Source organism: Bufo gargarizans, chromosome 2 (genome assembly GCF_014858855.1).
Source record: "Bufo gargarizans isolate SCDJY-AF-19 chromosome 2, ASM1485885v1, whole genome shotgun sequence".
NCBI lineage: Eukaryota > Metazoa > Chordata > Amphibia > Anura > Bufonidae > Bufo > Bufo gargarizans.
Window position 1 is genome coordinate 244,211,363 of NC_058081.1, and position 224,176 is coordinate 244,435,538.

Sequence of the window (224,176 nt, forward strand, 5' to 3'; positions counted from 1 at the left end):
GAAACAGCTTAACGGCAGGACTTGGACCCCCGCTGAGGATAAGTCATCATTATTTTTTCCAGGATAACCCCTTTAACTCTTGTGGTTGACTAGAAACAAATCCCATAAAGAGTCTTCTTGAAAGCTCTTGTCTCAGGCAATGCACCGCTGGCCGTGTTATACTAAGACTCCCTGCCACAGCTTCCCAGTCAGTATACTAGAAGTATTATTATGGAGGCCCTTACTTTTGGGGAATGGTATGTGTGGGTGTCAGATCCCCACTGATGAATTATCCTAAGGACCTATCAATGTTTAGTTCTTCTTAAATATGTTTTTCAAGATGTCTCTAGCCGCTACTTATGGCCATAGTACAAAAAGGGAAATAAAACTTTCAAAATATACTTTACTACCCTTAGTTCTAGCTCCACCACTGAAGTCTGCCTGTCTCCCATCCATGGTTCTGGTGCAGCAATACCTTGACTGGCGTGACGTCACATCATAGGATTGTATGGGCAAATAATGACATGGTGGTTGCAACATTACTGCTGTGTGCAAAGACTGACTGCCGAAGACATGGCATGACGTCATATGGACGCTGCCCTAATAGTTTAGGACAACTCCCTGGGATGTCATCACACACTGTGGATTGTGGGGCAGAATTTTCCACGAATGGGGCAGCAAGCATATGGATTTCTGTAGTCCCTATTCAGGTGAATGGAACTGATTCTCTGTTGCGGAAAATTCTGCAACAAGATCGGCAGCGTGTGAAGGTTCCCTTATGGCAGCAGTTCTCAACCTGGGGGTCGATCGGCCATTTCCGGGGGGGTCGCTGAGGCTTCCTATTGTGGGTCGCCCGCACAATGGCAGCGGCCCCTTATCCTCGCGCACAGGAAGTGATGTCCTATCACTGCCTGTGCTTGAAGGAGCCTGACGTCTGGACGGGTAAGTCCGCCTGTCTGCTGAGGTCCGAGTTTTTTCGTTAATGACACCGCCGCTGAGCACCACTGCCACCAATGATTTAATTGAGCCTGGCTGAGCAAGGCTTAATTTATTTGGGGGACCCTGAGCACCACTGATTTATTTATTTGGGGGAGACCTGAAGCCCCGCTGATTTATTTATTTGGGGGACCCTGAGCACTTCTGATTTATTTATTTGGGGAGTACCCAACATTTTGTCTTTGTGATTAATTACTCTGCTTTAATTATGTTCAATTTGTAGCAATAAAAATACATCCTGCATATCAGATATTTACATTACAATTCATAACAGTAGCAAAATTAGTTATGACATAGCAAGGAAAAAAATGTAATGGTTGGGGGTCACCACAACATGAGGAACTGTATCAAGGGGTCACGGCTTTAGAAAGGTTGAGAACCACTGCCTTAGGCTGAGTTCACACGGGCGAGATTTCCGCGCGGGTGCAATGCAGTAGGTGAACGCATTGCACCTGCACTGAATCCTGACCCATTCATTTCAATGGGGCTGTGCACATGAGCATTTTTTTTCATGCATCACTTCTGCAATGCTTTAAAATCGCAGCATGTTCTATATTCTGCGTTTTTCACGCAGCCCTGGCTCCATAGAAGTGAATGGGGCTGCGTTAATAACGCATTGCATCCGCAAGCAAGTGCGGATGCAATGCGTTTTTCACTGATGGTTGCTAGGAGATGTTGTTTGTAAACCTTCAGTTTTTTATCACGCGCGTGAAAAAAGCGTCAAAACGCATTGCACCTGCGCGGAAAAAACTGAACAACTAAACGCAATTGCAGCCAAAACTGACTGAACTTGCTTGCAAAATGGTGCGAGTTTAACTGAACGCACCCTGAACGCATCCGGACCAAATCTGTCACGCTCGTGTGAACTCAGCCTTATGGTGTCCCTTAGCTACCCTGCTGATGAGCCATTACTGTAGCCTACAGATGGAAGTGTGACAGGCAGGTGATTTATTGAGGAACGCCCTGTATGTTCTGATTCATGTACTAATGAATGCAACGTCCCACAATGCCACACGCTATAAGAGCTAGTTCAGATGGCGGCTTTTGTCCATGCAATTTGGCACGGACTCGGTATGCTAACGGCTTCCTATTGTTCTCAATGGAAGCTTGCACTTCTGTTCAAGAAACCGCGGTTTATCTTCAAAGACTGCGGCAAGTAAGAACATGTGCACCCATCTCTGCATAGACGATGCTGAAAACCAAATGGGTGTCCGCTCACAATCTAGCTCCACTCAACTGGGCTAAACTACAAGCGGGTCTGCGGCATTCAACTTGAAAAACTGTGGCAGAAACAAATTTTGCAGTGTGAACTAGCTCTTAATGTACACAGGAATGCCTTACCCTCAATGTACTGAGTCCCTGTGATATAGCCTTGGCCTGAAGGGTCCAGAATCCCAAAGACAGCATCCACATTAGACTCATCAAAAAGGCAGGGGTATTCCGCATCTGCCAGCCGGGCAAGCTTCAGTTTTTCAAGCTGCGTTATAAGGAATTCCCTGGGTCTGTCTGCAAAATGAAAGTCCTGAAATGAAACACTGGAGATTTTACATTTTACGTATGGGATACCTTTCGTTTACAGTAAATCCCTGAGATCGGTTTGACATTGGGGTATTGACAGTTCTCTTCTGCTTTGTTGTTTGTACTGCTGAGCGAACTTCTGTTTTCCAGTTCGGCATACAAGGTTCGGGTTATTTAAAGGGAACCTGTCACCAAGATTTTGGGTACAGAGCTGGGGACATGGGCTGCTAGATGGCCGCTAGCACATCCGCAATACCCAGTCCCCATAGCTCTGTGTGCTTTTCCCTGAGGAACACTACGCCAACACTGCGCATGCGCTAGCTCGCACATCGCGAGATTACGTCACTCTAGCTTTGTGATGTCGGTGAGCAAGGAGGAGATTCGGAGGATGCGGGACAGTGCTGGGCTCCTTCACGCTGGACTCATCTCAGGGACAGGACACATCTCAGGTTAATTTGCATATGTATCAAATCGTTTTTTTTTTTACACAATAAAAGCACACAGAGCTATGGGGACTGGGTATTGCGGATGTGCTAGCAGTAATCTAGCAACCCATGTCCTCAGCTCTATACACAAAATCCCGGTGACAGGTTCCCTTTAAGAATTCTGTTACGGATTCCGCAACTGCAGACCATGGATTATAGTCCATGATAGCGGAATCCATAACAGAATTAGATAACCCGAACTAGAAAACAAAAGTTGGCTCAACACTAGTCGTATGCATTAAATATTTCTACAAGAATCTGAAGCTTCGCCACCTACTGGCCTTGTGCGGCATTGCGCTCTCTAGTCTTGTACATGACCTGGATATATAGAGTGACATTACCAGGCCGGTGATACAGGAGGAGACTCGTTAAGTTGTTCACCAGCTCCATTATCTTGTTTTCCTGGAGGTAATCCTCCGCTTCTACCGCTCGACCCGCTGCCATACTCTTTGCGTGGCGTCCTCCGTTGCTAAGCGACCAACGACATAAGACGCACGACTCCGTAAACAGACGTTCCCCACTGACGTATATCCGTATCCTGGGTGAGGCGAGCCCTGTGCGACCATTTCCTGTGAGATCAGTGGGCGGCTTCCTGCCCATTTGTTTCGGACGTGTCTAAACTCCGTGCGCCGCAAGGACCTTGTGTTGTCACGTGACACGCTAAAGTCACGTGGGTTAGAAGCAGCGGCAGGCAGGGTTTTTCGTTTCCGAGTGTATAGAGAAGGCGACATTTCCTTCTACTCATTACATGAGGGAAGCAGAAACACCTGAGCTCTGCTGTGTCCTCCTACCTGTGTAAACGATCTGTGGTGGGGCCAGACTCACCTTAAAGTCCATACGTTCTGGGCACTAGCAATAGCATATATACATTTTCTATTGAGGCATCCATTTTAACCCTTAATAACCAAGCCAATTTTCAGTCGTCTTGCAAAAGCCAGCATTTTCCATTTGAATAGCCATAGGAGTCTTATTCGTTGCAGGATAAGTTACATTTACGTGCTATAACTTATTATTTTTTGGAGTTTTTAGGCTGATATGCCTTTTTACAAGAGTCACTAATGAGCTGCTAACATGCCTTTTTATGACGCTCTAGAGTTAGGGTACTTTCACACTAGCGTTATTCTTTTCCGGTATTGAGTTCCGTCCTAGGGGCTCAATACCCGAAAAGAACTGATCAGTTTTATGCCCATGCATTCTGAATGGAGAGCGATCCGTTCAGGATGGCTTCAGTTCAGTCTTTTTGCCTTTTCAGGACAGAGATAATACCGCAGCATGCTGGGTTTTTATCTCAGTCCAAAATTCCGGAACACATGCCGGTTCCGGCATTTTTCCCATTGACATGCATTAATGCCGGATCCGTTTTGCCGTAACACTCTGGGCCGGATCCGGCATTAATGCATGTCAATGCAATGTGTTCCGGAATTTTGGACTGAGATAAAACCGCAGCATGCTGCGGTATTATCTCCATCCTGAAAAGGCAAAAAGACTGAACTGAAGACATCCTGAACAGATCGCTCTTTATCCAGAATGCACATGCTCAGACCGCAAAAAATGTAAAAATAAATAAATGCCGGATCTGTTTTTTCAGATGACACTGGAAAGACAGGTCCGGTATTTCAATGAATTTGTTATACAGATCAGGATCCTGATCCATCTGACAAATGCCATTAGTTTGCATGCGTTTTGATAGATCCGGCAGGCAGTTCCGGCGACGGAACTACCTGCCGGAATCCTCTGCCGCAAGTGTTAAAGTACCCTTAGCCTGGCACTAGTGTCCTGTGCCGGGTAGAGTGGGCGTCACTCCTACAATGGCTTAGCTACTGTAGCATCTAAGTGGTTTTAGAGGGACAGCCTTCCTCTCAATAATTGGCAGGCCTGTGAATGTGATCGCAGGCTGCCAATATTCCAATGGAGGGGTCTGCCCGGGTCTCCTGTTAGACAGCATGATACACCGCACTGCATAAGAGCTATAGTATATTATTTTAGCAATCAAATGTCAATGTTCCTTTGTGGGACTAATAAATAGTATACGTAAGAATAAAAAAAAAAAAAAAATACCCTTTTTCTATGAATTTATATGGAAAAGCAGCTAAAACTGCAAACATAATTGATTTGTAAATCCACAATGAAGGTCAACTTCTGCATGAAATAATTCTGCAGTGTACATGAGATTTGTGTTATCTCATACACTTTGCTGGTACTGTAATATGCATCGTTTTTTCTGCACTGGAATCTGTGTGGAAAAACCACACGTATTCTGCAACTTGTGCAGGTGGCCTTAAGGAGTCAGACTCCCGGAACCCCTGCTGATCAGACGTATAAGGAGACCTTGTCGGTCTGTGAATGCTTAGGCCTCTTCCTAGGCCACGTGATGTCACCGAGATAAATAGGGGCCTCCCTTGTAGTCTCTAATATCTGTTGTATGATTTTATACAAATGTGTTTTGTACACCTCATGATATCGTCCTCAGCAAAATTAGGGATATGGTCATGTCCTAGAAACCCTCTGCTATCTAGTAACACACAGGTGAAACTCAAAAAATTAGAATATCGTGCAAAAGTTCATTTATTTCCGTAATGCAACTTCAAATTAGAATTTTGTGAAAAGGTTCACTATTCTAGGCTGAAAGTGTCACACTCTAGTCAGCTAATTAATCCATACCCCCTGAGCAAAGGGCACCTGAGATTGTGACTTTGGGGTTTCATAAGCTGTAAGCCATAATCCTCCATATTCTAACAAATAAAGGCTTGAAATATCTCGCTTTGCCTGTAACGAGTCTATCTCATATGTTAGTTTCACCTTTTAAGTTGCATTACTGAAATAAATGAACTTTGCACGATATTCTAATTTTTTGAGTTTCACCTGTATATCTGTCATGTGACGTTATGAATATGTTGTGCAATTCTGTATACTGTGATACCACCATTGTGTAATATTGACTGAAACAAGAAAGATCCGTCAGAAGAACAGAAAAATAAAGAAAACAATACTGTGGATAAAGGAATGCAAATGAGCTCCTAAAGGGGTTATCCAAGATCTATAATGCCCCCCCCCCCCCCATATGCCCAGGCCACTCCCTGTAGCGCGGATGAATACATCCGTCGTCAGGGGGCGGCCAATAGCGGCCTGTGACAGGGACGAGCCTCCCTAGCATCGCTAATTATAAGGTTGGTATAGTTGCATTGCACCACCGCACCGTATGTGTCGGGTTTCACCCTATGTTTTGCGCCCTGTTTGATTTTACCTCTAGTTTCAAGTGTAGCCATTCAAATGGGAACACAGACCCCCATTGTAGAGTTCACTTGAGTCCCCAACAGTCAGACCGCCACCAATCAGACACTTTTCCCCTATTCTATAGAAAGTCTTGGGACAACTCCTTTAAAAAACATACATTTTTTTTTAGCAGACATTGGATATTTAATGTCTCTAAATCTTTCTACTTTAAAACCCAGTAATTTGGAAATCCTGATGGTTTGTTGCAATGGCAGATTGTGCCAATGCCTGTTTTCGTAAGTAGGTTCCAGGCAGTCTGACATTTGATGGGACCCAGCAGAAACGGTTCAAGCTTCAGAAACAATTAATACAATCATTTGTTAATCTGGTAGATCCTGGACCTGTGAAATGGCCACATGGATTCACAAAAAAGGACGTGTGCATGGCCCTGTGGAAGTTAATGGTTAAGTGTGCTAGTCACAAAAAATGCTGATAGCACATGGATATTCTACCATTCCACAATCAACTGTGAGTGGTATTATTGCAAAATGAAAGTGTTTAGGAACCACATCAACTGTGGGCTCCCTGGAAAAAATCCAGAGAGAAACAACCGATCCTTGGTTAGAAATTGGCACTTCAGGGTTATCTACACTGAGTTACATAGCTCGGGTGCGTGGAAGGAGTGGGCATCTGTGGCTGGGCATTCAAGGCAGGGTAAACACACATACCCAGCATCCATATGGCTGACTATATTGTGATGTTAAGAAAAATAAAGAAATAAATAAAACAACCGAGAACCTTTTTATCCCCTTACATCTTTCATGATCCTCTTCATATTCCCCCTTTCCCCTGTATTTGATGGTGGATATGCTTTGCCTCTCAATCAGAGCTAGAAGTTTACCATTTGCAACCTTTGTTATAATGCTATGTGGTTATCATCATTGTGTGTAATACCAACATTGCTGACTCGCGACGCAATGTCATCAGTATCATACCCACTATGATTTTTGACGTTACAATGTAAAAACCAAAAATTGTCTGATTTAACAGTGATTGTCAAACACTTTGCTTTTTCAATAAAAAGAGATTTGTTAAAAAAATGTTTTTTTTCCACTTTTTAGCTTTTTCCAACACCCTCACCACTATAAAAAAAAAGGGGGTGGCGTGTGGGCAGAAGCCTGACTCATTGAACATGTGCGCATGTGGCGCACATTACACCAGAAATCTACTCCAGCTCCTGGCTGGAGTAAATTTCAGTTCAGGCGTATGGACAGTGAAAGATGTGACAAATTTATTAAGAGGTGTCTTCCATAACGTGTAATTTTTTTTACGCTACAGTAGTACCGTAAATAAAGGAATATATTTTATTATCGCGTTCCTACGCTGTATAAAGGATGTTAAATTGATTCTGAGGGTCAGTACAAACAATTTTTAAATTTTGGTTAAATGTTCCATACTTTTGCACAATAAAAACTAAATGTTAATAATTGTGTGACTGCATTCAAAGACCCATAACATTTTTATTTTTCAATTCAAAAAGCAGTGTGATGGGATGAGCTGTGCTTTTGGGTTGACATACAGCTTTTTTTTCTCTTTTTAATCATATTTTTGGGAGGCAGGATGAACAAAAAGAACATTTTTTGTTTTGCATGAGGTTTACCATTAGGGTTAAATAACTTTATAGTTTGGATTGTTATGGACTCTGTATAGAGTTTTTTCTGTATTTTATTTTTATAATAATAATATCTATTGTTTTTTAAAAAAAAGTGATTTTTAAATTTACTTAAATTTTTTTTAAATTGTTAACCGGTTCCAATGTCTTCGATACTTGACAGACCCAGTGGCCACCATTAGGCCTTTAGCTGACATAGCAGCGTTTGAGCATCATTCGTGATAGGGAGGATGACAGAGAGAGCTCCCTCTATCTAATCTAGATGCAGTGGCCTTGAATGGCTGCAGTATCTAAAGGGTTAAACAGCCAGCATTATAAGTAACTTTAATCTTGGCCATTGAAGCCAGCAACCAGCTGTGAGGAGAGTACTGGGCACAGCTCCTGTGCCCATGCCATCCAGGGGATGTAACTGCAAGTCCACTCATGGTCTTTAAATTAAATTTACATTCCCAATGATAATGAAATATCTGGTGATATTTGAATGAATAATATCTGGTGATGAAAAATGAATTACAGAGTCAAAATTGCAACAAACCCACTCAGACATGTAAACTCAAATTCAATCTACTAACACAACATAGTATAAATTATCATAGCCAAAAAAACATCAATTTATTAAAACAAAAATTACAAAACAAATCTTTTTCTTTCTTACAAACATATAAATTATTTTATTTACAAAGCCATGTTACAAAAAATAAAGAAAAAAAACAAACAAATAAAAATAAATGTAAGACAATAACAATACATCCCTCACTGGAAAATATCTCCAGGCCAGGCACATCACCATGGCAGTATCAATCAGATACATTTGTTCAAAAGTTTTTAAACTATTTTTTTCACTTTTCAAACTTTATTTCATAGAATTTACTATTTACAACTACTTGAAACATATTGAGAAGGGGTTTATTTTACAGTTTGCTCCACTGAAAAAAAAATACCCCAGCGTTTCTAATTTTAGTTTTTTTAATTACAGCTCCAGTCCAGCTTAACAGTCCATAAAAAAGTATTTTTTTCTTCCATTATTTTTTTATACAAACATCAGTGTGAAATCCTCTACATAATTACCCATTATCGAGGAAACTTCAAGTACATTGAAATCAAAATATCTAAATCAAAATAGATTTGCTCAGCAATATTCCTTACTTTGCTTGCTTGCCCTGATGTCTCAACTATCAGAATGAATGTCGTTTTTTCAGTCATACCAACTAACCAGCACATATTTTCACTGTTTTAGTACTGCATGACCAATAAATCAAGACTTTTTTTCATAAAAAAAAAATTCCTTAAATATTAGAAGAGATTATTATTTTTCTCAACTATATCTTTGCTAAGTGGGACTGGTGGAAAAAAAAAAAAAAAGAAGCTTATAAGGCCTTTGGGAAACAGACCATCTAACATCTATTACTATCCATCCCTCCTTAATGGAAATTAACCCTGTCAGTACTGGAGAGAATATTAAAGGGGGTATCCAGGGTTAGAAAAACATGGCTACTTTCTTCCAAAAACAAGACCACTGCTCTCCATGGGTTGTGTCTGGTACTGAAGCTCTGCTCAATGGGGCAGAGCTGGAATACCAAACATATCCTGTGGAATTGGTGCTGTTTTTGAATGAAAGTAGTTGGACAACCCCTTTAAAATGTCCCCACCAATGAGAAGGTTAAGGCATTTGTGTTTCTGGTGTTCTATATATGTAAATGCTAAACTGAGGCTCCCATTGTATTCATGGGACCCTGAGAAACTGCCAACCTCCCCTTAAAGCAAGAGTGAGATAAGTGATGATTTGATCTAATTCCTGTCACCTATTCACTCCACTCAAGTATTTTATGCATGGAATGAGTTACATCAAATACTACGTAAAAAGTGCAAAACATAGAAAGGAAATAGTGTTACAAAGTATGTCTATAAAAGCCACTAAACAGAATGGTTTGGGCATGCTTTCTTTAAATGTATTCTGGAAAAGCTTTGTAGTTTGCTATAGCAGGAAACACATGATATTTCTTACAAATTTTTTATTTATTTTTTGTATTCTGTGCAACAACAGATCCAAAAACCCAGGGCACAACAGCTCTTCAAGACCCACAGTAATGTGAGTTTGGTTAAAGTGTCATGGCTGAGACAGCACACCAAAATAGGTGTATAATAATTAAAAAAAAAAAAGTTTCCTCAGATTTTTAAAGAGCCAGCTATAATAGAATCCGCTGTATAAACTATTTCTACAAAGGTTGATCAGTACTATGTACATGTTATAGTAATAAAAAAAAAAAGAAGGCAAACAAGTTGTCACGCTTTATGGCTAAAAGGCCTATGCACGGCAGATGTGTGGCAGACTCTGAGCTCCTATTGCTGGGAATGGATTTCCAATTTTATTATAAACACATTCACCATCAGAGCAAATTTTGCTCTTCCAACAGAAGGGATAATGGTCAGGAAATTAAAATGACGTCAATAATACTTACTGTAACTTCCTTTTCTGCTAATATGAGTGATAAAATAATCAATGCCAGATATACATACATTTATTGTGATGATATACAGAGCTGTCAGCATGATCACCATATTACAAATAACACCCTGCCACAATTTACTGACAAAATGGCCTGCAACCTCCAGAATCCTATTTCTACAGGAATATTATGTATTGTAAATTTTTATACCACATTTCATCATCCTGGTTAAATCTCATTAAGGCTACATGCACACAACCGTTTTAGTCCGCTTTTTTGCGGCTCGGATGCCGCAATGGGGCCACATCCGTTGCTCCTTTCCGTGGTCTGCAAAAAAAATAATAATAACCTGTCCTATTCTTGTCCGTTTTGCGGACAAGAATAGGCAGTTATATTAATGGCTGTCCGTGCCGTTCAACACGGACGCTATACGTGTTTTGCGGATCACAAAACACACAACGCTCGTGTGCATGTAGCTTAACTAGAATAAAGTGCTGTATAAGATTTCATCACTTAACACTATAGCAGAAGCCTTTTTGGAGTGTTGCAATGAAGAGGTCAGCAGAAGTGGCTTGTGGCCTTGTAACCACACAGAGATCAGGTACTAAAAGAACCACACTGTATGACCTACATCAGGCATCCTCAAACTGCGGCCCTCCAGCTGTTGTAAAACTCCAACTCCCACAATGCCCTGCTGTAGGCTGATACCTGTAGGCTGTTCGGGCATGCTGGGAGTTGTAGTTTTGCAACTGCTGGACGGCCGCAGTTTGAGGATGCCTGGTCTACATGACTGAAGAGAACAGTGCACTTCTGCAGATTTAGATATACTTTTCTACTCCTAGGAAATAATCATTGCCTATATCCCTGTGCACAAAGAACTGTGAATGTAAGATGCATTTTGACCAACAATATGGCTTGTTATGGTGGTCACTAATCGGTTAAACAAGAGCATCTATATATATTTTAAAAAATGACATTCCACAGGAGCTTTGTAAGCTATAGTCAGCTGCTTTGAGCCAATCTGCATTGGACGGAGTGTTTTCAGGAATGGGGATTGTTTGATTTTTTTTTCAATTAAATGACAGGTTACAGCCCCCCATTTTTTGGAATGTTTTTACACCCTCGTGTTATAATTACTATGTAAGAGGTGTATCTATTATGTAAATGTTTGTCACATTGCTAATGGATCTAGTGAAAGGCCCTCCTGTGTTTGCTTGATATCAGGTAAGGCCAAGTTCACATCACTATTTAGCTTTCCGTTTTTCTTTTTTTAAGATCCGTCGGAAGCACAGAAAAGCAAAAAAAAAAAAAAATGCAACAAAAAAAAAAAACAGATCCCTTATGGTAAGGGTAATATCACACTAGCGTTTTTCTTTTCCGGCATTGAGTTCCGTCCTAGGGACAGGACTCAATACCGGAAAAGAACTGATCAGTTTTCTCCTAATGCATTCTGAATGGAGAGTAATCCGTTCAGGATGCATCAGGATGTCTTCAGTTCAGTCTTTTTTACTTTTCAGGACGGAGATAATACCGCAGCATGCTGCGGTTTTATCTCCGGCCAAAAAAACTGAACACTTGCCTGAATTACATTTTTTTATTAGTGCCAGATCCGACATTCAAATTGCCACATTGACGGATCCAGTCCAGGCAACAGAACTGCCTGCCGGAATCAAACAACGCAAGTGTGAAAGTACCCTAAGCATTAGTTCTGATCAGTTTGCATCAGTCTGTGTCACTTCCATCAGAGATCCATTATTTTTGATGGGGAAAAAAAAAAAAGTACATCTTGCAGGACCTTTTCTCCCTTAAAAAAAACAAAAAACGAATCTTCGAAGGATGGTTACACAAATGGATGCAAATTGATCTTTAAAATAGCGGATCCTTTAAAAAAAAATAAAAAAAATCAGAACAGAAAGCTAAACAGTGATGTGAACCCAGCGTGACTTACCGTATTTTTGTTTCACCCTCCTTGTGCAAATTTACTTGCAGAAAGTGCGTCAATTTCTTAAACTCTTGAGAAATATTGTAAAATAGCACAACAATCCTCAATACCAGGAACTGAAACACTCTTCACATTTCGATATTCACAGTGACTATTACATATGTATGGTGGAACAGTGACATCTCAGTGCATAGTTGCCTCTTCCATATGATATTAATGGATATTGTATTATTTAAGGAGTTGCAGACCACTATGACAGTAAAACGTTAAAGTGGACTTAACATTGTTTAAAGTGTTTTATTAAAAAAAGAAAGGACAGATTACATCTGTAAGAACATTCTTATTAATGTCCCCAAAGCAGGGTATGTCCTTTTAACCTCTACCACCCCATGGATGGGCTACCAGCTGAGGGGCAGTAAAGTGAGCAAACACTTAGCTGTTGTGCATAGGAAATGTCTCAGTTACAGGCTATTCTTTATCATCAAGAGCTCGCCTAGCGATTCATCCAGTCCTCACTTGCAGTATTTAATTTGCTTGTAAACAGTATGTCTATCACTAACCTCTTGGTTTATTGTGCCCATAAGTGCACCAACCCTGTAACAGCGCTCACCTTGTAATCTGCTGACTGCAATACAGAATAATAGGAAGTATGGCTGCGTACTTGCCGCATGATGGTATATGGATAGTAAATTTGCCTAATATCAATGGTATATAGGTTGTTTTATAAGACAACAAGATGGTCCGTAAACAATCCCACAGAGTCTAGTTTCTGGAAGCTGAAACCAACATTTTACAGAAAGATATGTTGGCTTGTGCAAGCGTGCAGCCATATCCACCATCATTCCACAAGGCACAGTGTTCTATTTTAGTAATAATATCAAGCTAAAGACATTCTGTAAATGGCCGGCTTATTCGCCTATGATTTTATGGTAGAAAAGAAATGAAATAAGGGTACAAAGATGGCACAATACCTTCCCAGGTCATATATGCCATTGGAAGGCATATAAAGCAAGGTTACATGTATTGCTTCAACATCTGCAGTACGTGAATTTTGGCCAGTCTTATTTTGAGGCATAGGTGCTATACGGAGATGTCTAGTAATATGTACTGTTCTTCTGCTTGACCCTTCTAGAATGGCAGAGATTAGCCATCTGCTCTGAGACACTAACCCCCAGTTCCGATATCACTACGTTTAAATAAATTCCGTGTTTTAGGAAGAAGTAGGCTTTTGAAAGGAGGAATGTAAAGCAGCAAAGGAAGAGGCAAGATTTTCAATTCAAATCCTCAGTTTCTGAACACAAGAAAGGGAAAAATAAATAAATACGTAAATGACCATTTGCAGGATCATTACAATCTTAAACAAAAACTGTGCAAAAATAACAAAGATATGTACACATTATTTTCATCCTTAGAAATATACAACATAATTCATATAAAAAAAATATAAACATTGCTTTGACGTTCCTAATTTTCATTATGTAATCTCAGTCAATTATCTCAGCAAAACATAAATTATTATAAAATTAACACTAAATAACAAAACGTCCTTAGCATCCCTAATGTTTTTCCCCTGAACAATCTTCGCACTGGTTCATAATTGCTTTTACACATTACAGGTTCGGTATGAAGCAGTATGGGGAAAACAAGCAAACCTCATTTTCTGTAGTTTGATGTAAAATAAGCCAAAGTATTAAGTGCACTTTTAACACTGTAGAGACAGAAGAGTTTGGTATGACTGTACCCTTTAGACACAGGGATAATACGTTTTTGGGGTAAACAGGACAATGCATATGATAAAACAGATGACAGTCCACAGTTAATTTCATAGTTAGTTTGACACAATATTAATTACGTGAATATTTAGTCCAACCCTTGATGTGAATCTGAATTGTACATTGAAACAAGTATGTATGGGCCTTGGCCCACCAGGAAAGGACATATCAACTCACAGCACTTCAGAAGACAGTTGGGGTTGTGCAGCGATTTATATTGATGACCTACCCTCAGGATAGGTCATCGATATCTGATCAGCGGGGGTCCGACACCTGTCACTGCCGCCAATCAGCTGTTTGAAGAGGAGGCGGCGCTTCCTGTTCATTACACTGCACTTCATCCTGGAAGTACTTGCTCCATTCATTGAGCGCCACCTCCTCGTCAAACAGCTGATCGGCGGGGGTGCCGTGTATCAATATAAATCACTGCACAACCCCTTTAAAAGCTGTCTAGGCACGAGCTCATAGCCAAATACCCTAGGTCAGGGATGGCCAACCTGATGCTCTCCAGCTGTTGCAAAACTACAACTCCCAGCATGCCTAAACTGCCTACAGCTATCAGCCTACAGAAGGGCATGGTGGGAGTTGTAGTTTTACAACAGCTGTAGAGCCACAGGTTGGCCATCCCGCCCTAGGTTAAGCAGTACAAAACATGATATGGAAGCTCCTTCTATTAATACAGACAATTCAATTGCTTTATTTTACCAAGTATTTAATATTCATACCTGCTAGATTTACTATTCCTAGCATATTTCATGTGGCCACTGCATGATCAATGAAAACGTTAGGTTAGGTATAGAGTGCACAGCTTACTATAGCAAGGTATATTATTGGCTTCATAGATCCTTTTACACATACTGATGATCTGACAGAGTATTGGAATTGAAGCAGACGTTCCCGATCAGATCATCGGCAGAGATGAGGGCTGTATTTACATGCAGCAATCACCTCAGTGATCGATAAAGCGAACGTTTGTCCCAGAAAATAGTTGTTCCTGCGTAGCGGATCGTCGTTTAGACAATTTGATGCAGAGGGACAATGATTTTTGGTGCTGCCTGAATGGCAGGATCACCTGATGAACAAGCGTTTGCTCATTCATTAGGCGATTGCTGCACCTTTTACACTGGCAGATTATTGGGAACAAGCGTTTATACAAACGCTCTTCCCGTTATATTCTAACAGATCATTGGTCTGTGTAAAAGGACCCTTAGTGTGGGACGCATGTCAAACGTCAGAATCATAAAATAGATGGTGTCCACTAGGATTGCTGTGACCCAAAGCATGATTTCTGTTGTACTGTTCTGAATTAAGTTGTCCTACAACTGACATTTATCCCCTATCCACAGGATCGCTGATGGCCCCAACCATCACTAGAATTAGAGTCCTGTACCCGTTCCTTCTCCCTGCAGTCGTTTGAATGGAGAAGTGGTCGAAAATGAGCCCTGCTGCTCCATTCAATATATGTGGGCTGACAGAGACAGTAAAGCACTGTACTTGACTGTTTTCATCAATCACAAGCATACTCTGTTCCTTTCAAATACCTCCTGACTTCTGTCACCTAGTGAGGAGGAACAGGGTCTTAGGACTCCAGTAGATATGTGATAAATGTCCTTGAAAGGGGTTTTCTGGCTATTGTAGACCTAGCTTCCGGATAGCTCTTCAATATCTGATCAGTGTGGACCAAACTCCTGACACCCCCACTGATCAGCTGTTTGAAGAGGTTGCAGCTCTCTAATGAGCGCTGCAGCCTCATCACAGTCAACCAAACAAAGCGCTGTACATTGTATAGCTGCTATGCTTGGTACTGAAGCCCAGACCCATTCACATTCAAGTAGGCTATGTGACCTATGAACAGTATGTCACTGGCCTAGAAAGAGGCTGCGGCGCTCAAACCTCTTCAAACAGCTGATTAGCGGGGTTTCCGGGATTTGGACCCCCAATCAATCAGATATTGATGACGTATCCTGAGCATAGCTCATCAATATAGGAGTCCCAGAAACCACTTTAATCCACAAACATAAATTTAATCCGATACATAAAGTGATGATTGGAGCCACTGTTTACTATCCAACTGCTGATTAGGTTTCTTGAGGTGCTATATTTCTATTTAGTATATTCAGCATATTATTATTAAACTACAGGATGGGGAACGTAGAACCATTCCCTTCCTTACTACGGGCTGGAGGACCAGGGCCTACATTTGAAGATTCACTAGAACGATTGTTTTGGTATTGCCACCAGATCACTGTCCGCTCACTTTTCTTTCACACCTGTATAACCATTGTAGCATGATAACAGAGTTTGTGTTACAAACGTGGTCAGTTTCCATCATTAAAGTTGCTGTTTCTCTGGAAATGACCATCGATATGGAAGATGTTCTGCAAGTGAATGTTCCACAAGTTTACTGTTTTGTTGCTATTGATATTATAGCTCAGGCCACCATTTAGTAATACCCTTAAAAACTAAACTGATGCATACATTTGTAATTTTTTTATTTTTCTTGCTTTTTGCAAAGTTTGCTTTATCCAAGGAACTGGTAACCAGAAACTGAGGAAGACTTCATCAAATGAAGAAGGCTGGCTCACAATTGTCTCTTGGATCCCAGAACACACTATAATGTGAATAACATTGTGTAACAGAACATCTCCCATTACAAATTAAGCTGCTACACATTACACCGCTGTGTATTCTGGTAATACATGTACAACCTTTCCAAACAAATGGACCTCACGCATCAGATATCAGTGACAATCCACATGGCTTTTCTTCAACGTATTAGTTTGGATTCATTTATGATTATATCATCAAGTGCCATATTTTCTCAGCTGCGGTAACTTTTTTAAATGGAATTGAAAGAAATGACTTGTATTGGGAAAGAAAAGAGGAAACATAAATACGTACAGACATTGCTGATGTGACCTTTTTACTGTCAGAAGTTGGGGAAGAGGAAGAAAGGGTTTCAAGGCAGATTTTGCTTTTCTCCTAAAATACCTTTGAGATCGAGAAGGATTTCTACAGGAAAAGTAATACACAAACTAAGTGACAAAGCAAAAACACCCAGTTTGGTTCTGTAAACTTTAGACTAACACATCTCCGTCATGTAGTTATGAAAGGCGACATTGTCCCTGCCCACTGCAAGTGAAAAGCTTAATGGGCGGCTGCTGAGATCTCAGAGTAATCGTCCAATTATCTCCCAGTGTCATGGAAGTGTTCTTATTCTGCCGGCACGATTCGAAGTCTTCTTAAAAACAAAGAGATGCACATTGTTACAAGCATGCTGCACCACAATCATGAATTTCTCCATCAAGATTAAAATGGTTGTCACATTCAGGTTCATGAAGAATATAAGGACATGCTTTGGTCCTCTCTCCCTGTCCATTGATGTGAGCCCACTGTGTCACTCTACAACTTGAGGTTACTGACAATCTATCTCCCTCTGAGTGGTACGAGATCATTGCACTTATCAAAACCTTGCACTGAACGATTCATATTCATGAACTCCTACGACTTTATTAAAGGGGTTTTCCAGGATATCTAATGGGTGGAGGTCCAACACCTGGGACCCTCACCATCAGTTGTTTGAGAAGGCCTTCTCTCAGCTCACCAAGCACAGCATCGTCCATTGTATAGTGGCTGTGCTTGGTATTGCAGCTCAGGTCCATTCACTTCAATGGGGGTGAGCTGCGCCTAGGCCAGTGATAGGCAAACTGCGGCTCTCCAGCTGTTGCCAAACTACAACTCCCACCATGCCCTGCTGTAGGCTGAAAGCTGTAGGCAGTCTTTGCATGCTGGGAGTTGTAGTTATGCAACAGCTGGAGAGCCGCAGTTTCCTATCACTGGCCTAGGCCATGTGACGTCACATGGCCTAGACCAGGCATCCTCAAACTGCGGCCCTCCAGCTGTTGCAAAACTACAACTCCCAGCATGCCCGAACAGCCTACAGGTATCAGCCTACAGCAGGGCATTGTGGGAGTTGTAGTTTTACAACAGCTGGAGGGCCGCAGTTTGAGGATGCCTGGCCTAGACAAAGCTGCGAGATGGTCATGGTGCTACTGTGAGCGCTGGGGCCTTCTCAAACAGCTGATCGGTGGGGGTCTTGGGTCCAGAGGAAAACCCTTTTAATATAAACTTAATTGCCTCACAATTTGAGAAGTCCTGCTCTAAAGACTCCCAGGCTCACACATGCACAATGATTAGACATCATCACCTATATACAGCAACGTAGGCTGCATGCTTTATCTGGGAGTTTGTACTTCGGTTTTTATATCTGTAATCTGAATATCATTGTTAAACCTGAATTATGTATTATATATAAACTGAGAAATCCGAAGTCAACCTATTTACTTACTTGCTTGTTGTGTACAGGATTTGATGTACTTGAAGGAGTAGATTGTGACAAAGCTACACTGCTACTTTTCCCCATCTGGTAAAATATGTAATATAAAGTAGAAAATATATTAGTGATAGAAATATGTTATTTGGCAGTATGCTGAATCAGTATTTGTAAGCCAGAACCAGGAGTATAATGGAATGATTTGTACATTTTCTTATGTTCTGGACCCATTCCTATGGCTTACAAATACTGCCAAAAATGCTGACCAAAAAAGTGCCTTGTGAAAGTGACCTAATACATGATTCAACTGTGTCAATATGCTTCATGGGACCCCGTTCACACATTGCATTTACAGTGTGACCAAAAGTTTTGAGACGGAGGCAAATTTTGGTTTTCACAATGCTTGTTGTTAGATCTTTTTGTCAGATTATTTTTATGGTATACTGAAGTACAGATAAGCATTTCATATACCGTAAGTTTTTTTTTTTTTAACTTTTATTGCCAAATACATCAACTTTATACAAAATAAATCAATATGTACAGTGCTAATCCTTCATTTTCAAGACTTCTGCAATTAGCCCTGGCATGCTGGATATCCGCTTCAGGGCCAAATCCTGACTGATGACAGCCCATTCTTGTGTTTTTGTTTGTCCGTCTGCTTTTTGAGGATTGACCATAGGTTCTCAATGGGATTAAGATCTGGGAAGTTTCCTGGCCATGGACCCAAAATGTCAATGTTTTATTCACCGAGCCACTTCGTTACCACTTTTACCTTGTGACATGGTGCTTTATCAAGCTGGAAATACATTGTTCATCATCAAATTGTTCCTGGACTGTTGGGAGAAGTTTGAGGATGTTCTGATACCATTCTTTATTCATGCCAGTGTTCTCAGGTAAAATTGGGAGTGATCCCACTCTGCCGGATGAGAAGCAACCCCACAAATTAAAGGTCTCAGGATGCTTTACTGTTGTCATGGCACAGGGTTAATTGTAGCACTCGCTTTTTCTTCTCCAGTTAAAGGGGAGCTGAACCCAGACATAACCCGTTCTTCACCCCTCAAGCTCCTCTGAGTGGAGCATCAGAGCACTTCATGCGATGCAGAGCAAGGGCTGTTTGTTCTTTACACTGCTGGGTGGAGGCTTCCACCTAGCAGTGTTCCTGGTGACGTCACTGGCACTAATAGGCAGACTTTAGTGCTGCCCTAAGGCTGTTTGGCAGACCGCACATTAGTGCCGGTGACATCAGCTCTTTGACGAGACCTTGTATGAGCGCTGCCTTCTCTCTTCACTGTTTACCTGCTCCCCGTCACCCCTGCAGCAGTGAGTAGGTCTAATTACAACTCCGCCATCCCCACTAACTTCAATGGAGTCAGCCCTCGCTGATCTGATATTAATAAAAAAAAACACCCCTTTAATTTTCATGGCGAGGAAGGACTATGCAATTAATTGCAATTCATCTGATCACTCTTCATAACAATCTAGAGTTAATGCAAATTGTCACCATATAAAAACTGAAGCAGCAAACATTGTGAAAACCAAAATTTGTGTCAGCCTCAAAACACTTAGCCATGACTGTACAAGCAGTTTTGTTGGTGTTATTTTATATTTCTTACATTTAAGAAAACACACAAAAAACATCACAAAAAGCCAGAAAGTAAAATGCATTGTAATGTAATGGTTGCACAGGAAAAATTTTTTATATCAAAATGCCTTGTGAACCAGGTTAAAGAAACTTTTTTGTGGCTAATCAGAGACAAAAAAAAAAACTTAAGGGCTTTTCCCACAATACAAACCTATGGCTACAGAATATTTCTGTTAGTCCCATAAAGAATGAATGCAGCAACAGTACCCATGTTCAATTCAGCACTTCTTCACACTAGGAAGTGGACCCCATGATTAGTGGGGGGTCCAAGCAGTCGGACCCTCACCAATCAGATACTTATCTCCTATCCCTGGGAAACCTCTTTAAAGGGATTGTCCCATTACAACTTATCCCGTATTCATATAGGGGATAAACGTGTGATGGGGGCGGGGGTAGGAAGTTGACCACTGGGGCCCCTGCCAGCCATCAGAATGGGGGCCATGTTCCCCTGTTTCAATGGAGTGGCTGACACACATTTGAATCCGCAGCTCTATTCAGCTCTATGTGACTGCCCACGATCGACGAGCACAAGCAATCAGCTGTCTCTAGCGGCCCCATAGAGTTGAATAGAGCAGCAGTTGTCCATTCAAATGAGGAAATATGTGTTCCTGTTCTTGTGATCAGTAGGGACCCAGCGGTCAGACCCCCACTGATCAGACACGTATTCCCTATCCTGTGGAAAGGAGATGTTATTGCAATGGGACAACCCCTTTAATAAGATCTACCGTGAGTTACACGGTAATAACCTGGGCCAAGGGGAGGTCTCACTTTCACAGATACTGCAGGTTCTTCCAGATGCACGATAGAATGCTTTTAGCCTTTTTAAATAGACAGAAGGGTCTTTTACACAGGGCTATTATCACTCGAATGATCGTTTGTGCCAACATTCGATAATTTATTTGTTTGCCATTTATCGCCACTTCTGTGAAGACATAAGAATTATTGTTTGTCGGCAGCACAGCCCCTCGTGACCAGTGGACAGCTGCTTGTAACAGAAATGAACAGTCGTATGAAGATCGCAGGTTGTGAATAGTTATTCATACAGGAACATTCATTCTTGATCATCTCCATGTGTAAAAGAACCTTAAACAAGTGGCGATCAACATGTAATTGGCACTCTTTTCAGGCAATTTATCTGCCCATGTAAAAGATCAGCAAACAATTTCATATCATCCGCCTGCTACAGAAACATAACTATTATTTACAGTAATAGAAATTAACTTGTACAAGTTTCCTCCTGTATCCTACATGACTCAAAATAACCAGATCATTAAAAAAAAATTATAATAAATGTTCTTCTTGTAACTGGTTCTGTAGATGTAATGACTAATGTCAGAGCAGCTTATAACTGGATGATGCATCAGATGAACACAATGTAGATATGGAACCAGGTTTAGCTTTACAGAAAGAAGCCATGCCCAACCCCTAATAACTGTTCCATCAACTTACCTGTCGAGACATAGAGCTATTTGGGGGATCTGGCACAGAAGAGATAAGGTTGGTGGTGCTCTTTTTGTGAACACTGTTCATACCAGGCATTTTAGTGATTTTACAGGCCTTACTGCTTGCACTAGAGTTTTTACGCTTTTTCCCCTCAGATTTGTCAAAGGGAAGAGGCAGCGAGGACACTGCATTGTGCACTGCCAATGTGTGCTCCCCAGGATGGTGCACCAGAGAAGACACTGACAGGCTAGAGTCAATACTGCTAACAACCATGCTCATGTGTTTTATGGAGTCCGTTGAGCTACCAGACAAAGAAGTCCTTACTGGGGATTCCAGTTTGGCACTAATTGGGCTTGTTCCATTGTTTGCATTGTGCACAGACACATTATTATAGGAAGAAGTTGCCTGATAAGAGTTTATTGTAGCACTAGAGTTCAAAACGCAGTTTTTCTTGTGGGACCCTGAAAACGTAGACGAGGAGGACGTCTGTAAAGGTAAAGAGGAGGAAGAGGTGGAAGAAGGCGTCTGAGGCTTTTTCTTTTTGTTACTTGAAGGCTCGTCGCTCCGTGAAGACAGGTCTTTTGCTTTTGAAGATTTCCCAGGTTTGGATTTTGGTGGCTTGTGTGATGGTGAGGGACTGGTGGTCAGTACAGAGGAAACAGCAGAAGGGGCTTTAAAAGTAGAGTCCATAATATTCAAAGATGGTGCAACATGGGGGAACACAGTGGTGTGTGATGTAACAGAGTTTGTGTCCGATGTTGAGACAAAGGACGCATTCGATAATATAATCGAGGATGTGGTTCTGGAGTTGGTGGGAGGGGAGGGTAGGTATACAGAACTTGGACTGCTGAATGGCTGCAGAACTGATGCAGGAAATGAGCTGCTGATATGTGGTGCTGGAGGAGGCATAGGACTATCTGCGGCTGGAGGAATTTTTCTTGAGTGATTAAAGAAAAAAAAAAATCAATAAACAGTTATACTATTGCTACAAAGTCTTCTATATGGACAATACAGTGTCAATGATCATACTTATAAACAAGGTATTTCTGCATGCGCTAGCATAAATGAAACTTATATGCAACTAAGCGCATACTGTTTTCTCATCTTTCCCTACAATTAAATTCAGTATTTACATTTGTTTTCAATTGTGTCACAATTAAAGCATACCTAGCACTAAAAAAATCCCCCAAAATTCCAGGCAGCTGGCTCTTTTTCCTTCCCTCTGCTGAATGGGCAAGCTTTTATGGCGGTATGTCAAAGCAATGCCATGGGGTCTTAGCCAATAAAATATATTCCCCCTCTGCTTTCTCCCTCACAATATGCAGGTCTTCTATTTATTCCATTACACTAGTCATAGTTTTAAGGGCATGCTTATAGAATGCCTGCAGGGATGAAAAAAGGAACTCCAGGATGTTGACAGGTCATGAAGATGCCATTACCCCATATAAGATATACTGCAAAGTTTCATATACTGCCATGTGCTACCAATTTATAAACAAAAAAATAGTAAAAATTGTTATGCTAAACCAATTGAAATTGGTAAAAGTCTCCAAAGCTGATGAGCTACTCCTTTAAAAGCATAAACATAATAATTACAGTATCTTTCGCCCTATAAAGGCGTACTCCCCCCCCCCCCCGTCCCCAGGGGGGAAAACGCCCATTATGGAAACGCTCACTAGTACAGTAGGACCAGGGAGCGGTGAATACAGTGCTCCCTGTGCTGGCTCTGTACTCACCATTCCCTGGTCTTGACCTGCACACAGCGCAAGGACATAGACATGCTTTGGGACCTCATGCTGTGCGACATCAGGTCACAGCACAGCGTGGCAGGAAGAGTGCTCTGATCTGAAGTCTGATTGGGGGTTTGAGCTGTGATCTAATTAGCATTGGGAGTCTGGTCTCAGTTCTGTTGGAGGGGTTTAATTAACATTGGGGGGGTCTGATGTGAGGTAAGATTAACATTAAGGTTCTGAGTAGAGGTCTTATTAACATTGGGAGTCTGATCTGAGGTCTGATGAAAAATGTTTATTTTTTTCTTATTTTCCTGCTCTAAAACCTAGGTGCGTCTTATGGGCAGATGCATCTTATAGAGCGAAAAATACAGTATATGGAATGCAAATGGACCGCTACTCAGCAACTGCAACAGTGTGCATCAGCATTTGCCAAAATGTAGCACGCAAAATGATAGACACAGCAGATTCTTATACATGTGGGACTATTTCTGTAATGTATTTTTACGTTACAATGTTAATCACATTTGCATTAAATATTTCCCTTTATAATTTCATTCGAAATTTCTCAAAAAAAGACAAGACCTAAAACTTACTTCCACATTTGTGAATTCAAGTGTTTCTCCACCATGGAATTTAATGCAAACCGAAAGCGATCCCACCGTCTATCAAACACATAGTACCCTCTTCCCATCAAACGGCTTCCAAATGAGCAAAACTGAAATCCAAGCGCAATAAACAAATTATGTTACTGAATAGTTCGAACATGCAGCGTGCAAAGCTCCATGGAGAATACATGTGTACCCGAGTGATTTTCAGGGTGACTTTGTGGTGATTTGGTGTTGCTTTCTGCCAGGTTCTTACTAAACGCATGCATGCTTTTCTATTTCCAATGTGAAATGTATAGATTGCAAATTTGTGTATTATCAAATAATCAGGGACAAAAACATTTAAGTCCCTAAACCAAATAACTGTTGGTGACAGTGACCAGATGCAGCAATGGGACTGGGTTATTACATCCCTATGCACCACAAAGTGGTATAGCGATTAGTAGGGCCAGGCCTGATGAATTAGACAATGGATATGCAAATGACTGCATCATTCTGTTCCCACATTTTGTCCCACATCAGGATGCAAAGGATGAAAAAAAGTCTCATGTTACCTTGGGAAGATTCTTTTAACCTGATCTCCCCCTTGAGTGCTTATTGCATATAAACCTTGGAAAAGGTAGTTTGATCTACACTGGAAAACCAGACATACCAAGCCTCATATATTATGTTAGGTTTGATATTCTGGGGTTGGTCTGAATATAAGGAATGCTATGAGATTTGTGAAAATTAAAAGGTGGTAAACTATCTCTAGTCCTAAGGCTAGTTGCACACTGTTGGAGGTTCATTGTATCCGGCACAGCTGGAAAGGGCCTGAACACCTCCAGTCCCCTATGACTACAATGGGACACGGTGGGGATCCGGTATTAGAGCAGGGATTCAGCCAGACAAAATTGCAGTAGTTTTTGTCCAGACAAATCCTTGCACTAATGCTGGAAACAGGCCATATCCCATTAAAGTCAATGGGCTCAAGCCATACTGTAGGCTGTTCCAGAACATTCACCGCTAGCATGAAACTAGTGTAAAACAAGACTTCTTATACTGTATGTATAAGAATAGACTACATACCGCAAGAGGTTTAGGGTGATGTCCAGAGTAGTAACAGTCTAATTTTTCTGTCTCTTCAACACCTTCAATTTCCCCTTCATCGCTTGAAAGCCGACTGGCCAGATCCCCCGATGCAAGATTTACAGTGGGCTCTGGCACAAAAGCACTGTGGTTTGATGAACTTGAGCTATTTACGCTGTTTGCAGAAGATGGTCTGGAGGAATGGAAATTGTATAAAATATTAGCTGCGGTGTGCCAGAACATACTGTATTATGACGCTAGGTTTCAGGTTATTTCAATAAACACAGTGACGTGATAATTGATTTTACTTGAATTTACTTCAATCAATGAAATACAAAACAAACATAATGGGGGAGATACATCAACACTGGCATTCTCATACGCCAGTCTTGATACCCTGTGCACCGGAGTAAGACACACCTAATTTATCAAGAGGCAGTTCCCCTTAATAAAGTGTACGCCAGTTCCTGGCATCAGTTATAGTAAATCCGGCAGGCCCCGATAGGCATCGGCACAAATCCGGATGTCCCTCAATATTCCTTTTTCATTTTTTTACTAACTGCATTTCCAGAGACTTGACCGTTTTTTTTTTTGTGTGAAACAGGTGGTACTTTCTAAAGGCAGCCTTTTATTATTGCATACAATTTAGTGGGAAGTTGGGAAAGAATCCCACAATTCTGCCATAGTTTTATGGGTTTCATTTTTACGGCATTCCATATACAGTAAAACTGGGCTGTTAGCTCAAGTCGGTGAGTCAGTATGATTACAGCGATACCAAATTTATATAGTTTTTCTTGTGTTTTAATACAAAAAAAGAATAATTTTTTGGTCTTTGAACTGCCATATTTTGACCCGCATAACATTTTTATATTTACATCTATGGATCTGTGTGGGGGCTCATATTGTGCACAACAATCTGGAAGCAGCGATACTAGTGATTCTTATTTTTATTTTTAATAGGGATAAAGGGGAGTGATTATATATATTTTTTAAATCACTTTTTTTACACTTATTTTAAGTCCCCCGCTGGACTTGAACATGCAACTGTCTGATCGCTTCTCCCATAGACTGCAATGATTCATCATTGCAGCCTATGGGAGATTAACTATGTTCCATAGCAACCGAATGGTTCCCTCGAAACAGGTAAGCAGTTTGGTTCTTGGAAGCATAGCGCTGCCGAGAAAAGACCGCTCAGATGCCATTTTTGCAGATCACAGACAATATGTCTGGGTGCCTGCTGTGTAAAACAGCAGGCACCCAAAGGCTATTGGACCCACTAAGCATCTGAACAGGCGCCATCTTTGAAGTCCCGGAATAATAAGCAGACATTCACTGTCGAGAGTGGAATTAAATCACACAATGTCAGTAAGGTTTTAAAGGCAATCCCTCTAGCTCACCTAGGTAGGAGAGAATTAGGAGGTCGGGCTTTTGCAGGTGATGTCACTTTTGGTTCCAAAGCAGAGCTAGCAGACAACCCCGATGACTGTTCTTGCGTTGGTGCAGGCTGGTTTTGATGCGTTTCTCGTACAGTCTGTGGATGATCTTTGTCTTTTAATACCTCTTTATCCCTTGATCGAGCCTTGTGTTCAGCTAACAGAATGTCAAATGGTTTCTTACGACCTGGAACTGCTCGTCTGTGGTTAAGTGTGTGTGTCTAATAATCAACGAGAAATGCAGATAGATAGTGTGCCAGTTACATTACTACTACTCACTACTGAAGAGCGGCAATCTGTTTTAAGGTTAAAATCATCTATTAGCTAGCCTCTTAACATCAGCATATCATAATAACAGTTGTCAAACCAATCAAGTCACAAAAAGGGTAAAAGACTCTTAAAAAGTACAAGTTGTGTGAGAACATTTAGGAACAGAAAACAGTTCTGAAAACATTTATGCATTTTTTTTGTTGTAAATAACTTAAAATGATACTGCTTAAAGAGGTTATCCAATACTATTAACTGCCCCCCATATGCCGGGGCCCCTCACAGGGAATATACTAATCCCGCTCCGCTCCTGGTCCCCACACCGCCGCTGCTGCTGCTTCTCCTCCCTGTGTGCGGATTAAATCACCCGATGTCGGGGGGAGCAGCCAATGGCAGGCGGGGACGGTGTATGCTGTGCAGTAGATAGCGTCACCTGTTATGCTAGGGAGCCTTGTCCCCCCCCCCCACACACACACATCACTGGATGTTTTCATCGGCGCACGGGGAGAAGCGGCAGCGGCGGTGCAGGGACCAGGAACAGGGTAAGTATATTCCCTGTGAGGGGCCTGGCAGTTTATAGTATTGGATAACCCCTTTAATATAGTTCACGAACATACATTTGCACAAAGTATGCTTTTTGTGTATTAGGTGCCACAATTATCTACTGCACTGCATACACCACAATACTTCTTGACCCCACTGGTCATCAAAATCTGATTTCCAAATAAACCTTTCAATACATCTTGAGCGTTAGAGGAAATCCATGCAAACAATTAAAGATCATACAACCACCATGCAGATGTTGCTCTTGGTTGGATTCAAACCCAGAATTTCAGAAGCTGCTGTGCACCACAACGTCCAGCTCCACACCCTGCATATCTGCTTGTGCTTGGGTACTGCGGCTCTGCTCCCATTCAGAAATGCAGTCAGCAATCAATATGTGAACATGCTCTGAAATGTGATCTGTGCACAAATGGTTTATGTAGACGGTTATAAAAACTACCTTGCATGTGAGAGATCTTGTACACGGCTTCTTTGTCTCAGGATCCTGTACTCCACAGTGCTTATTTGGATCAAATTCTCTCTCTGACAAAAGACAAATTCAGCGCTTACACTGCTGATCCAAACCAGATGAAAAAAGGGTTATGCAGCTGTACTACATCTGTATTGCATTTTGTATTGTAATGATTGGATGTAATGGGTGTCTTAAAGGATGTGTCCCAAAACTCAATATGCCATTTGTAACATTGTCCAGTGTCTAAACATTGCCATTGCAAACATGTTATGGAGCCTCCGAGAGTCCTCTTAACTGCCCCTCAGACTGTCCACTTTTTGTGTCCAGTACAGGTGGTCAAACATGCTCGGTCCCACCACACAGATCCTTTGTATTCGTGTGACAAATGAATTTCTACTATTGTACAGGCAGTCAATAAAAATCAGTACACTAGAAGCAGCTTCTTCTTTTCAGCACTGGATACATTAGGTGGACGTTTGGACAGGGAGTCAGAAGAACACCAGAGGGCACCATAACAAGTATTTATCAGTGATAGCTAGGCACAGGAAAATAGATCTTTTAAATAGTTCCATTTTAATCATAGGATACCCCTTTAACACAGGAATGATAGTAACATTGTAAAAATAAAGCTATAGGGTTTGTCAAATTGAAATAGTTGTCCCTCAACCTTCCAATGTATTCCCTATGCCCATACCCTTCATTTGAACATGACACTAATAACTATTCTCTATAAGCATTCATTGAGGAATGCTTTTGAATAAATATACTAAAACATATGGTATTCAATATTACCGAGTGTGAAGTATGCCCTATAAATATTTCTACAGAGATAACTTGCTTTTGTGAATATTTTTACAGTCTTCAACTGGAATAGTAAAGTGTAATAATGACCACACTGTAGAATTTGAAACTGAAAAGACATCTTGGGAAATGTAGGCTTATTTTGGTCTATCTACCAGAATGTATCAGGCAACGTTTTAATGAACCACTGTCTTCTCCCTTGACTTACTAACCGGATATGATTGCTGAACTCACCACAGATTCTTTTGTAAGGCTTGTTGCTGCTTTTGGTACCATTTTGATGCTTTTTGTCTAAAGATGATATTCCTTTCCCATTGAGGATCTTTTCTGGTGAAGGGGGTACAGGCTTCGTTACCACAGACTGTTTTGCTAGGGAGGTTGCCGAAGATGCCGCTGAAGAGGAGTTAGTGGCTGAATTCATTTTAACATTGGCACCATCTGCTTTCACAAGATTTGGGATTTTCTCGAGGCTCACTACAGGAACAGGACCGCTGGAAAACAAAATCTCTCATAGGTCAGGATCTAATATTTCACATCTACAAACCTAAATACCTGTTTCATTGGGAAACTATTTACCTTCACTCCAGAATTCTGGCTTAAAAAAGTTACAAAATTACTTGCATAAACATTTTGCGACTTTTTACACCACTCACTCCAGTTTTGAAACATGGGTGGGAAAGTGGGCCTGGTTAGCTATGTTAATGAGTTCCCCTCCAGATTTATCACAAATACTCTGAAATGGCACAAAAAAAGTCAATCTCACTCCAGGAGGAGGATGCAGTAGGACAACTGGAAGATGTTTTCTAGACAAAAGTGTTAGGTTTAAAAGGGTTATCCGGGTTCAGAGCCGGTGACGTCACTGAACACACTGCCGGGCGGAAGCTTCCGCCCGGCAGTGTGTTATTGTAAACAAAAGAGCCCTTGCCCTGCGCGATCTAGAGATGCTCCGATTGCTAACATCAGGGGTGCTGCCTGGGTGAAATCACGGGTATGTCCGTGTTCAGCTCTGAACCCGGACAACCCCTTTAAGGATAAGACAAATTTATCAAACAACATTTGACATTAGATAAATGTGGCATAAAGTACGCCAACACAGACTCAAGCAAAACGGACTTCAAATATTCCCTTCATGATCAAATCCCCCCAATATGTCAGTATACATGTTTCCATGTAGAGGTAACTGGGTAATACACTTGTGGTGTAGTAGGAAGTATAGAAATGAAAAGACAGTTGAAGCCAATAACAGCTAACAGCATATCCACCAAAGGCAGGTGCTTCTGCAACCTCAAGATGCAAACCACAGAGTGAACTGGCAAATTCAATAAAGAAACACTGGCGAGTGACAAGAAATTCCCACTAAAGAAATATGCAGAATATGCTCAGACACAGATTTCATAATATTTCACTACACACATATAACACGGCATATAAATGTTATAGAAACTGAAAAATATTGACAAAATGCACCAAATTAAAACATGCCTCAGTATACCTTCATATTTTATATGACAACCCATTGAGTGCATTTATTAAGCTACTTACGCAGCTATTATGCTGTAAAAAAAGTCGCAAATTATGTTGCACACCACATTTGCCCCATAATTTGTGACTTGAGCTTTTTCGAAGTGTTGCGAACAGGTGGTGGGCTTGGCACGTCCTGCTGGATTTACTACAACTTACAACAGAAACTTACGGTAGATTATAGCTCAAGTCTATGCCAGCCTCTGGCTGGCATAGACTTGAGTCTCTGGCGCACAGACGGCCATTTGCACAAGAGGCATTTGCATTTATTACAGTGCAGGGGGATCGAGACTGATATAAGGGAACGCCAGTCTTGATAAATTTCCTCCACTGTGCTCTTAAAGGGAACCTGTCATTTTGGACATTCAGGAGTCGAATAAAATGGATATATAGTTTTATGGGAAAGGATTCATTTAAATATCTGCTCTTTCCAGGCTTAGGAGTCCAGTGGGAGGTCCTACTAAGTATGCACAGTGCATAACTGCTCTATAACATGATGTCTGCAGATCTGACGCCATGTTCAATGAGACACGTTATCTTTAACCCTTTCTCTGCCAAGGACATATAAGTCCTCGCTGAGTGGCAATTTAGTAGTCGACGTATCTCATATGACCTCGCTGCTGATGGCTAAATCTGAGGCTGTGTAGCAGCTAGAGATGTGAGCCTGGTATTCTTGTAAAAGGTAGCCACCATACATCCTGAGACACGCATTAGAAATTGGTCTCAGTGAGAGCTGCATACACCTGGCCATATCTCTGGTGGTAAGGTAATTGGTCTTGCATTAAAGAAGAAGAAGAAGAAGAGAGAAATAGATCCTCCTCTATCCATGTAAAAAAATGTATGACCCTGGGGAGGGGGGCATGTAAAATAGACCTCTATGCATGTTATCAATTAAATACTTGATTTCTGATTGTTACATATGTTTACCAAAAAGGAGTAGGATGTTGAGTGCTTGCTCCTCTAATCACCCGTGTGCCTCATTAAGCCATTTATAGACTCCATGACCCAGACACTTAACTGCATCCAGGGAGGAGAGCTTACCTTTCCATCCTGCCAGCAGCTGCGTTCCTTTGCCGTGTCTGATCCCACCAGTGGCTTCAGTCCGCTGGCGGGTTCAGACATAGCAGAGGAGCGCAGCTGCTGGCAGGATGGAAATGTAAGTATTCCCTCCTACCTGTACAGTGCTCTCTCCCTTATGCAGAAGTTCCACTGTCACCAATAATGAGAAAAACATGAGTCAAAGAGACCTCAGTGTCATACACCAACTTTCAGGGCAACTGGAAAACTTGGGATTTGGGCTGAATCAATTTGGACACGAAACAAACCTTTTGACCGATTTGTTCAAAGTTTGCCAATTCCATAGTCCCCAGTTTAAAATGGGGTACCCTAGGGTTCAGTACTGGTTCCCCTATTATTTAAATTATTAATCCCTTCCTGATGCAGCGACTTTCCATTTTTGCGTTTTCCGCTCCCTGTCTTCCCAGAGCCATAACTTTTTTACTTTTCCATTCACATAGCCGTATGAGGACTTGTTTTTTGTGGAACAAACTGCATCTTCTAATGTCACCGTTTAATATTGCATGGAATGTAGTGGAAAGCTAGAAAAAAAAATCTAAATGGGGTGGAATTGGAACACAATTCCGCCACAGTTTTATGGGTTTTGTTTTTACGGCGTTCACTATGCGGTAAACTGACTTGTGGTCTTCATTCTCTAGGTCAGTACAATTACGGCAATACCGCGTATGTATAGTTTTTCTTGTATTTTAATGTTATGTCTACAGAGATGTGTGGGGGCTAATTTTTTACAGGGCGATTTGTAGTTTTTGGTAATACCATTATTGATCACTTTCTATTAGATTTTTTTGGAAGATAAAGTGATGAAAAAAAATGGCAGATCGCCCATTTATATTTTATTTTCAGTTATGCCATTCATCATACGGGATAATATTTTTTTAATATTTTAATAGTATGGGGTTTTTCACACATGGCGATGTCCATTCTGATTTTTTTAATGAAGTATTTTTATTTTGGGGAAGGGGGGTGATTTTAAGTTTTTTATTTTTAGGTCCTGAAGTGGACCACTACATGCAATCAACAGAAATAATGAGCCTGGAAGCCTACTACAGGCTGAGGCTCATTACTTCCACCCGGGGGGAGGAGTTCCTGCCAGCGAGGTGTGCGCTTTTGGGTTTTCGGCCTCTCAGATACCGTGGTCCCATTTGACCACGGCATCTAGGGGTTAAATGTCCACAGGTGTCTACTGTATGAAACAGCAGGCACCCGGTAGCTATGGCGATGGCTCCGCTCCAGAGCAGGAGCCATCTTTAAAGACCCGACATACATGTACGGCAGATGTCGGGAAGGGGTTACTGATATAGAGGATGGCATTAATAGTACTATTTCTATTTTTGCAAATGACACCAAGCCTCGTGCTCTACGTCCTACGCAGTCAGGACACAGTGCAAAGTGGGGCCTGGAAGAAGACATGGGGTTGATGAGTACAGCCAGCGCTAGTGGTGCTACAGTCACTGCTCCCTGTGCTTCCTGCCTACTAATGAACACTTCTGTAATGGAAGCATTAATTTTATAAGACATGCTGCCATTTTTCCCCCATTTTTGGGCGGAAAAAGTGCATCTTATATAACTAAAAATACAGTAAATTAAGAAAAACTCAAAGCTACAAATATCCCCTTTTTTTTCCCCCCATTGAAAATAAAATCCCTTAGACATTGTCACATTCGTAACAACCTGCTCTAACCAATTATCATGTAATTTATCCCATGTGGTGAATGCTCGGAAGAAGGCCAGGGAGAGGCGAGTACAGCCGGCTCTACCAACGCTATAGTCACTGCTCCCCACACCTCCTGCATACTAATGAACATTAGTCTATGCCAGTGGTGCCCAACCATTTTTTGTCTGAGGGCCGCACTAGACATGGTATAAATTTTGCGGGCCAGAACCAGGTAGCTTTGCCAGAAAGAAATGCAAACACTGTGAGAGGGCACGTCTGAGCATTACTACTGTGAAGGGGTAAGTATCTGGGCATTTTTTCTGTGAAGGGGCACATCTGTGCATTTTTACCATGAAGGGGGCACGTGTGAGCATTACTGCTGTGAAGAGGACACATATCTGGCCATTATTAATGTGAGGGGGCACATGTGAGCATTACTACTCTGAAGAAGACACATATCTGGGCTTTACGACAGTGAAGGGGTCACAAGTGAGCATTATTACTGTGAAGGGGGCACATGTGAGAATTACTACCGTGAAGGGGGCACATAGCTGCACATAGCAAGACTAAGGAGTGGAATGCAGGAACCTCTCTCCACAAATGCCTTTGGGTGCAGCATTATGGGTTCTCTCTCCCTCATTAATATTGCTAAGTTGGTGAGGAGCGCTTCCTGAGGAGCAATCCAGACGGCCCACACGGGCACCAGACTTAGTAAAAGAAAAAGGCTTAGGTCCAATCACTTCCCACATATCTGAGCATTACGACTGAAGGACGCACAATTCTGGGGGCACATGTGAGCATGAAAAAGTGGGTCTTATAAAGTGAAAAATATGTTAAGTTAAAAACATACACCTTTTTTATTTTTAGTGGAAAAAATAGCAAAAATAAAATACCCTCCGCATATCTGGTATTGCTGCATTTGTAAAAACCTGCTCTACATAATTATTATGTAAATCATCTCATGCTGTAAACACACAAAACATTTTTTTTGCCAAAGTTGCCGTTTTTTGCTTGTTTGCCACCAAAAAAACAGAATAAAAAGCTATTAAAAGTGTTCTGTACCCCAAATTGATATCAGTTAAAACTACAAGTTGTAATCGTACTGACCCAGAAGTTATAATGATAATCATACATAAAAATGAATGTTGCAAAACTGAATAGTCAGGTTAAGAATACAATATTAATCATCAAAACAAGCCATGGTTTACATACGAGCCATTTTAGGCTTTTCTGTTACTTATGTGAAAAAAATTGCTTGATTCAGCTTTCCCCAAATTGAAAGGAATGGGGACGTATAATCTACCTTGCCGCTTGGCAGTTCCAATGTATACTGTAAAGAGAGATCTGAGCAGCCACCTAGCGGCTTATTCTCTGTTGCCTGTAATGTGATCAGGTACAGTAGGAAGTGCCAAACCCCTTCATCATAAATTAGGCTTACATGTTACCAGGCAATTCCACAACAAATACACAGCACAGATCAGAAGGCAGGCCACCGAAAGGAAGAGACAAGACTCCACTGGGAACTGTACCCTAGTACAATATGTTAACGGCAATTTAGTATGTTTGTTTTTTATAGAAAGTCAGATATACTAATCTCAAAACAAGCCCCAAAACTCTGAACTAAAACACTTATATTTCCTCTTATTTGTACATATGGATACATTTCTTAGATACTTATCTTAATAAATAATATAATCTGTACAAACCAAGTGCTGATGAAGTTTATTGCCGGAAACCTCAAGGCTGGGTTGACATTTAGGCTACATTCACACAAAAGTATCCATTTGCAGCCCACAAATCGCCGATCCGCAAAATACAGATGTGGTCCACGAGCATCCTGCACTTTTCACGAGCCCCATTGTAAAAATGCCTTTTCATGTCCGCAAAGTGGAGAAGAATAGGGCTTACTCTATTTTTTGCGACACAGCCGCATGGATGTGCACAGTATATAGATGACATCTGTGTGCTGGCCGCATTTTTGGTAGCCCCATAGGAATTAATGGCTCCACGTGCGATCCGCAAAAAATGTGGATCAGATGGAAATTGCATTCGTGTGAATTTAGCCTTAAGTTGAGCCGCAAGTCACTGGGCTATGTACCGTTTTGCAGTCACCACTGTGGCTAGTCATTGGCTGAAGCAGCAGCACACTATCTATTCCAGAGGATGACAACTGGTGAGTGGAGTGCAGAGATTTCAGAGGTGGACCAATGGAGGCGGAACTGAGAGGCTGGTAAGTTTGCTTCCTTCCACAGAGCCTGTGCTGTGACGGTGACCAACAAATAGTTAAAAAGTTGGCCAACCCCTTTAAGGTAATCTTTGGGAAGGGGGGAACAAATAAAAACTATTTAAAACTAATATGGCAGTTGCAATTTTGACAAAACATGCTGGCTTCAAAATTATCTCTATGCCATGTGGACATGGGAAGTAACCAAAAAACTAGGGGTGCAGCTATTAGGGGTTCCACATAGAAAGGCACCAGAATTATCGATGACACATGGTAGGTGGGGCCGTATTACTGAATTTGCATTATTGAATTGCATGATTCAAAATATGCCTCTGCAACAAACCCTAGAAAACTCAGAAGGTGTTGCAAACTGTTATGGATAAGGTCTTGTTCACAGGAAAGTTGTGTTTTCCATATTTTTTTTCTGCCACAGCTGCCACAGGAAAATAAAATGAAAAATAAAAATCGGCTCCATTAAATGGTTGGAATGAATGACCGATCAGACAAACGGAACATATTCCATTGCTATCATTAATTGATTTCAATGTTAAAGGGAACCTGTCACCAGTTTTATGGTGTCCTAACTAGGGGCAACATAAATAAGTGACTGGTTCTCTTAGCAAAATGCTGGTTCACTTCCTTTAATTGACCCAGTCAATCTGCCAACATCTTGTATTGAAAAGCTCCAGCTGAAAATGATGAGTCCTGAATATTCATGAGCTCCTGACTCTCCCCGCCCCCCTGCTGCTGATTGACAGTTATTTTCCATATGAATCAGCAGCAGGTGGGCAGGGGAGTGGCTATAGCTCCGAATTAAATAAACGCTGGACTCAAATCAGCTCATTAGATGCGGCATCTTTGTGTGTATATTATGAGGTAGCCATCTGTCACAGCAGTAAGTGAATACATCTAAGACACTTTTAGTAGTTAATGATTGTATATAATTAGATTATAATCAAATATCCACATGACAGGTTCCCTTTAAAAAAAAAAAAAAAAAAATGATACTTAAAATAACCAGTTGAAGCAAATAAGGATAAAAAAAAAAATCAGGTTTGTTTTAAAGTTTATCTGCCCATCTGATGGAAAACACAATGCTGTTATGAACAAGTCCTAAGCTGGTAAAGACAGACTGCTGCTTAAAGGGGTTATCCGGTAAAATATATTGATGTATCCTCAGGCGAGGTCATCGGTATCTGATCAGTGGTCTTTCTCAAGCATATATACGGATGATATGTCATCATTACATTTACACTGTGTGCTGTCCACATCCATGTGTCCATTGCAGAAATGAGATAGAACATGTCCTATTCTTGTCCATTATGTGGACAAGAATTGGCATTTTTAATATAGGGTGAGACATGTGAATGACAAAATGCAGAACGCACAAGGGTGGTATCCATGATTTGCGGACTGCAAAATAGAACATAAAAAAACACTGATTAATAAGAAAAAAAAGATAAAAAACTCATAACTACAAAGTCCAAAATGCAAGTGCAAAACTCTGGAATGAAATAGAAAAAAAAAAAAATAGAATGCTTTCCAACAAAATCCCATGCTACATTTGGTGCAAACCCAGCACTGCACACCACACTATACCCACCATAAAACATGGCGGTGAACAGTATCATGCTTTGGGGATGCTTTTCTACCGCTGGCCCTGTAAGGTAAAATAAATAAATAAATGCTACAAAATAAAAGCAAATCCTGGAAGAAAACCTGCCGCAGTCTTAGGGTACTTTCACACTAGCGTTTTTGTTTTCCGGTATAGAGTTCCGTCACAGGGGTTCTATACCGGAAAAAAACTGATCAGTTTTATCCTAATGCATTTTACGTTCAGTCCCTTTTATGTTTTTTGGACGGAGAAAATACCGGAACATGCTGCAGTTTTATCTCCGGACAAAAATACTGAACACTTGCCGGAATGCCGGATCTGGCATTAATTTACATTAATGTGCAGACCTTTAAAAATGTAAAAAAATAAAATAAATTAATACTGGATCAGTTTTTCCGAATGACACCGGAGAGACGGATCCGGTATTGCAATACATTTGTCACACAAATCCGCATCCGGATCCGTCTGACAAATGCCATCAGTTTGCGTCCGGCGACAGAAATGCCTGCCGGAATCCTCTGCCACAAGTGTGAAAGGAAAGCAAAATTGATATTTCATCAAAGTGATGACCCCTATCAGGGCTGGCCTTAGGGGTGTAAGACCTGTGTGGCCGGACAGGGCGCATCACCCTTTACTCCTGAAGGAGGCACCAGACAGTCTCCTCTCTTGGACACCTAGTCACCAGGTCAATTCACCTGGTTTTCAGGCACGCCTACACTGGTTTCTGCGTCCACAGGAAGCAGATATAATTGGCCATCCACCTCAGCGCTGACAGAACAAGGGGACCATTGGTTCCCTGCCCTGCCATTCGGAGCTTTGTTTTGATGCGGTGGGAGCGATGGGTTCATCATGCCACCTGCAACATTCCGTAGATGCCAGGCTGGTCTGAAGAGGCCATAACTGCATTGCTGGATAACTGAGTTCACTGTATACTGGAGCATAGAGCAGGGGGGCACAGAGCATGTAACATTATACATGGGGTCATAAGACATGCCCATCTCTCCAGTGCCATACATGTATGGTGCTGGTAGTGAAAGGGTTAAATTAATACATTACAAGTTTTACTGAATCTTTTCCCATAAACTGTGTAGATCAATCTTCTCAGCTCTTCCTGGTCTATATAACATGCTGCCTGCAGATTACACTGCATTTCGTGGTGACAGGTTCCCTTTAATTAATGTCAAAACGGCAAAAATTGTCTTGGCTACCAGAGATGCAAAATCTCCAAACACCCCTGTCAACAAAGGCTATAGACACCTTTGGAGGAATTTTTTTTATTTTTTATTACTGGATTCTACTCATTCTGCGCTAAAAATCCCTTTTTCACTAGGTCTTTATTAAAGATTTTCAACAGTTTTGCATGTACAGCTTTCACTTTCCATGAATTTGCAGACAAGTAGGCTCTCTGTCAGAGAACTGCTCTGAAGGCTCAGATCTTTTCAGTTTGATAACAAATTACCGCAAATGAATGTTTATGAGCTGTCAGGAGGTCAGAGACTATAGAGCAAGCAAGCAGAACAGTTCGACGACAGAGTCGCTGTGAATCAGAGAACCTGCTAGTCTTCAAATACGCAGAAAGTGAAAGCTGTACAAGGAAAACTGTTTCAATAAAGAACAACTGAAGACATGCAATAATAATCATAAAAAAATTGGTCCCAAAGGTGTTCATTATATTTAAAGCGTTATTCCCATCTGTCATAACCACATGAGAACAGAGCTCTGTCTTGCTGCCTCTGAGAAAGGAGAGGTGGCTGCTCATGCGCAGCTTCATCCCTTCCCTTATTTGGGAGTTCCAAAACCAGCTTAAGCATGCTTTCTCAGCTATTTTTCGGAACTCCCAGAGAAGTGAATGGAGAATCACCCGTGTGTGCCCATTTCTCCATTTAGAGTACCCAAAAGATGGGGCCCATTCTCAAGATAGATGCGGGTCTCAAAGGTGGTATGCACACCTACTGGATATGTATGGCATATCCTGGAGATATGCCTAAATGCCCATAAGGGAATACCCCTTTAAAGTCTTTTCTATGTTGATCAGTATAAGATTCAATGAAAAAGTCTAAGGAAGTGAAGACTTTTTATATGCGTTGTATAAGGGTACTTTCACACTAGCGTTATTCTTTTCTGCCATAAAGTTCCGTCCTAGGGGCTCGATACCGGAAAAGAACTGATCAGTTTTATCCTAATGCATTCTGAATGGAGAGCAATCTGTTCAGTATGCATCAGGATGCATCAGTTCAGTCTTTTTACCTTTCAGGACGGAGATAATACCGCAGCATGCTGCGGTTTTATCTCCGTCCAAAATTGCAGAACACTTGCTGGAATCCTGATCCGTCTGACAAATGCCATCAGTTTGCATACGTTTTGACACATCCGGCGATGGAACTGCCTGCCGGAATCCTCTGCCGCAAGTGTGAAAGTAAGAGACTACAGCTCATCTCGTAGGTTAGCGGCTGTGTTGTATGGGTCTAAATCTTGCAATACAACAAAACTGTTCTAAATGGTTGACCTTTTTCAGACTACCCTCCTGAAACGTGTTTTATGCTATGTTTAATTTGGAATTAACAGCCTTGCCAAAAGCTCTAGAGGACAATGCCTGTCCAAGATAAATAAATTGGACTTCATCGAGCTCCTGCTTTCTGCAGAATTACAGAAATGTTTAGTCTAGACAGACTTCTTCTCAAGACACAAAGGAACCAATATTTTGGAGAATCTGTGTATTCGATGCATATACTGAAAAGTTCACTCGAATTGCATTTTATTAAAGGGAATCTGTCACCAGCTACCCATAGCTGTGGTTCACCTGACTAAAAAGCTGTTTTACTCTTGTTGATCTCCGCTTCAGAGTTAAGACGCTTTTTGCAATATGCAATTTGTGGCAACAAGGGCATCACCATTGCTCTTTTTACATCCAATCTCCTTTGTTTGGTCGGCCTCTCCCTCAGGGCCAGGCAGGGGCAAAGCAGCGAGAGCGTGGTTGGACACAGAAAGGACCAGAGCTTGGGTGCACAGTGGTCTGATGTACACCATGCAATCTCATAATCACCATGATAAATCATGAACTATAGAACTTTTGTTGTAAAGCTTTCCATATGGCATCCATTAACCTTTGAATCCTTATCATCCAAATCCTGGCAAGACCTTCACTCCAACTCAGCCAGCAAAGCTTTCTTCTTCTAATTTTGCCATAATAAAGGCAGCATTTATTGTACTCTGATCATTTTATGGATAAAGCTGAATTTAGATAGCGAGTAATTATTCATCAAGCAAGTTCCCTTTCTCACACTGAAAGGACGATAAGAAGTCAACTGCAAATAATTTATTGTGCTCTATTCACATGCAGTAGAAAAAGCTGACCACTATTTCTTCTGCCACAAAAAAAAAAAAAAGATCCATGAGAAGGAGCATGTTCTTGAGGATTCTGTATGGAAAAGCTCTATCGAACGGGGCTCGTTTCTCATGCTAATCCGTCAAAACAACTGCTGTACCTTCGTGACAGAAATGCAAGTGTCTGCGTCAGATTTCTCCCACAGATTCTCATTTAAGTACTGTCACGGACGGTGTACAGGAAACAAGACAATGCAACATGCATATATGACTCACTGGATCCAAAGCTAAGGAACCAAGAGGGAGACCCCTGCACAAAACCTGGCACTTTCCCTGGCTGCTCAGCCTATGCAAAAATCCCAGAGGTGGATGGTTGCATATCCACGTACCTCGACTATATAACACCTGAACACCCTACAATAGTGAGGGGACACGACCACCGGCTCCCTACACCAGACACGGAGGGAGTCAGGGTCACCTGGGATCCAGCAAACAGAAAATAACAGATAAATGTACAGCACTTAACTTAGTAGCAGACTGGGAAATAGGATCAGCATGCACACACACTCCAGGAAGAAGTATAAGCCGCCCAGTAATGCATTATGGGGAGGAATTTAAAGGGAAGCAATCAGTCGAACTACATGACAGCTGAGAGAGGCTAACGAGATGAGGAACTGAACAGCACAACAAAGAAAACTCAAGGAGGAGGTTCTGAAAGGCCTCCGTCAGAGCTTCTCAGCTGTCTGGTTGTGACAAGTACATGTCTAGCAAAACTAACACATGTAAACATACAGTGCGGAAAATATGTATTTGATATACTGGTGATTTTGCAAGTTTTCCCACCTACAAAAAATAGAGAGGTCTGTAATTTTTATAGTGGGTACACTTCAACAGTGAGAGACAGAATCGGAAAGGGGGGGGGGGGGATCCAGAAAATCACATTGTATGAATTTTAAATAATTAATTAGCATTTTATGAACTGCCCGCTGGATCCGGCAATATGGACGCAAACTGATGGCATTTGTCAGATGGATCAGGATCCTGAAATGCATTGAAATGCCGGATCCGTCTCCGGAAAAAATGCGGCAATCCAGCAAGTGAATTTTGGACAGAGATAAAACCGCAGCATGCTGCAGTATTATCTCCGTCCTGAAAAGTCAAAAAGACTGAACTGAAGACATCCTGATGCATCCTGAACTGATTGCTCTCCATTCAGAATGCAATAGGGTAAAACTGATCAGTTCTTTTCCGGTATTGAGCCCCTAGGACGGAACTCAATACCAGAAAACAAAAAAGCTAGTGTGAAATTACCATAAGTTTTTCTTTAAGAAGCCCTTCTACTCTGCACTCATTACCTGTATTAATTTCACATGTTTGAACTCGTTACCTGTATAAAAGACACCTGTCCACTCACTCAATCAATAACACTCCAACCTCTCCACCATGGTCAAGACCAAAGAGTTGTCTAAGGACATCAGGGACAAAGTTGTAGATCTGCACAAGGCTGGGATTGGCTACAAGACAATAGGCAAGCAGCTTGGTGAGAAGGCATCGACTGTTGGTGTAATTATTAGAAAATGGAAGAAACACAAGATGACTGTCAATCTTCCTCGGTCTGGGGCTCCACGGAAGATCTCGCCTCGTGCGGTAAGGATGATTCTGAGAAAGATCAGGAATCAGCCCAGAACTACACCGGAGGAACTAATCAATGACCTGAAGAGAGCTGGGACCACAGTCTCAAAGATTACCATTAGTAACACACTACGCCACCATGGATTAAAATACTGCAGGGCACGCAACGTCCACCTGCTCCCGCCAGCACATGTCTAGGCCCGTTTGAAGTTCACCAATGACCATCTGGATGATCCAGAGGAGGCATGGGAGAATGTCATGTGGTGAGATGAGACCAAAATAGAACTTTTTAATATCAACTCCACTCGCTGTGATTGGAGGAAAAAGAAGAATGGGTACAACCCCAAGAACACCATCCCAAACGTGAAACATCATACTTTGAGGGTGCTTTTCTGCAAAGGGGACAGGGCGACTGCACCATATTGGAGAGGATGAATCGTGAGATTTTGGCCAACAACCTCCTTCCCTCAGTAAGAGCATTGACGATGGGTTGTGGCTGGGTCTTCCTGCATGACAATGACCCGAAACATACAACCAAGGCAACAAAGAGTGGCTCCGTAAGAAGCATTTCAAGGTCCTGGAGTGACCTAGCCAGTCTCCAGACCTAAACCTCATCAAAAATCTTTGGAGGGAGCTGGAACTCAATGTAGCCCAGCGACAGCCCCGAAACCTGAAAGATCTGGAGAAGATCTTGATGGAGGAGTGGGCCAAAATAGCTGCTGCAGTGTGTGCAAACTTGGTCAAGAACTACAGGAAACGTCTGAGCTCTGCAATTGCAAACAAAGGTTTCTGTACCAAATATTAAGTTCTGTTTTTCTATTGTATTATCTACTTATTTCGTGCAATAAAATGCTAATTAATTATTTAAAAATCATACCATGTGATTTTCTGGATTTCTTTTTAGATTCTGTCTCTCACAGTTGAAGTGTACCTACAGTACAAATTACACACCTCTCCATTCTTTGTAGGTGGGAAAACTTGCTAAATCGCCAGTGTATCAAATACTTAAGTAAAAGAATTATTAATAAACATTGGCATCATCTTTTGAGAGACAAAACCATTGGATCCGTTTTGACAATTAACCCTCAAATCACTTACACGAAGGCGCCAAATTTAGGCATAAAAGTCGCACCTACTATAAAGAATAAACATATTGGCGCGAAATCCAACTGGTTATCTTTAAGTTGTTTTTAAAAATGTAACAAATGTAAAATTCTGAATTTCCCTAAGAAAACTACAGTAATCCAGTCCACACAAAATACTCACCAACTACAGATTAAAGATCATCTTACATGTGATTCGACAGATGTCATTTATATGTTGCAATGTTCTTGTCGTAAACAATACATAGGCAGAACTAAACGAGTATTTAAGAAAAGGATAGGTGAACACATCGCGAATATAAAAAAAGGATTTGAACAACATCCATTGTCAAAACATTTCAAAGATTATGACAATAAAGATCCTTCCCATTTCTCCTTTGTTGCTTTTTAACGAGTCAGAAAACAATGGAGAGGTGGTAACCATATAGTAAACATGTCCAGAGTAGAATCGAGAAGAATATTTGAATTTGATACCATAATCCCAGCTGGCCTAAATACTTAAATGGAACTAATTAGCTTCCTATGATTTTGGGACGGGTGCCGATCTGGGACAAAACATCGAGGTCCGGCTGTCTACCAGCACCTCGATCTTCCCTCCTAGGTAGGCCCCCGCCCCCTTCATTTCTTCATCTAACTTGTGGTCTCCAAGTTCCATTTCTGGAAAAGGAAAAGAACAAAAAGAGAAAGAAAAAAGTAGAAAATAATAATAATAATAATAAAAATAAAATAAAAGACACTATATATAATAATTAGTCTTGAGAGAACTTGTGTCAAGTTCAGCGTCTAAAGTTCGGGTTCAGGTTATCGAAGTATCCCGTTATGGATTCTAAATTCCGTTATGGTCCGTGGTAGCGGAATCCATAATGGGATACTTCGATAACCCGACGCCGAACTTAAAACACAAGTTTGCTCAACACTAATAATAATAAAAAAGACACTATATATAACATAGCAGTATACAGAAATGAATTTTAGAAGTTAAGACAGGAAGATTTATTAAAAACGCATCAAAATTGCATCAAAACCGCAGGTGCGGTTTTTTCTGCCTTCTGATTTTTTCAGACTTTATTTTACTTTTGGAATAATTTTGATGCATACGTATAAATATATTGACGCCTATAGAAAGATATCATATGATATGTGTTCGAAGTTTTTTAGGATTGTTTATGGTTTATTAATAATCCAGTTTGGGTTTTCCATATGTGACCACCTTCTTCGCATTTCCACCCCCAATTAACCCATTTTCCTTCAAAAAGGACTAAGAAAAAGCAAGCTGCCAACCACTGAGGAAGGAGCCAGAAGCTCCGAAACGTGTTTTGTTTTATAAATGGCAGCACAAGATTCGGAGGATCCAAAGATCAAAGTACAGATCGCTATCCCTTTTATTGGATGATGACCTATCTGAACCTCGCATAACAAACTACAGATCCGCTCCTATTCAAGCTGTACACTCCGTACCCCCACGACCAGTCAAGAATCAGCACCCGATCACGTGGGACGCAGTATTGGCGAACGGACTGTGCCCAGCCGCCGCAAAGCAGAGACTCCTGTAACATAGCGGGCTTCCAAGGAGTGGTAACGTACATACCATTATATTCAAGCGCTCCTATATTTGTTCTGAACTGTCACAATTGCAAATCCTATTTTGTACTCAGCTATACTGAGTCCACTGTAGTAACTTTATACTCAGCTGTATTAAAGCTTGCCACATTAACTTTGTACTGAGTATATTATACCAACTTTGTGCTCAGCTATACGGAATCTGCCACATCAATCTTATATTCAGCTATACTGATCTGCTACATCTTGTATTCAGCTACACCCTGCCCATCATATTCATTTTGTATTCCGCTATACTGGGCCTGGTGGATGAAAAAAGTATTAATCTATTATAGCTCTGTTGTTGAATTATATAATTAACCATCCGCAAAAAAGGACTGCAACGTTGCTGCCGATAAGTTCAAAGTGCTTAAGTGAACTATAGCATCAGTCTGCAACAAATACATCAGTAATTGATGACATATCTCAATTGATTAAACAGCGGAACATTCTTAAACTATTATTATCCGAACTGCTTTTTGTTTGCCTTTTGAAGGTGGAATTTATATTCAATTTTAATACCCTATATTTAATCGAAACTAAATAGGAAATCGTTCTGCTTGATCTTATGATCATAAACGTATGTGTTTTTATTTTATTGCTTTTTATTAATTTTATTGTTATTTTTATGAATCTGCTATATTGATGTGGGTTGTGGTGGTGAACTTGTGAGCCAACATTCAGACACTTTTTTTTGGCTCATTCAGCCAACAATAGCGGACCATCATTACCATAGAGAGCTGGGTGTTCGCTCTTGAATTCAGGATACTACAATGACCCAATGTGTATATATTAGGTAGGATATCCGGACTGACGCTAGTGAGGAATTTGTAACTGTATATTGTGTGTTTTTAGTTTAATAAATGCTGCTCTATTGATATAATTTGGAGGGTTCTGTATGCCTTCAGATAGTGGAGTGCCTACAATCTACATTATGTATCAAATACTTATTTTCCCCACTGTACCCTTGGGCCCCTTGCAGACAAGCGTTCCTCCCGCAGGGAGTCCGCATCACAGCACCCGTCCTGACCTCCCAGCACTGACGGGATTCACATAGCATTATATTGATTTATGATGATATGTAACCCTTACAGTTCTGGAACGTATTGGGTAACACTGGCAGCATTATGCCAGTGTTATCCAATACATCTCAGAACTGTAAGGGTTACATAGCATCATAAATCAATATAATGCTATGTGACCCCCGGCAGTGCAGGAAGGTCAGGCCAGGAGCTGCGGGAGGAACGCTCGTCTGCATGGGGCCTTGCTAGTATCATCATAAAAGGCCACCACAATGAGCATGTCACATCTACCCACATTTGCAACATGGTTTGAGTAAAAGCATGAACTAATTCCTGATAATCGAGATAGGAAAAATGTTTGCCTCCCTCTATAGACAACAATATTGGGGGTCATTTTTTGCACCTGTTTTAGTCTAATAATTAATATATTAGACATTTGCTAATGAAAGTGCGCCTGTTTTGAAAGCATTTGCACCTCGTTTGCCAATTTTCAGTTTTAAACTAATTCAGTTTTTTTTCCCCTCATATTTTTCGGTCAAATTATGTAGGTGCTCTTTTTTATGCATGAATCAGGCACAAAAACATTCTAATTTTTACTCTACTCCAGGGGCGGCTTAGTTCTTTTGTCAGCTTTGTGTGGGGCAGTGCGACAATTTTATTTAAAAAGTCGCACCTTCTGGTAGACGTGCTCCTTTCACAAACATACGCATATGGCTGGGATTTTTACATCTAATATTTGACTTTTTTCACTGCACTTTTGCACCTAATTTGTGAGTTGACCAACGAGTAGTCTAATTGCACATGATCCACCTGCGCCCTGACGAATACAAAGATGTGTCGTCTAATTCACTACCTGCTGTGAAGCTCTTTATAAATACTATGCAAAACAATGACCCGGCTAATCCACTACACCGGTCTAATCGCACTCTAAAAAACAGACTGATAAATGACCCCCAGTGTGGGAATCTGGCTGCCCCAACAACACTGTCTGCAAAGCAGTGCAGTCTGAAGCCACACTGTTAACCACATGTTTATGGCGGGTATAACTTGTGAAACAGCCATTTAATGTTTTAGTAGATACAACATGAAATTTAATAACACGTTGAATTATAGTAGAAACATCTACAAACTTATCAGGCATACACGGTACTAGGAAATGCCGCATAGACTTATTATTATAGTGTTATCTTCAACAATAACCAGTGTTATTGCAATCTACGCATACAGTTTTTTTACGCAAGGTCATCAAAGAGGCCAATGTCAATCCAGTCATGTTCTGCTATACACAAACACTTTATAAGGAATCAACATTGTGATCAGACCTCCTTTCACTGCTTTGGTCACAAAACGGTGACTCTTATATAAGAAGGCTACAAACCAGTGGAATACTGGGATTTATATGTGGTATTTAAAGTGATCCTCCGGCTCAGGAAAAAAGAGAACACTTACCTGGTGACATCCTTTTCCTCTTTTTAGCTGCAGATCTGCCAATTCTCAGGCTCCTTTTAGAAGGCCACACCGCATCTCAGGCTACATGACCCATACTGTGCATTTGGTAGCCCAAGACACTTCCTGCTATCCTTGGATTAGCCAGCACTGCTAATGTGAACAGTGCTAGCCAATCCAACAGCATGGCTGGACAAGTAGAAAGCACCTTGGACCATCAATGTACAGGGAGTATAAAAGGCTGTGTGGCCATCGTGGATGGCAGAAAAGGAACCCAAGAATTGGCATATCTGCAAAAAAAAAAAAAAAAAAGATGGAGGGCACCAGTTAAAAAGTTTGATCCTCAGTAAGATGTGTTTTGTTTTTTTGCTTGAATTGGATAGTCACTTTAAATATACAAAAAATATCTTATAACAGCAACATCTCTCATCTGCATTTCCGTTACATACCATGGTTTGTCTCTTGATACTTTTGAAGAGAACACCGCGTGTTGCTTGTTGTTGGAGGTAAGTAGATTGTCTTTGGGCGCTCTGAATGGCTTTGAGTTACTGTTGACAGGGTTATGGCTGCTGATACAGGTTTTTGCTTTCATTTGTACGAGTGATGCTCTGGTGTTGGAGGGAGAAGCTGGGGATGGGGAAGGTTTGCACATTGAACCGTGTCTTCTTTCTGAAACAGACCAAAACGATGATCAATTAATAAATGACAACACACACTCTGGAGCATTACAGACTCTGCACTATTCACTCTACATGATATTCCACAAGAAGCCAGCCGTTATTCAAATGTGTGTAGGACAATAAAAAGAAAGAAGTTCCAGCACTATAACATAAGTTTGTTGTAATTGCCTTTATTTCCAGTTGTACATTGACACATCCTTTCACTCATGCACCGTTGATGAGTTTCAATCTCGTTCTTAATCGTAACGATTAAGAACGAGATTGTTCTATCGCGTATAGACCTGGCATTTGCTAAATCAGGCGGGACTTGCGTGGGTAAAGGCAGCTAAGTATCTACCTCAGGGTATTTCTAACCATGCCCCACTTCAGATGATCCTTAACCAGCCATTACGCCGTCCACTCACTTGCTGGCGCCCAAATCCTGCTTGGTTGATGGTGCTTCCAGCGAAAAAGAAATGCAGGGAGGAAATAGCGGAGTTTTGGGAAATCAACACAGGCTCCTCCAATCCGTTGACAGAATGGGATACGTGTAAGGCAGTTATGAGGGGATTCCTGCTTGTAGCAATAGCAACACATAGAGCTAAACTAATCTCCACACGTAAAAAGCTTAAGGAGAAATTGGTAATTCTGGAAGAGGCCTACACTACCAACGCCACAGAAGAACATGAGGCAGTATGGCTCTCAGCTTCAGAGGGTGTACACCTTGCATTTGACGGAATACAGGCAAAAACATGTGTTAGCACAAAAACAGTCCAGGGTTACAGGAGAGGCAGAGCCTTGGCATATTTGGCGAAGACAGAGACCCCACAGACAGTGGTAGCAGTGGTCAGGAATGAGATAGGCGAGATGGTTACTACTCCAGAGGCTATATGTGAACAATTTTTTAAATACTATTTACTCCTCTAGAATGTTGAGACCATCGGAGGAATTGGGGGGGGGGGGGTTCCTTGAGGATGCTCCTCTCCCCTCCTTAACTCAGTCAGAGAAACAGGTACTGGATGCCCTCATTACTTCAACGGATATCCAAACAGCCATCCTTTCTATGGCAATGGGGAAGACCCCTGGTCCAGATGGCTTTCCGTTTAAGTGGTATAAATTTCAGTTTGAGGAGGTTAGCTAAAGGCTGAGTAAACTATTTACATATGCATTGGAGCATAGGTCTTTGCCCGTGTCTTTCCACAAAGTTACAATAGTAGTGATTCACAAAGCTGGGAAGCCCCCAGACCAGTGGAGTTCTTATCGACCCATTTCACTGATAAACATGGATGCTAAGATCCTGGCTAAGGTTTTGGCAATCCGGCTATCATCGGTCATGCTATCTATAGTTGGTACTGACCAGTCAGGTTTCATGCCAGGTAAAACCACCAATATAAACTTGAGGCGCCTGTTCACTAACCTCCAGGTTACCCATGACAATGCAGGCAGCAAAGAAATCGCCTCACTAGATAATGAGAAGGTATTCGATTCTGTCGAATGGAGCTTCATGTGGGTAGTGTTAAAGAAAGTGGGGATCCCCCAGAATTTTCTTAAGTGGCTACACTTGCTTTATCTACAGACGAGAGCCCGGGTAAGAGATAATGGGTATTTGTCCAAACCATTCTCACTGGGAAGGGGCACTAGACAGGTGTGTCCACTGTCCCCCCTCTTGTTTGCTTGGGTAATGGAGCCATTATCTGTGCGTATAGCGGGTAGTGCGAGGATACAGGGTTGGGATATTGATGGCCTTTCTGAAAAAAATATCACTATATGCAGGACGACATGTTAATATACTTGGGAGTTGTGGACAAGGCTCTGCTGGAGGTGGTCAACGAGTATGGTTCATACTCAGGGCTAAGGGTTAATTGGGGCAAATCAGTATTATACCTGGTAGATCAGGTTAATGAACAATCTGTGTCCTCCCTCTCGTTACTAAAGATAGCAGATAAATTTACATACCTGGGGGTAGTTTTTATAGGGATGCCTCCCAATTCTTCTCACTTAATGTGACTCCAGTGATGAACAATGTCTCACAAAAGCTTGGGGAAAATCTACCTTTGTCCCTTATAGGAAGAATCAACATTTTCAAAATAAAATGGTTATCCTCCCTAAGCTCCTTTATCTCTATAGGGCAACCCCTGTGGTACTGTCAAAATTCCACTCACTCTTGACCGTCTGCTGACCCCCTTCCTGTGGAATCGGTCGCTACCCTGCATTGCCAGGGAGACTCTTCGGGCCCCCTAGGGGAGGGGTGGTCTGGCTCTCCCAGATATGGATTTATACTACATAGCCACACAATTGAATTATGAGTCCTGGTGGATTAAGGCAGATTCAACCAACCCTGTGGTGGTACTGGAGGCGGTTTTGATAGGGTCTTTCGAGGCAGTGACGAATTTGGTGTATAGGGTGGGCAAATAACCGGTGAAGCACTTTACCTCTCTGATGATGGGAGTGATTAGGGCATGCAATGCATTTGTGGTGGTGACAGGGGATGAGAGACAGAGGGCGATATGGTCGCCTGTTTTACAGTTATGGAGAAACCCTAAACTTCCAGAACTCTCTTCTTTGCCGGACTTTGAATTTTGGCTGCAGAGAAGCATTAAATACCCTCACCCAATTGTACGAAGAGGGAAGTTTTAAGACCTTCTATGCCCTGCAGGCTGAATACAACTTACCACGTACATCCCTCTTTAAGTTCTTCCAATAGAGGCATGCATGCGCATCACAATTCGGAGCAGAGGCCCTCTGCAGCTACAATATGGAGAGGTAGAGAAAATTGGCAGATGCGTAGATCAGAGTAAAATGGTTTCTTCCTTTTACGGGGCACTAATATCCTATCAACCTTCGCTTATATCTAAAGCCTTTGCCAAATGGAAGGGTGATATCACAACCCTATAATTTGCAGCACAAGAGAGAACTGGTTTCTTCATGGAGATCAACAGTGATTTGTGCACGGTATCAGTTGATTCAGGCTAAGTGGATACACAGGGTATATTTGACTCCTGTGCGTCTGGCACGTATGCATAAACTCTAATCAGAAAACTGCACCAGATGTGGTAGTGGCAGAGGGACCCTGATGCACATGATCTGGGAATATCCAGTTATCGCAGATTTCTGGAAAGAAGTGCATGAATATCTTGATTCTAGACTGGGTCTTCCATCAGTTATATCCCCAGAGTTAAGTCTGTTGGGACTTGTTAATGACATCATTCCTACCAAATATACTAAAATACTGTATAGGCTATTAATATTTTACGCTAGGAAGTCCATTCTGCTAAATTGGAAGCCTCCAAAGAGTCCTTCCTTACCTCACTGGATTCAACATATTAATGCAACACTAACTATGTATAAACTGACCTTTGAAGCCAGGTGTATACCGGATAGGTTTGAAAAGATTTGGGGTCTCTGGTTGAGTGCCAGTTCAGTGTCAGAATAGTTCATAGAGATGACTCAGGTGTCTGCAGGTCGCTGCCCGGATGAATGTGTGTGTGAATGCTGGTCAGTCACTGATAAAGATTGTTTTCTACATTTTAGGGATACAGGGTGAAAGTGGAATATACAGATTTAGGCCAAATGCACACGGCCGTGAGCGGTCCGTGGTATCCCGGCCTGGCATCCTGCTGAGAGCAGGAGCGCATGGCGTCATTGGTTGCTATAACGCCGTGCGCTTCATGCCACCGCTGCACTAACAGTAATACACTGGTATGATCTATACGAGTGTATTACTGTACAGCAGCGACATGAAGCGCATGGCGTCATAGCAACCAATGACGCCGTGCGCTCCTGCTCTCAGCAGGATGCCAGGGCCGGGATACCACGGACCGCTCACGTCAGTGTGCATTCGGCCTTACAATAATATAATGCTAAGTAGCTCCCTTCTTTGACTGTCAGTTAATGCTAACTGAATGTAATTGTGTCCCGTGTTGGGAATTTAATTGTTTCTTTTTCTGTAACCTAAGGAAAAAAAAAGAACAAGATTGTTCGAAAGGCATCAACAGTGCAGGAGTGAAAGGATGTGTCCCTACGTGTGTCAATGTACAACTGGAAATAAAGGCAATTACAACGAACTTATGTTATAGTGCTGGAACTTCTTTCTTATTGTTGACGTCTGGTTTGTTCTGTGGATGAGGGGTTATCAAGATACGGTGAGCTGGATTTTGTTTATCTGGACGTGTAGGACAATAATCCGCTCTCTAATACTTGACCGGCAAAAGACTGACAAGTGCCAAGAAGAATAAATAAAAGATGCGCTCTTAGCCAGGACTTCGAGAGACTGGGCACGAAGTTTATAAAAATGCGGTCTTGGGAAATAAGTCAAATTTGTGTGGAATGGCTTTATTAATGCATACAAATGAACCATTCAAAAGGTCCCTCCTGTCACTCTTGTCTACTCTAAGAAGCCATGGATATGTTCTGTTAGAATAGAAGATAAAGTCCACTAAGCTGCTGGGAGATTGGAACTAAGGCTACATTCACAAGGCCGTATGAATGAGTCCGCATCCGTTCCACAATTTTGCAGAACGGGTGCGGACCCATTCATTTCTATGGGGCCGCAGCCCCACAAAAAAATAAAAATAAATAGAACATGTCCTATTCTTGTCTGTAACTGCGGACAAAAATAGGCATTTTCTATGATAGCCGAGGCATGTGCGGTCCTGCAAATTGCAGAACCTGGGCCAGTGTCCGGATCTGCAAAACACCACGTTTGTGTGAATGTAGCCTGAGGCTGAGTTCACATCAGCATTTAGCCTTTACATTCTCCTGCTCCGTTATAGATTTGGCACATAAAGGAGCCAAACGGAGCCTACGGACCACATAGACTATAATAGGATCGATTACCGTAGGTTTCCGATCAGAGGAACATTTTCGAAGCAGAGACAAAAGCTGTGCATGCAGGAAACCTAGGAAGGGCTGAACTCTGATGTGAACATCTGGTAAGAAACCCGAAAATTCAACAGACACTGTGCCCTATTTCAACCCACATTTTTCATAGATGTCTTTCTGATCATAATTCAATGACCATGCACATCTGATGGACTCTTGTGGTCACTTGTTAGGTTATGTCACAGTACACAACAGTAGAAGAACACACAATAACAGAAAATACACACAGACCTTTAGACGTGCTGCATCTATCCCTCCAGTTCAGACTGTGCATTATTTCCCTTATTGCTTAGGACCTTTAAAATCTACATGGAAAAACTGGCAGCGAGTGCTGGCAGACAACAGCATACATTCTAGCTACAGCGTTATTTTAACACTTGGAGCAAAGGAAAATCCCTTTAGAACTGGAGATCACAAATGTTTGTCACGTTCTCTGTGAAGGTGCAGTCCCAGCACTTCGAAAGCCGTGCCAGGGATAGAGCTGGAAAGTTAAGAGGTCTGCTAAGAACCGGCATCAAACCTCTGTAGGAAAACTGGAAAAAATTATTTACTGAAATGGAGCAATTTCCAACACAAATAATAAAGAAACAAAAAATGTCTAACCCTTTAATCACCAGGCCCAGAAAGGCCTTTATTTTTTTGTGATTTCGCACATGTGGTGGTTTAAAGGTTGTACTTTCTTTTATTTGTTGGACTACCAGAATAATTTTTGAGATGTTCTTTTACATGACACCTAGGACTTTTTATTAATATGTTTTTTTTTGCAATTTGTATTTCTTTTTTAGTTTTATTTGGGGAAAACAGCAAAAAAGTTAAAAAAAAAGTTGAACTTCACTACAACTGCTTATTTTTTTTAAATATGCAAACTGACACAAAAATAAATTATTAAAATGAGATCCCTATTTTATATCAATAGTTTTAATATATATAATCTTATGTGAACAGGCGTGGCTCTAAACACAGAACAGGTGCAGATATTTCCCTTAGGCTTCTTGCCCACAACCGTATGCCCTCCGAGATATACATTCCGTGAGCAGGCCATATAGTGGAGCGGTATTGATCATGCCCACGGGAGTCAGTTCACTTCTATGGCTGAGTGAAAAACGCTGAATATAGAACATGCTGCGTTTTTCAAGCAACACAGAACGGATGCGTGAAATTGAATGGGTCAGGAATCAGTGCGGGTGCTATGCGTCCACGTCACGCATTGCAACGGCGCGGAAAACTCGCTCATGTCAAAGTGGCCTTAGGGTGCCTTCACACGTGGCAGATCTTGTGGCAGAAAATTCCTCAACTGAAAATCACTTGAATGGGGCGGCAAGCACATGATTTCTGCAAACCCCATTAAGGTGAATGGAACAGATTTTCAGTTGCAGAATTTTCTGCTACAAAATTTGCCGCATGTGAAGGCTCCTTACAGGGGAAAACAATCCCATTGTATAAGGCTCAGCTGATAATCGTCTGCCAAGACCCTGACGCTCTTCTCTGCCCAAGACAACCTCCAATCACACGGCACAGCCGCTTGTGCTATGCGCCAAGCAAAGGGGAAGGCAGAATTGGTAATAAATCGCTTCTGTCTTCTCGGGGTTCCAACCTGCTCCTGCTAAATTGTAGGAGCTTTAATTCTGAACTGAACATGTCCGCCAGAGAACATATTATTTAAAGTGCTTGTCTCACTTCAGCAATTAGCATTTATCATGTAGAGGAAGGTAATACAAGCTACTTACTAATGTATTGTGATTGTCCATATTGCTTCCTTTGCTGTCTGAAATCATTTTTCCATCAAATTACACACTATTTGTTACCATGGTTACGACCACCCTGCAATCCATTAGTGGTGGTCGTTCTTGTACACTATAGGAAAAAGTGCTGGCTTCTCTGGTGGCCGGGACCATGGCACTGCATACAGACTATTGCTTTTTCAGATATAGTGTGCAAGCATGACTACCACTGCTGGATTGCAGAATGGTCGTAACTATGGAAACGAACAGTGTATAATGTGATGGAAATATGAATCCAGCCAGCAATATGGTAATAACAATACATTAGTAAGTGCCTTGTAATAACTTCCCCTACATAATAAATGCCATTTGCCAAAGTGAGACAACCCAGTTAACCACTTAAGGACCACAGGTTTATACCCCCCTAGTGACCAGGCCCTTTTTTACAAATCGGCACTCCACAACTTTAGTGGTTTATTGCTCGGTCATGCAACTTACCACCCAAATTAATTTTACCTCCTTTTCTTCTCACTAATAGAGCTTTCATTTGGTGGTATTTCATTGCTGCTGACATTTTCACTTTTTTTGTTATTAATCGAAATTTAACGATTTTTTTGAAAAAAAATGACATTTTTTACTTTCAGTTGTAAAATTTTGCAAAAAAAACGACATCCATGTATACATTTTTAGCTAAATTTATTGTTCTACATGTCTTTGATTAAAAAAAAATGTTTGGGTAAAAAACTTTAGCTTTTTGAAGCAGCTCTGACTTTCTGAGCACCTGTCATGTTTTCTGAGGTTCTACAATGCCCAAACAGTAGAAACCCCCCACAAATGACCCCATTTCGGAAAGTAGACACCCTAAGGTATTCGCTGATGGGCATAGTGAGTTCATAGAACTTTTTATTTTTTGTCACAAGTTAGCGGAAAATGATGATTTATTTTTTTTAATTTTTTTTTCTTACAAAGTCTCATATTCCACTAACTTGTGACAAAAAATAAAAACTTCCATGAACTCACTATGCCCATCACGAAATACCTTGGGGTGTCTTCTTTCCAAAATGGGGTCACTTGTGGGGAAGTTATACTGCCCTGGCAATTTAGGGGCCCAAATGTGTGAGAAGTACTTTGCAATCAAAATGTGTAAAAAATGGCCTGTGAAATCCGAAAGGTGCTCTTTGGAATATGTGCCCCTTTGCCCACCTAGGCGGCAAAAAAGTGACACACATCTGGTATCGCCGTACTCAGGAGAAGTTGGGGAATGTGTTTTGGGGTGTCATTTTACATATACCCATGCTGGGTGAGAGAAATATCTTGGCAAAAGACAACTTTTCCCATTTTTTTATACAAAGTTGGCATTTGACCAAGATATTTATCTCACCCAGCATGGGTATATGTAAAATGACACCCCAAAACACATTGCCCAACTTCTCCTGAGTACGGCGATACCAGATGTGTCACACTTTTTTGCAGCCTAGGTGGGCAAAGGGGCACATATTCCAAAATGCACCTTTAGGATTTCACCGGCCATTTTTTTTACAGATTTTGATTGCAAAGTACTTCTCACACATTTGGGCCCCTAAATTGCCAGGGCAGTATAACTACCCCACAAGTGACCCCATTTTTGAAAGAAGACACCCCAAGGTATTCCGTGAGGGGCATGGCGAGTTCCTGGAATTTTAAATTTTTTGTCACAAGTTAGTGGAATATGAGACTTTGCAAGAAAAAAAAATAAAAAAATAAAAATCATCATTTTCCGCTAACTTGTGACAAAAAATAAAAAATTATAGGAACTCGCCATGCCCCTCACGGAATACCTTGGGGTGTCTTCTTTCCAAAATGGGGTCACTTGTGGGGTAGTTATACTGCCCTGGCATTCTAGGGGCCCTAATGTGTGGTAAGTAGTTTGAAATCAAAATGTGTAAAAAATGACCTGTGAAATCCGAAAGGTGCTCTTTGGAATGTGTGCCCCTTTGCCCACCTAGGCGGCAAAAAAGTGTCACACATCTGGTATCGCCGTACTCAGGAGAAGTTGGGGAATGTGTTTTGGGGTGTCATTTTACATATAACCATGCTGGGTGAGAGAAATATCTCTGCAAAAGACAACTTTTCCCATTTTTTTATACAAAGTTGGCATTTGACCAAGATATTTCTCTCACCCAGCATGGGTATATGTAAAATGACACCCCAAAACACATTCCCCAACTTCTCCTGAGTACGGCGATACCAGATGTGTGACACTTTTTTGCCGCCTAGGTGGACAAAGGGGCACACATTCCTTTTAGGGGGGCATTTTTAGACATTTGGATCCCAGACTTCTTCTCACGGTTTCAGGCCCCTAAAATGCCAGGGCAGTATAAATACCCCACATGTGACCCCATTTTAGAAAGAAGACACCCCAAGGTATTCAATGAGGGGCATGGCGAGTTCATAGAAAAAAAAAATTTGGGCACAAGTTAGCGGAAATTATTATTATTTTTTTTTTTCTCACAAAGTCTCCCTTTCCGCTAACTTGGGACAAAAATGTCAATCTTTCATGGACTCAATATGCCCCTCACGGAATACCTTGGGGTGTCTTCTTTCCGAAATGGGGTCACATGTGGGGTATTTATACTGCCCTGGCTTTTTAGGGGCCCTAAAGAGTGAGAAGAAGTCTGGAATATAAAGGTCTAAAAAATGTTACGCATTTGGATTCCGTGATTCCGTGAGTTCATGTGAGATTTTATTTTTTGACACAAGTTAGTGGAATAGGAGACTTTGTTTTTTCTTACAAACAAAAAAAAATATATATTTCCGCTAACTTGGGCCAAAAAAATGTCTGAATGGAGCCTTACAGGGGGGCGATCAATGACAGGGGGGTGATCAGGGAGTGTATATGGGGTGATCACCCCCCTGTCACTGATCACCCCCCTGTAAGGCTCCATCCTGACGTCCATATGTTTTTTACGGATCCACGGATACATAGATCGGAACCGCAAAACACATACGGACGTCTGAATGGAGCCTTACATGGGGGTGATCAATGACAGGGGGGTGATCAGGGAGTGTATATCGGGTGATCACCCCCCTGTCATTGATCACCCCCCTGTAAGGCTCCATTCAGACGTCCGTATGCGTTTTGCGGATCCGATCCATGGATGCGTGGATCCGTAAAACACATGCAGACGTCTGAATGGAGCCTTACAGGGGGGTGATCAATGACAGGGGGGTGATCAATGACAGGGGGTGATCAGGGAGTGTATATGAGGTGATCACCCCCCTGTCACTGATCACCCCCCTGTAAGGCTCCATTCAGACGTCCGTATGCGTTTTGCGGATCCGATCCATGGATGCGTGAATCCGTAAAACACATGCAGACGTCTGAATGGAGCCTTACACGGGGGTGATCATCCCATATAGACTCCCTGATCACCCCCCTGTAAGGCTCCATTCAGACGTCCGTATGCGTTTTACAGATCCGATCCATAGATGCGTGGATCCGTAAAACACATACGGACATCTGAATGGAGCCTTACAGTGGGGTGATCAATGACAGGGGGTGATCAGGGAGTGTATATGGGTGATCACCCGCCTGTAATTGATTCCCCCCTGTAAGGCTCCATTCAGACGTCCGTATGTGTTTTGCGGATCCGATCCATGTATCCGTGGATCCGTAAAAATCATACGGACGTCTGAATGGAGCCTTACAGGGGGGTGATCAATGACGGAGGTGATCAGGGAGTCTATATTGGTGATCACTCCTCTGTCATTGATCACCCCCCTGTAAGGCTCCATTCAGACGTCCGCATGTGTTTTGCGGATCCGATCCATGTATCAGTGGATCCGTAAAAATCATACGGACGTCTGAATGGAGCCTTACAGGGGGGTGATAAATGACAGGGGGGTGATCAATGACAGGGAAGTGATCAGGAAGTCTATATGCGTGATCACCCCCTTGTCATTGATCACCCCCCTGTAAGGCTCCATTCAGACGTCCGTATGCGTTTTGCGGATCCGATCCATGTATCCGTGGATCCGTAAAAATCATACGGACCTCTGAATGGAGCCTTACAGGGGGGTGATCAATGACAGGGGGGTGATCAATGACAGGGGGGTGATCAGGGAGTCTATATGGGCTGATCAGTGGTTTATAAAGGGTTAATAAGTGACAGGGGGGGGGGGTGTAGTGTAGTGTAGTGGTGTTTGGTGCTACTTTAGTGAGCTGCCTGAGTCCTCTGGTGGTCGATCCTAACAAAAGGGACCACCAGAGGACCAGGTAGCAGGTATATTAGACGCTGTTATCAAAACAGCGTCTAATATACCTGTTAGGGGTTAAAAAAATCACATCTCCAGCCTGCCAGCGAGCGATCGCCGCTGGCAGGCTGGAGTTCCACTCGCTTACCTTCCGTTCCTGTGAGCGCGCGCGCCTGCGTGCGTTCACAGGAAATCTCGGCTCACGCGAGATGACGCCTATTGGCGTTAGCGTAGCCTGGGAGAGCCACCGCAATGACGCCTTTCGGCGTTAGCGCGGCGGCAAATATTATTCAGCAAAAGTATAAAAAAAAAAACTAAAAACATACTATACATATTTGGTATCATCACAAATCGTACTGACCCATAGAATAAAAGTAGTATCATAGTTAGGCCCCATGCACACGGCCGTTGTTCACAGCCGTGTGCGGGCCGTGGAACCGCGGCCTGCATCCCTCCTGAGAGCAGGAGCGCACGGCGTCACTGGTTGCTATGACGCCGTGCGCTCCCTGCTGCCGGCACAGTACAGTAATACACTGGTACGATCTATACCAGTGTATTACTGTACTGTGCCGGCAGCAGGGGGCGCACGGCGTCATAACAACCAGTGACGCCGCGCGCTCCTGCTCTCAGCAGGAATCCAGGCCGCGGTTCCACGGCCCGCACACGGCTGTGAACAACGGCCGTGTGCATGGGGCCTTACGCCGCATGGTGAACATTGTTAATCTAAAGTGCAAACACAATGGCAGAATTGCTTTATTTTCATTATAACCCCAAAAAGTCAATAAAAGATAATCAATAAGTTATATGTATGTCAAAACGGCGTCACCGAAAAATATAATTCACTGTGCAAAAAAGCACACGTACAGCTATATTGACACAAAAATAAAAGTTAGGTTCAGTTTGCACCATTTAGCTTCCGTTTTTCTGATCTGTCATAAGAACAGAAAAATAAAAATGGATCTCTTATTTTGAGCATCAGCTATGATCAGGTTGTATTAAGTTTGTGTTACTCACATCTGTCAGAGATTTTCTTTTCCCCTTCAAAAATAACTAATCTCTGACAGAATTGACGCAAACTGATGCTAACAGAGTATCACAGATGCTCCTAATGTTCTGTTCTTCTGACTGTTCTGACGGAGCCTTATGGACATTATTGGTCTCTCAAGACTTATTTATCACAGAATTCAGAGACAACGTTAATTCTGGAAAGAAGGGTGGGGGGGGACTGATAACTAGAGAGTAAGGCACTCTTCCAGGTTCTTGGCACGCTCTTGAAAAGACCCTTGGCAGGTGTCAACATGTCGTTTAGCTCTACTGAATGGGGCAAAAGCCATGGTGCAAAATGCAAAACTGTGGAAGAAACCCAAGGATCCGACTAAGATTTCTGCTGCAGATATTTTCCTGTGGAAACATTTGCCATACGCTAAGGTTGACTTGTCTACTACAGTCCACTTTAAAGGAGATGAAGATGTCTTCTTCTGTCACCGGAGCTACTGCTGAACAGCTGATCAAAATGGGTTTGGGGTTTCGGACCCCCGGATCATCTAGTAATGGACTATCCTGAGGACAGGCCGTCACCTAAATAAAAGGTGGACAACCCCTTTAAGGCTGAGTTCAGACAACCACTGCTAGATATTATATGCACATGAATATAAAATGATTACATATTTCCAGTTCACAAACATATGAAGCAACTAATACTCCACTCATAGCTTTGGTACCAGGACTAATAGGCTAAATGGCTCAATCTCATGACCTATAGAGAGCCTTTCTTGATGCCCATGAATTGGATGTGATCGCAGTCAGCTGTATAATGGCTCCATGCATGGGCAGTAAATTTAGCGCCACACACACGAGCAGGGATTCTCCATTTAGACAAAAATGAGGGCCCTAATGACCAAATTATTTACAAAGCCATGGGCGGCCATTCTGATCACTCAGGACCTGACAGCACAAACAAACCAAAAGGTGAGCGTTTAGGGTGACCACAACATCCACACAGTATTACTGATGGTGCCAGAGAACTATAATTATTGAACTATGGAGTGATTCCATATAACTGCAGAAATGAGACAAAATCTAAAAACCAGAGAAAGTTACACGGGCAAGATCAGAATATCACTTATTGCAAAGGAAAAATCAACCAATCAATAACGCTTGTACACTAATTCTATTCTTAACCCATGGATATATAAAAAATAAATCACAATTTAGGCATAATCCAGAACATATTATATAGGTTGAAAATATACATCATGCACAAGCAAATGATTCCAGAAACAAACCAATACACAGTAAAATATAACGCCATAGTGAGTGATGAAGACATTTCTGACAGTCAGACACGCACATACATAAATATTTCAAAAAGGAAATGTACCGACATATATTTGTAGGTAATAAAACAAGCATTACAGCTCTAGAGGATTTCAGTGGGAACAGTGCCAGTCATGAAGCAGTTAACAGCAGCTACAGACTACTATGCCAGTGTATGAGCCATGGCCTACTAAATTTGGCACAGGTGAAGGCACCAGCGCATAGACGAAGCAGCTCTCCAGCAAACACCAGGCTCTCTGGCACGGCTGGCGTCAGTTAATTCAGCCTGCACGCGGCTCCGTTCCGGCAGGCAGCGTACAAAGCAGTGCCCCTCAATAGTTAAGTGCGCGAGGCGCACGTCAGTGCATCGCCACCAACAATGCTGTGTATGCAGGCCGGTTCGGAGCCCGTTATTGTGTGCAGCATTCAGGGAAGGAAATTCACAAATGACAAAAAGCCACTTCCCCCTCTTCTTCAACCATTACGTCGCTCGCTCGCACTCCTGCATTAGCAACTAACAATAAAAATAAAGGCCACATGGAAGCAGTCCATAGGGGGAGATCACGAAAAGGAAAGGAGCGAGGAGATCAACACACACAAATGAAAGCCACTTACAGAGAGAGGAAGGAAGAGGCTGCCAACTTAATCTGATTGTACAACGCCTGTAAACATGTTGTACTTTTGGAAGCCAGAGTGTCGAGCACTGACACAGCTGCCGTCAAACAAGCTCAGCGTGCACGATTGCTTTGCAGCACAGCCGACACTGACCTGCTCCTGGGGGAAGACGTAGCAGTGCTGATCGCGTGCACCAACTGTCTTGGCGACGGGCACTTGTTAAACAGCAAGTTTCAGGTCTTACCAGTCGGGTACCAGAAGTTCAGAAAAATGGAAGGATGCCAAGAACAAAACGAGCAGGGCGAAAAAAAAAAAAAAAAAAACCTGCAGCTTTCTCCACCCACAAGGCTGCTTTTAATGCTGCTAGATAGGGGCATCTTTATGTTATCTACGGATTACTGCTAATGCTGCAACAAAGAAAGTGAACCCAGGCAGCATCGACAAACTCCAGTCTTTAAATTATTTCCCTATTTTATAGCAATTAACTCCAAAATAACAGTCTACAGCTCTGCTCCTGAGCTGAAGGTGCCATCTCTTCTCCATTCCTAAAGCAGGGACAGAAGAGGTTAAAAACCGGTTTCATGAAACATCTCGCCTCAAGCTACGAATCTGTAAAATGCATCTTTGGACAACATAAACTCAGATGACATAGCTGATCTATTGATTACAGGAATTGACACCCAACCTAAAAAAATGAAGGCACATGGTTGTGAAAAATGTAGATTCCCCCCCCCCCAACCATTTTTGGGACTTTTCAGCTACAGTTATTCCCTTTTAGATTTACTCCATGGTTAACAATGTGTATTTATTTTATGGGCCTAAAAGACCAAGGATTATTATTTCCCAGCCACCTCAAATGTTTTTGAAAAAAATTATCAGAATATGGTAAAAAAAATGAAGGAAGTCCTAAGCAGTACAGACACCAGGAGGGAAGCATCGGAACAGGAATCACAGGGGATTAGTAAGGTATTGATTGTTTTTACATCATCCCGAATGTTTAAAAAAAAATATATATATAAAGATTTGGCTTAAAAGAGATTTCCAACTTTACCTTACTTTTTAATTATGCCCTGGAGTGTGCTCTAACTAAAATAAAAAAATCCCTCATCTGTAGGCTTCCAGACAGTGTCATGTGTACCACTGCAACCAGGGCTGTGGAGTCGGTAAGCCAAAGTTCGGAACCCAATTCCTACATTTTATCACTCTCCAACTCCTTCATAAGTGACCAATAACTTAGCAATAACAAACAATGTAGTAAAATGGTAACATGGGATGTTTTCTTACTAGCATTTAAGCAATCAGGCTACTTAGATAGACGTTAAACCATATTTATTGGAATACAAATTATGAAATTCCAGAAATTTTCTAAATTTATTGGAATCCAATTTCTAAAATTCCTGTCATTTTCTAAATTCCTGTAAGTGGATATGCAATGCACTATGCATTTAATAACTGGAAAACACATATACTTAAAGGGGTTGTCTGACTTCAGCAAATGGCATTTATCATGTAGAGACAGTTAATACAAGGCACTTACTAATGTACTGTTATTGTCCATATTGCCTCCTTTGCTGGCTTGATTTATTTTTCCATCACATTATACACTGCTCGATTCCATGGTTACCACCACCCTGCAATCCAGCAGCAGTGGTCGTGCCTGCATGCTACAGCTTTTTCCAGGAGCAGGTACATTTCTACAGAGTCTACCCAAAACTAGCTTTGACTCTGATTCTTTAGACCTGACTGCAACCATTCGCTGTCTTCAGTGGTGAAGTGTCTCCAAGTGGCACATGTGCACCACTGAGACCAGTGATTGGCTGTAACAGTGCATGTGAGCAGTCTGGAAGTGAACAGCCCAGGGACTGGAAGTAATGCTGAACGGAGCCTCAGCACTAGAACCAAGCAGCAGGGTGGATTTCTAACTCAAGTTGGAGCACATTCCGGTACCTAATTAAAAGTTTAGGTAAGGCTGGAAAAGCCCATTAATGTGCTCTTATACATCATATATCATTTCCTACACAACGACTGACGCACAACGTCACAACACATGTTTACATATACGTACACCATGTATATGCAACACACATACACATAAATACACCATATACATGGTACACCTACATAAATACACCATATATACACTACACATACCACCCAACTAAGAAGCGAAACTATCAGCACCGCGCAAAGCAATGGAAGCGAACATCTCCAGCTGCCCTGCCACCGCCAGAGCACCGGATCGGGAATCGCAGGTGACACTGGTTCTCCGATTCAGTTGTAATTTTAACAACCGGATCTAGAGAACTGGAAGGAACTGGCTGAATCCCATGCCTAAATAGTATTTGCCCTCTTCCCAATTTCTTTTATTTTCAGGTTATCAAACTACGTTTAATATTAGACAAAGATGACACAAGTAAAAGAAAATGCTGTTAATAAATTATTTTATTTAGTGAAGGAAAAATACTGTCCAGCCGTACCTGGCTCTACATGAAAAAGTACTGGTAATTTTCTCCCAGAAGGTTGTTTTGCACGCACCAATAATCAGGTCAATTATTTAGGATGAGCGTTTGTAGAAATGCTCGTTCCCGATAATTGGCCTGTGTAAAAGGTGAGAGTCGTTCATTGTTTCTGTGCAGTAGAACGTGATGTGTAAACAAGTATCTGCTGCCCAGGAACAATGATTTTCTATAGGGACAAGTGATTGCTGTAGCTATCCCTTGTCTCCATACAGTATAAGCGATTGCTGCATGTAAATATAGCATTCATTTGGGCTCACAATCAAGTAATTATTTGGAATGTTTGGGTTGTTCCTGATAATTGACTGAAAAGTCTGTGTAAAAGGACCTTGAGCTACCAAATTCAGTTCAATCTCACCAGTCATGCCCAGGCCTGATTATTGCCAGACCTACTGAATCGAAACATCACTGATGTGGAGAAGGACAGAAGGTCCCAAAAACACAATATGTTCTAAAGAGATTCAAATACAGGTGCAGAACAAAATCATTGAAATCTACCAGTCTGGAAATGGTTACAAAACCATTGCTAAGGCTCTGGGACTCCAGCGAACCACAGTGAGAGCTATTATCTACAAATAAAGGAATCCTGGAACAGTGGTGAACCTTCCAAGAGTGGATGGCCTACAAAAATGTCACCAAGGAGCACATCAACTCATCAAGGAGGTCACAAAAGAACCCAAATGAACATCTAATGAACATCTAAAGAACTTTAGACCTAACTTGCCTCAATTAAGTTCAAAGTACAAAAGTCAACAATAAGAAAGACACTGGGCCTAGTTAGCATCCATGGAAGAGCTGCAAGTTGAAAACCACTTCTGACCAAAAAGAACATATAGGCTTGTCACAAATTTGCTAAAAAAAAAACATTTTTACACATTAAAAAATTATCAACAGCTTTAGTTTCAATGCATTTGCCAGCTTGTAGGCTCTCTGCTTCACAGTGAATAAGTCAGAAAACTGCTTTGTCAGCTGGATCTGTAGCCGTTATCTGTACTTTCCAACCAACTCATAAACAATCATTATACTTGAATTCTTATTAGTTTGAATGATAAGTTTAAGGGTAAATGCACATGTTCAGGATCTATGTGCGGACAATCCACACTGAAATCCATAGGTGTTTGCAGGGAAATACGTGTGGTCAATCGGCATCAATTGGCGCAGATTTATGTTTGAATTTGCATGCGGATTTGATGACCGGAGAAAATCCGGTCAGGAAAGAAAAAAAAATAATTAACATGCTGCGGATTTTAAAATCCGCACCATAGGTCAAAATCCGTGCGGAAAAAATCTGCATCATGTGCATGAGCATTTCAAATTCTCATAGAATACAATGTGCATGACCTATGGTGCGGATTTTCCGCACGCAAATCCACGCTGAAAATCCGCACCCGATCCCGATTGTGTGCATTTACCCTAAATGAGTGTTTACGACCTGTCAGGAGTTCAGAGAAAAGGGCTACAGATCCAGACGTCAGAGCATCTCACTGATGGAATTAGTATAAAGCAGACAGCCTGCTATTTATGTAAATGCACTGAAACCGAAAGCTGAGAAATAAAATTTTTAGCAGACCAATTGAAGAAATTATTTTAGGCCCAAAACGTGTAGCGTGCAATAATAAAAACTGCCCCCAAAAGTGCCCATAGACTTAAGTTTTGGAGTCAAACTCCTGATTTTAATCCCATTGAGATGCTCTGGCAAGACTGCAAACAAGCAGTTTATGCTCAAACCATTTGCAGGTCACGGAACATCTTTTTTATTAGCTATAATACTCCTTTCACTCTCCTGACAACAAACCCTAACCTTAAAGGGGATGTCTCACTTCAGCAAGTGGCATTTATCATGTAGGGAAAATGAATACAAGACACTTACTAATTGGGTATTGGGATTGTCCATATTGCTTCCTTTGCTGGCTGGATTCATTTTTCCATCACATTATACACTGCTTGTTTCCATGGTTATGACCACCCTGAAATCCAGCAGCAGTGGTGGCCGTGCTTGTACACTATAGGAAAAAGTGCCAGCCTATGTGCGCTCCCACAGTGCCGGCCACTGGAGAGCCCAGCACTTTTTCCTACAGTGTGCAAGTGTGGCCACCGCTAATGGATTACAGGGTGGTCATAACCATGGGAACAAGCAGTGCATAATGTGATGGACAAACAAATCAAGCCAGCAAAGAAGACAATATGAACAATCACAAGACATTAGTAAGAGCCTTGTATTAACTTTCTCTACATGATAAATGCCACTTGTTGAAGTGACACAACCCTTTAAGGCCCCTTTACATGGGTCAATTGTCAGGGCAATACTAACGAATGTTAGTATTAACGCTCGTTCCCGATTATTGGCCCATGTAAAGGTGTTGGCGATGACTCAATGTATAAGCAAACATTCGTTCATCGGGTAAGTAATCACTGATGCGGGCAGCAAAAACAGTGAATCTGTTCACGCTAATTAAGGTGCTCTTACACAGGAGCGACCACTGTTTGCAAATCACTGGAGGCACCTGGACTTGCCAATCTGTCAGGCTGCAAGACCAAGTGTGGCCCGCTAATTAACAGAAAATCCCGAGCGGTACTCACGACTGCTAACAGCTGCGTAAATAGCACCCTTAGGGACGATATCCAAGACAATCAAGGACAGCATCCATGGCTACCTTAGGGTCTATTATGTGGAGAGTCTAAGTTTATTATGTACAGGTAATGTACACTGAGCCACTAGAAAACACCCTAAAGAAGCCCCCATCTAGCCATACATCCGGAGGGAGAGAACATGAAAGACAGACAGACACATTGATGACAGATCTATAACTTATGGAGATTTTTTCTAATCAACACTGCTCTGAATCTTTACATCAATAGAATAAGCCCCAAGTATTGGCCAAAGCTGGTTTTTCAGTCTTCCCTGAAGTTCTTGCTGAGGCATGACATGATCTGAAGGCTGGCATACAGCTTAACGGCCTGTGTAGTCTTGAAGAATAAGGAAGAGAACTAGGCATTAAACAAGTCCACAAACAATCCTACGTCAGGTTTGCGAAGATTCCATAATCCAGCATAAGCCCTTTCCCTCCATCCAGCAAAAAAAAATAATAATAAAAAAATACATTAACACAAAAGCATGAGCCGACTGTCTGTTAAAGGGAACCTGTCACCGGGATTTTGTGTTTAGAGCTGAGGACATGGGTTGCTAGATGGCATCTAGCACATCCGCAATACCCAGCCCCCATAGCTCTGTGTGCTTTTATTGTGTAAACAAACCGATTTGATACATATGCAAATTAACCTGAGATGAGTCCTGTACATGAGATGAGTCAGGGACAGGACTCATCTCAGGTTAATTTGCATATGTATCAAATCGTTTTTTTTACACAATAAAAGCACACCGAGCTATGGGGACTGGGTATTCCAGATGTGCTAGGGGCGATCTAGCAGCCCATGTCCTCAGCTCTATACCCCAAATCCAGGTGACAGGTTCCCTTTAAACCATTTCAAGGTTTCTATAACGAGCTGGTCCTGTCCCCTTGTCTTGTCACTTGGAACTACCGCTAAGGTGTTCCTCTTGTAAAAGATAGAGTCATATATAGAAGCAGCATTCTGCTAAACCTATGGCAAAAGTACAGATAAGAAACAGAGCTGAAAACTCATTCACAAGTGGAAGTTCTCAGACCAGGAGATAAGCAAGATATAACGGTGGCCGCTGTCTTGTCAGTAATCCTACTGAAAGCACTACAGCAAGCCTATCCGCAGCCTGAAGTGGCTGATAACAGCAAACAGTGGACTGAACTTCACTAGACAAACAAAGCAGAAGACATTAGATTTATCACTCCATTATATACTCTCTTTTTTATTTACATTTAAGGTTATTATTTAAAGGCTATGTACACCTTCGGGTTAATTTTTTTTTTCATGATTGCACTTTACTCATTTTGGGATAAAAATCTTTTTTTCAATTGGTCTTTATTACAAATATTGAGCAGTTGTGTCACAAAGGGTTAACTGTTTTTCTAGCTGTGGGAATGGTACTTCCACTTCATGTCGGTTATCTAATAACCCTGATCTGTAAATTACAAAAAAAATAAAAAATCATAAATACTTATCTAAGCCACATTCTTATCAGTAAGACAAGAATTGAGTTATAATGAGTGTCTATAAGGTCAGAGATAAGGAACCCATCAGCTCCCTGCCTGACGGCGCAGAGAGAAATCAGAACCAGCTACTAGAGAAATTCAAAGCTGTGCAGGGAAAACAGCTCAATGCTACCAGGAATTATTCTGCGCCAAATTCACATGAAAACCACAGCAATTCTGCGACTTCTAATTTAAATGGGAATCCATGTTGGCATTTATACAATTGTTGGTTTTCTCCATAAGGATTTGAGATCCCTTCTTGTCACACAATCCCATAATCTGTCCTCAGGCTAGGTTCCTGCTGCTACCAAAGACATAATCTGATGCCTTCAAACATTTTAATCAATGAGATGGATGACTGAATATTCCTCAGTTCCCTCCTCTATAAATTTACATCCAGGCACATAGATGATAAAATGTTGAATAAAACAACAATTTGCCATCTCTCCCTTCTTGCCTTTCTGAAGCTGTGAGAAAGCTCCTTGCTGCTATTGTACTCTGGTTCACTGAAAGTCGGTTAAAGATTAAAATAAGTTTAAAGAATATGTATGATGTGACTACATGATCTACGTGATCTTCAAATATTTTCATCAATGAGATGGATGACTGAAGCATTCCCCAGTTGCCTCCTTACAACATACAGTTTATTTGTTGACAATGGCAGTATTTGTTCAGACGTCTTACCTTAGGCTACTTTCACACTTGTGTTGTTAATTCCGGTATTGAGATCCTAATTAAATAAATAAAATTGATTTTGCACATCAGGATGCATACGTTCCGTTAGGATACGTTCCTTTAGGATGCGGTTGTGTGAAATCAAACCGCAAAAAAAATGGATCCGTCACTAAATAGATTGAGTCAATGGGTGAAGCCTCCGTTATAGGAGCAGGAGAATGGAAAGGACGGATTGGGCACATAAGGGAGCCGAGCGGAGCCTACGGACCCCATAGACTATAATGGGGTCCGTTAGGTTTACGCTCAGAAGATGATTTTGGAGCGGAGATGAAAGTAGTACATGCAGGACTTTTGTCTCCGCTCCAAAATCATCTTCTGAGCGTAAACCTAACGGACCCCATTATAGTCTAGGGGGTCCGTAGGCTCCGCTCGGCTCAGTTATGTTCCCAATCCGTCCTTTCCGTTCTCCTGCTCCTATAACGGAGCAGGAGAACGGAAAGGCTGAACACTGGTGTGAACGAAGCCTAAGGGTACGGCCACAGGGGCAGGTTTCTGCATGGACTTTTGGAAGCCCAAAACCAGGAGTGAAATAAAAAATAGCCGTTCAGCATTCGCCGCAGGTGCGGTGAGGAAGCTGGCAGCCTGCGAGCGTCTTTCCCTCACCACGCCTGCGCCGAATGCTGAACGGCGCGAGATTTAACCAGAGCACAGGGCTGGTAGAAAGATGCAAGCGCTGCCTGACCCTGTCAATCAGGGAGGCTACAAAGGTGGGAGAACGGAGCCTCGGGGGAGCAGGAACAACCCCCCCCCCCCCCCGCTCCCCCGCTCCTAGAGGCTAATTAGCATATTATAAAAGTTTGATTTCTGCCGTAACGGGGGCATGGATAAAAGTAGGAATAGGCTAGTTAGGTTTAGCTGACAATTAGCACATCGCTAATGTCAGCTAGCTTAATAGGGTTAAATCTGGTGACAGAAACCCTTTAAAGAGGTTGTCCAGTTTCAGGAGGAAACCGAACAAATGTGATCCCACTGCCATAAAGAATAGATTGTTACCTGTCCGACCCAGGGTGAAGGTGATGCTCAGCGGATCTCTACCGCTGCATCCGGTCTTTGTCGGAAGCAAGTGCTACTTCCCATTGAAATGAATAGGAGGCTGTTTTGAGGCATTTTCTGGAGCAGATTTTGAGGCAGAAATGCTCCAAAATCAGCGCCAAAAAAACCCTCAAAAAACACTTATTTTGAGTACACTTCCATGCTTGCTATGTGAAACAAAAATGTCATCTTTCACTATTAAGCTGGCCAGAAAATATACAGAATATACGATTTGGCGAAGCAATGGAATAGAATGGGAAAGATCAATGGTTTAAAAAATAAATAAAGCAGCTTATAGCCACCTTGCTGATCCTACCTCCTGGAATACCCCTTGCATCTGCCCCACACCAGATCTGCAAGATGCCAGTCACCCCTGCTCTACACAATGTTAGTTTGAAAAAGTGCTATAATTAACGAGAGCTGAAATGAATACATGAGTGTGCGGGACGCACGCAGGGGCAGAGGAGGCGGCCCAGGGACACACAGAAGCTCCCACATCATTCTTGGCTGACTGATCAGACAGATCATATCCCGCTGCAGAACAGGGAGGGGGATTATTTTTGTGGTTAAATCAACAGCACCACTTATCAACCGGCTGAATCCTAGCAGCTTACATGCAGGCCGGGCCAATCTTTGTTTAGTGCAAACAATAAAACTAGAACACGTGACACCACATGGTACCCAACAGTCTCCGGCACATGTGGAAAGATACACTCCACATACCTAGTGTTTCAGCCGTGTATCAGCCAATTACCTTGTAATGTCTTACGTTTTGTACGTAAACCCTCGGAATTTGTAAACCACTGAGGAATATGTTGCCGCTATATAAAGATTATTATTATATACGCATAACAGGGACAGTAACCCATTAGAGACCAAGCCTGTTTGGGCCTTAATGGCCAAGCCAGATTTTGGAAATCTGACCTGTGTCACTTTAGCATAGAATAACTTCGTAAAGGTTTTGCACATCAAAGTATCAGTAATTCTGACACGGTTTTCTCGCCACATATTGTACTTTACTTAGATGGTATAATTCTACCGATAAAATATGCGTATCTAAAATTTTTTTTTTTATGTAAAAATCTATGAACATTTGTAAAAATTTTCCTATTTTCATCTGCAATATTTCACATACCGTACATACATAAATACTATTCAATATTTTTATCAGAAATATATTTACACATCTTTACTTTATTTTGGCTGCACTTGCAAAAAACTAACTTTTTTTATTTTTACTTAGGAGACTTACCATTTTAACATTCATTTTAGCATTTTTTAAGTACATATTTTTTTCCTGCAACAAACCAAGTTTGCAGAGGCTTATACGTGTAAGAATAATAGAACCCCCCAAAAGTGACCCCATTTTGAAAACTAGACGCCTTCACGTATTCATCTATGGGTGTGATGAGTTTTTTGACCCCTTGTTTTTTTTTAAAGAAGTTAATGCTAAGATGGTGAAAAAAAACAAATTTCATTTTTTTTACACAAAAGTTTCAATTTAAAAACAGTTTTTTTTTTTTTTTTTTCTACAAAGCACATGAAGTACCCAGTGGCTTTCAGAACACAAAATTTCTTGAAAATGGTTCAGTCCCCATTGCACACTTGTAATGGCATTGAGCTGCCAGAACAATAGAAAACCCCCATAAATGACCCCATTTTGAAAACTAGACCCCCTAAGGTATTCATCTAGGGTGTAGTGAGTTTTTAGACCCCCTAGTTTTCTACATAAATAATCCTAAACAGGCGGAGAAAAATATATATTTTTAATTTTTTTACACAAAAGTGTCAATTTAAAGACAGATCTCTTTCTACAAAGCACATGAAAATGAAGAAATGCACCCCAGAAATGTATCACCCCATTTCTCCTGTCTTCAGAAATATCTCCATTTTGGCCCTAATCTTATGCCTTGACACACTCCAGGGCCCAAACATAAAAGGAGCACCTGGGACCTTTCAGATAATAAACAGAAAATGGTTCAGGCCCCATTGCACACATGTAATGGCGTTGAGCTCCAAAATGATAGAAAACCCTTATAAATGACCCCATTTTAAAAACTAGATCCCTTAAAGCATGTATCTAGTGGTGTAGTAAGCATGCTGAGTGCAAAATTATTATAGGATAAAATAATGAGTATATATGGTTTTATTCAAATTGTTAATAGAATTTTCATAGGAAATTGGAGAAAAAATATATTTAGATGGGTAACCATGTTACGGTCTTAGAAATCCGCCACATTCTTATCTTTGTGGCACATACAGATGAAAAGTGAAGCTGTGCTCTTATAAGGGAGGCAGATTTCTAAAAAGGCATTGCATGTACATATGACTGACTATGTCTCGCCAAACTGAAAAAAAAAACGAAAACAAAAAAACAAAAACTGAACTGTAGTGAAAGGCAACAAGTCCAAGAAAAAATGTCTCCAACCATGTTGCAAATTCCAGTTTGTTTACAACATACAAGAACACTGATAGGGCTCTAATGACAAGCTGGCATTCAAGGACAGCGACTGGTCGTACAACGTCTCTTTAGTCCCATCAATCCCTAGATGAGAGACGAACGTACTAAGTGACGCGGTGCACCATAAAAGGCCCCTGCATGGCAAGGTAGAAACTGTTATGCACATATTCAACCAGTCACCTACACAATACATAAAAGTACAGTGTCCAGAACCTTCTGTCAGAACAGTAATGGATCACTAATTCTCAAAATGATGTCAGGATTTCTAGACGTGTTGTGGGGTGTCCACAAAAAAAATGTTTTTTTTTGTTTTTTTTTTAAAATAAAGCCCTTAGTGTACTGGTGAGAAACAACTTAATCAGAGATCCTCTAATTAAAAAAATATATCTTTCCAATTATCATGATACGATAATGTGAAAGAAATTCACAGCTTTGTGTGGCAGGACAGTCATAAAAAATGAAATTAGGAAAATTAAGAAAACAAAATCAGAAAAAGGTAAAATTTGTTCCAATGTCTGGAAAAATAAATTAGCTCCACAACCTATGCTAAAAGGATCCCTCTCTCCCTGGAAAGCCCACAAACTAAAGAGAAAATGAGAATAAATTGACTTCCTGAAAAGACCCCCCCAACCACCCTTTTTGGTAATAAATAAAATGAATAATTAGCCACCGTGTCTCAAAACAGGGGTAATTGTTTTTTCGCTTCACCAGGTAGGATTGAAGTGCCTGGTCCGAGAGGTCTACACCTCCCATAAATGTATTATAATCTGTCACACAGACCGGTTTATGTTTGTCAGCAGTAGCCCCCCTCTCCCTAACTGTCACTGTGTTGTGGTGAGCATGTAGTCATCCTTCCTGTCCTTCCACTTCACTGCAAGCATCTGGTCACTTGCAAGGGCGAAGGATGTACCTCTCTCCAAACGCTTGGACACCAGCAGTTGTGGGTATACCACTCTATTTTTGCGGACTGTCTCACAAGCCCCTGTGTTTGCAGCATGGAGGGATTTACAAAGCGGTATGCTGGTATAAAAATGATCAGTGTACATGTGGTACCCTTTGTGTAGGAATGGCGCCAATAGAACCCACACAATTTTTCGCAATATCCCAATAATTTCGGGGCAACCTGGGGGGTTAAGTTGGGAGTCTTTGCCCTCAAATACAGACAGACCGCAGGTAGCCGGCTGTGCTCTCGCACACCTTATATAATTTTACCCCATATCTGGCATGCTTAGAGGGAATAAACTGACGGAAGGAAAGGCAGCCTTTGAAACTAAAAGGATTCATTGACGGATAGATTTTTATCAGGGTTATATAATTTAAAGAATAAATTCCTAAGGAGGGAAATAAGGGGTCTCAATTTATTTAGGCAGGTTTTAGGCTGGGTCAGTTCTGGGGGGGGACTTGGGAATTGACAGAAAAATGCATAAGCCGCATTTGGGCTTTATAGCGGTTTCAGGACATAACTGCTGCAAAAACACAGGGGTTGAGTGGACAGTACTTGCAGCCCAAAAGGATCGGACAGATGGCTTTTTTTTTTTTTACAATGCCCATGTCCAGGGTAAGCCCCCAAATTTTTTTCATTTCAGGGACACTTGTGGGGTTCCACAGTCTTAGGCCTCATGCACACGACCGTTGTGTGCATCCGTGGCCGTTTTCCGTTTTTTTTCGCGGACCCATTGACTTTCAATTAGAGATGAGCGAACTTCTGTTTTAAGTTCGGCGTCTAAAGTTCGGGGGCGGGTTAGCGGAGAATCCCGATCTGGAACCGGATATGGATTCCGACTTCCGTTGTGGTCCGTGGTAGCGGAATCAATAATGGCCGATTATTGATTCCGCTACCACGGACCACAACGGAAGTCGGAATCCATATCCGGTTCCAGATCGGGATTCTCCGCTAACCCGCCCCCGAACTTTAGACGCCGAACTTAAAACAGAAGTTTGCTCATCTCTACTTTCAATGGGTCCGTGGAAAAATCGGAAAATGCACCGTTTTGCAGCCGAGGCCGTGATCCGTGTATCCTGTCCGTCAAAAAAATATGACCTGTCCTATTTTTTTGACGGACAACGGTTCACGGACCCATTCAAGTCAATGGGTCCATGAAAGAACACGGATGCACACAAGATTGGCATCCGTGTCCGTGATCCGTGGCCGTAGGTTGCTTTCATACAGACGGATCCGAAGATCCGTCTGCATAAAAGCTTTTTCTGATCTAAGTTTTCACTTCGTGAAAACTCATTTCCGACAGTATATTCTAACACAGAAGCGTTCCCATGGTGATGGGGACGCTTCTAGTTAGAATACACTGCAAACTTTGTACAAGACTGCCCCCTGCTGCCTGGCAGCACCCGATCTCTTACAGGGGGATATGATAGCACAATTAACCCCTTCAGGTGCGGCACCTAAAGGGGTTAATTGTACTATCATATTCCCCTGTAAGAGATCAGGGCTGCCCGGCAGCAGGGGGCAGACCCCCCCCCCCCCCCTCCCCAGTTTGAATATCGCTGGTGGCACAGTGTGCGCCCACCATCCCCCCCCCCCTTCCTCCCTCTATAGTTAAAAATCGTTGGTGGCACAGTGTGGGCCCACCATCGCCCCCCCCCTTCCTCCCTCTATAGTTAAAAATCGTTGGTGGCACAGTGTGCACCCACCATCGCCCCCCCCCCTTCCTCCCTCTATAGTTAAAAATCGTTGGTGGCACAGTGTGCGCCCACCATCGGCCCCCCCTCTCTCTATAGTAGTAACAACCATTGGTGGCAGTGTGCGGCCTCCCATTCCCCCCCCCCCACCACAGTAGAAGATTCATACTTACCTGCTTGCTGCTGCGATGTCTGTAACCGGCCGGGAGCTCCTCCTACTGGTAAGTGACAGTTCTTTAGCAATGCGCCGCACAGACCTTTCACTTACCAGTAGGTGGAGCTCCCGGCCGGTCACAGACATCGCAGCAGCAAGCAGGTAAGTATGAATCTTCTACAATTGTACTATTGCTAAGTAACCATGGCAACCAGGGATGCAGTAGCTTCCTGGTTGCCATGGTTACCGATCGGAGCCCCAGCGATTAAACTGGGACTCCGATCGGAACTCCGCTGCCACCAATGATGGGGGGGGGGGGATGGGAGGCCGCACACTGCCACCAATGGTTGTTACTACTATAGGGAGAGGGGGGGCCGATTGTGGGCGCACACTGTGCCACCTACGATTTTTAACTATAGAGGGAGGAAGGGGGGGGGCGATGGTGGGCGCACACTGTGCCACCAACGATATTCAAACTGGGGAGGGGGGGGGGCTGCCCCCTGCTGCCTGGCAGCCCTGATCTCTTACAGTGCGGCACCTGAGGAGTTAATTGTGCTGATCATGGCCCCCTGTAAGAGATCGGGTGCTGCCAGGCAGCAGGGGGCAGTCATGTACACAGTTTTTCAGTGTATTCTAACCTGAAGCGTCCCCATCACCATGGGAACGCCTCTGTGTTAGAATATACTGTCGGAAATGAGTTTCACGATGTAGCTCATATCCGACAGTATATTCTAACATAGAGGAGTTCCCATGGTGATGGGGACGCTTCAAGTTATGTTCGGGTGTCCGCCTGGCCGTGCGGAGGCAAGCGGATCCGTCCAGACTTATAATGTAAGTCAATGGGGACGGATCCGTTTGAAGATGACACACTGTGGCTCAATTTTCAAACGGATCCGTCCCCCATTGACTTTCAATGTAAAGTCTGGACGGATCCGTCTGAGGCTATTTTCACACTTTAGAAATGTTTTAACAATATAATGCAGACGGATCCGCTCTGAACGGAGCCACCGTCTGCATTATGAACACAAGTGTGAAAGTAAAGGGACTCCTGACTTTACATTGAAAGTCAATGAGGACGGATCCGTTTGCAATTGCACCATATTGTGTCAACGTCAAACGGATCCGTCCCCATTGACTTGCATTGTAATTCAGGACGGATCCGTTTGGCTCCGCACGGCCAGGCGGACGCCAAAACGACTTTTTTTCATGTCCGTGGATCCTCCAAAAATCAAGGAAGACCCACGGACGAAAAAACGGTCACGGATCACGGACCCACGGACCCCGTTTTTGCGGGCCGTGAAAAAAAACTGTCGTGTGCATGAGGCCTTAGATAAATAGATGTGGGCTTTTGTACAGCAAATTGTGTGGCGCACAGATTAGTTTGCTGCACAATTAATTCCAGGACTTCATCGTCCACAAAAAAATAAAAATAAATCATAAGGGGTAAAATTGGTGACGTCCACATTAATTTGAAGAGTAGATAAAAATTGGGGTTGATGAAGGGAGGTTGCTTATTGGAAATTGGAGATTTATGTCTATCTCCATATTCCATCCCTTCTGTTCTCTTCCTAGACTGTTGTCTTTGTTTCTTATACAGGGAGTGCAGAATTATTAGGCAAATGAGTATTTTGACCACATCATCCTCTTTATGCATGTTGTCTTACTCCAAGCTGTATAGGCTCGAAAGCCTACTACCAATTAAGCATATTAGGTGATGTGCATCTCTGTAATGAGAAGGGGTGTGGTCTAATGACATCAACACCCTATATCAGGTGTGCATAATTATTAGGCAACTTCCTTTCCTTTGGCAAAATGGGTCAAAAGAAGGACTTGACAGGCTCAGAAAAGTCAAAAATAGTGAGATATCTTGCAGAGGGATGCAGCACTCTTCAAATTGCAAAGCTTCTGAAGCGTGATCATTGAACAATCAAGCGTTTCATTCAAAAAAGTCAACAGGGTCGCAAGAAGCGTGTGGAAAAGCCAAGGCGCAAAATAACTGCCCATGAAATGAGAAAAGTCAAGCGTGCAGCTGCCAAGATGCCACTTGCCACCAGTTTGGCCATATTTCAGAGCTGCAACATCACTGGAGTTCCCAAAAGCACAAGGTGTGCAATACTCAGAGACATGGCCAACGTAAGAAAGGCTGAAAGACGACCACCACTGAACGAGACACACAAGCTGAAACGTCAAGACTGGGCCAAGAAATATCTCAAGACTGATTTTTCTAAGGTTTTATGGACTGATGAAATGAGAGTGAGTCTTGATGGGCCAGATGGATGGGCCCGTGGCTGGATTGGTAAAGGGCAGAGAGCTCCAGTCCGACTCAGACACCAGCAAGGTGGAGGTGTAGTACTGGTTTGGGCTGGTATCATCAAAGATGAGCTTGTGGGGCCTTTTCGGGTTGAGGATGGAGTCAAGCTCAACTCCCAGTCCTACTGCCAGTTTCTGGAAGACACCTTCTTCAAGCAGTGGTACAGGAAGAAGTCTGCATCCTTCAAGAAAAACATGATTTTCATGCAGGACAATGCTCCATCACACGCGTCCAAGTACTCCACAGCGTGGCTGGCAAGAAAGGGTATACAAGAAGAAAATCTAATGACATGGCCTCCTTGTTCACCTGATCTGAACCCCATTGAGAACCTGTGGTCCATCATCAAATGTGAGATTTACAAGGAGGGAAAACAGTAGACCTCTCTGAACAGTGTCTGGGAGGCTGTGGTTGCTGCTGCACGCAATGTTGATGGTGAACAGATCAAAACACTGACAGAATCCATGGATGGCAGGCTTTTGAGTGTCCTTGCAAAGAAAGGTGGCTATATTGGTCACTGATTTGTTTTTGTTTTGTTTTTGAATGTCAGAAATGTATATTTGTGAATGTTGAGATGTTATATTGGTTTCACTGGTAAAAATAAATAATTGAAATGGGTATATATTTGTTTTTTGTTAAGTTGCTTAATAATTATGCACAGTAATAGTCACCTGCACACACAGATATCCCCCTAGAATAGCTAAAATTAAAAACAAACTAAAAACTACTTCCAAAAATATTCAGCTTTGATATTAATGAGTTTTTTGGGTTCATTGAGAACATGGTTGTTGTTCAATAATAAAATTAATCCTCAAAAATACAACTTGCCTAATAATTCTGCACTCCCTGTATAACCCACTTGTTCTGTGTATTATTACACACCCGTCACCACCCCAAGAATAACATGCAACCCTCGCAGATACTTATATATAAAAATAGTTTACTGATAACATAGAGATAACAAAGCAATGGACATTATACATAAAGACACTACAAATAATAGTGAATAGAATAGAGGACACCACCACACACACACCTCCGTTCCTGCGGTCCCTGGATGCTAAGCAACGTGGCTTATAATGTGTATGTATATAAAGTATACCCAGAGTCCACTAATATACAGTCTACTGAATCTACTCTTTTAACCAACTCACATCCAGTACCTGACCATTAGTACATGTACATATAGAGACTCATGCATAAATAGCACAATATATATATATATATATATATATATATATATAATCTACACATCTATAAACAGGTATAATGGAATACAATCGCAGACTACAAATTTCCATATGTACACATATAAAGTCTACTGGGATATTATACTTATATACATACCTACATAAGCGCAAATATAACTTAGCTTGCAACTGAAGTGCTGTTGGTCCAAGGGTGTCACGGATGTAGTAGGGGAGACAACAAAAAGGAAGAGGAAAGACACTAGGCCTCACCACTAGGGAAGGAAAAGGGTCACAACCTATAAAACCCTGCTCCTTGCCCTAACTCCTATCCGTATGGGCACCTCTCGATGGTAGAGATGCCCATATACAGGAACCTAGAAAACCCTGGTAACCCTCGGATGCCCTAAAGGTAATGACAGGGCAGAGACAACCCGTTCCTTCCCTGGTGAAGGAACCAGTGTCTCACTGAGGCCTAGTAAACAACCAGGGGGAAAAGGGGGGGGGGGGAATACAAAAACACAACAAGCGGAACATTTAACTTCTGAGGATGATGGATGAACAGGAATTCAAAAAGAACCACACTCCAGCTCTTCCAAAACCAAATGAAGCTATCCAGAGCAAGGCGTGATGGGTAAAGTCTGACTAAAAAGGGATAGGTAAAGGTCACATGATCCACACCTGAACAGGAGGTGTGGACATACCAGCAACACAAAAAGTGAAACTAAAAGTGGCTGTCAGGTCACTCATGTGCAGTCAGTCTTTCAGACCTTCTAACACCTGTCACAGGTGTGACAATACTCCTCCTTCTATGGGTGACATCCGGGAACCCAGGACCGACCTTATCAGGATGAGCTCTGTGGAATGCTCTCACCAGACGACTAGCATTAACATCAGTCGCTTGAACCCACATCCTCTCCTCTGGTCTGTGCCCTCTCCAATGAACGAGATACTAGAGGGATCTCCAGAGAACTTGGGAGTCCACAATCCTGCTTATCTGAAATTCAAAATTGCCATCCACCAGGACAGGAGCGGGAGAAAAGGAGGACGGCTCAACAGGTTCAACACATTTCTTTCACAATGATTTATGAAATATGTTATGGATTTTCAAAGCCTAAGGAAGTTCAAGATGGAAGGCTACAGGGTTACCAATGGAAGTGATCTTATATGGACCAATAAATCTTGGGCCCAACTTCCAAGAAGGTACCTTAAGTTTAATGTTTCTTGTAGACAACCACACAGAATCACCCACTCTCAGGTCTGGGCCACTCATATGTCTCCCGTCAGCCGCACGCTTATACCTGTTGCCCATCTTTTTCAGGTTATTTTGGATTTTCCGCCAAATAGAAGACAAAGAAGAGGAAAATCCTTCCTCCTCAGGAATGCCGGAATTTTGAGCACCAGAAAATTTACCAAACTGTGGATGGAACCCATATGCCCCCAAAAATGGCGACTTATCAATGGATTCCTGTCTACAGTTATTTATAGCAAACTCTGCTAACGATAAAAATGAAGAACACTCTTGTCCTGATTGTCTGAAACAAAACATCTCAAGTAAGTCTCCAGATTCTGATTAGTGCATTCCATCTGTCCGTTCGACTGAGGATGAAAAGCCGAAGAGAAGGACAATTGTACACCCAGACGTCCAACAGAATGCTTTCCAGAATCTGGAGATGTTGTCGACAAACACCTGTGCAAGAGTTTTAGCATTGGGTAGACTAGGTAATGCAATAAAGTGTGCCATTTTACTAAAACAATCCACAATCACCACAATTATGTTTTTCTCCGAAGAATTCGGTAAAACAATGATAAAATCCATGGACAAATGGTGGGTCCGCATAGGCAATGGAAGCAGAGATCCGAAAGGCTGAGTATGTGTTACCTTAGCACGTGCATAGGTACCACAGGCTGACACATAGTCCTCAACACACTTACGCAACCTCGGCCACCAGAATCTGCGAGAGATTAGATCGACAGTCGATCTACTGCCAGGGTGCCCAGCAAGCACCGTACAGTGATGTTCCTTGAACACATTGTGATGTAATTCGGAGGGCACAAACAATTTCCCCAGAGGACAAGAGTCCGGAGCATCCTCCTGTGCCTCCAACACGTTGGCCTCGAGATCAGGATAAAGAGCTGATATGACTACCCCTTCAGATAAAATGGGACTAGGGTCATTAAAATCCTCCCTCCCCCCAGGAAGGCTATGCGACAAAGCATCCGCCTTGACGTTCTTAACCCCGGGGCGGCAAGTGATGAAGTCAAATCTGGTGAAAAACAATGACCATCTGGCCTGTCTTGGGTTCAGTCGCTTAGCCGACTGCAGGAAGGCCAGATTCTTGTGATCCGTAATGACGGTAATAGGATGAATTGCTCCTTCCAACCAATGCCGCCATTCCTCGAATGTCAACTTAATGGCCAGCAATTCCCTATTCCCCACATCATAATTCCTTTCAGCAGTCGAGAGTTTTTTTTTTTTTTTTGAGAAAAATGCACATGGGCGCCATTTACTGGGTGAAGGACCCTGCGACAAGATTGCTCCTACCCCTACTTTGGACACGTCAACCTCAACAATAAATGAATGAGACACGTTCGGTTGCACCAGAATAGGGACTGAAGCGAAACATTATTTCACAGCAGAATGTAATGTCGCATCAGACCAGATAGAAATATCAGCACCCTTCCTAGTCATGTCTGTTAAAGGTTTAACCACCGTTGAATAGTTCAAGATAAATTTACGGTAGTAGTTGGTAAACCACAAAAACCGCATAAGCGCCTTCAGATTTTGGGTCAATCCCAGTCCAACCCGGCACGGAGCTTCTCGGGATCCATACGAAAACCTGAGGATGAGAGCAGGTAACCCAGAAATTGCTTATTCTGTCTTAGGATCTGTAACACCTGTCTCACATGATCCCGATGAGTCTCCATATTAGGCAAATAAATTAGTATGTCATCAATGTATACAACTACAAACCTCTCCACCAGATGATAAAAGATGTCATTGACAAAGTGTTGAAAAACCGCAGGAGCATTGGTTAACCCAAAGGGCATGACCCTTAGGGGTATTAAATGGAGTCTTACAGTCATCCCCCTATTTCATCCTTACCAAATGATATGCCCCCTCAGATCCAATTTAGAGAACACCTTGGCACCGACAATCTGACGAAACAAATCCGGAATCAAAGGAAGGGGGTAAGGATCACGGACGGTAATACAATTAAGCTCACAGAAGTACAGACATGGCCTCGGGGTACCAATCCAGCAGCCGCTGGGGACCTGGATGGTCTAATATGTCCCTTTGTCAAACTCATGGTGATATACTCTCGCATGGCCTTTCTTTCGGGTTCCGAAAGACTATACAACCGAGATTTGGGCAATTTAGCTCTGGGAATAAGATTGACGGGACAGTCATATTCCAGATGCGTAGGCAACTCCTGGTTACCACTCTCAAAGAACACATCAGAAAATTCAGAAATGAATGAGGGAACAGCTTTAGTGGTAACCATAGAGAACGATGCATTAAGACTAGGCCTCACCGCTAGGGAAGGAAAAGGGTCACCACTAGTGATGAGCGAACTTCTGTTTTAAGTTCGGCGTCTAAAGTTCGGCTTCCGGTTAGCGGAGAATCCCGATATGGTTCCCGATATGGATTCCGACTTCCGTTGTGGTCCGTGGTAGCGGAATCAATAATCGGCCATTATTGATTCCGCTACCACGGACCACAACGGAAGTCGGAATCCATATCGGGATTCTCCGCTAACCGGAAGCCGAACTTTAGACGCCGAACTTAAAACAGAAGTTCGCTCATCACTAGTCACCACCTATAAAACCCTGCTACTGGCCCTAACCCCTATCCGAAAAAGGGGCTGGCAGGAAGAGAGAGAGAGAGACTCCCAAGCTTCATGTCACTTATATGTTCCTGTGCCCCAGCCCCCACCATGGACTCCACCCTGTGACCACCCAAATATCTTCCCAATCTGTTGGCCAGGATATGCCTTTGATATGCTAACAAGGGACACAATGACCAAATGGCTACTGGCCATACTGATATCAAATCAATGAATGGGTGAATACCACTGGATATCAATATACACTATATCCAATTAGGCACATTTGTGTGGTCATCAGGCTGAGGTTCTGGCTAATTTTACTGTAACATATCTGCCTGTTGTCGGTATAACGACACACTATGTTGGAAGCCTGGTCTATGTGTGGATGTGTTTACAATGAGAAAAAAAAAACATGAGAAAAAATAACAAACAATACATTATAAACTCATTTATGTTGCATTTTTGGCCAATCTGTTGATTCATCTTCTTGTGCATGGATGGTTTTGATGTTCATCTGGGATTTCATAAGGAGGGGACCACCTGGTGCCTTCATGATGGGTCTTGACAGATGTCTGGTCACCTTCTTAGATCAAGGGCATTCATTGTGTCTCTGGGCATTTCTCCACCTAAAATCATATTAAAACACAACAGTCTGCTCCTCGGGGGAGCACACCTCAACAGCTGCAGTTCTGAAAATCCATCAGGAAATATCATGGCCTCCCCGTTGACAGTATCTGTAGATAACACTTGGCACTCTTAGTAGGTACATTACAAACTGAGGCTATACATCACAACCCAGTGGGAGTTTCCACTTGCAACGGCTGCGCCCAAGTTCCGCGTCCGACTGGACAGTTGCAATTCCTGCAAAGCGCCTTTGCAGATCACTGTCGGGTCAACCCACTCCCTTGCAGAATCCCCAATAGGGAGAGTTATGCCCCACAACCTAGTCAGTTTTGGCCTGACTAAACACCTTCTTATAAGTGCCAGTGACAGACAGGGAGATAGACTGCCATTTCTCCATACTACTTAGGAAGCCAATTCAGAAGCTGACAGCACAGGGTTTACCTGAGTAAGATACACTGGAGAGATGCAATGACATGCCCTTATGATGACACTCTGAGCCTAGTTTAAGGAGCAACAGACCTTGGCACCGAAAAATTAGAACCATATATTATATGCCGTCCTACTGATATAGGCGAGGGCCGCCTCACACAACAAACAGTTTTATTAAGGTACCTGTCCAACATGAAAAGAGCACTCCCAGACTGAACTGTCCTATTGGACAAGAAGTTATAACAGGTTTCATGCACAACAATCCCTTGTGAACCAACTGTGAGGAATATGGATTAAAATTTACTGTCAGCCATGTCCTCACACCCCCCATTTGCTGACAGACAGCAGAGGTAGGGATTTCCCTGCTTCAAAGCCCCCCAGCCCTGATTGTAATTTTATGCATCTCTTGGCATGACTCAGGGTACATGCAAAATAAGTTTACACCCCCCATGTGCTGACAGATTGCAGAGGTAAGGAACTCCACAGGAGGGCCCTGCTTCAAGGAAAAGTTCACACCTCCATGCACCAGTTTGGAGCCAGCTGAATCTTGCAGGAAACTCCCCCCAGCAGGGGGTATCTGCTTTTGCCTGGTTCAATGAGATTTCCTAGACATATTGGCACCTACCTCTCATGAGGAATTATGAATCACCTGGCCACCGCAGACGCAAACCGGATACATATTTGTGTCCCGGTGGCCACGAGGTACGGTCCCATGGTCTTTGTTTACTCGTACCCAGTCGGGGTAGGGAGATACCCATATCTCCCCATAGAAGCCACCTACCGGTACCAGGTTTGGGCTCTAATTGTAGCCTGAACCCAGGCAGGTCCATTAGTCCCAGAACCATCTCCCTGTGACCCTCTGGTCTGGAGCTATGACCCCTAAAGTGTTTTGTGGGTCATTCACCGTCAGCCCAGAAGAGGGGGAGTTGACCCCTCCCTGAGGCAGGGAGGGGATGGACCAGCTACAGGTTAAAAGCCTGGTGCCAGCAAGTAGGGGGCGTCTTTTTCTGAAGAGGGGTCACATGCTACACATGTGTTTAGAGGGACCCAGGAAATAGCAGGAGAACACAGCCCCTCGGGTGGCCTCCGGCTCAGGACATCGCCAAGGAACTCTCATCATACTTGGTAACTTACTTTCACACTGCTTAATCCTATTGTAACCATATACCCTGTAATCTGTAACCTCAGACCACTGTATATATATTGTCTGTGTATAGTGTGTTATATCTAGTGTGCTCTTATAGCGATTAAATCTATAATTTAATCTTGTGCTATCTTGTATCTCGATCACGAATCCCCACGTCCGTGTTTTGGCCTAGTTATAAGCTACCGCGGGTTGGTTTCTGACCCTATATAATCCCGTTAGCGGACCGGGCTTATATCAAACGAGAAACTGGTGGCAGTTACCCGGGCTGAGTGTGGGCTGTTTTCACTGCGGCAGTGAAAAGGCCCTTCCAGCTTGTTGCCTCTCTGTGCCCGCGTGGACAGGAGGTGTGTGTGTAAACTATACCAGCCTGACCTTACGTGCTCCTCTGGAGGGCGTAGCTTCACGTTTTTGGTAAACCCCGTGATCATACCAGGTCTCGTGAGCTCGACGTGGTTGACGTCAGCGGACACGAGGGGTGGTATTCATCACACCAACCAATTGATGCAAGCAAAAGAGCTTATCCAAAATCCATTGGCTACTCATGCTGGAGGGACAATGTCACCTCTTGTGAGCTGTATGGCCCCCCTGAGGCTCACACCTCTGAATACTGTGGTGACCTCAGGCAATGGTCTCTACAGTAAAGAGGGTCATACATGTCTAACAGCTCCCCGAACAGACACCTGTGTGTAGAGTATGATGACAAGATCACAATTTGCATTACATTAAACAAAAGGTTCTGCAACAGTAAACCTAATCCCTCCCTCGGTGTTGGTGACCATGTCACCATATACTGGGGGCTTGTATGGGTTTACATTGATTGCAGGCTCTGCCCAGTATATGGGGTATCCCATAGTTACATATTATGGGCAGATATTTAGGGATCCCCACCACAAATCTACTATAACAGATTCCCAGTAGGCTCACAAATGAAACAGGGTCCCTATCCTTGCAATTTTATGTGTGGTTGAAAGCCACCCCGCCTTCCATCTCTGTGCGGGCAGAGTCGTTTATGTGTCTATATTGCAGACAATGAAAACACCTGTATATTCTCCCACTTTCTTTGTTGAAGAGCACTAGAATACACATGCAGGAGTCTATGAGTTGTAATCTTTGGTAAATGGATATCTTGCAGATTGTGAGTAACTGCTACCTGCTTCCTTTTTTTATGGACTTGTGACCCTTTAGTAAATCCTACCTGACCTGCTCTATTACCATTGCTGCCTCCATCAGAGCTGTCTCCTTAGCTGCAATCAAACAAATTGTGGTATCAAGATATGGAAACTTCTCCACAAACATGCGTATCATGCCTTGTGGGGCTCCTACACCATGATCCTTTGTCACCTTCCTATACATAGCTTTAAACCTTCCACAAAGTGACAAGGGCTCATCATGGATAGTAGGCCTGAAGCTACTTAGGACCTCTGGGGAGATGTCCGTATGCCCTGTTACCAATTTCATGAGGATGGAAAGTCTGTCTTCCTCATCATGAAATAGGCCATTCCTGGGGGCAATTTTATCTATGACCTCAAATCTTTGAAAAAGATGTGTAGGCAACCATAGCTTGAACAGTTCCATGCAATATTCTGGAGGGACAGAAAGTTTATTGCAATGTCCCTCAGAAATATCACAGGAAGTGAACGGTTCTGAGTCTGAATCATATGTAGGAATCAGTTTACATATCTTTAGCAGAAATTGCATCCTCTCCATGTTATGGGAAGAGTGCAATTCTGCCGTATTGCTGTGACACGTCTGCGAGTTGGAAGTGGTCCGTACATTTCCCATGCCACCTCCTAATCCACGAACTGTGTCACCAGCAGCACTTTGTACAGCTATTGGAGTGGTATCAGTCAGATCGGAGGCAGCCATAGGAGCGCTCTCACTCCTCTGTCCCCCTGTTTGCACTCAAAACACAAATTTGCTTTGAGTGCAAATCTTTGGGATGTGAGAGCTCAGTTATGGTCTTCTGCATATTACTAATGGTCTCATCCCTCTGCTAACTCGGTCCTCAGGTCAGCCGTTATCACCTCTGTAGAGGCTGCTTTTTCCTTATAGCCCGTTATCTCCATATACAGCTGTATAAAAACTTTATCAACATCTGCATAATATTTTCCTTCTCAACTAACAGACTGCAGCATGCTGAGCCGACTGTCTTTTTCTACAAGTATCTCTTCTTTTTCTTTGTGTTGTGTTTCTAGATAGAAACCCGTTTTACCGTTTCTGTACAACAACAATGCAAATTAGCGGGGGCCTTTGTCTCTTCAAATGATTCCACCTTCTCCAGCTTGCTAATGGCATCATCGAATATGCACATCAGCTTAGCAAGCATGTGAAGCCGATTGGACGTTTGTTTGAACACGCCACGCTTAGCAATGTGCAACAGATTGATCTAAACAGATTCTGCACAGATTCATTTGATCTAGGCAATACAGGGTTAAATGTACTGTATCTACTTAAATTTTAATACTTATTTGTGCTGTCCCTCGCCGAAATCATCCAAAAAATACTTTTAAAACGTATGCTAATTAGGTTTGGCAAGTGCCCAGGGACGTCGTTACTACAGCACGTGCCCAGGCCCCTCGGCGATGTGCCCAAATTAAAATGTTTTAAATGTCTTTATTTGGAAGATCTTGGCGAGGGACAGCACAAATAAAGGTACCATTGTAATGAGGGCACAGGAGTCTATAACCTGATCTGGGCGGTCTAAAAGGCTCAGATTAGGTGACAGACTCCCTTTAACTTTTGAAAAGTCCCATGACCTGCTTTGTCACTCGCGGTTATCCCTGCAATCTGTGGTACTCCTGTATTCTGCTGCTTGGGTCCAAGAAAGCCTATTTTACCAACCAGCAGGATTCTTCTAAAGGACTGGAATAAATGAAAGAAAAAACTAAAAATACAAAACAAAAACAAACACCTCACAGGTTATATAATGGGAAACAAAGGAAACAGTCAGTATCCTAGGAACGTCACTTAAATAGGTTCTCTGTAATTAATCGCTCTCACACTAGGACTCGGTGAAACCGTCCTACATGTCCGAATCTCCCAGGTCTAAAAATCTAAATTCACAGTATAACAGCAATTTCATCAGTATATCCTAATACAGATTAATTAAAAACAGTTGGACCTGGCTCACCATTGCTGAAGGGAGGTTTGCTTATCGGAAATTGGAGATTTGTGTCTATCTCCGTATTCCGTCCCTTCTATTCTATTCCTAGACTGTTGTCTTGGTTTCCTATATAACCGGCTTGTTCTGTGTCCCTCCAGTCCTTCAAATACCCCAGGAGTAACATACAACCCTCGCACTGATAACATAGAGATGACAAAGCAATGGACATTATACATAAAGATACAGACACTACAAATAACATAGAGGACACCCCACACACACCTCAGGGCTCCAGGTGTTGACCAAAATGGTCGTAAATGCGACTTAGAATTGCTAAATGACGACAAGACTTTGTAGTCTTGTTGTCATTTGCGCCTAGACCCGCCGCTGCTCTGCCGCTTTCACAAGCTGACATGACACGCACCGTCAGCGCGTGCCATGTTCTCCTCAGCAGCACAGAAGAGAAGGAGGCAGTCCCTCCCCCCTGTACCGCTGCAACCAATGGGCTGATAGCAGGGAGGAGGAGGGGCTGTGGCCACAGCAGCACCAATGATTCTACTTTACAATACTGGGGTTGGGGGGGGGGGGGGGTGCGGTGCACTGCGCCACCAATGAATATCGGTTATGCTTAATACAAACACAGGCTGCGCTGTGGGTGCCGGACATATCCCATACCCGGCACCCAGCCTCTATGACTGCGCTATGACCCGCCGCTATTAACCCGTCAGGTGCCACACCACTCCCCCCCCCCCCCCCCCAAGTATTATAATCATTGGTGGCAGTTCCGATCGGAGCCCCAGCAGTGTAATCCTGGGGCTCCGATCGGTTACCATGGCAGCCAGGAAGCTACTGAAGCTGCCATAGTCGGCTCCATGTTGCTGTGTGCACAAAGCACAGAGCAGCAGGCAGAGTATAAGATCCTATTCACCCTGATAGAGATCTATCAGGGTGAATAGGACAAGGGATGAAAGATCCCAGGTTCTAGCCCCTAAGAAGGGAAATAGTTGTGAATAAAAAGTATTTAAAAAAAAAACACACAAAAAAACCCACTAAAATATTAAGTTTAAATCACCCCCTTGCCCAATTTTACATATAAAATATATAAACAATAAAAAAATTACATATTGCCACGCACGAAAAAGTGCAAACTATTAAAATATTAAAAAAATATCTCCTATGCGAATGCCGTAACAGGAAAAAAAAAACTAAAGAAAACTTGCAATTTGCCATTTTTTTGTCACCTTGTCCCGACAAAAATTAGGTTAGGACTGTTCTATTATGGTCCAGACGATCCATAAAATGTGGAATGCACGCAGCTTTTTTTTTTTTTTTTTTTTTCACGTGGTATCGAGTATCGCAATACTTTTTTATGGTATCGAAATAGAGTCAAAATGTTGGTATCATGACAGCCCTAGGTAAGACATGTGTGTTTTTTTTTTATTATACTGTAATTATATGCATTTTAAATTTGGCGACTACATTTTTCAGGTTAGGAGCCTATGGCTCCTTGATATTTTTTTTAGTCTGGAGCCCTGCACCTGCCTCCGTTCCTGCCGTCCCTGGATGCTAAGCAATATGGCTAATAATGTGTATGTATATAAAGTATATCCAGAGTCCACCAATATACAGTCTACTGGATCTACGGCTACTTTCACACTCGCGTTTGGTGCGGATCTGTCATGGATCTGCGCAGACGGATGCATTCAGATAATACAACTGTCTGCATCCGTTCAGAACGGATCCGTTCGTATTATCTTTAACATAGCCAAGACTTGAACACCAATGAAAGTCAATCCCATTGACTTTTTTTTAAAATAATCTTTATTAATTATAATAAATACAAATATATCAAAAAAGCAATCTTTTTCCCATTTTCTAATTCTTACAGTATAAATAATAAACGTCAATATACAATTACATACCCCGTTATGCCTTCCCTGTTGCTTGGTCTTCTCCTGGAGGAGGATCCCCCCTAAGGCTACTTTCACTCGCTTTTGGTGCGGATCCGTCATGGATCTGCACAGATGGATGCATTCAGATAATACAAACGTCTGCATCCGTTCAGAACAGATCCTTTTGTATTATCTTTAACATAGTCAAGACGGATCAGTCTTGAACACCATTGAAAGTCAATCCCATTGACTTACATTGTGTGTTAGGACAGATCCGTTTGGCTCAGTTTCGTCAGACAGACACCAAAACGCTGCAAGCAGCACTTTGGTGTCTGCCTCCAAAGCAGAATGGAGACGGAACGGAGGCAAACTGATAAATTCTGACCGGATCCTTATCAAATCAGAATGCATTAGGGCAAAACTGATCCGTTTTGGACCGCTTGTGAGAGCCCTGAACGGATATCACAATCTCACAAACAGAAAGCCAAAACGCCAGTGTGAAAGTAGCCTAAGTATGCTTCCCTTTGCAAGCCTAACCACATTGGGGGGGGATAGGGGGGTTTGCCCAAAAGGCCACAGAAAATGGAAAACCGCTTTAAGGCCCTGAATTGAAAGCATAGAATGGAAAGGGTTATTCCCAACTAGACATTTATGGCATATCGACAGTATGTATGTTCCATAGAAGTCAATGTTCTTAATTTACGGTGCAAGACAGGGCCCCGTTCTTGAGATCATGCAACTTGCATTACATGCTTAAGAATAGTCCAAGACAGGCTCTCTTATGGCTTCTCCAGTATTTGCTGTGCAGCCCGGATGAAGTCATTACATAATAAACGGTTAAAAAATGATGTTTCTAAGGATTTCAACGAAGGCTAACGATATAAGGAAATGCTACAATTCTGCTGAGTTCTGAGCATGCACTGACTAACAGGAGACCCCTACTGGGCAAGGCCAGAAATACAACCGTAAAGAAATGCACGTGGTGAACAAAAACAACTATAGAGGCTATATGCAGAAAATCACCCAAGCTTATCACATTACAATGACCAATGGTTTCCCGTGCTATAATAATCTTATTCCCCTACATGCCTTCACTGAAATGTATTTTTTTAATGTTTTACAACTCTGGCCACATGTTATAGTGAACAGAACTTTAACAGTATAAAGTATGAATTGGGGCAGTGACCTCACTAGAGCTCATCGGTGGGTGTGCCAGGAGTTGGACTACCACCCATCAGATGACCTGTCCTGAGGATAGGTCATCAGTTTTAAACACTCGGGCAACCCCTTTGAACAACCAGCATGGTGTTATAGTTATAGCACATACGAATAATATTCTAACCATTCCCCTCTTTAAAGCGGTTCTCCAAGATTTTTTGAAATTTTGCAGTGAGCAAGGGCAGTGTAAAGTTTAAAAATAAAAAACAACGAAAAGAAAAGAACAACTTATGTTTAAAAATATCCTGAGCCACTGCGCCAATCCCCACTGGGTCTGCAACGTTCATGTACTGTACCGTGACAGCTGCAGCCAGTCGCTGGCCTCAGTGGAGACATGCTATTCATGCACATGTGACCTCTGAGGCCAGTGATTACCTTTGGCAATTAAGGGAACCACAGATGTGATGTCTTCAATACAGGCCCAGCGGAGACTAGAGTGGCAGTACAGGACTGGCGGAGGATTTTACAGGCGAGTAAGTTTTTTTTTTTTTCTTTCTAATTTTACACTGCTCCCTGTTTTACAAAACATTGAAGAACCCCTTTAAGGGTACCTGCACACAAGTACAAAGTTCAAAACAGAAAAATGCGGATTTCTGTAGCAAAAACTGCATGTGCTACTTGCAATTTTTGGTGCAGATTTGATGCAGATTTTCCACAGATCTCACCCTTGTATTGAAAAGGGTAAAAATCCAACCTAAATGGGCAGTTTTTAGTATTATATAGAAAACAAAGTTATAAAACCGCTATGCGCCTCTCATCAGCATTCATATGGGCAGCGCTGCATGGTGACTATTCCCAGTGCCCTCTCTGTTAGTACGCCCAATCTGCCTTGATTGACGTCCAGTAAGGCAGAGCTAGCGCTGACTTTACACACCAAATAGGACACCACTCAAGGAAGAATGGGCATGATATTGGCAGTAGGGGTGGGCGATATAGACGATATGCAATATAAACAATATATATTTGGCCAACGATAGAGATTTAGTTTATATCGCGGTAGAACATGGCATGCGCCGCTCTCGGCACGCACCATGTTCTCCTGAGCTGGCACAGTGGAGAAGGATGAGTCCCTCCCTCCCCACTGTGTGCGGCTGCCACTGACCACCAATGAGAACAGAGTAGGAGAAGGAGGGGAGGGACTGTGGCCACTCCGCCACCAATGAGAACAGAGAGATGGAGGAGGAGGGAATGAGGCCACTGTGCCACCAATGAATATAGTTAGTATGCCTGAATACAAACATAGCCTGCATGTGCCGGCCATATCCCATACCCGGCCTCTACGACTGCACGCTGTGATCCACCGCTAATAACCCCTCTGGTCCTGAGGGGTTAATTGCGGCGGATCACGGCGCAAAGTAATACAGGCCAGGTATGAGATGTGGCCGGCACATGCAGACTACGTTTGTATTCAGGCATATTAACTATATTCATTGGTCGCGCAGTGGCCACAGCCCCTCCCTTCTACTTACCCTCTTCTAAGTATTATAATAATTGCGCCCCTCCACACGATTAAACCATTGATGGCAGTGGCCCCAGGGTGGTAGCTTCTGATCGGAGCCCCAGCAGTGTAATCGCGGGGCTCCAATCGGTTACCATGGCAGCCCGGATGCTACTCAAGCCCTGGCTGCCATAGTCAGCTCCCTACTGCTGTGTGCACTATGCACAGGGCAGCAGGGAGAGTATAAAGTCCTATTCACCCTAATAGAGATCTATCAGGGTGAATAGGAAAAGGGTTCCAGCCCCTAAGGAGGCTAATCGTTATTAAATAAAAAGTTTAACCCTCCCCCCCCGAAATATAGACTATATTGTGATATATATCGCAATATAGATTTTAGGCCATATCGCCTACCCCTAATTTGCAGCTTCAGATATTATTTTGCACTGGTTGCATCACAGCATAAGTAGAACTTAGTACTAAAATCAACAAAATATAATTAACATTTTACACTGGGGTAAGAACTAATGTATATTAGTAAATCGTATCTTCAATAGACTCTGGTACTTATAGGGGTTGTCCAGTCATATATATTGATTACCTATTCTTAGGATAAGGCTACTTTCACACTTGCGTTTGGGGTTCCGCTTGTGAGATCTGTTTGAAGGCTCTCACAAGCGGCCCCGAACTGATCCGTTCATCCCCAATGCATTCTGAATGGATGCGGATCCATTCAGAATGCATCAGTTTGGCTCCGTTCCGCCTCAATTACGCTCAGGAGACGGACACCCAAACGCTGCTTGCAGCGGTGCTCCTCCTACTAGTAAGTGACAGGTCTGTGCGATGCGCCACACAGACCTGTCACTTACCAGTAGGAGAAGCGCCGGCCACAGACAGTGCAGGTAAGACTGCAGTAGTGTCCTGGCTGCCATGGTAACCGATCAGAGCCCCAGAGATTAAACTGGGACTCCGATCGGCAATGCCGCTCCGCTGCCAACAATGATGGGGGGAGGGGGGTTGTTAGCCTGTGGCCACTGCCACCAATGCTTTTAATGCTGGGGAGGTGTGTGGGGGGGGGGGGGGGCGCACTGGCCACCAATGCTTTTAATACTGGGGAGGGAGGGGGGTCTGGTCTGGTGCAAATTGTGCGGATCACAGTCCCCTGTAAGGGATCGGGTGCTGCCAGGCAGCAGGGGGCAGTTATGTACACAGTTCTTAGTATATTCTAACTTGAAGCGTCCCCATCACCATGGGAACACCTCTGTGTTAGAATATACTGTCAGATCTGAAAACTCAGATCTGAAAAAGCTGTTATGCAGACGGATCCGCACTGAACTGATACCATCGTTTGCATTTATAGGTGCGGATCCGTCTGTGCAGAGTGTGAAAGTATCCTAAGTCATCAATATATCTGACCAAACAACCCCTTTATAGATTAAAGCCAAGTTTTAATATTAAAGTATCAGCTAAAGTAGATAAAACAGTACACAAAACCTCAGTTCACCCCTCGGCCCACCTGGTATATCCAATACTCCTGTACACAGCTCTGCGTATCGCAGAATAGTAACTATGTAAGAGAGATTTTATTTATGCTTATCTCCAGGTAAAAATAGGCCACAGCAAAAATCCTACTTTAACCCTTTCTACCTCGGGCCAGTTTTCACCTTCCTGCCCAGGCCATTTTTTTTCAAATCTGACATGCGTCACTTTATGTGGTAATAACTTTGGAACACTTTTACTTATCCAAGCCATTCTGAGATTGTTTTCTCGTGACACATTGTACTTCACGATAGTGCTAAATTTGAGTCAATATATTTTTTCTTTATTTTTTTAAGGACGTTAGAAGGCTTAGAAGCCATTTTTTTTTTTATTCTAAGCACCAAATCAGTAATAAAGTGATTTTGAGGGGCTTACATAATGGAAACCACCCATAAATGACCCCATTTTAGAAACTACACCCCATAATTATTAAAAACAGGATGTTACAAACCTTGTTAACCCTTTAGGTGTGCCAAAAGAGTTAAAGGAAAATGGAGGCCAAATTTAAACATTTCATTTTTTTTAGGCAGATTTTTCATGTTAATCAATTTTTTTATTGCAACACAGCAAGAGTCGACAGCAAACTAAACCTCAATATGCATTACTCTGATTCTGCAGTTTACAGAAATACCCCATATGTGGTGGTTAACTGTTCTATAGGCATGTGGCACAGGTCAGAAGGAAAGGAGCGCCATATGGATTTTGGAGGCTGATTTTGCTAGAATGGTTTTTGGGCACCATTTTGCATTTGAAGAGACCCTAACGTACCCCTACAGTGGAAGCCCTCAAAAAGTGACCCTATTTTGGAAACTACACCCTTCAAAGAATATATTGAGGTGGGTACTGAGCACTTTGACACCCTAAGCGTTTTACGAAATTTGAAAACACTTAGCTGCGAGTTTCATTTCTTCCAATAAAATGTTGTTTTAGCCCCAATTTTTTCATTTTCACAAGGGGTAACAGGAGACAAGGCACCCAAAATGTGTTACCCCATATGTGGTGGTAAACTGCAGTGGGAGTACATGGCAGGACTCAGAATGGAAGGAGCACCATATGGCTTTTGCAGCGCAGATTTTGATGGATTGGTTTATGGGCGCAATTGGGCTTGTCTTACGTGGGGGCTCATTTTTTTAGGTATAATGTGACCTTTTCATTGGTACCATTTTAGGGTACATAAGACTTTTTGATCGCTTGGTATTACACTTTTTGTGAGGCATGGTGAAAAAAATGCTGATTTAGGTAGTTTTTAAAAATAATTTTTGACAGTATTCACCTGAGGGGGCATATAATGTGATATTTTTATGGAGCAGATTGTTACGGACAAGGCGATACCCAATAGGTCTATTTTTATTTCTGTTAAGTTTTACACAGTAAATGCATTTTTGAACAGAATTAAATCTTGTGGCTGTTTTGGCACAGTTTTTTTTTTTTACTGCATTCACCTGACAGGGTGGATCATATGATATTGTGATTATGATTTTTCTCTCAATTTTTTTATTACTTAATTATGGGAAAAGAACGCCTTTTTTTTTTTTTTTTTTTTTAACTTGAATTAGTTTTTTTATTATGCAAAACTTTATTTTAAACTTTTATTTTTAAAAATTTGGGGGTCTGATTTCCTGTACAATACATTACAATACTTCTGTATTGTAATACATTGGCTGCAAGTGTATTACCAGTGTAATACACTTAGTCTTCCTGCCTGTGAGGTCCAGGGGGCGGGATCTCACAGGCTTAAATGTAAGGCAGCCCCGATGCCTGTGGAAGGCATTGGGCTGCCTTCCCGGCCATCGGGTCCCCTTCACAGCAGCGCGGGGACCCGATGGGGAAGACGAGCTCCCTCCCTCCACACACCCCGCACATACAGCAGGGGTCCGGCTAACGGGAACTGCTGGTCCCCTGCAGCTGATCGGGCGGGCGTAGCTCCTGCATCCGCCCAATCAGCCAGCGTGCCATAGTACTACGGCGTTGGTCGGGAAGTCACTTCCCTCAGCGCCGTACTATTATGGCTCTGGTCAGGAAGGGGTTAGAGGGCTGTCTCAATTCAACAAATGTAATTTATCATGTAGAGGAAGTTAATACAAGGCACTTACTAACGTATTGCGATTGTCCATATTGTCTCCTTTGCTGGCATGATTCATTTTTCCATCACATTTTACACTGTAATGGGGTTACAACCACCCTAAAATCCAGCAGCAGTGGTCGTGCCTGCACACTATAGGAAAAAGTGTCGGCTTCTCTGGTGGCCAGGAGAGTGGGAGCGTACATGGGCATGCATGCACAGCACCTTGTATCTGCGCTGCAGAGGTGGCTGTAACCACTAGAAATGACCAGTGCATAGCGTGATGGAAAAATGAATGAAGACAGCAAAGGAAGCAATATGGACAATCACAGTACATTAGTAAGCGCCTTGTAGTAACTTTCTCTACATGTGACATCAAGGATTACAATTCTGTGTTCAATTAAAAAAAAAAATTCTTACATATATAAAGGAAAGAGAATGAATTAACGAAGTATGTGAAGATTGACCATATTGCTCCTGTCGGCTTCTCAGTTGGCAGGCCTCTGCTGCACTAAACCATCAGACTAGAGGTGCCACCTTTTTCAGCAAAAAATACTGCCCAGGTTGACATTTCCATTTTCCAGAGAAATCCAGAGAATTGAACGGGAGCTAAGCTGCAGTCCGTCAGCTAGGCCACTACACAGCCTTCTGCTTCCAGCTCAAACCACTGTTTAGTTTCTGGTGCCAGCCCCAAACAACGGATTGGTGGGGGTGCCGTTTATTGAAACCCAACCAATCTGATATTGATAACCAATATGCAGGTCATTAAAGGGGCTTTGCCGGCACCTCCACCAAACAGCTATTTGAAGAGACCATGGGGACCGTTGAGCACTACAGCCTCCTCCCAGCTTACCAAACAGAGCACAGTCCATTGGATGGTGGCTGGGCTTGGTATTGCAGCTTAGCCCCCTTCAGCAAGCCACGCTGATATAATATTAACAGCAAAACCTAAGGATAGGTCAATATTCAATCAATCTTAAAATCCCAGAAAACCCCTATAAACAGGGAATATTTTCTAGGAGGACGTGTCTCTGTATATTTTACTTCTCTCAGAGACATTCTTAGCTCAGCCTTCAGGTTCCAGACTACCAGAAATAAGGGGCTCAATCTAGAAAGCATGTTTCAGTAATGATTTGCTTACCGCAATGTGACTGGAATACTTGTGGCTTCACTACTTGATTGCAGACATTACAGACCACTAGATAGAAGTCGTCATGAGCAGGATAGTGCCCGAATAAGTGCATGTCTGTATAAAAAAATAAATAACAATAATTAGTACAGTGGCCCATGCCATGACATCAGAACTACTATCCCTATCATTGTACACATTATACTTTTATACCACAGGGCATATTAGAACTATAACTCCATTTTGAACATAACTTTTTTTAGAGGTACAAAATTCTCTGCAGATTATGTAATACATTCCTATAGATGTTGGAGCTCTATTTTCTTTTAAGAAAGCTGCTACACAGCCATAGACTTAAACAATAACATTCTGCCTGCCTGCAGCCACCACTAGGGGGAGCCTACTGAATACAGATCTAATTATTTCCTATTTATTATCATCATCTTTGGTAAGTGATTACGCATAGAGCATTGCCACATGCACAATCCCTGTAGGGTGACGCATGGTGTCCCTATGGAGTCATGTTACAGAGCTGTTAGCATTACATGTCACCACTCCACCTGCCACCGCTCAGTGTGCTTTGCTGACTACTTGTATTCCCGATGCAATAACAATTCTGGAGCATCTTTTTATATAACTTGTTGTGCCATTCCGCTGTTATTCCTACTATAAGTGCATGAGTGAATTGCCAACAGTGTGCAGTGTGCGGAATTAAAATGGATTTTAATATACATTTCATGTAACAGATGTGATAACAGTCCAAATTGTTACAGAAGAAGGAAAAAAATACAATTTCTATGAAGGGGACGAGCAGTTGTAATTACACTGCAAAGGGGGATGGTGAGCAGAAAATTTTTGAAGAGGATGCAAAGCTCACAACAGCGCCACGACTCCTTCAAACAGCTGAATGGCGGACCCCCATTGATCTCATACGGATGGCCTACCCTAAAGATAGCCACTGCACTATATCTTCACAGAAAAAAATAAACACATTTGGAGTTCTCCAAACAGTATCTGCAGATTCCTCAAACACATGGAGAAAGGTTCTCTGGTCAGATGAGACTAAAATTAAACTTTTTGGCTATCATGGTAAATACTGTGTGGTGCAAACCCAACACTTCCCATCATCCCCAGAACATTACTCCAAAAGTGAAGTATGGCGAAGGCAGCATTATGCTGTGAGGATGCTTTTCACTGGCAGAGACTGGAGAATTGTCCAGGATAAGGCCTCATGCACACGACTGTTGTTTTGATCTGCATCCGAGCCGCAGTTTTTGCGGCTCGGATGCGGACCCATTCACTTCAATAGGGCCGCAAAAGATGCGGACAGCACTCCAGGTGCTGTCTGCATCCGTTGCTCCGTTCCGTGGCCCTGCAAAAAAAATATAGCATGTCCTATTCTTGTCCGTTTTGCGGACAAGAATAGGCATTTCTACAATGGGCCACCCGTTTCGTTGCGCAAATTGCGGAAGGCACACGGGGGGCTTTTGTTTTTTGCGGATCCGCGGTTTGCGTACCGCAAAAAACTGAATGGTCGTGTGCATGAGGCCTTAAATGAAGGAAAGATAGATGGTGAGTACATTTATGAAGAAAACCTGTTTCCGTCTGCCACGGATTTGAGACTGGGATGGGGGTTCACTTCAACCAGAATAAAGACCCTAAACATACTGCTAAGGCTAATTTCACATCAATGGCAGAAAGTCTGCCGGAATTCTCTGGATCCGGCACTGCCGGATGCAACTGGAATGCCCGTGGTCCCCCTTTAGGCCTGAAACGATTACTCAAATTAATCGAGTAACTCTACACAAAAAAATTGGTTTGTGCCATGTGACCACAGAGCGCGAGTGAAGCGTTTGCTATTACTCACGCTCCATGGTCTCCTGCCAGCCCGCACCGCGCTGCACTGTATCCTGAGGTACACACATCGTTAGGACATAGTGCACCTAAGCGCGCACTATGACCTGAAGAGGATGGAGAATCTCTGGAGTGTCGGCAGCGCCCCAACAGGAAAGGTAAGTATTTTAGTTCACTGGTGCTGCGGCTGGGCACTGAAGGCTAGGAGAGGGAGTGGAGGAACTGATGGCATCGGGGAGTTCATAGCAGTGGGGCAGCTGATGGCACTGGGTGCAAGTTGATGGCACTTGGGGGGCGGAGCAACATATGGCATGAGGGGAGCTGGTGGCATTGGAGAGGGAACTGATGGCACTGGGGTGGAGCAACTGACAGCATGTGGGAGCTGATGGCACTGGAGGAGGAACTAATGGCACTGGGGGGCAGCTGATGTCACATGGGGGAGGCTGATGAGTTTTTATAGAAAACGTTCTTTTATCTAGTTTTTTCTTATTAGCGTACTCAATCGTTGGATGAATCGATAGAATACTTGATTACTATAATAATTGACAACTGCAGCCCTAGCCCCATTAACTATAATGGGGTCCGGTGAAGATCCAGCAAAAATACCAACAATTGGCTGGACAGAAACCACTAAACGCTGCGGTTTGTGTCTGTCTGGCCGATTCCCGTCATTCTCTGCTGGATTTGGCGGCTGGATCACAAGGCCGCAGATGTGAAAGTAGCCTAAAGCTACATTGGATCACTTTAAAAGGGGAAACATAAATGTATTGGAATCGCCTAGTCAAAGTCCAGACCTCAATCCAATGGAGAATCTGTGGCATGGCCTGAAGACTACTGTACAAGAATACAAACCACCTGACCTGAAAGAGTTGGAGCAGTTTTGCCTTGAACAATGGACAAAAATCCCAGTATCTAGACGAGCTAGGCTAATAGAGACATACCCTAAGAGAACTGCAGCATAAGGTGGCTCCACAATGTATTGACTTTCAGGGGCTGACTACTTATGAACATTTTTGTCTTAATTATTGTTTGCGCCACAGTAAGGACCCATTTACACGACCGTATATTTGAGTCCGCATCCGTTCCAAAATTTTGCAGAGCGAATGCGGACCCATTCATTTCAATGGGGCCACAAAAGATGCGGACAGCATGCAGTGTGCTGTCCTCATCCGTACTGCCGTTCCATGGCCCCGCAAAAAACAAACAAAAAAAAAAAAAAACTGAATATGTCCTATTCTTGTCCGCAATTGGAATTTCTATCATAGGGCTTGCCGTTTCATTCTGCAAAATGTGGAAAGCACACAGCCGGTATACGTGTTATGCGGACCTGCAAAAAGGGATGTGGTTGTCTGAATGAGCCCTAGTAAATATTTTGCACCTTCAAAATGGTAGACATATGGTGTAAATCAAATGGTACAAACCCCTGAAAATTTTTAATTCCGGGTTGTAATGCAACACAACCAGAAAAACATCAGGGAGACTTGATCAGCCAGCTGAATATAGTTTCGGAGCTCGCTGTACAATAGGAGACATGTTCTGGGACCACTAGTCACAACGGCATTAACTCTAGTACTCTAAGGGCTCTAGGAGCAGTCACAAGGCACTGCAGCCATGCTTTCTTAATCTACATGATTCTTCTTTTGTACAAAATTGCTGGAGAAAACCTTCATCTGTAACCACCCAACATGTTTCACAGTTTAATATGGCGTCATCAGAGGCATTGCAAGTTAGAGTCTCTACGGCCAGTATTCACACATTGTAGTCAAAATGGGTTTTCCGCCACGACATACACAAAACTGTGCTGCTGTAGCACAAAATACCTAAACTCAACAAAACACATACTTCTGATGTACAATGTCACCAGCATCCATCTGCCATTTGGTGGACCAGCCCTGGTCAATCAAGTAAATGGGGATACAATAGAGTGGGCAAGACCACCATGGTTTTTAGGAGGACAGCAGACATTTGTTTAACTGTTTAAACCTTTTAACAGGAAAATCTTTCGATGACATGAAGAATATTTAGGACATCAGAAGGAGGCAGGGTGGATAAAAATCAATGATTTAAAATAAAAAAATAAAAAAAATCTGATTTTTTTTTTAATCTGATTTTTTTTTATATAAAATGCTTTGAGGAAAATATATTACCATCCAAAGGTTATTTCATTATGAAATAAAGATTACTTTTTTAGTTATGTAGAATAAGGCTGTATATGTTTAGTTTTTTGTTAAATTCCATTAATCCGTTCACAATGTCATGCTCTTCCAGAGGTTTTTGTAAGATTACTGGGTAGTTTCTCTGCCTATAAGATATTATCACAGATGCTTGGTTTAATTTTGGAGTTCTCAAAACTGAATTTATAACATGAAAAGAGTTGAGAAAAAGATCTTAATCCTAACTTCTACAAACCTATAAATACAGAATCAACCCCTTCAGTGCTAAGTTTAAAGTTCAGTGGATAGAATATAAACAATATTTTTCTGATTGTTTGGAGTAGAATAGATCTGCACAAGAAGAAAGTGAAACTAAGTGTAAGGGGGAAAAGGCAAGCAGACAAGGAGTACTACAAAATGAAAGTGAAACTTTCTGAGCACAGTACTGCACAGCCACAGACAGACAAGTCTTTGGATCTTTTTGTGTGTATGACCTGAGGTTTATCACATTCTTTCCTTGGAGTTTGGCAATATTTTAATGAAGTTCCTTTACCTATCGGTAAGGCAGGCATGCGTGCAAAATGCAAACACTGCAACAAACATGGATGTTTAAGCAAATAACATGCTGTAATGTTATTGTTTCAGTTGAATAAATCCTATTTAAATTGTTATTATTAAGGTAATGATTATTTTTCTCCTTCCTAAGTACAACAGAAAATATGTCCAAATATGAATCTTTATGTAAAAAACTATGATTTAAATCAAGCCTTACTGACTAGTGATTTAAATCGTGATTTAAATCGTGATTTAAATCAAATCCACCCTGGAAGGAGGTAATGCACAAAAAGAGACATGGTTAAAAAGTGGCAAAGAAAATATAGACAGTTGCCACACAATTTATCCACAATTCCTTACAAGTGAAATTTAGAAATTGTTTCATCACGGATCAGAAGATGTTATTAAGCACAAAGCACATCCACGCTCACAGCGCAATGTTCCTCAGTGTATGGATGGGAACTCCAGCAATAATGGCTTCCATGGAAAGCACACACCGCCGCCTTCAAATTATGTTGAACACAGCCATACAAATGTAGATATCAATAAAAGCAGAGATTTCACCACAACATACCGAGTATTCACCTCAGATGTCAATTTCTATTATATTTAAATACAGGCCCGTGGAAAAGCCGAACATCTAAAGATTTCTTAACCACCAGAAAAGCTGCTCCTCTGCCAACTACCATCTAGCAGGTGTTGCTCCATAGGCTCATAGTTAAAGGCTGAAGACAACTTACATTTTTTGCAGCATAACATTGAGTAAGCCATGTAAGATGTAAGTTATGGAGCCAACCATAAGCAGGAGTGATGTGAATTTACTTGAGGGACACCTCAGAGCATTCCACTTTCCCGCAGTTGTCCTGATCTGTTTGCTGGAAAATTCTGGCCCAACACTTAAAGAGGACCTTAACCCTTGCTTTGTTACAGGGAAAAATGGATTCAAATGGAAGATTTGTAAAAAAAAAAAATGCTGTTTTGGCACCGTTTTTATTTTTTATTTACAACGTTCATCTGACAGGTTAGATCATGTGCTATTTTTATAGAGCAGGTTCTTACGGACACGGCGATAGTGTTTCCATAGTCTGAGGGCCATATTTTTTTCAGTTTTTAGGCGATTGTCTCAGGTTGGGTATCATTTTTGTGGGAAGAGATGACTGTTAGACTGGCACCATTTGTAGGTGGGCAGACACCTTTTGATCGCTTGGTTTTGCACTTTTAGTGACGTAAGGTGACAAAACAAATTTTTTTAATCACACAGTTTTTATTTTTATTACAGTGTTCACCTAAGAGGTTATGTCATATGATATTTTTTATAGAGCCGGTCGTTACGGAGGTGGCGATACCTAATATGCATACTTTCTTTAATTTTTTTTGTTTTACACAATATCATCATTTTTTAAACAAAAAAAAAAAAATTCATGTTTTATTGTCTCCATAGTCTGAGAGTCATATTTTTTTCAGTTTTTGGGTGATTGTCTTAGGTAGGGTATCATTTTTGTGGGATGAGATGATTGTTAGATTGGCACTATTTTGGGGGGGCATACAACTTTTTGATCGCTTGCTATTACACTTTTTGTGATCTAAGGTGACAAAAAATGGCTTTTTTTACACCCTTTTTTTTGCGGGGTTCATCTCAGGGTTTAGGTCATGTGGTATTTTTATAGAGCAGGTTCCTACGGATGCGGCGATACCTAATAGGTCTACTTTTTATTTATTTTTTACGTTTAACATAAAAAAGCATTTTTGAAACATAAAATCATGTTTTACCCTGAGAGCCATAGATTTTATTTTTATTTTTTGGGCCATTGTCTCATGTAGGGGCTCATTTTTTGCAGGATGAGGTGTCGGTTTGATCGTTACTATTTTGGCATACATATGACTTTTTTGATCACTTTTATTAGCTTTTTGGGGAAGTAAGGTGGGCAAAATTTACTTGGATTTAGTGACCTGTAGGTTGCTGGGATGGTCTCTCTCTGTAACCTACCCTCCTTTTTAATGGTATCATATACATTAATTATTATGTAACAAAGTACTTTTTTCATAATTGGATGTTTATGAGCTTTAGTTTTTCTATTTTTTTGCCTCATTTAGTGAGCTCTTCCTGGTTACATGTATGCTGGGGAGTCCCTATGTATAGCTATAATATTTCAGTGGTTACTTTTTTGGTAGGGACACCCATGGATGAATTAATTCGTTTTTTAATTACCCAAAGTAGTAAACTGGGAAACTGAAACCTGTACATCTCATAAAGGAAACTGGTTCTTGGCAATAACCAAAGACAATTACCTTTCCCAACTGGTTCAGGACCCAACTAAAGGGACAGCCATACTGGACTCAGCATTAAACAATAGACCTGACAGAACAACAGATGTGCAGGTTGGGGGACACCTGGGAAATAAGGACCATAAAGTAGTAACCTTCCAATTGTCATTCAAAAGAGTTTCTTCAGGGAGGAACAAAAATACCAAATAAAAAAAAAAACTAAATTTAGCCAACTAAGAGAGGCCATATGCCTAACTAACTGGGACAAAGTCCTCAAAAATAAAAAAAAACAGTCACAAAATGGGATATTTTTAAAAGCATCCTAAAATCTAATTGTGAGAGGTACATATCTTATGGGAATAAAAGGTTAAGGAACAAGAAAAACACCTATGTGGATAAATAGAACTGTAAAGAAAGCAATAAATGACAAAAATAAAACTTTGAAATGACTAAAACAGGACAGTAGCAAGGAAGCACTGAAAAACTATAAGGAAAAAAATAGAATATGTAAAAAACAAGCAGCCAAACTGAAGACCGAGAGATTAATTACCAGAGAGCAAAAAAAAAATAACCCTAAAATGTTATTCAATTATATAAATGGTAAAAAAAAGTATAAATATGAAAGTATCGGCCCTTTACAGAGTAATGGGGGGGGGGGGGGTGTTGCAGAAAGCGATGAGGAGAAAGCAAAGCTATTAAAAAATTGAATTGAAATGCAGAATGTAAAAGTAAAATCCCTATTAAAAGTGCCCTGTTTGACTCAGGAAGAAGTACAGCGGCATCTTAAAAAGATTAAAATAAACAAAATCGCCAGGACCAGATGGCATACACCCCCATATCCTAAGAGAATTAAGTAATGTCATAGCCAGACTTATTTCTGATATTTAAGAACTCTATGCGGACAGGGAGTGTTCCATAGGATTGGCACATAACATATGTGGTGCCAATATTCAAAAAGGGTCCAAAAACAGAGCCTGGAAACTATAGGCCAAACTGTTTACCCACGACAGATGTTAAACTTATCGAATGTTTTTTGCCATCTTGGAGTACCTCAATGAAAATAAGCAAAATAACGCCATATCAGCATTGCTTCATGAGGGATCGGTCATGTCAAACTAATTTAAATCAGTTTCTATGAGGAGGTAAGTTCTAGACTTGACAGTGGCGAATCAACGGATGTCGTATATCTGGACTTCTCGAAAGCATTTGACACTGCAATGCACCGCATGAAAAGTTAGTACATAAAATGAGAATGCTTGGACTGGGAGAAAATGTCTGTATGTGGGTAAGTAACTGGCTCAGTAATAGAAAACAGAGGGTGGTTATTAATGGTACACAGTCAGATTAAGTCACTGTCACTATTGGAGTACCTCAGGGGTCAGTATTGGGCTCTATCCTCTTCATTATATTTATTAATGATCCTGTAGAAGGCTTGCATAGTAAAGTATCAATTTTTGCAGATGACACTAAACTGTGTAAAGTAATTAACATGGAAGAGGACAGTATACTGCTACAGAGGGATCTGGATAGATTGGAGGCATGGGCAGATAAGGTGTAACACTGACAAATGTAAAGTTATGCACATGGGAAGGAATAATGCAAGTCACCCGTACATACTAAATGGTAAAACATTGGAAAACACTGACATGGAAAGAGACCTAGGAATTTTAGTGAACAGCAAACTAAGCTGTAGAAAACAGTGTCAGGCAGCTGCTGCCAAGGCCAATAAAATAATGGGTTGCATCAAATGGGGCATAGATCCCTGTGATGAGAACATAGTCCTACCACTTTACAAATCACTAGTCAGACCACACATGGAGTACAGTTCTGGGCTCCTGTGAACAATGCAGACATAGCAGAGCTGGAGAGGGTTCAGAGGAGGGCAACTAAAGTAATAACTGGAATGGGGGGACTACAGTACAGTAATTTAGCCAAAGATGACTGAGGGGAGATCTAATAACTACCGTATTTTTCGCCTCCTGGATAACCCCTTTGAGGATTATCTCTACTGTTTACATGGTCTGATTTAGTCTTTTGCATTTTGTTAATCCCTTCAGAACCAGGCGATTTTCATTTGTTCATTTTCAGCTTTTGTTTTCTGCCTTCCAAAAGCCATAACTTTTTTTATTTTTCTATTCACGCACCACTATATTCTGACACCCATAACACACTCGGTGTACAGAGCTGTATGAGGACTTAGATTTTTTTTGTCTGCTACAGTGTTTACTGTGCAGGAACTTTCTTGTACTTGCTGGTATTTTCATATTTTAATAGTGCAGACATTTTTGGACACACAATACAAATTGCTTATTTTTATAAGTAATATTGAGAATAGGGAATTAAATTTTTAATGCTTTTTTTTTTTTTATATTTAAGGGAATTAAACATCCAATTGTTTATATCATAGACTGCAATAGTTTACTAGTGAAATCTATGGGGATTCTCCATACTTCCTAGTAAGATCTTAAAGGGTTTGTCAGCAGGAAAATGGTTATTAACCTGGCTGACATTAGTGATGTACTAATGTCAGCTGAACATAACTATATTAGTGCCATCTTACTGCGTGCAGCTGTTGACGGCAAGCGTCCTTTACTCACTGTGCCAGCGCCGAATACTGAACGGGATGGTGCAGACGCGAGATTTCCACGGCAGACAGGGCCGGCAAGAGGAGACCAGGCCCTGTCAATCAAGTGTAGCAGGGCGTGGCCAGGTGGGAGAACGAAGCCTCTAGGAGCAGGAGCAACTCCCCCCCCCCCCGGCTCCTAGAGGCTCATTTGCATATTATACACGTTTTTTTTTCTCAATAACGGCAGCAAGTAGTGAGATGGCACTAATATAGTTATGTTCAGCTGACATTAGTACATCACTAATGTCAGCCAGGTTAACAACCATTTTCCTGCTGACAGAAACCCTTTAACAGGAACTTTAGAATGACAGGCCTTTACAAAAGATGAGGCTGCCATAGCAACCAGTCAACACCTCATGATTTTTCACTATTGAAAGGGTCCGGAGGTCAGGGGGAGTCCCCTCCCTCTGACTAATTTTTTAGATGTCATAGTTGTTATTGACTGTGGTGTCTAAGGGAGTATCGAGCCTGTTCTTTGGTATGTACCTGCACCGTATGGAGCGGGCTCAACAACTGAGCCCCCTCCATACACTCTTTGCGCATCTCGGACATAAAGGTGTACAGGGGGTTAAAGAAGTTGTCCTAGCAATACAATATAATGAGAAAATATTCAGAATTGCATAACAAAATATCTTACTGCTACATATTTTACTGCTCCAGAGTCTAGTGGAGGCATGGTGATGTAAGTCACTGGTGATGTAAGTCTTGCATGCAGCTGATGGAAAGACATGCTATGAAGCTCCCAGCCCAGGTTTTTTTGCTGATGTTAATGTCTGAAGAGGTCTGGAACAGTTACTGAGTCAGCAGAGCGTTGGTGACTTATGTACTATACACCTCAGCAATCCCTCTCTGTAACTTTACATGGTCTGCCACTTTGTGGCTGAGTTTCTGTGGTCCCTAAACACTTCCACTTGCAGTATTACAACTCATAGTTGATAGTGGAATATCTAGGAAGACATTTCACAAAGTTACTTGTTACAATGGTGGCATCCTATTACAGTACCACACTGGAATTTAATGAGCTCTTTAGAATGACCCATTCTTTCACAAATGTTTTGGAAAGCAGACTAGGGGCTGGATTTTATACACCTGTGGTAATGGGGCTGAAAGAAACAACTTAATTCAATGACTAAGAGGTGTGTCCCTATACTTTTGTCCGTTTAGTGTATTTTCTGGCCTTGAAGAATATTTTTTTTTATAGTATGCTTGATGCTAGCACATAGAAACTTTGATGTGATAACAAGATGAGCAAATAACGAGAAGAAAAGAAACAATTTTTTCATTTATGACTGAAATTATCCTTCAAGCTTTATCACATAACACTGGGCATCCCCTTTGAACTGGAATGTGAACACATGAACATATTTTAGAAGAGAACATTCAATGGGGGCACATGGGAAAGCTGCCAATTATGGCCATCTACAAGCTGTTGTCTCCTACCTACTGGTCCCACTGTTCTAGAACTGGTGAGACTCCAAAATGTATCACACGCGGTAGTGTGCTGCAGGCAACGTTGCAAATACGTGCAACAAATGTATGAACAGTTGCATGATGTTTACCAATGTGTTGCATCTTTAAAGGAAACCTGTCATCAACTTTAAGCTGCCCTCACTTGGCATAAAGTATTGACAGATGAGCTGATTTCAGCGGTGTTTCATTTATGAGCTAAAAGTCAGTGGTTGCCGAGAACCAGCATCATAAATCATTGCAGCCCAGGCCTTGAGAAGAGTCAAATCTACCTGAGAAGATTTAGAGTTATTCATAATCTCCTGCTCTCCCCACCCATCTGCTGATTGACAGTCTCCTACCTAGTTGTCCCCCTTTCTCTCTAGGAGAGAACTGCCAACCATCAGCAGATGGGTGGAGAGCAGGAGAATATGAATAACCAGGACTCTTCTCAGGTAGATTTGACTCTTTTCAAGGCCTGGGCTGCAATAATTATGATGCTGGTACTCAGCAACCACTTACTTTTAGCTCATGAGTGACACACCGCTGACATCAGCATTTCTGTCACTAATTTATGCTGTCCTCGTTGAGATCAGCATAAAATTGATGACAGGTTCCCTTTAAATATGTCTATGACGTTTGAGATCTTTCTTCAAATTTCTACACCACCCGCCAACTGGAGCGAGATTGCACAAACAGTTTGTGACGTCCTAAAAAGTCACAATTGATAAACGTGTCTAAATCCTGGCCAAGTCATGCCCACTTTTCAAAATGTACAAACTGACTTGCATGGCGCAAATGGTTAATAAATGTGTCCCACAGCAGATAAGACAATTTTAGAGGAAAATGCTCCAGAAAAAGGCACATATACAGTGATAAATATGGGCCTATGTAACCTAAACTATAGTTCGCAGAATAGTCCACAAATACTACTGGTAAAAATCACCACAGAGCTAAATTATTAACACTCGACTCCTAGCCTAGCCTTCTGAGTATCATCCAAGTGAGGGCATTCTGCCTGGACAGAGTAAGCACAAGGATCTCATTCTTGGCCACGCTGTCCTAGCCAATTGTGCAGGTGTTCTTCATACTGTAGGCAAGGGATGAGCACTTCAGCCCTGGAGAGTCACAAGCAGGCCAGGGCTCCGACTGCAGATGTATGCATTTCATTTACATGTACTTAGCCTACTTATCATTCAAATGAAGAAAATTTGCATAGGTATGCGTTATTCCGGGGACCGATGGATGGAAATACAGATAGAACAGTCTGATAAGTCAAACTGAATAGAGGAAAGACATAAGGAGAGGATGAGTAGGGTTGTTTTGAGAATTAGCCCTTTACTATCTTGTCTCACGACTATCAATCTATCTCAACAGGTCAGCAAAGGCTTCATGGCAAATAAAGATCCTGTACTCCAAGCCTAAGAGGTCAGACAACTAAACCCACCCTTGTCGGAACACTACAGCCTTGTACTGGACATAGCAATCCAAGCATCTGTAAAACCACAGCCTGTGCGGAGGCAGCACAAATATTAGGGTGACCCACACTGGCAGCTAGATGCCACTGCAAGCTTTCAAATTTCAAGATGACAAAAACCACTAGGAAATAATTACAATTTTGGCGTGAGACATTAAAAAAAGTCCAAAAAAGACATTTACTGACTAGATCGACCATTAGTAAGATGACTTACACCACACCAATGGTCCAGGAGGACCAAAGGAATTGGCATGTATATTTTTAAAGATCACTTTAAAAAGTGCATTAAAGAAAAGTCCTTCAGTTTTACTTATACGAGTACCCCCACAGAAGACGTGATTTGAAAGGCCAGCTTATTCACGGATTTTCTCCACGTATACGACAATCAGCCACATTGCACTCACATTCAGACAAGTCTATAAACCAGGTTCGGCTATATTCACATCTGCATTAGAATTCAGTTTCCTGTTCCGTCAAAGGAGCAGACAGGTCGAATTTCCGCTGTGATGGATCTGTCACATGACGCACATCAACAGACGCCACTGACTTATGCAAATATGGCTGAACCCATCGGATCCCATTATATCAGAGCAAAAAGCCAAGCCATGAGGAGGAAAGAACTGCCTGTACAGCTCAAAGACTGGACTGAGTAGGGGAACAGATCTGGAGAAGGGCACTGAAAGTTCCCAAGAGCACAGTGGTGTCCATAATTCTTAAATGGAAGAGGTTTGGAACAACCAGGACTCTTCCTAGATCTGGCCACCCCACCAAAGTAATCAGAGGAGAAGTGCCTTGGTAAGAGATGCAAACAATGGTTATTCTGACTGAGCTCCAAATATTGTGTGTGCAGATGGGAGAAACTTCCAGTAGGTCAAACATAAATCCGGGCTTTATGGCAGAATGGCCAGACAGAAGCCTCTCCTCAGAAAAAGACATATGAAAGCCCATATGTAGTTTACAAAAAAGCATCTAAAGGACTCAGACTTTAAAGGGGTTTTCCCAGCTCAGAAAATGGGGGCATATCGCTAGGATATGCCCCCATTGTCTGATAGGTGCAGGTCTCACCGCTGGGACCTGCACCTACAATTAATTTCCATGGGGCTGCCGAAAATAGCTGAGCGCTGGCTCGACTATTGCCGTCTGCCCCATAGAAATGAATGGGAGCATGGGCCGGGCATGTAGGTGCGGGTCCCAGCGGTGGGACCCGCACCTATCAGACAATGGGGTCATATCCTAGTGCCCCCATTGTCTGGGATGGGAATACCCCTTTAAGAAAAAAGATTCTCTGGTCTGATGGAACCAACTGTGCCTCGATTTCAAGCATCATGTCTGGAGGAAGCCAGGCACTGCTCATCACCTTCCCAATACCATCCCTACAGTGAAGCATGGTGGTGGCAGCATCATGCTGTGGAGGGGGTTTTCAGCAGCTGGGAAAGGGAGGCTGGTCAGAGTGGAGGGAACGCTGAATAGAGCAAAGTACTGAGATATTCTTAAAGTGTACCTAAACATTTAAGTATTAAAAGTTATAAGAAATGGTCTAAAAATATTTGTAATGCATTTTTATTCCTTTTTTCCTTTTTCACGTGAAATAGGCACCTGAAGTTCAGGTGCCTATTCGCGGTTGCGTTGTGTATAGGGGTACAGACTCTCCCCCCTCGGCCGTACTGTAAGAGCTGTACAGACAGGATCTCCATAGCACAGCGCTGCACCGCTCAAGCCTGGCATACAAGTGCTATTTCACAGGCGGAAGAGCAATGTCTTATGTCAGCTCCTGTCTTGCGCCCACTTCAGGTGCCTATTCAGCATGAAAAAGTAAAACTACATTACAAATATTATTTTTAGACAATTTCCTTTAAGTTTTAATAAAGTGTACTCAAAGCAAAAGTGTCACCGAAAATGTTATCTGCCAGTTAAAACTAGATATTAACACATTTCATTTTTTTCTAATCTGATTTTATTTTCTGATTGCAGATTTATTTTTTATTTCTGAGCATGATTATGGGGGCTGCCATCTTGTCGGAGCTGTTCTTAACAGCATTTAGAAAGCATTAAGAAAATTGCTTTATGGTAGTCACATGGGCCATAGACAGAATGATCAGGAGGGGACCTCATTGACTTCTATGGGAGAGTTTCCTAGGCATGTTCTGTGACCTGTGTAGAGGCCATTGTACAAGAAAAGAATAGATAAAGTTTGACAATCACCTATTGTGAATGGTGGATCTTGCCTTATCTATACACAGCGATAATATCATTACAGGGAGGATTAGAATGACAGATAAGCAGATAACTGCAGTAAAGTGATCTGTACATACCAAAAAATGGCACCTATTATTAGGGTTAGTGGCCAGTGCGAAAACTGCAGGATTTTATGTTTTTTGTTTAAATATAGATATTGACATGGAAAATAAAAACATCATTAAAAATTCCCTAAAAACATGTACGACGTTATTTAAACAATAGGTCATTTTCTGACACATTCCCTATAAAGGGGGTTTTCAGCATACTAAGGGCTCTTTCACACTTGCATTGTCCGGATCCGTCGTGTACTCCATTTGCCGGAATTACACGCCGGATCCGGAAAAACGCAAGTGAACTAAAAGCATTTGAAGACGGATCCGTCTTCAAAATGCTTTCAGTGTTACTATGGCAGCCAGGACGCTATTAAAGTCCTGGTTGCCATAGTAGTAGTGGGGAGCAGGGGAGCGGTATACTTACCGTCCGTGCGGCTCCCGGGGCGCTCCAGAATGACGTCAGAGCGCCCCATGTGCATGGGTGACGTGTCCATGCGATCACATCATCCATGCGCGTGGGGCACCCTGACGTCACTCTGGAGCGCCCCGGGAGCCGCACGGACGGTAAGTATACTGCTCCCCCGCTCCCTACTACACTTTACCATGGCTGCCAGGACTTTAGCGTCCCGGCAGCCATGGTAACCATTAGAAAAAACTAAACGTCGGATCCGGCAATGCGCCGAAACGACGTTTAGCTTAAGGCCAGGATCCGGATTAATGCCTTTCAATGGGCATTCATTCCGGATCCGGCCTTGCGGCAAGTGTTCAGGATTACCGCATGCTGCGGTATTTTCTCTGGCCAAAAAACATTCCGGTCCAAAACTGAAGACATCCTGATGCATCCTGAACGGATTTCTCTCCATTCAGAATGCATGGGGATAATCCTGATCAGGATTCTTCCGGCATAGACACCGACGACGGAACTCTATGACGGAACAAAAGAACCCAAGTGTGAAAGAGCCCTAAAATAATTACTGAACACTTCAAAAATCCTATATCCGAAGTTGCTTTGCTGAATGCTGCATGGATAATCGTCTCCGTACAGCATTAAAATGTATAGGCTCCAGCGAGGCACATTGGTTATCACCAAATTCTAGCAGGACTTTGATGAATAACTTCAGGACTTGATTTTTCAACTTGAAAACCATTTTAAAACTTGGTTCCGAAGTTGACCTTTGGTACCAAGATACCAATCGGTACTTAACCCGACTTCGGATACCCGTTTTAAAATGCCTTTCAAGTTAAATAATCAAATGCCGAAGTTATTCACCAAAATCTCGGCACCCAGGTAATGCAAGAACATGAAGTACATGATATGTTTGTGGTCAAAAGTCCTGGTTTTGGCCAGGTCAAGTATAACCCAACACTGGAAGTCAGTTATTTTTTATATTGGTGAAGAAGTAAATGATGCAGATGACAGTAGATGTGTTGACTTTATACAAGCATAGACCAAATGGACTATATTTAAGGTTAGTACTTTTTCCACTGGCTTTGCCGAGTCCCTGACCCTTGAGAAGTCCTTAAAGAGCTAATATATGGTATATGGGAAGTGGGAAAGTTTTTTTTTGTCATGCCTACAATACTAAAAAATAAGCTCTATATACACACACCACACTCTGCATGTGTGCATTATATTACACACAGCACCCCACTGTTTAAATCCCTAAATCTTCATTCAACATTGTTAATATAGTTAGTAGGACCAGTTTTAAAATGGTCTTCAAGTTTAATAATCAAGAGACTTCGGTAACAACTCATTTCGCCTCGCTGGAGACCATACATTTTATTGCTGTAAGGAGACTGATCTCCATACGGCATTAAAATATAAGGTCATGTATAACACACGCCAATCGACACTATTTTCCCATTTTCTATACATCTAATTCACAAAGGGCTAGGCAAATCTTAGGAATCAGCTAGCTTCTAATACGCTTAGAAACGTCCTGCTGGGACCTAACTTTTAAAGTTGCTTTCACGTAGCTGTGTGTGGTCCGTGAAATGCAGCCTGGTGTGATGGTTATAGTTCTCAGACTGACTGTGGCTCACATCAACTGAACTTACTGTATCATAGTGATCCATGATGCAATGAGTTCCAGTCTTGTACTCAAATGATGCTATGAGGACAGGATCTCACAGCATTATAGATTAATATGATGCAGTGAGTTCAGCTCACACCAGAGGCGGATCAAGTACATGGTCTCCTCAAACAGCAGATTGGCGGGGTACCAGGAGTCTGACCCCCACCATCTCATAACTGAGTACAGATGTCATAGATGTTACCTGCAGTCCTATGTAACACCCCACATAACACAGTGAACTATTGTGTTATGTGGGACTGTATGGAACATCTACTACATATTCTGCACACAGAAAGCTATCACTGTTATCTGGGCTGTTACAAATTTGCCAAATTTAAAATACTTATGATTATAATAAACAGACATACCTCTTACATCCAGAGACATCTCCTGTCATTTAGACCTTCTCTTTCCTCTTCTTCTGCGTCTGACCCAGACCACCATGACAAATTCTTTCAGCCGCATCTCGTCTCTACAGAGTTTTTTACACAGACACGTTAGATTTCTCAATTTTTCCATCAACCTCCCCATCCTGGTGTCCCCACAGTGTCATCCTGCTGCCACCCCCAATACTGTGCCCACTGTGCCCCCCAATGTCCCAGGTACTATACTGCTGAAAAAATAGTGACCCCTAATAGACATAATGGGGTCATTTATCAAACTGGTATAAAGTAAAACTGGCTTAGTTACCCATAGCAGCCAATCAGATTCCACTTTTCATTTTCCAAAGGAACTGTCAAAAATGAAAGGCGAGATCTGATTGCTGGTTGCTACGGCAACTAAGCCAGTTCTATTTTACACCAGTTTGATAAACTATCCCAAAGATCCCTATAGTGTCTACAGCAATTATAATGTCCTCTAGAGTGCCCCAATAATAATAACATCCTATATTGTGGTTCAGGTAATAATGCCTGAATAGTGTCCCCAAAAATAATGTCCCCTATAGTAGTTTCCCTCACACTACCCCCATATAGTAATAATTACCCCCACACTGCCCCCATATATAGTAATAATTACCCCCACACTGCCCCCATATATAGTAATAATTACCCCCACACTGCCCCCATATATAGTAATAATTACCCCCACACTGCCCCCATATATAGTAATAATTACCCCACACTGCCCCCATATAGCAATTTGCCCCCACACTGCCCCATATAGCAATTTGCCCCCACACTGCCCCGTGTAGCAATTTGCCCCCACACTGCCCCGTGTAGCAATTTGCCCCCACACTGCCCCGTTTAGCAATTTGCCCCCACACTGCCCCGTGTAGCAATTTGCCCCCACACTGCCCCGTGTAGCAATTTGCCCCCACACTGCCCCGTGTTGCAATTTGCCCCCACACTGCCCCGTGTAGCAATTTGCCCCCACACTGCCCCGTATAGCAATTTGCCCCCACACTGCCCCCATTAAGTAATTTGCCCCCACACTGCCCCCATTAAGTAATTTGCCCCACACTGCCCCCATTAAGTAATTTGCGCCACAATGCCCCCCATTAAGTAATTTGCCCCACACTGCCCCCCATTAAGTAATTTGCCCCACACTGCCCCCCATTAAGTAATTTGCCCCACACCGCCCCCTATTAAGTGATTTGCCATCATGTTATCATTTGCCCCCACTGTCCCTGCAGTGATATGACCTCCTCTGACCCCCCCCCCCCCAAAAAAAAAGTTGGCACACGCACACAAAAAACAAAACAAAAACTAAAGGCTAATACTTACCCGTGTCCGTGATGGTGATGCACAGTCCGTGATGGTGATGCATGGTCATCACGCACGTCTGCCTCAGGCTTTTACTACCAAGTATAGGCGGCAGGGCAGGGAACTATATGCTCCCGTGCCCCGCCGCAGTAAATGTGCATTCGGGTCAGCGTTGGGCCCCCCCAGCGATGCCGGGCCCGGGGCTGCCGACCCGAACGTCCCTATTATAATCCGCCACTGGCTCACACGAGCCACAGATGGTCTGGGAAATGTGGCCGTCACATGGACCGCATTTCACAGCCTCCTTAGGGTTGTTTTCTACTTCTACTCTATGATCATTCTTATTAGCTGGCTACTGAGTAAAGCGACACTGGATCCTGGAGTGGGCTGTTCACAAAAGTCTACAATAAGTGGTTTACCCAAGTGAAAGATAGTATCCATTTTTTTTATATCTTTTCAGTTATCCAAGCCCAAAAGATATCGAAGTAACAATTTTAATTTGTTTCTCCTGTTCGCTCTTGTGTCAATACTTCCACTTCTGAGGACTCGATGATGGGTTCGTTTTTACTTTTATTGGATCTGTAATGCTGTTCTGCCCACAAAAAGCAACTAGAGCCTGAAGGAATATTAACAGTTACACAAAAATCCAACTGAAATCAATAGGAACATTAACAGATGTTTGTTTTCCTGTAAATAATACAGAGCAGAAAAACATAGAAAAATGAGCCAACATAGCCTAAAACATATCACAAGCACATAGTAGAACATCCAAACCTTCCACTAAATCTAGCACCACAGAATCTATAGTAAATAAGTATGAAGCATTCATTTAAAGGTGGTTTTCCTAGATTCTGATATTGATGGCCGTTTTTCTGGCACCCCTGCCAGTGATGTCAAGTTCATCAGTCACATGGCCTAGATGCAGCTCAGGCCCATTGACATGAATTGGGTTAAGATGCAGTACCAAGCACAGCTGCTATCCAGGGGATGGCAATGTAGTTCGTAAGCTGCAAGGTGGCGGTGAGCGCAGTGGCCTCTGATCAGTGGGGATCCCAGGTATTGGCCCCCTGCCATTCTGATATTAAGGAAGAATCTCATAAAATCCCTTTAAAATTTGCAGTGGCCGACTCTAGACACATGGCTCCAACATGAAACAGTACTATTGTCGGGTCCAAATTGGACAGCCAATAGAGTGGCGGTGCCAGCAGTGTTAGGCCCTAGCCCAGAGGGCCCCTGACAATCAAAGGGTTTGGGAGAAATACTGCAGCACTCGATGTCTTCAATGCAATTCCTAATTTATTCATCAAGAATGCATTCTTGGTGAATAAATTAGGACTTGCATTGAAGACATTGAATGCTGCAGAATTTCTCCCAAATCCTTTAAAGTATAACTGTCGTATTAATTTTTTTTTTTTTTTTTGAGTATTGGATTGTGGTGATTAATATCTCCTTGGTGGCCCTATTTCAACTTTTCACTGTGTATTCAATTACCCCTTAATTCCACAGTTTTATTCCCTGTACAGCCTACTTTTACCTGTGCTTAAAATCAGGTTGCTAGGCATGGTCCGTCTATGTGTTGAAGGACGGAGGACGCAGAAGCACGCTGCGTGCAAGGTCAGATTACTGACAGCCAGGGACTGTAAGTAAATGGTTAAAGCCAGGTCTTCCCCAGCAGCTGATAACAGTGCCTGGGCTGTGTGCACTTCTCCCTGTCCCTGCGCTTGGCAGACGCTCCCTCACTCAGCAGAGCTGGAGAATGCAGAGTTGGAGCAGCGCAGACCAGGGAAGGGAGATCTGCCATCTGCTCAGTGTATAAATGAAAGCAACGTGTGGTAAGAGGACCCCTTTGTGCTGCAGGAGATTAACCCTTTAGGGGGGAGGGCTCTGGTTACTGACACCTTTGGGGGGCTATTGTTACTGGCTAGTGAGGGCAGGCGGGATTAGCGTCAGGGTGAGGGCAGTGGCGGCCATCTTAACTGAATAGTGAAATTGCAGTTTTATGCAGACTGGTTGCTAAGGGCTGAATCTTATTAAATATGGGGTAAGTCAGTCTAATAGTAACTGATTCTGGAATATCATGTTATTAGTAACTACATATATGAAAATTGAAATTAGGGTCTAAATGTGACAGTTATCCTTTAACTTAACATGTGTGATCTGCTATTGAGGGCTAGTGTGTACTGGAGCTACTGGATTTTGATGCTCTGTCAAACTTAAAACATAAAGAGGGACATTTTTTAAATCTGCAACGCCAGTTTTGTGGCAAAAAAATATAACAATCATGCAAAGTTTGTGCTTTGTATGTGACTTGTCCATGGCATACTTTCACCGACAGTGGCTAAATCATATCGCCACTCACGCCAAATTTATATAAACCCAGTGGCACGTCGTAAATTTGTTGCAGCAACACAAAACAAAGACAAATGGAAAACTGACACCAGAAACACCGCAAATATTAAATCCCCCCCCCCAAATTTTTTATTTATTTTAGAAGCATTTAATATTAGAGGCATTCCTGAATGGATAACTACATATGCTAATGGCGCCTTTAAATCAAGATGTGAACAGAGTCTTAGGTTCTATTCATATCTGTGTAGTGCTTTACGTCATAAAGGGAAACCCCAATGCTGGATCCGTGGCCCAGCGGACACTGCTGGTAACAGGCATAGGGTCTGTTGGGTTCCACAGTGGTGTAAGGCATTTAGTCCTGAATACAGAGCTACCATTCCTCTCAAAAACAATGCAATCTGCAATAAAGGTTCCTAATAAACTGTCCATAGCAGATGTGAACGTAGCCCAAGCAAGAATTCGTAAATTCATTTAAAAAAAAATCTCCAAATGTTATATTCAAATTTGTTGCAAGTGCCAGATACAGTGTATTCGGAAAGTCTTCAGACCCTTTGACTTTTCTCACAATTTGTTATGTTGTGGTCTTGTGTTAAAAAAAAATTAAAAAAAATCTATCAATCTGCACTTATGAGAAAATGAAACCAACATTTTATAAATGTTTGCAAACATATTAAAAAGGAAAAACTAAAATTTCACATGGATATAAGCATTCAGTGCTACGATACTGGAAATTTTGCTCTGAGGGCCTTCCATTTTTCTTGATAATCTATGAGCTGCTTTCTACACCTTGATTGGAGTCAACTTGTGGCAAATTCAGTTGATTGGACACGATTTGGAAAGACAGACCCCCGTCTCAGGTCCCCGGTCTTACAGCTGACAATGCATAGCAGAGCAGAAACCATGCCATGGGGAAGAATGAACTGCCTGTAGAACTCAGAGACAGGATTGTGTGACAGATCTGGAGAAGAGCACCAAAAAAATTTCCTCCACTGAAAGTTCCCAACAGCACAGTAGTTTCCATAGTTTTTAAACGGAAGATGTGTGAAACAACGTGGACTCTTCATAGAGCTGGCCAGCCTACAAACTAAGGGGAAAACGAGCTTTATAAGAGAGGTGACCAAGAACCCAACTGTCACTCTGGCTGAGCTTCAAAGATCCTATGTGCAGATAGGAAAATCATACAGAAGGTCAACCATCACTACAGCATTCCACTAATCTGGGCTTTATGGCCAGAAAAAAGGCCCACCTCAGAAAAGACACATGAAAGTTTGCAAAAAAAAAAAAAGCAGCCAAACGACTCTCAGACGAGGCGAGATGCCCTAAATCCACCAGCCGGCTGCTTGGCTATTTCTGTCTGCCCCCTTAGAAATGAAAGGGGAGTGCGCTCCCCATATATTTGTATGGGGCTGACAGAAATAGCTGAGATTCTCTGGTCTGGTGAAGCCAAGATTGAACTTTCTGGCCTCAAAACTAGGCACTACCCAATACCATGCCTACAGTAAAGCATGGTGGTGACAGCATCATGCTGTGGGGGTGTTTTTTCAGCAGTTGGGATGTGGTTCCACTACTAAAACCTCATGCAGACGTCCGTGGAACACGGTCCGCGAGATATTGGACTGGCATTGCAGAAGAGCACGGTGTCATTGGTTGCTATGACGCCGTGCGCTCCTGCAATACCAGTCCGGTATCTCATAGGATCTTAATACTTATGTCAAAGCAATATTTAAAATTTTCCTTTTCAATAAATTAGTAAAGATTTTGGACACACCATGTCACTATGGAGGTATTGAGTGCAGAGCGATAGGGAAAAACTAGATTATTTTTTAATTTTTTTAGCAGAAGGCTGTAACATAATAAAACGTGAAGAAAGTGAATGGGGCGGAAGACTTCCCGAGTGCTCTGTATGCATATTCCTTTCAATTTTGGACATTTTCATATATATATAAAATACTATATGTTCCAAGAAAATCTATTTTTTTTTCTTTTAAGCAAACAAAAGAATGAGTGATTTTAGGCTACCATTGCATAGAAGTAGGAGTGCCAATGCTATGCTGTAGAACTGCAGTACAGAGCTATTAGGACATTCTTTAATTATTACTCAACTTCTCTATTTCCCCAGCACATGACCTGTGTTCTAGCCTGAGACATCTTGCATTCTTTCTTATTAGTCCTTCCAAAGACACACATATGATGTGGACTAGTGAAAGATATGCTTTATAAATGCCAATTCATGTCTGAAGCATGTCCTGCTGACCACAATAATGTTAGCTGTGAAGACACTCGGTGCAACAAGGAAATGCTAATGAAACTTAGCTAACGTCACAAAGAGAATACACTTGTATATCAATTATATAAAAGCAAAATACAAAACAAATATATGCGATTTATGAATGGATTTAGAATATATTTTTCTTAACATGATTTTTATTTTATTTTTTTAACATGGTTATTAGAGTGTTCAAAACTATTACAAATACTGGAAACTAAGGATATTAGACCATCCCCAAGAAACATTTGAATGGAAGTAGGAGAGCAGATATAGGAAAATATGATTCAGTGTTAATCCTGTGCATATGATACATCTTTGTGGGTGGGGGAGATAGAGAGGGGTTACTAGGGGAAGAGGGGTTGGGGAAACAAAATTCTGTGGCACGTGAATTCAGTTCCAATCAATTTTGTGAATCACAGGACACCAACCATGAAGCATTTAATGGGTTAACTTTTTATTTTTTTATTTCGTGTCCCGTCCCTCCCACTTTGATTAGAGTAATTACTTTTTTATTGCCACTTATTAAAAGTTGCTTACCGGGCCAACACTGCTCTCCCGATCCAATTATATGTTTCGGGCACTTCTAGGATGACGTGCCATAAATTATGGCTCTGTATTTGTGACCTGAGGTGGAGTCTCTTAGGCTGAATTCAGACGTCACATAGTGATAAGAATGGGATCACATTCAGTCATATGTTTTCATGGAAACCTTTCTAAGCTTCCCGAGTACACATGGCTGAATCCGTTTTTTTTGACAGTTCCGATATACAGCCATAGTGAAGCCATCTAAATACAACTATGCATACCACAGTAGATAAAATATGCAAACTATTTAGTGTTTGTCCAAATGTCCGTGGAAATTTGCTTTGGATTTCTATAGTCAGAAGGACTTCTCTTGCTTTAAAAAGTAACGGGATATTCAGGGTACATCCACGTGTGGCGGAAATGTGGCAGATTTTCATGCAGAAAAGTTGCAGCATTTTAGAGCAGTAGCAAAATGAAAAAAAAAATAAAAAATTACACATTGCCAAAAATGTTCGCAACTTGGGGCTCTTTCACACCTGCGTTCTTTTCTTCCGGCATAGAGTTCCGTCGTCGGGGCTCTATGCCGGAAGAATCCTGATCAGTTTTATCCTAATGCATTCTGAATGGAGAGATATCAGTTCAGGATGCATCAGGATGTCTTCAGTTCAGGACCGGAACGTTTTTTGGCAGGAGAAAATACCGCAGCATGCTGCGCTTTTTGCTCGGGCCAAAATTCCTGAAGACTTGCCGCAAGGCCGGATCCGGGATGAATGCCCATTGAAAGGCATTGATCCGGATCCGGCCTTAAGCTAAACGTCGTTTGGGCGCATTGCCGGATCCGACGTTTAGCTTTTTCTGAATGGTTACCATGGCTGCCGGGATGCTAAAGTCCTGGCAGCCATGGTAAAGTGTAGTGGGGAGCGGGGGAGCAGTATACTTACCGTCCGTGCGGCTCCCGGGGCGCTCCAGAGCGACGTCAGGGCGCCCCAAGCGCATGGATCACGTGATCGCATGGCACGTCATCCATGCGCATGGGGCGCTCTGACGTCATTCTGGAGCGCCCCGGGAGCCGCGCGGACTGTAAGTATACCACTCCCCCGCTCCCCGCTCCTACTATGGCAACCAGGACTTTAATAGCGTCCTGGCTGCCATAGTAACACTGAAAGCATTTTGAAGACGGATCCGTCTTCAAATGCTTTCAGTACACTTAAGTTTTTCCGGATCCGGCGTGTAATTCCGGCAAGTGCAGTACACGCCGGATCCGGACAATGCAAGTGTGAAAGAGGCCTAAGGCTACTTTCACACTCGTGTTTGTGCAGATCCATGACGGATCTGCACCAAACGCATCAGTTCAGATAATACAACCGCATGCATCCGTTCAGAACTGATCCGTTTGTATTATCTGTAACATAGCCAAGACGTCTTGAACACCATTGAAAGTCAATGGGGGACGGATCCGATTTCTATTGTGCCATATTGTGTCAGTGAAAACGGATCCGTCCCCATTGACTTACATTGTGTGTCAGGACGGATCCGTTTGGCTCAGTTTCGTCAGACGGACACCAAAGCGCTGCAAGCACCGTTTTAGTGTCCGCCTCCAAAGCGGAATGGAGACGGAACGGAGGCAAACTGATGCATTCTGAGCGGATCCTTTTCCATACAGAATGCATTAGGGAAAAACTGATCCGTTTTGGACCACCAGCCGCCCTAGTATCTGCAATATAAACAGAGAAGGCTGGCATCCTCTGCATCCATAGGATGCAAGATGATGCAAATAACTGCTTCCCCGGGCTTTCCCTGGCTCCATCCACTTTGGCACAGGCGCTGAACGGTAACTAGATACAGGCAGCAGAGTCTTCTGGGTCGGAGCATGTACCAAAAGGTATCCAGTTACTGCAGCTGAGGAAGTCGGAGACAGCAGGAGGAATAGGTTAAGGCAAGTCATGTGACTGCCGCCATCTTGTGTCCTATGGACATGGAGGCCTTTACTGTCCGAGCTGGATAGCGACTGACCAGCAATCTCTGCTTTTTCTACCAGCTGTTGGTAAAGGAAGGAGGCGTTTCAGTAACTGACAGGTATCACACTTTAGGCTCCTTTACATCGGCCAGATAATCACAAACAGAGAACATGTATGGGGACGAGCAATGGCATAAGAGATCACTCCTCCCTACAATGTGGAGGAGATCACTGCATGTATGTGCCGCGGTCTCCTTCACTGATGAGCAGGCGATTGCCTGGAAGGAACAAATCTTTCCCGACAATCGTCTGCTATATCTAGCAGTGATAAGGGGCCTTTATGCTATCAATCACTGATAACGTCTCCCTCCTGTACCAATAGCTGTTCACAGTAGGTGGAAAAAGCAGACATATCAATGTATAAATGACAAGTTTTACAGAATCTTTTCGCACTAAAATATATATCTATCTGCTCTGATCCTCCTGCGCTGTAACATGGCGCTGTCAGATGGCACTGCATTTCGGTGTGACAAATCCCCTTTAATACTAGAAAACCCCTTTAAGCTTACTCTTTTCATAATGAGTTTTACATCTAATATATATCTTTTTTGTTAGCTTTCTCATTGTTTTCAAGATCTCTATTTGCTCAAATATATCAAACCTATTTGTTTACATCTAAAGGCTAAAAATCAGAACAGACTTAGGCTACTTTCACACTGGTGTTTTGGCTTTCCGTTTGTAAGATCTGTTCAGGGATCACACAAGCGGTCCAAAACGGATCAGTTTTGCCCTAATGCATTCTTAATGGAAAAGGATCCGCTCAGGATGCATCAGTTTGCCTCCGTTCCGTCTCCATTCCGCTGTGGAGGCGGACACCAAAACCATTCTGGCGTCCAACTATCGAAACTGAGCCAAACGGATCCATTCTGACACACAATGTAAGTCAATGGGGACCGATCAGTTTTCTATGACACAATCTGGCACACTACAAAACGGACTTTCAATGGTGTTCAAGACGGATCCGTCTTGGCTATGTTACAGATAATACAAACTGATCCACCCTGAACTGATGCAGATGGTTGTATTATCTAAACGGATCTGTCTGTGCAGATCCATGACGAATCCGCACCAAACGTGAGTGTGAAAGTAGCCTTAGGGTACAGGCACACATTCATTCTTTAATGCATTTTTTGAGGGGGGGGGGGGGACAGAAAAAAGCACCAAAGACCACAGGTTCAAAAAAGTTTAAAAAAAAGTCTCACTTGTGCTTATTCTGGCTTTTTTGTGTGTGTGTTTAAGTTTTTCAAAAACATTCATACAATGCAGTTTTTTTACTTTTGATTCTGACTAGATTAATAAATAGATTATTGGATTGGCAAAAGGTAAACAACAACCAATACGATTCAACCAGAAAAAATGGTTGGAAGGAGGGAGGAAATAAAGTTGCATCATGACTGTGCTTAGATCTGATTTTCCCCTCTAAAACGTCTGTAAAAATGACACTTTCATAGTATACCATATACACGACAACTAAAAAGTAATAGCTCTTTGCTAGCAAGCAGCCCCTTTACAGATTGCGCGACAGGGTCCAAGATTTCCAATAGGAATATTTTTCAACAACAACTATCAGTCCTACCACTGGGACCCCCACCAAATACGAGAATAGGGAACCGTACCCCCTGCATGCCTCCTCCTGCTCCCCTGAAATGACTGGAGCAGCCTGTGGCACATGTGCGCAGCTGCTCCATTCCTTTCTATGCAAGCTCCGGAGATACAGCGGGGTCCCAGCGGTAGGATAGGAATACCCCTTTAACATATTTGCCAGTTTTTCCAGTATACGATAAACATACGCTGCACAATGGCTCAGTGGTCAGTACTAATGTCTAGCCCTGTCAATCCAGGGGAAGGGACAAAAGCGGAAGGGGTGCAAACAAACTGGTGCTCTGAGGGCTTTGGCCAGCCCCTTGGTGCTCCAGGGAAGTCAATGCATATCATTAAAAATGCAGTTCTCTCGGCAACAGGGCAACAGACAGACATAATCAGGGTATTGTTTTAACCAGCATGATCAACTCTACCAGGCTGTATTCCTGGTCTAATAGGGTTGATCATGTGGACAGTTGCTCTAATAAGAAAAGGATTAGACATGTTGAAATTTAACAGCCTGCCCCCCCCCCCCCCCCCACACATCAAAAGCCGAGGGAAAGTCAAAATTCCCCCATACACATTAGTTGATTGACAGGTCCCAATGAAATTAGTGAGTCCACACACAATTAATATAATGTATATATGCCCACTTAACAGTTCAATGGACTGCAAAACAGAAGAGGCAAATTATTTAGGCTCCGTTCACACTAATGAAATTCTTCCCAATTTTTAAGGTTATATGAACTTTACAACAGACCTGTTTTGCAATGGATCCTATGGACTTAAATTAGATTCCCCTCTCTGAATGGAGTGGCGGTGCGCATGTTGGTCCACGGCTCCATTCATTTTTATGGGACTGACGATCATGATGTGTTTATCTGGTGTAAACCTGCTTTATAGTAATAAAGACCGCTACATCACTGCACTAACTACTTTGGCAAATATCTGAGCGAAGGCCTCTCTCACAAGACCCAGTCCATTTTGCGGACGGCAAACCAGGGATCTGCAAAACACGGACCCCACATCGTAGTGCTGACCCATTGACCCATTCTCCATGTTTCACGTTTTCGCAAAATGAAAAATGGTGGTGTAAATGAGGCAGTAAAATAACTTCTTGCAGTCATTTAGGACTCATTCACACAACCGTATCAATGGGTCTGCAGCTGTTCCACAATTTTGCGGAACGGGTGCGGAAGCATTCATTTGAAAGAGGCCACAAAAGATGCAGACAGCACAACGTGTGTTGTCCACATCCGTTGCTCCGTTTCCGCGGCCCTGCATCCATGTTTTGCGGATCTGCAATTTGTGAAACACAAAACACAGCGCGGTCATGCGAATGAGGTCTTAACCTTCAATTGAAATTCCAGGTGATAAAATCTGTCCTGGTCATGCAAGCAGAGATCTTGAAAACCATAGTACATACATTTTTGATCTGACAACTGTATAACATCTAGCTGCTGAATACCCCTTTAAGCACTTTATGGACATAACATCAGACCCAATCGACAGGCAATTTCACTAATTCCATACCCGGGAGGTGAGAATTATGGAACTTAGTATATATTACCGATAAATTAAATTCCAACTTCTCATTTATTACAAATTGGTCAATGTGTAAGGTGCCACACACAAAAAAAAAAAAAAAAAAACACATCTCTGTGAATCTACAGTGCTAAGCCACTGAGAAAAATCCAGCGAGGACCTTTCAAAGCAGAGTATTTCGGTGCTGCCACTGCATCTTTATACGCCATTCCTCATCGAGAACGCGTAGGTGGAAAGATATAAAAACCGGAAGATAGTTTGACCTGTAAAAAATGTATAAGCATTAAACAGCCGAAGCTTTCAGAACACAACCACTGTCTACACTTAAAATAAACAGGATTTAAAAATAAAATAAAAAAAATCTAACTTTCAATATGGTTGTAACCAGATTTACAGAATACGCTCAAAGGGGTTTATCTATGTTTTATGTTTCAGCTAACCTGTGGAGGGAAGAGACTTCCAGCAGTACTTACCATTCCATTTCACCACCGATTCTGCAATCGTGGCTGTGATTGTGTTCGTGTAGCTGAACAGAATGGGCAGTCACATCACAGCCAACATTGCAAAATCGGCAGCGCAACGGAAGGGGAAGTTCTACTGAAAGTCTCTTCCTTCCATAGGTTAGCTGAAACATAGAATATAGTTAAAGCCCAAGAGAACTCCTTTAAGAATGAATGCATCAGATGTACATAGGGTCGTTTCGATACCAAAATTTGGATTCGGTTTCGATACTCGATACCACACGAAAAAAAAAAAAAAAAAGCTGCGTGCATTCCGCATTTTATGGAACAGTCCAATCCTATATTTTGGGCGGACAAGGTGACAAAAAATAAATAAATCGTGAACCGCGCAGTTTTTTTTTTTTTCTGTTCTGGCGTTCACCAAGATTTTTTTTATATTTTAATAGTTTGTACTTTTCGGACTTGGCAATATGTGATATGTTTATTTATTGTTTATATATTTTATATGTAAAATTGGGAAAGGGGGTGATTATACTTAAAGGGAACCTGTCATCCGCTTTATGCTGCCCATACTAACTACAGAATAAAGAAGAGACAGGTGAGAAGGGCACACTGCGCCACCAATGTTTTTAATACTGGGGAGGAGAGGATGGCTCGCTGCGCCACCAATGATAGTTAACCTTTAATACAGGAAGCGTTGCCGGCAGAATCACATAGCCGGCACCCTGCCTCTTAAAGGGAGCTGCGATCAGCAGCAGTTAACCCCTCAGGTCCGGCACCTGAGGGGTTAACTACGGCTGATCGCAACACCCTCTAATAGAGGCAGGGTGCCGGCTATGTGATTCTGCCGCCTTCTGCATTTGTATTAGAGGTTAACTTTCATTGGTGGTGCAGTGCGCCCGCCCCTCCTCCTCCAGTCTCTCCTCAGCAGCGCGCTCCAAATTCTGTGATACTAGACTGCGCAGCAGCACAGCCCAGTATCGAATAAAATTGAAATCCCGGTATCGTATCAAAACCGGTACAAAAGTATTGATTGGGTATCTAAATTTCGATACCCGAAACAACCCAACATCTGCCATGTGACGTCACCAGAAGAAATGGCACATGTATGTACATCATTATGCTCAGTTATGGCCTAATTCAGACAGCCATATCAAAAAACTAAACACAAGGATGTAGACAGCACCATTTACTTGTATCGGTCTCTGAACTATCAATTGTACAGTACACATGGCAGCAAACAGATGGAAATGATATTCGTTTGAATAAGGACTTAGGAAGATGGGTCTTCCAGATGCCACAGCACCTAGTGATGTGGTTGCGTTATGGGTACAGAAACTTAGAAGATGCAGTTGTTAAAGAGTCACTGAGCTTTCCAAAGACTTGATATAGCAAAATATCTGGTGAGTTTGAGTGCCAAGACCGCGAATGATTGCTAGAACGAGGAGAGGGAAGTGCTTATTAGAAGTCTATGAGCCTGTTTCGCTTCCATCTCACCATGTGAGCACTTCTCTCTCCTCATTCTAGCAATCGGTAGGGTCTCAACACTCAGATATACACCAATCAAAACCTTTGATATGTTGCTATGACATATCAAGTTTTTTGAAAGCTCAGTGACCCTTCAAAAATGTCGGGGGGAGAATGGGAATAATCCTCTTCATATGTTTTTTAAAAGACCAAGTACACATTTCCAGTAAATTGATGATTGATAGATCGATAGAAATAAAAGTGCGGAGCATATCGAAATATTTGAGAAATAAGTTCAGATATGTAATGTTGGTTCGTTAAGTTCTAACGAAAAATATAATACATGCTTCCGACATAAAAAATACAATATTCAGCGTACATGCAACCCCCAAAACTTAATTCATTTGACATAAAAGTTGTCTCTGGTGGAACGATTGTCTGGTGGACAATTTCACTGCTGACTAGTCAACAGGAGCCAACTTAAAACACAGGCTATTATACGACTAAATTGGTGTGTCACTCAGAAAAGCAGCACTTCCATTTCTTAGAACATCAACTGCACTTGACATTTTTACATCAAGCGATCGCAGTAAGTGTGCACACAGAGAATCTGACAGTAGACACAAAGAGCGCTCTTCCAAATACCACTGAACACTCAAAAATACAAAACCATACAGTCAAGACTATCACAAGGAAACTTTTCCTGAAAATGGCAAATTGACTTAAAAGACAGCAGCGAAAAAAAAGGACTAATATACATCATAAAGCACAAGTGGACAACTGAAAGTACCTAAAGTAGAGCACCTGTCTGGCACTGACACGAAAACCAAAATTAGGTTTACTAATGGTGGATTCCTGGTTTCTGCCTTATGATTTCCAATGTAGCATGCCAACAATAAAAAGTGCAAAAAGAAAGCCAAAAAGAGGACAGCTTCCAAGAGCATCTCTACAAGTTGTCCCTCAGGTCACAATCTTTATTGGTTCCAGGACGACCATTGCAAGTTGAAACCATTGTTACTTGAAACCATAACTAATTGGTTCCAAAATGTGAACTAAATAAGAAAACAAATATAATATTATACTATTATAAAATACAGAAAGAGCTGCTGGAAGATGTACATCATTGGACAGGGGCTTCTTCACAGTACTGTATAGACTGCATAGGTTTTTATACGGTTTTAAAGGGGTTCTCAGGTCATTTCGTCTCATCAGAGCTTGGCAATAACCTGTGGAAGGAAGATCTTTATAGTAGTTTATAGTAAATGGTAAATGCAGATAAACAGTTAAAAAAAAAAAGTGGCCACATCTGGTCAGAACCTGGGTGGAAGAGCCTGCTGCCTGTGCTGTACAGACCACAACATCGGAGGCGTGAAGGACGAGTACCATGTAGAAAAATATTACTTCCACAGGATATTACCAAGCGTTGATTAGACAAAATGACTAGAGAACACATTGAAGCTTGTTTTACACGGTCAGTATTTGGTCGGTACTTGTAAGCCAAAACTAGAATGTGAACCTACAGAGAAAAGGTATAATAGAAATATTTGTGCCTCTTCTGTTTTTCGGACCAACTCCTGGTTTTGGTTTACAAATACTGATCGTGTGAAAGAGGCCTTTAGGTTTATTTTGCACCAGAATATTGTACCAGCGCAATTTTTAGTCTGCACCAAATTTAAGATTTGGAATTGTTAGCCACATCTAAGGCCGAATGCACACGGCCGTTTTTCACGGCCATGAGAGGTCCGTGGAACAGCGGCCTGGATTCCTGCTGAGAGCAGGAGCGCACGGCGTCATTGGTTGCTATGACGTTGTGCGCTCCCTGCTGCCGCCACAGTACAGTAATACACTGGTATGATCTATACCAGTGTATTACTGTACTGTGGCGGCAGCAGGGAGCGCACGGCGTCATAGCAACCGATGACGCCGTGAGCTCCTGCTCTCAGCAGGAATCCAGGCCGCGGTTCCACAGACCGCTCATGGCCGTGAAAAACGGCCGCGTGCATTCGGCCTAAATCTGTGATGTTGTTTTAGAAAGTGAAGGGAAGACTAAACACAATGCACCACAAAAATCTGTATGTGCAACAGAATGCCATAGGGCTTTATAGCATCAGGAGGTTTCACCACTTTTTTTTACGACTTTGGAGATTGTGTCTTTTTGTCCAAAACATGCATCAGAAACTGTCGGTACTTTCACACTAGCGTTTTTCTTTTCCGGCACAGAGTTCCGTCCCAGGGGCTCTATACCGGAAAAGAACTGATCAGGCATATCCCCATGCATTCTGAATGCAGGGCAATCCGTTCAGGATGCATCAGGATGTCTTCAGTTCAGTCTTTTTGACTGATCAGGCAAAAGAAAAAAACGTAGCATGCTACGGTTTTCTCTCCGGCGAAAAAAACTAAAGGCTAGATCCGGCATTTTTCCCCATAGGAATGTATTAGTGCCAGCATTCAAAATATGCACAGACCAGTAAAAATGTGAAAAAAGATACAAGACGGATTCGTCTGTCCGCACGACAAGCGGGGAGATGGATCCGTTCTTGCAATGCATTTGTGAGACGGATTCGCATCCGGATGCGTCTTTTAGAAATGCTTTCAGTCACATCCAGATCGGCGGATCCGGCAGGCAGTTCCGACAACGGAACTGCTTGCCGGATCACACTGCCGCAAGTGTGAAAGTAGCCTAAAACTGAAGCAAAACAAGGCACAGACAAAAAGTTGGAACAAAAGTTATCTAGCATGTCATAAAGGAAACTAAATTATGGTACACACACCATATATTTGGCACAGCAAGTGGGTTCCACAAATTCTGGTAAAAAAGAAGACACTTTCCAGGTGCAGTAACATTGTTACAACTCCCAGAAAAATAACACGAGACATCCCCACTTGATGTCCAAGACAGAACTTCATCCTGGCAGAAGTAGATAGCGGTACAGAACACGTAACAGCGTACTGTACCATAGAGAGGAGCTACTAGGCAGCAATCAGTGCATGCACTTCAGTAATACCAGTGTTTTACCAGTGAGATGCCCATGCCGATTGGTTGGATCTTCTAGGTAATCACATGTGCCGCAGATCAGCAGCTTCTGTGGCATTGTATGATGAATATACTTTCAAGTTACAATGTTTCAGTATAGACCATGGTATGTTAAAATATTCCATCCTAAGGCCAATGTAACCTCCAGACCAACAAATCTGGTTTGTCTTACAGCATGAATTATGGGGTTATTAGGGGGAACACATCTGAAATAACAGAGTATGTGAAAGCATTCTACAAGCAGTGGATGAATTACTCTGTAGGAGTCAATGATACCTTTACGGAAGTAAAGCAATAAAACGAAAGATGCCCAACAACACAGTTAAGGCCCTATTACACCAATGGATAATCATAGTAACACTCGTTAGCGTTCATCTGGCAGTGTAATACGGTCACCAATCACCCGATAAATGAGAAAATGCTTGTTCATCGGGTAATCAGGATCTTTTAACGTTTAAAAATCCTTGTGTGCCGACGCCGTGTAATAGGTGCTCTGCTGCCAGCAAACAATAAGTATAGGGACGAGCGATGGCATTACAGATTGCTCGTCCCTACACTGAGGAGACCGCTCAATGTAATAGCAGCAGCCTCCTCCCGTAGCGAGCAGGCGATTGATGGGGAGAGAACCTGTCAGTGTAATAGTACCTTTAGGTACTAATGCAATTGTCTGGCTCCGTACTATGCTGAAGAAATCTAGGCCCTGGGAACTGATCGTGCTGGACATGACTGGATGTTTAGGCAGGAACGAGCATACTAAGGTGGCAGTAGTTAGATCACTCTAGCAGTCATTTTGACCATTTTACAGCCCAAAAGATTTAAGGACAACCCTTGAGACAAACCAAGAATGGAAGACATCCCTAAGGGTATGACCACACCTGGAAGCCAAATTTAAAAAAAGAAAAAGAGAAGACCTATCTGTTCTTTATACTTTCTCTCCTTTTATGATCCACTCCTGATCTTGGCTTCCAAAATTGTATCAAGAAACCAGAACGTGCGACGACCGTACCCCAAAAGTTGGGCAACAGTAGCCACTTGGAAAGCACACCAAGATCTGTCTGTCGTACCTTACGGTTAGAGATTGATGGATTCCATACCGCTAACCATTAAAGGTGGCCGCATGGACATGTTCGGAGGAGAGCGCGTGCTCTCAGGGCCCAACATTCAATAGCATGCAGGTTAGTCAATACAAACATGCTTACATCACCCTATGAAACCCCCTTTCAGGACACGTATCCTTGAGGTATGAGCCACGCTCGCTGGTCAACATGGCGACCCAATACTCAATGGAGGGTACCCATGTACACCTACAGCACTTACCTTCTTTATTAAGCCTCATAACCTCCCTGCTTTTTCCACCGTCTTTTCCAGTCTCTTCTAAATCTACATCTGCGGGAGAAAGAAAAGCCAAAGTCAGGATGTAGACCTCAGTGAATGGAAAGAGCAATGTCTGGGAAGCCTCAGCATGGACCCTCCATGCCCACCACACACTTGTCATACAGCACATATGGCTAGGATACACAGGCAAAGCCCCAGTGCACAGAGGAGCACAGACAGCACTAAAGGATGGGCCTCTCTCTAATAGACACCCAGTAAATCCACACACACTCAGTCTCCCTCTTTCTAGATGTCTTCTGCTGTCCATGGGTCTTGTCTCTGTGACCAGGACTACAGGGAGTAGCGCGGGGGGCACCAGGGACCGGTCTCTCACTTTTATTTTCTATATATCAATCTAGATGCCTACAGAAAGCCAAGCTGTGCCAGGCTGATTGATCGGTTACACAGCAATTGGATGGGGCCGTGTTCTTACTGTCGGAGCAGTGTATTTTAGCTGCGTCGATCCAGGTGGACCACGGTTTGCCCAGAAAAGCCTCCGGACTGGGCACTTTGCGATCCAGTGTCGCCATTGCTCTTCCTTCTTGTTGCTTTTCCTTTCCTTCGGAAGCGGAGCGACACGGGATTCGAGGCTCCGTGACGTCATCTTCGGAACGTTCCGACATTGAGCTGACTGAAGGGGAGGGGGAAGCCGAGCGACTGTGTCTCTGATCCTCCATGCTCATGTTTGGCATGTTCTGGCTGCAGTGCCGCCGGCGACCAGAGAGGGAGCTCTGCTTCCCAGTCGTGCTGTATGTAGTCTGTGAGGCGAGAGGCTGCAAATAAATCGCACGTTTACTAAGAATACAAAGTAATAAAACGCATAGGACGCACACTTTATTTTACACGGTTATAGATATGTATAATTGTATTTATTTATTTTAACCAAACCCGTGCCTCCTGCAGCAAACTTGTCACCATTCTGGGTTATTGTTAGCACCTCAAAAGTTTGAAGCTTTTGAGGGCTCTTTCACACCTGCGTTATTGTCTTCCGGCATAGAGTTCCGTCGTTGGGGCTCTATGCCGGAAGAATCCTGATCAGGATTATCCTAATGCATTCTGAATGGAGTGAAATCCGTTCAGGATGCATCAGGATGTCTTCAGTTCCGGAACGGAACGTTTTTTGGCCGGAGAAAATACCGCAGCATGCTGCGCTTTTTGCTCCGGCCCCCCAAAAAAAGACTTGCCGCAAGGCCAGATCCGGAATGAATGCCCATTGAAAGGCATTGATCCGGATCCGGCCTTAAGCTAAACGTCGTTTCGGCGCATTGCCGGATACGACGTTTAGCTTTTTTAGAGTGGTTACCATGGCTGCCGGGACGCTAAAGTCCTGGCAGCCATGGTAAAGTGTAGCGGGGAGCGGGGGAGTAGCATACTTACCATCCGTGCGGCTCCCGGGGCGCTCCAGAGTGACGTCAGGACGCCCCAGACGCATGGATGACGTGATCGCATGGCACGTCATCCATGCGCATGGGGCGCTCTGAGGTCACTCTGGAGCGCCCCGGGAGCCGCACGGATGGTAAGTATACCGCTCCCCGCTCCTACTATGGCAACCAGGACTTTAATAGCGTCCTGGCTGCCATAGTAACACTGAAAGCATTTTGAAGACGGATCCGTCTTTAAATGCTTTCAGTTCACTTGCGTTTTTCTGGATCCGGCGTGTAATTCCGGCAAGTGGAGTACACGCCGGATCCGGACAACGCAAGTGTGAAAGAGGCCTTAGCTGATAAAAAAAAATATATATATTTTGTATATTTTATTTTTGGAAATTTGTAATGCAAACCCCTGCAACAAATCTGCCACGTGTTAATATACCCAAAGGCCTCTTTCACACAACCGATACGGAGGGGGCATTGAGTGAAACTTGCACCATTTCGCAAGCCAGTTCAGTCAGTTTTGTCTGTGATTGCGTTCAGTGTTTCAGTTTTTTTCCGCGCGGGTTTGCGCGTGAAAAAAAACCTGAAGGATTACAAACAACGTCTCCTAGTAACCATCAGTGAAAAACGCATTACGTCTGGGAGGACTGGTCATAGACCCTTAACTCATATTTACTGGTAGGCCGATGCCCAGAGGGCTGCCCAAGCTCTTCTCATGGCCGCCAGCCAGGTACATATAAAGATCTGCTGCTCCTACTTAATGTAGGGACCTTCATACTGTGGGGCGAGCAGCACTATTTTGTGCTGCACTGTGGTATTTGGTTCTGCTGAGGCAATATTTCTTCCTGCACTGGGTTTTTGGTTCTGCTGGGGCACTATATTGTGCTGCACTGTGGTATTTGGTTCTGCTGATGCAGTATTCCTTCCTGCACTGGGTTTTTGGTTCTGCTGGGGCAGTATATGTTATGCACTGTGGTATTTGGTTCTGCTGGGTCGGTATATTGTTCTACACTGTGGTATTTGGTTCTGCTGAAGCAGTATTCTGTGCTGCATTGTGGTATTTGGTTCTGCTATGACAGTAGATTGTGCTGCACTGTGGTATTTGGTTCTGCTGAGGCAGTATATTGTGCTGCACTGTGGTATTTGGTTCTGCTAAGGTGGTATATTGTGCTGCACTGTGGTATTTGGTTCTGCTGAGGCAGTATATTGTGCTGCACTGTTGTATTTGGTTCTGCTAAGGCAGTACATTGTGCTGCACTGTGGTATTTGGTTCTGCTGAGGGAGCAGTTTGTACTGCGCTTAGGGCTGAAACGATTACTCAGTTGAATCGAGTAATTCGACACAAAAAAATCCTCGCTGCAAATTTTTTGCTATAATGCTTGCTATTACCGCTGCATGGTCTCCCGTCGGCCCGCACCAGCCCTGACACATCGTCAGGACATAGTGCACTATGTCCTGACACTGTGTGACTGTGTGACATCAGGACAACAGTGCAGCGCGCGGAGAAGAAGATGAAGGAGCTGTGGAGCGGCGCCCCTACAGGAGAGGTAAGTATTTTGTTTCACTGGCGCTGGGAACAAGGCTCGGAGGAGGAGATGGTAAAGCTGGGGGGCAGCTGGTGGCACTGGGGGGCAAGCTGGAGGCACTGGGGGGGACAGCTGGTGGCACTGGGGGGCATTACGTCCGGAAAGCATTACATCCGGATGCAATGTGTTTTTCACTGAAGCCACATTCACTTCTATGGGGCCAAGGTGTGAAAAAACGCAGAATATAGAACAAGCTGTGATTCTCACGCAACGCAGAACTGATAAGTGAAAAAAGACGCTCGTGTCCACAGACCTATTGAAATGAATGGGTCAGGATTCAGTGCGGGTGCTATGCGTTCACTTCACGCATCCGCGCGGAAAACTCTTGTGAAAGGGGCCTAAAAGTGACAAAATAGGTAAAGTATCTATATATAAATCTGTGGCAGTACTGCAGTGAGTAGCTAGTGACGCCTGTAGCCTGTGACACAATATAGAAACAAACCTGGGAGGACTGGTCATAGACCCTTCACTCAAATTTACTGGTAGGCCGATGCCCAGAGGGCTGCCCAAGCCCTTCTCATGGCCGCCAGCCAGGTACATAGAACGATCTGCTTCTCCTACTTAATGTAGGGACCTCGGACACTTATGCACCTGGCCACTGGCTGCAAGCGTGCTTCTCCTACTTAATGTAGGGACCTCGGACACTTATGCACCTGGCCACTGGCTGCAAGCGCCCTCCTGAATTTAATAATATTGCTGTCCTCAGGACGATAATAGTTTCATACTGTGGGGCGAGCAGAACTATTTTGTGCTGCTCTGTGGTATTTGGTTCTGCTGAGGCAGTATTCCTTCCTGCACTGGGTTTTTGGTTCTGCTGGGGCAGTATATTGTGCTACACTGTGGTATTTGGTTCTGCTGAGGCAGTATATTGTGCTACACTGTGGTATTTGGTTCTGCTGAGGCAGTATATTGTTCTACACTGTGGTATTTGGTTCTGCTAAGGCAGTATTCTGTGCTTCATTGTGGTATTTGGTTCTGCTAAGACAGTAGATTGTGCTGCACTGTGGTATTTGGTTCTGCTAAAACAGTATATTGTGCCGCACTGTGGTATTTGGTTCTGCTGAGGCAGTATATTGTGCTGCACTGTGGTATTTGGTTCTGCTGAGGCAGTATATTGTGCTGCACTGTGGCATTTGGTTTTGCTAAGGCAGTATATTGTGCTGCACTGTGGTATTTGGTTCTGCTAAGGCAGTATATTGTGCTGCACTGTGGTATTTGGTTCTGCTAATGCAGTATTCTGTGCTGATCTGTGTTATTTGGTTCTGCCGGGGCAGTGTTTTGTGCTGCACTGTGGTATTTGGTTCTGCTAAGATGGTAGATTGTGCTGCACTGTGGTATTTGGTTCTGCTGAGGGAGTATATTGTGCTGCGCTTAGGGCTGAAACGATTACTCAGTTGAATCGACTAATTCGACACAAAAAAATCCTTGCTGCAAATTTTTTGCATTGAGGATTTGTTTATGTCATGTGACCATGGAGTGAGAGTGAAACGCTTGCTATTACTCACCGCTGCATGGTCACCCGCTGACCCGCACCAGCCCGGACACATCGTCAGGACATAGTGCACGTAAGCGTGCACTATGTCCTGACACTGTGTGACATCAGGACGACAGTGCAGCGCGCGGAGAAGAAGATGAAGGAGCTGTGGCGCGGCGCCCCTACATGAGAGGTAAGTATTTTGTTTCACTGGCGCTGGGAACAAGGCTAGGAGGAGGAGATGGTAGAGCTGGGGGGCAGCTGGTGGCACTGGGGGGCAAGCTGGAGGCACTGGGGGGGACAGCTGGTGGCACTGGGGGGCATTACGTCCGGAAAGCATTACATCCGGATGCAATGTGTTTTTCACTGAAGCCACATGGTGCCATATTCAACAATAACCTATTAATAGTTAATAATACAACACAAACTTCAAATGGATGAAAAGGCCGCGGTCTTTATTAAATTCTTGGGGGTTACATAACACAACCACTTTAAACCAATATAAAACCATATTGAATAATATTAAAGTCCATATACTGAAATAGTCCACCCAGAATTCTGAGCGACTAACCCCCCCCCCTAAAATGAAACAAAGACCGCGACAAAATGTAGGGAGGGCGGGCGGGACAAGCCTCTTCTCTTCTCTTGACACGGCGACTGATCTTCACAGGTGCGACACCTTCTTAAATAGGTAAACTTCCCGCCACACCGCACTGTTAACCAATCCAGCTCCTAGATAAAAATAGAACAAGGCCCAGCAACCGGACAGCAACAGATTTAACCAATGAAAATCACTGACCCTTCAGCTAAACTGACCAATCCTGAAGCTGCCCGGTATCCAGCTGGCTTACTTCACCTGAGGAGAAATAAACAGATACACCACAAAACAGAGAAAACGAAAGGTGGGGGGGAGAAACAAAAACCCACCAGCACTATTTTATGTCTCAATGACACCATGAGGTGCAAAGCCCATTCAGGCCATGCCCCTATCATTCACTTCTATGGGCCAAGGTGTGGAAAACGCAGAATATAGAACAAGCTGCGATTCTCACGCAACGCAGAACTGATAAGTGAAAAAAGACGCTCATGTGCACAGACCTATTGAAATGAATGGGTCAGGATTCAGTGCGGGTGCTATGCGTTCACTTCACGCATCGCACCTGCGTGGAAAACTCTTGTGAAAGGGGCCTAAAAGTGACAAAATAGGTAAAGTATCTATATATACATCTGTGGCAGTACTGCAGCGAGTAGCTAGTGATGCCTGTGACACAATATAGAAACAAATCTGGGAGGACTGGTCATAGACCCTTCACTCAAATTTACTGGTAGACCGATGCCCAGAGGGCTGCCCAAGCCCTTCTCATGGCCGCCAGCCAGGTACATAGAACGATCTGCTTCTCCTACTTAATGTAGGGACATCGGACACTTATGCACCTGGCCACTGGCTGCAAGCGCCCACCTGAATTTAATAATATTTCCGTCCTCAGGACGATAATAGTTTCATACTGTGGGGCGGGCAGCACTATTTTGTGCTGCACTGTGGTATTTGGTTCTGCTGAGGCAGTATTCCTTGCTGCACTGGGTTTTTGGTCCTGCTGAGGAAGTATATTGTGCTGCTCTGTGGTATTTGGTTCTGTGAGGCAGTATTCCTTCCTGCACTGGGTTTTTGGTTCTGCTGGGGCAGTATTTTGTGCTACACTGTGGTATTTGGTTCTGCTGAGGCAGTGTTCCTTCCTGCACTGGGTTTTTGGTTCTGCTGGGGCTGTATATGTTCTGCACTGTGGTATTTGGTTCTGCTGGGTCAGTATATTGTTCTACACTGTGGTATTTGGTTCTGCTGAAGCAGTATTCTGTGCTGCATTGTGGTATTTGGCTCTGCTGAGGCAGTATTCCTTCCTGCACTGGGTTTTTGGTTCTGCTGGGGCAGTATATTGTGCTACTCTGTGGTATTTGGTCCTGCTGAGGCAGTATATTGTGCTGCACTGTGGTATTTGGTTCTGTGAGGCAGTATTCCTTCCTGCACTGGGTTTTTGGTTCTGCTGGGGCAGTATTTTGTGCTACACTGTGGTATTTGGTTCTGCTGAGGCAGTGTTCCTTCCTGCACTGGGTTTTTGGTTCTGCTGGGGCTGTATATGTTCTGCACTGTGGTATTTGGTTCTGCTGGGTCAGTATATTGTTCTACACTGTGGTATTTGGTTCTGCTGAAGCAGTATTCTGTGCTGCATTGTGGTATTTGGCTCTGCTGAGGCAGTATTCCTTCCTGCACTGGGTTTTTGGTTCTGCTGGGGCAGTATATTGTGCTACTCTGTGGTATTTGGTCCTGCTGAGGCAGTATATTGTGCTGCACTGTGGTATTTGGTTCTGCTGAGGCAGTATTCCTTCCTGCACTGGGTTTTTGGTTCTGCTGGGGCAGTATTTTGTGCTACACTGTGGTATTTGGTTCTGCTGAGGCAGTATTCCTTCCTGCACTGGGTTTTTGGTTCTGCTGGGTCAGTATATTGTGCTGCACTGTGGTCTTTGGTTCTGTCAGGCAGTATTCCTTCCTGCACTGGGTTTTTGGTTCTGCTGGGGCTGTATATGTTCTGCACTGTGGTATTTGGTTCTGCTGAAGCAGTATTCTTTGCTGCATTGTGGTATTTGGTTCTGCTGAAGCAGTATTCTGTGCAGCATTGTGGTATTTGGTTCTGCTGAAGCAGTATATTGTTCTACACTGTGGTATTTGGTTCTGCTGAAGCAGTATTCTGTGCTGCATTGTGGTATTTGGTTCTGCTAAGGCAGTATATTGTGCTGCACTGTGGCATTTGGTTCTGCAGAGGCAGTATTCTGTGCTGCACTGTGGCATTTGGTTCTGCAGAGGCAGTATTCTGTGCTGCTCTGTGTTATTTGGTTCTGCTGAGGCAGTATTCTGTGCTGCACTGTGGTATATGGTTCTGCTACGGCAGTATATTGTGCTACACTGTGGTATTTGGTTCTGCTAAGGCAGTATTCTGTGCTGCACTGTGGTATTCGGCTCTGCTACGGCAGTATTCTGTGCTGCACTGTGGTATTTGGTTCTGCTAAGGCAGTATTCTGTGTTGCACTGTGGCATTTGGTTCTGCTACGGCAGTATATTGTGCTGCACTGTGGTATTTGGTTCTGCTAAGGCAGTATATTGTGCTGCACTGTGGTGTTTGGTTCTGCTAAGGCAGTATTTTGTTCTGCACTGTGGTAATTGGTTTTGCAGAGGCAGTATTCTGTGCTGCACTGTGGTATTTGGTTCTGCTAAGACGGTAGATTGTGCTGCACTGTGGTATTTGGTTCTGCTAAGACGGTAGATTGTGCCGCACTGTGGTATTTGGTTCTGCTGAGGGAGTAGTTTGTGCTACACTTAGGGCTGAAACGATTACTCAGTTGAATCGAGTAAGGCTAGGTCTACACGACGACATTTGTCGCGCAACATTTTGATTTCTTTTGCTGCACAGTGTATCGTCCTAGCAAACACCATACACCCAGTGAATCGTCCAGACAACCCGCTGTAGTCATATGCTTTCACACGTATTCCGACAGCCAGGGCCAAGGACTTGCGGACCCAGCCACATCTAGGTGTTTTCACCTATTACTACTCACCCCTATATACACTTTCCCTTTCATATAGCCTGCTTATGGGGACAATCTAAAAAATTGTCATAAAGTGTTCTCCTCTTATTGGAAGGGGGGGGGGGGGCACTATTGCCTGTAAAGCAGTTCCCATTTTTTGTGCTTGCGCTCCCAAAAGCTGACTGAAAGAAAGTGAAACATTTTTTTACCATTTGTGGTTCACATGCATTTTTCTTTTTTAGTTTGAATAGTTTTTATTGGTTTAGTATCAATAAAAGATAATAGAGGACAATAAAATGCAGTTCCACCTGCTAAACATTGCAGGTGGGAGAAACTATATGTTTGTCTGGATAATATTATTATGGTTTTTAATGTGGTACTGACATGTTTTGTTGCAGCTTTTTATTTATTTTTATAATGGTGGGAAAAGTAGTAGAGTAGATTTCTGGTGTAAGGTGCTGCACATGTTGCTGAATGAGTTAGGCCATAGAAGTCCTCCCCATGGAGCGATATGCAGCTTTATTTTTCTGGCAGAAAGCTGGTGTTTGTGTCAGAAACCCCATTACAGTGCATTAGATCCTTGGGTGCTGGTGGTCTCTGGCACACACAGAATATGGCAATTCCCATGCCAGAACAGAACACTGGGATTACAACCACAGATGTGGACGTAGCCTTAGCTGTTGTGATGCCAGTAGCTAACCTGACTGAAGTTAGTTTGGATGTGACGGTACTTACCTAATTGATACACATTTGTGATGTCACAGAATGATACCTGTGTAGTGCTTGTTGGGGAATGAGCGCCTGCAGTAGATGGCGCTACCGACTTCCCTGCTCTATAATACTCCACATAAAAACAGGAATTTTCAAGCTGCCCTTTTGAGTCCCTTGGGTTAGAAAAATGCATTACAATTGCATGCTGCTGTTGTGTCTAGTATCATAGAACATCACCTCACTGAAAGCCACTATGATGCCATTGTAGTTTACTTGACTCAAACCAACTTGTATTTATGTCACTTTAACCAGCCTTGTGATGTCACAGCATCTTACCAGTCTAGAACCCACTTGTCTTGTCGTAGTAGTTCACCTTACTGAAAGCCACTTGTGAGGTCCCAACAGCTTACCTGCTTGAAAGTCACTTGTGAGGTCCAAATAGCTTACCTGCTTGAAAGTCACTTGTGAGGTCCAAACAGCTTACCTGCTTGAAAGTCACTTGTGAGGTCCAAATAGCTTACCTGCTTGAAAGTCACTTGTGAGGTCCAAATAGCTTACCTGCTTGAAAGTCACTTGTGAGGTCCAAACAGCTTACCTGCTTGAAAGTCACTTGTGAGGTCCAAACAGCTTACCTGCTTGAAAGTCACTTGTGAGGTCCAAACAGCTTACCTGCTTGAAAGTCACTTACCTGGTTGATGTCACAGTTGCTTACCTTCCTGAAACCCTCTTGTAAAGTCATAGCAGATTACATAATATAGAGACATTTGTGATATCACAATAGCATACTGAAACCCAATAGCATACCTGATTGGCACAACCCCTTTAATAACTACTGTGGTCAACAACATAATTTATCTTTTCACATATTGGAAGCCATTTTTCTAAATACAGAAATAATTAGATGCATTCCTAGAAATGACAGGAGGAGATAATAATCAAGCTACTTTTTAAAGTGGTTTATAATACTGTATGTATTTAATTTATTCATGCATTATATATTCACACAACACCATTCATGATCTATAAATTAGACTTTATTGACTGACAATTTATTGAGCTAGTATTACGGGGTGGACAACATGAAGTCCTGATGGCAAAGAGCACGTCACTGTTATAGTGCAAATAAAAGGAGCACATTGGTAAGTACTGTATACTGTATCTGACATATGCATATCTGGCACTGTATGACACGTACTATGGTATGGTACTACTTGTATACAGCATTGTACTATAGACAGTTCATGTGACTACTCAGAGAAAAGGCTTTTGAAACTGCTGGGCTCAATAAGTATTGGATCACATATCAATAATAAAATACAGGTGTTTCCCATTGACTTCGCACTGATCAGCTAGTGACAGGCCACCTCTTAAAGGGGTATTCTTGTAGGTACAAGTTATCCCCTATCCACAGGATAGGGGATAACTATCAGATCGGTGGGGGTCCTACCACTGGGACCCCAATGATCATGAGAGCCGGGGGCCCCGTACCCCCTGCATGCCCCTTTCTGCTCCCCTAAAATGACCAGAGTGGCTGGTCACCCATGTGTGCGGCCGCCCCGTTCATTTCTTTGGGAGTGCCAGAGATAGCTGAGCGCTGTATGCTAACATCAGCACATGGGTTTCCATAGCCATGACATGGTTTTCCATAGCCAAACAGCTGCATGCAAGCCTTACATCACCAAGCATAATGACAAATGTCGGATGGAGTGGTGTAAAGTGGTGTGGAGCTGTGAAAATGTGTTCTGTGGAGTTACAAAACTTCTCTGTCTGGCAGTCTAATGGACGAGTCTGGGTTTGATGAATGCCAGAAGCACATTACCTGACTGATTGCATTGTGCCAGCTGTAAAGTTTAGTGGAGGAGGCATAATGCTATGGGATTGTTCAGGGGTTGGCCTAGGTGTCTTAGTTCCAGTGAAGGGAAATCTTAGTGCTACTAAGATATTTTGAACAACTGTATGCTTACAACTTTGTGGGAACAGTTTGAGGAAGGCCTTATTTTGTTCCAGCATGGTAGTTCTCCAGTGCTCAAAGCAAGGTCTGAAAGGCATAGTTGGGTGAGTTTGCAGTGGAATAACTTGACTGGCCCACATACAGCCCTGACATCAATCCCCATTAAACATATTTGAAATCAACAAGAATGTGTAGCACTGGCAGTCTTTGCCCACTAGCATCTCCCACCTCCTGGTGGCATGACAGCTGGAACACTTGTGGTTTAGTATTTGCAACAGCAATCCATTTCCTCCATCTTCTCTCTCCTTCTGCACAGCAGGCATGGCTGCCAAACTTTTCCCCATCCACATAAGGCTAACCTGGCCTCTCACTTCCAGCCTACAGTTAACTTTACTTCTAGGAAATAAGTGTCCCCTCTCTGGTGCTTACAGGGTCCTTACCTTAGACTGATTTCAGGACTGCCGTTCGCTGCAAAGATAGGCAAGAGGGAGGTCGTTGCACAACTACAGGCATATCTGGAGGCCAATCACATTCTTGACGACTTCCAGTTGGGATTCTGACCCGGAAGGGGTACTGAGATCGCTCTGGTCAATGTCCAGGACGATCTACTGATGGCATTAGACCAGAACGACTCTATGGTCCTAGTCCTTCTGGACCCATCATCCGCTTTTGACACTATTGACCATCAAGTGTTACTAAACCGGTTGAAAGTGGTAGCCAGACTAGATGGAAAGACCTTGGCATGGATGGTCTCATTTCTCCAGGACAGGGTACAACGAGTGAAACTGGGGGTATTTCACTCAGCCAATCTCCCACTGTCCTGTGGAGTACCACAACTATCTCCAGTCTTGTTTAACATCTATCTGAGACCATTGGCCGACATCATCAGGAGCCACAATCTTCAGTTTCATGTTTATGCGGATGATACACAACTGTACTTTAGGCTTGCCAAAGGTACAGTTGATCAAGTCGATCTGGCCGGATGTCTCTTGGAGATCGATCACTGGATCGATCACTGAAGCTTAATGGCGCCAAAACTGAATGTATTACATTCAGTGACCAGAAAATTACACCCTCAGCACCCCAATGGCCATTGTCTTTTGGACCTGTCCCTGAGACAGCCATCCAGGTCAGGGACTTGGGAGTGGTCTTGGACTCCAGATTAACCCTGGCCCTCAGATAAATCAGGTGCTTAGTACCTGCCACTACCAGCTGAAACGTCTGAGCAGGATGCTTAAATACATCAAACCCCCTCTCAGGAAAGCCTTAGTCGGAGCAGCGATCAGTAGTCGGTTGGACTATTGTAATGCCTTGTACATGGGACTCCCTAAGAAGAACTTGCATAGACTTCAACTTGTCCAGAATGCCGCAGCAAGGCTATTAACGGGTGTTGCCCGCCAAAAGCATATCACTCCCTCTCTTAATGCCTTGCACTGGCTCCCCGTCCAACAACGGGTGATGCTCAAGATTGGATGCTTTATGCATAGGGTATTCCATGGTGTGGACCCTTGTACCTGCAACGTAAATTCACCAGGCGCGTTGAGGACATTGAGGTCTAGTAACTCTGTGAATTTTAACATCCCGCAAGTTAACAAGATCAGACGTGGAGGTAGATCCTTTTTGGCTCAAGGGGCCAGATTTTGGAACCACCTACCTCTGGCCCTGAAAATGATACCCAGTCTTCTCTCATTCAGGTGTGCACTGAAAACCCTACTTTTGAAACAGGCATTTGCTCTTCCTATGTAACACTTACCTTTGGTTCATATCATTTTGGGGGTTTTCCTAAATCTTAGTCTATAAATTCACGGTTGGTAATGTCCATTCTATTTTAAAGATACCTTTTCCTCATGTTTATTAATTTTTTTCTCTTCACATTCTCTATATCTCATCCGAACCCTTTGAACCTTGAGATTCCCCTACCTTTCTTCCCTCTTTCTTAATTCTTCATTTGATAAGTGCTAGGAAATTGGTCTCTGGAAAAGGGGCCTTATCCTCTAGGCCTTTGTGGCCCATGGTAAAGTGTCCTGCCTTCTTCGTAGCCAGCTAAGCGCATCGAGGCCCTAAGGGTAAGACTGCATGTATACAAGACTATACATCATCATCATCATGCATCCTAAATAATTCCCGGCCAATGGCTGCTTCTCATGGGTTATGGGAGGGTGCCTGAGCAATAGGTTCCCTAGTCCTTGCAAAGGTGCGTTGTCTTTCTATTCTGATTTCTGTGCTCCACCTCCCTGCCTGTTTACCAGATTTGATCCTCTGTTGCCTAACCTGACTTATACCCCCTGTAATGACCGAAGCCGCGTGTCCCAATTTATTGCCCGTTTACTGGACTGAACAAACTCTGCCTACCCTGACCTTGACATGTTAACTGACTAAGCACTAGCCTGTCTCCTTGGCGCCATGCACTGGTGTCTCTTGACCTGCCTGTTGTTACTGAAAAGAGACTACTTCTAGAGGTAGCAACCTGATGGTTACCCTGCAGTGGAGCCCAGAACCATGTACAGGGATATAGGTGAAGTCCAGGGGATTAACAAATTATTTTATGCATGAACATGCAAAAATTCCCATAGGCATAATACAACATCTTGTAGAAAGCTTCTCATAAAAGTGGAATTTGTGTGAGCTGCAAAGAGGATACCAAGTCCATATTAATGCCTATGCATTTAGAATGGGACATCATAAAATCTCCTGTTGGTGGAATGTGTTGGTGCTCCAGTATTTTTGTGCATATAGTGTATGAATATGTCAAAGGGGACTTTGAGCCACCTCAAGTGCCAGAACTGGTTAAGATTGCTACCTTTCTGTCCCTGTGGCTACTATTACAGCTGTGCAGTATAGTCCATTATGTAAACACTGTACAACTCTATAATCATAAAGTGTTGGATGCCAGAGCCATGATGCATTCCCTTTAGGACACCATAATGAGTTATGACATATTGAACATGACATAGTGGGTCAAACATCACTGCTTTGGTGGCATCATTGCTGATTATGTTTTTAGGCAATTATCTGGGACATGGGCTAGGGGTCCCTTGTAGGAAACTACAAACCGGATTCCAAAAAAGTTGGGACACTATACAAATCGTGAATAAAAACTGAATGCAATGATGTGGAGGTGCCAACTTCTAATATTTTATTTAGAATAGAACATAAATCACGGAACAAAAGTTTAAACTGAGAAAATGTACAATTTTAAGGGAAAAATATGTTGAATCAGAATTTCATGGTGTCAACAAATCCCCAAAAAGTTGGGACAAGGCCATTTTCACCACTGTGTGGCATCTCCCCTTCTTCTTACAACACTCGACAGATGTCTGGGGACCGAGGAGACCAGTTTCTCAAGTTTCTCAAGTTTAGAAATAGGAATGCTCTCCCATTCTTGTCTAATACAGGCCTCTAACTGTTCAATCGTCTTGGGCCTTCTTTGTTGCACCTTCCTCTTTATGATGCGCCAAATGTTCTCTATAGGTGAAAGATCTGGACTGCAGACTGGCCATTTCAGTACCCGGATCCTTCTCCTACGCAGCCATGATGTTGTGATTGATGCAGAATGTGGTCTGGCATTATCTTGTTGAAAAATGCAGGGTCTTCCCTGAAAGAGATGACGTCTGGATGAGAGCATATGTTGTTCTAGAACCTGAATATATTTTTCTGCATCGATGGTGCCTTTCCAGAAATGCAAGCTGCCCATGCCACACGCACTCATGCAACCCCATACCATCAGAGATGCAGGCTTCTGAACTGAGCGTTGATAACAACTTGGGTTGTCCTTGTCCTCTTTGGTCCGGATGGTATGGCGTCCCAGATTTCCAAAAAGAACTTTGAATCGTGACTCGTTTGACCACAGAACAGTCTTCCATTTTGCCACACTCCATTTTAAATGATCCCTGGCCAAGTGAAAATGCCTGAGCTTGTGGATCTTGCTTAGAAATGGCTTCTTCTTTGCACTGTAGAGTTTCAGCTGGCAACGGCGGATGGCACGGTGGATTGTGTTCACTGAAAATGGTTTCTGGAAGTATTCCTGAGCCCATTCTGTGATTTCCTTTACAGTAGCATTCCTGTTTATGGTGCAGTGTCGTTTAAGGGCCCGGAGATCACGGGCATCCAGTATGGTTTTACGGCCTTGACCCTTACACACAGAGATTGTTCCAGATTCTCAGAATTTTCGGATGATGTTATGCACAGTTGAAGATGATAGATGCAAAGTCTTTGCAATTTTTCACTGGGTAACACCTTTCTGATATTGCTCCACTATCTTTCTGCGCAACATTGTGGGAATTGGTGATCCTCTACCCATCTTGGCTTCTGAGAGACACTGCCACTCTGAGAAGCTCTTTTTATACCCAATCATGTTGCTAATTGACCTAATTAGTGTTAATTGGTCTTCCAGCTCTTCGTTATGCTCAAATTTACTTTTTCCAGCCTCTTATTGCTACTTGTCCCAACTTTTTGGGGATTTGTTGACACCGTGAAAATTTGAATCAACGTATTTCTCCTTTAAAATGATACATTTACTCGGATTAAACGTTTGATCTGTCATCTACGTTCTATTACAAATAAAATATTGACATTTGCCATCTCCACATCATTGCATTCAGTTTTTATTCACAATTTGTTTAGTGTCCCAACTTTTTTGGAATCCGGTTTGTAGTTCATGTGGCCATGTCACAGAGGTGATGTCATCACAAAATTGGTGATGTCATAATGGGCACTGTGGTCCAGCGCACCCGCCTGCCCTCACTGCCAGATCATATACTGCTGAGGAAGGCCGATATAGGCCGAAATATTCGGTACTTATACAATGTGACTCTGATATATGGGCATCCACTGGATCATGTATGCAACATGAAATAAGTTGTGAATAATACATTTCACTGATTAATGGCAAATTGAATCAGCTGTGTGAAGCAATTTTTTCTACCACGGATTACGACTAACAAGTCTTTTGCGAGCACCAGCGACAGCGGTGTGCGATACTTCATTCTGTGACATCACATGTGTCCTCATAAACCCCTTAATGCTCAGCGCTGTACTATTATATTGCTGAGTGTAAGTGCTTGTTCTCACTGCTGGGATACTGGGATTGGCAATAACTCTGATTCTGGCAGTTTTACCCCAAAAACTTTGCAGTCATTAGTGACTGTTCCATCTGAGTTAGACAGAGGAAGGGAACTCCTTCTGTCCTTCAATCAGCACCTTGTAAACACAGTCACAGGGTGCCAAGTAGTTGTCATTGCAGCTAGGTGACTTCTGAAAGCATCCAGACCTGCCATGTCTATATAGTATGTCTTCGATGTACTTTATAATTTAGCTATAATAGCCTGCCTACATTCAATGTGCTGCCTATGTTGTTCATAGTGAGCCCTGCGCTGATGAATGGCAGGAAAAGTCTAAGGCATATTGGTACAACATACACTTTTTCCAGGACATGGTTGCCCATAGAGAGGGCTCGGAGTGCCGCCTCAGGCACCCGTGCCATAGGTTCGCCACCACTGTCCTATGTTATAAGAAGACTGTCAACACCCTGAAACTGAGCTGCAGCACGATCGTCAAGACCATACAGTTGTTTAACAAGACAGGTTCAACTTAGAACAGGCCTCGCCATGGTCGACCAAAGAAGTTGAGTGAACATGCTCAGCGTCATATCCACAGGTTGTCTTGTCAAAATAGACATGCTGCCAGCATTGCGGCAGAGGTTAAAGGGGTGGGGGGTCAGTGCTCAGACTATACGCCATACACTGTATCAAATTGGTCTGCATGGCTGTTTTCCCAGAAGGAAGCCTCTTCTAAGAATGATGCCAAAGAAAGCATGCAAACAGTTTGCTGAAGACAAGCAGACTAATGACATGGATTACTGGAACCATGTCCTGTGGTCTAATGAGACAAAGATACATTTATTTGGCTCAGATGGTGTTAAGCGTGTATGGTGGCAACCAGGTGAAGAGTACAAAGGCAAGTGTGTGTTCCCTACAGTCAAGCATGGTGGTGGGAGTGTCATGGTTTGGGGCTGCATGAATACTGCTGGCTGTGGGGAGCTACAGTTCATTGAGGAAACCATGAATGCCAACATGTATTGTGACATACTGAAGCAGAGCATGATCCCCTCCCCTCGGAAGCTGGTTGCAGGGCAGTATTCCAATGTTATAATGACCCCAAACACACCTCCAAGACGACCACTGCCTTACTAAAGAATCCGAGGGTAAAGGTGCTGGACTGGCCAAGCATGTCTCCAGACCTAAATTCTATTGAGCATCTGTGGGTTATACTCAAGCTAAAGGTGGAAGAGCGCAAGTTCTGTAGCATCCACTAGCTCCGTGATGTTGTCATGAGGGAGTGAAAAAGGAATCTAGTGGTAACCTGTGAAGCTCTAGTGAACTCCATGCCTAAAAGAGTTAAGGCAGTGCTGGAAAATAATGCTGGCCACACAAAATATTGACATTTTGGGCACAATTTAGCCATTTTCACTTAGGGGTGTACTCACTTTTGGTTGCCAGTGGTTTAGACATTAATGGCTGTTATTTTGAGGGCACACCTAATTTGCACTGTTATACAAGCTGTACACTGACTGGAATGGCAGAATTGTGGTGTTTTCATGCTATCGTCCACCAAAATAGTTTTAAAACTTATACAATATATTACATGCACTCAAAATGGTACAATTAAAAAATAAAATTTGTCCCACTTAAAACAATCCCTAATATGGCTATGTCGGCCCAAAAATTTAAAAGTTATGGTCTTTGAAATGCGGAGATAAAAAAAATCCTTATGTACCAAACTAGGCTGTGTTTAATTGTTTTCCCCATAAATGAATAGTAGTCGTGAATATAAGAAACTTTGTAACACATATTTTCAAAAACTAGTAGTAGTATAAAGGAAGTAGAAAGGTAGAAACTAGTAGAAAAGAGGCTCTCTTTATTTACCCAATGTCCACAATGCAACATTTCAGTTGCTCCATACATGAAGCAGATGAAACGTTGCACCGGGACACCGGGGGAATAAATATGCTTGGATTTATTCTGGAGTGATGCGCTTCTTCTCTGTTTTTCTATTATCAGAGAAAGATGCTTTCTTGTCATCTTATCAGGCTCCTATCCTGCTATCCTCTCTTCTTCACTAACGCTGGCAAGACACAGCCTAGCACCTGAACAAACAATCATCTGGTGAACGATTGTTTGGTAGACACAATAATACACATTTTAGTTCATATTGGCTATTTAAACTTGCCATACATGTTTCATGAAACTGAGTGATGAAGGAATGATCTTTGTGGGAACACTCTTTGAAAGAAAGATCTTTTATCCACAAATGATCTTTCCTTGAATGAAAGATCTTTCGTCTGGCTATTGAGTGAAAATTTCAAACACAGCTGACTTATTTTCAGATGATGGCAATGTGAGTTGGCTAAAACGATCATTCATTGTTAAATTTCAACCGGCTTTTTGGTTGAAATCATCTGTCCACTTGGCTGGACCTATAAAGGAAAGATGACTTACCTACTATCTGGCTTTGGCTCACCACTCCTTCTCCTCCAGGCCTGGGATACTTTTCTGGGCTCCCTCAATGTCATCATTCGGTTTGACAATGCTGCAGCCAATCACTGGCCACAGCAGAGACCGGATCCCCTTGTGTCATGTGACAATTTGTCATGTAAGGGAAGTCAGTCACCGCCTAAGAACCCAGTGGGAGCACTCTAGGCCTAGAGGAGAAGGAGCAGGGAGCTGGCGTCGGGAAGCATGCAAGTTATTTTTCATTTACAGGTTCGGTCAAGTGTGTGTGGGAGGGGGTGGGGGGGGGTTGCCAAAACTCCCCCATCCCCCATTCTTGCACAACCCCTTTAAGGCTCCGCAGTGTGTGGGATATCATAGAGGCTAATATTACTGTCTTGTTGACATCAATACTTATCTGCAAAAGGGGTTATTGGATACAGAGGTTGGTGGGTCATTTGTATGGCAGTACAGTGTGCTGAGGCACAGGGGTGGCCCTTAGATCATTGCAAATAGTGCTCCACAATAGTATGCAACTGACAGTACAAGGCTAAACCCTCACACTGATGTTAAAAAATGAGATTTTAGCCAATATATTCCTGTCATGAACATATTGGAGCCCGCGCACCCCCCAATGTATCTCTGTGTAGCGTGGGACCTACCGCTAACCTACCTATAGTGTGTGAACACTGTCCGATAGGTGCCACGTTCTGACTCACAGCCAAACTTCCACTTACCTCTAACGTATGATCACTAATACAATCGGAGGAGGGAGGAGGCTGCGATGTGAATGGATGTGTAGCAAGGAACCAGTCATTGGCGTATGGATTAATGTTGACGCAAGCTGAAGTGGTCTGAGTAGATTCTCTGGTGAGTAGCGCGGTTGTAATATTATGAAGATTGGAATTCGGTGTGAATGGAACCCACCACGCCTGAAACCTGCAGCTCTCAAAGTAGGATTTACTATTCGGAACTGACTTTCTTATTTTGAGTTGTACATCTGGCCACATCAGCGTTCACAGGAGGACTGGAGAGAGCCCACTGCTATCATTCATAAGTACAGAGACACACAGGGTCAACACCAGGTGTCATGGTGTGGGGCCCCATTGGCTATCATGGCCCCATCTGGTATTTGTGAAGGGAATATTGACCAGCCTTCCATATGTTCAGGACATGATGAAACCAGTCCTACTGCACTATACAACATGCTTTTCAAGGTATCTGACAGCTCCCCTGGCCAACTCGATCACCAGATGTCTCCCCCGTCAAGTATGTCTGGGAGTGGATGGAGCAATGGATCTCCCATGCAAATCAGCCAACAACCACCTTGGCTGAACTATGAGTCCAAGTTTAAAGAGCTTGGAAGGACATACCACAGGATGATTACCAGCATCTGTATGACTATTACCACGCCAGAGTAGCAGCCTGTATCACAGCAAGTACCAAACCCCTAAGTCACTAGATTTTGCAGAACCACGCTGTGCCTTTTTGCCACTAGTTTTCTGGCGTACAGTAAATAATAAATGTCCACTATCATCTAAATTAACTGAATACAGTTGTATGATTGTATGTTGTCTCTTTATCTTATCATTTGCTTTTGTCTGGAGTCTGTAGTTTTAGGTAGTATATGGTATTTACTTGCTAGATTTAGTAGGTCTGTTTGTCAACCGTCCTCCTGCACCATATAAAACGTTGGTTCATTCTAGAAGATTTGGGTCCCTAGGCCAAAGAAATTGATTGTAAAAGTTATTTAGACTGACTGCCAAGTTTACTGATTTGACAGTTGTTCTGTTAACAGAAAAGAAACTCAAAGTGCAAGACTAAATTCTCCCAAAAAATACCAGGTACAATCAAAGACACAAAAAGCAGAGCAACACAAAAAAGTCACACATTCAAAAATCTAGGTGAAAACATAGATATTTTATTAAAGCCAACAAAAAACAGATATCTAAATTCCTGCAGAAGAAAGTACTATAACATAGTCCATTATGAGCCTCACAGCCATGATGCAAGCAATACCCACAGTTTATAAACAAGACTGGACAATCAAAATTGAGGCATAAATCCGTAAACCTGCCCTCACTTTGCCAAACAAGACTACTTCACATCTCTGATATCTTCCCTATCCAATAACCCAAAATGACTCTTTAATATTTTTTACTCCTTCCTTAGTCCTAAAGGGCCTATTACATAGGCAGATTAGTGATCATTAAATCATCATTAGTGGTCATCTGGCAGTGTAATACTGCCACCGATTACCCAATGAATGAGCAACCGCTCATTATGTTAAAAAATCCTGGATTGCCGGCGGCAGATCACGCCATGTAATAGGCGCTCTGCTGCTGGCAAACAATGAGATAATATAGGGATGAGCGATCGCTAATTCATCTCCCAAGGCTGTCTCCCAAGCTGACATCTCTGTTCCAGCCCCATCAGACTCATCAGAACATACCTCTCCCTGGGCTGACGTAATACTTAGTCACACTGCGTTAGCAACAACCATGACAGAGTTCTGCAAGTTGCCCTCCATGGCCAAACCATCCCAGACCAATAATCCAAGGGACAATAGTCATTAGGTAAGCTCTTAACACATTCCAGGCCTTGATTGATCTACATAACAACTCTTGCCTAATGGGTCTTCCAAAAAAACACTAGGTGACCCACTATGCAATCTTTCCACTGGCTTTTCTGGCCTCCAACTCACCAACATTTCTCCAATAAACAGGTTCCTGGTCTAACAGTTTGCAAAGATCAGCACATTGCCCATTCACACTTGTCCCCTTGGCACAAAAACACACCCTTTTATCAGTACTGTAGCCCACCAGTCCTGCAAATCAAGATGCGAAGGTGTACAATTGACACTAAATTGCACACAATATAACATATACACTGTATTTACATTACATATACAGTACAGACCAAAAGTTTGGACACACCTTCTCATTCAAAGAGTTTTCTTTATTTTCATGACTATGAAAATTGTAGATTCACACTGAAGGCATCAAAACTATGAATTAACACATGTGGAATTATATACATAACAAAAAAGTGTGAAACAACTGAAAATATGTCATATTCTAGGTTCTTCAAAGTAGCCACCTTTTGCTTTGATTACTGCTTCTTGGCATTCTCTTGATGAGCTTCAAGAGGTAGTCACCTGAAATGGTTTTCACTTCACAGGTGTGCCCTGTCAGGTTTAATAAGTGGGATTTCTTGCCTTATAAATGGGGTTGGGACCGTCAGTTTCGTTGTGGAGAAGTCAGGTGGATACACAGCTGATAGTCCTACTGAATAGACTGTTAGAAGTAGTATTATGGCAAGAAAAAAAGCAGCTAAGTAAAGAAAAACGAGTGGCCATCATTACTTTAAGAAATGAAGGTCAGTCAGTCGGAAAAATTGGGAAAACTTTGAAAGTGTCCCCAAGTGCAGTCACAAAAACCATCAAGCGCTACAAAGAAACTGGCTCACATTCGGACCGCCCCAGGAAAGGAAGACCAAGAGTCACCTCTGCTGCGGAGGATAAGTTCTTTCGAGTCACCAGCCTCAGAAATCGCAGGTTAACAGCAGCTCAGATTAGAGATCAGGTCAATGCCACACAGAGTTCTAGCAGCAGACACATCTCTAGAACAACTGTTAAGAGGAGACTGTGTGAATCAGGTCTTCATGGTAGAATATCTGTTAGGAAACCATTGCTAAGGACAGGCAACAAGCAGAAGAGACTTGTTTGGGCTAAAGAACACAAGGAATGTACATTAGACCAGTGGAAATCTGTGCTTTGGTCTGATGAGTCCAAATTTAAGATCTTTGGTTCCAACCACCGTGTCTTTGTGCTCATGCAGAAAAGGTGAACGGATGGACTCTACATGCCTGGTTCCCACCGTGAAGCATGGAGGAGGAGGTGTGATGGTGTGGGGGTGTTTTGCTGGTGACACTGTTGGGGATTAATTCTAAATTGAAGGCATACTGAACCAGCATGGCTACCACAGCATCTTGCAGCGGCATGCTATTCCATCCGGTTTGCGTTTAGTTGGACCATCATTTATTTTTCAACAGGACAATGACCCCAAACACACCTCCAGGCTGTGTAAGGGCTATTTGACCATGAAGGAAAGTGATGGGGTGCTGCGCCAGGTGACCTGGCCTCCACAGTCACCGGACCTGAACCCAATCGAGATGGTTTGGGGTGAGCTGGACCGTAGAGTGAAGGCAAAAGGGCCAACAAGTGCTAAGCATCTCTCCTTCAAGACTGTTGGAAGACCATTTCAGGTGACTACCTCTTGAAGCTCATCAAGAGAATGCCAAGAATGTGCAAAGCAGTAATCAAAGCAAAAGGTGGCTACTTTGAAGAACCTAGAATATGACATATTTTCAGTTGTTTCACACTTTTTTGTTATGTATATAATTCCATATGTGTTAATTCATAGTTTTGATGCCTTCATTGTGAATCTACAATTTTCATAGTCATGAAAATAAAGAAAACTCTTTGAATGAGAAGGTGTGTCCAAACTTTTGGTCTGTACTGTATAAAGCAACAACAACAAAACCATAATACTATTCTTTGCAAGTAACTGAGCATTGAACCGTCTTTTAATATTGAGCATAGGGTCTCTTTACCTGGAAGGGGAAGTATACATTTTACCCCCTTACAAGTTAACAGATCCACATTAGGCTACTTTCACACTTGTGGCAGGACGGATCCAACAGGTTGTTCACCCTGTCGGATCCGTCCTTCTGCTATTTCACGTGCCGCAGGACCGCCGCTCTGTCCCCATTGACTATAATGTGGACGGGGGCGGAGCTCCAGCGCAGCACGACAGTGCGCGGCGAAAGGCCGCCGGACTAAAAGTCCTGCATGTCCGACTTTTTAGTCCGGCGGCCTCTCACCGCAAACTGCCATACAGCGGTCCTGCGGCACAGCAAAATAGCAGAAGGACGGATCCGACAGGGTGAACAGCCTGTTGGATCCGTCCTGCTGCAAGTGTGAAAGTAGCCTGAAAGTACAGCTGTTATAAGAGTGCAGTAACTGCAATGCCCATGCCCAATATTTCAGGCGGCTAATTAACCCAGACCTTTGCTGGTAGTACTTCTTGTGCTGCCCTAATGGTGGCCTGGTGGTTCAAGATCTTCCTGCAGGCCACTACAAACAGCAGTCACCAGATATGTACAGTCCTGGGTGCTAGGGAAATTATACCTTAGAATTTTTCTTAATACTTGCAATGTATGTAAAATTAAAAATGAAATAACTTTAGAAATAGCACTAATTAGTAATCCTTTGTATTAAGCTCCTATGGTGACCTATGTATCGACATGGTTACAAACTACAAGCAAATACTGCGTAGTCTGATCCTGCAATCATATTGTCATGTAGCTGTCCCCTGCCTCCTGCTGACCCACCAAATTTATCTTAGCAAGAGGTAGGTAACAGATAGAAAAGAGGTTCTCCACAGGATCAGACTACACAAAGTTTGTTTGTAGTCTATGGCCAAAGAAACACATACTATAGATCTGCATAGGAACTGTTGACACAAAACGGTAGGATATTTGGAACACTATTTGCAGAGTTGTTTTCTTTATTTAAAGGGGTTGATCCACAATGGACATTTCACTGCTGGATCCTTCACAATCACTAGAATGGAGATTCTGAACCCCCATTCTTTCTCATCACATGAACACAGGGTGGGGCCTTGGGACCCTCATTCTAGTGATTGTCGAGGGTAGACATTTAGGAGTATTGGAAAAAAAAAATGGGGGACCCGATCTTTATTATTTTCCCTTCTAGCATGGTTATAAGGGAAAATAATAGCATTCTTAATACAGAATGCTTAGTACAATAGTGATGGAGGGATTAACAAATAAAAAACAATTAATAAACTCACCTTAATTCATTAAAACGCTTTGCACTCGCGCAGAAAAATTGCTCATTTTCCCGCAACGCCCCCGCATCTTGTCCGGCCCTCACACGCGACGCCTGTGTGAAAGAGGCCTTAGAGTACAATGCTAGATTTGAATTTTGAGTAACATAGGGCCACACTAGCAAGTCAATAGTAGCTAGCATTGCTGCACAACATAAAAATTATGAATAACAGTAATCATCACAAACATTTCTTCATTTCTTAGAAGACCAGCAACTTTGCTCTCCAGTGTATGTTTCAATCCCCTCTGAGTTTCAATCCTGTCCTCTGAAACCGTTGAACAAGTGACAAAAGTCTTTGTGAGGTAAACAAGTGTGAAACAGCCATTTTCGTGGGCTTTTGTTGTTTTCAAAGCCACAACTGCAAAAGGACCGCATAAACAGCCATAATAGTTTCTTTGTCTATGTCCCATTACATTCCTATGGTTATTATGAGAAAGCTTCCTTTTAATTCTGGCATGTTGCCAGGTCCGGCAAAGCTGTCACTTAATTCAGATTCACAGAGATTAGAGTGGGGCCTCATTACAGTGACAGAAAAATTGACCCTGGCCATTGCAGTGGAGTACTGAATGTTTTGTGTCCCATGTCCTATGCACGTAGGGCATACGCACTTTGGGAAATGTTTCATTAGAAAACAACCTATTGTTTAAATCATATTCATTTATAAACCTATTTTTCTAGAATTTATGGTGATTTATGTTTAATTTTCCTTATCAATATTAAAAAATCTGTTAAATCGCACAGTTTTCACACTGGGCACTACAATAATGTGTTGAGATTTTCAGTACTGTTTGGATAACTTTTCAGTAGCCAATGTATTATAACTACAGGTAGGATTATAATGACACAGCAGGCTGCTTCCTATGCACAGCAGGCTGCTCTCCATCATCTGGCGTATTTTCTGTAACTCCTCCTGTAAGCACACGGGAGCGCGCACTGTCTCCCTCTCCCTCCTCATTCCCCACCCAGTCAGGAGCCCTGTATCTGTAACATCCCAGAGTTATGTTACAAAACACTTTCACCCCGCTACAACCTGTTAAGTGTATTTGTACCGTCATCTTGTGTAATTTCACATAAGTCCCTCACAAATGTGCATTGAAAGCCTGTTATATATATATTTGCTGTCATTTCCATGTACACCAGCAGGTGGCAGCAATGTGTTTACCAGGGCCTTAGTGTCAGTTTAGTGTATCTGGACTAGAATAGTACATTCCAGTTTAGCTCCCCCCCTTTATGAGCAGAAGTGGGCTGGCCAATGTCCTGCCTCATGGGGAGGAAAGGAAGTTACAGTTAGTGTGTGCCAGCCACCCCAGCTAGGGGAAGGCTGTGCTGGTAGGAGCTCCCAGTTCTAGGGATCCCAACCCAGGATCTTGTCTCGGTTGAGACCAAAGATCACCATTGCCAGTTTAAGCCATTCAGCCTCAACTGGTGACAAGCAAGCAGCACCTCCAGATTTCCAGGAAGAGCCATTCCCTGTGAGCTAACTGTGAGTACTATCCAGAGACCAGGAGAAGCCAAATTCCTCCTCAGCTAGTCAGAGAAGACAGACAGAGCAGAAGATAAATACCTGCCATATTCTCCAGGCATATTATAGAAGCACCATAGGCGTGCGCACGGGGTGTGCCGGGTGTGCCTGGGCACACCCTAATCACACCCCTGTGCTCCGCCTCCTGCACTCCTGCCTGCCGCTTGAGCCCCGGCTGCCAGCCCAGCACAGCTTCATAGACATACATCTGCTCAGACTGCTCGACTCAATACTGTATAGGACTGCTCACTGCTCCTGTGCTCCGTCTCCCGGCCGCGTAACGTCACTCACTCAGACGTCACGTGCCTGCTCCGCCTGCTTCATTAATAAAGTGGGAGGAGCAGGCGCGTGCGGCGTGACGTGGTGACGTCACGTTACGCTGCCGCCGGCCGGATAGTTTGAATGTTTGAAGGGCGTGCCTGCCCGCCCAGTGCCCATTCCCAGGCAGCCCAAACTGTGAATCTTAGCTGGAGTCCTGTCCCAGTAAGTTAGTATTAGATTAGATAGTAGTACACACTGTTATGGGGCATCTGTGGATGACACACTGTTATTAACAGATCCCCCTCATAACAGTATCGTCCACAGATCCACCCCCATAACAGTGTCATCCACAGATTCCCCCCCTCCCCCCGCATCTGTGTCAGATTCCACACAGATGCCCCCATAACAGTGCCATCCACAGATATCCCCTTAATAGACTGTTAAGGGGATATCTGTGGATGCCACTGTTATGGGGGCATCTGTGGAATATGACACTGTTATGGGGGATCTGTGGATGACACTATGGGGGGGATCTGTGGATGATACTGTTATGGGGCATTTGTGTGGAATATGTCACCTTTTATGGGGGATCTGTGGATGACACTGCTATGGGGGGGGATCTCTGGATGATACTGTTATGGGGGGATCTGTGGATGACGCACTGTTAATAACAGTGCGTCATCCACAGAGGCCTCATAACAGTGTCATCCACAGATGCGCTTAACAGTGTGTAATCCACAGATGCCCCATAACAGTGTCATCCACAGATGCCCATAACAGTGCGTCATCCACAGATGCCCCCATAATAGTGTCATCCACACATGCCCATAATAGTGCGTCATCCACAGATGCCCCCATAACAGTGTCATCCACACATGCCCCCATAACAGTGTGTCATCCACAGGTCCCCCATAACAGTGTGTCATCCACAGGTCCTCCATAACAGTACATCATCCACAGATCCCCCATAACAGTGCGCCTGCGCACTGAGGAGAGACAGAAAGGAGGGCAAAGAATCCGTGGAAGACAGCAGACGACTGAATAGCTTCTTTTGTAAGTAAATTGTTTTATTATAAATGTAAGGTTTTAGTCTTTTATTATATTCTGGCTTTTGCTTAAAGGGAGTTTTTTTTTTTTTGTTATGTATGATGATTTTTGATAATAAGTAAATGTAGTGGTGCTATAATGTGGACCCCAGGCCACTCTGATGTCCTGCAGGCTGGGCTGGCGCTGTGGCAGCATACGGTTGGTCAGGCAGCAGAAAGGCTCTGGGGCTGTCATTGTGTGCTCTGGAACTTTTCCCTTCACAGCCACTGCTATCTCTCTCTTGTACAGTGCGGACTCTGCAAGAGGCTTTCCGTTGCTCTCCGTCCTCATAAAAGTCCATGGGAATCAAAACGGATCCATCTGGTTCCCGTTATGCAAGACGGAAAACAAAGTCCTGTTGACAGGACCCAGACGGATCAGTTATGCTTTCTCATAAACTTCTATTAGGACAGAGCAAAACGGAATGCCTCTTAAAGGTTTCTGTTTTGCATTCCATCTGGCCATTCCGTTTGAAATGGAACCTATAACGGAATGGCATAACGCAGATGTGTACCCACCCTTAGAAACAGATTGTTTCTGAATACTCAAGCGTACCGAAGAAGAAAGGAAAATTCTTGAAATCGTGTCTTTTAAGAATTAGGTTAGTACAAAAAAAAATGACACACTGTTATGGAGGATCTGTGGATATAATATATATATATATATATATATATATATACACACACATACGCACGCACGAGCGAGCGTGCGCGTGTGTTTGTGCTTTAGGGTGCACACCCTAATGCAATAGGCTGCGCACGCCTATGAGAAGCACAGGAGACATTGATCCCTGCCATATATTGCCAATACCTGCTGGGACCTAAGACTATTGCTGTATCTCATGTGGATTAATGCTGCCTCCAGTAAAGACAAGTTGAATTATATTTCAAGTCTCATTCATTGCTACCAAGTTCCTCAATTACTCCTACTAGCAACACACTCATTTATTGCAATTGAGTTTGGTATCGCCGTATCTGTAAAAAAAAAAACTATGATGGAATTGCAATTTTGCCCACCGCACTTCCCACAAAATGGTATAAAAAATTATCAAAAGAGTCATATGTACCCCAAAATAGTACCAATCAAACTGTCATCTCATCCCACAAAAAACGAGCCCCTACATAAGACAATCACCCAAAAAATATAAAAAAAATATGGCTTTCAGAAAATGTACTAAACATGATTTTTCTTTCAAAAATGCTCTTATTGCGTAAAACCAAAATATATAAAATAAAACTGACATATTAGGTATCGACGCGTCCGTAACAACTTGCTGTATACAAATATCACATACGCTAACCCATCTGGTGAATGCAATTTTTTTTTGTAAAAACTGTGCCAAAAAAGTCATTTTTTTTATCAGCTTACAACATAAAAAGTGTAATACCAAGAGCTTAAAAAGTCATATGTGCCCCAAAATAGTACCAATCGAACCATCATCTCATCCCACAACAAATGAGCCCCTACAAGACAATCTTCCCCCCAAAAAATGTGGCTTTCAGAAAATGGAGACACTAAAACATGATAAAAAAAAAAAAGAAGCTTTTATTGTGTGAAATAAAATGTAAAAAATGCACATATTAGGCATTATATATATATATATATATGTATATGTATATGAAACAATGGCAGCACATCAGGCTAAATATCAATATGGAGGTGTCGGCAAATGGATCCGACAACAAATCCAGGACAATTTAAGAATTAAAAAAAATGGAGGCACTCTCACAAAAAAATGAGTTAAAGGAAAAAACTTTATTTACCCCTGTGGTCGCAACTAGGGATGAGTGAACTTGTGCTTCAAGTTTGGCATACAAGGTTCGGATTATGTAAGAGATCCGTCATGGATTCCGCCACCACGGACCATAACTAAAGGTCCATTCACACATCCGCATAATGGGTCCGCATCCGTTACGCAATTTTGCGGAAGGGGTGTGGACCAATTAATTTTGAATGGGGCCGCGAAAGATGCGGACAGCACCACCATGTGCTGTCTGCATCCGCACTTACGTTCCGTGGCCCCACAAAAAAAAATAGAGCATGTCCTATTCTTGTCCGCAGCCACGGACAAGAATAGGCATTTCTATCATAGTGCCGGCCATGTGCAGTACGCAAAATGCCGGCGTCTGTGTTTTGCAGATGCGCAATTTGCGGACCGCAAAACAGTTGCGGACATGTGAATGGACCCTCATGGTCTGTGGTAGCGGAATACATAACAGAATTCTTAGATAACCTGAGCATTGCACGCCAAACTTGATACACAAGTTCACTCAATACTAGTTTAGCTCATAGCCTTGAAAAGAGACTCTGTGAATGAGCTGAAAACAGTGCGACTACAGGAGTGAATAAAGTGTTTGAGAGAGATGACATTTTTTATATGTATATATATCTCCAAAAGATGGCAGGGCAGCACTCCTTTCACTTCAGATGGTGCAAATGATTCAGGGGTCAGTAATACTGATGGTTGACCAGGTTTCCAGACTTGGTAACTTTGGTGCTCCTTCGGTGTTCGCCCTGTTGAAGGCATGGGGTGCAGGGCGGGAGACTGATTTGGGCATGCGCGTGTTGCAGTGTTGGTCGGCCTGGGTTTGTGATGCGCTGCGATGCGATGGTGGCGCAGGCGTAGTGAACAGGGAGACACGCCAAGTTGGGGGAACGTTCCATCTTTAATGTAGCGCTGTGAGAGCATGCTGCGAGATTGGCCTGCCTCTAACACCGGGTGATGACGCATGGCGGTATGAGGGCAGTGCAGGCGCAGTGTACATAGAGACATGCCGAGATGGGGGAACACTCCATCTGTGATATAGTGCCGTGAGAGCATAAGGTAACTGAATTTTATGGATTCCTGTGTTGCGTTTTTTTTTACAGGTGTAAATTATGTTGGAGCAAGCCATGGATGTATTAATCACTATCACTATTTGGGAAAACATGAGTATACAGTACATGACGCACTATGAAATTGAAGACAATCACAGAAATGTGATATACTATATCTGAGGGGATCCGATGGTTGCTGCACTATGAATTGTCACAAGAGAATGAATTGTTTTGTATGGAGTTTTTATATGCACCAGTATGGAATTAAACAGGAAATTAGCACGGATTACTTCCTGAAACGTTTCTATATATGCACAGTCACTTTATTATGTGATTTACTTGGCTTGATAATGGCTCTGTGAGAGAGCTGAAACGTTGCTTGTATCAACATGTGTTGAATAAATTTTGTATTTTATCACTTTTTTTCTAAGGAGTGCTGCGTTACATTTATTTGGATTGTATGTACACTCACCTAAAGAATTATTAGGAACACCATACTAATACGGTGTTGGACCTCCTTTTGCCTTCAGAACTGCCTTAATTCTACGTGGCATTGATTCAACAAGGTGCTGATAGCATTCTTTAGAAATGTTGGCCCATATTGATAGAATAGCATCTTGCAGTTGATGGAGATTTGAGGGATGCACATCCAGGGCACGAAGCTCCCGTTCCACCACATCCCAAAGATGCTCTATTGGGTTGAGATCTGGTGACTGTGGTGGCCATTTTAGTACAGTGAACTCGTTGTCATGTTCAAGAAACCAATTTGAAATGATTCAAGCTTTGTGACATGGTGCATTATCCTGCTGGAACGGATGGACTCTACATGCCTGGTTCCCACCGTGAAGCATGGAGGAGGAGGTGTGATGGTGTGGGGGTGCTTTGCTGGTGACACTGTTGGGGATTTATTCAAAATTGAAGGCATACTGAACCAGCATGGCTACCACAGCATCTTGCAGCGGCATGCTATTCCATCCGGTTTGCGTTTAGTTGGACCATCATTTATTTTTCAACAGGACAATGACCCCAAACACACCTCCAGGCTGTGTAAGGGCTATTTGAACATGAAGGAGAGTGATGGGGTGCTGCGCCAGATGACCTGGCCTCCTCAGTCACCGGACCTGAACCCAATTGAGATGGTTTGGGGTGAGCTGGACCACAGAGTGAAGGCAAAAGGGCCAACAAGTGCTAAGCATCTCTGGGAACTCCTTCAAGACTGTTGGAAGACCATTTCAGGTGACTACCTCTTGAAGCTCATCAAGAGAATGCCAAGAGTGTGCAAAGCAGTAATCAAAACAAAAGGTAGCTACTTTGAAGAACCTAGAATATGACATATTTTCTGTTATTTCACACTTTTTTGTTATGTATATAATTCCACATGTGTTAATTCATAGTGTTGATGCCTTCAGTGTGAATCTACAATTTTTATAGTCATGAAAATAAAGAAAACTCTTTGAATGAGAAGGTGTGTCCAAACTTTTGGTCTGTACTGTATATATATTTATATATATATATATATATATATATATATATATACATATATATATATATATATATATATACATATATATAAAATTAATCAAACTGGTGTAAAGTAGAACTGGCTTAGTTGCCCATAGCAACCAATCAGATCCCACCTTTCATTTTTCACAGCTTCATTGGAAAATGAAAAGATGAATCTGATTGGTTGCTATGGGCAACTAAGCCAGTTCTACTTTACACCAGTTTTGATAAATCTCTCCCCTTGTGTACTTACAGTATATGTGTACATAGCATTGTACTGTACTACTCTGTGTGGGACAAGTGACCGCTCATTGTGTGGACTGCACAAAATACTGTATTCGGAAGAGAGAGCATTTAGTGAGAGCTGTCAGTAATGAGAACCATATCCTGCTTATAACGCCATGGTTCTGACTGTAGATCGCTGCACTAACGTTATCAGCAGAAATATCTATTGTGTCTACAAATAATGGACTTTCTACAGAAAGGAAAGTGAGAAATAGATCTGCCGATTACAGGCTGAAGCATACTGTAAGACTCACCATGTTGTGGATTGGAATAAAATCTTACTACCAAGTTACTTGCAAGTTCCAGCAGCCTATATGTAAGTGGCTGCTAGCTGTGCTGTGTAACAGCATGTGGGGGCAGGGCAGCAGAGCTTGTGCTGGTGCATGTTAAATCCAAAGGAACGCCCACAGATTCTCACAGGATGTCAGCACTCAGCAAAACTCATAAGGGCATGTGAAGCAAAGCTGATACCAGTAAACTAACAAGTGGAATTTTATTATGTGCTGCATTACGGTAAGATGTGGGTTTATTAATTTGTAGTGCACAAAAAGTGTCCATAGCCTTTAACCCCTTCAGGACCCTGCCATTTTTCACCTTAAAGGGAACCTGTCACTTCTACTATGCTACCCTCACTGAGCGTTTCTAAATGTTCATTGTGTTACCCTACACATATAAATTACACTTTTAATTTCATTTGCAGACGAATTCAGTAAGCATTATGTATTTTTGTACTTCCCGCCTTTTATGCAAATTAACATAAACGAGTCATATCTTACTTGTGTGACCAGAGAAGAGTCATATTTTCAAGCTCTGACTCATCTCAGGTTAATTTGCATATGTATCAAATCATTTTTTTTACACAATAAAAGCACACAGAGTTATGGGGACTGGGTATTGCGTATGTACTAGCGGCCATCTAGCAACCCATGTTCTCAGCTCTATACCCAAAATCCAGGTGACTGGTTCCCTTTAAGGATCAGGCCATTTTTTGCTAATCTGACATTTGTCACCTTATGTGGTGGTAACTTTAAAACGTTTTTACTTATCCAAGCCATTCTGAGACTGTTTTCTCATCACATATTGTAATTCATGACAGTGGTAAACTTGAGTCAAAATATTTTATTTTTATTTATAAAAAAAATACCAAATTTACCAAAACTTTGGAAAAAAAATTACATTTTTATATTTCTCTGCTTTTAAAACAGATAGTGATACCTCCTATAAAAGTTATAACTTTTCCCATATGTCTACTTCATATGTGAATCATTTTGTAAATGACATTTTCTTTTTTTGGGACGTTAGAAGGCTTAGGCCTCTTTCACACGGGCGTCAGTTTTTTTGCCCGGATAAGAGCCGGGTGCATTGCGGGAAAATGCGCGATTTTCCCGCGCGAGTGCAAAACATTGTCATGCGTTGAACTCGCGTGAGAAAAATCGCGCATGTTTGGTACCCAAACCCGAACTTCTTCATAGAAGTTCGGGCTTGGGATTGATGTTCTGAAGATTGTATTATTTTCCCTTATAACATGGTTATAAGGGAAAATAATAGCATTCTGAATACAGAATGCATAGTAAACCAGCGCTAGAGGGGTTAAAAAAAACAAACAAATAATTTAACTCACCTTAGTCCACTTTATCGCGAAGCTGGCATCTCCTTGTGTCTCCTCTGCGCTGAGCGGCTGAACAGGACCTGGGGTGAGCTGCTCCATTAAATACAGGTTAAGGACCTTCGATGACGTCACTCCGGTCATCACATGGTACTTCACATGATCTTTTACCATGGTGATTCACCATGGTAAAAGACCATGTGATGACCGGAGTGACGTCATCGAAGGTCCTTAACCGATATTTAATGGAGCAGCTCACCCCAGGTCCTGTTCAGCGCAGAGGAGACACAAGGAGATGCCAGCTTCGCGATCAAGTGGACTAAGGTGAGTTAAATTTTTTTTAAATTTTTTTTAACCCCTCTAGCGCTGGTTTACTATGCATTCTGTATTCAGAATGCTATTATTTTCCCTTATAACCATGTTATAAGGGAAAATAATAATGATCGGGTCTCCATCCCGATCGTCTCCTAGCAACCGTGCGTGAAAATCGCACGGCATCCGTACTTGCTTGCGGATGCCATCCGATTTTCACACACCCCATTCATTTCTTATGGGGCCTGCGTCACGTCGAAATCGGACAATATAGAGCATGCTGCGATTTCAACTGAACGCACAAGTGATGCGTTAAAAACAACGCTCATGTGCACAGCCCCATAGAAATGAATGGGTCAGGATTTACTGCGGGTGCCATACGTTTGCCGCACGGATCGCACCCGCACGGAAAACTCGCCCGTGTGAAAGGGGCCTTAGAAGTTTAGAAGCAAATCTTGAAATTTTTCATAAAATTTCCAAAACCCACTTTTTAATGACCAGTTCAGGTCTGAAGTCACTTTGTGAGGCTTACAAAATAGAAACCACCCATAAATGGCCCATTTTAGAAACTACACCCCTTAAAGTATTTAAAACTGATTTTACAAACTTTGTTAAACCTTTAGGTGTTCCACAAGAATTAAAGGAAAATGTAGATGAAATTTCAGAATTTCAAGTTTTTGGCAGATTTTCCATTTTAATCCATTTTATTCGCTAATCCATTTTATTAGTTAACAGCCAAACAAAACTCAATATTTATTGCCCTGTTTCTGTAATTTACATAAACACCCCATATGTGGTTGTAAACTGCTGTATGGCCACACGGCAGGGCGCAGAAGGAAAGGAATGCCATATGGTTTTTGGAAGGCAGATTTTTCTGGGATAATTTTAAATTGCCATGTCACATTTGAAGATTCCCTGATGCACCCCTAGAGTAGAAACTCCAAAAAAGTGACCCCATTTTGGAAACTACGGGATAGGGTGGCAGTTTTGTTGGTACTATTTTAGGGTACACATGATTTTTCATTGCTCTATATTACACTTTGTGTGATGTAAGGTAACAAAAAATAGCTGTTTTGGCACCATTTTTATTTTTTGTTATTTACAATTTTCATCTGACAGCTTAGATCATGTGTTATTTTTATACAGCAGGTTGTTACGGACGCTACAATACCAAATATGACTACTTGTTTTGGTTGTTTGTTTCGGTTTTACATAATAAAGAATATTTGACAAAAAATGATTTTTCTAGTTTCTCCAGATTCTGAAAGCCATATTTTTTTTTTTTTTTTTTTGGATGGCTGTCTTATGTAGGGGCTCATTTTTTTCATTATGAGATGACGGTTTGATTGGTACTATTATAGGGTGCATATGACTTTATCGCTTGGTATTGCACTTTTTGTGATGTAAGGTGACCAAAAATTGCTTATTTGACACACTTTTGTTCATCTGAGGGGTTTAGGTCATGTGATATTTTTATAGAGCAGGTCCTTACAGATGCACCAATACCTAATATGTATACTTTTTTATTTATTAAAATTTTACACAGTAATATCATTTTTGGATTGCATATGACTTTTTGATCGCTTGCTATTACACTTTTTGCTATGTAAGGTGACCAAAAAAGTTTTTTTAGCACAGTTTTTATTAAAAAATATTTAAGGTTGTTCATCTAAGGGGTTAGGTCATGTGATATTTTTATAGAGCCGGTCGATATGGACGCGGCGATACCTAATATGTCTACCGTACTTTTTTCTCCTATTTTTTACTTTATTTGGAGGAAAGGACTTTCTTTTTTTTACTTGAAACTTTATTTATTTTTTCCATTTTTTTAACTTTACATGTACGCCAGTGGTCCTTGAGTCACATCCACCAGCGCCGTACGGGTCCTTAAGGGGTTAAACAGACATGACAGGAGAAGCGAAAGGTCCTCCTTAAACATTCTTGTTTTAGTAACTACATGCATTACCCATTCTGTAACAAATCTGGAACATCTTTTCATATAACTGTATGTCTATCTGTTCCTCAGTTATTGCTACTAGAAGTTTAGAAGTTTATTTCTTCCAAGGGCATATTTTTTATGTCAAATTCTTTTGTTCTGTTCTTGGATAATGTTTCTGTAACATGTCAGGTTTCATAGACCTGACTCTTATTTCCACATGATTTGTGGTGATTTAGTGTAGAGTGATTTTCTTATTTGATGTGTCATATATAGTGTTGGGCACGAATATTCGAATAGAAAATATTATTTGCGAATATCTGCACTTCAAGAATTCACGAATATTTAGACTATAGTAATATATATTTGTATTTTCGAATATTCTAGATTTTTTTATTTATCTGAACCCATGATCCCTCCCTGCTTTTTGCTTGTGGGCCAATGAGAAGGCTGCAATGTCTTTGTCTGAGCTTAGCAACATCCCTAGCAACTGATAGGAAAGTTGCCTACCCCTTAGGCCCCTTTTACACGAGCGAGTTTTCCATGAGGATGAGATGCATGAGGTGAACACATTGCACCCGCATAGAATCCGGACCCATTTATTTCTATGGGGCTGTGCACATGAGCACTAATTTTCACGCATCACTTGTGCGTTGCGTGAAAATCGCAGCATGCTCTATTTTGTGTGTTTTTCACGCAAACGCAACGCAGGCCCCATAGAAGTGAATGGGGCTGCGTGAAAATCGCAAGCATCCACAAGCAAGTGCGGATGAGGTGCGATTTTCACGCACGGTTACTAGGAGATGATCAGGATGGAGACTAGTTATGGTGATGGATCATGTGATGAGCGCAGTGACGTCATCAAAGGTCCTTTTTCCTACTGCACAGCAAAGATGAAGACAAAAGAGAAGCGAACAAGTGGATTAAGGTGAGTTAAATTATTATATTTATTTTTTTAACCCCTCCAGCCCTATTTTACTAAGCAGAATGCTATTATTTTCCCTTATAAGGCTACTTTCACACTAGCGTTCGGGCGGATCCGTTCTGAACGGATCCGCTCATAATAATGCAGACGGAGGCTCCGTTCAGAACGGATCCGTCTGCATTATATTAGCAAAAAAAAGCTAAGTGTGAAAATAGCCTGGGACGGATCCGTCCAGACTTTCAATGTAAAGTCAATGGGGGACGGATCCGCTTGAAGATTGAGCCACATTGTGGCATCTTCAAACGGATCCGTCCCCATTGACTTACATTGAAAGTCTGGACGGATCCGCACGGATCCGCACGCCTCCGAACGGCCAGGCGGGCACCCGAACGCTGCAAGCAGCGTTCAGCTGTCCGCCGGTCCGTGCGGAGGCGAGCGGAGCGGAGGCTGAACGCCGCCAGACTGATGCAGTCTGAGCGGATCCGCCTCCATTCAGACTGCATCAGGGCTGGACGGCTGCGTTCGGGTCCGCTCGTGAGCTCCTTCAAACGGAGCTCACGAACGGAAACCCGAACGCTAGTGTGAAAGTAGCCTAACCATGTTATAAGGGAAAATAATACAATCTACAAAACACCTAAGGCTACTTTTACACTTGCGGCAGGACGGATCGGACGGATCCGACAGGCTGTTTACCCTGTCAGATCCGTCCTTTCGCTATTTCGCCGTGCCGCCAGACCGCCGCTCCGTCCCCATTGACTATAATGGGGACGGGGCGGATCTCCAGCGCTGCACGGCAGTGCATGGAGAAAGGCCGCCGGACTAAAAGTCCTGCATGTCCAACTTTTTAGTCTGGCGGCCTCTCATCACGAACTGCCGTACTGCGCTGGAGCTCTGCCCCGTCCCAATTATAGTCAATGGGGACAGAGCGGCGGTCCGGCGGCACGGCAAAATAGTGGAAGGACGGAACCGACAGGGTGAACAGCCTTTCGGATACGTCCTGCCGCAAGTGTGAAAGTACCCTAACGCAAACCCGAACTTCTGTGAAGAAGTTTGGGTTTGGGTACCAAACATGCTGATTTTTCTCACGCGCGTGCAAAACGCATTAAAATCGTGCATTTTCCTGCGACGCACCCGCATCTTATCCGGGGCAAAAACATGACGCCCGTGTGAAAGAGGCCTTACTTCATAAGAACCTCCCCAGCAGCCATTTTCTGTAGTTTTATGGAGTTCTGAGAGAGACAGCAGTCTCATTGCTGTGCTCTGTGCTTTCCACACTACATTAGATAGATAGTTAGATAGCTTAGGGTACTTTCACACTTGCGGCAAGACGGATCCGGCAGGCTGGTCTCCCTGTCGGATCCGTCCTTCCGCTGTTTCGCCGTATCGCCGGACCGCCGCTCAGCCGATCCGACAGGGAGACCAGCTTGCCGGATCCGTCCTGCCACAAGTGTGAAAGTACCCTTATATATATATAATACAGATAGTTAGTGGGAGATAGTCAGTGTAGGTTATATCCTGATATAGTGGAGCTGTTGCAGTGCAGGGTGTTAGGTAGTGTGATAGGTTCTGCTGTCCAGACATACATGGTACAGACATAGTCCTGTGATGTCACAACAATACTTAGTGCACCATCGGTAATATGTAGTCAGACCTGCTAAAATGGGAAGATGCACGTATTGCGTCAAAATATGCGCATCATTAATTGCCGATTTGCGCAATCGCGAATATATTGGAGCATTTTTAATGTTCTGCCGTGCCAACCATTTTCTCCAGTCTCAGGAAACTTCTAGCAGCTTGGAAAATGTAGCAAAAGTGACGCTTTACGCGAATATTACATTGCCGATTTTCGCAATCAAGAAAATAATAGCGAATTTGCGAATATCTGACAAATATTCTACAAAATATTTGTGAAATATGGCAAATTTGAATATTGCCCCTGCCGCTCATCACTAGTTATATAATAGTTGTTTCCCTTCAGAAGACTTGCTTTTGTTATACATTATCATTTCTATAGAAGTCAGAAATTTGAATACACCATCTTGGTAGCTTCAATATCTCTTGTCCTGTGCCTCAGGGGAGTTCTCAAGCTCTCTTCATTATAGACAGCATTTCTACCATCTGTTCCTTTAGTACCATTTTTTTTCAACAAAGCTTCATTGAATTGCGCAGTTCACTCTCTCATTGAGATTGCACATGGCAAAGTTTACATTGTGTAACAGATGAGTGTATTTTCCATGGCTTAAATCAGCTCTTCTATAGACTAGTGTCTGCAGGTGGCAGCTCCCTTTCTGGATAACTTTGTTATAACTTTCTGGATAACAGATTTTTGAAGTCAGGGGAATTATAAAGGTTATTTTTTTAAAAAGCAGGTCACAAAATATGGCTATTTTCATAGGAACCATACAGTTTTTTCACTCCAGCAGCAATGCAAAATATTTAAGGTTATCAATTTCATATCCACATTTCAGTTTAGGGATATGCTTTTATTATTGCCATTATTATTATTATGTATCAATAAGTATAGTAATAATAATAATGATAATATATATTATTACAGCTATAATAAGCATTATAAAACAAAGACTGTATTAATTGTGGGTGTGTACATATATATATATGTACATAACCCAACAGTCAATATTGGGTGCTCATAAACTACTGGCCATCAGGCGACACAGAGTTGCATTAATGTCTGTGGCATGGGCAGCTTACACATCTGGAAAGGCATTATCAGTGCTGATCAGTGCATATAGGTTTTAGAACAACATATGCTCCCATTCAGACAATGTCTCTTTCAGGGAAGACCTTGCATATTTCAGCAAGACAATGGTAAACCACACACTGCATCCATCACAACATCATGGCTTCACAGAAGAAGAGTCTGGTTGCCAAACTGGCCTGCGTGCAGTCCTAGCTTTTCCCCGATAAAAACATTTGGTGCATCTTTATATAAAAAATCCGGCAAGAAGGCCCCGGACTGTTGAGCAGCTAGTATCCTACATCAGAAAAGAATGGGACAACGTTCCTCTCCCAAAACTCCAGCAATTGGTCTCCTCACTTCCCAGACGTTTATAGAATGTTATTAAAAGAAGAGAGAATGCTAAAATGACATAATCTAATTGTGTTACTTGACCAGTATCGGGGGGGAGCTCTCAGAGTATATATACCGCTTCCTATAATGTATTTTACTCTTCTTTGCATCTGTACCTGTTATTCTTAAACGTTAATAAAAATAAAAAAGCGAATTCTATACAGTGGTAGACATGGCCCTATCCCAAATTTTTTTCAGATACATTGTTCCCATCAAGTTCTATATAAGTTACTATTTTTCATGAAAATTGTGAATAAAATATGGGTCTATAAGATTTGTAAATCATTGCACTCTGTTTTTTATTTACATTTTACACAGCATCCCAAATTATATATGTATATATACAAATATTACATTATATATTGTGGCAATGTGAACATTGAGGTGTGGTTTCCCCAGGTTCCAGTCCGGGACTTAGGCCCAGGGCCGGCCTTTGGGGTGTGCGGGCTGTGCGGCCGCACAGGGCGCCATAGCAACAGGGGCGCCGGGCGGCCGACAGCCCTCCGTGACGCGAATCTTTATTCTGCAGGGCCTGTGGGCGGGCGGCCGACTTACACAGTGTGACACAGGTAGCGCTCCGGTCCGGACTGAAGGAGTGAGGAGGGGGCGGGGCTCGCGGCCGCTCTGAGCTCCGCTCTGCTGCCTGGCTGGCCTGCCTGTCTCTTTAAGAGAGCAGACGGCAGTCAGACCAGTGGCTGCTGGAGACGGAGCGTAGCTGCCGCACTGCACAGGCACGTCTTTCCTTTTGACGTTGCCACTGAGCTCCGCCCCCAGAGAGAAGACGGAGCGCGCCCAGCAGACACAGCAAGGCCCACGCGGCAGGCGGCAGCACTACCGCTAGAGGAGGCTAGAGCTCGTCGTCTATCTACAAGAACAAGTATGTATTTATTTGGAGAATGAGAAATGTGCCAACAGTGCCATGGGGGATGGGGGGACGGGACAGAGATGCAGCATCTGGAGGGGACAGGGAGAAATGTGCCAACAGTGCCATTGGGGATGGGGGGATGGGACAGAGATGCAGCATCTGGAGGGGACAGGGAGAAATGGATGTGCCAACAGTGCCATGGGGGATGGGGGGACGGGACAGAGATGCAGCATCTGGAGGGGACAGGGAGAAATGGATGTGCCAACAGTGCCATGGGGGATGGGGGGACGGGACAGAGATGCAGCATCTGGAGGGGACAGGGAGAAATGTGCCAACAGTGCCATGGGGGATGTGGGGACGGGACAGAGATGCAGCATCTGGAGGGGACAGGGAGAAATGGATGTGCCAACAGTGCCATGGGGGATCGGGGGACGGGACAGAGATGCAGCATCTGGAGGGGACAGGGAGAAATGTGCCAACAGTGCCATGGGGGGACGGGACAGAGATGTGCTGATGCTGCCCATCTGGAAGGGACAGGGAGAAATGTACCAATCATTGGTACATTTCTCCCTGCCCCCTCCAGATGGGCAGCAACATCAGCACATCTCTGTCCCCCCAGTCACCATGGCATTGGCACATTTCTCCCTGTCCCCTCCATAAGGGGCAGCATCAGCACATCTCTGTCCCGTCCCCCCCAGTCACCATGGCATTGGTAAGTGGGGGGGGATGGGACAGAGATGTGCTGATGCTGCCCATCTGGAGGGGACAGGGAGAAATGTGCCAATGCCATGGTGACTGGGGGGGGTGGTGCTGGAGTGGGAAAAGTGTGCAATGGGTGAGGGGGGGGGGTCTCAGAGAGGACTCAGGGGGTCTCATAGAGGACAGGGGGACAGTGTGCTTTCTTGCTACTACATCAACCCCCCTCCCCCACAGTCTTTTGGGGGCCATTAAGGGTTGGACTTTAACTCCTTGCTGCTGATGTTGAGTGTGCACATAGCCACCAATCATATTCCTCTCCCCCAGCACATCAGTTACCTTTAGGAGGGGGGGGGGGGGATATGATTGGTGGCTATGTGCACAATCCGCATCATCCAACCCCTAATGCCCCCCAAAATGCCTGGTGTGGGGGGAGGGGGGGGTATGACAGGCAGGAGGAGTAATGTGTATGCGGGCCCTTGCCCTGCACTCGCTCAGCTGTGCTTGCATACATATTGTGCCCTGTGTCCACTGTCCTGTGCCCACTCTGCTAAAGCCTGACATAGCCCAGCTATGCCCAGCTTTACCAAAGCAGACAGGCAGGAACTGTGATGTGATCATATGTATGTGTGTGTGTGTCTGTCCCTGTGTGTGTGTGTGTCTCTTCCTGTCTGTCACCATCACCATGCCCACTGTTCTTATGTCTTGACGCAGCTGCATCAGGACGTTCTGTGCTGAGGAAGAAGAAGGAAGAGGAGGCAGCGCCGCCAGCAAGGAGTCCGTGCGATAGACACAGGAAGGCACACTAAGGACTAAGGTAACACTACCACATGATCTACACTAGTGTTATCTGTGGTTTTACATAGGACTGCAGGTAACACTACCACATGATCTACACTAGTGTTATCTGTGGTTTTACATAGGACTGCAGGTAACACTACCACATTATCAGCACTAGTGTAAGGGGGGGGGGGGGCGCCACAAGGTTAGCTCGCACAGGGCGCCTGAACACCTAAGGCCGGCCCTGCTTAGGCCCCTTTCACACGGGCGAGTTTTCCATGCAGGTGCGATGCGTGAGGTGAACGCACTGCACCCGCACTGAATCCTGACCCATTCATTTCTATGGGGCTGTGCACATGAGCGGTGATTTTCACGTATCACTTGTGCGTTGAGTGAAAATCGCAGCATGCTCTATATCGTGCGATTTTCACGCGACGCAGGCCCCATAGAAGTGAATGGGGTGCGTGAAAATCGCATAGCATCCACAAGCAAGTGCGGATGCGGTGTGATTTTCATACATGGTTGCTAGGTGACAGTCTATTCACTGTATTTTTTCCCCTTATAACATGGTTATAAGGGAAAGTAATAGCATTCTGAATACAGAATGCATAGTATAATAGTGCTGGAGGGGTTAAAAAATAATAAAAAAAAGTTAACTCACCTTCTCCTCTTGATCGCATAGTTCCCGGTCTCTTTACTTCTTGAATGATGAGCTGTGGGCTAAAGGACCTGTGGTGACGTCAGATCACATGCTCCATCACCACGGTGATGGACCATGTGATTGGAGCATGTGATCTGACGTCACCACAGGTCATTTAGCCCACAGCTCATCATTCAAGAAGTAAAGAGACCGGGAACTACGCGATCAAGAGGAGCAGGTGAGTTAACTTTTTTTATTTTTTTTAACCCCTCCAGCACTATTATACTATGCATTCTGTATTCAGAATGCTATTATTTTCCCTTATAACCATGTTATAAGGGAAAATAATACAATCTTCAGAACATCAGTCCCAAGCCCGAACTTCTGTGAAGAAGTTCAGGTTTGGGTACCAAACATGCGCGATTTTTCTCACGCGAGTGCAAAACGCATTACAATGTTTTGCACTCGCGCAGAAAAATCGCGCATTTTCCTGCGACGCACCCGCCTCTTATCCAGGCCAAAAATAAGACGCCCGTGTGAAAGAGGCCTTAGGGCATGCTCATGTCCAGGGATCCTATTTAATCCTGCTACTGGATCTTGGGTGTGTCTCACTCTGGAGTATCTTGTGAAGCAGAGTCCTGGTGAGGCTCTGTGTGAGTGGTCTCAGCCAGATGGGCTGAGGGGCCACGAGGCTAGGCGATAGCCTGAACTTTGGGGGACGCGGTGACTCCGGTGAAACAAGGATCATGAGGCTAGAGTAGAGCGGACTACTGGGCCACAATCCCCCAAAAGGTGTTGAAGTGTCACAGCCCGGAGGTTGCTGGACTAAATGGCTGAGGAAAGCCGCATTTGTGTTCCATGTGTGAACAGGGCTCTCTAAGTGAGTCAGGGATATGCTTATGTTTAGTTACAGCCTAGCCGGGCAAGCGTTTGTTATTTTGTGTGGATGTCACACGTGATAAGTTGAAGCCACGACTTCTTAACCTGTGCTAAAGTGTCTGAAATAAAGCAGGAGTTTGGACATTGTAATCTGCGAAAATATTTGTGAGTGTGACCCCCTGAAAAGAGACAATCCCTTACAATAACTATATTAATTTATTAATTATATTATTACAATCATTAGTACTAACATCACTATTACTACTACTCTACTACTACTGGTACAAGTTCAAACCTACAAAGCCAAAATGTCACAGATTTGCCACAGACATCTGCTGGGGATTTCATCCATATAAGGCCTTTTTCATACGACCATATGGCTTTTTCAGTGTTTTGCTTTTCCGTTTTTCCGTATGGCATATGCCGTATACAGTAATTACATAGAAAAAATTGGTCTGGGCATAACATTTTCAATAGATGGTTCCGCAAAAACGGAACTGATACGGAAGACATACAGATGCATTTCCGTATGTGTTCAGTTTTTTTTGCGGACCCATTGACTTGAATGGAGCCACGAAATGTGATTTGCAGGCAATAATAGGACATGTTCTATCTTTCAACGGAATGGAAAAACGGAAATACGGAAACGGAATGCATACGGAGTACATTCTGTTTTTTTTCTAGGAACTATTAAAATTAATGGTTCCGTATGCGGAACGCAAAAAACATCCCGTAAACAAAAAAAAAGGTTGTGTGTAAGAGGCCTAAGGCCTCATGTACACGGCCGTTGTTTTGGTCCGCATTTGAGCTGCAGTTTTGGCGGCTCGGATGCAAACCCATTCACTTCAATAGGGCTGTGTGCTGTCCGCATCCGTTTCTCCGTTCTGTGGTCCGCAAAAAATATATAACCTGTCCTATTCTTGTCCGCGCTTTGCGGACAAGAATATGCAGTTATATTAAAGGCTGTGCGTGCCGTTCCACAAATTGCGGTACACGCATGGACACCATCCGTGATTTGTGGATTTGCATTTGGAATCTATTGCTGTCAACTCTCAAGATGAGATCCAAAGAGCTGTCACTATCAGTGAAGCAAGCCCTCATTAGGCTGAAAAAACAAAATAAACCCCTCAGAGAGATAGCAAAAACATTAGGCGTGGACAAAACAACTGTTTGGAACATTCTTAAAAATAAGGAACCAAAAGACCCAGAAGACCGCAGAAAACAACTGTGGTGGATGACCGAAGAACTCTTTCCCTGGTGAAGAAAACACCCTTCAGAGGGTTCACCACAAGATGTAAACCATCGGTGAGCCTCAAAAACAGGAAGGCCAGATTAGAGTTTGCCAAACGACATCTAAAAATGCCTTCACAGTTCTAGGAAAACATCCTATGGACAGATGAGACCAAGATCAACTTGTACCAGAGTGATGGGAAGAGAAGATATGGAGAAGGAAAGGAACTGCTAATGATCCCAAGCATACCACCTCATCAGTGAAGCATGGTGGTGGTAGTGTCATGGCGTGGGCATGTATGGCTGCCAATGGAACTGGTTCTCTTGTATTTATTGATGATGTGACTGCTGACAAAAGCAGCAGGATGAATTGTGTTTTGGGCAATATTATCTGCTCATATTCAAAGAGTTTTTTAAGGGAAAGAAGTGGAATGTTATGCAATGGCCAAGTCAATCACCTGACCTGAATCCGATTGAGCATGCATTTCAGTTCTTGAAGACAAAACTGAAGGGAAAATGCCCCAAGAACAAGCAGGAACTGAATACAGTTACAGTAGATGCCTGGCAGAGCATCACCAGGGATGAAACCCAGCATCTGGTGATGTCTATGCGTTCCAGACTTCAGGCTGTAATTGACTACAAAGGATTAAGGATAAAGGATTAAATAGTGAAAGTTTGATTTATGATTATTATTCTGTCCCATTACTTTTGGTTCCTTAACAAGTGGGAGGCACATATGCAAACTGTTGTCATTCCTACACCGTTCACATGATGTGGATGTAAATACCCTCACATTAAAGCTGACAGTCTGCAGTTAAAGCACATCTAGTTCGTTTTATTTCAAATCCATTGTGGTGGTGTATAGAGCCAAAAATGTTAGAATTGTGTTGATGTCCTAATATTTATGGACCTGACTGTAAATGTGAAAATTACAGGTTTTACCGATCCTTTCCATCAAAGCTATATATGCTGTGAGATTGCATTGCCTTTTTTAGTGACAGGTACTGTTAAAGGAAGTCTTTCACCTAATCTGACAGTTTTAGACCGGACAGGTTATAGACTCTTTGACCCTCATTATAATGTTATCTTTGCTTACTGTGTCCCTCGTCCAGATCATGAAAAAAATTATTTTTAAACGTTTGCAAATTAGCTTCTGAAGGTGCCCAGGGGCGGAGTTACTGGGCGGTGTGCCCAGAAAAACACACCTCTTTCAGCCCTGTGGCCGTTCTTCTGTTCTATTATTACCTCCTCCTCTGCCTCCAGCCGGCGGACGTCACGAGCGGCAAGAGAAAAAGTCAGGCTGGGAACTGTCCCGCACCTGCGCACTGCTCTGCCCATTATGGGCAGAGGAACAGCTTTTCATATTTCGCATGCGCCGGCCAACTAAAGACATTTGTACATATTATACACATATTTACATATCACCTCTGCTTAATTATAGAAATTATATATATACATTTCAGATCTTCGAGTATTTTTGGATTTGATGTGGGGGATACCAAGACAGGGACGAAGATGGTCTTCATGGAATACTGACTGGAATAGGGCTCATTTGGTTTTGAACAATACAACTGAAGACGGAATTCTGACCCTTTCCCTATAGACAAAATGTGTTTGTCATATAGCATATAATTATATTTGTCATCCTCAATTTTTTATCTATTCACTGCATGTCACTTGGTCACAGAGCACTTGTCACTTCAGCACCGTTCTTCACTATTATCTTTTTCTTTTCCTTTTTCTTTTATTAGCCTCTAATTATTGCACTGATGCACTTTATCAATATAATTTTGTTTATGAATTAATATTCATGTATTTTAGGATGATATTGTATGTATATTTTATCATAATAATTGGCAGGGGCGGGCTGGGCCAGGGGGCAGGGAGGGAATTGACAAAAATTATTATTATTTTTTTTATTCCTCAGGGCAGCACTGCTGATCACCACAGGCGGAGCGTCCGCTGGATGTAATTGCGGCGGGCAGTAGGAGATGAACGCTTCCATTGTGGAAGCGCTCATCTCCATATTCATCTGTATTGCCGGAAAGCGATACAGATGGCTGTGCTGTGGGGCAGGGGAGGGAGAAGCGTGTCCCTCCCCGATTCTTGTGATAGGCTACAGGCATTAGTGCCTGCGGCCTATCAGAGGCCGGCTCAGGCAGCGCGATGACGTCATTATCATCACGCCAGCTGAGCCGGGCAGCACACAGCAGGGACACAGGCTGAAAGAGGCCTGCATCGCTGCTGATGGAGGTAAGTATTAGTGTTTTTTTTTTCTTTGCGGGGTGAGCTGTCACTATGGGGGGGGGGGGGAGCTGGCACTATGGCTATGAGGGAGCTGGCACTATGGCTATGAGGGAGCTGGCACTATGGCTATAAGGGAGCTGGCACTATAGGGGGGAGCTGGCACTATGGGGGGGAGCTGGCACTATGGGGGGAGCTGGCACTATGGCTATGAGGGAGCTGGCACTATGGCTATGAGGGAGCTGGCACTATGGGAAGGCTTGCACTATAGGGGGCGCTGGCACTATGGGGGAGCTGGCACTATGGGGGCATTTCTTACAGGCACATTATGGGGGGCCACCATGGGGGAGAGGAGCACTATGGGGGTATCTGGGGGCTCTAAAGGGGCTTTTTTTTAATTATTGGCACATTATTGGGGGCACTATAGGGGAGAGCAGCACTATGGGACATCTGTCGTTACTATAGGGGCATTATTTGGGGGCACTATGGGGAAGTGGGGGCTCTAAAGGGGCCTTTTGTATTGGCACATTATGGGGGGCACTATGGAATTTGGTGGCACTAAGGGGCCATTTTTTACTGGCACATTATGGGAGGCACTATAGGGGAGAGCGGCACTATGGGGCATTATTTGGGGGCACTATGGGGGAGTGGAGCACTATTGGGGCATATGGTGGCACTAAGAAGGGGCATTTTTTAAGTTTAAGGGGGCACTATCTGTGTGTGTAGTAGTATTTCCAGGGGGACTGTTTCTGCAGTATAGTATTGGGGGCACAGTATTGGGAGCACTATCTGTGTGGTAGTAGTATTTCCAGGGGGACTGTTTCTGCAGTATAGTATTGGGGGCAGCAGGATGGGGTGTTCAGAAGATGTGAAGATGATGGAAATGTCTGAAACTAATGTCTGTTTCTCAATCTCTGCAGAGATGGGAAATGGCAGAAAAATCATCATGGCGGTCTGGTCTGAATGGAGAAGATAAAGAAAGAGAACGTCTACAACAAAAGTGACGTCACTGGATGTAAGAGGTAGGTGGCGCTATGTAGGAGAGGAGATGCTCCGGCTCCTCCCCCTGCCATTTGCAGAAGGAGGATTCAGAGCTGGGTGAGGATGGCCAAGGGGGGCAGCAGGCCACAGGCGGGTGGCAGATGGTGGGGGGAACCACAGGCCTTGAGCAGGATCTGGGGAGGGAGGAGAGCGGAGGAGCTTCCTGGCTGTAGCCTGCTGTTTATTGTATAATGTGAAGCAGGCAGTGCAGCCAGGACAGACCTCCCCTCTCCGTATGATGTGTAGAGACAGGCCTCAACTATAGAATGTCAGCTGTACAGTGTTTGTTGGGAGTGGCCTATTATATGTAGGAGGGGCTTTTAATAATGGTCGGGGCTAAAATGGGCCACTTGACTGGATTTTCCCCCCAGGACTAAGGCTGCCAGCCCTCCCCTGATCATTGGTCACTGGATGAAGATTTATTTATGTATTACAGGATGATATTATAGGGTTAGCTCATCATAATAATTATTTATCACAATCATGGATCTTGATATCTAATGACTATTGTATAACATGCGTTCTAGTCAGTGTGGTTTTATTCATCTATATATTCAGTATATGATCTGATTCACTGTGATTTAATATTATTTATAGCTATCATGTTGCAGATATAAAACTGATTTTATATGGATGGATATTGTCACGGAAGGTGTTACAGAAAACTAGAAGACACAAATGAAGATCCGACTGACTTGATCCAAAACTAAGGAACCAAAGGGTAAGCCCTGTAACAGCCCTAGCTCTCTCCCTTACTGCTCAGCCTATGCAAAAATCTCAAAGGTAGATAATTGCATACCCTCGTTCCTCGACTGTATGATACCTGAACACCCTATAATAGTGAGGGGACACGACCACCGGCTCCCTACACTTAATACGGAGGGAGTCAGGGTCACGTAGGATCAAGCAAACAAGAAAACACAAATAAGTGAACAGACTTATCTGTAGAAGCATCAGTTGTAGCATCCAGCATGCACACACTCCAGGAAGTTGTATAAACCGCAAAGTGATGCAGTATGGGAGGGGATTTAAAAGGATGCAATCAGTGCAACTAGATGATAGCTGAGAGAGGGAAACGAGATGACAAAACGAAAGCAAAACAAAAGAACCTCAAGCAGGAGGTTCTGAAGAACGTCTGTCAGAGCTTCTCAGATGTCTGGCGGTGACAGATATGGATGAATTGTTTGCTGCTTTATGTATTCAGACTCAATAACATTGCCACTGTGTCCCCCCCCTAGACTAGCGATTATCTTAACATAGATACCTGATTGCACCCGGTTATTATGCAGGCTGAGATAAGGATTTCTTTATACTGGGTATGCGATGTTGCGCTGGGATCGCAACGAGGGTGTGGTCACATGACTATTATCATGTGACCCCTTACGTGCGTACTCTATCGAGACTTGTGCGTCATTCGTGACGTCACGGTTGGCGCGCTCTCGCAAGACTATGCCTAGGTTAAGGTGAATACAGTGGCGTATACCCATTGGCTCCTGCACAGGTGTCTCCCCTTGTTTTAATTAATGCTTGAGGTATATATGATGGTGGGGTGATGTGGTCAGACAGGCCCCTCGAGAAAGGTGTAGGGAAACGTGCGTCGGGGTGTGCTCCCTGCTGTCCAGAGATCGTATCCCTGTGGCTGTTTACCAAGGTATTTTTACTTAGTCCCTAATTAATTCATATACTGAGTCCACTGTTTGGGCCCATTGACTAGTCTCCTAGGGGCATTTAATATTAAGATTTTTGGGTGAAAGTTTCAATTGACCTGATGATATTACAGCTACTAGTGCCCCTTCATGTACTATTGAAGTGAGCATTCTAGATGGTGGTGATCTGTTTCTCTTGGTACAGCAGGTGAGCTGCTTGTTGCAGCTCCTACTTGCATCACTGCTTCATTTTCAATTAATGTTTTGTTTGTAATTTACTATTGTCTGTATGTACTGTGTGTCCCCTTTGTGGTTTTTTTTGGTATCATTATTGTGGTCACACATTGTTTCCATCTTTTGGATGGTTAAATAGGTTATACTAATAATGCAAATAGTGTCATGGCTAGAAGTCGGTCCTAAGAGGTCTATGATTGGCTACTGCAATAATAACTCTTACACAATGTAACTTGATTTTTGTGTTGTACAGCTACAGTTTGGAAGTTCATCAGCGTTAAATATATCCCTGCTCCCTTTAAATCCTTTTAGCTGTTAAATTGCTGTTGCATTTGTTAAGACTACAGAGACATCTTCTGGTCAAAAATGAGAACTGACTGACATTATCCAGTTCAGAATTTAAAGTGGTTGTCTCATTTCAGCAAATGGCATTTATCATGTAGAAAAAGTTAATACAAGGCACTCACTAAAGTATTGTGTTTGTCCATATTGCCTCCTATGTTGCCTTGATTAATTTTTCAATCACATTATACACTTACTGGAATTCCTCCCACAATATTCCCAGTAGTAATAATGTACCTACAATAGTGCCCACAATAGTAATAAAGCCCTCCCAAAAGTTCCTCAGGTGGTAAAAAAAAGCCCCTCTATAGTGCCCCAGTAGTAACAAAGCCCATCTATAGTACCCACAGTAGTAATAATGCTTTCAGCAGTTATAATGCCCACTACAGCCCCTCAGTAGTTACACTGCCCCTGTAGTACCCCCAGTAGTTATGTTTTTCAGTAGTGATTATTGCCCCAGAAATGCTTATTGCCCCCAGTCATGGCTATTTCTACTAGTATTGCCATAAGTATTTCATACGTTTATGATTGGTGTCTAAGTTAGGTAGACTCACTCATAAAATTTCTCAGTGGTCTCAAAATGTATATGGTCTGTACTGAGTGTGCCTTATTGTATTTAGATTAAGATTTACCTTTTAATTTATATCTATATAAAAAAAAGTGAGACTGTGGAATAAAGTGAATTCCTGCGCTTCTTATGGAGGGTAGCATAGGTTCTAAATAGTTAGAGTATAGGCCTACTAGAATACCTGTAGGGGATATATGGTATATATTGGGGATGGGCCTACCTGGACCAGTAACTTTCCCTATATAATAACCCTACTTGGCCTAGTCTTATCAGTGGAGGATCCTCACTGGCTGTAGTCGGGGCACTCGTCCTTAAAAGGACGACCCCCAGCCTCAGGAACCTCGGGCCTAGACTGTATGTCCCTAAGCTCTTACCTCCCTGATAGACATGCTCTGTGTCCTCCTCCATGGCCAACTGGCAGTCTTTAGTTTTAAGTTACTGGGTAGTGTGCTAGTCCCATGTTCCCCTGCTTAGTTGGGAACTGCAAGATATGTAGAGAAAGAATTTGCATGCCTTTGGCGATTTGGGAAGATTCCATGATCTATATACGCTGAACAAAAATATAGACGCAACACTTTCGGTTTTGCTCCCATTTTGCATGAGCTGAACTCAAAGATCTGACACATTTTCTACATTCACAAAAGACCCATTTGTCACGGAAAGGTGTACAGGAAACAAGACAATGCAAAATGAATATATGACTCACTGGATCCAAAACTAAGGAACAAAAGGGAGACCCCTGCATAAGACCTGGCACTCTCCCTGACTGCTCAGCCTATGCGAAAATCCCAAAGGTGGATGATCGCATATCCTCGTACCTCGACTATCTAACACCTGAACACCCTACATTAGTGAGGGGACACGACCACCGGATCCCTACACTAGACACGGAGGGAGTCAGGGTCACCTGGGATCCAGCAAACAGAAAATCACAAATGAATGTACAGCACTAACTTGTAGAAGACTGGGAAATAGGATCAGCATGCACACACACTCCAGGAAGTTGTATAAACCGCACACTAATGCATTATGGGGAGGAATTTAAAGGGATGCAATCAGTCCAACTGCAAGACAGCTGAGAGAGGCAAACGAGATGAGGAACTGAAAACCAAAACAAAGAAGCTCAAGGAGGAGGTTCTGAAAGGCATCTGTCAGAGCTTCTCAGATGTCTGGTTGTGACAGTACCCCTCCCTCTACAAGTGGACTCCGGACACTCAGAGCCCACCTTCTCAGGATGGGACCTATGGAAAGCCCTGATGAGACGAGTGGCCTTAATGTCCGTCACTGGGACCCACATCCTCTCCTCAGGACCATAACCCTCCCAATGAATGAGGTACTGGAGAGAACCACGGACAACACGAGAATCCACAATCCTAGAGACCTGAAATTCAAGATTACCATCAACCATAATCGGAGGAGGAGGCAAAGGCGAGGGTACAATGGGTTGAACATAAGGTTTTAATAAGGACTTATGAAAAACATTATGGATCTTCCAAGTCTGAGGAAGATCAAGACGGTAGGCAACAGGATTGATGACAGACAGGATTTTGTAAGGCCCAATAAACTTAGGACCCAACTTCCAGGAGGGAACCTTCAATTTGATATTCTTGGTAGACAACCACACCAGATCACCAACATTCAGGTCCGGACCAGGCACACGTCTCTTATCTGCCACACGCTTATATCTCTCACTCATGCTCTTTAGATTATCCTGAATCTTTTGCCAAATCGATGACAAAGATGAGGAGAATCTGTCCTCATCAGGGAAACCAGAAGACCCCTCTCCCGAGAATGTCCCAAACTGCGGATGAAACCCATATGCACCAAAAAATGGTGACTTATCAGAGGACTCCTGACGACGGTTATTTAAAGGAAACTCGGCAAGGGACAAAAAAGAACACCAATCCTCCTGATTCTCCGCCACAAAACAGCGCAAATATGTCTCCAGATTCTGATTGACGCGTTCTGTCTGGCCATTCGACTGCGGGTGGAAAGCAGAAGAGAATGACAACCGAACCCCCAAGCGAGAACAGAAAGCCTTCCAGAATCTGGAAACAAACTGCGTGCCCCTATCAGAGACTATGTCTGAAGGAATACCATGCAATTTGACAATGTGATCAATAAATGCCTGCGCCAGCGTCTTAGCATTGGGCAAACCAGGAAAAGGGATGAAATGCACCATTTTGCTAAAACGGTCCACCACCATGGATCAACTTGCAGGATGACAGGCCGAACTGGATGGACAAATGTCTTTTTTCGGCCTTATGTACTATGTTACTATGTTACTATGTTACCACCAGAATCACAGTCTTCCCCGAGGAACGAGGCAGGTCCGTAATGAAGTCCATGGACAGATGTGTCCAAGGACGGGAAGGAATGGGTAAGGGAAGGAGAGGACCTGATGGCCGTGAATGAGGGACTTTGGCACGAGCGCAAGTCTCGCAGGCTGCCACAAAACCCTCAACCGACTTACGAAGCGCAGGCCACCAGAATCTCCGAGCGATGAGATCCACTGTGGCTCTTGCCCCCGGGTGCCCAGCAAGGACCGTATCGTGGTGTTCCTTAATAATCTTGTGTCTTAAAGCGAGAGGCACAAACAACCTCCCAGGAGGACAAAGATCAGGAGCCTCTGACTGGGCTGCCTGCACCTCTGCCTCCAATTCAGGAAAAAGAGCAGAGACTACCACACCTTCAGCCAAAATGGGACCCGGGTCTTCAAAATTCCCACCTCCAGGAAAACAACGTGACAGGGCATCTGCCTTCACATTCTTAACCCCAGGGCGGAACGTGACAACAAAATTAAACCTTGAAAAGAACAAAGACCATCTAGCCTGTCTCGGGTTCAGACGCTTGGCTGACTCCAAGTAGGCCAGATTTTTATGGTCAGTAAACACGGTAATAGGGTGTCTGGCTCCCTCTAACCAATGGCGCCATTCCTCAAAAGCCAACTTGATGGCCAACAATTCCCTATCTCCCACATCGTAATTTCTCTCTGCGGAGGAGAGTTTCTTCGGGAAAAAGGCACACGGTCGCCATTTGGCAGGAGAGGAACCCTGAGACAAGACCGCACCCACACCCACCTCAGAAGCATCAACCTCAACTATGAAGGGTAGGGAAATATCAGGTTGTACCAAGATGGGATCGGAAGCAAAACTCTCCTTGATATTAGAAAAGGCCTTACGCGCCTCTACCGACCAGGAAGAAAAATCTACCCCCTTTCTGGTCATATCAGTGAGTGGTTTAACAATAGAGGAATAATTCAAAATAAACTTCCTGTAATAATTGGCAAAGCCCAAAAAACGCATCAGCGCCTTCTGATTCTCAGGAAGCTCCCACTCAAGCACAGCGTGGACCTTCTCGGGGTCCATGCGAAAACCAGAAGCGGAGAGAAGAAACCCCAGAAATTGAATTTCTGGAACCGCAAACACACATTTTTCCAGTTTCGCGTATAATTTATTCTCCCGCAGGATGAGCAAGACCTGACGTAAGTGTTCCTTATGAGTTTTGAAATCAGGAGAAAAAATCAAAATGTCATCCAAATACACTAATACAGATTTTCCCATTAAATGATAGAAAATGCTGTTCACGAAATGCTGAAAAACGGCTGGGGCATTCATCAAACCAAAAGGCATAACCAAATTCTCAAAATGGCCCTCAGGGGTATTGAAGGCCGTCTTCCATTTGTCTCCTTCTCTGACCCTGACCAGGTTGTATGCCCCTCTTAGATCTAATTTGGAAAAGACTTTAGCCCCAACAATCTGGTTAAACAGGTCCGGGATCAGAGGAAGCGGATAAGGGTCACGAATAGTGATACTGTTCAGCTCCCTGAAATCCAGACAAGGTCTTAAAGAACCATCTTTTTTCTTAAGAGAGAAAAAAACAGCGGCAACAGGTGACTTCGAGGGTCGTATGTGTCCTTTTCTCAGACTCTCAGAGATATAAGCACGCATAGCGACCCTTTCAGGTTGGGAAAGATTGTATAAACGAGATTTAGGCAGCTTGGCGCCTGGGGTGAGATTAATGGGACAATCGTACTCCCTGTGCGGGGGCAAATCCTGAACTCCACTCTCAGAGAAGACATCCGAAAATTCAGAGAGAAAAGGTGGTACCGTCTTAGTAGAAACCTCAGAAACAGATGTCGTGAGGCAATTCTCTCTGCAAAAGTCACTCCAACCATTTATTTGCCTCGCTTGCCAATCAATGGTGGGGTTATGTTTAGTGAGCCAGGGTAGCCCCAACACAAGAGGAGTAGGTAAACCGCTAAGGACGAAACATGACACATCCTCAACATGAGCATCACTCACAATTAAACGAATATTGTGAACTATGCCCTTTAATGATTTCTGAGAAAGTGGAGCGGAATCAATAGCAAAAACAGGAATATCCTTTCCCAAAGTGCATACCTGGAAACCATGAGTTATCGCAAAATGATTATCAATGAGATTGACAGCTGCTCCACTGTCTACAAAAATCTCACAAAAAATGTCCTTGCTCTCTAGCGCCACCCTGGCAGGCAGGACAAAATGGGAACTACAAGCAAACGGAAAACCTTCAATTTCCGCCTCAACCCTGCCAATAGTAACAGATGGAACATTTTTAAAAGATTTTTTCCTTTTTGTTTCTTTATTACTCACAGAAAACTGGCTGAATCTCCTAGAGGGACAAACATTTGCCAAATGATTTATACCTCCACAACAAAAACAAACCTTCCCATGCGGGCTGAATCTTCTATTGTCAGAGGCAATCAACCCCAGATGTATGGGCTCCTGCTAGGAAGGGGCTGACAGCGACTGAGACCCCTGCACACAGAATGAGACCGCTGCACTGTCCTGGGACTGAGTATGACAGGAAGGAGAGATCTCTCCTCTCTCTCTAAGATGCCTGTCAATACGAACGGCCTGAGACATAGCAGAGTCCAAGGAGATAGGCCTCTCATGAAAAGCAAATGCATCTTTCAATCCCTCAGAAAGACCATGGCAAAATTGACTTCGGAGTGCAGCATCATTCCAACCAGTATCAGCTGCCCATCTCTGAAATTCTGAGCAGTATATCTCTGCGGATTGTTTACCTTGGTATAACAGACAAAGTCTAGACTCAGCCAAAGCAACACGATCCGGATCATCATATATCTGACCCAGGGCTAAAAATAATTCATCCACTGAACGGAGGGGCCGTGCCCCCACCGGCAGCGAAAAGGCCCACGACTGAGCGTTACCCCTGAGCAGCGATATAATGATCCCCACCCTCCGTTCCTCATCACCAGAGGAATGGGGAAGAAGGCGAAAATTGAGTTTGCAAGCCTCTCTGAAACGCACAAAATTCTCACTACCCCCAGAGAACGTATCCGGGAGCGAGATCTTAGGCTCAGAACAAACTCCATGAACGCAAGCTGAACCGGTCACTAGAAACTGAGAAAGAGTCTTACGGAGATCAGCTACCTCCAATGAAAGACCCTGAAAGCGTTCAGTCAAAAGTGAAACCGGATCCATGCTTGAGACGGTTTTGGCGGTTTATAATGTCACGGAAAGGTGTACAGGAAACAAGACAATGCAAAATGAATATATGACTCACTGGATCCAAAACTAAGGAACAAAAGGGAGACCCCTGCATAAGACCTGAAACTCTCCCTGACTTCTCAGCCTATGTGAAAATCCCAATGGTGGATGATCGCATATCCTCGTACCTCGACTATCTAACACCTGAACACCCTACATTAGTGAGGGGACACGACCACCGGCTCCCTACACTAGACACGGAGGGAGTCAGGGTCACCTGGGATCCAGCAAACAGAAAATCACAAATGAATGTACAGCACTTAACTTGTAGAAGACTGGGAAATAGGATCAGCATGCACACACACTCCAGGAAGTTGTATAAACCGCACACTAATGCATTATGGGGAGGAATTTAAAGGGATGCAATCAGTCCAACTACAAGACAGCTGAGAGAGGCAAACGAGATAAGGAACTGAAAACCAAAACATAGAAGCTCAAGGAGGAGGTTCTGAAAGGCATCTGTCAGAGCTTCTCAGATGTCTGGTTGTGACACCATTATTCTCAAATATTGTTCACAAATCTGTCTAAATCTGTGTTAGTGAGCACTTCTCCTTTGCCGAGATAATCCATCCCACCTCACAGGTGTGGCATATCAAGGTGCTGATTAGACAGCATGAATATTGCAGAGGTTTGCCTTAGGGCTCTTTCACACTTGCGTTGTTCTTTTCCGGCATAGAGTTCCGTCGTCGGGGCTCTATGCCGGAAAAATCCTGATCAGGATTATCCCAATGCATTCTGAATGGAGAGAAATCCGTTCAGGATGCATCAGGATGTCTTCAGTTCCGGACTGGAGCGTTTTTTGGCCGGAGAAAATACTGCAGCATGCTGCACTTTTTGCTCCGGCCAAAAATCCTGAACACTTGCCGCAAGGCCGGATCCGGAATTAATGCCCATTAAAAGGCATTAATCTGGATCCGGCCTTAAGCTAAACGTCGTTTCAGCGCATTGCCGGATCCGACGTTTAGCTTTTTCTGAATGGTTAGCATGGCTGCCAGGACGCTAAAGTCCTGTTTGCCATGGTAAAGTGTAGTGGGGAGCGAGGGAGCAGTATACTTACCGTCCGTGCGGCTCCCGGGGCGCTCCAGAGTGACGTCAGGGCGCCCCACGCGCATGGATGACGTGATCGCATGTACACGTCATCCATGCGCATGGGGTGCTCTGACGTCATTCTGGAGCACCCCGGGAGCCGCACGGACGGTAAGTATACTGCTCCCCTGCTCCCCACTACTACTATGGCAACCAGGACTTTAATAGCGTCCTGGCTGCCATAGTAACACTGAACGCATTTTGAAGATCCGTCTTCAAATGCTTTCAGTTCACTTGCATTTTTCCGGATCCGGCTTGTAATTCCGGCAAATGGAGTACACGACGGATCCGGACAACGCAAGTGTGAAAGAGCCCTTAGACTGCCCACAAAAAAAAGGCCATCAATAAAATGCACCTGTGTTCGTTGTGCATAACATACTCCTGCCCATACCATAACCCCACCTCCACCATGGGCCACTCGATCCACAACGCTGATGTCAGCAAGCTGCTCACCCACACGATGCGACACACGCTGTCTGCCATCTGCCCTGGACAGTGAAAACCGGGACTCATCCGTGAACAGAACGCCTCTCCAACATTCCAGACGCCATCAAATGTGAGCATTTGCCCACTAAAGTCGATTACGACAACGAACTGCAGTCAGGTCCAGACCCTGATGAGGACGAAGAGCATGCAGATGAGCTTCCCTGAGATGGTTTCTGACAGTTTGTGCAGAAATTCTTTGGTTATGCAAACCGATTGTTGCTGCAGTTGTCCGGGTGGCTGGTCTCAGATGATCATGGAGGTGTACATGCTGGATGTGGAGGTCCTGGGCTAGTGTGGTTACACGTGGTCTGCGGTTGTGAGGCCGGTTGGATGTACTGCCAAATTCTCTGAAACGTCTTTGGAGATGGCTTATGGTAGAGAAATGAACATTCATTGGATGGGCAACAGCTCTGGTAGACATTCCTGCAGTCAGCATGCCAATTGCACGCTCCCTCAAATGGTGCAACATCTGTGGCATTGTGCTGTGTGATCAAACTGCACATTTCAGAGTGGACTTTTTATTGTGGGCAGTCTAAGGCACACCTGTGCAATATTCATGCTGCCTAATCAGCACCTTGATATGCCACACCTGTGAGGTGGGATGGATTATCTCAGCAAAGGAGAAGTGCTCACTAACACAGATTTAGACAGATTTGTGAACAGTATTTGAGAGTAATGGGTCTTTTTTGTGTATGTAGAAAATGTTTCAGATCTTTGAGTTCAGCTCATGCAAAATGGGAGCAAAACCGAAAGTGTTGCATTTTATATATTTTTTTAAATCATTTTATTTTTATTTTGTTTATCAACAACAAAAAGCATAGAAGTACATATACCCTAGAACTTTAGAAAAGTCAGAACCAGTGCAACTGGTCAATAGAGCTATAAATCTTGAGTTACAAGTATAACCTAAAGCAAAATCAGGATTAAGGGTCTTCCGACCTAACTTATCACGCATTGTGAATCCTACGAATTCTTATACATTTTTGATTCCAAAATCTGTGTATACCAAACATCAACATAAAGGAAAAAATGAAAAGTCAAGCATGTTCACGCCATAACACATCATTCACCTGTTCAGATACCAACAGAATGTTGTAGTAGGGAAAAGCAGTTTGGCCCCTAACTTGTTTGTTCCCAAGGTTCCAGCATACCCTTAATCCCTAATTTCTAGTCAGGGGGGTCCCTGAACACTCTGATCGGAGTGAGTGTCCTTCCTCTGCTATGTTTCGATATGTGTTAACCATGGTTGCCAAGTGTTTAAGAAACCTTATTATAGAATTAAATATACAATTAGTATAGGTGTCCGTATAAGTGAGTTTTAACCTGGAAATGGACCCTTTTTAAAATATTGCTTTTATTAATTTTACTTTAAAAAGCATAAATGTATACACCCTCTGATAACCGGGTATCCAAAATAATAATAGGACAAGATGTTGCCCAGCTACCACCGTGAATTGGTGAAAAAAAGAATAGATAAACAACAAGATAATTCAGGTATGTATAAATTCCCGGGGCATTGGTGACATTTATTGAAGGTTGGGAGTTGGGTAGAGAGTGGGGCACATTAATAGGGGTATTAGGGATGGTTCTCTCCCTGTACCCGCCCCAAGATAGTCCTCTGCCCAGGGATGAGCCCTGATGGTGGGATCACCCTGTCCCTGTACCTACCCTGTCTAGCCCTGTACAACCCTGTACAGTGGGAATTTATTATACAGATGATGTCAATTTTTTATCCCGACGCGTTTCCCCACTTTTGGTTCATCAGGGGGTCGGTTAGAAGATAATAGTTGTAATAGGTAATGTAACGGATCACCTGGCACCCCGACTGAGTACCTCCGTTGACGGATGCTCCTAGCGTTTTCCTGAGGTTTTCAAGCACTCTGGCAGACACCACAATCACCGAACCGAAGCAGTATAGAAATCCTCTTCAGGCATATGAATGCTGTAGACAGTTGAATAGGAAACCATACGAATAGGTTTACACTCCTAGCAGTCAAACTGGGACAGCATGCAATAAATCCTCCCCCAAGAATGAGACGACACTTCACCTTATTTAGACATAGCACACCTACTTTAAACCCCCCCAACAGCCTCATTTGCATACAATAGGGCACATGGAGGTCTATGGTACAAGGAAGGGTGGGGCCCGACAATAGCAAGGGCTGATGGGAGATGGAGGAGGGACAGGAAAAGGGGGAGGAGAAGAGGCACAGAACAGCAATGCCTTTAACATCACAGCAAGAGCAAGATACACACAGCCCACAATACATCGCAATACAATCCAACCGAACCCATAACAACATACACAATATTCAAGACAGCCCGAATGCAATCTGCTACACAGTCTCAAAGGCCATTGTTCCCAAAAGTCACATGTCCACGGATGGTCCTTAAAGGGCCAGTAGCAGCAATATAAAATACCATATGCCCAAATTGCATTCAAACGTACAAATTTACCAGGGGCTATAGTCAGCAGGTAGGAGGCGGGTAGCCAGTCCTCTCCAATGCCCAGTTGCGAGGCGGGTTCCGCCACAGGTAACATCATGCAGGATGAAAAAAATAGATAATACTGGATATATTTACTGTGTCCTGATCGATACCATGATGGGGCAGGCCATGTAGGAGGAACTGAAGATTCACATTTATTCTCCTGAAGAAAAGCAGATGTCACATGTTAGGTGTCCCCCTGCGGTCTGGACTGCCGCCTGCCGTGTCTGGTGGGGCAGTTTAAGAAACCTTGCCTGTTATGAGTCTCCCAACTCGCCAACTCCTCCATTCTGCACAGGTGGTTCATTTTCTCGTACCACAAGGATACGCTTGGTGGATAGGGAGATCTCTACAGCGCTGGTATGAGTAGCTTGGCAGCCATAATCAAATGTGTCTGTAAGTTATTTTTATGGGGAGTGAAGTTGCCTTCGGGCTTCCATAACAATACTAGTGGGGCAGTGAGTGTTAAGTGACCTGGGCATATCCTATTAATGATGTCCTCAACGGTACCCCAAAACTTCCTGATTTTCGGGCAGGACCACCAGATGTGAGATGGGCTGCCTGTACCCTCCAGACACCTCCAACAGTCACTTGATTTACTTAAGTTAATTTTTTTTTAATAGGAATTCAGGTGTGCGATGCCTAGTGAGAGTTTTAAGTGAATTCTCTTGCACCCTGACGCATCTGGAGAATCCATGTGAGTGTGACAGTATGATGGATCTACTAGATTCTTCCAAACTTATACCTAGTTCCCTTTCCCAGTCTCTCAAGTAAGAGTGGGGTGTATCTCTTTTCTCTAAGATCTGTCTATATATCAGTGAAAGGTTCTTAGGTGGTAATCTTGGTAATGAGACCATGGTCTCCAACCATGAGGGGACCGTCATCGGAAGGTGTTTGGATGACTTAAACCTCCTGCACGTAACCTCAAAATCCCATCTTTGTATATCAGTACCAACTCTCTGTGATTCACCTCGGAGGGATCTGTAATAATCAGAGGAGGTGGACAACCTCGAGAGAACGCCCAATCTGAGCTCAGAAACGGAGTCCCACACCGGGTTAGTCTCAATCACCCTGTCAGAGAGTACATAAGGCAAAGCATCATGGGGGGTTACTGGGGATAAGCGGCCTTTACTGAGGTTTAGCGCAGGAGACCTCTGACACCCCTTAATAGTGCTACTGGTAATAACACCTTATAAGCCCCGAGGTACCTGATGCAGGAACTTTGATCCAAAGCAAATGTTCACCCTGTTTCCCTAGCACTGCTCTTTCCATGCGCACATGCAGGGGTGCATCACTCGGCCTGGCTAAATCTAACCATCTCTCTAAATGTATAGCCTGGACATATGCATATATATCCGGTAGTGAGATCCCCCCCCCCCTTGTGTCCTCTTTTGTGTAAGTAGGGAATAAGGTAGTCTAGCTTTCTTATTGACCCATAGGTATTTTCCCATAATTGCGTTTTATATTTTTGTTCAGTGTATATAGACAGAGACTTAGAGGGGACCATCATTGTACCTCCCCTGATACAGTCTTGGCGCAGAGATAAGCCACTAGGAGGACTACGACCACACTCATTGCCGCAGCCATCACTCCCATCCTGTTCAGCCAGCCCGAGTGCAGCAAACGGGACCGCAGGGGCAATGTGTGAGTGAGGTGGCCTGATGGATATAGTAGTTGGTACTCACTTTTCTGCAGCTCCCTGGGCACTGGATTTCTTCGGGGCACACTCTGGTGTTCAGGGATCTCCTGCCAGATGTTTGTTGAGGTGCCCTGGATGGTACAGGGTTTTAGGTGCAGAGAAGGCAGGACCCTGAGGTTCGTGAAGCCAGCACCTTGGGTGCAAATGGGGTGTAGAAATGAAGAGGAGTCAGTTTATATAAAATAACTGGAACGTTTCCTGAGAATCACTTGCCTTGAGCTAGATGTACAGGTTCAGTTATCATGGAGGTACTCACATACACTTCAGATCTCACTTGTGCTGCAATTCCAGTTAACAGGCTCAGTTGTGGCACTACAGGCTTCAATGTGCTGATAACACTATTATGTTTCCTTTTGCTGGTATCGGCATCCTTTATCTGTGCTCACTGGGCAACTGGTCCGCCTGTTAACAGCCAGATACTGGATATAATATAATTTTACTATATATGTCTTTCTACCTTTCTTTCTGCAACCTACAGGGCAATTCTCCCTAACGGCAGGCATGCCACTGCTGATCCATTCTTTGTACTGGTTGCCAACAGAAATGGTTCCACACAGACCATAGAGGAATGTGATAAAGCACTTTGCACTTAGTTGTAAGGCTGCATCCAGGTGCTTGAGGCTGCTGCTATCTCCACTAGACTTGCACTATTTCCAAGGCTACACTGGTTTGTGCTGGGTAGCTTCTGATTCCTCCTCCAACCTCCCTCAGTCTGGACACTACCAAGGCTAAAGTGGTGGCTACATGGTAGACTTGTCTGACTCTCCTCATAACTCCTCTTGTTCTCTACACACTTCAACTCCTTCTTACTTTCTTTTTCCCCCCCACATGTATAATAAAACAATATTGCACATGTTGTATTCATTTTAACAGTAATGTCTGTAGAAGTAGCAAATTACATAAATATTTCTATAATATAAATTCCCACCCTTCCAACCCCAACAGCCCTGCAGAGAAATGACTACATCAACCCATGTTTTGAAAAGTAGAATATAATATATCATGGCAGGTACATTGTGGGATTGTTTTGCACAATGAGGTGCAAAAGAGAGAATGTCAGATGTGTCCATGATTATTGGCTAAGGCCTTAACAGGCACACTAAAGAATTAAGCTATATGCCCCGGTATGGAAAATTGCCCCCTTAAACAGTCCCTCATTAATGCCAAAGGCGCCAATCCAGGAACAGCAACCCACCCCTACCATATTGTCATGTGTCTAGCCTGTCCCTTTTATAGGCGAATGTACCATCACCATCTAGTGGTGACTAAGGTGTAGTGCTGGTTACCAGCCTGTTAATAGGAATTTGGAGCTACATAGATATACAGCATATAATTATATTCTTACCCCTTCATGGGTTTATGTGTTTGAAACTGGTATGCTTACCAGGTAGGGTGGCCCCTACAGATGCAAGCACTTATTTTTTTAATACCCCTCCATTCCGGCACTGTGTCCTCTGCAGTTTTTGGCGCCTTATTTTATACCATCGGTACAGGGAGGAGGAGATTGGCAGGTTTCTCAATGGGCCACTCCTTCTCCCTGGCTGTAGCACGGTCCAATCGTGGAGAGCATCATAGCCAGGAAAAAGGTGAGCTGTTTTTTCTCCCTGGCTTTGACGCATACCAGTGAAAGGTCCTCTTTAAAGAGGGCTTGCCTGTCACAATGATCCATTCTGAAGAAAAGTATAATGTCAGCACGGCTTCTCTGCTAACATCATCTTGATGTGAAAGAAATGTGCCGGCTATAAAGTTAACTGTCACCCTGACTGTGGCAGGCAGAGATTAATTAACATTTTCCCCATAAAACACAACAGAACTAAACCTAAACTAAACTAAAACTAAAACTAAAATAAAACTAAAAAGTTATAGCTATAGTTATTAGTTATAGTATCGCGTACTATGTACACACATAGACACACACATTTTTCCCCTTCTCTTTAGTAAAAAATACAAATTATAGTTATTAGATTTAACAGTAATATAGTGAACTTTGTGTGTATAAAATATGCAAACATACACACCTGGTTCCTTTTTTTTTCATAAAAAAGTTTGCCTTTTCTGCATAAACTATACAAACGCATGCATATTTTTTCATTTATAAAAACGTTTAAAAAAAAAGCTACAAGCTTAAAATAATCCCTGGTTGAATACAACATTATAAATAGTCACTTTGAAGGAGTTTTTAATATATTTGCACTGTAAAACATCTGTTCTGGCAGTATGAAGCCATATAACTAGCAATAGAAAGATAGGACTCCAAAAATGCGCTCCAGTCCTGTAGCTGACCAGCTAAGACCTGTCCTAGGTTGCTAATATAGCTTATATGTTTATACAGCTAGACCTGCCAATAACCTTTATATAGTTCCTATGTTTATATGTTAAAGACAAAAGCAGTTATTTACTGTGACTTCATGTTTTGGATGTCATATAACAGTTATATATTGTGTTCACAAAAGCAGAAAAGATAATATGCCCTTAAGATTCATTATATGAATGTAGGTAAGCTCAATGACACAGCAGACACAACAGAAAGTATAGAGTTAAACTGTTGTTACTGAGCAGGAGGTAAGACCAATCGCAGTCAGCCTTACACTGAGCAGGAGTCTTGTCAAATCACAGCCAATCTTACACTCCCCTAGCTGGAATTATTACACCAGAGGAGTGGAGCTGAACAGATATTCACTCCACTAAGAGCTGTGTTTTATGGAAGCAAGAGGCCAAAATAGGTATTTAGAACAGTTATATAATGTTTCTATTGTTAATGTAGTGATTAGAACTGTATACTGAACGAGTTATATGTATGTTTACTTACAGTTTCACCAAATTGCATACAAATTGCAAACTGCACACAAACTGCGAACTGCTCATACCTGATCATAAGAAATTGTATAGCGCAAACTGCAAACCAAGTAGAGCAAGTAGAACTATTGGTTAACCTCAGATTTACCTCTCAGAGAGATTATAAAGTGCCTAAATAACTTAAAGTGAGAGTACAGATACTGAAGAGAGAAATATATCCACCATGTTATGTTGAATGACAAGATTGAACAGTTGAACCACCATCTTATGCATACCACCATTTTGTGATACTTGATTCAACACGTGTTTTGTACATGGACTATCTGCTGCGGCAGTGTTACATATGAAGAAAAGTTGAAGTTAATAAAGAAGTTATTTCAAGTATTTGGTGTGCTCTTTAAACCCACTGTTTCCATAGAACAACGCTAGAGGAATTACAGAGTAACAAACAGTCTGGTTGGACTAAAAAGTTAGAGATATCAAAATTCTTCTAGTGTCACAGCGCAAAAGGCACTTCATAGTGCTGTGCCTGCCACTAGTCCTTTCAGGTCTTGCAGTAAGCCCAAAATATATGTACAAAGCACATATAGGTGTTATTCCAAAGTTCAAGGACACACATGAATGTGAAAATGCTATTTTAATTTTCTCCACCTATTTCCAAGATGAATACCTTAGGGCAGGCATGCTCAACCTGCGACCCTCCAGCTGTTGTAAAACTACAACTCCCACAATGCCCTGCAGGGGCGTAGCTAAAAGCTCATGGGCCCTGGTGCAAGGGTTCAGCTCTGGCCCCCCTTTCCTGAGTGCTTTGTGGCCAGGGGCAGGGAAGCACATAGACTTTGTGCTGCCTGAGGCAAAAATTGAAACACACTTTGAACTTACCCCTTCCCACCAGCCAAGGTGTAAGTTGACCAGCATGCACTTTCTATAATACCAATGTTTTATGTGGCACAAGGTTCTTTGGGCCCCCTTAGGTTCCTGGGCCCAGTAGCGACTGCTACCTCAGTACCGCCTATAGCTACGCCCCTGATGCCCTGCTGTAGGCTGATGGCTGTCGGCTGTTCGGGCATGCTGGGAGTTGTAGTTTTGTAACAGCTGGAGGGCCGTAGGTTGAGCATGCCTTCCTTAGGAGGTCAACATTTTATAAAAATTGTATCTGTAGGTTTTTATAATGTTTTGATACTGTACAAAATCTTTTTTACCGACCAAAGAAAATCTAGCGAAGCAGTAGAATGCTGCTTCTAGCTTTGTTCGAAAAAGATTGTCAATGCGCTATATGAAGTCTGATTTTCATTTTTTAGATTAATCATGGGATTCTCCCTTGAATCTTTGGCGCATAAAGGAGGCTCCCAAGCAAAAGACCTTCTCTTTGACATCCTTATGCTCAGATAGGGCATAAGTAGTTCCCTGGAGCAAGGGTACTTTGGAGTATGGACATTTGAGGACATTTTCCCATATTACTACTATACAAATCCATTACCTTACTACTTTAGTGCACTTTGAAGGGTTAACTTGCACTATTATTTATACTGTTGTGATTTATATTGTTGAACTGCATTTTATGTTTATTGTAATATATCCTGTTCCTTTGTCCTGTTATTGAACTGTTTGCATTGTGCTGTGGAAAAGGTTAATGCACAGCCAGCTAATACTGAGAGACTATGGGACTTTCTACCTATGCACTGAGAAGCTAGTAATTTTCCACAGTACTATAAGAGAATATGCAGAGTTAGGTTGTCCAATCACAGCGCAGAGCTCAGAGCCAGGCAGAAAACAAACCTCCCTGGCTCTGAACTCTGCGCTGTGATTGGACAGCCCTGCTGTCAGGGAGAAGGAGAGACACTGGCGTCTCCTCCTCCTCCTTGCACCGAATGTTGAGAAATTACCGGGGGCCACAGAGGACGAACGGAGCGGCGCCCAGAAATAATAGTAAGTGCACTTAGATCCCTGGGTGCCGCTCTGTGCAGCCTGCTACTAAGTTCATATGCTTTGGACCCATGAAAAGTCCTCTTTAAGTCTGATGACTGAGTAAAGGAATGACAGCTCTTTAATGTACCTCGTGGTCGTGAGTAATAAATCTATGCTCACTTTGATATATGGATTGTAACCAAGTGATCGCTGTGCTGTGTTTGATGCATAGATTGGATATGTTTTTTCCCCTGATTGGAAAGAAGTTATATCTTTTACATAGTAACATAACAATAGAGATGACCAGGTTTGCAGTAATTACCTAGCCCCTGACTTACATACCTGACCTGTCTAATACCATCTTTATGGGAGGGTGAGACTAGGACATGAGACTAGGTAGTATGGCTAGTCATAAAAGGGTCCTGCCTGTCCATCTTTCTCTTCTTCACAATTTTAGAAGTATGCATAATTACATAGTAACATAGTACATAAGGCCGAAAAAGACATTTGTCCATCCAGTTCGGCCTGTCATCCTGCAATTAGGCTGCTTTCATACGGTCAGTGTTTGGTCAGTGAGATCCATCAGGAATAGGGAACCAAATACTGGTAGTGGAGCCTGCACAGAGCTAAGGTATAATGGAAAGATTTGCATCTATTCGGTTTTTGACCTTCATCTGGTTTTGGCACACAATCGCTGATGGAAATCACTGACCAAACACCACTGACGTGTGAAAGCAGCTTAAGGCTACTTTCACACTAGCGTTGTTTAAATCCGGCGCCGGAACTGCCCGTCGGGACCAGAAAAACCTGTGAAAACTGATTACATTTCAATCCTGATCAGGATTTTGATCACAATGAAAAAATGCATTGGAAAAAATGGATCCGCCTTTTTTTTCACATTTTTGGGGTTTAACATGCAAAAGGTTTGACGGAACAGACAGTGCCGGATCCGGCATTAATGCAAGTCAATGGGAAAAAGGCCGGATCCGGCGTTCAGTCAAAGTGTTCCGGATTTTTGGCTGGAGGTAAAAATACAACATGCTACGGTTTTCTGAAAAGCCTGATCAGTCAAAAAGACTGAACTGCAGACATCCTGATGCATCCTGAACGGATTGCTCTCCATTCAGAATGCATGGGGATAAAACTGATCAGTTCTTTTCCGGATTTGGGCCCCTAGGACGGAACTCGGCACCGGAAAAGAAAAACGCTAGTGTGAAAGTACCCTTAGGCTAGTTTCACACTAGTGTTTAGAGATCCGGCAGGCTGTTGCGGCAGGGAATAGCTTGCCGGACCTTTCAGCATACGGTATTGCCAGATGCTGCTGAATGCTCGCCAGTTCCAGGGGCGTACATACAGGGGTCGCAGGGGTCGCAGTTGCGACCGGGCCCGGCACTCCAGAGGGCCCGGCCGCCTGTGGACCCCTGGCCCCGCCCTGCAGAAGTGCTGTGCCTGCCTGTTTAACCCGGGGTCCGCCGCCCAGTGTTGCGTTTCTGCGCTGCAGTCAGTACCAGGCCAGCCCTACCCTCCTTGAATCTCCACCCCCTGATTCTCCTCCCCGTGTGGGTGCGGCAAGCCTCTTCATTTCCTGTTACCGTACAAGACACCGAGACGCAGCAGGGAGAAGGCACTTTCAGGAGAGCGCGAAGAAGCCGGTGCCAGTGCCTGTCTGGAAGTTAAGATAAGATTAGATTTGTAAAAAAAAAAAAAAAGGTCTTCCTAATTGCTCACCACATTTATGAGTGAGTGAGTTCAGAGTAGGGTCTGCTGGTCTGCTGCTGTAGCCTAACTCTGCTATATTTCTGTAGCCTGCAACCTCTAACTGCCCAGTTGGGCTGAAACTACTACACCCAACATGTTTTGGCAGTAATAGTAAATGGATATTGGTGCAATTCTGAGCTACTAGTCTATATAATACATATGTATTATATAGACTAATAGCTCAGAATTGCACCAATATCCATTTACTATTACTGCCAAAACATGTTGGGTGTAGTAGTTTCAGCCCAACTGGGCAGTTAGAGGTTGCAGGCTACAGAAATATAGCAGAGTTAGGCTACTTTCACACCTGTGTTAGGTGCGGATCCGTCTGGTACCTGCACAGACGGATCCGCACCTATAATGCAAATGCTTGTATCCGTTCAGAACGGATCCGTTTGGCTGCAAGCAGGGTTTTGGTGTCCGCCTCCAGAGCGGAATGGAGGCTGAACGGAGGCAAACTGATGCATTCTGAACGGATCCTTATCCATTTAGAATGCATTGGGGCTAAACTGATCTGTTTTGCACTGTTTGTGAGAGCCCTGAAACGGATCTCACAAGCGGACCCAGAAACGCCAGTCAAGCAGCCAAGCGGATCCGTTCTGAACGGATAGAAGCATTTGCATTATAGGTGCGGATCCGTCTGTGCAGATTCGTTTTGGTGTCCGCCTGGCGATGCAGAGCCAAACGGATCCGTCCTGACTTACAATGTAAGTCAATGGGGACGGATCCGTTTTCACTGACACAATATGGTGCAATTGAAAACGGATCTGCCTCCCATTGACTTTTAGTGTAAGTCAAAACGTTTGCATTATCTTTTTATTTTTTTTTCGTGGTAATGCAAACGGATCCGTTCAGAACGGATACAAGCGTTTGCATTATAGGTGCGGATCCGTCTGTGCAGATGCCAGACGGATCCGCACCTAACGCAGGTGTGAAAGTAGCCTAACTCTGCTGCTGGTGGATGGAGGTTGGGGGGGGCGGCGACGGGGAGGGGGGCCCCATGATTCAGTTTTGCATCGGGGCCCCATGGAATGTGTGTACGCCACTGGCCAGTTCTATTAACTATAATGGGGACTGGCGGAATTCTGTCCACAACCTGAAAATATTCAGAGAATCAGCCTGATAAATACCGCTGTGTGTGTGTATGTATATATGTGTGTGTATGTATGTATTTGTGTGTGTGTATATATATATATTATCGTTAATGGGGCGGGTGTCCAGCAATGCTGGATACAGAGAGCTCAGGCAGGCTGCTCCCTGTCGGCACAGCCTGTCAGATCTCGGAACGCTCATGTGAAACTAGCTTTAGTCTACAAAAGTAAATACAAATATTTTCTTAAAAAATAGTAATGCTTGGGGCTATGTAGCTCTGACACGATTGCTGAATCTGCTGAATATTAAATGAAGCCCAGATGGCTGCAATTGCAATTTTAAATGAAAGACATTTCACATTACCTCACTGAAGGGAGAATGTCTCCTGTGGGATATACTGAGTTCTAAACCAGTGCAGATGCTAGAATTCTAGACATCCAAGCTCTGCATTTACATCATTAAATGCTTCTAAAATTGACTCTGAAAAAGATCAAGGATAGATGCTGACTGCTGACTGCATATTGAGACAATCTTGCTTTAAAGGGGTTTTCCGATACTGCAGATTTTTTTAGCAAGTGCCCTCAACCTGCGCCCTGAAAAGATTCATACTTGCCTGTTCCCCATCTCTTTGGCCCCTGCACTGTCTCCATCTTCCGAACCCTGCACTATTTCCTTCCAGCGGTGCATGGGCATGGTCACATGCACCGCTCCAGGCAATGGCTGCCTTCAGCCGTGATGTGCTGCATGTGATCACCGTTAAAGCCAGTCATTAGCTGCAATGGTACATGTGACCATGTCCATGCACCACCATAAGAAAACAGTTTGGGAACTGGAAGATGGAAACAGCAGAGGCAGCGTGGAGGACTAGAGCAGTGTGAAGCAGGCACATATAATTCTTCTGTTTCAGGAGGCAGGCTGCAGGCACTTGGTAATAAATCGGTATTACCTTAAAGACTATGTACACCTTTTGGGGAAATTTTGTTTTTATTATTGCATTGTACTCATTTTGAGCTAAAAATCATTTTTTTAAATTGGTCCTTATTGAAAAATGTTGAGCCCCTTTCTCTGTACAGCCTTGAGATTCTCTAGTAGTAGGCTATAGTTTTACTGTGTTCCATCAGCCAGCTCAGCTAATGGCTCCTTATCTCTGATCTCTGACCTCCTAAAGGCTACTTTCACACTAGCGGCATGGACCTCTGGCAGGCTGTTCCGTTGGGTGAACAGCTTGTCGGATCCGTCCTGCCGCTAGTGACCATGTGCCTCCAGACTGCTGCTCCGTCCCCATTGACTATAATGGGAGCGGGAGCGGAGTTCCGGTGAGGCACGGCGAGAGGCTGCCGGAATAAAACCACAACATGTCCGACATTTATTCCGGTGGTCCGTGCCGCTAGTGTGAAAGTAGCCAAACACTCATTGTAGCTCAATTCTTATCTTACAAATAATAATATGGCTTAAGTATTACCTTTTAGGTTTATTAGATGACCGGCACGAAGTGAAAGTACGATTTTCACAGCTACATAAACAGTTGACCCATTGACAATAATGCTGACTATTTTTTAACAAAGACCAATTGAACATAGATTTTTAGCACAAAATGAGTAAAATGCAATTATAAAAAAATTGCCCCGAAGGTGTACATAGCCTTCAAAGCCCCTTTAAATTCCTTTGAATGAAAATAACTGTTAATTGCTAAGACCACAATTTAGGATATGTGTAGCTCTACTGACATGAAAACTCAATGTAACCTGTCACGCTTCGGTGATGTAACTGCTTGCCTGATCACTCTGCCGCAGGTGTGAAAGTACCTAAAAATCACTTCAATGGGTCCACAAATCCGGAGATGCAATGCCAGAAAAAAATTAAAGAAAAAAAGGCACTATTGACTACCCTACCTGTGTGCCTCGCTCCTTCCTTCCAATGTTTTGTGTCTTCCTTGCCCCCCCTCCCTTTGTTAGTCTGACACTTAATCTGTTTCTTATACCTGTTGGTCCCCTGTTATGGATGCTATTTGCATCATAATCCCAGGCCTTAATAAGTCAAAGGGGCCTAGTTCTATAAATGCTACTAGCTTTATATTGCAGTACATTTTCCCAGTAATGTGACTTGCTTTTTTTGAGGGCTCAACTAAATCTATTGTTTAGCCACTTCTGGACTGCCTCTTGACTAAATACATCCAGGCAGTCTGCTCTACAAGTATGCTTCTGGATAGGAGCAGCTGGGAGCCAGCTGTCATTCACAGCCAGACTCTCCATACAGAAGACAGGTACAATTTCTTTTTCTACTGTACTTTACTTCTCCGGTGCTGTATACACAGAACTCAACGAGTGCTATGTATACAGATCAGGAAGCAGCAATGCTACTTCTTGTTTGTTCCTAGTGAGCATGTGCCCCCTAGGGTGCTGGGTATCTGCACGAGCCTCTAGGTCAGGGGTGTCAAACTCAAATTCATCGGGGGCCGCATCAGCAGTTTGGTCACCCTCAAAGGGCCGGGGGCCGGCATCTGCTTTTATAATGACAGCGGGGCCCGTGCAGTGACTGTATTCTACTACACGGGCCCCGCTCACTGTATAATCGTATCTCTAATAGTTAATGGTTACCGTATGTATATAATCGCATAAGGAGCGCTGTGTATTACCGGTACTTACAACTACAATCGCTCGCCGAGAGGAGGGAGGAGGCAGGAGGCAGGCCGGGAGGACAGGCGCTGGCAACGTGAGTCATACGTCATGCGCCCACGCCGCCTGCTTCATTCATAAAGTGAGCGGCGCAGGCGCGTGACGTATGACTCACACACTGCCAGCGCCCGTCCTCCCAGCCTGCCTCCTCCCTCCTCTCGGCGAGCGTTTGTAGTTGTAAGTACTCCGCTCATTATGCGATTATGTACATAACTATTTACTATTAGACATACGATTATACAGTGAGCGGGGCCCGTGTAGTAGAATAGTCACTGCACGGGCCCCGCTGTCATTATAAAAGCAGACGCCGGCCCCCAGCCCCTCCTCCCTCACAGCTGATACACCCGCCGTGCGGCATCGCGTCGGTTGTATCATTGAAAATCGCAAAATAATTTGCGCAAAAAATGTGCGCAAAAATTCGCGCGAAAATTCGCACTGAAATTCGCAAATCGCAAAATAAGCTGCATTCGCCGTATAAGACGCACTGCTATTTTTCCCCCACTTTTGGGGGGGGAAAAGTGCATCTTATACGGCAAAAAATATGGGTATGTTTTTAGGAGAATCTACTGAACCAAAATGATATATAACATTATGTATTGATAAATCGCAGTTAAGGATTATAAGTAGCCAAAAAAAAATATAAAAGACTTTAGTGGGGTGACACTGTTACAATACACTTCAAATGTTTTATATTTATACCTTTTTAGAAAAAACACTGCTGCACTGTCTGCAGGCAGGGCACAGTGGGCACTGGGCTGGGCACTACTTGGGCGCTGGAGCTGGACTGGAGAGGAGAAGAATGATTTCAATTCTCCCTCCCTGCCTCTCTCTCTGATGTCACTTCCTGTATGGACCTGACTTCCTTATCAGAGAGGAGGAGGGAGGGACTAGTCTGGGAGGAGCGAGGAGGAGCAAAGACTGGAGACCGGAGACTGAACACAGTGAGTGAGCAGCTGCGCTGCCTGGAATCATTCACTGTGTAGTGACTGTGTAGACTAGAGGAGGGAGCGAGGGAGGGGAGGGACTCGGGGAGGCTTGGGAGGAGCGCTGGCTGCGCTCAGCTGACACCCGGCCCCAGCTGCCGCAGTGAGTGACGGCGGCTAGCTTATTTTGTGTAGACTAGAGGAGGGAGGGGAGGGACTTGGGGAGGCTTGGGAGGAGCGCTGGCTGCGCTCAGCTGATCACCCGGCCCGGCTGCCGCAGTGAGTGACAGCAGCTAAGCTTAGGTCGGACAAACACTGTCTGCTACGCGGGCCACATGACGAGGTCTGGCAGGCCGGATTCGGCCCGCGGGCCTTGTGTTTGACACCCGTGCTCTAGGTCATAGCAGACCCAAATTAGCTAACTGCTGATCAGCTGTACACCTCTCTAGGGGCTGTACAGTGGTCCCTCAAGTTACCATATTAATTGGTTCCAGGAAAACCATTGTATGTTGAAACCATTGTAAGTAATCTGTTCCAAAGCCCCAAACTGTCATCCAAGATAAAAGTAAATGAAGATTTAAGAAAAATAAGCTGATAACTAAGACAGATTAAACATGTTCTTACATATAACAGTCAGGAATGGCTGCTAACTGGCTACTAATACAGCTATTTTACCAGAGAAGTGACCTTGATTGGTTGGATCTGAGGCTGAGACATTGTATGTTGAGTCTGGTTTGAACTTACGATGGGTCAGAAAAGACCATTGTATGTTGACAAAAATTGTATCCTGAGGCCATTGTATCTTGAGGGATCACTGTATTTCCCATATGTCAGCCCCAGTTGCAGAAGAAATCAGCAATAATAATGTAGCGTTAAATACCCCTCAAATATATTGTATGACCTTATGGGAGCTGCTAAATGTAACATAACAAAAAATAAATAAAAAATAAAGACAAAATAAAAAACATACTCTTTCTAGCTTCTAGTATTTGTTTTAGTATTGTTTTCAGTATTTTACATTTTCCCAGGTATGAAAAATAAAACAAAAACAAAGTGCTAAAATAAACATGACAAATAAACCCCAGTGTATCACTGAAAAAGGAAAAAAAAATATTTACATAACCAAGTTGAAAAAAAGTTATTTCTCTCAAAGACACATGTACTAAAAAGGAAAATGCATCTGCTCAAAAAGGGGATAAATGGCCCAATCTTGAGCTAGTTAAAAAAAACAAGACTAAAACAAACACTCCATTCCAGTGTCAAGGCTCCTATCCCCCTGTTTCTCTTCCATGGTCATGTAACCATCGCAGCCAATCACTTGGTAATGATGTATGATATGACCACTTAGCCTGCTCCTGTACACATCACTGCTGAGGCCACTTTTTGGCTGCCTTGGTGGGAGAACCTTGGCACTGCAGTTGAGATGCTCTAACCCCTTATGGACCGGGCTCATTTTCACCTTAAAGTATAACTGTCGTATATATATATTATTATTTTTTTGAGTATTGGATTGTGATGATTAATATCTCCTTGGTGGCCCTATTTCAACTTTTCACTGTGCATTCAATTACCCCTTAATTCCACAGTTTTGTTCCCTGTACTGCCTACTTTTACCTCTGCTTAAAATAGGGTTGCAGAAGCACGCAGCCTGCAAGGTCACATTACTGACAGCCAGGGACTGTAAGTAAATGATTAAAGCCAGGTCCTCCCCAGCAGCTGATAACAGTGCCTGGGCTGTGTGCACTTCTCCCTGTCCCTGCACTTGGCAGACGCTCCCTCACTCAGCAGAGCTGGAGAATGCAGAGTTGAAGCAGCGCAGACCAGGGAAAGGAGATCTGCCGTCTGCTCAGTGTATAAATGAAAGCAACATGTGGTAAGAGGTCCCCTTTGTGCTGCAGGAGATTAACCCTTTAGGGGGGAGGGCTCTGGTTACTGACACTTTTGGGGGGCTATTGTTACTGGCTAGTGAGGGCAGGCGGGATTAGCCTCAGGGTGAGGGCAGTGGCGGCCATCTTAACTGAATAGTGAAATTGCAGTTTTATGCAGACTGGTTGCTAAGGGCTGAATCTTATTAAATATGGGGTAAGTCAGTCTAATAGTAACGGATTCTGGAATATCATGTTATTTGTAACTGCATATATGAAAATTTAAATTAGGGTCTAAATGTGACAGTTATCCTTTAAGGACCAGGCCATTTTTTGCAAATCTGATGAGTATCACTTTATGTGGTGATAACTTAAAAATGCTTTTACTTATCCAGGTCATTCTGAGACTGTTTTCTGTCACATATTGTACGTCATGACACTGGTAAAATGGAGTAAAAAAAAATCATTTTTATTTATAAAAAAAATACCAAATTTACCCAAAATTTGTAAAAATCAGCAAATTTCCAAGTTTCAATTTATCTACTTCTATAATACATAGTAATACCTCCAAAAATAGTTATTACTTTACATTCCCCATATGTCTACTTCATGTTTGGATCATTTTGGGAATGCCATTTTATTTTTTGGGGATGTTACAAAGCTTAGAAGTTTAGAAGCAAATCTTGAAATTTTTCAGAAATTTTAAAAAACCCACTTTTTAAGGACCACCTCAGGTCTGAAGTTACTTTGTGAGGCTTACATAATAGAAACCACCCAAAAATGACCCCATTCTAGAAACTACCCCCTCAAGGTATTTAAAACTGATTTTAAAAATGTTGCTAACCCTTTAGGTGTTCCATAAGAGTTAATGGCAAATGGAGATAAAATTTCAGAATTTCGATATATTTTATTTTATTTTTTGGCAAATTTTCAATTTTAATCATTTTTTTCTGGTAACAAAGCAATGGATAACAGCCAAACAAAACTCAATATTTATTACCCTGATCCTGTAGTTTTTAGAAACACCCCATATGTGGTCGTAAACTACTGTACGGGCACACGGTAGGGCGTAGAGGGAAAGGAGCACCATGTGGATTTTGGAAGGCAGATTTTGCTGGACTGGTTTATTTACACCATGTCCCATTTGAAGCCCCCTGATGCACCCCTAGAGTAGAAACTCCATAAAATTGACCCCATCTAAGAAACTAAACCCCTCAAGGTATTCAAAACTGATTTTTACAAACTTTGTTAACCTTTTAGGTGTTCCACAAGAGTTATTGGCAAATAGAGATGAAATGTAAGAATTAAAATTTTTGGGCAAATTTTCCATTTTAATCCATTTTTTCCAGTAACAAAGCAAGGATTAACAGCCAAACAAAACTTAATATTTATTACCCTGATTCTACAGTTTACAGAAACACCCCATATGTGGTCATAAACTGCTGTATGACCAAACGACAGGGCACAGAAGGAAAGGAATAACTGTTTTTGCACAGTTTTTATTACATTTTTTTGACTGTCCCTTCTTTCCAGTATGGGGGACCACACCTGGAAAGTGTTGACCAGGGACGATCCGGGCGCCTCCAGTTCCCGAGGTACTCCGTCCTGTTCTTTCCGATCAGAAAAGATCAGGGCCTTGAGGACTGCCTCATAGAACTGGAGGAATTTCCCTGTGTTGCCAGCCCTCCAGGACAGCACAAAGAGTTGTACAAGGCAACCTGTACCAAGTAGACCTCAAGTTTTTTGTACCATGCCCGGGTTTTGCGCATGGTGTTACATGGCTTGAGGGCTTGATCAGAGAGATCAACTCCTCCCATATACCGATTGTAGTCGACGATACAATCGGGCTTGAGGACCGTTGCTGCGGTACCTAGCACAGGGACAGTGGTGATGCCATTACCGTGAATTGTGGACAGTACAAGGACATACCTCTTGTCCTTATATCTGACCAGCAACAGGTTTCCACTGGTAAGGGCACGGGTTGAACCCCTGGGAATAGGTACCTGGAGGGGGTGGGTAGGGAGGCCGCGTAGATTTTTCCGCACGGTCCCACAATCGGACGTGGATCAGGCAGTGAGGGACTGGAACAAGGGGATACTAGTATAAAAGTTATCCACGTACAGGTGGGTGCATAAGGTCCCACACAAGTTTCCTGCTAACACCCAAAGTGGGGGGACATTCTGGAGGTTCAATACGGGAATCTCGCCCCTCGTACACACGATACTTGTAAGTGTACCCTGAGGTACTCTGACAAAGTTTGTACAGCTTCACGCCATACCTCACCGGCTTAGAGGGAACATACTGGCGGAAAATGAGTCTCCCCTTGAAAGCAATGAGAGACTCATCAACCGCGACCTCCCTTCCAGGTACATAGGCCTCCAATAATTTGGCCCTGAAGTGATCGATGACCGGCCGGATTTTGTACAGCGGTCATAGACAGGATCACCTCGGGGGGGGGGGGGGGGGGGGGGGGTCATGCTGCATTATCTGCATAATGCAGGCATTTCCGAATGGCCTCAAACCGGGTACGTGTCATGGCCTTACTGTAAAGTGGGGTCTGGTAGAGGACGTCCCCACTTCAGTAATGCCTGACACTGTTTTTTTTTGCTAGGCCCATGTGCAGCACGAGGCCCCAAAACGTCCTCCTCTCGGCTGCACTGACTGGAGTCCAGCCACCCGACCTAGCCAAAAAGGAGCCCGGGTGTTGAGCAATGAACTGTTGGGCGTACAAGTTTGTTTGCTCCACCATCAGATTCACAAAGTGGTCACTGAAAAAATGACTAAAATAGTAATATTCAGTGATGCCCACTGTAGGAATATGGATTCTTGGTTGGCCAACAAAATCAGGAATCACAGGCTCAAAATACTCTGGGGTACACCATGCAAGTTCACCGGTAGGGGGATCAGGTGACGGGGTCAGAATTAGGGATTAATAGGAGGTGACCTGCTCCCTGATTCCTGTCCTAGCCTTGCAGCGACCAACATCTTCCGTCATCGCACGTGACAATAATACAAGAAATTCACTTGTTACTCCTGAAGAATGCATAGTAGAATGTAGACTTTCCTCTGCCTGTCTTCCTGCCTTTGATACTGAGATGCACGATGGCTTCTCTGGGCCGTGGAGCTCCAGAGAGAGCTGAGAGGAGAGAGGACCTTTCCTTCCCCCTTCCCACTCCATCTCCTTCACTTCCAACTCTCAACTAAGAGAAAAACCCCTAACTAGGCCTGAACTACATTATTTATACTGTGGTGCTATCCCCATCTAGTGGTGAATGTATGTAGTGCATCTGACAGCCTGGTAAAAAGGAGAAATATCAAAAATAGAAAAAAGCGGCTGGCACTCACTATGTGGTTTCACATCAAACAACAATTTATTTTAATCAATATACCGCTATTATAACAGTAAAATACATATAATATAAAAATGGTACTTAAAAAATCCCCTAAAAAATAAATAATAAAAAGCAAAGTATCTTGTTATATTGGATCATGAACCGCACCAAAGATAGAGTCTCTATTGGAGAATAAATATTTCTTTGCCTGTTTGGGCAGTATGTGTCCAATTCAATGCAAATGCCGTCACTTTAAATGCAAAATACAGCCAAGTCCACAAGCTGTGTGAAATACTGTTGGGGAATAATATCACTCACTTTGTATTTCTCTTCCACAGTTCTTATATAATTCTTGTAACTTCCAACTTGAAGTGTATGATCGATTTCTAGGGTAAATGTTGTAGCTTACCCTCCCAGACGAATCTCCGGCCGTCTGTTTGTGCTGCTTCTGCTCGTTCTCAGCGTCCCCGCTCTCCGGCGTTTGTCACGTGGTGTACCGGAGTTCTCGCGGGATTTGAGTTTTTCAGTCCGAAGATCTGATGAGAGCTGCAGAGTAGGTAGAAAATGGAGCGCTCCACTTGTCGAAGATAATTCAAATATCGTCGATCATATCCAAAAGCTTGTTGTTGGCAGGGATATAACGCTAAACGCGTTTCGAGGACTTCAGTCCTCTTCCTCAGTAGCTATATCCCTGTTGTTCAATCCCCTGCTTTTATATCTTCATCAGCAGTCCACAAAATCTGGACTGGAATCGCTTTTTCTCCCAATGCGGTTTTTTGGTGCGTTTTTGGTGCGGTTTTAAAATCGCATATGCGTTTTTTATGGCATTCAAACCGCAGCCTATTTGTTAGTATAAATATATCCATTCACAGTTATTTACAAATATAAAATCGCAACAGCAATAGTCAATATGTAAAATAATATAAAAATTTATATAAAAACACATACAATATAAGATATGGTCAGGGAGATCAATATTTCATAAATAGTTAAGGACTACATAATAATTTATGACAAATATGTCACCAAGGGCCTCATCCTCTATAGATTTTCTTTTTGACTTTCTTATAATGTTCATATCAATGTTCATATCAATATTGGAGAGTATTGATATGAACATTGATATGAACATTATAAGAAAGTCAAAAAGAAAATCTATAGAGGATGAGGCCCTTGGTGACATATTTGTCATAAATTATTATGTAGTCCTTAACTATTTATGAAATATTGATCTCCCTGACCATATCTTATATTGTATGTGTTTTTATATAAATTTTTATATTATTTTACATATTGACTATTGCTGTTGCGATTTTATATTTGTAAATAACTGTGAATGGATATATTTATACTAACAAATAGGCTGCGGTTTGAATGCCATAAAAAGCGCATATGCGATTTTAAAACCGCACCAAAAACGCACCAAAAAACCGCATTGGGAGAAAAAGCAATTCCAGTCCAGATTTTGTGGACTGCTGATGAAGATATAAAAGGAGGGGATTGAACAACAGGGATATAGCTACTGAGGAAGAGGACTGAAGTCCTCGAAACGCGTTTAGCGTTATATCCCTGCCAACAACAAGCTTTTGGATATGATCGACGATATTTGAATTATCTTCGACAAGTGGAGCGCTCCATTTTCTACCTACTCTGCAGCTCTCATCAGATCTTCGGACTGAAAAACTCAAATCCCGCGAGAACTCCGGTACACCACGTGACAAACGCCGGAGAGCGGGGACGCTGAGAACGAGCAGAAGCAGCACAAACAGACGGCCGGAGATTCGTCTGGGAGGGTAAGCTACAACATTTACCCTAGAAATCGATCATACACTTCAAATTGGAAGTTACAAGAATTATATAAGAACTGTGGAAGAGAAATACAAAGCGAGTGATATTATTCCCCAACAGTATTTCACACAGCTTGTGGACTTGGCTGTATTTTGCATTTAAAGTGACGGCATTTGCATTGAATTGGACACATACTGCCCAAACAGGCAAAGAAATATTTATTCTCCAATAGAGACTCTATCTTTGGTGCGGTTCATGATCCAATATAACAAGATACTTTGCTTTTTATTATTTATTTTTTAGGGGATTTTTTAAGTACCATTTTTATATTATATGTATTTTACTGTTATAATAGCGGTATATTGATTAAAATAAATTGTTGTTTGATGTGAAACCACATAGTGAGTGCCAGCCGCTTTTTTCTATTTTTCTTATTCTCTTGGACTGTTAGAGTGAGCAGTCTTTCGGCTAGCGCACCCCTACCTTACTGAGGAGGGTGGTGAGCTATCCACACACCTTTGCAGTTTTCATTTTCTAATCACTCGTTTGTGGATTTAGCTCCCACCAGACTCAGGATGGATATGTGGAGTCACATTGAATTAAAGAAACAAAAAGCAGACACCTTTCTATTTGAAGTCCCATTGATGGACAATACAGACACTATATCTATACATGATACATTTAGAGAACTAGAACATTTAGTTATAAAACAATTAAAACAAAACTGGGAGATCAGATCTTTACGTCAATATTTAGACCAAGACAAGATCCCAAAAGGCTTACAATTGTTGAAAACCCCAGCACAGGATTTATATGGGGAGGAATTTAATCTTGAATGGACCAACCTCCTACATACGCAATCGAGGTCATTAGTGGAATTAGTTATAAAAAGGAGAGTACAAATTTTAGGAAGGATTACAGAGGAAATCAATAAGATGAAAATAAAAATAGAACAATTACCGAAAGACAATGTTCTGGACTCATGGCAGGACAGAATATGTAAGAGTTTAGACAGAACGGAATCTGAGATTATTATAAAGAAGAGTAAAAAACACAATTTTGTCCCAAAGATACTACAAAATGATCACAATAAATTAGATAATAGAATTAGACCCTCTGTGGAACAAACAAAACCTACAATACCAACTAGAAATAGGTTTGAAACATTAGCGCAGCAGCCTTTTTTAGATGGGACCCCACCACATCATTCACCCAGAGTAAAACCCAGATATGCACGGACACCGGAACACAACAGGAGAGCACAAACACCACAGAAACATCAATACAATTTAAGACACCACAATCAACACAGACAGGAGGAATCCTATTACACACCACACCAAGCACGCCCATTAGGACAGAGGGATTACCAGAAAACATCACCAATATACACTCAGAGAGAAAATCAGAAACAAACGCATCACAATTATCAACAAGAAACAATAAGACACGAAGGGGGAGGAAAAAGAAGAACTCACAGGTAAATACACTTAATAAGGATTTGGATAATATCATCAATTTAAGCAACACGAGTGTCATGGAACCATGAACCAGACGTACAACAAGAGATAAGTGGAAATAAGAAGGCTTTATTGAAAACCAAGCTGTAAGGCAAAAGTCCAAACGGATGGCTAAACCGAAGCAGGGTCTTGCGAAGCCAGAGGTCAGGAACCAGAAGGGTAGTCAGACGAAGCCAGGATCAGGAACCAGAAGGGTAGTCAGACGAAGCCAGGATCAGGAACCAGAAGGGTAGTCAGATGAAGCCAGGATCAGGAACCAGAAGCAGCAGCAGTCTTAGAAGCATGTGAACACAGGAGGACCAAGCAAGGAACTGAAGCCACAGACCTCCTATATATATGAGCTAGGCATCCAGCTCCTCCCAGTGGGAAGGAGAAGCCGCAGGGTGGGAGGCTACAAGAAACCCAGAAACCAAGATGGCCGCCAGCACATGTCAAACGAAGGAGAACAGCAAGAAGGTAAGACCATGACAGTACCTCCCCCTCAAGGGCCCCTCCTCCGCGGAGTAAAGAACGGTTTCTGAGGGAAGCGTGCGTGGAAGGCTCGGAGCAAGGCAGGAGCATGGACATCTGCGGAGGGAACCCAGAAACGCTCCTCTGGACCATAACCACGCCAATGGACCAAAAACTGCACCCGACCGCGGACCAGGCGTAAGTCCAGGATATTGCTCACCTCATACTCCTCACGATTGCCCACTTGGACCGGACGAGGCCGAGGAACCGAGGAAGTGAAATGATTACACACCAGTGGCTTCAACAGGGAGACATGAAACACGTTGGAGATCCGCATGCCAGGAGGAAGCGCAAGGGCATAGGCTACCGGGTTTACCCTGCGAAGCACTCGGAAGGGACCAACAAAGCGAGGCGCCAGCTTGGGAGTGGGCACTCGAAGGTTGAGGTTGCGGGTGGACAACCATACGCGGTCTCCGACCTGGTAGGAAGGAGCGGGCGCTCGTCTGCGATCAGCCTGGAGTCTCTGGCGCTGCGCAGAGACCTCAAGGGACCTCTGGATCTGTACCCAAGAAGCACGTAGGACGGAAAGGTGCTCCTCCACAGCCGGAATATCCTGGGGAGATAATACCTCCGGTAACACGGCAGGTTGGAACCCATAATTGGCCATGAAGGGAGACGTCCCAGAGGAAGAGTTCACCGCCGTGTTCCTGGCAAACTCAGCCCAAGGCAGGAGGTCAACCCAATTGTCTTGGTGATCGGAGACATAGCAACGAAGGAATTGCTCCAAGGCCTGATTGGATCGTTCTGCGGCCCCATTGGACTGAGGGTGGTAGGCCGAGGAGAAAGAGAGATGAATCCCCAACTGGGAGCAAAAGGCGCGCCAGAACCTGGACACAAACTGACTCCCCCGATCCGACACAATCTCCTTGGGCAAACCGTGCAACCGGAAGACCTCCCTGGCAAAAATCGTGGCCAACTCTTGTGCAGAGGGTAACTTCTTGAGAGGAACACAGTGGCACATTTTGGAAAACCGATCCACAATCATGAGAATGACCGTATGGCCTCGGGATGCAGGGAGGTCCACAATGAAATCCATCCCCAGGTGTGACCATGGACGCTCCCCGGTGGCTATGGGTTGCAAAAGGCCCAACGGAAGGTGCCGAGGGGACTTACTCTGGGCACAAACGGAGCATGCCGCTACATATGCGGCGATGTCGGAACGTAGAGAAGGCCACCAGAACAGACGTGAAACAGTCCAGGACAGCTGATTCTTTCCAGGATGCCCCGCGGCCTTGGAGTTATGGTAGGTTCGCAACAACCGAGTGCGCAACTCCTCAGGCACAAAACATCTGCCGTTGGGTCTCCCAGAGGGAGCACCAGATTGAGCCGCCAAAATCTGCTCACCCAGGGGAGAGGTCAGGCTGGTGCGAATGGCGGCCAGGATCTGATTCGGAGGTATGACCGAAGTCGGAGTCGACTCCTCCCCGGACAGCTCGGAGTACTGCCGTGATAAGGCATCCGCTCTGATGTTCTTGGAACCGGGTAGGTAGGAGACCACGTAATTAAAACGTGACAAGAACAGAGCCCATCTGGCCTGACGTGGTGTCAATCTCTTGGCCTCAGAGAGGTAGGTCAGATTCTTGTGGTCCGTCAGGATGAGAACCGGAACCACCGAGCCCTCGAGCAAGTGCCTCCATTCTTTAAGGGCCTGCACGATGGCCAATAACTCCCTGTCACCAATCTGATAGTTGCACTCCGCGGAAGACAGTTTCCGGGAGTAAAACCCACAAGGAAGCAGAGGGCCCTCTGGTGTTCTACGCTGAGACAGAAGGGCGCCTACTCCCGTCTCAGACGCGTCCACCTCGAGGACAAAAGGCAACCCAGGGTTGGGATGCGACAGAATCGGAGCCGACACAAAGGCGGACTTTAGAGCCTCAAAAGCTCGGATGGCCTCGAGCGGCCAGACCTGGGGATTACTGCCCTTCCTGGTCAGATCCGTGAGAGGCTTGGCTAGCATGGAAAAGTCCCTGATGAACTTCCGATAATAATTGGCGAAGCCCAAAAAGCGCTGCAGGGCACGAAGACCACTGGGCTGGGGCCACTTTAAGACATCCGAAACCTTCTCAGGATCCATGGAGAACCCCTCAGCGGAAATGATGTAACCTAAGAAGGTTACCTGGGATCGGTGAAATTCGCATTTCTCAAGCTTACCGAACAGCTTGTTCTCTCGTAACCGTTGCAACACTCGTCTGACATCCAGAATGTGGGCCTCCATGGATTCAGAATAAACCAAGATGTCATCCAAATAGACCACCACACACTGCTGCAACAGGTCACGGAAAACATCGTTGATGAATTCCTGGAAGACTGCGGGCGCATTGCACAACCCAAAGGGCATAACCAAGGATTCATAATGACCGGTCCTGGTGTTAAACGCGGTCTTCCACTCATCGCCCGCCTTGATCCTTACCAGGTTATATGCCGCCCTCAGGTCGAGTTTGGTAAAGACCGTGGCCCCTTTGAGGCGATCGAACAGCTCGGAAATCAAGGGTATCGGGTAAGCGTTCTTGATCGTGATGCGATTGAGACCCCTGTAATCGATGCAAGGCCTCAACTCACCGCCCTTCTTTTTCACAAAGAAAAATCCAGCCCCTGCCGGGGACGAGGATTTGCGAATGTGTCCGCGTGAAAGCGCCTCCCTCACGTACTCCTCCATGGCTTCATTCTCCGCTACCGACAGTGGATAGACTTTGCCACGAGGAGGAACGGCACCAGGTTGTAACTCTATGGCACAATCGTATGGGCGGTGCGGAGGTAGGGCAACCGCAGGCAACAGAGAGTCCGAGGAAGTACACAGCAACTTGACAGGCCCATGGATGCAACTGGCCCCACACTGCGGTGACCACGAGAGGATCTCGGCCGATCTCCAATCAAAAGTCGGATTATGCTTCTGGAGCCAGGGGTACCCCAAGACCACCGAGTAGTGTGGAGACGAAATAACCTGGAGACAGACCGACTCTCTGTGAACGGCACCAATGGCCATCCCCACTGGAAGGGTCTCCTGAGTCACGTGTGGCGGCAGAAGGGGTCTGCCGTCTATCGCCTCAAGAGCCAGTGGGGAACCTCGAGGCTGCAGAGGAATGGAATTGGCGGCAGCGAACACACTATCAATGAACAAACCACCAGCACCAGAGTCCACCAACGCCTGGGTCGTCACCGAGCCCCCGACCCAGGAGAGGACAACAGTAATCAGTGCTTTGTCAACACGGGAAACCGGGGACGAGGAGACTCCACCCAAGATCTGCCCCCGACAGGATCTCAGGTGTGAGCGTTTCCCGGACGGTTCGGGCATGCCAACCGAAAATGCCCACCGAGACCACAGTACATGCATCGGCCCTCACGTCTCCGGAGTGCCCTCTCCCCCTCGGACAGGCGAGCAAATCCCAGCTGCATGGGTTCACCCCCAGACAAATCATCCCCAGGAGGCGTGGGAGGAGAGGGAGGCACGGGTGGGACAGCAGACATAGGCGCCAATCTGTTAGGAGACCTCCGCAGGCTCTCCTTAAAGGAAGGTCTCTCCCTGAGTCTGGTGTCAATCAAAATCAGGAAAGAAATAAGAGACTCGAGCTCCACTGGTAGGTCCTTAGCTGCAACCTCATCCTTCAAGGCATCCGAGAGACCATGAGAGAAAGCAGCGACCAGAGCCTCATTATTCCAGCCCACCTCTGCTGCCAGGGTACGAAACTCAATGGCGTATTCAGCTACGGATCGTGAACCCTGTCTGATGGACATAAGGAGCTTCGCAGCAGAGGCGGCACGAGCCGGCACATCGAATACCTTCTGAAGAGAAGCAACAAAACCGGAAAACTCGGCAACCACCGGATTGTTGTTCTCCCATAAAGGGCTGGCCCAGGCCAAGGCCTTGTCCGAGAGCAGCGAGATCAAGAAGCCCACCTTTGATCTCTCAGTAGGAAAGGCATGTGGCAGCAACTCGAAATAAATGCCCACCTGGTTAAGGAAACCTCGGCACTGAGTTGGCTCTCCCCCAAAGCGCTGTGGAAGGGGGGCAGAACCGGTCATACCCCGAAACACCGCAGGCGCAGCAACAGGTGTCGGGGTAGACTCTGGCGCAACAACCGGAGCGGCAGTAGGAGCGGGCCCAGGAGCGACAACCGACCCATCGGCAACGGAAGCTAAATGAGCCGTGCGTTCAAGCAGGGTTTGCAACGCCACAGCGAACCGACCCAACAGGTGATCCTGCTGATCAAGTCTGGCAACCAGCGTAGGTAGCGAGGATGGCCCTGTACCGTCAGAATTCAGGGCTTGGTCCTAATGTCATGGAACCATGAACCAGACGTACAACAAGAGATAAGTGGAAATAAGAAGGCTTTATTGAAAACCAAGCTGTAAGGCAAAAGTCCAAACGGATGGCTAAACCGAAGCAGGGTCTTGCGAAGCCAGAGGTCAGGAACCAGAAGGGTAGTCAGACGAAGCCAGGATCAGGAACCAGAAGGGTAGTCAGACGAAGCCAGGATCAGGAACCAGAAGGGTAGTCAGACGAAGCCAGGATCAGGAACCAGAAGCAGCAGCAGTCTTAGAAGCATGTGAACACAGGAGGACCAAGCAAGGAACTGAAGCCACAGACCTCCTATATATATGAGCTAGGCATCCAGCTCCTCCCAGTGGGAAGGAGAAGCCGCAGGGTGGGAGGCTACAAGAAACCCAGAAACCAAGATGGCCGCCAGCACATGTCAAACGAAGGAGAACAGCAAGAAGGTAAGACCATGACAACGAGTTTAACAATAGCACAAATTTCCCTTTTAATTAAAGGCTTAAAATTTGCACCCAGTGCACAATTAAATAAATTCGATACCTACATTGGGATCCAAAAATTTATGAGGAACATATGTCTGAAAAAATATTTCATCAAAAATCCGATTTCCATAACCGGACAAACAGAAGAAAGATTTGTACACACTAATTTGAAGAAAAAGTCAAAAAAAATTCCCAGAAATGAAATTGGCCCAGAAATGGGAAGTTTCCAGAAAAATGTTGAAGCTGATCTTAGAAAAATCAAAAATAAACAACTATATAGAAAAAATTTAACTAATGGAGAAGTGTCCGCAATTAAAGAACTTCAAAAAAATGAAAAAATCACGATTCGCCCCGCAGATAAAGGCGGGGCAATCGTGATTTTAGATACCGCTAAATACATACAGGAATGTTTGAGACAATTATCCGATAATTGCACATACAAAAAATTGGATATAGATCCTACAAAAAAATGTAGTGATAAATTAGAAGAATATTGCCAGAAAGGCACACAGATGGGTATTTTGTCTCAACAAGAATCTGAGTATATTATGGGGACGCCGGGAAGACTCCCGGTCTTCTATTGCCTTCCTAAGGTACACAAGGACATGGAGAGTCCTCCCGGCCGCCCCATAGTATCAGGTATTGGCTCTTTAACATCCAATTTATCCAGATACATCGATACATGGCTACAACCCATGGTGAAAACCACTTCATCATACCTGAAAGACACCACGCAAATCATCCAAATATTAGAAGGGTTAAATGTGGGAGAGGACTGGATTATGACCACACTCGATATCCAGTCCCTCTACACAGTAATAGACCATGAAGCTGGAATAAGAGCCATTAGAACTCAATTGGAAAATAGTAAGATAATGAAAGAACAACAATCAGATTTTATTTTAGAAGGTATTAAACACATCTTACAACATAATTATTTTTATTTTGAGGGATGTTTTTACTTACAAATTAGAGGAACAGCCATGGGCACCAGGTTTGCCCCCAGCTATGCAAACCTGTTCCTAGCACAATGGGAACAGGAAACTATTGATTTGCATAGAGGGGGTAACCTGGTGCTCTGGCGTCGATATATCGACGATGTCCTTTTAATCTGGAAGGGAGATCAAGATAGTCTTAATAGGTTTTTAATGGGACTCAATACCAATAGTCTGAATTTAGTTTTTACCCAAAATATTAATACGACAGAAATAGAATTTTTGGATTTGGCAATTACGAGGACAGCGGATAAATATATCTGCAAGACATATCAAAAACCCTCCTCTCGAAATGCTTTTATCCTGCACTCCAGCTGCCATCTGCCCAACTGGCTGCTAAATGTACCGTTCGGACAATTCCGTAGGCTGAAACGGAATTGTACCGAAGAGGCGCAATTCGAATTGGAAGCAATGCACCTGAGGGATAAATTCCTAGCGAAACAATACCCAACCAATATATTAGAAGGATCATTGGAAAAGGTTAGGAAATTACCTAGGAGTGCATTATTAACTGTAAAAACAGTAGAGCCAAAAGAAACAGACTCCCAATTCAGGATTATTCTTCCATATACAACACAGAGAAGGAAGGTGGAAGAAATTATCAAACGGCATTGGCACCACCTACTACAAGACAAAATATTAGGTAGGTTAATACCAGCCAGACCACTAATAACATATACAAGAGCAGCCAACTTAGGGATAAAAGTTGCCCCATCGATTAAAACTAGGAAGAGAATAACATCAAATTCCGGGAGATTAACGAATCTAAAAGGTTTTTACAAATGTGGACACTGTATATGCTGCAAAACTACAAAAATCCCTAGAAATACGAAGACAGTATCATCCACACAGAATGCCTTTATATGGGAGATTGAACAATTTCTTACATGCAACTCGGAGAGTGTGATCTATTTGGCTCAATGTCCGTGTACAAGACAATACATTGGACGGACAAAAAGGACCTTGAGAGTGAGGATATCGGAACATATTTCCAATATTAAAAAGGGGTACGAAAAACACTCACTCTCAAGGCACTTTAAAGAAGCCCATGGACAAGATCCAACAGGTCTGTCATTTGTAGCATTAGAAAAAATAGATAGACACTGGAGAGGTGGAAACCATATCGAGCGGATGTCTGGAAATTTTGGGATTCTTATAGATTAGGTGGTGTGCCCCTTATTCAATTGGAGATCACATGGTTAGCCGTTTATCGGCTCTGTGGTCCCCTCTTGTTTGATGTGCACACCACCAAGTACGTTACTCTCCAATATTGATATGAACATTGATATGAACATTATAAGAAAGTCAAAAAGAAAATCTATAGAGGATGAGGCCCTTGGTGACATATTTGTCATAAATTATTATGTAGTCCTTAACTTTTTGAAATATTGATCTCCCTGACCATATCTTATATTGTATGTGTTTTTATATAAATTTTTATATTATTTTACATATTGACTATTGCTGTTGCGATTTTATATTTGTAAATAACTGTGAATGGATATATTTATACTAACAAATAGGCTGCGGTTTGAATGCCATAAAAAACGCATATGCGATTTTAAAACCGCACCAAAAACGCACCAAAAAACCGCATTGGGAGAAAAAGCGATTCCAGTCCAGATTTTGTGGACTGCTGATGAAGATATAAAAGGAGGGGATTGAACAACAGGGATATAGCTACTGAGGAAGAGGACTGAAGTCCTCGAAACGCGTTTAGCGTTATATCCCTGCCAACAACAAGCTTTTGGATATGATCGACGATATTTGAATTATCTTCGACAAGTGGAGCGCTCCATTTTCTACCTACTCTGCAGCTCTCATCAGATCTTCGGACTGAAAAACTCAAATCCCGCGAGAACTCCGGTACACCACGTGACAAACGCCGGAGAGCGGGGACGCTGAGAACGAGCAGAAGCAGCACAAACAGACGGCCGGAGATTCGTCTGGGAGGGTAAGCTACAACATTTACCCTAGAAATCGATCATACACTTCAAATTGGAAGTTACAAGAATTATATAAGAACTGTGGAAGAGAAATACAAAGCGAGTGATATTATTCCCCAACAGTATTTCACACAGCTTGTGGACTTGGCTGTATTTTGCATTTAAAGTGACGGCATTTGCATTGAATTGGACACATACTGCCCAAACAGGCAAAGAAATATTTATTCTCCAATAGAGACTCTATCTTTGATGCGGTTCATGATCCAATATAACAAGATACTTTGCTTTTTATTATTTATTTTTTAGGGGATTTTTTAAGTACCATTTTTATATTATATGTATTTTACTGTTATAATAGCGGTATATTGATTAAAATAAATTGTTGTTTGATGTGAAACCACATAGTGAGTGCCAGCCGCTTTTTTCTATTTTTCTTATTCTCTTGGACTGTTAGAGTGAGCAGTCTTTCGGCTAGAGCACCCCTACCTTACTGAGGAGGGTGGTGAGCTATCCACACACCTTTGCAGTTTTCAAAAAGGAGAAATATCAATAGTGGATATTAAGCATAAACGGCACGTAATTAATTAATTAGAAAATATCAGGAGGAAAATAAACATGCTTCTAAAATTACCTTTATTTCAATTTAGGGGTAACGGGGAAAATTCACTCATAATAACCAGAACAATGTAACAAAAAGGTCTCTCGCCTAACAAAACAAAATAATTGCAAATATCCTAGCAGGGCTGATGCAGGTAATGATAGGCGTGTCTGGGGTGGCAAGGCTGAGCCTAAGGTCCCTTTCGCACGAGTGAGTTTTCCGCGCGGGTGCAATGCGTGACGTGAACGAAATTTAAATTTAATTTGTATTAATTCACACAAACGCCCCATCCATCTACTCTTGGTCCGGCCCCCGGGTCCAATATATGAAGCCATTGTGGCCCACGAGTCAAAAAGTTTGCCCACCTCTGATCTACATCCTTAAGATCAGCTAGTGAAGCTGGAGTGTATAGGAATAGATTGCCACCTGCTCCTCTATATCTCCCTCACATAGAGCCGGTAGTTCTGCTCTGTGTTATTTATATATTCACAGAATCTATCTAGTAATTGTAGTTAGTGATCAGTATATAGTTCAGGGTAGTGATAGGTTCTACTACTGTTGTTGTTGCTCTGTTTTCTACCTGGAAGAAATCCTTTCATCATCGTCATCGTCTTCTCCTGATCGGCTGTCCGTCATCTCCTGGAAGAGTCCTGGATCTACAGTCATCCACAGGGGCCCCTGCACCTGGATCATCTCTTCTGTTGCCTGGAGGTATTGTGCACTCTTTCTATACATATATACCCGGGTATATAACTTAAGATTGTTGCAGGATCTCTGGTTATTGCAATACTGCTGCGTTCTCAGTATACTGCATGTATGTACTATTATTATTCTTAGTCCTCATGCACACGACTGTAGTTATGGTCCGCATTCGAGCCGCAGTTTTTGCGGCTCGGATGCGGACCCATTCACTTCAATGGGGCTGCACAAGATGCGGACAGCACTCCATGTGCTCTGTTCCGAGGCCCCGCAAAAAAAAATATAGCATGTCCTATTCTTGTCCATTTTGCGGACAAGAACAGGCATGTCTACAATGGGCCGCCCGTTCCGTTCCGCAAATTGCGGAAGGCACACGGGCGGCTTTTGTTTTTTACGGATCCGCGGTTTGCGGCCCGCAAAAACGGCACCGTCATGTGCATGAGGTCTTACCCTTAAAAAGTTTCTGTTACAACCTTATGCGGTATCTATATGTATTCTTCAGACTGTGAGATTAGTACAGTAATCCTTGTTAAGGCTACTAACTAGACTTCATAGGTAAGTCCCAGGAAGAGATCCTCCCTGTACTACAGAGGCTCTAACCTGGGTGGAGGCACTGATATGCTTCACTTATGTTCCCACTCTTCTATTCAGCAAAGGCTCTAGGTCCCAATATGTACACAGGTAAGCGCCCCCCCATATAGGGCTACACTAAGTTTTCTTAAAGGTTGGATAACCTCTTTAAGATAATGTCAGCCAGAAAAAGGAAAAAAAGGATCAGTTTTTGCCCGATGGTAAATAATATGCATGAATGTAAAAATAGATGTACATACTGGTGTAATACGGATGCAGTATTGATGGAATACGGGTGCACTCTGTTTCATCATATGTCTGTACTGGGATCTGTATTTCCATGTGTACCAATGCATTTGTGTGAAACAGGCCTTAGGTGGCTTTCACATGGCAGTATTTTGGTCAGAATTTTGCATTAGCATTTGTAAGTCTCTGTTATCACATGCTGGACACCATAACACAAAAACCCGACTGGCCTCATGATATTCAAAGGGCTCTGTTTATGTCTGTCATGTGATGAATTGGGATCTGCCATTATTTTTGGTCCTATGATGGAACCAAATATAAAACCAAAACCGAAATACAAAAGTAGATGTCAAGATAGTAAAACCAGGAGTGGAGGATAAAACGCTGACCAAAATACTGCAGTGTACAAGTGTCATCATGCTTTCCAGGAGAAAACTCAGTAATAGCTAAAGGATAACAAAATGTCCACAATGAAAACAGAAGTCCACAAGATGGCGCTACTGTCACATTTTTCAGCTATAAGGAAGTCACCTGTTGGCCATCTGCAGAGGCAGGTATTGTACTTGTACCAGGTATATTTTGTTCCCTCACCAAGTAAATTACAGATGTAAGCTGTGGACACAGCTTGGCCTTTTTGTTCAAGCTACTTGCAATTATTACATTATTAA

The 224,176-nt window shown here is 43.3% G+C and overlaps 2 protein-coding genes across 4 annotated transcripts in view; both read right to left on the bottom strand.

Moving 5' to 3' along the window:
- EFCAB10 (EF-hand calcium binding domain 10) overlaps nt 1-3,509 on the bottom strand; it is a 19,597-nt gene extending 16,088 nt beyond the window's left edge. The window contains exons 1-2 of the mRNA XM_044276768.1: nt 3,320-3,509; nt 2,317-2,481 (exon numbers count right to left, since the gene is read on the bottom strand). Of these exons, the coding sequence (XP_044132703.1) occupies nt 2,317-2,481; nt 3,320-3,422 (268 nt within the window). The 5' untranslated portion in view covers nt 3,423-3,509. The remainder of the gene's footprint in view (nt 1-2,316; nt 2,482-3,319) is intronic.
- A 10,849-nt stretch (nt 3,510-14,358) lies between these two features.
- ATXN7L1 (ataxin 7 like 1) lies at nt 14,359-132,212 on the bottom strand. Of its 3 annotated transcripts, none has more exons than XM_044280179.1 (12): nt 132,072-132,212; nt 131,582-131,650; nt 96,581-96,685; nt 47,031-47,250; nt 28,599-28,855; nt 27,552-27,634; nt 26,246-26,502; nt 24,849-25,041; nt 23,769-23,890; nt 21,449-22,379; nt 18,373-18,447; nt 14,359-17,262 (listed from the first exon to the last, which is right to left on the bottom strand). In XM_044280179.1, the coding sequence occupies exons 1-12, from the start codon at nt 132,166-132,168 to the stop codon at nt 17,224-17,226; spliced, it is 2,448 nt and encodes an 815-aa protein (XP_044136114.1). In that variant the 5' UTR covers nt 132,169-132,212; the 3' UTR covers nt 14,359-17,223. The 3 variants fall into 3 exon arrangements, with proteins under 3 accessions (XP_044136114.1, XP_044136113.1, XP_044136115.1); XM_044280178.1 differs by having other exon boundaries at nt 14,359-17,265; XM_044280180.1 differs by lacking the exons at nt 96,581-96,685; nt 131,582-131,650; nt 132,072-132,212 and adding an exon at nt 61,160-61,501 and having other exon boundaries at nt 14,359-17,265.
- Between the last annotated feature and the right edge of the window lie 91,964 nt (nt 132,213-224,176).

Excerpts from the sequence above, each read along its gene's own strand:
- ATXN7L1 (XM_044280178.1), bottom strand. The coding sequence starts at position 132,168 with ATGGCGACACTGGATCGCAAAGTGCCCAGTCCGGAGGCTTTTCTGGGC. Across the intron at positions 25,042-26,245 it reads CCTAATTCTCTCCTACCTAG|ACCATCTTCTGCAAACAGCG; the intron begins GTGAGCTAGAGG and ends CCATTCCTCCAG. Across the intron at positions 17,266-18,372 it reads ATCCTGTACACAACAAGCAA|AAGACTTCGAATCGTGCCGG; the intron begins GTAAGTAAATAG and ends TTTGTTTTTAAG.